The sequence below is a fragment of the Pituophis catenifer genome, unplaced genomic scaffold (genome assembly GCF_029215685.1).
Source record: "Pituophis catenifer annectens isolate HBS135680 unplaced genomic scaffold, rPitCat1.0.hap2 SCAF_1, whole genome shotgun sequence".
NCBI classification, from domain to species: domain Eukaryota; kingdom Metazoa; phylum Chordata; class Lepidosauria; order Squamata; family Colubridae; genus Pituophis; species Pituophis catenifer.
Window position 1 is genome coordinate 175,491,811 of NW_027256881.1, and position 288,358 is coordinate 175,780,168.

General features: G+C 38.4%; 2 protein-coding genes across 4 annotated transcripts in view; one reads left to right on the forward strand and one right to left on the reverse strand.

Annotated features, from left to right (window-relative positions):
- Nucleotides 1-28,292: 28,292 nt before the first annotated feature.
- CPS1 (carbamoyl-phosphate synthase 1) lies at nt 28,293-205,627 on the reverse strand. Its single transcript, XM_070956779.1, has 37 exons — nt 205,524-205,627; nt 192,185-192,329; nt 191,531-191,620; nt 190,659-190,715; nt 189,374-189,466; nt 180,185-180,274; nt 179,003-179,131; nt 174,506-174,612; nt 172,337-172,478; nt 171,394-171,471; nt 156,036-156,134; nt 154,863-154,958; nt 153,161-153,350; nt 151,691-151,848; nt 149,737-149,865; nt 147,331-147,475; nt 146,246-146,456; nt 144,349-144,547; nt 135,100-135,276; nt 132,477-132,595; nt 104,190-104,331; nt 90,304-90,369; nt 87,840-87,903; nt 86,707-86,888; nt 85,383-85,577; nt 84,931-84,998; nt 79,667-79,742; nt 67,652-67,729; nt 65,923-66,030; nt 64,104-64,193; nt 62,311-62,481; nt 59,845-59,919; nt 50,186-50,284; nt 36,041-36,100; nt 32,919-33,031; nt 32,111-32,240; nt 28,293-28,391 (listed from the first exon to the last, which is right to left on the reverse strand). Exons 1-37 carry the CDS (start codon nt 205,592-205,594, stop codon nt 28,293-28,295), a joined length of 4,341 nt encoding a protein of 1,446 aa, XP_070812880.1. The 5' UTR covers nt 205,595-205,627.
- A 61,026-nt stretch (nt 205,628-266,653) lies between these two features.
- Nucleotides 266,654-288,358, forward strand: part of LANCL1 (LanC like glutathione S-transferase 1) — a 28,618-nt gene continuing 6,913 nt past the window's right edge. For 2 of the 3 annotated variants that reach the window (XR_011599784.1, XR_011599785.1), the window contains exons 1-9: nt 266,832-267,000; nt 270,869-270,986; nt 278,916-279,123; nt 281,248-281,383; nt 282,660-282,806; nt 283,472-283,654; nt 285,274-285,450; nt 286,587-286,659; nt 287,604-287,746. Coding sequence is in view for 1 of the 3 variants with exons in the window: in XM_070933200.1 (XP_070789301.1) it covers nt 266,920-267,000; nt 270,869-270,986; nt 278,916-279,123; nt 281,248-281,383; nt 282,660-282,806; nt 283,472-283,654; nt 285,274-285,450; nt 286,587-286,659; nt 287,604-287,680 (1,200 nt within the window). In the remaining 2 variants the exon portion in view is untranslated. Of the gene's footprint in view, nt 266,722-266,831; nt 267,001-270,868; nt 270,987-278,915; nt 279,124-281,247; nt 281,384-282,659; nt 282,807-283,471; nt 283,655-285,273; nt 285,451-286,586; nt 286,660-287,603 lie in introns of those variants that run through there. The other variant, XM_070933200.1, reaches the window with a different exon arrangement.

A 288,358-nucleotide genomic window follows, 5' to 3' on the forward strand; every position in this document is an offset into this window, starting at 1 on the left:
CTATCCAATAAAATGCAGTTTGGTAGTGAGAAATGTAGGATTTTCCTTTAGGCAAAAAAACCCAAAATGCATAATCCTACATTTCTCACTACCAAATTGCATTTTATTGGATAGGATCCAGGATTTAAGTATGTCAAGATCTTTTTGTATTTTGAGCCTATCTGCTGAAGTGTTGGCTATTGTACCTAGCTTGGTGTCATCTACAAATTTGATGAGTTCCCTTTCTATATTTTATATTCTTCATTTGTTCTTACTTTTAAGCCAGTTTGGTATGTCCAGTACTCATTAAACCATCATGATATACTAGCTTCAATGTATCTTTTTCATTGTCCTTCAGATATTCTTCCAATGCCTTTTCTTCTTCTTCAATTGTCTGGTATACTTGTAACATTCCATGCTGATCTTGGTAAGTAGAGTCTGTCAATATCACTGTCTGGTTGAAGGGCATGATTAATTATTGTTTTTCTGGTCTTCCTACCCAGGACTTTTAGTTCTATTTGAGGCTAGTCCACTATTCCAGCTGTGTATCCAATGACTGGAACTGTTCAGGTATTAATTGCCTTGATAGTACTTCCTCCAGTGAGTTTGGACTTTAAATTTTTCTTCATTTTCTCATGATGTATTCACTTCTAACTTTCTTGACTTCAATGTACTTGATATTGTCAGCTTGTAGAATGTACAGTCAGGTCCAGAAATATTGGGACATCGACACAATTCTAACATCTTTGGCTCTATACACCACCACAATGGAGTTGGAATGAAACAAACACAATGTGCGTTAACTGCAGACTGTCAGCTTTAATTTGAGGGTATGTACATCCAACTCAGGTGAACGGTGTAGGACTTACAGCAGTTTGTATATGTGCCTCCCACTTGTTAAGGGACCAAAAGTAATGGGACAATTGGCTTCTCAACTGTTTTATGGCCTGGTGTGTGATATTCCCTCATTACCCCAATTACAATGTGCAGATAAAAGGCCCAGAGTTCATTTCAAGTGTGCTATTTGCATTTGGAATCTTGCTGTCAACTCTCAAGATGAGATCCAAAGAGCTATCACTATCAGTGAAGCAAGCCATCATTAGGCTGAAGAAACAAAACAAACCCATCAGAGAGATAGCAAGAACATTAGGCATGGCCAAAACAACTGTTTGAAACATTCTCAAAAAGAAGGAATGCACTGGTGAGCTCAGCAACACCAAAAGACCTGGGAGACCATGGAAAACAAGTGTGGTGCATGACCGAAGAATTCTTTCCCTGGTGAAGAAAACACCCTTCACAACAGTTGGCCAGATCAAGAACACTCTCCAGGAGGTAGGTGTATGTGTGTCAAAGTCAACAATCAAGAGAAGATTTCACCAGAGTGAATAGAGAGGGTTCACCACAAGATGTAAACCATTGGTGAGCTTCAAAAACAGGAAGACCAGATTAGAGTTTGCCAAACAACATCTAACAAAGCCTTCACAGTTCTGGAACAAGATCCTATGGACAGATGAGACCAAGATCAACTTGTACCAGAGTGATGGGAAGAGAAGAGTATGGAGAAGGAAAGGAATTGCTCATCATCCTAAGCATACCACCTCATCAGTGAAGCATGGTGGTGGTAGTATCATGGCGTTGGCATGTATGGCTGCCAATGGAACTGGTTCTCTTGTATTTATTGATGATGTGACTGCTGACAAAAGCAGCAGGATGAATTCTGAAGTGTTTTGGGCAATATTATCTGCTCACATTCAGCCAAATGCTGCAGAACTCATTGGACGGAACTTCACAGTGCAGATGGACAATGACCCAAAGCATACTGCAAAAGCAACCAGAGTTTTTGAAGGGACAGAAGTGGAATGTTATGCAATGGCCAAGTCAATCACCTGACCTGAATCCCATTGAGCATGCATTTCACTTGCTGAAGACAAAACTGAAGGGAAAATGCCCCAAGAACAAGCAGGAACTGAAGACAGTTGCAGTAGAGGCCTGGCAAAGCATCACCAGGGATGAAACCCAGCGTCTGGTGATGTCTATGCATTCCAGACTTCAGGCTGTGATTTACTGCAAAGGATTTGCAACCAAGTATTAAGAAGGGAAAGTTTGATTTATGATTATTATTCTGTCCCATTACTTTTGGTCCCTTAACAAGTGGGAGGCACAAATGCAAACTGCTGTATGTCCTACACCGTTCACCTGAGTTGGATGTACATACCCTCAAATTAAAGCTGACAGTCTGCAGTTAACGCACATTGTGTTTGTTTCATTCCAACTCCATTGTGGTGGTGTATAGAGCCAACGATGTTAGAATTGTGTTGATGTCCCAATATTTCTGGACCTGACTGTAGTTGTAGTTATGATCTTCATCAAGGCTCTTGATATTAAGATATCTTGATACCTCATTTTTCACTATTTTCCTCTATTGATGGTAAGAGTGGCACATTTGTCAAGTCCAAACTTCCTTGTAATATCTTGATTGTATGTTCAGACAGTGTTGAGCTGGGATTCTATTTGAAATGTGGGTTTTGTATACAGCTTCAGATCATTCATGTAAAGGAGGTGGGATAGCCTGGCAGATGCTTCTGGTGTTTGGCTTGACTTGTTCTGTCTTGTTGACAGAGGAATCAGTGCAATAACAAATGGCATTGGTGATAATGAGTCTCTTTAAGAAATCTGTAATCTGTAAGCTTCCAGGGAGAAATATGAGTCACAAATGAAAGGGCTGACGATGTTGATAGTGAAGACCTGGCTTGGAGGTTTAGGGCTATCTTCCATTCCAGGACTTGAATGGACTCTAAACATTTTTCTTTCTTTCTTTCTTTCTTTCTTTCTTTCTTTCTTTCTTTCTTTCTTTCTTTCTTTCTTTCTTTCTTTCTTTCTTTCTTCCTTCCTTCCTTCCTTCCTTCCTTCCTTTCTCTTTCTTTCTTTCTTTCTTTAAAAAAAATTGATCAAATCAAAAAAATTTGATCCAAATTCAATTATTTCAACATCTATAATGATTAATATGATCTAGTACAGTTTTACTGTTTTTATGTTTTCATTCAATTATTTGTATGTCAGGAAGAGTTATTGCAGTAATTGGAAGGCAAGCATATGGTTGAAATCAATATTAGAACTGCTTTCACTTTAAGAGTTTTTAAGAACCATACAATAATTATTCCATATCAGTTATAATAATGTATATACAATAGTATAGAGTAAAATAATTGTATAGAGTATAGAGTAAAATGATTGCCTCCAGGAAAAAGCCAGAATCTCAAGCTAGGAAGAAAGCACCAGAAATATTGTGAAACAATAAATATCTGATATTTAAGGTTGTGAAACCTTAAATATCTGAGGGAAGATTGCATTCCAGATTCTGAAAATGAAAGATCTAACTATTAATTTCATAGGCCTCACTTGTTTTCCCTCCCTTTTGGTTGATTCCTTTACCAGTAGGCAGAGAAATGATTATTTACTTGGCATGAATGCATTTTAGGATTTCCTGCCTGAGCAGCGGCTTCGACTAGAAGACCTCCAAGACCTTTCCAACTCTGTTATTCTGTATACTTCAGAACAAGGCATCAGAAGGTGTTACATGGAACAGATGGCTCATATCCACTAAGATTGCATTTGCTATCATTTAATATTGATTTCTTGAGCAAATACATGAGTTTAATTGCTGTCTTTCATTTTTCAGTGCTCAGACTTCTCTTTTTATTACCTCTCAACTGAAGGGTCCTCTTCTTCCTCTCCCTCTAGGCATTTCTGGCTATATTTATTGTTCACCTATGTTGTAGACAAAAAAGAAAAAGAACTTCAAAACCCATATTTTCTGCATGAAGGTTTCTCTGGGTGGAGCCCTGAAAACTGAACTTTTTGAAACTTCATGGCAGGGAGAGGACACCTTTTAATCTGGGCAAAAGGTTAGAAAAAGCATCTCCACTGAACTTTATTTCTGCTACCCAAATGGAAAGAACATTTGTCAGAAAAGAAATGAGCATCCCAAGGGCCGCAGAAAACTGCAACTTTTTTTCAGGCCAGGCCAACTTGAGCAGAAGCAATTGCAAGGAACTTGTTTCCCAGTCACCTAGCCTTATGGAAGAAAACAAAATCCATTTTGCTTTAACTTAGGTAGTTTTGTAAACTAAGAGATTCAACCTAGAAATAAGGAGAAATTTCCTGACAGTGAGAACAATCAACCAATGGAACAGCTTGGCTTCCAGAGTTGTGGGAGCTTCATCACGGAGGCTTTCAAGAAGAGATTGGCCTGCCATTTGTCAGAAATAGGGTAGGGTCTCTTGCTTGGGGTGGGGGCGTTGTACTAGATGATCTACAAGGTCCCTTCCAACTCCGTTAATCTAATCTATGTTATGTATTAAAGATATAAAGAAAGAACAGAAAGCAGAAATGCAACTGATTTTAAATTATTAGCACAGACTGGTGCATTTAGGCACTTGAAAGATTCTCTTAATTGTTTGCTCAGAAAAGGTAATAGCAAGATTACTAAGAGTGTGATTTAACACTGAAAAATGCTTTAGATGTTTCCCAAGCAGAAAAATAGCAATGTGTAAATTGAAAGGTTTAGGATTGCACAAAGCAACTGGACATTTATAAATGTTAAAAGTTATCCAGATAAACTGTGAATTAAACAACCTCAAAAATGCCATATTCAAGAACAGAAGCTATGAAACCTTGTAGTATTTACCAAGTATTCAAACCTGTTCAGCATATTGAAAACGCTGTAGAAAATGTGGCAGACTTAATTTTGTAAAGTTAGGACAAAAGGTACAGAGTTGCAAATTAAAAACATCTGCACTAATGAAGGAAGTGATAGAAAAAGAACCTAAGGAAAAAAATTAAAAAGACATTTATCAGGGCTTTAATTGCAAATGATAAGAAAGAAGATTTGGATGCTGATTTAAAAATGCAACACGCTTTAAAGTAGATGTAGACAACATGAATGTATTGTCTACAAATATTCATAAGATATTATATGTTAAAACTTGGGAAAGGAAGGCAAATGCCAGTTTGGTTATTTACTCTATGGAAAAACAACAACAAAAAGAAGTATTAAGGAAATGTGACGCAGGGTGGGGGCTTTGTGTGTTAATATAGAGAACAGTGTTTCTGGAATTTCAAATTGTGGTTTTTGAAGCAAAAATGGAATATAAGGATAGTAGCTGAAATGAATCTGCTGCCAAATTTAAATTTGCTAGAAGAGAACGATAATAGTTCTGACAGTTTAAAATGTTATTTTAAGGAATGTTTATTATTCTATTAAATCCACATATTCATCCTATGATTTGAATTCCTACAAAGATTGGGTGTGATTTAGTTGCAGACAGTAATGAATCCAGAATGGATTAATCCTATATACGGTAATAGTGAAGAAAGTAAGAAGAGTCCATATTTCAATATGTTTATCTACAAGAAATGTGAACAAAGCTATTTTGGGATAACATTTTAAGTTACCTAATGGAGATGAAATTATTGCAATAATTATAGGTGCAAACTATTTACAGTTTAGATGCTAGCAATGGATTTTGTTAACTACAACTAGAACTAGAACTAATTCAAAATTATGTACAGCGAATATACCTTTTGGTGTTTCCAAACCAAAACAAAGTTTTAGTCTAGCAAAGTTTTTGAGAGCGATATTGATGATATAAAAATAAACAGAATTAATCAAGAGAATAGTAGAAAAGTGAAACATATGCTGCGTGGATACAGGAAAAAAAATTGAAATTACATACAGAAAAACACAATTGAGAGAAATAAAATGACATTGAAATGTAAACTATTGATGGAAATGCTTAATCCACAAAACAAAATTACAAAGACTTTTACGGAAATTTTGCCTCAATCCCCACATCTATGTGACAACTGTTACAAAATATTGAACTTCAGTATTGAGGTATTTGCAGTGTTTACCCATTTAACCAACATAGTGGCTCTGAAATGATACTAGGTTTACAAAATGGTTTCTGTCTCTGTAGAGTGCTGTAGATTTGGGAGCAGAAAAGTATGCTATTTAAATAAATAAAAGGAAGCATAGTGATATGGTTATGTGAAATGTGCACATTCTTGAAATGTATTACTATCTTCGCTTGACTATAGATGAATAACTGGAGATAATTGCATTACATTTTTCTATTTGTCAAAGAATGATGTTGGCTTTTTTAAATGTTTGTCTAAAAAACAAGTAGAGCAGAGTGTGGGTACCACTTATTCACAGCTAACCTTTAATGTGATTCATGTTTTAAGAGTGCAATTGTAATCACAGTCTGATGCTCTACAAGAGGACAATGCAACCAGCTGAATTGCTGAGCAAACTACCTATTCAGTATGACAGGCAATCTGGACAAATATGGTAGGCAGAGTTTTCTCTTGACATAGATGTTGAGAGAGTTACTGTAATTTGGCTTAGTTGTTAGGATGGAGTCAGATGGTTCTTCTGTTCTTAATTTACAGAACCCCCCCCCAAAAAACATGATTAAATTCCTGGCTGTATGTTTTTAAAGCTTTCTACAAGAACATTTTCATGCCTCTTATTAGGAACTAGCAGAACTAGAAAAAGGAATATTTGGAGCATTGCAGGTTTCTGTGATACAGGAGTTTGAGTCCTCATAGAAATTTAGAATGACATGCTGTTTTCTTATTCAGCAGAACAATCATTTGCTGTATGGATGAACTTTCAACAGTTGGAGAAAACCTTACAGAGAATTCTCAAATGATAACTTGTTTAGCATTCATTCAAAGTTACAACAGCTCTGAATCAAAGGACTTTATTTTATTTTATTTTATCTATTTTTATTATTCATATTTCTATGCCGCCCACTCTCTGAGGACTCTGGGCAGCTTACACCAAAGACAGTATACTAAATAGCATATTGCCCCCAACAATCTGGGTCCTCATTTTACCCACCTCGGAAGGATGGAAGGCTGAATCAACCTTGAGCCGGTGAGATTTGATCCACTGATCTGCTGAACTAGCAGTCAGCTGAAGTAGCTGCAGTACTGCACCCTAACCACTGCGGCACCTCTGCTCTTTTAATAATATATTTCTCAACTATGAGAAATGACTTATATCATTTCTCATAGTTGGAGTTGTAGCATCTCTGCAGTCATGTGATTGTGATCTGGGCATTTGGAAACAGGCTCACAATTATAGCATCAGGTAGTCATATGATCACCATTTGCAACATTTACTGCTGGTGTCCAAGAAGCAAAGTCAATGGGAAACTAGCAGGAAGCTGCAAATGGCAATCATGTGACAGGTGAAGGGTGTAACCTTGCCACCTAACTATGGCAACTGGGACTGCCACAACTGCTGTTGCAAATATTACAGAGTCAGGTAATATCATGCTTTACAGCTGCATTGCTTAGTTGATAGAATTGTTGGCCCCAATTACCATCTTCTTTTAAATAATAATTTTATTAAGCATTATAATTGAAAAGATTAAAACTAAATACCAATTAAAAAATGTAAGGGGTCAGGGGTAGCAAACTCAAGGCCCGCAGGCCAGATCTGGCGCATGGGGTGTTTAGGGCTGGCCCACAGGACCACTCTGGAAACAGCAAAGGACTGACCTACAGTGCCTCTGCCAGCAAAAATGGAGCTGTGTGCAGCCCTCCCAAGCTCTGTTTTTGCTGGCAGAGGACTGCAGGAGGCTGTCCCAGCAGAAAATGGAGCTCAGGAGCCTGTTTTCACTGGCAGAGCGCTTGGGCCAGCACAGGAGCCCCTGACACAAGTGATGTCAAGCTTGGCAATGCCCATCCTGGCCACGCCCCCCCCATCCCCGAGATCAAACAAAACCCTGATGTGGCCCTCAACCAAGTTTGACACCCCTATCCTAGGTTTTTGTCTTAGCTAATCTTGTCTTGCCTAATTGTTTATCTGGAGTTTCTGTTTGACCCAGTCTTTCCAAATGGATTACCAAATCTGCATTTCTAAAAGCTGGCCTCCTCAGTTTTTGCTTGGGGGAGGGAGACAGGTCTGATTTCTACCTCCCTTAAGATTTTCCCCATTTCTCCTTTAGGGGAAATATTCTATCCTGCCTTTTTAATATTCCCCAAAATATTTCATTCTCTGGGGTGAGTGCTGACTTTCTACAAAATCCTCTTTCACATAAATTTCAATGTTGATGAATAGAGTGTTGCGTAATTTTAAGGATTAGACTCAATAAATGATTTAAGTATAAAGCATTCAAACATAACACTGTTTATTTACAGTAGGCATTCTATATTCACTGAGTAATCGCAGATAGAAGCAAGGAGGAGGTGCATACAGCTCCTTTTATATTCACAAGGCGGAGTAAAGGATGGGAGTGGTTACATATGAATATATTAAGAGAGGAAAAATAAATTAACCCCTAATACCCCGAGTATATACAGTTCCTCTATTGGAGAATAAGGCATTTACTTGTGACAAATCCCACTCTAAATGCCGATTCGATATACAACAATGATTACATTCAGATTCAGAACAATACAAAACTTGCAGTTTGGAAGTTAAATATTTGTGTTGTTTAGATGGCAAAGGCTTAGTCAATATGTCAGCTATTTGTTCTGATGTTTCGCAGTGAACTGCTTTAATAAATCCATCTTGAGATAATTGTCTCACGTGCTTGAATTTTATATCTATATGTCTGGATCTTTGACCAATAGCATCAGATCTAGATATCTCAATAGCAGCTTTGTTATCTTCGTGTATGACAAATGGTAATGAAGGTTTCTTCCAAGTATTTGACAATAAATCATTAAACCATACAAGATTGTTGGAGGCTTTAGACAAACAAACATATTCTGCCTCAGTTGTTGATGTGGCTACTAAATCCTGTTTTCCAGTATACCAGTAAACTGGACAATCGTTAAGAAAAAATATATAACCAGATGTGCTTTTTCTACATATGGTATCACCTGCCCAATCCGCATCAGCGTAACAGGTGAGGATGGGCTCTTTGACATTATTAGGTTCCAGTAATAAACAGAAGTCTAAGCTGTGTTTTAAGTACCTTAATATTCTTTTAACGGCTTCCCAATGATACATTAAGGGTTTGCTAACGTACCTGGATAACAAATTGAGAGGCAAAGCAATATCAGGTCTAGTCCAATTAGAAATATATAAAAGGGAACCAATAACTGATCTGTAGAGTGTATTATCCTTAAATTCAGGGGATGATTCATCTATGTTCCTTAAGAAGTCAGTTTGCATAGGTGTCACAAGGCTTAGCATCATTTAAATTGCACTTGTTTAGGAGTTCTATAATCTTATCTTTCTGAGAAAGTTTGAATCCTTTTTTGGTTTTACTGATTTGAACTCCAAGATATTTATTTACCTTCCCTAATGATTTTAAAGAAAAATGTTCATTTAGTTTTGTTACAAATGTATCTCTTTTTTCTTTATGTTTTCCTATATACAAAATATCATCCACATAAATTAACACAAATTCTAAGGAGTCACCCTCTTTTTTGACAAAGAAACAGTTGTCAGCAGTAGTGGCATTGAAATTCATAGTTTTGAGTACTTTGACTAAACATTCATACCAGCGTTTGCCAGATTGTTTTAATCCGTACAAACTTTTATTTAATAACCACGTTTCATTTTTGTTTGTGTATTGACTATGAGGTGCTCTTACATATATCTCTTTATCAAGTTTTGCGTGTAGATACGCGGTCTGTATGTCATATTGGAATACATCAAGGTTAAGTGCAGATGCTATAACTAAAGCTGTTTTGACACTCTCAGTTCTTACTGTGGGAGAGTATGTGTCTGTGTAATCCTCAGGATATTTTTGAGCATAACCTTGTGCAACTAATCTAGCTTTGTATAATGTGTTGCCTTCTTCCAGATTTTTAATTTTGTATATCCACCTGGTGCCTATAATAGTTTTATCCTTAGGTGCAGGTGTAGGTGTGAATACATTTAATTCTCGTAAACTGTCCATCTCCTTGGTCATGGCTAATTCCCATTTTCTTCTTTCTTCAGTGGGAAGCTTTAATACTTCCTCGTATGTGTTTGGTGTTGATGTTTCACTATCCATGTACATTACGTAATCTTTGTATTTGCTTGGCACTTGATTTCTGTTACATCTGATTGTTTTTTCTGGTTTACTATCGTTATCATGTAAGTATCTTGCCTCCTTTTTTGTTAATGAATCTGTCTTTATTCTGTGTTGACTGTTTGTCCATGTTTTATTTTTGTTTCTATGTGTGTTGTGATTGCATTCTTCTCTATCTATTTTATCTTGATGCTCAGTGTCTGAATTTGTGATTGGGAATATTTCATTAAGATGTATTTTAGACCAATTGGCCTGTTCATGAAATACAGCTGTTCTAGAAATTATAAATTTGTTATTATTATCAATAAATCTGTACCCTTTTGTGCCTGTTTCGTATCCCATGAATCTAAGTCTTCTGGACACGTTCTCTCCTTTACGCCTCAATTGTTTTGGTATGTGTACATCCGCTGTGACTCCAAATATGTGCATGTGTGCTATTTTGGGTTTTCTACTGTACATTAATTCATATGGTGTCTTGTTTATAATGCTGGACCAAGTTCTATTTTGTGTATAATTGGAATATTGTAATGCTTCTGACCAGAATTGTTTTCCTAAGCCAGCATCTTCTAATGTGCATCTAATCATGGTTTGCAATGTCGAGTTCTTTCTCTCTGCTACTCCATTTTGAAATGCAGAGAAAGGGCTAGACGTGAAATGTAGCATCCCTTTGTTTTTTAGCCATTGGGAGAATTCTTTTGACATGAATTCAGATCCCCTATCTGTCATGATTTGTTTTATCTTAATATTATGTTGTGTTTCTACACGTTTGTAAAACTCTTTAAATTTCTGAAAGGTTTCATCTTTGTGTTTTAAAGTGTAGACAAATCCATAACGACTATAGTCATCTACAATAGTCAGAAAGTATCGTTTTCTATATGTGATTGATGGTGTTAATGGACCAACCAAATCCATATGTACCAAATCAAAAATTTGATTAGTTGATCTTGTTGCCTTTCTTGGTTTGGGGCTAGTTCTAAGTTTTGTGGACTTACATACTGAGCATTCCAAATAGTTTTTACAATTTTTTATTTTAACACCTTCAGCATGTTCAATCATCTTTTGTACTACAGGAAAACTAGCATGCCCTAATTTCCTATGTAAAATATGCGCACATTCATCGTGGATTGGTTTTCCAATTGTAGGTTTTTTGTTATTGGATGTGTCATTAATAGATGTGTCTTTGTGGCTATGAATTGTTTCATGTTCCTCATTATCACTATTGCTATTGTCTCCATTATCTATGTTATTGTTATCATCCATGTTGGAATCAATGTTGTGTAACCATCTTTCTTTTATGATTAAATATGGTAGACCTCCTTTGATGATCACACTACCTAAACTTGTTTTGTTTTTCTCTAGTGTTGCTTTTCCTTTTGAGAATACTATATTTATGTCAGAATCTCTACTTAGTTTTATTGCACTAAGTATGTTATGAGGTATTTCTGGTATTAGTAATACCCCCTCTATTTTTCCTAGACCGGGTAACATTTCCTCTACCAATAACTTGGACTTTTTCTTGATTAACTACTTTGATTACAAATTTATCTTCTATAAATGAAGATAATATACTTTTGTTATGTGTTGTGTGATTAGTTGCCCCAGAATCAATGAGCCAATCATTGTCCCCTGACTGTTGTATGTTAGTTGTATTATGTTTGTTTAATCCATTTAGTGAACCAGATCTTCTATCTCTTGAATTATCCCTGCCCCCTCTATGTTCTCTATAGTTGGGTGAGCTTCTATATCTATGTCTATCAATGGATGATTGTCTGTTATGGTATCTACCTCTATAGTCAGGTTTTTGCCTTTCTCTAAGGAATTTAGGACAATCTCTTCTACAATGTTCTTTAGATCCACAGTTGTGACATTCAATTGATTCACGATATTTTTCTTGGAATGCTACTCTCTTATGTTGTCTATGTTCTATGTGGTTATTACAGCGACTCCTTCTTGAATTATCTTCAGCTATTAGCTTATTTGATAAATTCTCTATGGACAAGTATCCTAAATTAATTGTGTCTAAATGTGATATATAGTTATCCCATGATGGGTCTAATGAATTAATGATAACACTCTTCATTGTTTGATCTGAAATTATCTCTCCCCTTAAATGCAGCTCTGCTCTGATTTTGTTTAAAGATATTAAATATTCACTTATGGTAACCCCTGGCTTTATCCTAGCTGAGAAGAAATCTTTAGACATTCTTGTAGTAGTCGCTACACTTTCACTATGAAACAATTTAAACATGCATTGAATAATTTCTGAGACAGTCAAATTATGCTTAATACTATGGTACATAGCAGGAGATATACTGGATATTAATAAGTAAAATGCTCTGTGGTGTAGGCAGTCCAATTTTAGAGTCCAAGGTCTTTTGGGGGGGTTAGTAATAAAGAATAATAAGTTTTCTTTTAGAAAAACAACCTGAAGTTGTTGACACCATTCCTGCAAATTAATACCATCTATTCTCAGTTTTGGGAAATCATTGGGCAAATTCCCAATACAGTTAGATCCATTACTTACAACTGGAGGTAGTCCGTGATCTTGCAAGTGTTGATAGTTGCAGAATGGTGTGGGTATGCTTGCAACGAGTCTGAATGGCTCTCTCTGTTCATTATGTCCTCCGTAGTTGTCTGCGTAGGTTTGCACATGTGCGTTACTCATTTCGCTTCTGGAGCTGTCGGGAGAGGTTCTCGCTGCTGCAGCTCCCTCGTAGCGTTCTTCTTCCGACGAATCGGTCTCCGGTTCGATCTTGGGTGTCCAGGTGACAGCAGGCGCTCGTTTCTTTTCGTTGAGATGATTCTTGTTGAGATCGCTGGTTCCTGGGATCGTCTGTGGCGTGGGGTAGAATTTGCAGGGCTCTCTGGGTTCAGGCGTCGGTGCTCTCGTCGTTTGGATAGAAGCGGGTAGATTCTGAGATGTTTGCTTGCTTGCTTGTCTTTTCTTTATTTCTCGATTGCTAGCTTTTGTTGATTCTTTTGTAATTCTTAATTTTGGACCGAATGTTGCAAAAAGCGTTTTCATTGCTGATTCTATTTGCATTTCGATTGAAGTTTCTTCAATGTCTGTGTCTGATTCTTCTGAAGGGTAATTTTTTTCTTTTTTGCTTTTTGCATCATGTAAGGCTTTTCGCGCCAGATATTTTGAATTTTGTTTTCTGATTGGCTCTGCTTCGCTCATCTTGGTGGTCTGTTGGAACCAAGATGGCTGCCATTCAAAATTTTGTGTGGGACCGTTAGTCTTCTTTTTTGCTATATTCTTATCTACAGGCAATTTGCTCACCATTTTTGATTCTTTAGATTCATCTGTTGTGATGTGTTTTTCTCTCGCTGCTCCATTGTTTTTTATTATGTCTTGGAGGTTCGCGATGAGATTTTCGTCATCCTTTTGACTTTTCAAAAGTCTCAGTATCTCTGACCTGAGTTCGTTGTTTTCTATCTCGTTCTCTTCTTGGTCATCAGTTTCATCCATTATCTCCTCGTTGTCTGTAGTGCAGTCTTCAGATTCTCTTGATATTACAGTTGTGGATTCATCGATCATTTCTTGATCCGCTTCCATTTCTTTACTGTGTGCCCTGGTGTTGGGTCTTTCTCTTTTGTTTCTGGAGTTTTCTCTCTTAGGCATATCTAAAGTTTTATTGAGTCAATTCAACCATCCTCTGCTACCAGATTGTTGCGTAATTTTAAGGATCAGACTCAATAAATGATTTAAGTATAAAGTATTCAAACATAACACTGTTTATTTACAGTAGGCATTCTATATTCACTGAGTAATCGCAGATAGAAGCAAGGAGGAGGTGCATACAGCTCCTTTTATATTCACAAGGCGGAGTAAAGGATGGGAGTGGTTACATATGAATATATTAAGAGAGGAAAAATAAATTAACCCCTAATACCCCGAGTATATACAGTTCCTCTATTGGAGAATAAGGCATTTACTTGTGACATAGAGCTTGTTCCTCCTCTGTAACATTATTTACACACCATCTATGATGACAAACATTCCCAAAATTGACGAGTCCATTGTTCACAAATATCCTTCAAAATATCAATTGTTAAAAGTGCAATATTTTACTCCATTGTGCCCAACCTTCAAAGTCTTATCCTATCATGTTTTTTTTCCTTAAGGAATCTAAATAACAGCAATATGCCATTGGAAGGATTCCTATATTTAATTTCAAATCTTATTTCAAATCCATCTGATCTCTTAGTCTTTCCAAAATTAACACTCTAAACACACTTTTTCTGTTTATTGTAAAAGTAAATGTTTTCTAGGTCTTTAAACTTGTATTAAAACTTTTGTTAAAATGAAGACTAACCAAGTGAGTATTATTAGAAAAGTATTTCCAAAATGATTAAGAAATGAGATTCAATTGAGCTTTATATTCATATAGCCTACATTGCAACTGTGAGCTTAGATGGAATCCCTAAACGCTCAGTGCCTCGGCTCACAAGTCAACTGCAAAAATCTCGATTCCTGAAGTCTATTTATTAGGAATAACTATCCAGATTACATGTGAGCAATCTCATGATTTGTTCTTTCTCCAGAGAGCTTTTGCTGGTCACAATCCAGCATTCAGCCACTGATTTCTGCCACAAACACCATCCTTGCTCCATCAGGGACCTTTAACTCATTATGTCCTCACCAGAAGTCAGATCTCAATCCTATTGTTAAGGGAAGACTAGCTGTATATAAAACAAGAACAGATCAATTCTGTTTCTTCTGACTCTACCCTATAAATGATATATCAATAGACATTAAAATATCTGCTTTATCATTAATTCCCATCCTCAGGAAGTGCATTGTTGTCTACCCTCTCTACAGTTGACCAAAATGGCCAAGTAATTTGCTTTCCTATGTTCATTCTAGTTGCATCAATTTTCCCATGTGGAATAAAAGCTATTTTTAAAAGCTCAGCTACCTTTATGAGAGAAAAGAGGGTACAATAAAGAGAACAGCTTGCCTTGCCTTTCCCTTCTCTCCTGTCTCCCCCCCCCTTTACTCCACGGTGTTACTTTCAACAGCTGCGAATACTTGAAGTTCTCAGAGTCCTTTTTCAGCCATGTTCCTGAAGGAGAAGATAGTGGAACACAGCTACAATTTTAGATCACTAGTAGAGTGGAAGATTTTAGAAAAATCTTCCCTTCCTTTGCATAAACAACATTGAGTACTGAGGAAAAGAACAATTTCTTTTTGTTCTTTTCCTCAGTACTCAATGTTGCTTATGCAAAGGAAGGGAAGATTTTTCTAAAACATACTGCTTCATTTGGCAAAAGAAAGGTAAATAACCCCTTTTCTGTGTGAATTAGAACAAAAAGTGAGATGGCCATAAAGAACCACAAGATTGTTGATGCCAGAGAGACTTTGGTGTAGTGTATAATTAAAGAGGTGATTACCTATGGATGGTATGCTGAGAGCACCTGTGCCTGCAGGAAGTTTGGCACTCACACAAAATGGCAATGCTGGTATGCAATTAACAAGCCATTAGTGAGCATTCAGCCCTCATCTGTTTTTCAGCTGATTTCCTCCTCCTTTGTATGAGAGACTATGGACACTGTAGAAACTGTTTCGAGTACTTTCAGCTGCGTAGGTAAAGGAAGATGAGGTGTAAGCAGGGTTTACAACTCCTTTCTTCCATTTTGCTTTCCTGGAAAATATTACCACAGACAATAAGCAAATCAAGAAAATGTCTCTGTATGTATGATTGATGGAAAAGTTATTTTGCAGTGCTTTGCACTTTGTATCATCCTTAAAGTACTCTAGAAATAAACTATGAAGTTCAGGTAAGCTTAAGGTGACCAGACGTCCCGCTTTTGGCGGGACAGTCCCGCTTTTGAGCAATTTGTCCCGCGTCCTGCGGCGTTTCAAAAAAGTCCCGATTTTTCTTGAGCCCCAGCTGATGGCTAGAAGAAAAAAAAACTGTTTAAACTCTTGCCCGGGGCTTCAAAGGGCCGCCCTACAGGCAATCAGTGTAAAGCAGTTTTTTTTTCCCCTAGCTAAGCTTCAGAAACGAAACCGAAACCAGGGTCTTTGGTGCAGCGTGACAAAATGAGGCAGAGAGAGATTTATTTTTATTTTTATTTTTCCTCCCCAAAAAAGGTAGGTGAAAAACTGCAAACAATGGGAAATTTAGGAGGAGAGTTCAAGATTTTAAAACACAAAGGAAAAAAAGCTGTATTTAACTAGAGAATTGTAATAATTGAGATACTATTAATTGTATATTGTGTTGAAAGCAGAAATGGTTAAGTTGTGGTTCGGAGGAATATATGGGAGAAATTATTTGGTTTATTATTATTGGTAAATATAATTAATTGATTTGTAAGAAATTGGATTGCATGGAAATAATTGGAATATTCATGTTCATATTGATTAATATACAAAAAAGATAGTTTTATAACTAATTGATTTATATTAAAATGTTGAATTTGTATTAAACAACTGTATTACATAATTACATAATTAAACAATGTGAGGATGGATATAAAAATAGATGACAATGGGAAGGGGTATAATATAGAATAGAAGGGAAAAATTGAATTTGATTAAGATTAGAGATGAGGATGAAGGGTAATATTGGTTTTTTTAAAAAATAGATGAGGAATAAATATGGCAAAAAGGAAATATAGAAATTGTAAATTTAATTGAAATGACTAAACACTGTTTAAATTTGTGAACCAGCCAAATATTCTGTTCAAAGAAAATACATTGTATGTTTGTATGTGTGTTTCTAATTATTGCTATTTATTCATATTTGTTCTCTTTTATTCTTTAAAGTTTAACAATTCATTCTTTATCTTAATATCTTTATATTTGCTTGGGGTTGGCTTTCTTCCCTTTCATCTTTTTTATTGTACAGCAATCTTTCTCCTCAAACCTACCACCTCTCTCTTTTCTTTCCTTCTTACTTTCTCTTCCCCCCACCCTCTTTTTCTCCTCCCTGCTTCCTCTTTCTTTCTCCTTCTCCTCCTCTCTTCCTCCCTCTCTTACCCTCACTCCTACTCTAATTTCCATTCCTTCATCCCTCTCTATTGCTGTAATCCTTTAATGCATATGGACTACTCAGAGGGCTGAAAAAGTTATTTTTGACTGGTCCTCACACTTTTGACCAGTCCTCGAACTTACGACTGTCCTCACATTTTACATTTTTGCCCTATCTTGTCACCATGTTGAAGAGAAGCAGTTGTGAAATGAGTAACATGGTTGTTAAGAATGCTGCACGGGCATAAATGTGAGGATGGTCATAAGTGTGAGGACCAGTCAAAAGTGCGAGGACCTGTCAGAAATGACTTTTTTCAGCCCTCTGGTTAGTCCTTTTGTGCATATGGACTACTCAGAGGGCTGAAAAAGTTATTTTTGACTGGTCCTCACACTTTTGACCAGTCCTCGAACTTACGACTGTCCTCACATTTTACATTTTTGCCCTATCTTGTCACCTTGTTGAAGAGAAGCAGTTGTGAAATGAGTGACATGGTTGTTAAGAATGCTGCACGGGCATAAATGTGAGGATGGTCATAAGTGTGAGGACCAGTCAAAAGTGTGAGGACCTGTCAGAAATGACTTTCCAGCCCTCTGAGTAGTCCCTATACACATAGCCATGGCCACCCGGTCACATGACCAGGTAGCCACGCCCACCCAGTCACATGGCCTCCAAGCCACGCCCACACAATAAGCCACGCCCACAATGGTGTCCTTCTTACCAATGTTAAAATCTGTTCACCTTACCCTATAGACATAGCCATGGCCACCCAGTCACATGACCAGCTAGCCACGCCCACGCAGTCACATGACCAGCTAGCCACGCCCACAAAATAAGCCACGCCCACAATGTCCCTCTTTACCAATGTTAAAATCTGGTCACCTTAGGTAAGCTATTTATTTCCTACTATCTGGAGATTTGAGTAAAATATTCAAGTTTGACAAGCATCATGCACTGACAAACCCAGGCAGTTCTACCCTGTATTAAAAGTTAAGGAATACTTTTTGATTCAGAGGGAAAGACTCCAGCACAGCTCTAAAATAGCTCCTGTATTTTTTTATAAAAGACTATGTGGCTTAGTAAAACAGCAGAAAAAGGAACAGATAGGGGTTCGTCTTCTGTAATAAAGAGGTACCTGACATAAAATTGTGATGGGATTCGCACACTATTACAAATGCCTCTTATTTAACACAAAAGAATGCAGACAAGTAACCTGGAATTGCAGAACTTGGGTCAGGCAAGGAAAAGCTCAGAAAAAGCTGAGGTCAGCAAAGAATGCTAAAAATAACAAATATGACTTAGACTGGAGGTTGAAATGTTCTCTATGTGTGGTCCCAAGAGCAGAAATCCAACCTGAACAATGATTAGTATATCAGGTTTTATAAAGGTTTTATAAAGATTTATTTTTAAGAAATACATTGCAGGCAATTCCTGTGTTAGGGAAGTCTGATTGAAGGACAGCCTTTAGATATGAACAGGTTGCCTATTACTAAAAATGGCAGACACAGCTATCCTTCCTGGAGTCAAGGAAGCACTGAAGCCACACAATGCTTTCGGAAACACTGAAGCCATGTGTTTTTAATGTACATTCTGTTTTTAGCATTTCCTGGAAGCATTGCAGTTCATTGGCTCAAGGAAGGACAACACCATCCACCATTTTTAGCAATTGGCAGTCTGTTTGTAAGTACAAGTTACAATTTAAATACAAATTCAAGGACAGAGTTAGGGAATGCTCATTCTTAACTTAGGGACTACCCTTACAAGGAAGCTTCTAGCTCCTAGCTAACTATTTCCTACTAGAAAGAGTTGCCACAGCAGTGGGAAGGGATTGCAATTGTACTCAGACAGAGAAAATCACAGCATGAAAGAACTGTTTTGTGAACCAGTTCAAATTCTTTATTCATAAAACTGCAAACTAGAAAACTGTCAACCTCTGACAGCTTTACATTTACAGCAAGAGATCTCTTTAAGTAGCATGCAGCTAAGGCAGTTAAGCCATGTAGATAGATTCCCTCCTCCATTCTGACTATATCAAAAGCAGTAAATTATTTTATATATCTAATTGCAATATTTAATGTCTGCATGCTCCAACCTCATGACCTGTCTGCTTTGGAGACTGACATTTTTTTAATTTCCTTCCACATGTGTGGGTTTTCCTCTTGGTGATGTAGGACAGACTTTGAAAATCCGTTTTTTGGACCTCTTGAAGCATCTGGACTACACTGCCTTTTTATTTAATTTTATTTATTAATCAAACTTACCATATTTTTTGGACTATAAGACGCACTTCCCCCCACCCCCAGAAAAAGTGGGTGGAAATGACTGTGCATCTTATACAGCAAATATTGCGGTGAACGAGCCACAGCAGCAGTGGCAAATGGGCTTGCAGTGGCAGCAGGGAACGGGCTATGGGGAATAGGTGGCAGCAGCAAACGGGCCATGGTGAACAGGCCATGGCAAACAGACTGCAGCAGCGGCAGCAAATGGGCCATGGTGAACAAGCCGCGGCAAATGAGCCACGACAAACAGGCTGCAGTGGCGGTGAATGGGCCGTGGCCAACAGGCCACGGCAAATGGGCCGTGGTGGCAAATGGGCGACATTGAATGGGCTGTGGCAAACAGGCTGCGGCGAACGGGCCAGATGGATGCTGGGAGGCAGAGGCAGATTTTTTTTTTCTTGTCTTCCTCCCCAAAAGCTAGGTGCGTCTTATAGTCTGGAGCGTCTTATAGTCTGAAAAATACGGTATATGGCTGCCTTTCTTGTTAAGATAGAAAAATGTGGAGTAGACAGCATCACCACCAGATGAATTTGTAATTGGCTGACCAGTTGCACTCAATGTGTAGTCCTCAGTGGAACTACATCTGTGTGAAGAGAAGCATGCAGTGGGGTACCTCACAGTGAGGTTCTGTCTTGAGTCCAGTATTCTTTAACATTTCCATAAACTCTTTAGATGAAGGGATAGAAAGAGAACTTATCAAATGTGCAGACAACACCAAGATGGGAGGAAGAGCCAACACACCAACACTTTAGAAAATAGACTCAAGATGCAGAAGGACTTTGACAGACATGAGCATTAAGCATCCAACAAAATGAATTTAAGTGATGAGAAAAGTAAGTCTTACACTTAGGCAAGAAAAACCAAATGGACAGGTATAGAATAGGTGGTACCTGGCTCAACAGCAGTAGCTGTGAGAGGGATCTAAGAGTCCTAGTGGACAACCACTTAAGTATTAGCCAGTAGTGTGCTGCAGCTGCCAAAAAAGCCAATGGAGTCCTAGACTACATCAGCAGAATGATTGTAATCAAGATCACATGAAATGTTAGTACCATTTTAGTAATGCACTGGTAAGACCACATTTGGAATACTGTGTTCAGTTCTGGTTGCCATGATACACAAAAAAAGATGTAAGATTCTAAAAAGAGTGCAGAGAAGAGCAACAAAGATGATTAGGGGACCGGAGGCTAAACCATACGATGAAGAGTTGCAGAAATTAGGTATGTCTAGTCTAACAAAGAGAAGGACTAGGGGTAACATGATAGCAGTTTTCCACTATTTGAGGGGCTGTCACAGAGACAAGGGGGTCAACCTATTCTCCAAATCACCTGAGGACAGGACAAGAAAAAGGAACGGGTGGAAGCTTAACAAAGAATTAAGCAAATACTTCTTTATACTAATTGCATCTGCAAATAATCGACTAGCGACCCTCTTTAAGGAGAGCCATCTCCTCCTGGGGAAGGAGGAGACAGGTCCACCTGAAGGAGAGCACTGAGGAATTTGAGGATTTTCTGGAAGACAAAATTGCTCCACTTCATTCCCAGTTAGATGCTGGCATGGTTGCTGGTCTGGTGGAAGCCCGAGGCAGGTTCTTGGCCTGTTATCTGGGAACAGTTTGACCCTGTTGTTCCTGAGGAAGTGGACAGTATCCTAGGGATTATGCATGCAAGCACCTGTGTTTTAGACCCATGTCCCTCCTGGCTTGTGAAAACTTCCTGGGAGGTGACAGATGGTGAACTCTGATGGTGATTAATGCTTCCCCACAGGAGGGGTCAGTGCCCCAACACTTTAAGGAGGCTGTGGTCCACCCTCTTCTCAAGAAGACATCACTGGATTCCACCCTGTTGGATAATATCCAACCTGTCTCCAACTGAGGAACACATAGTCAACAAAATATTGGAATGCGCAGAAATGTGTAGATTAACATATGTATTAAACGAGAAGGAGGATTCAGAGTTTTATACAGTATGGGATTTGTGGTATAGGTGGTTGGGAAATAAATGCAAAAGTTAACTACTAAGGGGGACAACGCTTAACTACTAACTTAACTTATGTATTATTATATTATAATTTATAATGTATTAATTTCATAAATATCCTATGTTTTAATTGTAAATTATCTATATAACCTATTAGCTACCACATTTATAAGCATATAGTATGACTACACGTTGCCAAACCGAAAAGGTTGAATTGTAATATATTTGTCTATTCAATAAAATTTATTAAAAAAAAAATATCCAACCTGTCTCCAATCTTCCTTTTTTGAGGAAGATTGTTGAGAAGGTGGCTGAGTGGCAGCTCCAGAAGTTTTTGGATGAAAAGGATTATCTAGACCCTTACTAATCAGGATTCAGGCCTGAATGTGGGACAGAAACAGCATTGGTCATGCTTTTTTATGATCTCTGGTGGGAGCAGGATGGGACTAGTGCATCCATCCTTACTCTACTTGACCTCTTGGCGGCTTTCTATACCATTGACCACGGTATCCTTCTGGAGTGGCTTGGGGGGTTGGGAATGGGGGGCTGTGTGCTATCCTGGTTCACTTCCTTCCTCTGTGGCCCCTCTCAGACAGTGTTGATAGGAAGAGAGAGATGCAGCCCTCGCCCACTGTTTTGCAGGTCTGCAAGGCACGGTACTCTCTCCACTCCTATTCAACATCTACATAAAGCAATTGGGTAAGATCATCTGTCACTATGGACTGAGATACCATCAATAATCTGATGATACTGGGGACTTCCGGTGGCTCCACGTTCCCCGATGGATGCTCCTTTAGGAGCTCCAGCCCCGCAATTCCGTTTGCCGCTAGAACAGCGAAAATCAGCTGTCTAGCGGCTCAAAGCTCTCCCCCAGAGAAAAAGGGGGAGAGAAGAGCAGAAGGGTCTGGGTAGAGCTCCCCTAGACCCCCAAGCTTTTTTTTAAGCCTGGGGTTTGCAGGGTGAGAGCTCCCTGAAAGCCCTTCAGTTGCTCCGGATCCGGGACGATTCTGCTCTATGCAGAACAAGGGGTCGCGACCACACCAGCAGTGCAATTTTAAGGACTATGTGAAAATTTGAACCTGGACACTGGCAGAGAAAAATCAGGAGAACAGAAAATGCAAGTATTAAACTTTAACTCCATTTAAAACAAAGAAAAAAGATGGTGCTTAAGGGTGTTAAAATGAAACTTACAAGTGAAAGTGATTGTTAAAGCTGCAACATTGTAAAAGCTACTGGATTACGTGGCAAGAAAAAGATTTAAAGCGCTAGTGAAATGAAAAAGACTATGGTATTGACCTTAACTACTTTATACTTCTAAATTGTGTGGAAAATTATTGGATTTATTGACCTGATAGCTGAATAAACTTAAAGTGGAAATTGAAATATGGCTGACATCAAGGATGGAGGATCATTACTATATGAGCCAGCAAATTCACAAGTTGTGACTGTAAAGGTTTTACAAGAACTTTTAAATTTCTATATTTCTGCTATACTTGAATCAATTGAAAGGACTATTCAAAATTATAATTTGGAGAACAACAATGATTTGCTGGCTGGAAAAGAGGAAGAAAATCAAACCAATTTGTCTTTGGAGCAGGGAAAAGAGGTTGTCAGGAACACGATGGAAATTAGCACACTGAAAACAGAGGTTTTGGCAGAGGCTTCTATGCAGTTAACTGAAAAGCAGCAAATAGACTCTTTCCTGCAGACTGATAAACTTTATCGTGACAATTATTGGTTTTATAGACAGAATCAATTTTTAAGGAAGGAAGTGACTGATTATATAAGCAGGAAGAGTCGAAATGGAGGTTTCAAAATGAAGGAGATAATTTTTAGAAGAGAGCGATTTTCAAAGATGCATCAGTCTCAAATCTACATTCAAAAATGTTCGAAAATAAAAGCAGGGGGAGGAGCAATGCTGAAGGAGAAAGTATTATTGAAGAAGAAGGATTGGAAAAAATATAGAAAGAAAAGAAGAATTGAAGATTAATTTCCTTTGGGGAGGATCTTAATAATAAATTTGAAAAGTCTATTGAAATTAGCATTTCTTTTTTAAGTTTAAGTAAAAATGTTTAACTAAAAATGGATAGCTTTTTAAAAAAATTACTGTGGTATTAAAATGGTTAACTTTAAAGTTAATGGATAGTTTTCTGAAAGTTTTGAAATTGATATTCTGAAGAATGAATTCAAGAGTTAGAAATAACTTAACTCAATGGATTAATAGTATCTTTAAGGTTATATTCTGAAGAATATTTTATTGAAGTATTTTTTTTAAAAAAAACTTATTGAAGTGGTTAATTTAAAATTGAATGGATGCAAAATAATATTTTCTTTTTTTTCTTAAAAAGATATGCTTTAAAGAAAGTTTTAAAATGTTTAAATTAGAATTTTAAAAGGGGAGGCTGATGAACAATTTTTAAAAGAGGAGTTAAAGAGGGCGAGGGAGTTTTGAATCTTGTAGTAAGTTAGTATATTTTAGCTTATGTTTAGTTTAATGGTATACCCTATTTTTGCTCTGAGGGGGTTGAAGGTTGTGTGGGGATAAAATGGTTGTCTAATTTTTAATATAATTAAAAGATAGATTAAGGTATTAATAGAGAAGTAAGAAAAATGGGGGAAATGTTATAATAAAGGAAATGACAATATTAAGATATGATAAATATTGGAGGAGCAAAAAGAAGACTTAAAAGATGTATTCACAAGTTATATTGAATGTTTGATTATGTATTGTTTGTTTGTTTATAAAATAAAAAACTTTTTGATGAAAAAAAATAATTTGATGATACTCAGCTCAATATCTCAGCCCAAGGTGAGTTAAGCGATGCCATGACCTCCCTCTCGCAGTGCCTGGAGGCTGTTAGGGGCTGCAACGGATTGAAACTGCACCCTGGCAAGACCTAGTGGCTCTGGGTTTGGGGTTCTTTGGCCCATGGAGAACTGCTACCTTTGGTCTTGGATGGGGTGCCCCAAACAGACCTTATGCATAAGATGGGCTCACGACTCCTGCTCAAAAAGAGATGGCAGTCATGGACAGGAGGGTCTTTGCACAACTGTGGGTTGTGCACCAGTTACGCCTTGACCAATAATCCCTACTCATGGTCACCCTCTAGTCACCCTGTCTTGACTATTGCAACATGCTCTACATCAGGCTGCCCCTGAAAAGAATCTGGAAGCATCTGGTTAAGTTGATGCAAAATGCAGTGGCCCATATGATTTTATGCAAACCTCAATGTGTACATATATCAGCTCTAATGAGGGAACTGCATTGGTTGCTGATTTGCTTCTGGATGCATTTCAAGGTGCTGGTTGCCACCTTTAAAGCCCTTCATGACTTGGGACCAGGTTATCTGAGGGACCATCTCTTGCTGGTCACATCTGCCCACCCCACTAGAGTGGGAAGGCAAGGATGTTGCAGGTCCTGTCCCCTAAGGAGCTACATCTGGCAGGACCCAGAAGGGCCTCCTCTGTGGTAGCTCCCTCTCGCTGGAATATCATCCGCCCAGGACATTAACACTCTTTTGGAAGGCCCTAAAGACGTGGTTCTGTTAGGGGGCTGGGGGAACCCAGAGCAGGATGGAGCCCATTAAATGGCTAGTATGAATGTGTGTTGTCACTCGGGTGGGGGGTTATTATTTTTCTTTTTATTTCTTTTATATACTGTTTTTATATCCTTGTAAGCTGCCTTGAGTTGCTATGTGCGAGTAGGCAGCAATATAAATTTTCTAAATAAATAGAGATCCAACCTAAAATTAAGGAAAAAAATTCCTGTCATTGAGAACAATTAAACAGTGGAACAACTTGCTTCCAGAAGTGGGTGCTTCATCACCAGATGTTTTTAAGAAAATATTGGATAGTTATACTATCCTTCTGCTTGAGCAGGGGTTGGACTACAAGACCTCCAAGGTCCTTTCCAATTCTGTTATCCTGTTTTCTGTATTAAGTGAGTCACTATGTGTTGTTCATGCAACTGTGTCTTGCAATTTTACTGCTAGCTTCTCCATTGACTCTGCTTGTTGGAAGCCATTTATGAAGCATTCATATGGTAATCACATGACTGTAACAACTGTAAATGCAAAGACTTGTCATAAAATTATTTTTTCAGCATTAGTGTAACTCCGAATGATCCTTAAACAAGGTCCATGTTAAGCAAGATCTACTTGTATTGTTCATCAGCTATAGCTATGAAGTAATCTTTAAGGGCAGCCCTATGTACAACCTGTCACACTCTTGTGAAATTTAATCCTCCTTTTTAATATGATTGTGTGTGTGTGTGTGTGTGTGTGTGTGTGTGTGTGTGTGTGATAGAAAAGAGATTGCACAAATGGAATTCTATTATTAATACATCATTATGAGGTTGAGGTATGGCATACAAAATAGAAATTAAGTCCTGAATAAATTGTTAGGCCTGAAAGTGTATTCACTAACCCTCCCTATACTTTAAAGAAGTCACTTGACCAGGGCAAACAAAATAGGGACATATAAGATCACTCATTGGTCTATTTAACTTGATATGGACTTTTAACTGGAATCTTTTCAATCTTACACACACACACACACACACACACACACACACACACACACACAAAATTTCTCCATCTTTACAAGGAATATGCATGTATGCTTACAAGGCCTCAGTGAAGCTGTTACTGGCAAGAAAATCCTAGTGAAAAAGTATTCACAGATACAAATAGCTGGAAAAGGCTAAATGACTGAACAGCAACAAGGATTCTGTTCTCCTTTGTTTTCTGAGGTTGGCATAGGTTCAAATCTTCTTACTTGAATTGCTTTTAATTACAAAAGAGACTTGTGGAGGAATTGCAATGCAACATAATGAGATAAATTGGGATCAGGCCTCAAATGTATAGAAGACAGTGAGCCAATTCAAGATGAAAAAAAAAGCTGTATTATCTGCCATCAGCTGTTACCTAAAAGCTGGAATTGTCATCGTTTTATTTGAAAGAGTTCCTGTCACATTCATCATATTCAGTAGCAAGTGATTGTGATATTGCTGAGGTAAATCAAGTGGTAGAAGGCTGATTACTGGCTGTAAAAGAGAGGGCAGGAAATTCTTCAGAATGAGCCATGGTGGTAAGAAAATAGATTAAGAGTACATGACACTCAAATGATGGCTCTGAACTATATCTTGTGAATTTTCTGAAAGTATCCCCGATTGCTGAAGGAATATACAAGGTGAATCTTCAAGAAAAGCAAAGGAATATTTTCAAATCAGCAGGAACAGTAACCTGTTCCTTCTTTGACCAAAGGAGTCCCAGCAAACAGTGACTGGGGGTGGGGGGGGGGAAGAGAAATGAATTTAGCTTATTTGTTAAAATTGGAATCTGTGGTAACTTATGCAATTTCACATTTTATGCCAAAAAGCCAATGCAGTCCTGGGCTGCATCAAGAGAGTGGCAGCATCTAAATCACAAGAAGTGATAATACCATTTTATATCATGAAATCACACTTGGACTATTGCATCCAGTTTTAGTCACCCTAATACAAAAAAAATTGCTGAGACTCTAGGAAATGTGCAGAGAAGAACAACAAAGGTGATAAATTGTCTGCAGACTAAATGGTATGATGAATAGTTGAGAGAGCTAAATATGTCTAGCTTACAAAGAGAAGGTTTGACCGACCGGGGGGGGGGAGGGACAGGACGGGATGGGGGGGACAGAGACACATGATAACTGTCTTCCAGTACTTGAGGGACTATAACAGAGAAGAGGAGACTGACTTACTCTCCAATGCACCAGAGGGCAGGATAAGAAGTAATGGGTGGAAGATCATCAAAGAGAGATCCAACCTAAAGCTAAGGATAAATTTCCTGAGAGTGAAAACAATCAATGGAATAACTTGCTTCCTGGAGTTGTGCGTGTTCCATCCCTAGAGGTTTTCAAGAATAGACTGGACAACCATTTGACTGGAATGGAATAAATTCTCTTGTCTTGAGCAGGGAGTAGGACTAGAATACTTCTGAGATCCCTTCCAGCCCTATATTCTGTGTTCTGTGCTTTATTTGTTTATTTATTTATTTTGTCGCATTTCTATGCCGCCTAACTCCCAAGGGACTCTGGGTAGCTTACAACAGAGAATAAAACAATGCAACAATATCCCATACAAAAGTTAAAAGAAGACATTAAAACATTAAAACGTTAAAACACATACACTCCAATTTGTGGCCGGGTCTCGTAAGATCACTATAACGAGCTTTACTCCAGAATTCTACCATCATAAACTTTTATTTTTAAAAAACCAAGTTACTGACTGTGGTATGACATGTGATAAGTCTATTATATGATATTTTGTCATACATGGTGAGGAAGCAAGTGTAGACTATTGGTTAACATATAGGATTGGGACCAGGGAGTCATAGAAGCTTTCTGAGTGTTTGGGACCTATCAAGCTCTTTCAACACAACTTACCTCAAAGGATTATTGCTCTGGACATAAAACTATGGGAAATCCCTCTGCAAGTTGTCTTGAATTCTTGAAGAATAGGCAAGATATAAATCTATTTAAATCCTCAAAACAGATCAGGCTGTTCTAGAATACTTAACAATTTAGAATATTAAAACTATTACAACAGCTACTGATTTTATTTTTTTCACATGCTTAACCAATCTTCAAGATACTCTGGAATTAAATCATACCATAGAAGAATAAAGGTCAAGAACAGAACCTTTTTATTTCTGAAATATGTTGGAGTAATCATGTTTTATTCTGAGTTGCCATAGCTAAGTTGCAAAATTCCAAATTACCCATACAGCAAAAATTAGAGGTTTTTGTAGTTCTTTGTTGTAAGGTAACAGTCATCTCAATTCTTATCACCTGGATGTGGCAACCTTAATCTACCGATGGCTAGAGGTGATGTTGATGGTTGCTATCATATTGGCAGTACAAATCCAGTTTGGGAAAACTGCTTGCATAAAGCTCCAAAGAAGATAAAATGTTGGATATTAATTGAAATTAGGATTTACAAAATAAAAAAAAAATCTCATTCAGGAATGGAATTTCTTCATTGCTGGGAGATGGTTTCTTCTATGCTGCAGTGCTGCTATTCAACCATCTATAGTGGAACAGGCTTTTACAGTCTAGTTTTCCGGAATAATGGAGAGCTTCAGTGAAGAGTTTTGCTACCTAAAACCATAAAATCCATGAGGAGTACAAATGTTTAACAAAACAAATTAATGAGAATTAAGCAAATTCCATCTAAGTGTCATTTATAAATTATTTTCAGCAGATTTTTCCATTAAAAGAATCTATTGTATGGCTGATGCAAAAGATAATTCTTTCCATGTTCAATTTATACAATAATTATGGCTGAGGACTGGGAGGGGAGAGGGATGTGAAAGGAGGAAGGACTGATTTGCTACATTTATTACAACTAACACATTTGAAAGGTTTAAATACAGTCTCCTTTGAGCTTAGCTGAATGCTTAGTGATTTCTATATACCATGTTTTCCCGAAAATAAGACCCTGTCTTATATTTTTTTGAACCCTGAAATAAGTGCTTGGCCTTATTGCCATGCGCTCAAAAGCCCGATTGGGCTTATTATCAGGGGATGTCTTATTTTGGGGGAAACAGGGTAGTTCTTCCTGGCACAGTATGAAAGTGATTTCCCATTACTGTTTTCTGAGATGGTTATGCTGCCCCATCTATTCCTTCTCTAGCCTGCTCTCCTGGTAGATTCTACTTAAGATTCTGCTTAAATTCTAAGCTCAGATCCAGTGAGCCAGAGATGCCACCTGCTAAGAACTGAGAGACTTAATTTGGGTTAAATCAAGCAAACAAAAGACCCAGTCTATCCCACCCCCCCGAAAGGTTCAAATTGAACACAAAATGGAAAACACATATATAATAAAAATAAAATATATAAGATAAAGCAATTATTGAGAATTTGCTATATACTGTATCAATTCTATCTTAATGTCAGCCTTGCTAGATAGTCTAGACATGAAACACAACCAGATGAACTAATTCTACCTTATTTTGAGGTTACATCAATAGAATCCTGAAAGTCTGAAAATATATTTCTCCCCCTGTTGCCTTTATAGCTCAAGAAACTAGGGAGGGTCCCTTCTGAGATGTTTCCCATGTCTGTATTCCTTTTGTGGGCTAATCTGTCTCTTATCCAACCATTGCCTTGGCTGTGGCTCTTTCCTTGTCTCATTCCCGCATACCATTGGCTGTGACTCCTTCTTTCCTAAGATCATTCCTGCATACCATTACATTAAACTATGGCTCACGCTTCTATATAGGTCAATAGTGTGTAACCTGAAATTCCAGAATCTAGCCTGTGATCAAAAGCAAAAAGGGGATAGTAATTCTGAAGAGTAATTATGTTTACTGTTATGCTGTAGTGATGGGCATAAAAATTTTTTTTCCTACTACATGATAAGAGGTGAGAGTCCATGTTCTGCAGTGGTTAAGATATTGGATTAGATCAAGGGAAATCCTGATCTAATTCTGCTTTCAACCATGAAAGCTCATTGGGACAGTCACTTTCTTTCTGACCTCACAGAATTTTTGTGGAGAAAAACTGAATGACATGGAACTATGTATACCTCCATGAAGTGCTGGAGAAAAGGGGCTATAAGTCTAAATAAATAAGTAAATATTTCAAAAGTCAATTAAAATCTTCTGTCCAAACTTGGTCCTTAAAAAAAGTATTCAAAGTTTGTCTGTGATTTAATTCATAAAGAAAAGTGTTCATAGTTGGTTGTTTTTCTTTCTCTTTCTCTTTTGTTACATTTCAAATAAACATATAAATTACATTTTTGTTTGTACACTTTGTTTTCTCTGGGTCAAGTTAAACTATGAGATGGATAAGAAACAAAATGTTTTTCAAGGAAAGAAGAGATATGGAAACATATAAGTGGTATTGTGAAAACTAGTTTGTTTTCTGTTTTCATTTTCTTATCACATACCCTTAATTTCTTCAGTTTCTTTTTACTAATTTTCCTTTTCTGAATTTTGCATGCTGTTGCTTACCCAGAAACGGTTTGGTGTAATAGGTATATGGGTATGTATGTATGTATGTATGTATGTATGCACGCATGCATGCATGTATGTAAGTTTTTGTGTGCGTGTGTGGAATTCCCAACCCCTTTGCCCCTTCCTTCCACAAAAAAGAAACACATTAGGTCTTTGCTACCTAAGGATTCTGTGCTAGTTCGAAGCATGTAAAGAGATCTTCAATATCAGCTGAGTTCAGCAGATGAGCATAAGATGAATTCAGCCAATGGGCTTAGTGGAACTCAAATAAACTTTTTTTTTTCCAATACAGATGAACTGAATAATTTCTTTTACCTATTTCTGTCCTTGAATAGCTTATTTCCCCATTGGAGAAATATTTATTCCTGCATTCTCCATGCCTATCATGTTAGTCACCAAAAGGACAAGTGACCACTAGATGGCAGTTCAACATTAGTTTTCTTTTATCTTTATGCTGCCATCTAGCAGTTTTTTAGATCTTTGCAGCTGGTATCAGAGTTATCTTTTCTGTCCACTCAACAAGTTTTCATAATTCTTGCAGGCCTCCTGGAGTAAAATTGAAGAGTTATATTTTCTCCTTCTTTTGGTCAAAAAACAAGGAGACATGTAAAATCAGGCCAGAAGGTTTGAGAAGGTTTGTATTATTCTAGCATACTGGTGTGGTTCTAGTTACTAGAGTCTAAAATGTGTACAATATTTTTTTTAACATATTGATCCATCTGCCATCATTGCAGCCTACAATCAAAATTGAAAGTACTGTACTGCATTAAGAGCCTGGTTGCAATACCAATGACACATCATGCTAACTTCCTAATTTTTAATAGAATCTATAATAGAATTATGGCTGAGTAATAAAACAGCTTCATCCCATCAAAACATTCAGGTTCATTTGCAAATAATGTGCACAGCTAGCAATTTACTTCATTTTTCTGTGGCGAGTGGAGGGCATTGTTTAATTGCTTTGTTTAAGCAAAACACCAATTGTGTTATAGTTTGGTTTGGTTTTTTTTGCATGTTCTTTTTGGTTAGCTGAAAAAGGCGCTCAAGCTGATAGGATTCAAGAAAAGGGAGGTGAAAAGGATTGGCAGCCCATTTCAAATTGCTTGGGGAGATTTGAGTGTGAAAAGTGTGGTATGTGGAAGTGCCCATGTTGTCCTTTCCTTTTCTAAGTAGTGATAGAGAAAGTGACACTGGCAGGATGCAGGGAGAGGAGAGGAAGGAATGTTCTTCTGTTTCTTTTTCTCTCTGAAATGCTGATGAGCTGTGCACTGCCTAGAGGACAAACACTGAAGAGATAGAGAGGTAAAGTGCTCTCACAGACAACAGGAACATAGGAATGAAGAAAGGGGAAGAGAGCAATGACTTTGCTTCCCTGCTGCTATTGTGTGCCTTCACATACATTCTCTTGTTCTAATTATATCAGCAATTCTATTAAATAGGCTGCTATCATTAGGTCTGTATTGCAGCTAAGGAATAAGGCTTGGGGAAGAGAAAATTTTGCCTAAGGCTATCCAGCAGAGACATGCAGCAGAAATCTCTGGATCAGATTTCAATCTCTATGCCATGTATTAGCTCTTATGGATATGAGTTTTCTGAAAATCAGCAGTCTGTTCTCTATTAAATAAAAATGGTTTTAAAACTAATGTGAAATACAATACAGAAGAAGAAAAGTAGAAGAGGAGGAGAAGGAAGAGGAAGAGGAGGAGGAGGAAGGAGGGGGGAAGGGGAACAACCCTATCCTAAATCAATGAGATTTGGCCACATTTAAAAATAATTTTCTGCCAGACATTGATTAAGGCTTTCAAGTTGGGGTTACTCAATAGGATGCAATAACTGATTCGATGGGACTATGAGAAATACCTGTAAATTAGTGAGGAGAGAGATTCCACCATCAACTGCTGCCCTACGGATTAGGTAATTATCCTGTACAAACTTGGTGTTGTTGTTGGGAAGGTTAATTACCAAGTCTATGCTCCCATCCTTTATGAGCCTGAAAGGAAGCATATATGAGATTAAGAGCTCAAATAAAGCTATCTCCAGTAAATCAAATGCATTTTTTAGAATTCCATCAATACAGGTCTTTGTATTCAGTTGGTAATTTTTTTCAACTCTAAAGCTAGACCCAAAGGCATTAAAGCACCTTGAAACTGACTGCTTACAGTCCAACTCAAGATGTTCTAATTTAAAAGCAAACAGTGTGAGACATAAGCACAGCAGTGGGTTAAAGTAGAGACGTGTCAAACTCATTAAGCCATATTCAGCTCCATAAGAATTGTGCCTTATCTGTAACCATTACAGGCACAACAGCAGCTTAATTTAAACTAATCTGGGATGATAGATCCATCAGAATGGCAGGGAAGGGAAAAAGTTGTGGCTTCTGCAGAGTTAACTGGATTCAGAGTTCCATGCTCTTAAGAGTCTGAAATCCACCTAAGTTTACTAAGGAAGATAATAATTGGTAATAATATTTCAGAATGCTCAATAGTTACTATTTAATACTAAGCAGGTGTAGACAGCTCAGATAATACAAACCAAGTTATATTGACCCCATTTCTCTGATGAAGAGTTCTAAAAAAAGTCAAAAGTTTACAAGTCATTTTCTCTCACTGCTGGTTCTAATGAAAGTTTTGCCCAACTGTGAATATTACCAGTTTGTTGGATCTCTTACTGTCTGACTGGAGGAAGTGTGGATTCCGAGTTCTCCTTCGAAGGCCAGGCAACTGGAGAAGCAGGTATGTCATTACTATTGAGCCATGCTGAAGTTGCTGGTGTAGCATAAAGCTGCAGAAAGAGATTTATGTGCATACATGCATGAGTGTGTATATGCTGTGTAATGATAAAAAAAAAGGTTTCATTTAACAATCAGTGGTAGTGTAGGAGATTGAGCAACTGAAAATCAATGACAAGCTTCCTGTTGAGTTTTAATGACAACAGTCTGAGTAGGTATGAATCAGTTGCTGCCTTTTTAAAAAGAGACATTGTAATATGGTTTGGGATGTCATAGACCACACCCATTTAACATAATTTATCTTTCCTCCAGTTAGAAACTGGATGACAAGGTAAGAGAATAATAATAAACCAGAAAAAATCCATAGTACTAAGGTTCAGCAATGATTAAGAATTCCTTTTTTACTGATTTAGTAACAAAGTATTGTTTTATTACTTCTACTATTGGAAGTCTGACATTTGGATATTATAAAAGGATGCCATCATTGAATTAGTATCTTTTAGAACAGCAGCCCCCAACCTTTTGGGCACCAGGGACTAGTTCTGAGAAGAGAGGTTTTTCTGCGGACCAGAGAAGGCGTGTGCTGCCTGCATCCTGCAGATGGGTATTTGCTTGTTTGCATGGCCCAGTTTCTGGCATGCTGTGGACCGGTGCCAGTCCATGGACTGGGGGTTGGGGACCCCTGTTTTAGAAGATTGCTGTTCTCCTACTTGGAAATGTTTATACAGAAAGATGAATCTTCTCCTATCCAAAGGTCCCGAAACTTTTAAAACTGCCTATTGATTCCTTGCTACATATGAAATAGACAGTTCTACATATTACGTGTGTTTTGGCTATTCATATGGTTTGGTGCTAAAACAATATGAAAAGTCAGCTATCCCCTAAAAGGTTCAGCTACAAGTTTAACAGGTACACACTAGCAGAATAGTAGAAATGTATAAGCAGAAAGCCTTTCATGCTGTTGGGCAGAGCTCACTGGAAGACTTCATGAATAGTTTTTGTTCCAGGATCTGGCAGGATGCCAAGTGATAAAAGCTATCTGTATCCATGCTGTATCTTCTCTAACAGGACCATCCAATAAGAGAGAAAGAATCTGGGTACCTACAGCTGTTGTCAAGAAGTTTTAAATCCCATAGACTCTTCAGGTGAGAGAGTAAAGTAAGGAACAAACTGATGGGTCTGCCATTTGCCACATTCCTCCTTGTACCAAGGGTGACATGGATGGACATTTTCCACTCAGAAAGCTGCTGTCTACAAAAAGAGGGTGATGAAGTGGGGAATGACTACTGTATTTGTCCCCACTTCTCATCTGTGCTGCTTACATGTTTAAGCTGTGCAGCTTAAATGCCAAAAAAATATTTGTGGACCTTTTCTCACATGTCTCTGGCAACATCTGGCAACTCTGGCACCACCTTAGCTGTGATGGTGCTATTCTCTTAAGAGGATAACAGTGGCACTTTAATGGCATGGCCAAGTTGAAGCACTTCATTCACTGTCCATGCTATTGACAGCCAGTCTGGTGATCCCTTGAGAGGTGGGTCAGCCTCAGTTTATTGGCCACTTCAGGATAGTGCATCATTTATTTTTTACTGCCACCTAAGAGAGTGAGTTTGAAAAAAGCAGCAAAAAAAAAAAATCTATTCTATTCTCCCCAAGCAGGAGATTGATTTTTTAAAGATCTAAACCTCCAGAAATCCATGAACAGGCTTGCAGGGATTCAGTGGAGATCCCTGGTTTGGAAAGAGCCACTTGTCAAAACTTGCCATCCTCCCAGCCTGTATTCTTGCATCACTGTTATGATTGTTGGATGGATTCCCACCAGCAGTTGACTTTCTGAAAGAGGTGGATTGGAAAGCTGATCACTTTGCTTAACAGGATGGGAAACAAAACACAACCAACTTGTGAGCTGAAACAGGCAACAGATTCAGGTGAAGGATTGACAGTGGGCTGAGAAACTTTTATACTATTATATAATTTTTATTCCTAGGTGGATATCAGTTTAACTCAGAGGTGATCAGAAAGCTCATGTTATTCCATTTATAGGGTAAAAAAAATATAATCTAAAGATGAGGAATAGATAGTGTATTGTCCCTTATGCCTGTGGAACCAAGATCTATATGTCAGCACTGAACAAGTGGACTTTGAAGAGCCAAATCAGGATTTTGTGTTTTACAAAACAGCTTGGAAGTAACTTTGTCACATGTCGTTTCAGCCTTTGCAGCTGGCAGTATAATAGCTGATACAACAGACTCTTATTTAAAGGTGAAAAGGAAGTATTGATTGGTGTCAGAAAAAGACTTAGCCACTGGGTACTTCAATGTTCACAGCGCTCTATTATTGCTTACAAAAATAAATGGCAGAAGGGCTAATTTTTCAGTCTAGTCAATATAGTTTTTCTTGCTCTTAATAATAATGAAATCATGATATGTACAGATAATAAGACCTGAAGTTCCAGAAAATTGATAATATTTCCTATGCTTTCCCACACAGAACAGCTTTTCCTTTCTCTAGTTACAGTTTGCATGTTTCTAAACACATGTGGAACATCTGCTGTAGAAGAAACATGTTTAGCCCATGTGATATGTGCTCTGAGTGGGGAGATTTGGATATCACCAAATTCAGGAAAGACTAATTAAACCAGAAGCAGTGGTGAAATCCAAATTTTTTTACTACTGGTTCTGTGGGCGTGGCTTGGTGGGTGTGGCAGGGGAAGGATACTGCAAAATGTCCATTCCCATCCCACTCAGGGGCCAGCCAGTGGTGGTATTTGTCAGTTCTCCGAACTACTCAAAATTTCTGCTACCAGTTCTCCAGAACCTGTTGGAACCTGCTGGATTTCACCCCTGGTTTGAAGCTGTTCACAGAATAACCCCAAAATTTGTTCATTCTCACTTGCCCGTGTACTTTACTGTTACCCAAAGTTTCCAAATTCTACTGTGTATTTCACCTATACTCATTGAGTTTTACATGCAGAGATGAGGGAGCAAAGCAAAATCATTTTGGATGAGCCCTTAGCTAAGAAGTATAGCCTTTCCTGAGTTCTCATACAACAAATAACCTACCTTAAAACCTTGACTATGCAGCTGCTCTGCTTCATAAAGAAATTTTGGACGGAAGGAATGCTGAAAGAAAAACAAGAATCAGCTAAGCAGAACATTTTTTTCCACAATGTTTGCAGTGAGGATCATTCACAATATACAGGAAATCTCTGCTTTTACCACAGGGTACATAGTGAAGCTCTGTGTTAAGTCTTTGACATCTGCCTTTTCTTAAAAGTGAATGTCATAGAAAGATATACAATGCATGAGCTTTGCTCTAGTGGAAAGTTATTTTAGATTAATAAGGTACAAAAGTATTGTCTGCAATTGAAGTCCATATCTCACCAATAACACTATGCCTTTCAGAGCCTTATAACTAAGGAGTATGGATTATTAGACAACAGAACATTGCTTGGTCACTTGTTCAGGAAAGTTCATAATTCTTTATTTGGTCCAGCACCAATTGACCCGTGGAACTTGAGGAAAGGAAGAAGAGGAGAGAAAAAAGGGGCAGAAGGGCAAGAATAGAGACTATATCATGTGAAAGCTCAAATTTAATTTGAAACAGTTAGTAGAAACTGACAAAAGTATAGGTCTCTCTCCTTTATAGTAACGTCTAGAAACTTACTTTTTTAAAAGTTAGAGTGTAAAGTGGCTTATTCTATTCTATTCTATTCTATTCTATTCTATTCTATTCTATTCTATTCTATTCTATTCTATTCTATTCTATTCTATTCTATTCTATTCATGGAAGGTCTATTTAAAGAAGCAATGATAAGTCAGTTATTAAAACATACCATCTGATTGAAAAGAGTTAAAAAATCATCAGCTGACTTCAGATGGACCATTTATAACCAAAGTGATAGGGGAGGTTATGGCCTTTAAGACACATTATGCAAGGCATTTTTTGATTATCTATACCTACTGGTTCCAGATTGGCTTTTAGCCAGATTGAGGGACTAAGATTGTGTTGATCAACTTGGTGGACAGCAGACACTGCTGATGGGGTGTGCTGCACTGCTAGTTTTCTTGGTCTTCTTGGGAGCTGTTGATATCTATTACAAGTTGTAAGTCATTGACTTACAACTACAATTGAGCCCTAAATTTATGTTGCTAAGTGAGACATTTGTTAAGTGAGTTTTGCCCCATTTTACAACCTTTCTTGCCATAGTTGTTAAGTGAATCACTACAGTTCTTAAGTTAGTAACATTGTTGTTAATTGAATCTGGCTTCCCCATTGACTTTCCTTGTCAGAAGGTCACAAAAGGTGATCATATGATCCCCGGACACTGCAACTATCATAAATATGAGTCAGTTGCCAAGTGTCTGGATTTGATAATGTGATTATGGGCATGGTGCCACCATCGTAAGTGTCAAAAACAATTATAAGTCACTTTTTTTGAGTGCAGTTGTAACTTTGAATGGTCACTAAATGAACTGTTGTAAGTTGAGGACTACCTGTATAGTATCCATCTGCACCACTAGGGAAATGGGGTTTGGAGAGCACTGTTATGTCACAATTCCTTCTATTAGAGTATGGACAGAAAGTGCTGAGAAATGTCTATTATTTGACGCTTATCCCATGAGTCTGTCTTTCCACCAAGATCTCATCTTGTACTTGTTCTGTTTAATAATTATATAAAACCACTGGAAAGAGTAATTCAAGGCTTTGGAGTTAAATGCACCAGTAAACCAATGACTTCCTATTTTACAGCTCCTTGTCATATACTGTATGTAGCTCCAGGGAAACTAGCTTGGTGGGCTTGATAAAAGTGAAAAAATTATACCCAGACAGACAAGCAAGTTTCAGATGTAAAATTCAGCCTATGTTAATCAGGATTGTATTCTCTTTATAGGAGCAAGTCCACAGTTCCATAGAGATTCTTCACTCCTATTATTTCTAGATCTTCAGTGGCAAGGAGAATATTTGTCCATCTGCAGTATGGCAGTTATGTGAATTTCTGAGCTGACGGAGCCTAAAATAATAAATCATTCTCTATATATTAGACTGCTGCAATGTGCCCTACATCAGACTACCTTAAAAGAATGTTCTGAAATTTTGGCTGATGCAAAGTTAGCATTAGGCTGCTAACTAGTGCATGATACTAGGGTTACATGAATCATAGAATCATAGGGTTGGAAGGGACCTTGGAGGTCTTCTAGTCCAACTCCTTATAGACAGGAATCCTTATAAAATCTCAGACAAATAAATGTCCAATCTTTTCTTGAAAACCTTGTGTGATGAAGTACTCCCGACTCTGGGATGCAAGCCATTCCATTGACTAATTGTTCTGTCAGGAAATTTCTCCTTAATTCTAGGATGTATTTCCCTTGTTGAGCTCCCACCCATTGCTCCTTGTCCTGCCGTCAGGTGCTATGGAGAATAAATCCATCCCTTCTTCCCTGTGACAGCCCTTTAAGTATTGGAAGACAGCTATCATGACATCCCTAAACCTTCTCTTTGTTAGATTAAACAAATCTAGTTCCCTTAGCCATTCATTGTACAGCTTAGCTTCCATACTACTTATCATCTTTGTAGCTCTTCTCTGCCTTCTTTTTAGGAACTCAGCATCTTTTTTCGACACAGTATTCCAAATGTGGCCTCACTAGCATAGTATTAAGTAATACTCTCAATTCTCACAATCTTTTTTTGGCAATTGCAGAACGCTGCTGTCTCATTCTTAACTGGTGGTCACCAGGATCAACACTCAAAACCGTAGAAATGGTGGTAGATTTTAGGAGAAACCCTCCTATACTACCACCTCTTACAATACTAGACGTTATAGTATCAACAGTAGAGATCTTCAAGTTTCTAGGTTCCATCATATCTCAACTTAAAATGGACAGCTAACATCAAAAATGTCATCAAAAAGCACAACAAAGAATGATCTTTCTGCGCCAACTCAGAAAACTCAAACTGCCCAAGGAGCTGCTGATTCAGTTCTACAGAGGAATTATTGAGTCTGTCATCTGCACCTCTGTAACTGTCTGGTTTGGCTCTGCAACCAAACAAGACAGACACAGACTTCTATTCCTGTTCCTGTTCCTGTTCCTGTTCCTGTTCCTGTTCCTGTTCCTGTTCCTGTTCCTGTTCCTGTTCCTATTCTATTCTATTCTATTCTATTCTATTCTATTCTATTCTATTCTATTCTATTCTATTCTATTCTACTCTACTCTACTCTACTCTACTCTACTCTACTCTACTCTACTCTACTCTACTCTACTCTACTCTATTCTATTCTATTCTATTCTATTCTATTCTATTCTATTCTATTCTGGAAATACCAAATGAAGCAAGCTGTATAATAGGAATATGCAGGTTAGTAACAAAAAATTACTGTTTATGCTAGGAGGACAGCCTATACAGCCTCTTTTTAGCATAGAAATGTTCATAACCATGTACCGTTCTGATGTCTCTGTACATCCTGCCCTACTTTATGTACCTATTAGCTCCAATTTTCCCAAGAGGCCACTTCTGTTAACTGTTCTTATTTGCACTGTCTGGTGAAGGGAACAGAAGTAAACTGGTGTGGAAAATGGCTGGTGAAAAAATGAGAATGCAGTGGTGCAAACAGAAAGGGTTAGAGCTAGAAGGCACCTAGGATCTCCTCTGTAATAATGATGGCTGTCAGTTTAAGTAGAAATACAAAGTTGTCATTTATTATTATTATTATTGTTGTCATCCTCATCATCCAGATTATTTTTTATTGTGAATTAATTATGTTGTTTAGCAAGACCTTTCTACTATGGTTCAGATCTTCATTCAGATCAAAGGCAGCAGATGCTGACTTTCAAATTAAAAGCATTTCACTGCTGCCTGAGTTTTATCAAAGAGTGAGGGTATCTGATTTTGCTTTTCTTGGTACAGGTTTACACTGAGAAACCTAACAAATATAGCAAGGAATTTGTAAAGGAAAATGAGCCAATTGTAGTTTCAAGGGTCATTTCTTGAGAAGACATTTCTGCTCTCTAAATTAAGTGGAAAATATAAATATCTAACTTGACAGAGTTGGCAGCTTCTCAACTTTGGAATCGCTCTGCCTTCTGGTCTGGACTTTCATAATAGAATGATAATGTTAGCCTCCGCTTTCACTGCTTCAGCTGCCATAAGAAACGGAGGGGGGGAACTAGCCAGGGGGGCGAGGGGAGGGAAGAGCGCAGGAGGTGTCTTTCCAAGAAACGAAACTTATTCTCCAAAGGAGGCGTTAGACCAACCGTCACAAATTCCTGATGGATGACGTTGGCAGAAGAGATTCCACCTGACCTTTGGATTGGATGATGGATGATGAACACAGGGGGGGGATGCTATCTAGATGCTATTTCGCGCGTTTTGCTCACTTCCAGCTTTACCTGGGTTGCGATCATTTCATATTCAGTAAAAGTACTAATCTCTATAAAATATGGAGTTTGGGTCTTTCTTTCCTGGATTTTGAAGGAAGCATACCTGACATTAAGCTGGAAGTCACTCCAGTTATCCGGGGAAAAAAAAAAAAAAACCCTGAGAGACTGGAATTATGTCAGACCGAGGCAGTGACGAAGACCAGATGGGAGCAGCGAGTTCCGCGGCTGCTACCCTCCAAGCGAAGAGAGAAAGTGCAGAATGGTTGGAAAAACTCCGATTAGAGCCGGAGGAAGCCAGATGGTCGAAAGGAGTTGGGAGATTGCCAGACTGGGGGGAGACCCCCCCAGGGAGTGACCAGCTCCAGACCCCGTAAGAAAGAGGCAGTATGGATGCAGGAACAGAAGGAACGCCTCATGATGGAACAAGCCTTGCAGCTTATTCGTGATGTGGAAGAGAGCAGGAAAAGCCGGGAGAGCCGTGAGTCTTTTGGGTTTCCTGAGGAGAAGGGAGGAGAAGACCCCAGGGGGGAGCCAGAAGAAATAGCCTGTGGGGGAGAGGAAGAAGCTGAGGAAAGAACATCCCAGGCTTCTGCTGCTCAAGGGAGGGATGCAGCCGGCCAGGGACCCCCAGCCTTGCAGCCCCCCCCAGCAGACGCAAAAAGCCAAAAATTCCCCCCCTACCTGGGAAATATGATGGGAATCCAAAAACCTTGGGGTTTTTCCTGACCCAAGTGTGGAACCACATGCAGGACTGGGGGGAAGACTACGTATCAGATGCCGCCCGAGTGAGATGTGTCACAAACTCCCTAGAGGGATTAGCAGCTGAATGGATGATGGTCCTCCACAATAACAACTCCCCCTTATTGACAAATTACAACCAGTTCATGTGGGCCCTTAGAAGGCGGTTTGAAGACCACTTAGCTGAACGCAAGGCGAGACTCAGGATGAAGGGAATCCAGCAGGGCCGGAGACCTGTGGCAGAGTATATCCAAGAGTTTCACGAGCTGGCACCCTATATGACAGGATAGTCAGAGATGGCTCTATTGGAGAGTTTTAAAGATGGGCTGAATGAAGAGATATATCGAGACTGCAGAAGTATGGGGGTCCCCGAAGACTTGCAGAGATGGTACAAAGTAGCTGAGGACATGGAGATCGAGTTGACCTGAAGCCAACTCCGAGGAGGGCGTACGGGGGATCAGTCATCATCCTTCCACTGTAAGGGAGCACCCAAGATGATGGGGGGAGAGCAGAATTCAAACCCAAATCAAAGCCCTTCACCTGCTTCAAATGTGGGAAGGAGGGACACCGAGCTGCCGAATGCTTCTCCAAACCAGTGCCAAAAGTTGCCGGCCCCGGCCCCAAGAAAGGCGACAAAATACCCGCCAAGACCTGCGGCACTGCCCTGAAAGGAGAAGTCGTTGAGTTCGCTCCCCGAAACCAGGGTGAGTTGAGAACTCTGACCAACGATGATGACAGCGAGACGGACTCCAACTCCGACACCGACGATCGGGTGAGTCATACGGAAGAACCCCTACTAATCCCCGTAGAAGTAAGGGTTCCATCTACAGGAACCCATGCCAAAATGTTAGCTTTGTTGGACTCGGGGTGCACCAGATGCATAATTAGCCCCCAAGTGGTGGAGGAAATGGGACTAAGACTAAAAACGCTAAAAAGACCCATTGCGTTCTGTCAGTTAGACGGATCGATTGCAGGAGGGGCCCAGCTAGTTTTATGACCGAACCCCTGGAATTGCAGTTGGGAGACCATGTAGAGAATCTCAGATTTATTGTGGGATGGAAAGACCCCTTATACTTGGACTGCCCTGGCTTAGAAAATGGAACCCACGGGTAAATTGGAAGACCGGGGTCTTGCGCATCCGCACGGCAAAACCGATCCCAGAGAAGGAAAATTTACCCGTGAAGGATGAGATACAACCAGAAAGGGTGGAAGTAGCATTAGACTATATTGAGGGGCAGGAGAAAATTCCAAAAGAGTATTGAGACCTCAGGGAAGTTTTTAGCAAAAGGGCCTCAGACACGCTGCCTCCCCACCGGACTACCGACTGCACTATTGAAATACTCCCCGGGGTGAAGCTTCCCAAACCAAAAATCTACCCCATGACCCCTCAAGAATTAGGGGAATTGCGAAGCTTTATTGATAAGAATCTAGAACGGGGATTCATCGAACGAGCCAAACCCGAGGTGGCGGCGCCAGTGATGTTCCACGAAAAGAAAGATGGCTCCTTTCGTTTGGTGGTCGACTATAGAAACATAAACGCTATTTGCGTGGAAAATGTTTACCCCCTCCCACTCATGAAGGACATGTTAGCCCATTTAGGGAAGGGAAAGATATTCACCAAACTTGATTTAAGAGAAGCGTACTACCGAGTGAGAATTAAAGAGGGGGATGAATGGAAAACAGCATTTAATTGCCCACTGGGATGTTTCCAGTTCAGAGTACTCCCTTTTGGGTTACAGGGAGCTCCTGCTGTATTCATGCAATTGATCAACAAAGTATTGCATGAGCAACTGTATAAGGGGGTGCTAGTCTACTTATCTACTCTGAGAACATGGCCAACCATGTCAAATTGGTGCGAACTGTCCTGAAAAAACTCAGGGCTGCGGAACTATATGCCAAACTTTCTAAATGTGAATTCCACCAAGACAAGATCGACTATCTTGGATATTGCATATTGCATGATGGAATAGAAATGGACCCTGAGAAGGTTCGTGCAGTATTGGAATGGGCCGCACCACGCACTCGCAAACAGTTACAGAGTTTTCTGGGGTTTGCCAATTTTTATAGACAATTTATCCCCTCGTTTGCAAAAATTGCACTGCCAATTACTGACCTTCTAAAAACAAAAGGTGAAGTAAAGCCCAGACCCACGAAACCACTGGAATGGACTATGGACTGTCAAGCCGCTTTCGAAAAATTGAAACGGCTGCTTGCGGCTGAACCAGTACTCAAACACCCAGACATGGAACAGCCTTTTGTAGTACAAGCTGACGCCAGCGACGTAGCTGTGGGAGCAATACTCTTGCAAAAGAATGAAAAGGGGGAACTACAACCTTGCGCCTACACGTCCCGGAAACTCTCAGAAACGGAAAGGAGATGGGCCATATGGGACAAGGAAGCTTTTGCAGTGAGATGGGCCCTGTTAACCTGGAGACAATTTCTAGAAGGAGCGAAACACCCTTTTGAAGTTTGGACTGATCACAAAAATTTAGAGGCATTAAAGACACCATGTAAATTGTCCCCAAAGCAAGCTCGTTGGGCCCAACATTTCAATCATTTCAATTTCACTCTACGTTACCTTCCTGGTGGAAAGAACTTCATGGCAGACGCACTTTCCAGACTGCCTCAGTACAACAGCATCAAAAAGGAGGTGGTTCAGCCTATTATCCCCTCAACTCAATTGGCAGTACCAGTAACTACCAGAGCACAGGCAAAAGTCGAACCAGAACTCACAGGAGACCTACTTAAAAAATTGCGAGAAGCTCTGGAAACTGATGAGTGGTTTAAAAACCACTCAAATGAATGTACACTCCATGACGGACTAGCTTGGATTGGGGCGAAATTGTATGTTCTGGCCAAGTTAAGAGAAACAGTATTGCAATATGCCCATGATTCCAAGGCAGCGGGACACTTTGCATTTGTCAAAATGCTACATTTGGTTAAGAGACAATTTTGGTGGCCTGCACTCAAGAAGGATATACAGGCATATGTCGCTAGTTGTCCAGTGTGCGCCTCGGCTAAAAGACCTCCAGGGAAGCCACCTGGATTACTTCAAAGTGTGGCTAGACCGAATGCCCCGTGGAAGGAAATATCTATGGATTTTATTGTAGACCTGCCAGAGAGTGAAGGGTGTACTGTCATTTGGGTGGTGACGGATTTGTTTTCCAAACAAGTACATTTCATCCCTTGCTCAAAGATCCCTTCAGCAAAAACCCTTGCAAAACTGTTTATTCGTCAGATTTACCGACTACATGGAGCTCCAAAAAGAATAATCTCGGACAGAGGTGTACAGTTTACTTCCAACTTCTGGAAGGAGTTTGAAATTGATAGGCTCCGCCCAAGGGCTAAGTTCCAGTCACCACCCCCAAACAAATGGGGCTTGTGAAAGAACCAATGGGGTTTTAGAACAATACCTAAGATGTTACGTAAACTACCAACAAGACAATTGGGTAGACTTATTACCATTTGCAGAAGTGGCATATAATAATTCCATACACAGTAGTACCGGTTTCACTCCATTTAAGGTTGCATCGGGTCAAGATTTCGTACCAATCCCCGAACTACTGCAAGATGATCCCCAAAACCCTTCTTTGATGGACTGGATTGAACAATTAAAGAGCACTTGGGCAGTAACTCGAAAAGCGTTAGATGAGGCACACCGAGCCCATAAGGCACAAGCTGATAAAAAAAGGTCCCCAACACATGTCTATAAAGTGGGTGATAAAGTCTTCCTCTCTACTAAGTACTTACAAACTACCCAAAAATCGAAAAAGCTTGGTCCCAAGTATGTGGGTCCATTTCGTGTAATCAGATTGATTAATCCAGTAACAGTGGAATTAGAGTTGCCAAAAACGCTGAGACATATACACCCTGTATTCCATGTTAGCTTGCTAAAACCTGAACACTCATCTCCGCTAAGAGCTAACCAAAGCTCCCCTCCAGTTCCCATATTCATAGAGGGGGAGCAACATTTTGAAGTTAAAGAAATCTTAGACTCTAGGAAACACTATGGTAAAGTGCAATATCTGGTGGCCTGGAAACATTTTCCTTTGTCTCAAGCTGAATGGGTAAATAAACGGGATGTCCGGGCGCCAAAGAAAGTACAACAATTCTATACAAAATATCCAGATAAACCTTAATTCTTGTACATATTTTGTTTCCTCTTTCTCTTTTTTCCTTCTATCTAGGACTAACGTCCCTTCTGCAGAGGGGCCGAATGTCAGCCTCAGCTTTCACTGCTTCAGCTGCCATAAGAAACGGAGGGGGGGAACTAGTCAGGAGGGCGAGGGGAGGGAAGAGCACAAGAGGTGTCTTTCCAAGAAACGAAACTTATTCTCCAAAGGAGGCGTTAGACCAACCGTCACAAATTCCTGATGGATGACGTTGGCAGAGGAGATTCCACCTGACCTTTGGGAGACCTTTGGATTGGATGATGGATGATAAACACAGGGAGGGGGGATGCTATCTAGATGCTATTTCGCGCGTTTTGCTCACTTCCAGCTTTACCTGGGTTGCGATCATTTCATATTTAGTAAAAGTACTAATCTCTATAAAATATGGAGTTTGGGTCTTTCTTTCCTGGATTTTGAAGGAAGCATACCTGACAGATAAACTTTTACCAAACATTATTGAATGCTTATAAAAGAGATTCTGAGAGAGAGAGAGAGAGAGAGAGAGAGAGAGAGAGAGAGAGAGAGAGAGAGAGAGAGAGAGAGATTGAGATTACAGCAGTCGTCAAAGCTGTCCTAGATGTCAAGACTGATTGACAGTATCTGAAGTAGAAATCATTCACTGCTAAAAAGTGAGTTGTAACTTGGCTTAGAACTGCAAACTACTGGGATTCTATTTTAAAATGAACATTCTCATTTCCTTCAACTTCCTTTTCATACACAGTATAATTATCCTATGAATAGAGGCTCCTCAGCTGATTCTGGTTTTTATGGAACTATGCCAGTTCAGTTAGTACTAAAAGCAGTATAAGCTTTTCTTACTGCACTTATTAAGACTTTAGCTGTAAATTGAATATGAAATCAAGCAAATTTATATATATATCAAATATCTGTGCAGATTAATCAACAAACTTATCTTTGTGCACTTCCAATTATATTTTGTCCTGAAATCATTTAGATTTTTTTCTCAAGGATTGAAGAGTCTAGTTAATGGAGTGATTCATGGCTGCATTTTCTTCAGCCTCATATTTCTTTTTTTAAAACCAGCTGCAAAGGCTGCAGCTTGTAGTAGAGGCCAGCTCATTGATGGGAAGGTGGCCTAACCTAACCCCTTCATCCTGCACCACAAATTCAGTCTCTTTACAAGTTAGAGATGTCTTTTTAAAATAACTTATTTGGAACCTCATCCCTATGCCTCTTCTCAATATGCCTAAGACTTTAGTGTTTTTTAAAAAATTCTGATGCATGCATTATAAAATCTGTTCAGAGCATATCCCCATGTACTATGCCCAGAAGAAGCAAGCTCATATTTAGTTCCTGCAGCAATATATCATACCTAGTTTGCCTAACAAAGAATATAACTGGCAACAACCATCCAGACATTCAACCATATACTGTCCAGCATTGGGCAGAAGATTTTACTAGATAATCTTAAAAGTCTCTTCCAGTATTTACATTCTATATGTGTCAAGTGATTCAGGAACAGACCCTAGTTAGTCAAGGTTTAAAGATAAGGCATTTCCTGTATGTTGTTAACATGTAACATTTTACCACAGGGATACTACTGCTGCATGTCTTCAATAAACCTTACTAAATATTCTATTTAAGAAAGACAATAAAACAACTAGTCAACTAGTATGTTTTTCTTAAATGTCAGGTTTTCCTCACCTTCCTTTATCTAAACCAGGGTTCTCCAAAGTAGTCAATATGGACCCCCAAGGATCAATGGGATTATCCAAGGATTGTTATCATTGTTATTTGTAGTACTGTTAGTTAAAATAACATTAACAATAAAATTTAAATATTACATTATTTTCATATAATAAAAGTTTGGAGGGTCAATGAACAATCTGAAACTTCATAAAGGAGTTGATGAGCTGAAAAGTTTGGGGATCCCTGATCTAAACTCAAGGACATAAAGGTGGCATAATGGTTAGAATGGAGAATTGCATGCAAACTTTGCCCACAGCCTGAAGTTTGATCCTGATGGGACTCAAGGTTACTTAACCTTCCATCCTTCCAAGGTCAATAAAATGTGGGCCCAGATTGTTGGGGGCAATATGCTGACATTATAAATTGCCCAGAGAATGCTGTAAAGCACTATGGAGCAGTATATACTGTAGGTCTAAGTGCTATTGCTATTGGAACCTGAATGGGAATATCTTCCCATTCTTCAATTAAATTGAGTCAAATTGCTTGCCCTTTTGGCTAAATACTTACAGCAAATTAGGGCAGAGCATTAATGTATATTTGTTGTAAATATGAACTTCAGAACACATACTTTAATATACTCTCTTCTCTCCCATGTACTATTATGTCACTTCATATTTGATGCAATAAAGCAAAACTTGTCTCCATTTCTGCTCCCGGCAAATCTTGGGCTCACCTTGCTTTTGTGTAAAGTATAAAAGGGGACCTCCAAGACCTGGCCTATATTCCTAATTATTGTGCTTTTAGATATATTCAAAAATATTTGAAGGAAAACCAAATATTCCTCACCATAAGAGAGTCAAGTGGAAAGGATATTCCATTGTCCACTATAATGAAAGTAATCACAGTAATGGCTAATGGTATTGCAAAACCAACTTACCCAACCTGCATCTATCATTCCTGCTTCAGTCATTCCCATTTGTTACTTGTCATCCATAAAAGTCATTATTATTATTATTATTATTATTATTATTATTATTATTATTATTATTATTCCTATTTATTTATTAAAATTTACTAACTGCCTAATTCTAATGGATTCTGTTCAGTCTATTTGCGGATATTAAACTTAAGCAATCCGAATTCTTTGGTTCATTTTATATTCATTATTAGCAGAATTCTATCTGACAAGTTATATCATCTACCATTAGTTTTACTGATCTATCCATTTTTATTCTAAAATATGCTTGAGCGTCTGCTTTTTTAAGAAAAATCAAATTTCATCTGCTTTAAAATTAGATTCACTTTTATTTTCCTGAGGCATCCTGAGCACAAGCAGTTAAATGAAGAAAAACTAAAAAAGCAAGTTAATAATATAGTTGATTTCACATCCTGACACTTATTTCTACTTCCCATGACCTTAGGACATTTCTAGACAGACCTATAGTTTCATCATGCAGAGTAGATGCAATGCTCATTAATCATCACTAGGGGATTAGCCAAAAGGGCAAGCAATTTGACTGGGCATCCTCTATCAACAGGTCAAGCATAGCACCTTCATAATGACTGATAGACCACTATTATTTGGGCAGTAGCATCTGCTCTGTGGAGCATACTGGAATAGGTGGCAGAACTCAACAGCTGGAGCAACAGAGCTTATAGTGATAAGAATTGCTTCTAGCCCATTTGTAAAATATTGAATGACCCCAAAGTGAACAGCAGGGACTAACATAATGAACTATTTTGCTTGAGAGAAATATCCGATCGTATCAAGGTTGGGTGACAATATAATTCATTTAAAGGATGAATTAATTGCCAAGCAAACTTCCTGAGCTTATTCTCTCAGGGGTGGGAATGACTTTTAAACCTGTTTAAAGTTATAAGGTAGCATGCACAGGCATTTTTATTAAAGATTGGCTAGTTGAACCCAGTTTTTTAGGCCTTCAGTCACCTGTTTCTGGGAGAAGTAAATAAATGGAAAGGATTTACTTATTGTACTAGAACTGTTACCTTATAGACATACTTGAGAAGGTATTTGACCCTTTTGTTTGCTTGTTTTCGCTCTTCTCTCAGGTCAGTTTCCTGTTGCTAAAAGTTGGGGGCCTAATTCTCATATCCTTTCTTGCTGTCTACAATAATCATTCAAGATTGGGAAGTCAGTATTATTTTTAATTATTTTCTTATTGACTTTATGCGGGGTATAAGCTTATTACGAGCACAGCAGGAGGATTGTAAAAGGCCATCAATTGTTTTTATGAGACCCCTAGCATTTTCCAATCTCAGATCCAGTGACTGATCATTTGGAAAACAGACACAGAGGCCTTGAGGAGATTTATTAATGCATCACCCTTCTTCTGTATCTTCTGCAGCTTGTAATTACCCTGAGGCAGTGAAGAAGCATTGCAGGAAGAGAGGAGTGGGCAGACTTGTAAGGTGGGGGGGGGAGGGAGATTGAGGATTACTTTTATTTTGCAAAATGGGTATTCTCAGGTTTCATTCAAGTATCTGGCTATGTCAAAATAGTCTCAGATAAGATGACATGATCTGTGGGAATATTCAGGACAGCTATTGCTCTTAATAACACAAATTGTTGGCATCCGCAGACTATTTAGTATGCTAAAACAAATAGGATTTGGATTTGTCTGGACAGAAAAGACTTCCATTTGAATGAACAATTACAGCTACACAATGTAGGAGGAAACCTATTAACTCTTATTGTATGAAATAATTGAAATACTAGTTAATAAGTCTAATACATCTTCCCTTTGCTGGAGCAAATACAGGATTTTTCACAGAGATTAAGGTCCCCCCCTTTTCCACTCTAAGTTAACAAGGATATTATAAGCATACAGTATACTCTATTCTCTGAACTGTGGGCCCTTAGAACATTCTAAGGGCCAACTCTGAACTGTGGGCCTTCTGAACCTAAGCACTTAGAACATTCAAGGAAGTTCTTCTAAATGTTCCATATTTTAAGAAGTTTGCCGAAATCCGTTCCTGCACCATCCATAGATTGGTACGTAGCATTTGAATTGTATACTTCTCAGAATTTGATGAAAATAGTTCTTTGCTCAAAAACGTTACACAGTAAATATAAAAATGACAGTCAGGAATATTTCATGGCAAAGCATATTTTAAAAATTGTTTTTGCATCAATTAAAAATTTTGATGATGCAACAGGACACAGAAACAACAAGTATCAGAAATAGATTGACCTCTCTCTTTTACAATGACATGTCTTTGCTCTACACTCAAAGCTGCAGCAGCTCACCTGGACGCCAAGAAGAATTCCCTTCCGTGGCAACTTAAATCCTGCAGAGAGCATTGCTTTCAGGAAGGCTGAGTGAACATTTTCTCCAAAGCCAGCCACCTGGGCATTGGGGAAAAAAACAGAAAAAGATGGACAAAAGAGATAAAGAAGAAAGTTTGATCAAGGACATTGAAACAATAACATTTTTAAAGGGGTCATTTTTTCTCTTTTCTCCTATTTGTAGCTCTTGAACCAGCCAGGAAATGGCAGATCAACAGAGATGAATGTTATATTTTAATTAAGCATTAATGAAGGAATAAGGAATATGTTACTTTGAAACAGCACACCATGGAGCAACTTAAATGGATCCATCTATGAATGATGTAGTTGCCAAGCACAGCTTCTGGTTCATAAGCATGAATACATTCCACAGAACATTGATACTACTTAATGCTTAAATAACAGTGAGAGTTATAAATGCTTCTCTGGACCCATAAATGAATAATATTGCCTGCCATAAGAATGCAGAATTGCTTAGGGAATATAGACATTTCTTGATTATTTGAGAAGCTGTTTCAGCTCAACACAACACACAAAAAGTATAGGTAGGAAGCAAAGGAATGAGATGCATTTTGCATATAGCTTAGTAAATTGTTAAGTCCAACCAATGATATTTAAGTTCCTTTCCAAGTTATATAGTCTATGTGATATGTTAGGTTATCCTTCAATTTCTTTGTTATTATTTGATAGAATTTGAATTTTACTGCAGGTATTGTTTTGCAATCAACTGATGAAAAGAGAATAACAAATCAATTGCACAGTGATGAAACCAGCAGTAGCACCTGCTAGTGTATCTTTTTATGAAGGAGTGATTAGAGGCATCATTCACTGTTGAATGCCAAGCATTAATGCTTTAGAGTACATTATATTGTAAAAATATGCAAACATTTCACAAATCATGGCCATGTCTTCAATTTAGGTAGTCTATCAAGAATATTTCATAGATTTTCTTTCCAAAATAGTGAGATATCCTGCACTATCTTCATAGTTTCAGTGCCTTAGGAAGAGAAAGAAGTAGGCATGTAGGTTTCCTTTGTAATAAGACATTGTTAAAGCAGTGGAATGGAGCTAGACAAACAAAAGAAGTACCAAGCTCTTGATAATATTCTAAATGGAACAAAACAAAAGCTTTACTAATGGAACTGTTTTGGCTTGCAAAATTTTACATCAAATTGCCCGTCTACTTCTCCCTTGAATATATCAGGTTCATGTATTACACTAATCTATAAACCACACTTTATAAATCATGATAGTTAAGGAGATATAATATGCTAAATCAAACCCAGAAATCATAATCTTGAATATAATGGGCCCCAATAATTTTTATGCAACTTTCAAAATAGAAATGATCAAGCTTGTATATTAAATATTGAGAAGGGGAAAGGAAACATTATCTCAAAAGTTTAAGCTACTGCTATTGACACTTATAAGTGGTTGGAACTTCCTATTTAAATCAAAGCTCATTCTGTTTCTATAGCTATTCATTTAAAATGCATTTGTAGAATAAAATGACTGTTTTACCAGTGGAGAGTTTATTACTTTCTATTCACTGGCAAGAAAGACCTTCACAATTTTCCTATTTTATGGCAATTGTGAATATGGATCTTTCTAACTCATAAAAGTTAATAATCTCTCCTTTATGACTAAAATATTCTTTCTCACTATCTAACACTTAGAAAAATAATCTTCGTCCCCCGGCTAAAATATTATTCCTTTTTTCTTTTGTTTCTGATGAAATCGAGCCCCTTCAAAAAGTTAGAAAGACAATCAGCTTTTCTCTCTCCATTAACTAGCCTCAAAGCAAAATTTGCTGCAGTTGTGACTCTTGAGTTCAATTTCAGCAGCAGAGTGATAATGATAATAAAATTCTTGAAAGATATAGGACATGTTCTAGTATTAGCTATACAATATTATAATTTCATGTGGCCTTTATATGTGAAAAATGGACATTGTAATTCAATCAAGTTCACTATAATTATATTGCAATTCTATAATACACTTTTGGAACTAATCTATTATTGAATAGAACTGTGTTTATCATGTATTTGAAGCACTTGGGCGTAAATGTGTTTAGAATCATAAAGGTCAATATAATGATCCCTTCATTTCAATTTACAGTATACTCTAATTTATTTATAACATTTCATCAGTCCTTATTGACTTTAAAACTAATTCCCTTATAAATTTAATCACCATATTCACTCAAGCCAAAACTAATCATAGCTACGTTGCAAGTATAGAAAATTCCTGAGGAGGAAATATAAACTGTGCCCATTTCTGAGACCATACACATAATACAGACACATAGGTGTATGTCAATATTTATTTATTTTTATTTATTTATTGTTAAATTTGTATACCGCCCTTCTCCCTGAGGACTCAGGGCGGTGAACAGTGGTAAAAGTTAGCAAACCCCAGGAAGCTCTGTAACTGTTTACGTGTGCGTGGAGGGTCCCAATCAAGTACAGCCTGCACTTTTAGAGGATCCATCTCAACCCCCTGGTGTGAAATGCGGTATCCCAAATAGTCAATTTTCTCTTGATGGAATTCACATTTGGAAAGTTTGGCATAAAGTTTGGCAGCACGGAGTTTCTTTAAAACTGCCCTGACTAGTTTTACATGTTCTGCTTTGGTCTCGGTATAGATTAAAATGTCGTCCAAATAGACCAGAACCCCTTATATAAATGCTGATGCAGCACTTCATTTATTAACTGCATAAACACTGCAGGGGCTCCTTGTAACCCAAAGGGGAGCACCTTGAATTGGTAGCAGCCGAGGGGGGTGTTAAATGCCGTTTTCCACTCATCCCCTTCCTTAATTCTGACACGGTAGTAAGCCTCCCTTAAGTCCAGCTTTGAAAAAATTTTCCCTTTAGCGAGGTGTGCTAACATATCTTTCATAAGGGGGAGAGGATACACGTTCTGCACACTGATAGTATTAATGTTCCGGTAGTCAACGCATAAGCGTTTTGAACCATCTTTTTTCTCTCTAAACAACACTGGGGCTGCAATTTTTGGTCGGGCTGGTTCGATGAAACCCCTTGCTAGGTTTTTCTCAATGAATGTTCTCAGCTCTTCCAACTCCCTCGGTGACATGCTGTACATCTTGGGTTTAGGGAGTTTCGCGCCGGGTAAGATTTCTATTGCACAGTCAGTGGCACGGTGGGGGGGAGCTCATCTGAGGCTTTTTCGCTAAAAACCTCAGCTAAATCCTTGTATTCTATGGGTATGCCCTCAGTTGGTGTGGCATGACCAGGCATGGCTGTTTCTCGATTCTCTGCCCCCTCAAGTCCTTTATGTGGATACTCAGCAAAAGTCACCTTCCTCTGAAATTTTATGATGCCTTGTTTCCAATTGATTTGTGGGTTCCATCTTTTTAGCCACGCAAGGCCCAGAACCAATGGCCATTCCATGCCAGGTGCCACTATAAAGGTAAGCCTTTCCTTGTGGCTTCCAATGCCTATATGTAGAGGCACGGTGGCCAGAGAAGCTGTCTCCCCTCCTGCTATTGACCCATCTAGTTGGCAGAAAGCAATGGGGGTTTTCAGCTTTCTTACGTTAATCCCTAACTTCCCTACTAAGGTTGGGCTGATCAAACAACGGGTGCACCCCGAATCCACTAGGGTGGGGATACTTATCTCCCTGTCCTGGTTTGGGATAAATAGTCTTAAGGGGAGGGTAAGCGGTTTAATTGGTTTGCTTACCAGTGGCTCATCATCTGGATCGCTTCCGAACGAGTGTGATTCCTCCTGTTCAGATGCCAGGGTTTCTTCCCCAAAGAGGGGAGAGGATGGGACTTCTATGGTCTCCTTGCTCCTCAGGGCAGTCTCCTTCCCACGCCGACCCAGTTTTCCAGGACCCTCCCCCGGTGGGTGGTTCCGGGCGGGTGTTTGTGAACGACACTCTGCAGCTCGGTGCCCTTCTTTTCCACACTTGAAACAGGCTGAAGATCTCGGGGAGAATGCGGTTTGTGAGGCTCTTGCTTCCATTGGAGTGAGGATTTCTTCCATGCTCGCCCCGCTCGATACTGGTTTCTGGCCATATCGATCTCAGCTTCTTCGGCGGTGACATACCATTCATGTAGGTCATTCGGTGCCCCTCGGGCCACGCAGGCATTGTATAGATCATCACTCAGTCCATCCTTGAAACAGCTCACCAAAATATCTTCCGGCCAGTGAACACGACACGCGAGGTCCCGGAATTCTTCAGTATACTCTGCTACTGGCCGTCGCCCCTGCCTCACCACCTTAATGCGGTCACGTGCTTTGCGATCTGCCAGTGGGTCCTCGAACTGACGTCGCAGGGCCATCATGAAATGGTCGAAATTCCGCAGTTCTGGTGCGTTGGCATTATGTAGGGTCACCATCCATCTGGCTGCGGCACCCTCTAGGGCTAGGGTCACAACTCGCACTCGGGAGCCTTGGGTTTGGAAATCACGCCCATACTCTTGCATGTAGGTGAGCACATGTGCCACAAAGAATCCTAATTGTTGCGGATTCCCATCAAACTTCACCCCAAGAGGGGGAGTTTCTCTTTCCAGCTGAGGAGCCCGGGGTTGGTTGGGAATGGGCGCCCGTGTGCGTGCTGCCTGGGGGGGAGGGTTTGCTGGGTCTTCTCCCGTAGCTGCTGCACCATCTGCTCGATAGGCGGCCTCCAGGAGGGGGGTGCCTCCCCTGGCATCATCCATGACTGCTGCCCTTTCAGTGCTCTTTGGTTGTTGTCCTGGCTCCCTTCGGATGTTAAGATTTTCCAAAGTCTCCATCACCAATTGGGTTATATGCCTCTTCAGATAGTCCTCCCTCAGGGGTGCTTCGGTCAGCCCCCCCTGGTCAGTAAGGGCTTCTAGTTCCAGTTTCCACCCCGGTTTTCGGTTGCCACGGTTGAGGGTGACTCCTCTGGTTCTCTCATCCCAGCCATCTTTCTTCCCAATGCCAATTGACCAGCGGGGCTTTTCAGGATTCTCCAGGGTTACCTCATCCTCTCCGATGGGTCGCACGAGGCAGGCATCCGACTGGGTGGCGGTTGCTGTCTCTCCCCAGCAATCGGTTTCTCCCAGCTCTCTGCTTTGTTCAGACATGGTTTGCAAGGTCCCCTCAGTAGAGCAAAGATTGCTTCTCTGGGTTGACCGTTTTGCAGATTGTGCTTTCTGTAAGGATCGCCTCTCCTTCCAACTTAAGAAAGTACGAACTCTTGAAACGTAGTTGTTCAAAAGGATTCTTTTATTAAGCAGAAGTGAAAACCATCCAGTTAAAGCACAATCTGAATGCCCTTAGGCAAAGCAGTAGGATTAAAGTGGTAGAGACCCCTCCCTTTAGGTCAGAATGCGGATTTCAGCCAATACACAAGTGTGAAGATGTTTTCTTTACTATTTCCTTTGAGAACCCGAACAAACATGCATTCCCACCACTTCCCTTTAAAGTGAGACAACCCACATGGCTATCATATAAATTCCTGCAGGTAAAGGGAATCTCAGGCTTCCTTGGCGCCAGGATATAGGTTGTAAAATATCTGATGTCACAGGCCATCCAAGTCCCCCCTTCCTTCACTTGAATGGCAGTATCACTTTTAGGGATCTGACAGTAAAAACATAAACTACAAACATTAAAATACAATTAAAATATATATATAAATTTGGCCCCATGATTAAAAACAATAACAAACAATTAAAAACATTTTTAAAAGTGTTAGGCCAGCCCAGCTTGCTGGAAAAAGAAGGTTTTAAGGGCATGGCGGAAGGCACCGAGGTCTTGGATTCTCCTTATCTCTGGGGGCAGCTGATTCCAGAGGGTAGGTGCCCCCACAGAGAAGGCCCTCCCCCTGGGGGCCACCAGCCTACATTGTTTGGCTGATGGCACCCCGAGGAGGCCCTCTCTGTGGGAGCGCACAGGTCGATGGGAGGCCGTCGGTAGCAGCAGGTGGTCTCGAAGATAACTAGGTCCTATGCCATGGAGCGCTTTAAAGGTGATAACCAACACCTTGAAGCGCACCCGGAAGACCACTGGGAGCCAGTGCAGCTCACACAGGAGAGGTGTTGTATGGGAGCGCCATGCGGCTCCCGTGACTACCCGCACAGCCGCATTCTGGACCAGTTGGAGCCTCCGGGTGCTCTTCAAGGGGAGCCCCATGTAGAGAGTGTTGCAGTAGTCCAGGCGAGAGGTGACGAGGGCATAAGTGACTGGGCACAGGGAATCCCGATCAAGAAAGGGCCGCAACTGGCGAATCAGGCGAACCTGACAGAAGGTCCCCCTGGCTACAGCCGTCAGATGTTCCTCCAAGGACAGCTGCGTATCCAGGAGGACTCCCAGATTGCGCGCCCTCTCCGCGGGGGCCAAAGACTCACCCCCGATAGTCAGTGATGGAGTCAACTGACTATATCGGGATGCCGGGAACCACAGCCACTCAGTCTTGGAAGGGTTGAGCCTGAGCCTGTTCCTCCCCATCCAGATCCGCACAGCCTCCAGGCACTGGGACATCACTTCAAGGGCATCGTTGGGGTGGCCTGGGGTGGAGATGTACAGCTGGGTGTCATCAGCGTACTGATGGTACTTCACCCCAAAGCCACGGATGATCTCGCCCAGCGGCTTCACATAAATGTTGAACAAAAGGGGCGAGAGGACCGACCCCTGAAGCACTCCACAAATGAGAGGCCTCGAGGTCGACCTCTGCCCTCCTGCCAACACGAACTGCGACCGGTCTGAGAGAAAGGAGGAGAACCACCGTAACACGGTGCCCCCCATCCCCAACTCTTCCAACCGGTGCAGCATGATACCATGGTCGATGGTATCAAAAGCCGCTGAGAGGTCTAACAGGGCCAGAACAGAGGAGCAACCCCTGTCCGAGCCCTCCAGAGATCATCTACCAACACGACCAATGCCGTTTCCGTGCTGTGCCCGGGCCTGAAACCCGACTGGAACGGATCTAGATAAGACGTTTCCTCCAGGTACTGAGGAAACTGTCGTGTGACCACACTCTCGACAACCTTCGCCACAAAGCGAAGGTTGGAGACAGGATGATAGTTGGCTAATACTGCCGGGTCCAGGGAAGGCTTCTTGAGGGGAGGCCTCACTATCGCCTCTTTCAAGGCTGTGGGGAAGTAACCCTCACTCAACGAAGCGTTAATAATTCCCTGGAGCCAGCCTCGTGTAACCTCCCGGGAAGCCAGTACTAACCAGGAGGGACACGGATCCAGTAAACATGTGGCCGCACTAAGTCTCCCCAAAATCCTGTCCACGTCATCAGGGGTCACAGTGTCAAACTCTTCCCAGATAACGTTCTCAAGACTATTCCTCGCCACCCTGCCCGAATCTACCCAGTCAGAGTCCAAATCCCCCCGGATCTGAGTGATGAGGTTTGCTCAGATGAGGTTCAGGTAATTTTTTTCTTTGAAGAATGTTTACTAAAATGATAAGGGTAGAATTATGCAAAGTCTTCCTTCTGATTCTTGCATATCAGTCAGATGCACCACTTTATATTGATGCTGTGTAGCTCAATCGTAATAGAGCTGGAAGGAACCTTGGAGGTCTATTGGCATTGTTTTCAATGGTATCCCTATTTGAATACTTGTAAACACTCAAATCCCAAAACACAGACTATTATCGTGCTTAATCACCATTATCAAGTTAATATGCACATTGTGCATATGCAGTAACGTTCATTTCCCTCTATCCTCCCTCCTCTCTCCCTCCAATTTGGCATACCTTTCACAAGAACCTAAATATTCAGTCCCTGAATTGGAAAGACTTAAAAGAATGGAAAATTTGGAACAGCTGGTAAAAAAAAGTTTAATAAAAATATTCAGCTGTTAAACTTGTTTATCATATTCCTAGACAGTTGAAATCAATCATCCACCATTGGGTAGCATGCAGTGGTGGGTTTCACTTACCTTTGCTACCAGTTCACTCGCGCGCCACTTCTGTGGCAGATCATTTTTGATGACATCCAGATGGGTGGGCGGAGCCTCCTGCCCAAACTGAGGTGAACTAGTAGCAACCCACCACTGGTAGCATGATGAAATATCTACTTTGGGTGATTTTACATCATTTGCAGTCCTAGACTATAGAGAAGTACTGGTATTGCGCTAAGAATAGACTGCTCCTGGATCAAGCATATTTGGGGCTATATATTTGGCTGAAACCAAATAAAATCTGGAATCCTGTTGAAGTTATACATCTTGGATTCTAACAATAGAAAAAATATACATCCATGTAGAATACATGAAGGGGTTTTTTTTTCACATTCTATATTATGCATCATGATTTAACAAATCATAAATATATCTCCCAGATTTTGTTACCCTGATGTTACTTTCACATTCAAGTTCCTCCACAACAACCCTGAGAGGTGAGGTGGGCTGAGAGAAAGTCGCTGGCCTTGGTCATCCAGCTGGCTTTCATTGTGTTCTGACCTAGGGTTCCTTAAAAAGTAAACAGCACAAACTTAGTCCCGGCAAACCTCTTTAATTCAGACGGCTGTGAATTATTGTCATTCCCAGTCCGATAAGCCAGTCCGAAAGGCTTATCAAACAGTCTTGCAGGGGAGTGTTTACAAACACTCACCTTATCTCCCTTGGAATGCTGCCAGAGAACTAATTGCCACATGCAGGGCAAGGCCAAACTTAGCACAGAGTCAAACAGAACTTTTCCATAGCTTTTACCAACCAGATAAACTAATTGCTTTCTGCAAAAGCTCACGTCCTGTTCGCTTCTCTTTTATGTCTTATGGGAGGGTCCAATCATCTCCAAGCCTTACTCCCAAGTTGACCCTTTTTTCTTAATTGTTCCTGTCTCCTGGCAGCTCTGCGCATGTGCACACTGGGAACAGGCTCACGCTGTTGTTCTGCCTCACTGATGTCAGACTCCAGAGACTCCAGAGCCAGCAAAGAACTACCAGGTGGCCTTGGCCCCCTCTCTGCCTCTGACGTAGAGCCATCATCCGAGCCTTCCCCAGACTCCAAGACTGGCCCAACCTCCTCACTGTCTGAATCTGCTGCCAGCTCTGCTGGCCACTGGTGGGCCACAACAATGGCTAATGCAGAATTTAACTCATGGGCTCTTGCTTTCTAGCCTGGTGCCTTAACCACTAAGCCAAACTGACTAAAACCAATTTGTTTGTTGTTAGAACAAAAATGTTCTAAAGCCTCTGGAACCTGATGTAGACTTTACATCATTGAGGCTATATATTCTATGATATCAAGAAATATTTCATAAAATATTATGTCTGTTATTCTAAAATATTTATTGAAACCTGATACTCTTCTGTGTGCTGGGAGTGGAGGGAGGAGAAGAGAGAAACAAGGTTTTTGGAAGAACTACTGTAAAGAGATAGGACTCAAACACTAATGAAGGGGGACATCCAGTGGTCAAACAAGTTACATTCTATCAGATAAGTTTGATATTTTTTATGTGAAAGGCTGTTTTCAGATAATAAAAAAAAAAGTTTTAAATTGGTTTTTTTTCACTTCAAAGATTCACTACAAAAACAAAGCAACTTAATAATAAAAATATTACTAATGTAGTGTCATGTAAAGGTGGACTGTTCTCCAAGAATCATTTTCTGGTTATTCTGATCCAAGGTCAATAGAAATGATTGATCTTTGTGAGAAAACATCATAAAAGTTGATACCTCCCCAGTGGATGCCATTTCACATCGTAAAATAGGGTCAACATCTCTCAAACGGGGCCAGGAGAACATTGGAGCCTAGAAAATGAGAAAGACATGTGAATTCATTTGCAACATTAATTCTCCAAATACAGTAAACTCTAGCTGCAAGATATAAGTGGGCAACATTTTGGTAACCAGAACGTGATTTGACATTTTGGTAGAATAGGAAAGATATTAACAGGCAGGATATTAGTGGAAGATGAAGCTGTATCACATAGCCAAAATGTTATATTTCCTCAAGATCACAAGAAGTGATAGTACCACTCTATACTGCACTAATGATGCCACACTTGGAATACTGCATTGCTACTATACAAAAGAGTGCAGAGAAGAGCAACAAAGATGATAAGGGGTCTGAAGGCTAAACCATATGATAAACATCTAAGGTACAGTATGACTAGATTAACAAAGAGAAGGATTAGGGGTGACATGACAGCTGCCTTCCATTTGAGGGGAAGCCACAAAGATGGAGGTTGACTTATTTTCCAAAGCATCTGAAGGCAGGGCAAGAAGCAATGGGTGGAAGCTGGTTAAAGAGAGATCCCACCTGGAACTAAGGAGAAATTTCCTGATAGAATAATTAATCAATAGAAGAGCTCCCCTCCTGGAATTGTGGGTGCTCCATTGCTGGAAGTTTTCAAGAAAAGATTGGACATCTATTTGTTTAGGATGGTATAAGATCTCCTGCCTTGGGCAGAGGTTGGGCGGGAGGATCTCTGTGTTTTGTGCATTCTAGTACAATTTAGAATTTGTATTATTTAAAGTTTTGGGTTTTTTTAACCCAGAGAGTGGACAGAATGTGCTGGACAAATCCAATTGTGCCTCAAATTGTGCCTCAAAATTGGACTTATTCTCAAAGAGAATCAGAAATTAGGAACGGGATAGCAGGTGATGCCACTACCAGCAAATGCTAGAAAAAAAGGGATAGAAGGGAAATGGTCCTGACATTAAATCCTGACACTGTACCATTATATTTCCTTAAGTACACCACCAAATGGACAACACCAACTATCCATCCCTATGTGTATGTGTGTGAGTGATACATACATTACATACAGTAAATACATATAGTGTATATATTAAGCCCAGAACTGTCTCACAGATGCATAACAGGTACTAGCATCATTCCATGGTGGATAATTAAAGAAATGAGGCAGCAATAGGACTGTGACTATAGCATTCAGAATATTGGTACGGAGTTAACCACATATTTTACCCAAGACTTGACTCTATTGTCCACTGAGACTTTTATCACCTATATCAATTTCTGAAGGTTTTCTTGCAGGCCCTTTCCCACCATTTGCTTTGAATGACACAATTAAGGAGGACGGAAAGAGGAGATGTAGCTGCCAAGCTAATCCATCCCAGAAAAGCATTATGACTGGTCTCCCATTTTGTGGCCATGAAAAAAGATGGAAGGAAATAATGGACTTTTCCATTTTTGATAAGTCTGCCTTCTGGCAAGATGTTCTGGGGGAAGATTCTTCCCTCTGATGGAAAAGCAACTCCAAACTGGAAAGAAAATATGATTGGGGTGCTCATCAAAGCATTGCAGGAGAAGATAAAATTAATTCATAATAATGTATGATTCAAAAACTTTTCCCCTAGGATCTCTTCAGAACTTTTTAATTATTTCTGGCATTTTAATAATAATAATTGCTGTAGGCATTTACAAGCATTTTTGATGCCTAAAAAAGATTTTGCTTAGAACAGAAGGATTTCCATGCAAATCACTGTGATATTACAATACCTATTTTACAATGGGGAGCAATCAGGGATAAATTTACCCTTTTCTGGAGGTTGGCATTCAGTTTGAAAAAACTAAGGGTAGTAATTTACTGAAAAGGGCCCATCAACTATTATTAAAAACTTCCAACCCTCCATGAAAACACTAAACAAGAGACCAACTTGAACAGTTTGTGAGTTCCAAAATAAATCCCTATTTTGATCCACAAAGAAAACTATATACAGTAACCTACCAAATATTTCATGACATTGTGTTTTCAGTCATTAGCTCTCAGCTAAAATGCAAAGTGCCTTGAACACATGGTGTATTATACAGAGGGACATTGATTATACACACCTGCTTCATTTAGATAGAAGCAATTTTACTAAGAAGAGTGAAGGCTAACCTATTTACAAGGACACTGAGTTATCCATCTTCCAAATGTAATATACTATTCATTAAACTTACCCTTTGTTTCAATGTACAGACTTTGTTAATATGCATTTTATTTGGATGTCTGATTGTGGTTTTTAATGTGGTACTTTAATACTCAGCACAATGTATATCGATGGGGAGGACTATTTTACCTATTTCTTCTCCCCAATTAAATGAATGGATAAAAAGAATGTAACCTTATGAAGTTACATTTATAAGCCACATAAGTGTAATTACCTAATTATTCTACATCACTCCACACATACCTTAATGCCCACATAATTTGATGGAATCATAGGATTTGTCAGTGCAGGAAGGGAGGATTCATGGATCTGTTCCCCAGTCATCACTTTAGTGGCCACATCAATGAAATCCAGGCCAAGGGACTTGGATATAAATGGAATAGATCGTGATGCTCGCAAGTTACACTCTATTACCTACGAGAGAGATTGGAAAAATCTTTTAATGATTGCCTATATATTGATTGTGAAAAAAGATAAATACCACATTTATACCGATAACTATTTATAACCTTACAAATTCTGGACATTATTAGAATATTTATCATATCTTTCTCTATCCTCCTGGCTACAAACATAATGAAAAGACATAATTTACCTACATCCGCAATGGATACATACAATAAGATGGACAAAAGTGTTTTAAATTCCCAGCATTTTCTGAGATTACATTCATTCAAGACAGTCACTAATAGTCTCCAAATTGTTAATCAATACTGAAAAACATTTCCAGCATGGTTTTTATTATTTTCCCAAATCTATACAAATTACATCTTCCAACAAACATAGCAAGTTTAGAAGATAAATACTGTAGATGAAGTATATAACAATATAGATACAAAAGGGTGACACAGGGATTATCAAAGGACAGGAATAGAATTGAATCAAAAGCTTTGGCTTCATCATGAGCACTCTGAAGTTTCTGTTTGCCATATTCGAGCAAGATCACATGTTTGTAAAAGCAGCTCATTGTATATGATGAAGGTATTGTACAAGCTTACCAATAATACATGCAACAGCATACATTCATTTTTGTTTTGTTTTTCCAACTGATGCCATGAACTTATTGTAGGGGGGCTGTGAAATGGGACTGCTTACTGAAGCAGGCCTTCAGCATATCCATAGTGAGAAAGGGTGTGACAGTGGCTAAATTGCTTTCCTGGGTTTTAGGGGAAGATATCGTGGCTGAGGGTAGTGGAACAAACCCAATGCAATTTTAACAGCTGACTTCAACCAACAAGCATATTTGTTAAAAAGTATATACACTAGCTATAGTCTGGAGAAAAGCTAAGAAGTGTTATAGTAAGGAATAGACAGCTGTAATATGTCTCTACTGATGCCTATGATAAGTGGAGTATGTGTAGGTTTCATGAAAATCACAGAGAAATTGAAGTATTAAATAACCCCTCTCCAGCTCTTTGCAGTCCTGACATTCTTCCTTTTCCCATTCCTACAGTTAATATTGTATCTAACATAGTAGTAGGTGAACAATCCCGTAAGCAAGAATACCTGGAAGACAAATGTCTTCTTTGCATTTTCTTCTATCCTATTTGTTTTTGAGTTATACATAATAACCCAAGATTGCAAAATAGCAAGCTCTGTATATCGCAGAGTCAAACTTCTGCCACACCAATAAGATGAGTCGCTTATAATATTCTTACAAATCTTGTTTAGTACTGATCTGATTTAAAGCAAGTGCTGAGCTAACATGCTTGCTGACAGACAGCATTTCTACAGAGCTTGCTTTCCCCTCAAATTACTGTATTATCTGGACAAACGGAGCCATTCTTTCAAAATTGTACCACAAAATGCCTTATACAGCAGTGAATGACAGAATATCAATGGCACATACTGTACACCCATGAGGCATCAAACAAGCCAGGAATTATATGATTTCCTCTAGCCTGTGCTGTACAGCAAACAGCAGCAACAGCCTTGACCGATTTTTGGCGGGTGTGCATGAAGAAACAGAGGGCTTTTTAGAAAATGTGCTATTTATTATTATGATCTACTATTTTCTACATTCAAAAAGGCCTCACCAACACATCATTTCCCCTGATGAGAAACTGGATATTGAATGGTCCAGAGATAGCAAAGGCATCAGCAATCTTTCTGGTTGCAATTTTCACCTATAAGAGTACATAAAAACACCTCATTATTAATTCAGCCAAATAATAAAAGTCCATTAAAGGTAAAATAAATAGAAACAAAAGAAAAAAAACTGTTTAATTTTACCCAAGTAGCCTGAGAAATGTGAGTGTAAATCTTATTACACTTATTCTAATTATAAATATTTAATATTGATCTGATTTGATTTCATATTTATCTACATCATACCTTACTTCATAATATCTGATTTCAAAATTTGAAATCAACAAAAAGAAAACAGAAATCATTAAAAAACTTAGTTCAGTTATATTAATTTCATTCAACTATGTTTATCTAAGGCCTAAATGATGAGCAAGCAAAATAATGAGAACTAACAGGAGGATGCAGGGGAAGGGGCAAGGATGGTAGACGAGTCCTTAGCAGAATTTCTTTCTAAATCAAGAAGTTGTATTAATACTTGCCTGAGAAGAATTAAAAGTTGCACTGTATTTCAAGAATTAAAGTGCAGATAAACTGTCAGAAGACTACAATTATGATATGCAGTGCTTATGCCATGTTCATCTTTCTGCCTGGCAACCACCAGGCATATTTTTGCAGCAAGTGCAAGCTTGTAGCAACCCTTGATGAAAATTAAATTACTGTAGTAGCAAAGGACAAGGATTTATCAGTTCAAAGAAAAGAGGCAAGGGCAGTGACTCTTGATAAGGAGGACAGTCAAACAGATGAGCAAGCCCCTCTGAATGAGGATGAAAATGAAAAGCAAAAGTACAGCATATTCTGCACTGCTTAAAACTCAGAAACAGTTTTAAACTGTTGCAAATGAAGCAGGCTCTGAGAGGGAAAGGAAAAAAAAACTCACTGCCAGGCTTTTAAGATTAATGTCAGCCCTTCAATGTAAACCAGGTCAAGAAATGGACTTCACAAGAAATACTGGAACTCTACTTTATTGAGAGAGGCTACAGAAGAGAATCTTGAAAATCTGACAATATTTTCCTTTTCCTCCCTCTTATACCAAAGAAAATGAAGGTGGGGTCACTTTAAGTTTCTTTCCAATGCCATTTGCCTTCTCTGGCTTAATTCATGGCCTCCGCAAGGTTATCTCTGTAGTTTTCTGATCTTCTTGATGCAGAAGAGAGTTATGGGACCAAGGAATGAGAGCTCTCAAGTTCACTTACTATAAGACTGTTCTACTGCTACACTAGATATTTCACTGTATGCTTTGTTGCTACAACTTTAGATAAAATCAGGGAGGCAACATGATATGCAAGACTAAGTCTATGAATTGATGTATATTATGGAGTGATGAAATACAAATAATATTGCTTTATCCAATCTAGTGCCCAGATATATTGGAGTTCAGCTTCCATCATTTCTCAATTTTTACCACACTGAACTGTGCTTACAGAAATTAAAGTCCAGTATTCTTGGAAGATACCAGGCCGATGAAGGAGGTTCTGAGATAATATGCTTGCTCTAAATTAGAATATATTCTAGCAATTTCAAAAAAAAAAAAGAAAGAAAGAAAAAAAAACTGAGAGAGATACTGGATGCTACTGGATGCCATAAGTAATCCTACAGTATCAGCTGTACTGACCATCAGAAAAGTGTGCAACTACTTTATTCAACATTCAGCTGGCTTAAAATTCTGATAAATACTGTAGTTGAATAGTTTTCAGATGAATTTTTAGGATATCATGCATTTTAGCCCCATGATACCCCTCTGTCTTGTATAGTTAACCAAATATTGACCTTCTCTAAGGCTCCTTGGCTAATTGTTTGTGCAGGAAACATCAAAGTAGCATCTCCAGAATGAACTCCTGCATCTTCCACATGTTCAGAGATGGCATGGCAGATAACCTGTTCCAAAGAGCCAAGAAAATACAATCATTTTATATGGGTTTAGTCAGATCTAAACATGCAACTTATAATAGGTGAAGTTACTATGAAGCCAAAATATGCATGCATTATATGACTATATCTGGCTAACTGGATTATTTTTCTAAATGTTTCCTAGCTTCAGAAAAGTAATTTAGCACAAGGGTTAAGAAACTGAGCAATTGATGAAGGAATTTGTATTTCACACATCTCAGGAACTTAGAAAAGTGATTTTGACTCACTCCCTTCTCCTATGATGATACTGACATTTTTACAAAGTCATCGTGGACAGAGAATGTATGCAGGCTATTTCAAAAACCAATAATGGTTTATTAGCATTAGTAATATTTATTATTATTACTACCAAATATATCTATTAAGTCCCTGGTATATGAATAATGTCAGAACAGCATAAGAGGACTTTGCAGTTTCTAAGCATAATTAATCTACATTGGTGGACTTATAAAATCCTGCTAAAAATACCTCTCCATAAGCATAAATTTTGCTTTATTCAGTAGTAGGGATTAATAGGAGACCTAGAGGGCTCATTCAGCCTCTTTCATTTATTTGTCTCTGCTTCATTTTTCCTGACTGGAAAAAGAATTTCCTCCTTTCTTCTCTTTTGATTCACCATCAGACAAAAAGCTCAGAGGTACATTTTTTGTCATAGTGTGTCACTGCCTTAATAGACCTGACATGATGCTCAATGGGCTTGGTTCTATGTACTTCACATGTATGGTCTGCTAAATATGATTCAGTGACTTAGCTAGAGGATTTCAAGCAGGACTCTTTTTTATGCAGAAGAGAGTTATGGGACCAAGGAATGAGAGAACTGCCAAATTAACTGTGAGAAAAAGAAGAATATTCAACATGATAATCAGACAACTGAAAAATGGCTAGGTTGTGAATTTGAGCTGTAGTCCTTCAAGGTGCAATTTTTCTGGCAAATGAAGTTTGCAATGTTTTGTAAAGTCTGTGATCAGCAGAAGCAGGAAAAATGCTGAATGTCAGTGCTGGAGGGTTAAACCAGGATTATGTTTTGGGGTTTTTTTTCTGTACACACAATTCAGGGAATTCTATCAAATTGCTATGGTCAGTTGCAATGATAAATATCTTGGACTGTGTGAGTTATCAGACTAATCTGGTATAGCACTTCTATACATTATGACATGGAAAGATGCCCAGTATCTAATGGCCCTTGTGAGGGTTTACGAGAAAGGTTATTGGCACTGAACACTACACCCAGCAGTTTACTGTGGGAAGATGAAAGGCAAATAAGCAAAGGTGACAGCTTTTCGATGCATTACAAACAATGTTAAGTAAATGCAATGTTCCCTGCTGAAACTGAAAACAATAAAAGTAATTCCAACAAGCAAGAGCAAGCAATATGATCTTTAAAGAAGCTCATACTGAAAAAAAAAACAGATTACTGACGAAACATTTCTCAAGGCTAGGTGGTTGTATAAAATCTTTGTTCAGTCTACCTTTGTTTAGCTCAGCTGTAAAGAACTTCTATCTAGAGTTGAAATGGAACATTTGTCAAGTCTCTTCATGATTGTTTTATAAATCCTGGGAAGAAAAAGCAAAGCAGAAAAGTGTCTACCTTTCCATTCTTTGCAACTGCATCCATTTCCACCTCTCTAGCTCCTTCAATGAATTTTGTTAGGACAACAGGGTGTTCCTGTTATAAAGAGAGAATATGTTCAGTATTCAAGTTAGTAACTACTTTTAGAAATATTTAATTGAACTGGAGAAGTAAAGTTAAAAGAAAAAAGTGTAAGAAAATTGCTCTCACAAAGCTTTTATGGCTCTAGAGAGTTTAAAATGGAAATAAAAATACTGTAACAAAACTGAAATCAATTACACACATCTCACTAATTCTAAAGGAATGCAGACCTTAGTGTACATTTGGCTGTCAAAGTCTACATTAAATTTCTTCCTGTGTGGAAAGTCAATCACTCCCTATCCTTATCCTGCCACCATGAGTGCAATTGGTAATTGTAGCCTTCAATTTTATATTCCTGCAGAGATTTGTTTTCCCACCATCACTGTTCTTGATCCATGAAACATTGGGAAGAAGGAAGAAAAACAGATAAATTCAAGCCTGCCTCCCATAATTCCTATATACAATCTGCTGTTGAGTTGGTAGGAAATGATATAGTCATTTTTACAGAATCTTCCAGGTGCCCCAGAAATGTTAAATTTTTAAATAAGAATGTAAGTAAACAGTCCTTTCTGCAGAATATAATTTGCAGAGAAAAATGATATTTCAGCAGTTGGTGTTCCACAAATACACAGTCTTTCTTCAGATGGAACTCCATGAAACCTCCCCTATTTTACCATAGAGTCTAGTAGTTGTTGGAAACAAGCTCTAGAAAAAGCTATTCTAAGATGTTGAGGCATATTGGTTGTTAAACTCTTCCCTAACTAGGAGGCTGATTTGTGTTGAGCCAGCCACTTCAAGGACCTAACATGTTTAAGCAATGCAAAATCATCTTGGGCAGCCACATCAATGGCACTTTGTTTAAAAGATTTCCTGGCCTTCAGATCTGATTGGGAATTGGATAGAGAATCTGCACTGTGAGGTGGCATTTGAAAGTAGATTGGCTCAACTGATCAATCAGCAACTGACTGATCTTTGAAGCAGAGTGTGGGTGTCTATCTAAGTCAATAGATAAGATCTTCAGCTATTAGTTGAAAACTTTAATTATTAGATGGCTTTGTATAGGGAGTGTACCCAGCTCTGTTCTTACTGCTGGAGTTGGGGTAGATTTATCCACCCCAAGAATCATTTTTAAATGTACAGTATCTATTCCAGTAGGGAATGACATTGACAGTGAGTGGCATATAAATTTAATAAATAAATAAAATTGTTGCTGTTATATATACACACACACGAAAACTTAAGAAGACAGATAGATAGATAGATATATGTCTTTGGTTATTCGGGTTTTCTTCTGCGTAAAATTGGAAGTGTCTTGGCGACGTTTTGACAAAGTCTCATTCGTCATCTTCAGGCTGGTGTTTTTGGCTTCATGCTTCTAGGAGCAATGTGTGATCGCATCTGTTTCTTCCTTTTAACTGCTAGTGGGGGTGTGAACTGATTGGGTGGGAGCTTGGCTGTGTTCTGATTGGATGGAGGTGTGTTCTGATTGGTTGGGGGCTTGGCTGTGCTCTGATTGGATGGAGGGTTGGCTGTGCTCTGATTGGATGGGAGTGTGTTCTGTTTGGGTGGGGGCTTGGTTGTGCTCGGGTTAGTCTGAGTTGCAGGGGGATTTGAGCTGGTGAGCTGCGTTGCTGTTGTTTGGCTTCGCGTTCGTGATCGTGCCACATCTTCATAGTGGGTATCAGTCTGCTTCATGTATGGATTGGAGGGGTTTAAAGTGGCTAATGATGCAGCTGCAGTCTGGCTTCTGGTCTGTGGTTGTGCCTCATCATCGGTGTGGGTTTGAGTCTGCTTTCCGCGTGGATGTGTGGTGGTGACATCCTGTGTGGCCCTCATGAGTGTGGGTCTGGTGTCATTCCTCGTGTTAGGGACTCGTTTGTCAATAAGGGCAGGTTTCCAAATACAGTATAACTCCCCCAAGCACATCCTAGATCTGACCAACCACTGCCTATCCAACGCATACTTCATCTATAATGGACAAAAATGCAAACAAATAGAAGGAGCACCCATGGGATCACCCCTCTCACCTGTCATTGCAAACCTCTACATGGAACACTTTGAAACCCAAGCTCTAGAAAAATCTGATCACAAACCCAAACTCTGGCTCAGATATGTAGACGACACCTTCATAATCTGGCCACACGGGAAAGAAAAACTGGACAACTTCCTCACACACCTCAACAATCTACACCCCAAAATACAGTTCACTATGGAAACAGAAGCTAACAACCAACTTCCCTTCCTGGATGTCTTAGTCTACAGGAAATCCAATGGCTCCCTAGGACACACCATCTACCAGAAGAAAACACACACAAACCACTATCTGCATGCACTTGCACACCACCCAGCACAGATCAACTCCGTAGCCAAGATACTCGTCTCCAGAACAAAATGCTTAGCTGACGAACAACACCTAAAAACCGAACTACACACTCTCACTAACGTACTAACATCCAATGGATTCCAAAGAAATAAGATTACCAACCTAATCCAAAAAGAAACCCCCACTAAAATCCAAGACAGAGAACAAGAAAACGGCAAAGCCCTCCTCCCATACATAAAAGGCACCACAGACAGAATCAGCAAGATCCTCCACAAACACAACATCAAGACAGCATTCTGCACAAACCGAAAAATATCCACCATCCTAAGAAACCCCAAAGACAAAATTGAGTTAGAAAATCAAGGAGTATATGAAATCCCATGCACCGCCTGCCCACCACATACATCGGACAAACCAACAGAAGAATAAGTGCATGCATTGAAGAACACAAGAACTCAGTCAGAAAAGAGGAACCAACTTCTTCCCTGTCCAACACCTTAAAGCCACAGGACATGAAATTGACTTTAAAAAGACCAGAACTATTGCCAAAACTGAACACTAACAACAGAATAATCAGAGAAGCCATCGAGATAGAAAAACGCCCACACAGCATGAATAAACGAGATGATACTTCCCTCCTACCAGCCATTTGGAAACCCGCCCTTTTTGACAAACGAGTCCCTAACACGAGGAATGACATCAGACCCACACTCACGAGGGCCACACAGGATGTCACCACCACACATCCACGCAAAAAGCAGACTCAAACCCACATCGATGATGAGGCACGACCACGGACCAGAAGCCAGACTGCAGCTGCATCATTAGCCACTTTAAACCCCTCCAATCCATACATGAAGCAGACTGACACCCACCATGAAGAAGTGGCACGATCACGAACGCGAAGCCAAACAACAGCAACGCAGCTCACCAGCTCAAATCCCCCTGCAACTCAGACTAACCCGAGCTTCTGCACATTCTAGCACCTTTTTTATGATCATCATATTTGATGGAGCAAATCTGTGTTTCCAATTTTGTGCAAATGAAATTCTGGTGGCTATGATTATGTGAAGTATGAGGTAATAAATTTCTTTCCTAATCTTCTCTTTTATAATTCCCAATAAAAATAATTCGGGTTTCATAGGAATTTTTTCTCCTGTCATTTCCTCTAACCATTTTTGGATTTTTAACCAATATACCTTTGCTTTGGGGCATGTCCACCACATGTGGAAATATGTCCCATGTTGATGATTGCATTTCCAGCAATTTGGTGTATTTTTTTGGGATATCTTGGCCAATCTTGCCGGGGGTAAATGCCATCTATAAAACATTTTGTAAATATTTTCTTTATAGGCGGCCGACAACGTCATCTTATAATTTGTTCCCCATAATTTTTCCCAATACTCTAATTCAATATTATACCCAAAATTTTTCGTCCAAATTATCATCGTTTCCTTTATCATTTCCTCCTCCATTTTGAATTGAACGAGGCATTTATATATTTTGGTAATTATTTTTTCATCGGTCTCAGTATTTTGTCCGTTTCTTGTTGGTCAGTTTGAAATCCATATACTTCTAAATCTTTTTAATATTTTGTTTGTATTTGTAAATAGGGCCACCAATCAATTTTAATTCCTTCATCCAATAATTTTTATCTAGATTTCAAATTCCTTAATCCATCTAACAATTCCTTATATGTTACTATTTTGTTAAAATCAATTAAATTAGGGTAGACCAAGGCTTCCATTGTCGACATCCATCTTGGGATTTTTAGATAAAAGTTCCTTTTAATTTTCATCCAAGTTTCCAATAGTACTTCCCTCACTTGATGCCTCTGGAAATACTTGTGGGCTTTGTCTTATCCATCCCAAATAAAGGCATGCCAACCTTTCTGCAAGTCATGGCCCTCAATTGTTAAAATTCTTCCATTCTTTAGATTTATCCATTCCCTGAGCCATGACATTACTGCTGCCTGATGGTACAATTCCCAGTCTGGAAGGCTGTTATATATTTTTATGATTGGAATTAGATAGACTGGGTAGCTGTGGTTAGTGAACTGCCTTAATGGTGTTGGTATAAGGTATAGCCCTTAAAGAGTCCTTTTTGTGGAAGGTAAAAATTTGTTTCTACAAAACTAAACCTAAGTATTGATAGGACTTAACCTAAACTATGTGTTCACTATGCAGGCTCTACTTATTCCTAGTCCACCTCTTCGAGGAAAAAAACAACTACCTTGGTCCTAGATGTATTGATATTCAAGTAGTTGAATGCACAGTATGAACTAAACCTGTGCAACAGTCTTCTCATCCCTACCAGGTTATATGACATAAATACCATGTCATCAGTATAAAGCAGAATATTTGCATGTTTATTTTTAACTTTAGGCATATGCATATCAGTTAAATGAAGGGATTTTGGGACATGGTTAATATACAGGTTAAATAAAATGAAGCCAATATACATTCTTGTCTGAACCCTTTAACGCTACTAATTTTCTCTGTTAGGGAACAATGTGATCCTCTGCATGCCCTTATGCATGAGTTTAGTTCCTTGATTAAAGAGAGGAGTTTGGGATCCATGCTCAGATCTGTAAGTTTCTTTGAAAGAAACTTTCACTGCTCACTGAATCAAATGTTGCAATGAGGCAGGGGTGAAATCCACTTACCTTCGCTACCAGTTTGGGAACGGGAGCACGCGGGAGTGCGTGCATGCTTCTTCTGCGCATGTGCAGAGGGTAAAAAACTGGGATGTAATGACAGCTGCCAGTGCTACCAGTTCAGCGAGCTGGATAGAAGCAGGCAGATTTCACCGCTGCAATGAGGTCTATGAAAGCTGTGAACAGTTGGCTCCCTTTAGCTGTGTATTTTTCTCTTAGATGGCATAAAATAAAACAGTTATCAATAGTGGAGCTCCCAGACCTAAATCCAGTTTGCTCTTCAGCCTTTTTCAGTTTCCCAGGTTTTTTGTGTCTTTTGTACAAAATTGTGTCTTTTATACAAAAGATAATTGACATACAATTTTGTTATGATGTCAATTAGACTAATCAGTTTATAATTTGAGGGATTACCCTTATCACCCTTTTGGTCAATGGGGACCATGATAGAGAGCTCCCAACCAGTTGGAATTTGGTGGTAATTATTTATGAGTAAATAAACCTGCAAGTAAGGGAGCCCACCAGTTAATGTGACATTTGAATAATTCAGGGTATAGATATTCCCCTGGAGCCTGAATCTTGAAAGAGGCGGTTGTGAAGCCCCTCCTCAAGAAGCCTTCCCTGGACCCGGCTATATTATCAAATTATCGTCCAGTCTCCAATCTTTGCTTTGTTGCGAAGGTTGTTGAGAGTGTGGTGGCGCGACAACTACCCCGATACCTGGATGAAGTTGTCTATCTGGATCCGTTCCAGTCGGGCTTCAGGTCACGATACAGCACGGAAACGGCATTGGTCGCATTGGTGGATGATCTCTGGAGGGCTCGGGACAGAGGTTGCTCCTCTATCCTGGTCCTATTAGATCTCTCAGCGGCTTTTGATACCATCGACCATGGTATCTTACTGCACCGGTTGGAGGGGTTAGGAATAGGGGGCACCGTGCTTCGGTGGTTCTCCTCCTTCCTCTCTGACCGTTCGCAGTTTGTGTTGGCAGGGGGGCAGAGGTCGACCTCGAGGCACCTTATTTGTGGGGTGCCGCAAGGGTCAGTCCTCTCACCCCTTCTGTTCAACATTTATGTAAAACCGCTAGGCGAGATCATCCGTGGTTTTGGGGTGAGTGTTCATCAGTATGCTGATGACACACAGCTATACATCTCCACCCCAGACCACCCCAATGATGCCCTTGCTGTGATGTCCCGTTGCCTGGAGGCCGTGCGGATCTGGATGGGGAGAAACAAGCTCAGACTCAATCCCTCCAAGACCGAGTGGCTGTGGCTTCCGGCATCCCGGTATAGTCAGCTAGTACCATCACTGACAATAGGGGATGAGATCTTGCTCTCCACAGAGAGGGCCCGCAACTTGGGTGTCCTCCTGGATTCACGGTTATCTTTAGAAGATCATTTGACGACCGTGGCCAGGGGTGCCTTTTATCAGGTTCGCCTGATCTGCCAGTTGCGTCCCTTTCTGGATCGGGACGCCTTGCGCACGGTCACTCATGCCCTAGTTACCTCCCGTATGGACTACTGTAATGCTCTCTACATGGGGCTCCCCTTGAAAAGCACCCGGAGGCTCCAACTGGTCCAGAACGTAGCCGCGCGGGTGATTATGGGCGCAGTTTGTTACGCCCATGTAACACCTCTCCTACGCGAGCTGCACTGGCTCCCGGTGGTCTTCCAGGTGCGATTCAAGGTGTTAGTTATCACCTTTAAAGCGCTCCATGGCTTAGGACCTGGGTACCTACGAGACCGTCTTTTGCCACCAATAGCCTCCCACCAACCAGTTCGTTCTCACAGGGAGGGACTACTCAGGGTACCGTCAGTCAAATTATGTCGACTGGCAACTCCCAGGGGGAGGGCCTTCTCTGTGGGGGCTCCAACCCTTTGGAATGAACTGCCCCCGGAGATACGGAATATCCCTGATCTCCGTGCTTTCCGCCGTGCCCTCAAGACCCTGATGTTCCAACAGGCAGGGCTAAACATACGAACATGTGAATGATTTTTTAAATGTTATCTAATTCTGGGTTTTATTTAATTGATCAAACTAAGTCATAATTTTAATTAGCAATTTTATGATGTTTGTGTGTCTATATTTTTCTTGACTGTACACCGCCTTGAGTCCTACGGGAGAAAGGCGGTATAGAAATATAATAAATAAATAAATAAATAAATAAATAAATAAATAAATAAATAAATAAATAAATAAATAAATAAATAAATAAATCTGAATGAGTCCTCTAGTCTCCTGTTCAATCACCAGAGATCAGAGTGGGGTGAAACCACAAGCCTCTTATAGATCATTTTGTGGCTCCTCTAATCCATTACAATTTGGGACAGTAAATAATTGGCTATAATATTCCTCCCACATGGAGCCAGGTATTGGGATATCCAAGAAAAACCTTGCTTGCAAGATTCTTTCCACTTGCTGGACTGGGAATTAACAGGTCTTATTTAAAGAGTGTAAACTGATGTGTTAACAATTTGCACTTTTCTAGACTTCCTATTTCCTACTATAGAAGCAAAACCATTGTAAAATCTACTGAATTCTGGAATTTATTTTTGGAAACTGTCCTTCAAAATCAAAAAGAATATACAGAAGAACATGAGGTAGAATGCAAATAAATTTGGGGCAGTAAATTTTTGGCAGAATGCAAATAAATTTTGGATTGGGCAGTAAAGTCATATTTTTAATATTTCTCTTGATATGAAAAAAATGTTTAGTATAGATAGAGATTTTAACAGACCACAAAAAATGTTGATGTGTGTGTAAATTACATGTTTTAATAAAGTTCAGCCCACTTCACAAGTATTGTAGACCATTCCGGCTTTAATTGCTCCTTCTTCTTATGTATGTTTTCTCTTTTCTTCTCTCTCTCTACCCCCCCTCCCTCCCATTACAGTTCAAGACCAGTGCAAAAATAAGTTACAACAATGTTATATTTCTGTTAGCATCAAGTAGGAGGATATCCTCTGACTGTGCTTTCATCATGTCTTCCCTGGGTTTCTGCATTTTCCCCCCTTCCTGTCATTATTATTATTATTATTATTATTATTATTATTATTATTATTATTATTATTATTATTATTTATTGGTTAATCTTTAGTGAGATTCACAGCCTTTGAGGCTGGTTAATAGCTCAACAGCTCGAGTCCTAACCAAGGACCTAGGAACTGTTAAGGTATCGTCGGAGGATGTAAGCTGTTCCGAGTAAGGTGGTTTTTTGTTTTTGTGTTTTTTTGGTTTATTATTATTATTATTATTATTATTATTATTATTATTATTATTATTATTATTATTATTTGTCATATCATCATCATTTGATAATCTTCCTTAAACTTTTATATCCCCTTTTTTATTTGCCAATGCCTTGATAATCTTGATTCTTTTTAACTGTACATCTTTATCCATTCTCCTTGTTCAAGTTTCATCACTTTCTCACTTCTAAAGGAGTCTGGATATTTTTCCCCGTTGACCGACATGCTTAGAACTTATTAAGAGTGCAACATTGTTCCTTAGAATCCAGTTCCTGAACAGACCTTGGCACCATTTTTCAGCTTTCCTAGCTTTTCTATAACTTGGCCTCTCAATAAATGTATTATAAGCATCCACATTTGATATCCTGGACAACATTAGCCAAAGGTTGCAAGAAGTAAGACTTCTTGCAGTCTCTCCTCCCCTTCTGGTTCTTTCCTCTTTGTGAAAATTTAAATTGCAAACAGCTCAGGAAAGGGATTTATTATTGTTTTAGTACATGGTGTTGGTGTTCTATGGGAATTATAATGCACAATGAACTTGTCTTCAACAAGCAGGATAAGAAATCAGAGCAACAGAAAAATTAACTCTCTGAACTGGCTGGAAAGAAATCTGGGTGGAAAAGCTGAAGAAATAAAAGGTATACCATGCCAAGCTACCAGGACCCTGGGTATAACTCTTTCCCCACCTCTGTTTAGCAGAATTGAGAATAAGTAAGATGCTGATGAGATGTGACAAGGCAAGGACAAAGGAGAGATGAAAGAATAAATGAGAAATGGATGAGAAAAATAGCATAGGAAATAATGAGGGAAATACAGAAAAACGGTGTTTTAAATCTCTCTTCCCAGCAGCACAGTGGTAGGGAGATTCTGGACTTTAGCAGTTAAACTTAAGTCTTCTTTTAGTTCCTGGTGAATGTATGGACATGTCCACTGGAGTATAGTATTTACCACTAATTTGCCATTGCCTTTACTCATTTTTTCAAAATTTCTTAGGCTAGTCTACATCCCTGGGATTTCCTGGTGGTCTCCTGTTCAAGTGATAACCCTATTTAGCCTTTAGAAAACAGTTGAAATTGGCTAGATGCTGCCACCTGCTTTGACTCAATTGAGTTGGAGATGAGAAGTTTATATTTAAATTACTGACTTCAAAATATAGTAAGCTGAGTCTGCAATATCTGGCATTTTTACTACTCATTCTGCTGTATAAGAACCTGATATTCTGCCCAAATCTGGTCCTGCCCAAATCTTATTCCAATATTTCTCCCCATTATGGAGAAATAGCCCTGCCATGGCTATACATTTTCATGGCCTATCATTCAAAACTGTATAATGTCTAGTCAAATAGTTTTTCAGAATTACCTGCTAACAGCTTTTACTTGGAATAATGCCAAAATTTTCTTGTTTGCCACTTTTCTTTGTATCTGAAATCTTGGCAGCATCAGTTAAGAGACTGTGATGGTGAGAAAGCACTGATGGCAATCTCATGGTCCAGGAAGCCAGGCAGGCACAGAAGGAGCTCTCAATAAATCTTAACTGTATTTCTAATTCTCAACACACATTCAGTGTGTGACACTAAGCCAATCACACAGAGCACCACATTTTCTAAAAAGGAGAGTGCTCCCAGCTGGAACCAGATGTCCAAAAGTGATTGGTATGTTGGATGTTAAGCTCTTGAAAATCCAGTCTAAGTGTCTTGATAGAAGCTGCTGGCTGGCTCATTTTTGAAAGCTGAAGTCCTGACAAAAGGTCAGTCTTGGAAAGAATGTGCTGCCTATATTTTAATCTGATCCTTACCTTCTGTACTGTCAAGAGAAAATAAAGTCCAAATATGTCCCTGATGAGGGGAATTTTTATCTTCTGCCCAGTAGTGGCCCTAAGGACATAACCTTATCATCTGCCTATGTATGTATGTATGTATGTAATGTATGTATGTATGTATGTATGTATGTATGTATGTATGTATGTAAACAATTTATTTGGTCATATATTCCATTAAGATTATTCTGGACAATGTACAAATTAAAAACCAAAAAAATCAATAACATAGTTCATAAAACCAGCATTCCAAAACCATGCTCTAAAGTAGTTTTTCTTAAACATTTACTCTCAGGACACCTTTCCACTTTAAAAATTTTTGGAGGACCCCAAAAAAGCTTTTGTTTGTTTGGGTTGTATTTATCAATATTTACCACATAAAAATTAAATTGATGTATTCGCTTCTCATGACGATTTGATTGGATTTTAATATTGTATTATTTTTCAAAGAAGGCTGGCAAATAATTTTGATTGTTGATGAAAGAATCTCTGGGAATCCCCAGGGGTCCTAGGACCACACTTTAGGAAAGAGGATCCCTCTAAAAGATCCCTAGGGTCAAAAAACCATTCATCTTCCAATTACTAAGACAATACAATCAGATAAGGAGGGGTGCTTAACCTCCCCCCAGATGCTCCCCAAATATGGGAACATCTGGATCTTTAACACCATGCAAAAGACCCACAGGAACTGGTCCATGCAAAGGTGCTCCACAAGATAGGCGCAGTAACACAGAAGTGGTTTATTTTAAAATGTAACAGTCATCTACTTAAAGATATATTTAAAATAGGGCTAAACATTCCTCAGTGTCAGGGTTGAAAGACAGATTTTGTTTATTTGCTTGTTTACTACCCCTGAAGTGAATGTTTCCAACTCTATGGAGCCTCTGCTGTCCACTGATGGCTTTGCCAAATCTGATAGAAAAGGGGCTCCGTTCTTCCCTGGTGCCTACTGACAAGAAGTATCAAGTTATCTAATCATGTCTAGCCTTCAGCAAGCTTCTCCCCAGTTCTTTCCCTAAAGAGATTTAAAACAGTCATAACTTTCCAAACTAGCACCAACCTATAAAGTCGACTGCCTGGATGAACATAGGTTGGTCTGTTCAGTTGAATTAGAACTTTCTGCCAACCCTGAAGCAAAATACCTTTGTACTGCAGTTCTCTTCTTTTTTTAAATGAAAACATTGCCTCCCTGTCCTACAGCTGGGTGCCATTGTGTAAAGGATTAGCTGTACATCCTGAACAGGATGGAGGGGAGTGAGAGATGATGTTTACATTTCACAATTCTTTCCAGTTATTCCTCACAACAGAATTTCCCAAAGGGTGTAGTATACACTGTTATATAATCCAGCTTGATTTGGCTTTCTCTACTCAGATCAAAAGCAGTATGTCCAGGTAATTAGAGATTGGTTACGCTGGTAAGCATCCTTAGACATCTTAATCATGTTAAGGGATTACCTACTGATTCTACAGCTTTATCATATATAAAACATCAATGTCAGTGACAATTACAGAAGCAACTCAGCAGAAACACTGCATTGTTGAATGCTGTATAAAAGAAATAGAAGCTAAGTTATTGCTGAATTTCTAAAGTCTTCTCTGAGGCACAGATATGGAACAGGAATATGACTCTGGACTGAGATATGATGATCCCTCCAGAATTTACCACCAAAGTGCTAGTAAGAATATTTTTAAAAATTTAGAAATCAGATGTGTTTCCTGTGAGTTAGCTAGATATAAGGGCAGTATAATACTCTTTATAAATATAAATAGGAGAGAACAATATGGATCAATTAGAAATGGATTATTACGTTAATTGTGTTAAAATTACCTCACATCCTGAAACAATCAGTATTCAAATGTACAAAAAATGAGGATAGTTTAATTGAAAAGATAAGAAAAACTTGGTCTAATACCTGTGAAACTCTGGTTGCCTCTGCCAAGAACCTCTTCATTTCTTTCTCTGTATGTACTACATTCATTGCTGAACCACTAATAAGAAAGATAAAAGAAAACAGTTTTAGATTCAAAAACTTCTTGTATCTAATGATCTGAAAAGCTGAAAGAACTGTTCTCCCCCAAAAAAAAGCAGTACTGTTCCTTACTTATCACTAAGATAAAAATGGGCATAAGATACTCCAAAGGAATAATTTTTTAAAAAGGTGTGTGTGTGTCTGGATTAATAACCAGGAGCTGGTAATCATTCTGCCACATAGGAGATATTCTAGAACAAGGTTTCTCAGCCTTGCTGGGAAATTCTGGGAGTTGAAATCCACATATCCCAAAGTTGCCAAATTTGAGAAACACTTTCCTAGCAAAACTTGCTTGTTCAGACATTTCAAACACAACTTGATGTTTCAATTCCAGTTAAAATTTAGTTTAAAGGTATATGTCAAATGAGAGCCATTTGTAGTGGTATAGTGGTTAAGGCATCGAGCTAGAAACCAGGAGACAGCGTATTCTAGTCTCGTCTTAAGCACAAAGCCTCCTTGAGCCAATCACTTTCTTTCAGCTTTAGGAAGTAGACAATGGCAAGCCACTTCTGAAAAACCTTGCTAAGAAAACTGCAAGGAGTTTTCCAGGTAGTTTCCGAGAACTAAACACAATTGAACAGGAGGGAAAAAAAGGTTTTAAAAATCTTTGAGAATTTCTTTTCAAAACAATTTTAAATAATCCGTAGATTAATATTTTCCATTTTAGGGATATTTGGACTACTTTAAAAATCCAGTTTAAAAATGAATATGATTAAATTATTTAAAGTTAATTCATAATTAATTGAATGATGAAGGCCTTATGTACATATCCTTGTATGTACATAATATGTATTATGTACATATAGTGTAGCCTAGCTACACTATAGCAGAACTGCCTTTAGGGTTGCCAGGTCTGCTTCCAAAAAATAGCGGACAAGCGGAGGGGGGGGGGTTTAAGTAGTAAAAAAAAAAATTACAATTAAATTATATATTTTCTTACAAACATTTTAACACGCCATTTTAGGTCAGTCGACACAAGCTACAATACATTTTAAAAATGTGAACTGTACATAATTTTATAATATATTTTTATTTTAATCTCATCATTAATTTTTTCGGAGAATTGAGTTCAATGGATATTCGATCTTTGTCTCATTCTAACATGAAAAAAAAAACACAAAACGCGATTCTCCTATCCTTATTCTCTTAGACTGTACAGCTTTATATTACGTACCATTTCATCATAAAGCTTTTGAATAAAAAAAATGTCCACTATTTTGTTGAAAAAAAATAGTGAACATAATGTGAAAAAAGCGGACTGTCCGCTCAAATAGCGGACACCTGGCAACCCTAACTGCCTTTTCTTGCTTAAATATTCTTTCTGCTTCATTCAGTGTCCGGGTTGCCTCCTTCAGACTGATAGTTCACTTTTTTTTTCTTATTGGAAAACTTCAACTCAGTATCCATTAGCACTTGCAAACTGTGCTCAACAAACTCTATTTCTCTTCCAATCCTCTCATCTATGAATAAGCTCTTCGCTGCATTAAGCTTTGGAGAGGGATATTTAGAATATTCCTGCACATTAATCCAATTCATTGCCACTGCCTCTCTTTGTTTTTGTCAACTATGTCTTGGAAGAAAAGCAGTTGCCACAGCATGTATTGGACAGAAAATAGTAATGGGGGTGGGGGAAGCATTTTCACATAGCCAAACTCAAAATATTGTCAGCAGGATGTAGATATACCTGTTTCTAAGAGGTAGCAAGAAATGAAACTGGAAAGAGAAGGTTGAGAATATGAACATTCTTAGGGCTGTTTCAAAGACACCATCATTCACAGGGGTTTTTCCTCCCATCCTCACTTTTTATGAGTTAATAGCATGCTATGATAAATTACCAGAATGCTGAAGGCTGCTGACATTTAGAGGTAATTCTTCAGGATTCAGGTTCTTTCAAGTGTCAGGAAGTCTGTTTCTGACATTTATCTGCCTAATTTTGAACGTGGCTAATCACTCAACAGTCTTTTGTGGTCCTATCCATGCATATTCACTGTCAGATGGGAAGTAGGAAGAGCAAGGACAATCAAATTGGTGAGTCATACTAGGGACAAACATTCAGAATATATTCTTCAGATTTTGAACTTTGAAAGAGTTCCTTTCTACTATTCTTTAGAGTAGCTTCCATTTTAGGGTTCTGTGAGATTTTAAAAAAAGAGATGCTACAGCATGAAGAACTCCATTAAGATTGGTTAGATCAGGGGTGTCAAACTCACAGCCCGCAGGCCAGATGCGTTACACAGTGTCCACACTCACCTCCATTTTAGCAAAGGGGGAAAAAGTTGCAATATGTCACGTGGTAACAACGTGATGATGCAAGTTTGATACCCTTGGGTTAGATTATTCCTTATTGCAGCAGCATCCTTTTTTTAAGGCTTACATTTTTATTTGGGAAACATCCTAGACTAGAAAATTATCAGAATGATATTATAGATTACCTAAAAGCATATTAATCAGAATATGTCAGACCACTGTAATATATTTCTCTGATTTATTTAGAATTTTAAACGTTATGGAGGATTATCAGTTCCATTAATTTTTTTTTTTTTTTAATCCTTATTGCAGGTTCTGTTTGGGGCATCTGAAAATGGGAACTTCATCTCGGAGGTAATCTCTAAAGCTTGTCCACATGAAGTTGGGGCCTAATACAAAATGTGATTTGAGTCTTCTGTGGAGTAGCATGGAAAAAACACAAACTGCTATGTTTTTTTGTAAGAACAAAATGAGATGAAATGTACAGAAAGCACAGCAAGTGTCCACAAAGAGCAGTAAAAAAGTCACAATGATGGCCATAACAATATGATCAAAGCCCCATCCCTTACATCTCTTGCAATGCACATGAAGAATGGCAAGTGCTGATCACATAGTTGTGGCTGCCTTCTTGAATTTTTTGACCCCCTACCTTCCCCTCCACCCCAACCTTCTGAGAAGATAAAGACCACCCAGTTTCAGAAAAACAGGTACAGAAGTTTTGTAATTTTGTTTAAATTCTGGTTTCTCCATGTTAAATATTGTCCATAAATGTGTTGCTTTTAAAGCTACACAACATCTGCCTCTCCTCTGGAAATAATCCTGTCAATTTCAGACCACAAGGGTGCCCTTATGCAAAAAAAAAAAAAAAAGTCTTACCAATTGGTAGACAAAGAGGATTGGTTAGACAACAATGTCAGTGAAATCTGCAATTTTCATTACACCCTTTGTCTTTGTCTTTTGTTTTCACAACATACAAAAAAGATGTATTATTCTAAGACATCTGTCATTTTTGCTTTGGGTATAGTTCCTAAAATATAGCATCACAGATGATCCCTTGCAGGAAATAGCTTGATTTGGAAATCATACATAAACTTCTACTAGTGATTTCCATGGCTTTACAAACGGCATTGCAATTGCCATCTAGTGTGTTTCTTTATATCATATTACTATAGGCAAATGTTGACTGTAAAACAGTAATTGGGAAGCCCTTGAAGAATCATTCTATACAATTAGAAAGTAGATTTGTTAGTAATTTGAATCCACTTTTTTTAATTACCCTCCATATCCTGCTTTTTGGGAAAACATGGAAGAACTGTTGCAATTTTTTCAAAGTCTGTCTTCTGCATTTCTACAGCCATTCAAAGTGCCCCAATCTGAATTGCTTTATAGAAGTTCTGGTTTGGAAAAATTACAAACTTGGTTCAAAGCAGGCCACTTGAACTTGATCTAGGGTCCAGCTGCCTTATATCAAACAGGATAATATATTGTAAATAAATCCCTGCTTTTTTTGGGGGGGGGAATAATATGTAGAACCTCCGTATATGCAACTTAATTAACATTTATTACCGTACTTAAATGTGCTGCTTTTCCAGATATTAGTGGCTAGAGCTAATGTTTATATGAGTCAGGAAAGGATAGATATTGTCCCAATATGTCCTTATTATGCAATAGACATAGTCATGGATATTTGAGAGATCAAAGAAGCTGCTGATCAGACAAACAAAATAAGCCCATCGGGTAGGAGCATTAGCTACAGAGAATGATCATTTTATTGCCAGTACCTTCCAGGGCCTTGAAGCTACAAAACTCAATTTTCCAGTTAAGAAATCATCCTTTCCTGGCATTGGAAAGAGAGATTTTGTGGACTATTTATAGGAACCAATTTGACGCTGTTGTTTTTCAGCTTGAGTTTCAAGCTATAAAAGGCCTCAGAATTTCTCAATATAAGCTCTTAAGGCCTGGTCAGTCATGCCATCAGGTACACCACAGTGTTAGTAGCAATCATGAAAGGCCTTGTAGACTGATTTGCTCAGAGAGATGTGAAGAAAGTGAGCAGAGAGCAAGAAAGTGAATGGCTCTGAATAAGTTCAAGGCAAATGGGACTAAAAAATGAAGTAAAGATGGTAGAAGGAAGTAAAAAAGTAGAAATAAATAACATTCGTGCAGATGTTTATTATATCATATGTACATGAATTTGTCCAATCTCTCTCCTATGTATATACAAACATACACATAGACAAGTTTATGGATAATTTTTTTTAATACCTATGGTAGCTATATGGAAAGCCCATATTTGGAGTAAATGTCCTTTAGCATGCCAGATATGTCTGGGGTCAAAGAGTATAAGAGCATGATTGCCTTTATGTGCTGCACATTGGATTTTTAGAAGCATCTAGGTAGCTACCACCGGAAATGGAACTAGAAACATTATTTGATCCTCCTAAAACATCTATTGTGTTTTTGTGAGTATATGTCTGAATATTTTAAATTAAAGATAAGAGGAAAATGAGGACACAAAAGAGAAGAACAGTTTCAGGGACAAGTAGACTCTAGACTAGAGTTAGCTGGATATAATGAGGATACCAGGAAGTAGATGATCCAAAACTACATTGGTAAAGCTGGCAAAAAAATAAGCACAGTTCACTATTTGTGTTTGAAGAGTATACTTTATCTAATATACCTTGAGGTTTTCATTACAATGTTAAATCTAAAAGGCATATTTCCAGTTTACTAAGCAAGCAGCCAACAAGACAAATATGCCAGTCTCTACATTAATTAGATGTCCAGCTGCTGAATGGTGAAACTGTTAAGTTTCTAAGTATGACACTCTTAGTATCACAATCTATTCAGTAATCAATCAATGCAGGAATTTCAGCTTGTGCTAATAGAACATGCTTTACCTCAAAACATAAGAAGGTCTCAACAAGCAAGGGTAGCCCACTGAGTTTGCAAATTCCGCAGCATCTTCCTAAAGAATAGGAAAATATACTTTATTTATAAAATTGGTAACATTAAACTCAACCTTCCCCATCCTGAAGATTTTCATATCACTGCATTTGGATATATCTGCAGAAAACTTGAGTCCTTCAACATTTTCTATTTCAATAAGGCTCAAACTCATTACTTGCATTTCTGTTAATTGTTCTGTCTTTCTACCTTTTTAAGTTAAACCCTCTGGCAGTTGGAGGTTGCTGAACCTTCTTCCTATGCAAAAGGAGGCTTTTTGTTATTTCTTTATACTACAGTATTGCCAAAGATAAATGCAGCCTTCCAATTAAGCAGATAAAAAAATAGGTCATGGATGTTGGCTTCAACTAGTGACTAAACCCAGCTTCCAAATAGATCTACCTACCAAGGAACTGACTGCTTTCCAGGGTGCCTGGGCCACCTGCAACTCATCAAGAACAGCTGAGAATACAGATCTGTCTTCTGCACGATCAATCTGCAATGGATTGGTACCCATAATTTTAACTCCATTTCTGTAAAGTGGCACAGCTAGGTTATTTGGGATCTGCCCTCCTACAGAGATGATGCAGCCATCACATGCCTAGGAGCAATCCAAAGAATACAAAATGTTACATACATTTGCTAACAATTACAACATTTCATTTCTCCAACTGCCGGTCTCTTGAAATGTTTGGAAGCAAGGGAAGAAACTCTTCCTGCTTCTGGCAGAATCCTTCACCTCCCTCCACCAAAATCTATCCAAAAGGATTGGGTATTCATTGCAGCTCCATATTTGGTTTATCTAAGCAGTGCAGCCAAATGCATAGCGGTAAGACAATATGATGAAATCTTATTTCACTTTTGAACAGATCCCATTAATAATAGTATCGATAGCTGAGTTTTTTTAAGTGCATCCATTCTCATAGCCCCTTAACCCTAGAAGCATCTCTTAATGAAACTAAGATTCATGAGTCTCTAGTACATGATCCATCTCTATCTTTTTGGAAAAGCAGCTGATCTTATTTGCAAATGGCCTCTCTTACATAGTTAAGCTGAGAACTCTTCCACTGGTTTCCCTGAAAACACAGAGAAAGCTGAGCAGCTATTATGAACTGCATTGTAACCTTTTAGGATCAACCAGGTAAGAAACAAGTATAGAGAAATGTTCAGAAACATGGCAATGTTTGTTTGTTTCTGCCAATTTGTATTAAAAAAATACAATAATCTTAAGGAGCCCTAAGACTATCACAAAAAATCAACACTTCTCATGAAGTTATTATAATGCCACATATACATACATGTATGATGTCCTTAAGTTTATATTTCACAGTTAAAAAAATACATCCATATCAACACTATTGTCCTCCAACATAAAATTAAGCATGTGTGTAATTGCTTTCACTGTCACAGGTTGAAATTAAGCTCAGCAAGGGCAGGACAATTCATTCCATAAATAACTGTGAAATAATTAAATTAGCTTATAAATATTGTGCAATATGTCATCTTTGAAACACAGTTATATATTTATTTGGCATTCATTACTGAACTAGGTTACTAGGATTAACTATGTGTTGTAAAATATGAGGTCAGTATCTAAAACTAGTAACTTTAAGAAATGCCCTGATAAAAGGGGAAATAAAGCTTTGATTTCACAAATGATTTAGCTTATTTTATGAGGTCTTGAGCTTCCTTACGTTGAAAATATTTGGACCATTTTAAAAATGAATTACCTCCTGTTGGTAGATATCTAAGATCCTCTCAAGTGATAATTCCTCAAAGTAAAGCCTGTCACATTCATCAAAATCGGTGCTCACTGTCTCTGGGTTGCAGTTTACCACAACTGTCTTCTTGGAGAGCTGACGCAAGGTACGGATGCAAGAAACAGCACACCAGTCAAACTCCACACTACTTCCTGCCAAAAATAGAGTTGGAGTTTTTAACAAACAACATTAGCCTGGAGGTTTAAAAAGCAACTGCTATGTCAAGGTCAGAGGAAGGAAGTTTGCAGCTATAACATCATGTCTGTATCCACTGACAATATGTATTACCTTGATAAAAGAAGTGCCTTTGTGAATTTCTGGGTAGTTAATAAATCCACTGAATAGCAGCTTCTTAAAATTAATTTAACATTTGATGGGTCAGGCTGTAAGCTATTTATATGTCTTAATAGAGAATGTTTATCTAAAACCATAGCTAAAACATAATGAATAAATATATTTTCTCCCCAGGTATTCACCATGCTTATGGAAAATATTTATAGGTTCTGGCCTTACATTTGATCTCCACATTTTTGGTGGAATTTCCAAGTGGGTTTAATATATAGATATATGTACTGTGCACTCAGTTCAGGAAATCAGATATAGATTTAGCAGAAGCTGTCCTTCAAAATATGTGGTAAACATATCAATGAAATATGAAAGTAGTTTTAGTCATTTCAAATCCCAACTAAATGGTAATGCTAGTTAACACTATTTGAAATAAATGTTAATGCCATACATATAAGTATCAAGTCTGTTGAAGTATAAAGACAGATAAATCAAAAAGGGTGAGTATTGCTATGAAAAAGTGAAGAGGTAGAGAAGATCCCCTGGCCATTTACTATCATCACACCTTCATGATCCTTAAGATGTATTTCTATACAAGCTTTTTCTGGATTTCTAAATTACATTATTAGAAGTTTTCCATCTGGAAAACAGTTCTTTCATACTAAACCTACAAAACGAAATGCTTGAGAACACTGAAATAGCAATTATTTGGCATATAGAATTCAAGTACTACAAGAAAAGATATTACACAAGAGAGTACCAACTAAAGAAGCTTCTCAGTTGGAAAAATATGGAGAAGCTATAGAAGCAAGATTTACCTATATGATATGGTCCACAGCCCAGCACCATCATTCCATGGTCATCAAATTTTACATCATGTTCCTAAAATAGAACACAATAAAAGAAGTCACCAGAAATTATTTTCAGCAGTATCCTCTGGGCTCATGGGAATAAAACATTTCTGGCTCACAGTTCTTCATCTAAAAATAAAACAGTAAGGGATTAATTTGGTCTTATTTGCTTTACTTTATTAATTTTTTTAATATAGGGTCCTTTTAAAGAAGTTGGAATAGTAATGTAAGACACAGTATAGGGCTTGCTGAAAGATAATAGCATGAATAAATGACCTTGTAAAAGGAGCGTTATCGTCTTGCAGTATATATTTAGTATTAGTATTGTCTTGTGGAATGTTGGAATCATAAGGAATGCTTATAGAGGGCATAGCCCAAGATGAAGTAGAACCATGGGGTTATGATACAGTTAACCACTTTGTTGCCGAAATTAGGATTATAAAAGAGGACCATACCTAAAAAAATTCATGGGTGGGAGATACTAAAATTGGGCTTGTTTCTTGGAGTAGCTGATTTAATTATGGTATTCATATGACACCCATGATTCAGTTCAATGTCTGTAGTGTGAACAGCATACAGTATATGACTGCTTCTAAGTTAGTACCATAGTAGTAGGCTATTCTGATCAGATAATATTATTTTTTTATCCCAAATTTCCTGTCAGAAGTAATAGTCTCCACATATTCATTGAAGATAAAAATGAGCCAGGAGCAGCTCCTTATTATAGCTCTTTGCCTGAATGCCAGAAATGGGAGTTAAACAATGTCTAACCTCAGGCATTGTTTGTGCGATAACCAGAGCCTAAAAGTAAATAGCCTAAAAGAAGCCATAGTCTGTTACTATGGACTTCACTATGACACAGTAATGGTCACACATTAAGTCCAACCATAGCCACTGAGGCAACCAAACTTACATGTAGATAAAGAGCATATAGAATTGCAGGCTAAATAATTGGTCTGTTACTGTCATTGCCTGCTGTTTTCTTTCTGACCTCCACTGCCACAGACTTATGGGACAACCCATGCTAACTGATTTCCATTTCATCTGGTCTTGACTAAGGCTAGACTAATTACTGTTCCGCCTACAAGAATATTGCATAAAAATTAATTGTCTCTGCCATGCTTGGCTGAAAATTTATCACGATTCATTCTGCTAACTTTGATGGTAGGTAATTCATTCTCCAGTACTTTATGCTCATCCTTCTCAGCTTCTTTAGCTAAGATTGGCCTCCATTCTTCCTTTTGCTTTTACTGTTCAGTTGCCTTTCCCTCAAATAATTAATTACTGGTCTGCAACTCTTTCAAACATAAATCCCAGATTGAGTTGGCATTACGGTTCTCTAGTATTTTTGTGGGTGCCTAATGGCTTGGTGGCATGCTAGCAGAAAGGTAATACTGGGAAATAATACTTCCCACAGAATCTTTATTAAGGAAGGTTTTTTTTTTTTTTAATTTGATTTATATGCCGCCCTTCTCCGGGGACTCAGGGAGGCTTACAATGCGTTAAGCAATAGCCTTCATTCTTTTGTATATTTTATACAAAGTCAGCTTATTGCCCCCACAACTGGATCCTCAATTTACCTACCTTAGAAAGGATGGAAGGCTGAGTCAACCTTGAGCCTTGGCGAGATTCAAACCTGCAGTAATTGCAGGCAGCTGGTCTTAATAACAGGGTGCTTTAGACCACTGTACTACCAAGTTAGTTTATCTCTTCAGCCAAACTCTGTCATTCACGCGATAACCATTCTGCTGCATTCCTCCAATGCTACCAAATTCTTGAAGTAATCATCCTTATCAAAGCCATTTGTACAAAGATCAAGGGAATTAGCTTTTTTCATTATACAATTCATTGTCAATAATCAGCATGGAATGAGATGGGACAGTACCACCCATTGCACTTGCAACGTATTGGACTTCACAAATTTATTTGATAATAAGAGATTAAATTTCCCAAAGAAAAGAATCTTCCACAGTGCAAACTAGCAAGTAATACTTATATCGCTAAGATATTTTGTTGTAACCTGCCCCAAGTCACTTTGAAATGAGATGGGTGGCAAATAAATTTAATAAATAATAACTAAAATCATTATCATCCTCTTTGGCCATCTACAGCAAAGAGAAATAATGTATATTATTATAGTCGTTCATAGAAGACAAAACTATGGTGCTATGGATAAATTCTCATTCCTTATCTGTCTACTCTTCTTGTTCAACAGGACTTTAATGCCCCCAGCTATATTTTTACTTGCTCAATAAAAATAACAGAAAAACATTTCCACCTGTACTCCAATGGGATTATGCTTCTGCCAACTGCTGTAAACTATAACTGCCTACAGAGTGAGTGAATTTGAGTTGCAAGGTCAGTAGATACTAATGGGAGAAAATACATCATAATACACAATAGCTGTAACCTAATAAATGACAGTACTTACCTGGCCATTGTAAGTGACATAGAGGTAATTAGTTACAGCAGGGTATTCTCCTGCCAGCGTATCAATCTGCAAAAGGGGAGAATTGTCAGTATGAAAACAACAACTATTTGTCAGGTTCGTGCAGTACCATTCCTTGGTTGTCCTGTTTCCCTCCAGGGTGTCTGTGTGTGTGTGCGTGTGTGTGTTATTCTCTCTGTTCAGATATTTACTGACACAACACAAGTAATCATCAGCCAAATATTATTTTAACTGAATAATTTCGATTTAAGCATTAACTGAAATTCATTGCCTCCTTGTTGATGCCTATATGCAATAATATGTATGCATAAGAGGCTCTGGAGACCACCAAGGTTTGCCCAAGAACAAAGAGTCTTCAAAGAATAAAACAAGAGGAGTCAAAGTTACTGTCTAATGTGGATGAAGAGTCAACCATAAGCCTGGAATGTGGTTGGCTGACCCTCCTCCACATAGCAATATTGGTCTCATTTTAAATCAAAACTAAAAGGAAACCTAGTTTTTTTTTTTCTGCAGAAAAAAGCTGTAAATTTAACCATTCATCATCCTTCTGTTTTATTTAATACACTTCAGGCAATAGAATCCCACCCCCACCACAGTGCACACAGATATATTTCATTTTGCAGGATTAGGAGTTCTTCTGCTTCTCAAATGGTAATGTCATGCTTAATAATTATGGAGGAAACTTTCAAATGCTTTTCTTGATATCTGGATTAGAAGTTTCAAAAGTCTACATGGTTAAACTGTGGACAGACGTACCCTAATAAGCTACCATTTTGCCAGATGTAGATAAATAGATTCCTAATTTCTCAAAACGGAGTCCCACTTTATTCAATGGGGTTTGCTCTCAGGTAAGATGAGCAAAGCTAATGCTCAGCAGTAAAGGTGGTTTTAATATTAAACTTATGCCATGATCAGCTGCAGCTACAGCTTGTTATTCAGGTGTCCATATCACTTCTGTAACTTTTGACTCTTTATATACATCTTTATGTACATTGAGAGCATATGCACCAAGACAAATTCCTTGTGTGTCCAATCACACTTGGCCAATAAAAAAATCTATTCTATTCTATTCTATTCTATTCTATTCTATTCTATTCTATTCTATTCTATTCTATTCTACATCTTTCTTCTTAGAGCGTAGAATGCGGTCTGACTCTGTAAGAGACAATATTTTGTTCTGACTCTATAAATATCTTTCCTTTTTAAATATCTTTTGCTTCTTCTTTCTCTCCCCCTCCCTCCCCTCCCCCTCCCCCTCCCCACACACATACACACACATTGAGACAGAGAGACAGACAGACAGAAAAACAGAGAGAGACTTGGGAAAGGATAAATTGATGCTTGTCATTCAAGGAACACTGCACAGTTACCAATGCTGCAGAGCCAGAGCACCACAAAAATTTTCATGCTTGCTTTAATGAGACCAGAATGTACTGGAAGTGAAGCAAGAAAGAGGACAGTATTTGGACAACAAGCTTTTAGATATACATGGATCCTCTAATAACTTCAAAAAAAGTCAATAATCTCTAAAAGAAGGAGAAAAGAAGCACATAGAACATTCATTTCAGTATCCCTTAACTGAACAGCAACATGAACACCTTTGAAAGCGACTGTGAGACTGTCACAAATAGCTGAGGAACATATTACACAACTATAATAAATACCGAATGAACCTGCAGTGATGGAACACTTACAATACTACCCTACAAAATGATAGGCAAAAGGAGTTACACATATTGTGGTCACAAAGAAAAATGGATCATCTTTTTTACTTCACTGCTTAAAACCAAAGCAGCTCAGTTCAAAGTGAGATGGAGAACCAGATTTTCCTTTCATTAAGTGAAATTTATTTAATGTTAATTGTTATTTTGACAAAGAATATGCATGATTGAATGTGAAACAATCTCATGCTGAAGTAGACTGGTGCTCAGGTATTAAACAATGTAGAGAGACAGCTGACTATCTTGGAAAAAATCCTTTGGTGACAAGTCACAGGAGACAAATCCTATAGGCTAACAACAGCAATGTTCAAAATATTGAATTATATTGATTTTATTGTATAGCAGTCCAGATGACTATTTATGGCTACGTACTGCTAGGTGTGTCCAAGACTGAAGGCTGATTTAAAAATTTTTTTAGATCAGTTGCTAAATCACAGAACGACTACTTGGGATGCTTCAGCTATTTCCAGTCATGCATTCTTTCACCCATTTCCAGTTTGAATCAGGGAAGTCATTATCTAGGAGACACGTCTGTTGCTGAAAATAAAGGCTAGACCTGCTGGGTAAATATAAAGGCTCCCTCAAGCACATTGAACAGATGTGCTTATACAGTTTTCTTGGCAGCAGTATGGAAGTTGTTTGCCATTGCCTCCTTCCCAGGGTGTTTTTGTAACTTCCCAGAATAGCCAACAGCCCTTAATTGTCTCATACCCACTAGAAAACAGGCCAGACCCCGCTTGGCTTGTAGCATTGGACAAAGTCAGCCAGGAAGCTGGTTTTCAGGATAGATGTGAAACATTTTGACCTTGAAAAGGACTCATTCAGAACTCAAAACAGACGCTTCCATGTATACCAAAAGTGGTCCAACCTCTTGGTGTTTCAGCAATGGTAGATTTTTTACCAGAACTTTCACAATAGGTCTTTCAAAGTTCAGAAGTGAAGTCAGACTACTGCTAGAACATTTGAATATCGTATATCAAAGTCAGGACATTCCATGACAAAATGCTTCTATTAACTGAGGTTTGGGGTCTTACCTTTTGTAGGATATAGACCTACCACTATATCTCTGCCTATAAGACTGTTGTTTTTCTCTTTCAGCCTAAATGTTTCTAGACAAACTGATTTAATGAAATCACAAGTTAGCATGTCAATGGACCACTTTAGTACTAAAGAAAACTGTTTATGAAAACAGGGACTGGATTTGACTAATCAGGAAATGATGAAATGGAACCGTTGCTTGTAGTAGAAGTAGCTTGAAAAAATTATAGGTAAGTGTTCACATGGCCAATGATGAAATGGTAACTAGTTAACACTATGCAATGAAGAATTTCAATTTGGTTTACAAAAAACAAATATCTGCAACTGAACTGATCTGTTCTTCAGTTTCATTAACCATAGACAGTAGGGTACAGAGATAGAGAAGTTTAAATCCTATTTAAGTCTGTGGGATTCCTGGATGGTCTCAAGTAAATAACAGAATAAAAGAGAATAACAGAGTTGGAAAGGATATTGAAGGTCTTCTAGTTCAGCCTCCTGCTCAAACAGGGGACCTTATACCATCTGGACAAATGGCTATCTGTTATGTCTAGCAGGGTTTAGTTATAGTTGTAGTGTTGTTATTGGATGAAACCAATGACGTCATGCGCACGGGAGATTCTTTTGTTAGCCATTGGCTGGAGCAGTTGAGCTGTTCATATATAAGAGCTGTCAACTGCCATTTCTAGCTGAGCCGTTACAGTTACAGTTACATGGTGAAGCAATAAAGAGTTACAGTTACAATCGTGAGTTGCCTCAGTATATATTGCAACAATTTAACACTGGCAACGAGGATGGGATATTCCTGAGGCGAATTGAGAGCAGAATCAACATTCAGAGAGTGTGAGTCACCCAATACACAAACCACCGATCCACGAAATGGCTCCTCCAACTTTCGCCCCATACAATGCTGCCGCTGAGACGTGGGATGCGTACGAAGAGCGGTTTGAATGTTTTTTAGAAGCCAACGATTTTACTCTCAGGCAGAAAGAAAAGGGCTCATTTTTTAAATGCTTGTGGCCCTGAAGTATTTGCTACTGCCCGAGCGTTACTCGCTCCCCAGCCTGTGCATACTACTTCCTGGGAAGTTTTGAGGCAGAAATTGAGGGCTCAGTGCGCTCCAACTCCGTCTCATATAGCCCGTAGGTTTAATTTAAAGCAAATACTGCAAGAGGAAGGGGAGCCTGTCAACCGTTATGTCACCCGTCTGCATACAGCCGCCCTCAACTGCGAGTTCCGGGATTTAGATGACGCTTTGGTCAAACAGTTGGTTTGTGGGGTATGCGACATAAACTTACAGAGGCCTTTGTTAGCGAAAAAAACCCTAGATCTTCAAATGGCCATGGAAGAGGCCCAGGCGGCAGAGATGTCAGATAAATCCGCCGCGGACATCCGTAAGTGCCATTCCTCTGCTAATCAAGCCACAGCTGTCCATAGTGAGGAGGTTGTTTCCGAAGACGATGAAGAAGAGCCGGAGGTCAGTCGTATTAAGACGTTTACTGAAAAAGGTGGGCGGCCAACCGGAAAAAAACCTCCTCCATCCTCCTGCCTCAGCTGCGGTGATCAGCACCCCTGAGCAACTTGCCGGTTCCGTTCAGTGACATGTCGACGTTGCAGCAAACTTGGCCACCTCGCACGTGTCTGCCGCTCGGGTCGCCAGAGGCAATCTACGTTTCGACCAAAAGGTGCTGCAGTCAACAGTGAAGACTGTTTTGCGATATTCCGCGGCCGGCGGGTCACTGAAATAACGACCCACCGTGACTCCACTACACGTTCAAACAAGCTTTTCCTGACTGTGAAGATCGAAGGTGTTCCTTGCAGGATGGAAGTCGACACCGGCTCATCTAAATCCATTGTCTCCTGGACTACCATCAAAGAAATGATGCCTAGCCTGCAGAAAAATCAGCTTCACCCCAGCCCTGTTAAGCTTAGAGATTATCAGGGAAACCGGATTCTAATTATTGGGCACGGTTGTTTCCTAGTTGAATATGATAGTTTCACTGGCCGCCTCCTCTTAATCATGGTGGATGGCTCCCTTCCCAGTCTGTTAGGCTTAGATTGGTTTGGATCCCTTGGCCTTGCCATCATAGGCATCCACTCAACAACCTCAGAGAGTGATTTCGATATGTTGGCTAGCGAATTCAAAGATGTGTTCAACGATGCTCTGGGTAAATATGTGGGTTCCCCAATTTCACTGAACTTAGACCCGAACGTTGCCCCTATTAGGCTCAAACCCCGGAGAGTACCTTTGGCCCTCCATCCAAAAGTAGAAGCCGAGTTAGATAAGTTGATTGCCCAGGGAGTTTTAGAACCCACTGACCATTCCCGGTGGGAGACCCCAATAGTCATTCCTATCAAGCCGGACGGGTCGGTCCACATCTGCGCGGATTTTAAAAGTACGTTGAACCGGGCATTACAAGCCAACCCCTATCCTGTTCCAGTAGTCCAACACTTGCTCCACTCCCTGGGTTCAGGCTCCATTTTTGCTAAGCTTGATCTAGTTCAAGTGTATCAGCAGCTTCCGGTGGCTGAGGCCTCAGCTGAGGCCCAAACGATTGTAACCCACCGGGGAGCTTTTAAGTGCAAACGGCTTCAATTCGGTATTAGCATAGTCCCGGGGTTATTTCAAAATTTAATGGAGCGCCTCCTACAAGGACTTCCCGGGGTAGTCCCATATTTTGATGACGTGCTCATCTCCACGTCTTCGTGGGATGAGCTCGTTGGCCATGTTAGGGCCATCCTTCTACGCTTCAGGAAGGCCGGCCTAAAATTGAAGAAATCTAAATGTTTTATTGGTGTGCCACAGGTTGAATTTTTGGGGTATTTAATTGATGCCACAGGTATCCACCCTACTCCCTCAAAGGTGGCAGCTATAAAAAAACGCTGCCGTTCCAACGTGCAACACTGACCTGCAAGCATTTCTGGGGCTCCTCAATTTTTATAGCGTATTTTTACCCCATAAAGCCACCTTGGCGGAGCCTCTTCACCGTTTATTGGACAAAAATACGCCATGGTCCTGGGGCGAGGCTGAAAACCGTTCTTTCCGGGCTGTCCAAGACCTACTAACATCCTCTGCTGTCCTGGTACAATATAGTTCTCACCTTCCTCTGGTAATAACAGCGGATGCATCCCCTTTTGGCATCGGTGCCGTCCTTAGCCATAGGTTTCCAAATGGAATAGAGGCACCTATTGCCTATTATTCCCATACTCTTTCCTCCACGGAACGCAAGTATAGTCAATTAGACAGGGAGGCCCTAGCCGCAGTGGCTTCTGTAAAGAAGTTCCACGATTATATTTATGGCCGCCATTTTGATTTGGTCACTGACCATAAGCCTCTTCTGGGGCTCTTAGCTGGGGACCGTCAGACTCCTTTGATACTTTCCCCCAGGATGTCCCATTGGACTGAGTTTTTAGCGGCTTATAATTACACCTTAAGATACCGCCCGGGTAAGGAGATCGCGCATGCTGATGTGTTGAGCCGCTGTCCGTTGCTCTTGCCCATGGAGGACCCTGCACCGACCTCTTCTGTCCTCCTTGTAGAGGAGCTGCCCATTCCCTTATCTGTAACCGACGTTGCCGCCCACTCTGCACTTGACTCTTTGTTAGTGCAGGTGCTCGACTGGGTGGCAAGGGGGTGGCCATTGGGACAAGTGGCCAAGCAGTTCAAGCCGTTCCGGCTCAGGCAACATGAACTTTCTGTCCTCCGGGGTTGCCTTTTGTGGAGTCATTGGGTCATTATTCCCCCAAAATTGCGTAACTCTATTTTGGAGTGTTTGCACGAAGCCCACCCTGGTATCATCAGGATGAAGGGGCTTAGCCGAAGTTATGTGTGGTGGCCAGGGATCGACCAGGATATAACAGATTGGGTAGCAAAATGCCAAACTTGTCAGCTGTCGAGGCCAGCAGCACCATCTGTTCCTCTCAGGGAGTGGGAATTCCCAAGGACTCCATGGTCACGGGTCCATCTGGATTTTGCTGGCCCCTTTATGGGCCGCCAGTTCCTTATTGTGTTGGACGCGTATTCAAGGTGGGTCGAGGTGGAAATAATGCCATCCATCACATCAGAGGCCGTCATACGTGTTTTAAATAAATTATTTGCTACACATGGCCTTCCGGATGTTCTGGTGTCCGATAATGGCCCACAACTGATATCTGCCCCATTTCAAATGTTCCTGGCCAGTTTAGGAATCTGCCATGCCCGGATTGCCCCTTATTGTCCCTCCAGTAATGGTTTGGCAGAAAGGGCTGTGAAGTCAACTAAAGAAGCGCTGGCAAGACTAGGACCACGGGGGTGGCAAGAAAGGGTTTCCACATATTTGCTTTCTCAGCACACAACACCTTGTTCAAGCACTAATCGAAGTCCTGCTGAGATGCTGATGGGCCGCCGATTACGAACAACACTTGACCATCTGCATCCTTTATACAACTCAGACCGGCCTACAACAGGCTATTTGCCACCTAGGGTGTTTAAAGAGGGGGACCAGGTTTTTGCACGAAACTATGGGGGCGACCCCCGTTGGTTGCCGGGACAGATTATACAAGTAACGGGTCCCTGTTCTTACAGGGTCCTGCTCGTTGATGGCAGAACCTGGCGGAGACACGTGGACCAGTTACGGAAACGTGTGTTAGAAAAAAACCCGGCAGAGGTCGTGAGTCCGTCACCTACAACACCGCTAAGTTCCATGCCAGGTCCAACGCTAAGTTCACAAGTGAATGAAAACTTAACGCGGGGCGCCGCAAGGAGCCAGCAGTGGCTCAACTTACCTGAGGTCAAGTCCGAGGCTGGGAAGTCTGTTCCAGGGAACACTCCGTCAATTGTACAGTTCTCTTCTCTATCCATGCCGGAATCAGCTGCACCTGTTATCGAACCTGAACTACGACGGTCTGGACGAACACGCAGGTGCCCAGCGTACCTTAATGATTACACTTGCATGATCCAGGAGGGGAGGAGTGTTATGTCTAGCAGGGTTTAGTTATAGTTGTAGTGTTGTTATTGGATGAAACCGATGACATCATGCGCACAGGAGATTCTTTTGTTAGCCATTGGCTGGAGCGGTTGAGCTGTTCATATATAAGAGCTGTCAACTGCCATTTCTAGCTGAGCCGTTACAGTTACAGTTACATGGTGAAGCAATAAAGAGTTACAGTTACAATCGTGAGTTGCCTCAGTATATATTGCAACAATTTAACACTATCCAATCTCTTCTTAAAAACCGCTAGTGATGGAGCACCAACAACGTCTGAAGGCAACCAGTTCCACTAGCTAATTGTTCTCATTGTCAGAAAATTTCTCTTTAGTTCTTGGTTGCTTCTCTCCTTGATTAGTTTCCATCCATTGCTTCTTGTCCTGCCCTCAGGTGCTTTGGAAAATAACCTTTTCCAAAGGTTCTTTTTTGTGGCAGCCTCCAAATATTGGACCAGTGCTATCATTGCACCCCTAGTCCAGAGGTGGGATTCACTTGCCTTCCCTACCGGTTCACAAATGTGAGCACGCATGCGCATTTGCTGGCTTTGCTCGCACATGCTTCCTCTGTGCATCTGCATGGCTTTCTGTGCATGCTCATTGCTTGCGCATTACATCTGGGCAGGTGGGCGGAGCCTCCCGCAGTTGCCACTACCGGTTCGCACGAACTGGACAGAACAGGCTGAATCCCATCTCTGCCCTAGTCCTTCTTTTTACTAAACTAGTAAACCCGTTTCCTGCAACCGTTCCTCATATGTTTTAGCCCCCAATCCCCTGATCATCTTTGTTACTCTGCACACTTTCTAGAGTCTTAGCATTTTTTTATATTGTGGCGACCAAAACTGGATGCAATATTCCAAGTGTAGTCTTACCAAGGCATTATAACATGGCATTAAAACTTCATATGATCTTCATTCTATCCCTCTATTAATACAGCCTTGGATTGCATTGGCTTTTTTGATAGCTGCCAACACACTACTGGCTCATATTAAAGTCATTGTCCATTAGGACTCCAAGATCCCTCTTGCAGTTACTATGAAATTAGGTGAAAATAAAAATGTGCAAAGGCTATTAGCAGATCCATTACTTTAGACCTGAGAGTTATTAAAGAAAAAAGGCATTTGAAACTTGGCAAGTCAGATCACGCCATGACTGGCCTGATAAGAAACAAGATTGGAGACAGATTAGTAACTCAGATCTTTTCTTTTACCTGATAGAAAAAGAGTAAAAGTGAGAAGCATTTATTTTCTTTTAAAAAGATAATTATAGATTTTGGTATCTTCTTTCTTTCTGCTACAAAAATGTCCCATGTGCTCCCAAATGGAAGACTGAATATTATTTACACTATTATCTGAAACAACCAAGAAGCAATACAAAAGACAATCAGCCTCTGAGGACATAAGAAATTAGTTCAATTTTCATTTCTAAAGAATGAACACAAGCTATACTTGTCTTGTTAGAGATCTACTCCCAAGATCAGTGGCAGAATCCTTGTTTATTCATAAGGCTCAAAGACAGCCTGTGACTAAGAACATTTCTACACTTCACCTTTAAGTTGTCATGGCAGCTGAACTTTAAGCCACCTTAAAACTTCTTTTTGCAAATGTTTAAAAAGTATTCAACTGAAGACTTCTATTGAACAAGTCCCCTTCTGCTCTCCCATCTTTTCATACAAGAAAACCACTGTCAATCACTGTTGCTTCTGTAAGATCCATCCATCCATCCATCCATCCATCCATCCATCCATCAATCCATCCATCTATTAAATGTATGTGTTATCTATCAAGTGACTCTGGGTGGCTTACAACATGATAAAAGCAACAATAGAAAACCTTAAAGCATTAAAAATTAAAATGTAAAAATGCCAGTAGTGATTATAGTGATTATAATATTGGCCTGTCAAGAGGAAGACCACTGGTTTGGAATCCAGCACAAATATTATTCTATTTTATTTTTATAATTTCCCTGTCTTTTTTAAACAAATTCATCAGTGTTCTATTTCATCATTTTTTTTATTACATTTGACAACTGCTTGGTTTTTAACTAAAATCAATTACAACCTAAATGAAAAAGTACTGTATTTCTCACACTATAAGACGCACTCCCCCCACTCCCCAAAAGTGGGTGGAAATGTCTGTGCGTCTTATAGAGTGAATGTTGCCAAAGCCCTGCCCACCCACCGGCCCCCACCCTTCGGCCATTTTCAGCCTCCACGTGCTCCATTTTTGGCCTCCACACACCGGCGGTAATCGGCAGCACCTGCAACCCCAACCGCCTGGAACGGGCCAAAAACGGGATGCATGAGGGCTGAAAACGGGGCATGTAGAGGCCGAAAATGGGCCTCCACACGCCCATTTTAAAAGAGCCCATTTTAAAAGGGGCGCAATGGCTAAGACCCTGAGCTTGTCGATCGAAAGATCGGCAGTTCAGCAGTTCGAATCCCTAGTGCTGCGTAATGGGGTGAGCTCCCGTTACTTGTCCCAGCTTCTGCCAACCTAGCAGTTCGAAAGCACATAAAAAATGGAAGTAGAAAAATAGGGACCATCTTTAGTGGGAAGGTAACAGCGTTCCATGTGCCTTTGGCGTTTAGTCATAACAGTCACATGATCACGAAGATGTCGTCAGACAGCGCTGGTTCTTCGGCTTTGAAAAAGAGATGAGTACCGCCCCCTAGACTCAGAAATGACTAGCACATATGTGCAAGGGGAACCTTTACCTTTATCTTTATTGTTGCTTTTATCATGTTGTAAGCCACCCAGAGTCACTTGATGGGTAACATATAAATTTAAGATAGATAGATAGATAGATAGATAGATAGATAGATAGATAGATAGATAGATAGATCTTACAGAAGCAAAAGTGATTGACAGTGGTTTTCTTGTATGGAAAGATGGGAGAGCAGAATGGAAGGCGACTTGTTCAATAGAAGTCTTCAGGCTGAATACTTTGTAAACATTTGCAAAAAAACACACGGAGGCTGAAAATGGGAAGTTCGGAGGTGGCGATAGGCAGAGGTGGCAATGGCGGCGATGATCCCCGCAGCCTGGAACAGCTGATTAGCGGTATTCCAGGAGGCCAATCCAACCACCAATCAGCTGCTGGTGCTAAATCAGGCTGCGATAATGTGCTGAAGCTGACCAGGCTGTTTGCTATCTGCTGCAAAAAATAGTACAAAAAATACCCTCCTACAAGAACTGATCACTACATTTTTCTGGGACATTTTAAAAAAACTAGTATTTTAAGTAGTAATTTATTTTTTAAAATATCCAGTAAATAGTTTATATTTAATATTTAAATAACAAGACCTGGCAATGACTTGGGAACTTGAAGAAAGCAGGAAACTTGAAGAAAGAGACAGAGGTGTAAATTCTGGCTACACAGGATCAAGGCTTAAGAACAAATGCATATAAAGCCAGAATTGGGAAGACAGCAACAGACAGCAAATGCCAGTTCTGCAAAAAATGCTGAAGAAAAGTGGACCACCTTGTTAGCTGCTATAAAACTACAAATAATGGTATAACACAGTAGCAACAATGGTGCATTGGGAATATCTTCAAGAAATACAGTTTGCCTCCTAGCAAGAATTGGTAGGACCACAAAGTAGACCACAACAGGAAATGAAATCATTAAAGAGCTCTGGGATTTTAGAATTCAAACAGGTAAATTCTGCCACACAACATCCTGTCATAAGTTCAGAACTGGGTTGTAAGTAGCTTTTGGGGAATCCATTGTAATTTTGTACGGTCACTAAGCGATCGGTCATAAGTTGAGGACTACCTGCAACAGAAAATGAAGAAGCTAAAGTGCTCTGGGATTTTCGAATTCAAACAGACAAGCATTTGCCATATAACACCCCAGACTTAATAAACGTCAATAAGAAAGAACAAAGTCTGCCTAGTGGATGTGGCAGTACCTGGAGACAGCAGAATAGAACACAAGAAACTGAAGAAAATATAAAGACCCACAAGTAGAAGTAGAATGAGTGTGGCAAAAGAAAGCAAAGGTAGCACCAATAGTAAAAGGCTGCCTTGGTTGTAATTTCAAAACATTTGAAGCACCATTGGCATGGACAAAATCAGTCAATTGCAAAAGGTAGCCTTATCTGGAACAGCTTACATTCTATGAGAATACTTTTAATATTATTAAATAGCAACATCTGCCTATTGCAGGTCCTTGGGAAGGACCAACTGGCAAACAGAGTCTAAATACCAGGCAACCGAACACAGTATTATTTCTGGCAAATTTCAAACTACTGATTCTTGATTGTCAAGCAAATATTCTAACCATTCTGCTACAGAACACTACTCTTGTGGACCCCATTAGTCAAGGAATTTTGGCTGGTGAGCAGGGGTGAAATGCTCCCGGTTCGGACTGGATCGCCCAATCCAGTAGCGATGATGGGTGGTGGTTCGGAGAACCGGTAGCAAAAATCCCTGACACACCACCCCCCATGCCCAGCTGAGCCACGCAATCATCAAAGGCTTTTAAAATTATTTTTAAAAGCATTTTTTCTACAACCTCTTCGGCCAAAAAAATGCTTTTAAAAGTAAAAAAAAAAGCCTCTGACGATCAGGCAACTCAGTTGGGATCATCAGAGGCTTTTAAAAGCATTTTTTTAATGCTTTTAAAATGCTTTTAAAATGCTTTTAATGCTCGGCCGAAGAGGTTGTAGAAAAAATGGTTTTAAACGTAAAAAAAAAAAGTTGGCCATGCCCACCCAGTCACATTACTCCTCACCAAGCCACGCCCACAGAACCGGTAGTAACAAATTTTACATTTTACCACTGCTGGTGAGGTCCAGAAAAAGAGACTTTTTCTGCTGTGGCTCCTGACCTCTGGAACAATGTGCTTCCCAAGGTAAAATAGGCACCCACTCTTTTGACCTTCCAAAAGGACTTGAAGTAATGGATCTGCCAACTAGCCTGGGCTCCAAATGAAGGTGTGGAGATTGTTAATATTTTAGATATGACTCACCTCGCTGTGCTCACTTGCTCCCTTCCTCTTCATCATGGTCTGAATGTTAAATATATGGCCTCTATTTTATTGTTTTAATGTTTTATATGCTATTTTTATTAAATGTTTGCATGCTGTCTAGAGTTGCCTAAGTTTAATAAATAAATAAATTGGTAATAGTAACTTCAGTAAAGATTAGAGAACTGCAAAGTTGGCCATCACTGAGAGGGTCTTTCTGCTGCAGTGTCCACTAGACTATCAATGCAGATGCATTGAAGAGGATAAACTGAACAGAAGCATTTGAGCTGCCAGAAGCCAGAAAACATCCTGTTAAATGCAAAGCAGGAGAACAACTGCTAGAGCAGCAGTCCCCAACCTTTGCGGTTTGGTGCCCTGGCTGGGGGGGGGGGGGCGGGGAGAGAGGAACCGAGCTGCATGAGTGTCTGCCCGGCACACGTGTGCAGCTTGACTCACGTGAGGGTGGCCCAGCACACACATGTGCATACAGCTTGACTTGCACAAGTTGAGCTGCACATGCATGCTGGCCTGCCACTCATATGAGTTGAGCTACGCGCATGTGCACTGGCCCACCACTCACATGCCCCAGTTGCAAATAGGCCATGGCCCAGTAGTGAGAAGTTGGGGACTCCTGTGCTAGAAGTTGCATTCAATATGCTAGAGATGAGTAGAGGATGTCATCTTCCATTTCTGCTCCCCAGCAATGTTTGATGGCCTATTTTTTTTTTTAATTTGATTTATATGCCGCCCTTCTCCGGAGACTCAGGGCGGCTTACAATATGCTAAACAATAGCCTTCATCCTTTTGTATATGTATACAAAGTCAGCTTATTGCCCTCACAACTGGGTCCTCAATTTACCTACCTTACAAAGGATGGAAGACTGAGTCAACCTTGAGCCTGGCGAGATTCGAACCTGCAGTAATTGCAGGCAGCTGGTCTTAATAACAGGGTGCTTTAGACCACTGTACTACCAAGGCTCTTCTCATAACAGGGCAATTTGGCAGTATGGGTATAGCCTATGCAACCAGGTTCTTGTAAATAGCAACACTGTTCTTGAGAGATGAAAAGTTAACAATGTCAATGTTTATCAAATGTACGTATTTCCACTTTGTGTTATATCTTCAGTGTTTACAGAAAATAGCAATAACAACAGCAGCTAATGTGTATGTATTTATACCTGTTTCACCCAAGGTATTATGTTCTTCTTAATTCTCAGTTCCCTGCTCTGAGCTTCACTCAGTCCTAGACATTTCCCAATCTGCTTATCTGAGAAGCCAATCTGCTTCGCTCTCCTCAGGCTTTCTTCTGGAACAGAGTCACTGTAATCAACATAAAAAAGAATGCATAATGGATACAGGTTTCATGTTCTGCTCGTATATTTTTCAGCCTCAAGGGAGGATGAAATGTACATTGAATAAAGTAAAAGGCAGAAAAAATGGTGGAGAGCGGGAGCCAAACTCAAATCTTTTCTTATCAATAAATCCCACCCATTCTCTTAAGCTGCTGAGTGCTTAAAATATTGCTGTTTACTTGGAGAAAGTATGTGATCCAGAACAATAATTGGCTGCTAACCCAATTATCTGGGATACAAACAGTTTTCTCTGAGGTCAAGTCTGACCCGTAGCTTGCCAAGAGAGTCAAAACTATTTCTTTGGGTATCTCTCACAAGTAAGCAATTCTGGAAGGAATTATTCCACTGTTATATTATACTCTTCAATTCCAAAAATGTGGAGATTATATTTACTATCCGTTTTAATTATTTATTAATCAAGAGAAAGCTTTAAAAGGCATCATAAAACATTATACACTACAAAATTCAGTTTGTATTATTAAAATAAAAGCAGAAATGGTAGTTATACCCAATAGTTACCTCATACCTAATATCTTTTAAATATTCCTAATTCATTTATTCCATATGAGTTGATTAAATCTGTTGCAGTATTAAAATACTTTATATTTTTTTACCTAATCCAAAACAATATGTAAAGGTTTTCCCTAAAATATCATTATCTGTGTCCAGTTTTATATAACCCACCCTCACTCTCATGTCCTAGTTGCTAAAATCCTGTTCTTTTCTCATAAATTCCATTTCCACCAGCAACTTTTACCTGCAATATAAGAACAATTTGTGCATTCACCAACATATTAATATTGTATACTAATTACATCAGTTTATTATGAAATAGGACCATGAAAACTTCTGAAATGGTGCTTGGTTTCTTTAATAATTAGAATAGAATAGAATAGAATAGAATAGAATAGAATAGAATAGAATAGAATAGAATAGAATAGAATAGAATAGAATTCTTTATTGGCCAAGTGTGATTGGACACACAAGGAATTTGTCTTGGTGCATATGCTCTCAGTGTACATAAAAGAAGAGATACATTCATCAAGAATCATAAGGTACATAAGATACAACACTTAATGATAGTCATAGGGTACAAATAAGCAATCAAAACATATTAGGAAACAGTCAATATAAATCGTAAGGATACCAGCAACAAGGTTAAACTCATACAGTCATAAGTGGGAGAAGATGGGTGATAGGAACGATGAGAAGATTAATAGTAGTGCACCAATAGTACACCAATCAAGGTTTCCACCTTCTCATACCTTCTGCCTGAAATAATTGCTAGATTTAAATTGTCATTTTAAGTTACCAACTTCAAGTATGCACAGCTGTTCCATTATGAAACAACTGTAAAAGTAAAATAGCAATTTCAGGGTGATGAAAGAGCTGGCAGGTGTGTTTTTAAAGACACTATCTATAATTTTTAAGAAATCCTGTAGAACAGGTAAGGTGTAAGAATAACAGTGGAGACAGATACTTTCTGTTTCTATCCTCAAAAAAAAGAGAGAGGAACTATAAACAAGGCATTATTTTAGAACTTATTATTTAGCAGTATCTCTGCAATTGTCTAGGAAACAATTCATTGATTACTGGAAACCAGATAAATGTATTAGGAATAAATCATGCCAAATGACATGTGTATATAAATCAATTTAGATTTACTAATATAGTAAATCATGGGCATGAGTTCATGATTTACTATAAAGTTTTTCATGATATCCTTATAGACAAGACTGTAAAATACAAATTTAAAAAATAAATCCTGGATCAAGAACTGGTTAAGTAAGTGTTCTCAGTGAGTTCTCATTAATGGCTCTATGTTAACATAAAATAAAATCTTCAGTAGAATATGATAGCATTTTGTTCTGAAGCCTGTGTTATTCAGTATTTTATAAATGTTCTTAGCAGGTAAAGCAGATAATATAGCTCTGGCCTCTTTTTATCTGGGATCAGAAGCTAAGTAGAGTCAGCCAGTTTAGGACTTCAGCCAAGAAATGCCAGGGCTCCGGCTAGACAGGAAAGTTTAGTGGGGGAGTCATAGGGCACAAGAAATCATAACCATGAGAGAATTTCTTTGGCAGCACTACCTGTGATCTGATCCAAGTAATGGAAGATAATCTGAAATTGAGCAAATAGTGAGACAAAGCTGCTAAAAAAGATCATGTCGTCTTGGTTTTGTAAGGAAATAGATATACTGAAATACTAGAATTAGTAGAAACTTGTTATTTGTTTCCTGCAACATATATATGTATGATATATGATGTCTTTGTATACCTGCATACTGTAAATATTTGTTTCCTGGAACATATACATATATTATGCCTTTGATGTTGTAACACAAATATCCACATTGACTAACTTCCTGGAACAAACATATACTGTTATTTTAAACAGATTAAGGAATAGGAGAAATAAAACTCCTCTGCCTTCAATTTTCCTAACCAACGTACGTTAACTTGCTAATAAAATGGATGAAATACTCCTTTTAAACAGATTCAATTCTGATTTTTACAATTCAGCAGCCCTATGCTTCTCTGAAACTTGATTAAATGAATCAATTGAAGTTAGCAGCCTGCATATCCCAGGATTTCAGATTCAACGATCAGACAGAATTGCAGAAACACCTGGTAAAAAGAAGGGAGGAGGATTATGCTTATATATCAACAACAGCTGGTCTCAGGATATAACTATAATATATAAATTCTGTGACGAAAACCTAGAGGCATTATCAACTGCAAACCATACTATTCGCCTCGTGAATTTTTCTCATTTTTTCTAATTGCTGTTTATGTCCCACCACAAGCCTCTGTAAACAAGGCATTACGAACTCTAGCTGACCAAATTATGGAGGCTGAAGCCAAATACTCTGATTCACTGGCCATTATTTTGGGAGATCTAAACAAGGCAAACTTAAAGAAAGAGCTACCAAAATACTTTCAGCATGTCAACTGTCCCACTAGAGGCACGAATACTTTAGACCATAGCTACACAACACTAAAAGATGCTTATCGGTCTTTACCATGAACAGCTGTAGGACACTGTGATTATTGCATGATTCACCTTGTACCTGCTTACAGGCAAAGACTTAAAACCACAAAACCAACAATTAAATCAGTGAAGACTTGGATTGAGGAGGCAAAATTAAAGCTACAGGCTTGTTTTGACTGCAGTGATTGGAATATTTTTGAAGATACCTCTGCAGACCTGGATGAACTCACAGATACTGTAATCATATGTCAGCTTCTGTGAAGACCTATGTGTACCGACCAGGAACTTGCGAATATACAATAACAACAAACCTTGGTTCACAGCTAAACTTAAGCAGCTACGTCGTTCCAAAGAGGAAGCCTACAGAAAAGGTGATAAAATGCTGTACAATCAGGCCAGAAATGTATTAACAAGGGAGATCAGAGCAGCAAAAAGAAGCTACTCTGAAAAGCTAAAGTTCTCAACAAATGAACCAGCAAACATGTGGAAAACTATTAAAAATATCACCGGCTACAGCAAACCTCCTTCCCAGGCTGAAGGAAATGAGCAACTGGCAGATGACCTGAACATGTTTTACTGCAGGTTTGAAAGGAAACTACAGCCACCTATCTCTACAACCCTCATCTCAGACACACCAGCAACAGCCAAACCTCCTACAACTGACCCCATCCTATTGGGTTCATGACCCCTAGTGATCACAGAAAAGGAAGTGCAAGACCTATTTCACAAACAAAAGCCAGGAAAAGCTCCAGGCCCAGAGAAGATAACTCCTTCTTGCTTAAAAGTCTGTGCTGACTAATTGGCCCCCATCTTCACCCGTATCTTCAATAAATCACTAGAGATGTGCCATTTCCTTCTTGCTTCAAATTTATTTATTTATTTATTTATTTATTTATTTATTTATTTATTTATTTATTTATTTTTCAATTTATTTTTCAATTTATATACCGCCCTTCTCCCTGAGGACTCAGGGCGGTGCACAGCCAGAATTAAAAACATGAAATACAAATATTAAAAACAATTAAAATCTATATAAATTTGGCCCAAAATTTAAAAAACCACAAACCAATTAAACATTTAAAAATTTTAAAAAATTTCTTCCTAAGCCAGCCCGGCTTGCTGGAAAAAGTGGGTTTTAAGGGCACGGCGGAAGGCACTGAGGTCTTGGATTCTCCTTATCTCTGGGGGCAGCTGATTCCAGAGGGTAGGTGCCCCCACAGAGAAGGCTCTCCCCCTGGGGGTCACCAGCCTACATTGTTTGGCTGATGGCACCCTGAGGAGGCCCTCTCTGTGGGAGCGCACGGGTTGCTGGGAGGTCGTCGGTAGCAGCAGGCGGTCTCGAAGATAGCTAGGCCCTATGCCATGGAGCACTTTAAAGGTGATAACCAACACCTTGAAGCGCACCCGGAAGACCACTGGGAGCCAGTGCAGCTCGCGCAGGAACGGTGTTACATGGGAGCGCCATGCTGCTCCCATCACTACCCGCGCTGCTGCGTTCTGGACCAGCTGGAACCTCCGGGTGCCCCTCAAGGGGAGCCCCATGTAGAGAGCATTGCAGTAGTCAAGGCGAGAGGTGACGAGGGCGTGAGTGACTGTGCACAGGGAATCCCGATCAAGAAAGGGCTGCAACTGGTGAATCAGGCGAACCTGATAAAAGGTCCCCCTGGTTACAGCCGTCAGATGTTCCTCCAAGGACAGCTGCATATCCAGGAGGACTCCCAGATTGCGAGCCCTTTCTGTGGGGGCCAAGGACTCGCCCCCAATAGTCAGTGATGGAGTCAACTGACTATATCGGGATGCCGGGAGCCACAGCCACTCAGTCTTGGAAGGGTTGAGCTTGAGCCTGTTCCTCCCCATCCAGATCCGCACAGCCTCCAGGCACTGAGACATCACTTCAAGGGCATCGTTGGGGTGGCCTGGGGTGGAGATGTACAGCTGGGTGTCATCAGCGTACTGATGGTATCTCACTCCGAAGCCACGGATGATCTCGCCCAGTGGCTTCACATAAATGTTGAACAGAAGGGGCGAGAGGACCGATCCCTGCGGCACTCCACAGACGAGAGGCCTCGAGGTCGACCTCTGCCCCCCTGCCAACACAAACTGCGACCGGTCGGAGAGAAAGGAGGAGAACCACTGCAATACGGTGCCTCCCACCCCCAACTCTTCCAGCCGGTGCAGCATGATACCATGGTCGATGGTATCAAAAGCCGCTGAGAGGTCTAACAGGACCAGAACAGAGGAGCAACCCCTGTCCCGAGCCCTCCAGAGATCATCAACCAAGGCGACCAATGCCGTTTCCGTGCTGTGCCCAGACCTGAAACCCGACTGGAACGGATCTAGATAAGATGTTTCCTCCAGGAATTGTGGAAACTGTCGCGCGACCACACTCTCAACAACCTTCGCCATGAAGCGAAGGTTGGAGACAGGACGATAGTTGGCCAATATTGCCGGATCCAGGGACGGCTTCTTGAGGAGAGGCCTCACCACCGCCTCTTTCAAGGCAGCGGGGAAGTAACCCTCACTCAACGAAGCGTTGATAACACCCTGGAGCCAGCCTCGTGTAACCTCCCAGGAAGCCAGTACCAACCAGGAGGGACACGGGTCCAGTAAACATGTGGCCGTACTAAGTCTCCCCAAAATCCTGTCCACATCATCAGGAGTCACAGCATCAAACTCCTCCCAGATAACATTCTCAAGACTATTCCTCGTCACCCTGCCCTGATCTACCCAGTCAGAGCCCAAATCCCCCCGGATCTGAGCGATTTTGTCATACAGGTATTGTCCGAAATCCTCCGCCCTGCCTTCCAGGGGATCCTCCCGCACTCCTGGATGGAGCAGGGAGTGGGTCACCCTAAACAGGGCGGCCGGATGATTCATATGCATATGCACCAAGACAAATTCCTTGTGTGTCCAATCACACTTGGCCAATAAAAAAATCTATTCTATTCTATTCTATTCTATTCTATTCTATTCTATTCTATTCTATTCTATTCTATTCTATTCTATTCTATTCTAGCTCTTGCCTGCATGTATCTTGTATGTGTTTGGAACAGCTAACCATTTAAGCTTGATCAAGATTAAATGCTATGTTATTCAAGCCTCTGTTTATGTTTCTTGTTTGGCATTTATGAGCTTAAACATATTATTATTGGACCTTACAGTTTCATTCACTATAGCATCATTTCCCAAACCAGAGGAAATGATTCTCCTGCTCTTTTTTATTAGACAAGCTACTCTGAAATTCTTCTAAGTTCCACATCTTAAGAAAAATATTAACCACAGAAGCACATCCAGGGTACAGCAAGCAGGATGGGGAGGGAGTTGAGATGGGCTGCAAACAATGGTTACATGAAATATTAAAACTGAATTTGTTTGGCCTGAAAGATATCAAAGAAAACTGGACAAGAGTCTTCAAATATCAGAAATTGAGAATTGTTTTCTGTTTATCTTGTGTTTTGCTTTGCTTTGCTTTGCTTTGTTTTGTTTTGGAGCTACATTTTAACAAAAAAAAAAGAGAGTGAAAAGCTCGCATAGATTTTGAGCTCTTTTGCTACTTGTACTTCTTGTTAAGAAGGTCTTTGCTGAGAAATTTAACTTTCAAGTATATAGGCTTCACCACTTACATTTTCTTTCTCCTTTATATCTATGGTAAGGAGCTTGAAAAACTTGTGAAAGCCTATGGTAAGATATTCCTACACATACAATAAAGAAAAATGACTTCCTTTATAAAATTGTAGATGTTTAGTAACATGTAAAATGATTTGTAAGTTGCATAAGCAGGAGTAGAAGCATGAAAATAAAATCATGCAGGCATTGTAAGATGACCCTGGAGGAAAAGGAGAGCGATAACAGAAACCAGCCTACTCTCTTTTCTTTGGTGTGAAGGAAGTGGTATAGGACAAATCAACTTTTGCACTAATAAAAGTAGTAGTAGTAGTAAAGTTGGAAGATGTGCAATCTCACCTTTACTTCTAAGAAAGTATCACTTAATTCAGATAAAGAAAATGCAGAGTAACATGCTTAGAATTATCTCCCCTCTCTGTTACTTTCTGTATTTTAATAAGAATGTGCCTCAATGAAAACAATTGATACATATACTGATTGGAACTTAGTTCCAAATCTGTTTGAAGTTCAGTTCTCCAAATATTGATCATTAAAGTATAATTTAGAAACTTACATCATCATCATTAGTAGTAGTAGTATTTATTATATTTTTATGCCTTCCATCTCTGCTACAAGACGACTCTGGATGGCTTTATATTATATGTAAGATAGAATGACAATTTGCAAATGAATTTTTTAAAAAAATCAACCCAATGTATCAATTGGTCACTAGCTGTTAAGGGAAGTTCAAAGTTCATTATGATGCATCGCTTAACTTTGGTATAAGTATGGTCTCAGGACACTTGGGCTTGTGCTCCTGTCTTTTTGCTGACTCAAATAGATTCTCAAGAATAAAGCACTCTCAATGCAAGAGAATTTTCATTCACTATACACTACCTGTATATACTACTTGTAATGAATGGCCCAAAGCTGCTTGTGTTTTCAAAAGGCAACTGGACTTTGTTTTCCTTGGGTGTTTTGCTTCTCAATCAAGAAGCTTCTTCAGTTCTGACTTGGATGAGAAGCAAAACATCTTCAAGGAAAAGCAAAGTCCAGCTGCCTTTTGAAGGGAAAAAAAAAAGCACCTTTGGGACAACCATGACCTGGATGACTGAGAATCTCCATAGACATATACCTGTAATGGAATGCATATTGTGATAGCCCAACACTAATCACATCTTCCTTACTTGTGTCCATTATTACAACCCAAATACAGGTAATCCTCTACTTACAACCATACATTTAGTGACTGTTTGAAGTTACAACGGCACTGAAAAAAGTGATGCATGACCATTTTTCACATTTACAACTGTGGCAGCCTCCATGTGGTCGTGTGATTAAAATTCAGATGCTTGGCAACTGATTCATATTTATGACAGTTCTAGTGTCCCAGGGTCATGTGATTATCTTTTGCAACCATCTGACAAGTAAAGTCAATGGGGAAGCTAGATTCACTTACCAATCATGTTGCTAATTTAACAACTGTGGTAAGAAAGATTGCATGTGCAGTGCGTGCCAAAAGCACACTGAGCACACATGTGCAGTACACACCAAACGCACACTGTGTACATGCATGCATAGTGTGGGCCAAATGCACACTTTGCACAGAAAAAGGAGGCTTAACAAGGTAAGTAGAACAGCAAGGGGGGGAACAGTTGTGCCATGTGATTTAGATTCGCTAGAAAGCAGGATTTCCGGTTCACTCGAACAGGTGCGAACCGGTAGCATTTCACCACTGACTATGGTGTGATACAATCACATAAAGATCAGAAATTAACATTTTAAACACAAATAATTTTGGTGCTTCATTGTTTAATAGTAGGAGCAACAAAGTTATAACCCCACTGCTCCCAATTATTTTGAAAGTTTGCTTACTGGGGATTATAACTTCTACTTAGTTCTGATACACAAAGCAAATCCATGACCTCAAAAGTCTAACTGTAGTTTTAAGTATATATCCCTTTTGCACCAGATTTCAGTTGGTGAATCCCTTAATTTTAATTAAAAAGTAGATCTCACAAGCCTTAGTTTACATTATTTACCACCAGATCTGATACCGTATGAACCCTGATTATCCTGAGAAGTGCCAAAGAATGGAAAAAAGTGTGTGAAAAGCTCATTGCTGCAGTTGATACCTTTTAAATGTATTTCTTTTGTTTTAATGCAATGCCAGAGTCCAAATTAGAGTGAAACAGACATTTAAGAAGCAGCCGAAATGCTCTCGAAAGTCTCAGGCAGAGGGTTTTCTGATCACATGACCTTTTTCATTGTTGAAGATACCACAGACTTAACTGGAAATTAATTGCTTGGAAAAGGTAAGCATTTCCCAAGTTGATACAGACAGATCAACTTAACCAAAACTGGAATTCTATTGGCATAACATGAGCATGCACACTTTACATGGCATATGCTCACTACATCTTTATAAACATGCAGGTATATTCACCCTGTCACTGTCTTAATAAGGCTAAATTCACTTTTTCCACCTTGTAACTGAATTAACCCTTTATCATGCTAAGAGGCAGTGATCAATATGTTTGGCACCATTTTGTTTTCTATATTTGCTTACCTAAAGGGCGATTTGAACTTTAGGGCTAAAAACAGGTGTCCTTAAGTGAGACAATCAAGTATTTTACCCACTGCAATAATCGTTTAGTGGTTAGATGCTGCTGCTTGGTCTCTAACAAAAAGAAGCCTCCTATGTTTTCCTCTTTATAAACAATGCAGACTATTCCCTTTACACTCACAGCCCCCTTCTCTTTTCATCTTTGAGGACAGGTCTTTATTGCTGCAAGGCGTTGTTTTGTTTTGTTTAAAATTCTACCCTATCATCTCTGAAACTCCATCCACTCACATTTCGTCTTCAATAATAAATGATAAACGGAAATGGAATAAATTCTCCTTAATGAGGAAATTTTCACCTAGCACAGAGGAACTGAGGAAATCTATTAACTGACTCAAGGAATGCTTGCTGCATTGCAATTACTGAAGGGAGCCAGAACTCTGCAGTACACTCTTCTCTTCCGCTTGACTGATTTTCATCTGATCCACTGGTGCCTGCGTAATACCAAACCATGCTGTAATATGCAACTGAGCACCCCACACTGAAGGGCTTCACAAAGTTATTATTAATAAGGGAGGAGGATGAGGCGCTGCAGAAAACAGACCAATGGTCAAACTCGGAACATATGACCCAGGTGTATAACCAAGTGCTTAGTATAACCATACTTAAAAAAGCCTTTGTTTTTTTAAAAAAATTTTTTTTTTAAAAAAAAAGTTGCGTCCTGCAAGGAAACTACAAACTAGAATTCTGCAGGGAAAATGGTCACTAATTAAGTAACTAATTAATGGTCCTAATGTCCTTTTTTATTCGTATCCATTTCATGTATCCATTTCATGTGTTATTTTATATATGCTTGACAAATAAAATAAATAAATAAATTTTATCAAGCAGGCTTTCTCAGGAAGATGGCAGACTAAAGATGGTTCCACAAAGAGTGGAGCTGATGATTGTGGCTAAGAAGAAGAAGCTGATCAACAAGTAAGATTGCCCACATTGTGTTGCATACAGCTGCTCCAAAGCAGTGTTCACTAGAGGGTGGGGGAACGGGGAGATGAGAGAATTTGCCATTCTGATCTAGCTGCAGTAAAATATTTAAAGGACATTAAGTTTGCATTTCCTTTACTAACCATTGTTGCAAATTGCATATTAATTACTTTAAAGAAGTTTGACACCTTCAAAATGACAAGACTGGAAATGCATTCAATCCTTAATATAAGAAAATTAAGATGTATATTTATAAGATTTTCTGAAGGCTTGCCTTCCTACTCCATCACAGAGGATTTTAAGAAAAGATTGGGCAGCCATTTGTTGGACATGGTTAGGGTCTCTTGCTTGAGCAGGGGGTTGGACTAGAAAACCTCCAAGGTCTGGAGCTCACAGTGTTGTGTTTTCTAAACTGGTGCCATAATCACTAGACCAAACTGGCTGCTGTTATGTTGAGTGGTTCTTTTTGAACTTGCAAAAGATGGATTGCAAAAGATGTTGCATATTGTCTATGGAGATTCTCAATCTCCAGGTCATGGTTGTCCCAAAGACACTTCTCAAAAGGCAATTGGGATTTCCTAGTTTTTTCTTGAAAACATTTCTTCAGAATTGAAGAAGTTTCTTGGATGAGAAGCAAAACATTTTCAATGAAAATACTAAAAAAGTTGCCTTTTGAGAAGCACTTTTAGGATATGTTGTGTATTGGATTTGCTTACAGTTAAGAATTGAGATATGGAATGATGAGTTTTATATTTGTTAACTAATGTCATTATTTTAGGTCCCTGCTTGGACTTTTTGCTGACACTTGCATTGGAAAAGATGTTGCTTATTAGACTCACCTATAGTTGAGAATTAAGTTATGGGATGAAGAGCTTTATACCAATTAATTAACAGGAGGTAAATAGATTGTGAGGTTGTTTATATTTGTTGGATATAGGAGTGGGAATTGTTTAGATTTTCAATTCTCTTTCTAAACTTACTTTTCCTTGCTTTTTTCATCTTTTATACTTCCTACTTTTTTTTTCACTTGCATTATCTTTTACTACTGTACTTAAAACTTTTAATTAAAAAAATCTTACAGAGAGGAAACACCACCAGATAAACATTCAGGGAAGAAATTCTACCTTGATCAAGAAACAATTAAGGAGGAAGCCACAGACACACAGACACACACCCAACAAGACTGAAAGAGTAAGCTACTATATAGGAATAACCAACAAATTCCATTCTCCCTGGGATGTAATGTCTAAACTCTAAAGAAAAGCAATCGCACTCAGATAACACCAAAAATTCAACAGTTCAATCTTGAGCTAGATATGTTTAAAGTCTAACGTAGCTAATATGTAGCTCAACCTTGAGCTACATATTATTCAACTCTAATGTAATCAGACCCAGGAATTTACTAAGAGGTAATTTACTAGGATGGGCAGCTGCAGCAGTGATTGGTCCCTTCCTCTGTATCTTGAACAATGATAGATAAAACAGGCAAAATACTTGGAATGACAAGAACACGAAAGGTTTCCACACCCAGGTATGACCTTGGAAGTCAGTGAAGTAATCTATTCTTGTATATCTCAGTATTTCAGAAATGGAACTTTTCTCCTTCCTTTGACTGCAAAAGCATGGGAGAGCAGAAAAGAAAAAACCAGCCAATGTGGAATTATTTGCAGAAAATGTAACCTCTGCATATACATGTCCATCCATCCATCCATCCATCCATCCATCCATCCATCCATCCATCCAAAGCCCCCAAATTCTGGGATAGGCATGCTCATTTTATGTATATTTTGACTGATATGTAATGCAATCCCATTTTTTAAAGTTTATTTTGTTAGATATTATACTGGTTTTAATTATACATCATCCAGAGTCAATTTGAACGGGGGTAATATTATACCTTGAAATTATAAACAAATATAAATAAATATACTAGGAACTGAATTTATATTCCTGGAAACATGACTCCACAAATAATATTTCCTTTCTGTTGCTTTCTCTGCGCATCTCCTTATGCACCTATCTCCAAGTCAGAGAGAGAAAGAGAAATTATAATATCACAGCAGCTGATCTGCGATTCTCAGTGTTTTCTTTCAAGTTTCAATTTTTTTAACTTGAATAACTGTTAGACAAAAGTAAAAAAGGCATTCTCTTGCCTTTCTTCTTCCTGCCAAATTTGCTCCTCAGAGGTTCATGTGGATTTACTCAATCAGTTCTGATGTTTCACACACTTTAGAATAAGCAATTACAATAATGAAATTGGGGCAAAGATTGTTTGTCTCCTTGTGTCAAGGAGACAAGGTATAACTACTTTCCTCAAGAGGAATCTTATTTAAAAGACAGCTTGTCAGGTTATGTCAGGGCCCATTACAGTAATGGAAGGTGTAAAATAACAACAATCCTCACTTTGTCTTTTCAGCATTGATCACTGTAATTGGGTAGATTTGGGTCATAAAAATATTCATTTGTATTTTTAACACTTTTTAAAAATATATATTGTTATTAATTTTTAAACATGTGGAAATCCTTAATATATATCACTTATCAATCAAATGTCAAACAGATTTCTAAACCTAAGGGGGGGAAAGTAATGATTATCAAATGTTACAAAATATCACTTAATCTATGCCACAGAAAAATATACTGCTCTTTCATTCATTCAGATCTTGGATGTCTTCTGCTTGTGTTCCCTTTATTTTTTTGAGCAGTGTATATTAAGTGATTTATTGACAAGTAGATAAAATTGGCTTTTCAAAAATGAATAAGTTGTATATCCCTTGAATACAATATTTAATATTAAAAATATTATTATTTTCCCCATTTTTCAGAATTATTATTTTACCAACAATCCAAATCTTATACAGCCATGACTCCTCAAAAAATAGTAAGATTCCAAAGTTTTGGGACATAATTTAACATAGTACTGATATTTACCAAAAGATACTTATTTTTTAAAAAAAACAAACTTGAAATCATTAGCTAACACCACATATCAGATGGGATCAAAAATTAGAAAAAAGTACCTAGAATCCTTATGAGTCCAAGGTTAACTCAGCCTTCCATCCTTCCAAGGTTAATAAAATAAGAGCCTTGATAGTACAGTGGTCTACGCACCCTGTTATTAACACAGCTGCCTGCAATTTACTGCTGATTCGAATCTCTCCAAGGCTCAAGGTTGACTCAGCCTTCCATCCTTTCTAAGGTAGGTGAAATGAGGACCCAGTTTGTGGGGGCAATAAGCTGACTTCGTATAAATATACAAAAGTATGAAGGCTATTACTTAATGCATTGTAAGCCGCCCTGAGTCTCCGGAGAAGGGCGGCATATAAATCAAAAAAATAAAATAAAAAATGAGGACTCAGATTGTTGGGGGCAATATGCTGACATTGTAAACCACTCAGAGACTGCTGTAATGCTATCATTTCAAAACAGAAGTAGTTTCTCACTTTTTTCCATAGTGAATGGGTATTGGCCCAATCCTCCCCTTCCCCCCTTGAATGCACAGAATAGACTTTGTTGGCAAGTAATCTGTACATTTATCTGTACAATATGTGTACGTGGAAGGACAAAAGAAGACACAAGGCTGCTTTTCACCTGTAACTGTAGAAATAGTTCTTTCATATAACATGCTAAACTTCTGCAACTAACTCCTATTGCAAAGATTTCAGTGGTTATTAAAATGCAAATCTGGTTATCCCAAGGCTATCCTTTATTATCCTGAAAGCTTTGTATTTCTCAACTCTGTGGAAAAATGGACATGTTTTCATAGGTAGTTAAGGATGAATAGGAATCATAGCATGTCTCAAATATTTATCAAGAAGGGGAGCAAACACCATTCTTAGGATCACACATCTTAATCAGATATGATTGAATCAGTATCTATATTCTTAACTTGCGTACATTGTAATATAACTCTTGTACAATATTTAAATTTTAGATTGCAGCTCATGACTGAATAATTTGGAACCAATTTTAGCTCATAGAATAGACCAGTGATGGCAAACCTTTTAGACACCGAGTGCCCAAACTGCACATGCGCGCATGCCCAAACTGAAAGGTGTGTGCGAGAGAGCAAATGTGCACATGCATGGACATGCATGCACACATGCGCAGCAGAGACCCAAAGACCAGCTGGCCGACCGGAGGTGGGGCATCACCTGGCAGCGCAGCAAGATCTTTTTCTTTCATGAGCTTCTGTTTCGTCATTTGCAGGGAAACATAAGCTCATGAAAGAAACATCAAGGAGATCTGACCTGGGGCAACGGTGCATGTGCCAGCAGAGAGGGCTCTCCGTGCCACCTCTGGTACACATGCATAGGTTCACAATCATGGGAATAGACACTGGATTAGCATCCCCTATTGAAAATAAATTATCTCAATTATCATTAACATTATCCAATTTCAGCTAGCAAATAATCTCAGTAATGAATAAAAGCATGGGTTTATTTTTCTTTGTTCCTTTTTTAAGGTTCAGATTTAAAAGAAAGTGCCTAGATGTTCAGGAATAGCTCAGCAAATAAAGCTCCAGATGGCAATATGATTGAAGACTATATTCTTATTGGCAAACATGGAAAACCTTTTGTTAATGTATTTCTGACAGTTGTGTGCATGAGCCTAGGACTTTTACAAGATTGAGATATCATCCCCAAATAATTATATTATCATATCATTTGGATATAATTGAATCATTTGACCTGATTTCTCCCGTTTGATGTTGTAAATGAGAAAAATGAAGTGACAAATATACATCAATTGATTCTATGTCATCAAGTTATCATTGACAAAACAAGTAGATTTTCTCCTTAAGATAAATAAACATGCTCCTACCTTTACTTAGACCCTGTTATTTTCCAAATATGTAAAACTGCAGAAGCACACTCATAGCAATCATAGCAGCTATTTTTTCTCTGAAACTAAAACTAAAGTTATTTCCATCGGATGGGACTCCTTTATACAGAGGCAAGAATATCAGCAAGGACCTTCTGATGAATCATACGTTATTCTCTTATTTGCAGATATAGAATTGATTTTTTTTCAAAGCAGTGTGACACCCAATTGGAAAAGCAATTATTTATTGATGATCCTTTGATCTTCCTTTCATTCTACTGTTTTCATCTTGCAAAGTCTGAATCTGGGGTTTTCATTCCAATTTTTGTACCTTTGCAAACTTCATACTGAAGGGTTTTTTCAATATGTGGAGTTGTACATAGAAATAAAGGTTTCATTTTAAAAATCCTTCTATTTCCCAAAGTAGTCCTATAGTCTCTTGAACCAGAATTGCTTGGTTCTGTTTGGCTCCCATGATTGAAAACATTGGAGTTTGGGAGAAAAGTGTTAAATTGAACCCTCAACATGATTCAATGGAAAGCTCATCTTGGTAGGTACCATTGCTGAATCCTTAAATATATTTATGTAATCAGAATATTAAAGTTAATTAATAAGTTAATAAAAATTCCCAAAGGTATCCCTTCCTTTTAATTAGAGCCGTGGTGGCACAGTGGTTAGAGTGCAGTATTGCAGGCTAACTCACTGCTCACTGCCAGGAGTTCAATCCTCACCAGGCTCAAGGTTGACACAGCCTTCCATCCTTCCAAGGTAAGTAAAATGAGGACCCAGATTGTTGAATATGATGATTCTGTAAACTACTTTGAAAGTGCTGTAAAGCACTATGAAGCAGTATATAAGTCTGAGTGCTATTGCTAGTTCTATTAGTTATTTCATAAAGTGACAAAAACATACGAAAGTGTTCTTGGACTGCTATAGATCTCTCTCTCTCTCTCTCTCTCTCTCTCTCTCCCTCCCTCCCTCCCTCCCTCTCAAATGTAGAGTTATAGCTTACATTGCACCAAAAATATAAAAGAGAATATATCACCATAGTAAGAGGCAATGCATTTATACATGATAATTTATCCTAGATATACTCATTTGGGAATAATTTCTATATTCTATAATTTTATAGAATTTCTTCCTTTTATATATGCATGTATTGTTACATATGAATGTGTAAATGGTGTGTTGCATTTTACATTTTGTGATTTGATCGTGGACTGTAAATAAATAATTTAAAAAGACATGTTCTCAAGTCCATTCTTTGAGGGGACAGGCCCAGCTGAACCCACCAGCATCCTGTCCTCTGTAAAAGCATTCTGTCTTCAATGGACATTCAGAGATGTTTCCCAGCACCTCTTTTACAGACATTTTAAACATAAAGCATACAGGGAAAAAGATACTACATTCTTTTTAAAATTGTCCTTTCATACATCAGTATACAGGTCTCACAAAAATGTCTAGTAAAATTCCATTTAGAAAGAAAAAAATCTGGGATAGTAATCATTCCATATACTTTATATCACCACTTTTATACCTACTCATGTTTTATCTGCCTGCCTGCCGCCTGCCTATCGATCGACCAACCGACCGATCGACCAACCGACCGACCGACCGACCTACTGACCTACCTATTTTAATAAGTCTGGGAATACTATCTTAATAAATATAGTTGTCACAAAAGCTGGAACCTAACTAATGCAAGATAATAGGAATTATAGATGTGCTTTAGCAAAGATAATCTACTAATGCAAATATTAATTTCAGAAACTTCAAACAGAAGAGTTTAAACGCTCCAAGTCTGACTTTCTATTAGATAGATGATAGATAGATAGATGATAGATAGATAGATAGATAGATAATTATATAAACATACCCCCACACAAAATTAAATTTAAAATAATATAATAATGAGAGCAAGCAAAGAGCCTTGGTAGTACAGTGGTCTAAAGCACCCTGTTATTAAGACCAGCTGCCTGCAATTACTGCAGGTTCGAATCTCACCAGGCTCAAGGTTGACTCAGCCTTCCATCCTTTCTAAGGTAGGTAAAATGAGGATCCAGTTTGTGGGGGCAATAAGCTGACTTTGTATAAATATACAAAAGAATGAAGGCTATTGCTTAGCGCATTGTAAGCCGCCCTGAGTCTCCGGAGAAGACTCAATAAATCAATTTTTTTTTAAAAGAAGTCTCTATTCTATATCTTTTTTAGATCTGAAATATTAATCTTATTAATCTAAACATAATTAAATTACTTTTCAGTGATATTAAAGTAAGGAAGAACTTTTCACTCTGTATTTGTACAGCAATACGTATACAAAATCGCTCTGAAAAGTGGTATTTTAAAAGGCTGGTCACACTTGTTTACCTGCAGATAGATTTTATGCCAGCTCAACCATCTCCCTGGACACAGAGTAAACATAGATCTAAAATGCATTTGCCAGATCAGCTATTTTTGCAGTTTTGAAACCAAGGCCCCTTTCTCAGCAGAAGGGAAGTCCACCAGAAAACAACTCCTTTACAGGTTTGTTTGAAGTAACCAGAAGATAGGAAATAGAAAGGATTTTAATCTATTGATTAAATCACTGACTTAAGTTTGGCCTTAAACTGTTATTAATGGAATATTCAAAAATATTTTGGATTATATTCTCATCCTTAGCAGTGAATTTCTATCCATTGGTAACTTTCTTTCTGCCTCTCTAGCTACTTCAAAGGAACTTGAAAATATAATGTTTTATAGTGATCTTCCTTCTTCTGACAGACTATAGTTTCAGAAGTGGAAAACAGATATTAGTTCTCAATTTTTCTAACTGTGTTTGCATTTTCCCATTTCTTGGGGTGGGGGAGAATCAGCTTCTGCTTTATAATATTCTTGTTCTATACTTCATTTAAAATTACAATATACATAAAAACAAAACACTTGAAGTCCTTCTCTTTTTTGTTATCTCTATAACAGAATAACAGAGTTGGAAGGGACATTGGAGGTCTTCTAGTCCAACCCCTTATTCAAGCAGGAGACCTTATACCATTTCAGACAAAAAAAACTCTCCAATTTCTTCTCCTTCTTCTTTTTTTTTTAATTTGATTTATATGCCGCCCTTCTCCAGAGACTCAGGGTGGCTTACAAAGTGCTCAGCAATAGCCTTCATCCTTTTGTATATTTATACAAAGTTAGCTTCTTGCCCCCACAAACTGGGTCCTCATTTTACCTACCTTAGAAAGGATGGAAGGCTGAGTCAACCTTGAGCCTGGCGAGATTCGAACCTGCAGTAATTGCAGGCAGCTGGTCTTAATAACAGGGTGCTTTAGACCACTGTACTACCAAGGCTCTTAAAAACCTGATGGAGCACCCACAGTGATGGAGCACCCACAACCCACAAGATAATCCTCCAATTGTTGCAATTTATTTATAGCAGGAGACATGGGCATTATTTCCATAGTTGTGAGAAATTTCAATTGTTCTGAGCTGAAAAAAGAGCAAAATAGCTCTCTTTTTAAATCTTTTCTAGCTTTTTAAAAAATATCTTGTAGCTATAGAATCATAGAATGACAGAGTTGGAAGGGACCTTGAAGATCTTCTAGTCCAACCCCCCTGTTCGAGCAAGAGACCCTATAGCACTCTGAACAAATGGCTGTCCAATTTCTTCTTTAAAACCTCTGGTGATGGAGCACCCACAAGTTCTGGAAGCAGGCTCTTCCACTGATTAATTGTTCTCACTGACAGGAAAATTCTCCTTAGTTCTAGGTTGGATCTATCTTTCTAAAGCTTCCATCTGTTATTTCTTGTCCTGCCCTCAGGTGTTTTGGAGAATAGGTCAACCCCCTCTTCTCTGTGACAGCCTTCAAGGACTGGAAGACTGCTATCATGTGCTGTCTATTCTTTCATTACTTCTAATCACTGAAAGGATTGCACAGTTTATTCAAAAATAAAAAAAACCAAAGGGACATCTTTGGCATGACCTCATGGAAAGAACAAGTTCCTTTCTTCTAAAGTGAGAGAATATAAGGGCCTAAGAGTTCAGATTTACAAACAACTATGGAACTTATATAGTACTACAAAATATTTTAATAAGTGTCAGATATTGCCTGCATATGATGCGCCAGAGACTAGAAGGGGTTAAGTCTTTACAGACATCACATGCGATGTATCATCACATCACATCACATGTATCACATGTATCAGCCAATGAACTTTCTTATTGGACTCCTACCTAGAAACCACTTGGACATCTTCCCCTGTTTTTCCTCTCTCTCTCATCTATCTCTCAGCGAGACAACACGTGAACTTCTCTCTCCTCTCAACATCTGAGTCATACAGTTAGGGTAAAAATGTAACAGGACACCCTGTTCATTATCGTATGCATGTATGTATTTGTAAATAATAAAAACAACCTTTTGAACCTGAAGCTGTATTGACCAAATAACTTCCTCATAGAACCAAATGAGCACGACCATCAATATATATCTGATAATAAGAATTACAATAGTTCAAAGCTTCCCTCCTTTAAACCTGTGAGAACAGCTAAATCCTGGCTACCCGATCATCCATCTGATTTACAGGACAATTTAAGAGAAGCCGAAGAAGAGATGAATTAATTGCCCAGTCTCTACTAGTTATAAATAAAACAAGAACATCCTTTCCCCTTTTGCTATTGTTTTTTTAAATCTGAATTAAGTAAATTAGGATGCTCTAATTGACAGGTTCTGTGTAAAATCTGTTCTTTTGTTGATAAAGGAAGAATAATGCTATTTCATCCAAAGATAAACCCAGCCATAAAAGACAAATTAGTAGTGGGGCAATTATTGAAGCCCTGAAACCCTGTAAAACTATTTGTTCAGCAGAAACATATTATTATGGTTGGTCATAAAGTCAGCCAAATGTTTAGACAGGATTTGGCATTTTTATCCACCCATCGAATCCTTCACAAGGACCTGGGATAGGCAGATGCTCCTAGCAAAGCTGCCTTTTGCAATTAACTCATGATGACTGTCAATGCCAAAGGTATTCAACTGGTGCTCTAATTGTTTTGGAATTATTATTCAGAATCAGCTGGAGGATTTCTCCCGTACCATTGCCATGATTGCTTGCTTTTGAGTCAGCCAAGTATACGTTCTAAATGCCCCATGCAAAAGTTAGTTTATAAATGAGAAAATAAGGAAAAACAAGAAAATTGCATTATTAATCCTCCAGAAATATAAAATTGGCCAAGCCATTGTGACTTCTTTTTCTCTGATAATCTTTTGCACACAGGCATCAACTTCTCTGTCTAGCTACCATAGTACCTCTTTCTCATTGAGCAATTTTCCTAGCACACACACACACACACACACACACACACAATTGTTTCCTCTCCTCACATAACAAGATATAGAATAGAGTTGGGCAAACCTTTGAAAAAGCAATCCCACGCTGAAGTCAATTTGGGAATAGAAACAGAAATCCACTTTAATGCAGTGAATCAATCAGAATTCTGCAAACTGCTTTATTAAAATCCTGCATGACTGGAACCAGTTCAATCTCCGTAAAGAGAGAGAGGGAAACAAAGCTGCTAATGCCACTTTCTTTGTGCCAGTCTCCCTCCCTGTTGCTTGACCATTGCTCTGTGTATCTCACTGCACTTCTCTGCCTCTGATGCCTCTGCTAACTGAATCACTACTAGAAATAACCCTAGCAGCATAACTATGGTACAAAGAAGAAGTGCCCAGGAAAAGCTTCAGTGACCTGATCTTCTCTACCCAGCCTGAACCCAATGAAGCCAAAAATGAGAGGTCTTTCCCAGGAGAAGTAAGCTTGGCAATTAGCTCTATCAACCTATCTGGCATCCCACAACAATCAAAGCAACAAAGCTAGACCATTCCATAAGGGAAAGTTAGAGGTCATTCTGTAGGAATATGCTACACCTGGCACAAAACCTCAATATTTGGACATTTTGAACTTATCAGACCGAAACACGCTGACATTGCAAAACAACAACAACAACAACACCCTGCGAGGAACTGCCTATATTCTCAGACACTACCTTAAAAACTCTTAGGTCCTTGGTTAGGACTTGATTTATTAGGCTTCCACCACTCTTTGACTGTGATAAAATAGTACCAATAGTAATAGGTGCACTGAGTGCAATTTCGAAACAACTTGAACATTGATCAGCATTGACAAAATCACTATCAGTCAATTGCAAAAGGCAATGTTACTTGAAAGAGTTTACATCTTGTGATGATATCTTTAACACCATCAAACAATGACATTTGCCTATCTCAGGTCCACTCAAGAAGTAGATAAAATGCCAAATCCAATCTAAACAACTGGCTGACTGTGCAACCAATTATAATAGTTCTTATCAGTGAGAGAGGAAAAACATAGTCAAATATTTTTGAAAGCCAATCAGAAACTCTTAAAACCAGCTTTACAAGGAAGAATTTTCAGAAATCATGTCTGTAAAGGAGGTCTAAGGAGCAGAGACAATAGGCAGCATCTATCCCTAGCTATGCTGGTAGCGTTAGGAAAGAAGAATTTAGACTTTCCCAACACTGGAAAACTCTTTAGAATATGGAAAGTGTGTCAAATACAGACTTTGAGTGAAATATGAAATATGATTTTGGAGGAGATTCAGGCAGAATATTGGAGGGATTTCTTCATGTAAGGGTTGATTAAGCAGAGAAATTGTCTCCCAATTACAGTCATGGACTCCCACCTCACTGGTGATTTTCAAACAGGAGCTGGATGAAAAATTCTAGAGATGATTTAAACTGATATTTCTTCTTTAAACAATATTTTTTAAGCTGCAAAAAGAGGGGGTCAAATTATTCTCCAAAGCATCGGAGGGCAGGACAACAAACAATGGTTGGAAACTAATCAAAGAGAGAAGCAACCTGGAATTAAGGAGAAACTTCCTAACAGTGAGGACAATTAACCAGTGGAACAGCTTTCCTTCAGAAGTTGTGGATGCTTCATAACTGGAGGTTTTTAAGAAGAACCTCCTGTAACCTTTTTAAGAAGGTTTTTAGTCACTTATCTGAAATAGTATAGAGTCTCCTGCTTGAGCAGGGAGCTGGACTAGAAGACCTCCAAGGTCCCTTCCAGCTTATTCATTCTGTTCTATTCAATTCTTCTGTCTTGATTCTATGTCCAGAATGACTTAAATACACATTAGTCCCAAATACGTTTCAGTTGAGTTCAGGTGGAATCCATCATCTCCCAGGAAAAGCCATTTAAGAGAGAGAATAGAACTTTTGTTCTCTTTCTTTGCTTCTTCCAAATTATTTCACATATTTACTCTTTTTATACTATAATCTCAGAGAGGAAACATTATCAACTATTGTAAACATATATTTCTCCTTTTCCTAAATGCATACATATACACACACACACTCAGGAGGAAGAAAAACCACTTACTCTATGCGTTACCTCTTTGCTTTCTTCTGACTGTATAGTCGTAATACCAAACTTATATTTCCAAGATAGAAATTCACAATGTGTCATAATTGCTCTATCTCTCCAATAGTTGCGTGAAATACAAAGGACAATTTTGTTCCACAATATGGACAGGGAGTAGTAAAGTTTTCTTCTTAGTGGGACACATGTATGGAGTCATAGAATGAAATGTATATTTGCATGGCAAACAAGTGAGCCACACAAAATCAATAACTTTGTGTATTTTGGGGAGCCTCCAGAGTATAATTGCCTTAGAAAATAAAATAAGCAGATAACGGTAGATTTGGTCCAGGAGATACAGATTACAAACTGACCATCTGAGATTAGCCAATTTTCTGTGAACTATAAACCCATAACTGAACAAGCATCTATAGCACAGGCCAATCATGCATAATATGTGTAATATTCATTTTCTTACTATAGTTATTTCATTATATTTAATCTCTTCTTTATCTTTATCTGCCTAACAAATCAAGTTGCCAAATTTTTTTTAAAAAAGTTATATGCTCCAAGTTTCTAGACATTTCTATAATGCAAACATAAATAATGGTAACAGAAAGAATGTTGCAGATAACAGAGATGCAGATCAAGCAGTAAGGAAGTTGCCATTGTGTCTCTAGTCTAGTATTTCAACATTACAAAAATATCTAAAAGAAAGTTTATCTTACAATAAGTTATTTTTATGTTGAAAACAGTTCTCCAGGGAATATAGTACAAAATGAATTTGGGAAGGTGAGGTTGGAATGGTGAATGAAATCAGCAGGACACCAGGGTAGCACAAAAATGCCATAACCAATTCATTAATTTCATTAATTTTCTTTGGCAATAATTTAAATGTAAAAGTGCTATCCAAGGTGCTATCTCTCCTAAATTGAAATCGTATTTACTTTACATTTCAGTACATGCTCTAATGCAAAGACCTTATTAATATATTTCTCTCTTCACACTATTATCTCCACAGAAACCATGGTGGATGGTGGATGGTGGATGGTGAGTGTATGTCTCTAAGGAACACTATGGCTTAAAACCAAATAAATGGGTCGTTGTCAGATTCTCATCCAAACTTTTTGCAAAGCAGCAACAGAAGGAAGGACAGGAATTAATCCTGAATGCAATCTAAGATGGTCTGCCAAACTATAGTTAAAAGAAGAATATCTGTATACTGCCCTCTTACTTTTCTTTTCCTTCCTTCCTTCCTTCCTTCCTTCCTTCCTTCCTTCCTTCCTCCCTCCCTCCCTCCCCCCCCTCCCTCCCTCCCTCCTTCCCTTCCTTTCCTCTAGTCTGTGATCACTATAAACCCTATTAATTTCAGTCATCAGTGCTGCTTTTTATTCTCTTGCCTCTTCTCTCTTCTATTATACTTTCTGATATGAAGGAGATTACAAAGAGGCACATGTTAAAATACACACCTTCCAGAATTTTGCAATATAATTTGCAGCCAACAATATGGATAAAATATTCTAGGAAAATGACCAGATATAGAAAAAATGCATTCAAAATTAGCATACAGAAGTATTTCTGAATATTTATGTGGGCTTTTGCTGCTAGCACCAATAAAGGACATGTGAGTAACAAAATGAGAATTTTTTTCAAAAATGTGAAAGCAATTGAACATTTTATAGACGCATTAATGTCTAATAAAATTGTGCTATAGAATTTAAGCAGCAGCAACTGAGAAGAGGGTCAAAAGGGCTGACCAAAATCATCAAGCTGGCTGTCCACTCCTAGATTTCTCCTTCCTAGATTGATGCATACACTTGTACTTCATTCATTGTTCATTCATTTTCTTACATCTGGTGCCAGTGTAGAAAATAGCATTAATATTATTTCTCCTTAAAATATATCTTATAGACACTAGCACAATGGAAAAGGCATTAATAAAAACAGCTCAAATTGGTTTTGATTCATTTATGGGTGCAAGTTTGTACAAAAGGCTAACTATAATCAATCACTGTGTCCAACAAAAGAAATGGAACTTAACAAAAATATGGGTAATTGAGTGCATTTGGCTATTTCCGAAAGACAGTGTAACAAAACATGGAAGTTAAAGGGGAAATTACCTGAGATATATGTGCATGGTAAATTATCTATCTAACTATTCTTCCATAGTTGCTTAAGCTTAGCTAAAGCTCCAGCTGACTTTCTGATGAAAACTACTCAATTAAAAATTTACAGATTGTCAAAGGAGCAGAACAAAGATTAGATGAAAAGCTTTTTTCATAACAGTAATTCAAACCTTCTGCGAAGTTCCTTCCTGACAGTGGAATGTATTTATTTAATTATTTGATAGAATGTGAGTTTCTGGTGCCCTCATGTGGTTGCCAAAATTTATTGGCATCTCTAGGTTAAGAAAAATGCCCTAAATATGCAGGCAATAATTCAATAAAAACCCTTTGTAGACCTCATAAAATACAAGAAAGGAAAAGGGAAGGGAAAATGGACCACAATAGCAGAGCAGAATACTGACTGACAGTCTTAATCTTTGGTTTGGCACTTTCTATTCTATTGTATTTTGTGCATTCATGCTCCACAGTGTATTTGAATACTGTTGTATTCATGATACAACAGTGATTGCTCTCATTTGAGACAACAAATCTGCATACAGACGGGAGGTTGAACAACTAGCCTTGTGGTGCAATTGGAACAATCTTGAACTAAACAATCTTGAACTAAACTCAAAACTGTAGAAATGGTGGTAGATTTTAGGAGAAAACCTCCTATACTACCACCTCTTACAATATAGACAACACAGTAACAACAGTATCTATCAAATCTCAAGATTTAAAATGGACAGCTAACATGAAAAACGTCATCAAAAAAGCACAACAAAGAATGTTTTTCTGTGCCAACTCAGAAAGCTCAAACTGCCCAAGGAGCTGCTGATACAGTTATACAGAGGAATTATTGAGTCTGTCATCTGCACCTCTATAACTGTCTGGTTTGGTTCTGCAACCCAACAAGACAGACACAGACTTCAGAGGATAGTTAGAACTGCAGAAAAAACAATTGCTACCAACCTGCCTTCCATTGAGGACCTGTATACTCCACGAGTCAAAAAGAGAGCTGAGAAAATATCTACAGACCCCTCACATCGTGGACATAAATTGTTTCAACTTCTACCCTCAAAACGACACTATAGAGCACTGCACACCAGAACTAGACACAAGGACAGTTTTTTCCCAAATGCCATCACTCTGCTAAACAAATAATTCCCACAACACTGTCAAATTATTACTAAGTTTGGATTACTATTATTCTTCTCATCCTTTCTATTACCTATCTCCCCCCACTTATGACTATAACCATGTTGTTTGTATTTTTATGATTTATATTGTTCTGTTTGTTTCCTATTATGATTCGATTGCTTGTTAGTAACCTATGGCTATCACTAAGTGTTGTATTTTATGACTCTTGATGAATGTATTTTTTTTCCTTTTATGTACACTGAGAGCATATGCACCGAAGACAAATTCCTTGTGTGTCTAATCACACTTGGCCAATAAAGAATTGAGTTCTATTCTATTCTATTCTATTCTATTCTATTCTATTCTATTCTATTCTATTCTATTCTATTCTATACTATACTATACTATACTATACTATACTATACTATACTATACTATACTATACTATACTATACTATTCTATTCGAAAAATACTATTTTCTATCTAAATATATTTTCAATTTTAGCTGTCCCAAAAGAGAAGGTTTGGCAAGATGATTAAGATATCAGACAAGGGGCTCATCTAGACACCTTTTCTGGCCTAGATTAGAGTGGTCATTTACTTGCGTACATCCACAGGATGGGCAGGATGATAAAAACATGTCATATGATGGGGAAAGATGGATGCCATGATCTTGCTTTCATGATTTTGATAAAAACCACAAGTTCCTGCAGAACCATGTCCATGACAGAAACTCTATCAATATAGTGATGTTTTCCATCACAAAGAGGAGAGACTTTTCCATATCACATGGAGAAGGAACTTGAAGGTTGTCAGTTATCTGCAGGCCCACTGTAGGATTACTTCCTCCTATATGACTCCTATTTCTATGGCTATGTCTACTCTGGCTGCTAGAAAGATCAGAACTCCCCTGCAACCATAGATGTTTTCCTGGGCTCAGAGGAATATCAAACTCATGAAATGCTTTCTACAAACCTGCTACTCCTACTAGTCACCTCCGCAAAGCTTTATTTCTTGGTCCCCTGGGCAAAACTGCATTTGCTGTCAGCATAGCAAGGAGCAGAGAAAGGGGAAGTTATTTTTTTGCCTTCGCTAACACTTGCCTTTCCTCCCTGCTCCCTACCCTCTGTCCCGGCCACAAGAGATCCTTTACATTCCCTGCTCCTGTCTCATTTGCTTCTCTCTGCTCTCCAATGGCTCATGAACCAACATTTACTAGGCTAATCAAATTTTCTGGATTTCCATACTACACTGAATCATTAAATAACATTATGGTCTGGGTTTGTCAACACAGTAAACTAAAATGCAAATGACTAGTTGAATGTTATGTGAAGTCAATTTATGCAATCAGTTTACCAGCCTTCATCAAGTGTTTCATCTTACATCTTTAGCACATCTGGTTTTGAGATATGATTCAAAATTAGGACCTTAATGATTGAGAATGAAGGTACATGAAAGAGATCACATATTCTTACCTCAATTTTCAATCTTTTCAATCCAGACTCAAGTGAGGTAAGGAGTGACTAGAATTTTCATACTGATAGTGGACTAGAACATGGATCCAGCACTTTTACCACTGTGCTATATATCAATGGGTGGATATTATATTTTGGAAAAGTATTCATTTGTTTCTTTAAATCAATTTTTGGTGTGACTTAATAGTCTTATATAACATACTGTATAGTAAATAAATAAATAGGAGAGCCTGTTTGGTATAGTGGTCAAAGGCAAAAGGCTAGGAACAGCTGGGTGTTCCTACAAAGCTGGATCTTAGTCCTACAAAGGCAACAATGGCAAGCCACTTCTGAAAATGCTGCCAAGAAAACTGCATGGATTTGTCTAAGCAGTCAACAGGAATAAAGGCGGACTTGAAGGCACCACATAAAATAAATGATAGATTGAACTATAACTATAACTAAAACTTGAAATTCTGGAGACCACAAATACCATATACTTCATGAATCTCTTTCAATTAATGAATTTATCTTTCTTGGCAGTGCCAAAGCTGCCCTCTCACTTATCCTGCCCTTTTGGATTCAGTCTGACACAACATCTAAAGGAGGAGTCAAGGGAAGTGAAGGACAGGAACTATGGGTCAATTGTGGACCCTAACTGGAGTATACACCTTGATAAATGCCTGACCATACTAACATCCATTCATACTCATTTTAAAGAAGATAAAGATATTTATGTTTCCATTACTGGATGGAGACTAAATCAAGAGTGAAATCTAAATCCTCAATAGAGTGTAGAGAAGGCAGTGGAGTAATAAAAATAGGATGATTAGTATAAGAGTAGAGAGGGGAGCAGCAATTCAAGCAGCCCACTCAGCAATAGCCATGTGTTTATGGTTGCATTCCCATGACCACCCTTAGTACACCAGTTAACCATGTAAAAAAAAGTGGGGGGGGGGGAGAATATGCAGACATTTTTGCTGACCAGCACTTTCATAGAAGCAATTATCTGACATTAGAATAATACAATATAACATACTCGGCTGTCTTTAAAAGAAAGTTTAATAGACTTACCAATCAAGAGCTTTTAAGTTCTTCTCCGTGTTCACGATATTACGCATTTTTAAGATGAACCATTTATCAATATCTGTAAGTCTATGGATATCATCTACAGGGAAGTTTTCATTCAAGGCCTACCAGAAAGGGATGTTGATTAGTCATGGTTTCATGAATTAACTGACTTATTCCAGAACACTGCATTGAATAAAAATATTTAGCAGTTATTTCTATCTCAAATCTATTCTGAAATTTAGCTCTTTCTAAATCTAACTTTCAGCAATAGTTTATAAATATTGACTGCTTTTTAACTGTAGTCCATATCATCTGTTAATTTAACTAGTTTAATTCTGACTTTATTTCACTTTTTCTATTTAAAAAACCCTTCATACTTAATATTCCCTCCAGTTTCCTTTAAAATTGCATACTCTTTATCTTAATTCCAGATGTTATAAATTGTGTTCAAAAGTTTCATTTGTGTTCAAAAATTCATTTCAAAATGTTCAGTCTATACGAACTGGCCTATATACTGTAATTGCAGCCCAGCATAGCTTTCACCTAATAATATTGTATTATTATTATTAAGCTTTAGCTGGAATTATGTAAGGAGATTAGTTAAATAGGTTCAAAGACTTCATATTCCTTTTGAAACAAAATGTTGAATTGTTTTCCTGTGCTTTAATTTGAAGATTTGCAGGTTCCGTGAAGCCTTAAGAATGAGCTTCATAAAAACCAATCCAACCTATGATTATTGTCATGGATCTGGCTAAAAAGTAGAGAAACACTGTTAACTTTCAGCAATTTGCTTACATGATCAATTGAAAGTTCCCCATCTCAATTGAATGGGCATGAAAATTCAGTTTAAACCAGTTTAAATCTCATTAGAATTAGATTTCTTCCACAAAACTGATTTTCAAATACACATTGTCTATAGCTTTCAAACTAAGTTCTAGGGAGTCCAGTGGCTCCTTATAAAAAGATAAATTGCAAAAGACCAACTTTGTTGGACAGCTTGTTCACTATTTCAAGAATCCTATGCACTTCTGGAGACTAAAAGAAGCAACACTGAGGGCCAACAGATCTGATTATGGCCCAGGTGCACTCATATGGCATGATTCTGTGATGATGATTCAAAAAGTTGGCGAATTTGTCAAGGAAGGAAATATTCCTTGAGAGAAACAAATGTGACAATCTTGATATAATATTTTCAAGGAGACCCTACTGAAATATTACTATCTGATAGGCACTACAGCAACAGCATTCTTTTCAATCAGTCAAGTATGTAAACAACCTATTGATATCAATCTCTTCTTTCTCATGAAATCTTGTATGACCAATGAAGCAATTGGTTCCTTTCAACTGAGAAAATACATGCATCCATACAAAACATCTTTTGGCCAAATTAATGAAGGAATCAAGATAAAAGAATATTAGCAACTACTTAAATTATACAAAGTTCCTTACTTATAAGTTTTTGAATTAGATTTTAAGATACCAACAAATATGTAAACAATATTTTCCAGGAAAAAAGGACCTTGGATCATCTGAGGCACAAAAAGATAGTCGCCTATTAAAACCTATACAGAAATATGACTTAATTATTCGGACTATGCCCACTAAGGAATAAGTATTACGATAGCTAATTTTCTTCATAGCAAACTAGTTTTCTTTGTCAGGGATTTGCACATCCATTCATATAAATCTCTACATCAAGCTTGATATACCCCAGAAGTATAATTAACATCTAAGTCCTGCAGCATTAGTGTTGGCAGTTTAGGAAACAATCAGCAGCATCAAATACATAGCGTGTAGTAATGAATCATGTAATTTGAATGTGACTCTGCAATTGTTTGGTCCTATCTCTATCTTACCTCTTTTTAAAAATAGGAAAGTAACATCATGGTACAAAGATTGTAACTACATTTTTTCAAAGGACAGTGTCAAGACTCCTCCATCTCCAAATGTTGGATTTTGAGAAAAGTGAGAGTTAAAGGATTTTTGACAAGCTTAGCAAACAGACTTAATGTGGCATTGCACCAACAGGAATAAATAATTCATTCTTTAAGTGTCATAACAATTGTTAAAGATTTCTGACCAGCAAGTTCCAGACGTCTAGATGAATTTTAACAAGTAAAGAAAGCTGAAATGTCAAAACAGAAAAGAATATAATACATATTTGAATAATTCCACATTCTGGAAGAATCAGTGTCTATTCTTCTTAGGTTGATGCTATAAACAGACTGTATAATGGCCTAGGGGAATCGGAAAAGTAGTCTATTTCAGAGAAAGAAAATTAACAACAAGTTTGTTCTTCCTGCTTCTTAATTATTAAGGATTTAATGGAAAGACTGCCACCCAGACTACCTATATTCTTGATCATCACAAAAAATACTTGAGAATGCTGGAGATTTTGATACCATGAGATAATTTTAACAAAGGTCTTGTTTGGCATGAATAGTTTGCTCTTTTAAAACAAGTATTCTGCCACATTGAAAATGTTGTAACTGAATATTACATTACCTTTGTTTAAGAAAAAAACATGGAAGGTGCTGATCTTTATCTTGCTGCTATCTATCAGTTAAAACAATGCTTCATCTTTTAGCTAGTGACAAGATGAAAATTCAATTGCTTCTCACAGTACCTTGGCCACTGCATACATTCGTGTACTGGAGGCTTCAGATAGTTCGCTTCTGAGATCCACCTCACCAGGCCAGTCTTTATTCATTGGCAAGCATGATGTGAAGCCATCAATGGATGGGTGGCACATTCTTAAAGCCTTCTGGAAGCTCTCTTCAAAGGTCCGTCCAATAGCCATAACCTGGAATAAAGAAAGTATTAACACGGTCATGCATAGATTCTGTTTCAGATTTCTCAAGAAAAAAAATTCAAGTTGCCACCTTAAAAATAAATTAAGTCGGTGGGACTTCCGGTGGCACCGCAGGCGCCAAAGACGCTCCTTTTGCAAACGCCAGCCCTGTGATCTCGTAAAGCCACTAGAACAGCGCAAATCAGCTGTCTAGCGGCTTGAAAACTTTCTCCCCGGGAAAAGGGGAGGAAGAGAGCAGACGGGCATAGGTAGAGCTCCCCAAGGAGCCCCAGGAACAATTCTGGGGCTCGAAGGGTGAGAGCTCCCTGGAAGCCTGACAGAGCTCCGGATCTGGGACGTTTCTGCTTCAAGCAGAAGAAGACGCCGCGACCACCCCTGCAAACAACGCTTGGAATAAACATCATTCGGAAGCAGGCTGAGCAAACTCAGGAGAGATCAGATTTGCAAGTACTGAACTTTAACTCCAAATGTGTATTACTTCCTTTGGATTCATTAAGGGGAGAAAGTGAAACCAAGATGGCGACTGAGCTTTAATGGGGTGTGAAAGCGAAAGTTAAAAAGGAAAGTTTCATTTAGTGCTGGTAGCCCCTGTTCAAAATTAGAGATTTTTGCTTTAAGAAAAAAAAAAGAAGATTAAAGGCTAAAAAAACTACAGCAGTGATTTTTTTAAAAAAAGGATTGATATTATTTAAAGACTGGGAATTTTTGGATTTGGTGGATTTGTTGTTCTGGCTGCTGAATAAATTCAAATTGGAAACCAAAAATGGCCTCAAAACAAATAAAGACTATTGTCCCCAAAAGTGCTGGGAGCTCGCCAGCTCAAACGTCTAAATTGCAATCTCTCTCTGTTCCAACGGAACCACCAATATTAACACTTGAAATGTTGCAGGAAGCCCTTAAAATACAAGCCTCTGTTACAGGAAAAAAAATTACTGCGGTGTTTGAGGAGAAAATTCGAGATGTTGCTGAGGAGATAGTTCAAATTAAAGAGATTATTCAAAAACGAAATCAAGAAATTAGAGAAGATATTATTATGGCAGTTCAAGGTCTGGCAGGCCATATTGAAGCAATAGATGAAAAAGTGGAAGAAATTAAGCAGTCTAATGAGAACTTGGAAAATAAAATGGGAGAGGTCCAGAATAAGATGGAAAGAGCTGAGGCCGATGTGATAATGATACAATATATAGATATGGAATTTTCTTTGAGAATAAGAGGCCTCAAAGAAAATAAGCAAGAGAATTTGAGAGACATCTTTTCAGAAGCATTGGGAGATCAAAAAGCAAATCTTGAATGGCAAATTGACAAAATTGAACGTGTCAATTCATGGTTGCCAGGCAGAAACAACTACCAAGAGACATTGTAGTCTATTTTACAACAAGGAGAATACGCAATGAAATCTTACAAGTCACCTTTAAAAACAAACTTCAAGTGCAGGGGCAGGAGGTTTTAATACTGAAAGAAATCCCCCCCAAAATGTTGAGAGCCAGAAGGGATTATGCCTTTCTGGTGGAAGAACTGAGAAGCCGTCAGATACAGTACAGATGGGAGGTTCCAGCTGGACTAGTGGTGAACTATTCAGGAGAAAGATATTGTCTTAACTCAGTGTGGAAGGCAAGAGATTTTGTACTAAAGGCTGGATGCCCACAGCCCCCAGAAGCTAGAAGGAAGACGGAAGCAGAGGGGGCAAGAAAGGGGGAGAAGGAAGAATCGCTGGCACAGGCCCAAAGGGGAGCTTTGATTACTCAAGAAGATTTAATACAACTTTCAACTACTGCTCAAGCTTTGGAAGTGTTCGACAAAATAGAAGAACCTAAGGATCAAAGACAGACCCGAGCGGCAGCCAAGCATCAAGAAGAATTAAGACTGCAGCAACTACAGATGATTCAAGAAACTACAAAAACAGAAGCAGTGGGAGGAGCAAGACCAAAAAGTAAAATGCATGGAGATTTCCAGCAGATGCTCCAAAAGCTTCAGGCGGCCAAGAATGGCAACTAGATTTCTGACTTGGAATGTTAAATTCACCACAAAAGAGGAGAAAAATATTTCATTATTTGAAAAATAAATTAACTAGATTTCTGACTTGGAATGCTTAAATTCACCACAAAAGAGGAGAAAAATATTTCATTATTTGAAAAATAAATTAAGAGAAGCAGCATAAGGCAGAGTGACTTCTTGGCAAAAACACATGTGCTGAAGAAAGAAGAGTACAAAATTTTGGAGATAGAGTTTAACAGCTTTGAGCTACACCTAAAATTTGATTGACCAACTAGGATATTAGGAATAAAAATGGCCTACAAAACTCTGCTTTCCTTCTCCTAAGGGGAAGACTTTCAGGCAGGGGTGAAATGTAAAATTTGTTACTACCGGTTCTGTGGGCATGGTTTGGTGGTGGTGGTGGTGGTGGGGTAATGTGACTGGGTGGGCATGGCCAACTTTTTTTTTTTAACTTTTAAAAGCATTTTTTTCTACAACCTCTTTGGCCAAAGAGGTTATAGAAAAAAATGCTTTTAAAAGCCTCTGACGATCCCAGCTGAGCCGCACAATCATCAGAAAGTTTTTTTTTTTACTTTTAAAAGCATTTTTTTTGGCCGAAGAGGATGTAGAAAAAATGCTTTTAAAAGTAAAAAAACATCCTCTGATGATCGCGCGGCTCAGCTGGGCGGGGGGGCCCCAGAGATTTTTGCTACCGGTTCTCCGAACCACCCCTGCCATCGCTACCAGATTGGGTGATCCGGTCCGAACTGGGAGCATTTCACCCCTGCTTTCAAGCTTTTTCTCCTACAAGAACAGAGTTTCATATTTCCTTTTCTCTGGAAGCATGTAAAGTTTATTCTTAATAAACTTTGCTTATCTTTTTGGACCTGAAGACTTAACCTCTATTTTCTGTTTGTAGGCTTGGTTGTATTCATTCAGACATGCTCTGCTACCCACCCACAACCACAATTAATTAATTGGAGAATTCAAACCAACGTTCAAATATTTCACTAATGTACACAGTTTCCCTCCGAAGAACAGGGGAGCAAAAGCCAACTCATGTAGGGCTTTTGAATGCTTTCATTCTGAAACAAATACAGTTTTGCTCTCTCCTCTATCCCTCTTCATTCTTGGCTGATTTCAAGATCCAAATCATCATCATCATATTAATACCAACTCTGCAACAATAAAAATATACCTTTTAATATTGAAATAAATCAATCTGTCATAAAAGCTAATGAGGATCCTATGGTGAAAATTATAGAAAGCCTATGGTGAAATTATCCTTTTTTCAAATCCTATGGTGAAACTATAGAAAGCCTGACAGAGCAAACTAAGTTCAGTTCCTTATTGAAATATTGACACTGTTAATATTTTTTCCTCAGTTTTTCTGATAAAATTCAGCCCTATTTTTTAAAACATGGGTGGGAACATTGCGCTCCAAATGCAGTTCACGCATGCTTAGTTAATCCAGGATGACTGACACAGTTAAGCACAAATCGTTTTTACATCCTCTAAGATGCAAAGAAGGCTTACTTTTTTATTTTAAAAAAATGAAACCAAAATTAATATAATAAAATAAAACACTGCAGTGGCATAATTAGGGTTGGCACCATGGCAGATCAATCTCACCCTTTTCTGTTTTGCTTTGTGCTTTTATTAATTTCCCCAGGTACTGCACAAGGCAAATATTAGAAGGAAGTGGAGGTGGATATACTGTTTCTCTTAGGTCTTTGGTTCTCCGCTTGATTAGAACAAGGAAGGGACTTTTAACCCTTCAGTAAATACTGTGCACAACACAATGAATTGGAGAGAGTTAACCAAAACCTGACAGCTTTTTCTGGTGTTTATAGCACTTGCACAAGTTAAATTCCTGGATTAGGGTCTTCATAAAACTCAAAATTCCCCTATCCTGGTAAATGAGTCATGCAAATAGGGCAATTGATATATACTTAAATCCAGTGGTGAAATCCATTTTTTTTTTTACTATCGGTTCTGTGGGCGTGGCTTGGTCAGTGTGGTGTGGCTTGGTGGGTGTGGCTTGGTGGGCATGGCAGGGGAAGGATACTGCAAAAACTTCATTCCCACCCCGCTCCAGGGGAAGGATACTGCAAAATTTCCATTCCCTTCCCACTCCATGGTGAAGGATATTGCAAAATCTCCATTCCCACCCCACTCTGGGGCCAGCCAGAGGTGGTATTTGCCGGTTCTCCAAACTACTCAAAATTTCTGCTACCAGTTCTCCAAACTACTCAAAATTTCTCCTACCAGTTCTCCAGAACCTGTCAGAACCTGCTGGATTTCACCCCTGCTTTAATCCCTGCACTGTGCTCAACAGCCTGGCTAAATTCAAAAGTTAACAGCAACCCCCTTCTCCACACACAATAGCCACATTAATAATATACAGTAACTCAGTTCCCCACACAGCCATGTCACATAGCAGCTGACTTCACATAGTAGCTGGGTTCATACATTACATGATAATTTTTAAGCAAATTTTATTGAATAAGCCATGGATTCATGAATAGAACTAGCTAAAATCAATGTGTGAATTATGTCAGAATGTACTGCCACCAACATTATCACTCCAAGTGGAAGCAATACTAGGGTCATTGAAAATTAAATATATTGTCCTCTGTTCTTGTCTCCCATCTAGTCACAAGAAAAGTCAAAGACACACAATGCTGGAAGAAAGCAATTACACTACACATTTTTCAATGGCAATATTTCATGAATAGACTGGGTTTTACTTAATATAGCATAGAACTGAATGACAACATTTCAAAGTCTGAAAATGTTTTAGTTCTGAAATCTGCAAAAGAAAATTGCATCAGTTTTTCAGAGTCAGGAAAAGATAGGAAAATATGCTTAATTATGTAGCTAATACCCCACTAGTTATAAATGTGAAATTAATCCACAATGGAACTTCAATTATTGCTTCTGCCTTCACCCTTTTCCAAAGAAGAATGTGCATATGACCCATATTAGAAGAAATGTGAACTATAGATACAACAAAATATCACAGATATGGAAGCAAAACTGCAATCATATTTCCATATACTGTAATGGAATTTGATAATACAATAAGAAAAAAACAATCTCCAGCTCTGAAACCAGGAGAGTGAAACTTCCTAGATATATCCATTTTAGCAAAAATTGCTTTCTATGAGGGTTTATTTAAAATGCTGCCAAAGGGGGAAAAACATATTTGGAAATAAATGTTTCTCCCAGGTTCTGCACCTGATATAAACAGGTGTCAGAATTTTGTCCTCCAGAATTGGCAACCTGACTATGAAGCAAGCTTGATGAATCCAATGGACACTGTTTTTACACTTTTGCTTGAAATAATATTTGATACACTGCTAACTGATTTGAACTCAAAGTAAAACAAAGATAGAATACAACTGGACCTGTGCTGACTAGTGAAGATCCACCTCAATTAGTCATCTTGGCTCCTGCAAGCAATTGGTTCTGCCTCAGCGCAGCAATGTCTAGAGATGAGATCTATCTGCCTGAATCACCTGCTTCAGTTTGGTAATATGGACTGTATTCAGGGTCACAGTAGCCCCTATTACAGATCAAAGCAACCCAGTTGTGCTCTGACAATTGGAAACATAACATTGTTTCATTTTATATCAAAGAGCTGTTTCAATGAGGCAAAGTACCCTGTCAAGATTGAAAAACGCTTAAGCTTCCTGTGATTATTATTGCTTTTCAACTTGCCAACAAACTGGGGGAAGGGAAGGAAATGAATGTGGAGGCTACAATCTTCAACCATGAGAGCCAAGGACACTTTTGCGGGTGTCGGCCAAGACGTCGACTGTTATCAAAACAACTGGCTAATTCTTAATTGGACAGTGTGACCCACTCCATGGGAGTAGGGGATGAAACTCATTTTTAACTATGCAGGATTGCGCGGGGAAATGTAGAATTGGTTTTGCTTTCTTCTGTGCCGGAATGATGTACTCAATAAATACTTTTGGGATTTTAAAGTTCCTGAAGATGCCTGCTTTTATTGGATCTATTAATCGGATGGTTGACACACCCATTTATACATCATAAACAAGTTTTGCATACCCTTTTTTATAAAACAAATAAATATAAAACAAATAAGCTCAATAAAGCCTTCTATAATGGAGTTGTGTAGCTTTCTTTTTTCTACGAAGGTAGAAGGGAAAGAAGATTTTTTTAAAAAACCCTAAAGCTCTAAAGAAAGCCTTGAATGTCAAAATAGTATAGCCAAAGAATATGTTTTAAAACCATTAAGAAAAAAGTCTGACAACAAGCAAATATGTTATTAATTAGTATATTTTGCAAAACTGTTGGATAATTAGTTAATTAACTGCATGATTTACCCATTATGTCACATTCCATTCTTCTTAAAACCTACAGATGAATGTGTCAATATTACTCTAGAGAGTCCTAAATTAAAATTTTAAATGCCATGCTCTTTCTACTATGTTTAATATAATGTTTTATTAGAAGAAAAAAGAGAAGTGGAAGTTTAAAAATGTTGACAATATTGAATTCAGTTTAGTCTTTAATATTCAAAGTATTCCTCTGCAAAGGTCTTAAGAATCCAGAATAACAAGAGTTGGAAGGGACACTGAAGGTCCTCTAATCCAACCCACTGCTCAAGAAGGAGACCCTGTACCATTCGAGATGTGGCAACTATATAAAAAGAGGAAATATTAAGCAAATGCCATACCACACATGGGTTTACTAAAATCATCGTACCTTGCCAACAAATAGAAAGTTGTCCTCTCAAATACTTCCTAATATCGAAGGAAATTAACTAAAGATTTCTGTGATTATCATAACTTGGGAAACAATAACCAAGCTACAACTCCAATAGTATGATAAGGTCTGATCCAAGTTTTTTGTTTGTACAAATTAATAATTGTAAAATAGATACATCAATGTCTATGGAGGCAGGGAGCAAGGGATGAAACATGTGTCATAATGTTGCATTGTGCTGTGATCTTTTCATCATTTTGATGTCATCGTGGTTAGGAATAGATGCCTATGGATGGATGTTTAAGTAGAAGGAATAGCAGAGGCAGTAAAGAACCTTACTTGGCTTGTTAAGAGAAAAGATGTTCAGAATAAACACTTGGTCTTTGGCTGAAAATGGGAAAAATCTAATCCTAAACAAATGTTCGTGACAATCTAAACACACAGAGTACTGTTATTTCATTTTTTCAAAATTATCCTTCCCATTTTTGACTTGTAAAATTCAGAAAAGAGATTCACTGAATATTCTCTGTAAGGATGGTATACTTCCCCAACAGTTTTTGGAAGTCTGAAAAAATAAAATGTATTTCTCTTGTCATAATTTTGGGCTATAGAAATATAGACTGAATGTTAATGTTCTCATTGAAAAATAAAGGCAATAACAGGCAATTTTTAAAAAAACACAGAAAAGACCATTGCTTGCTTCAAGAATGAAGCATGAGTGCGATGTGCAGTTACACTTTTATTAAAAAGTACAGAAACTGAGAGGCATTTCTAAGGAAGGCTGAAATTCCCAGCAGTTTGGAAATGGTTGAAATAAAACAAAATTCAAACATTTATCGAAAGATCAATCCTATTCTAAGTTATTTCATGAACCTATTCACTCATCTATGGAAGCAACAAGCAACTCCATTGTTCTCATTGTTAAATATTCATGTATTTGATGGACTGTTATTAAATAAAAATTACCATATGCATGAGCCCCTATTTATCTTTATACTTTCATGTCACCTTTCTTATCTCAAAATGATTCAGCACATTAATTTGTCATAAAATGAATTAATAGTCAAACATAACATTCATAGTAAGAACTATTTAAAAGAATTCATTCCAAAATTAACAGAAAAATAACTGCAAAAGTAGATAGTGTCATTCTAGCTGTTATAAGCAAATAGATAACCTATGACAACTAGTCAGCAAAGGCACCCACTCCGGGAGGAAGAAAAAGCCAATGGATGTATATACAAGGAAGGACCATGCTCTGCATCATGTATGCAACAGTCAGTGATAATTTTGTTCTCAGACTTCAGTAAACAAATAGGCTTGAACTGCTCCATTTTACCAGTTAATATGAGAACCTGGAATTTTAGAGATATTTGCACAAAGAATGATAAAATTCTTCCACCGTTTCTGGCACAACTAATAAGAGTATTTCTTTCATACACAAAGCTTAAGTCAACTTTCCTCAAGTTGTCCTTGAGAGCACTATAAAATTATAATGGGTGGCATTCTACTATTTTTCTTTTCTACTTTTTACATCATACTCTTTGACTTTAAAATTAATTCTCTATTCCTAGGAAGCCTGGTAATTTTGTGAGAGAAATCAAGTAAGAAGAATCCTTGTTATCTCACAAACTTTGATGTAGAAGATTCTGGAAAAAGAAAGCTATCATTATTTAAAGCATAGGTATATCACATAGATTATCTTCACATAGAGGATCTTCAGAGATTTCAGATTATAACTCTTATAAATCCCAGACAGATGACTAACGGTTCCCACCAATTGGACTGATGGTAATTGTAGTCTAAAACATATATGAGGGTGGTATTCCCTCATACAGCTTCCAATTCCCTAGCTATGAATTTAGAATACCTCCAAAAAGGTTACCAAATGGTAATCTAGATAAAGGTGAAATAATTCAATATGTGGACAGTCATACAATTATATTTAAATACGTTTTTGTTTTTATTTTGGCCTCACCTACTTGGTCTCACCCACACACATGTACACACACATGCAAACACAATTTCTAAGCTTGGAGCTAAGAGCAATCCTGAGCCTGAAATAAGTTATTCATTGCTGGTAGAGGGTGTTTATTGTGGTTATGAATGTAAAATGCAATGGTTAATGGGTAGAACTACAACTCAAAGAAGAGTTCTAATTCATCTTACTTCTGCCATGAGTTATACAGCTAGTAATCTTAGAGTACGGGTGTGTCTGAGAAACATTCTGAACTACTGCATCTTCTTCCCCCTCCTCATTTTCAACATTATCCTCAACATTGCCAAATGATCTCAATAACATTTTGAGAGGAATATTATTTCTTCAGAAAATGAGGAAAGCAGTGGACTCACCTCACCCACACTCTTCATTGAGCTCCCGATCTTGTTGGATGCACCTGGAAAACGATCAAGATCCCAGCGTGGTATCTTGGTTACTATGTAATCTAAGCTTGGTTCAAAACAGGCAGTGGTGTTTCCAGATACTACATTCTCAATTTCTGGTAGTGGGATCCCAAGAGCTATTTTGGCAGCTATAAATGCCAAAGGATACCTGGCATTAAGAACAAAAAGAAATATTTTCATAGGTAATCAGAATCATAGGTTGGAAAGTACTCAGGTAATCCTCAATTTAGGACCATAATTGAGCCCAATATTTCTGTAGATAAGTGAGACAGTTGTTAAGTGAGTTTAGCTCCATTTTATGACCTTTATTGCCACAGTTGTTAAGTGAAATACTGCAGTTGTAGTATGATTGTAAAATGAAACTGGCTTCCCCATTGACTTTGCTGGAACACTGCAACTGTCATAAATATGACTCAATTGCCAAGCATCTGAATTTTGATCACATGACCATGGGAATGCTGTAATGATTGTAAGTGTAAAAAACGGTCATAAGTCACTTTTCTCAATGCCGTTGTAACATTGAATGGTTATTAAGTGAATGGTATTGGAGATCTTCTAGACCAACCCTCTGCCCAAATCAGGAATCTTCAGACCATCCAAACATTAGTAGAAAACTTCCAGTGATATAACACTTAAAGAATTGTTTATTTAAGTGACATTATATTTCAGTTTATTGTTCACTGCTTGGAAATGCAGTTCATTTAATAAATATTAAACATTGGGCCCAGCTCATAACAAATTAGTGGTGTAGCTTCTTTTGCCCATATTTCTTCAGTATGTTTGAAGGACAGAAACATTGTATAATGTATATTTCTTACAGTTATTGTCTAGACTACTGAAAATGTAGAATGCTGTAGTAGACAGTATTCATTTGATCTTGAGTACAGCAAATAAAACCAAGTATGGTTGGTTAATGCTTGGAAAACCATATACATTGTAAAATTATTCTATGTGCATTTACACATGAAATAATGAATCAAAACAAAAGAGGCTATTGGAGGAAAAGCACAGAGAATCAAAAGCTTTTGCATATCACAGAATTGTAGAGAAAAGATCACAAAGATCATCTAATTCAGTATTTCTCAGCCTCAGTTACTTTGTAAGATATGTGAACTTCAACTCCCAGAATTCCCCAGCTAACATTCCCCAACCAGCTGGAATTCTGGGAACTGGAATACACACATCTTACAAAGTTGCTGAGGTTAAGAAACACTGATACAGTTCAACCCTACAGCAGCTGCACAAACCCCTTAGGTTCGGTCCAATAAGCACATAGAGACCAGACAACTTATTTTTCTTCAAGACAGACAGAACTTTATTTTGCTCAATATTTTTCTTCAAGGCTTCAGAATCTTTTTAGCTTCCTCATGATTTCTGGAAGACTCGGGGAATATCTAGTAAGGTCTGCTTGAGCTGTGTTCAGCATTTCCATTCCCGAGGAAAAGAAGAAGAAGAAAAAAAACCCCTAAGGTTACAGCATACTTTGTACACCTACAGAATTTAATTTTTCACTCCAGGCATGAAAGGAATCCTTGAAGAAAAGACATCAAAGTTGACATGCATGACATACAGTACTGATAATCAAGCAACTCTAGAAAGAGTGTCCAGCCTGAGGGTGAAGGCTGCATGCAGCCCTGGGAAGTCTCTTCATACACTTAATTATTAATTTTAACACAACAGAATTAGAAATGTATTAAATATATGAAGAAGGCATTCATGAATTTAACTGAAATTGACGTATGTTTGGCTACGTACTTAAATATTTCCAAAGGCTTTTTTTTAAAAAAAAAAAAATTCCAAATGCTTCCTTTACATACTGTCCACCCATTACTGTTTCCAGACTTACCCTGTGGCCTTCGATGCCAAGGCAGAGCTTCTAGAAAGTCGAGCATTAACTTCAATGATGCAGTACTCCAGAGAGGTGGGATTTAAGGCATATTGGATATTACACTCCCCCACAATGTTCAAGTGGCGGACAACGTTGATGGTTGATTTCCGTAGCATCTGTAATTCTTCATTTGAAAGGGTCTGGCTGGGAGCCACCACAACAGAATCTCCTAATTGAAGAAGAAAAAGAATTGGATAGCAGTGATCATGATTTAGTCTAACCGTGCAATGTTTGATCTGTATTAATGCTAGAGACATATTTTAAACCAACAAATAGATTATCAATAAGCATGCACAGAACTAAAATGCAAGGGAATAAATGTACTTAGTACTGTAAGCAAATTTATTTATTTGATACAATTTAAAATAAAATTTAAATTGAGCCTTTGGAAGTAGACAATGTACAAAAAATATACATACATGCATGTGTACACACATGCATTATAAGACACATTAAGTAGAAAGATTCTAACATGCTGACCAACTTTTAACAATCTTTTGTTCCGTGTATCTTGAATTCCACATAATTTTGATGAAACTGAATCTGTAATAAAATAACTGCATTCTACTGTATATATGTACCTACCTGCTGCAATAATGCTCCAGATGAATGAGTTATTCCTTACAATTTCAAATCTTTTCAAGGTTCCTTGAAGCTATTAATACATATTAGTTTTGTGCCAAATATTTGAAAGAAGTGATTCATGAAATTCGGGAGTGCATTAAAAAGACTTTTTTGTAATAATTAAAGCAGCTTTTTCATTTATATACCTCAAGCAAAACAAAGCTCAAGCTTGCAAACAACATGGCTGTTTTAATGATTCTAACCAACTAACCAATCCTCTCATATCCCTATCTGGCAATCTCTGAGGTCAAAATGTCCAAACCTTGGACAGAGATGGAGGTTAAAGGGGGCATTTGGTGTTAAGACTGGATTTGGGACATTGGATCAATACTATAGTCCCACAGATGTCAGAATTAAGCCTTGGGACTCCAATGACAAAGTTTTAAATAACAATATGACAATGAGCTAAGCAAACATACCTGTATGAACTCCCATTGCATCAACATTTTCCATATTGCAGACAGTGATACAATTGTCAGCTGCATCTCTCACAACTTCATATTCAATTTCCTTCCATCCTACCACTGATTTCTCCACAAGAATTTGATTGGTCATTGCAAATGCCTTGATGATTATAGAGAAGAGAAAGTCATAAAGTTTTATAGTTCTGCTAAAAAAATTAACATTTCCTAGTGCTCTTGAAACAGTTGTGTCAAAGGGCTATTTCTATGAATAAAAACAGACTTGCAAGAGCAGCTGGACTACATAAAGAAATGCACAATACTTTCAGTGAAATTTTCCAAAAATCTGTTTATCATCATGAAGCATAGATGGGTGCATGCTGCAGGATGGCAAGAATATCACAAACAAGACTCTGGAGTGTGGGTGGCTACTGCAGGGAGCATGGGGGTCGTGTGGATAGGTCTCTGAAGTACAGATGGATGTCCTTTTTCAGCACCATTGTAACTTTGAATGATTGCTGAATGAGTGGGCATGAAGCAAGAAATATCTATAAAGCTAATGAACACACTAAGTTTTCTTAGTCAAAATACATTCCAAATCTAGAGTTTCATGATACTGTATCAGTCACTATTTAGATGGCTTTTAGATGAACAAAAACAAAGGGAACAGGTCTGTCAATAGAGACCAGCCTTGAAGCTTAAATTGATATTTTATATTCAATAGTATATTTTATATTTAAAAATATGCAAGAAATAAACCTCAGGAAAATAACATTTTCTCCCCAGTTAATCACATATATTTGGCTTGCTTGTTGTATTCAAATCTAACTTTACCATCTGGCAGAATGAGGTGGTCACCATAGATGGCAGAGAGCCAAAGCCTTAACATCATAATCTGGCCAGAAGCCTATGGTGAAAGCATTAATCTTTTGCCAGCATTGAAAAAAAATTCCACTGTCAGCTATTTGCATATTGAACTAGAATAAGATGCCTAATAATCTACTTTGGGATGATTTCTGTTTATCTAGTTACAAAAATGGTAAATATGCTTTACTTTATTTTCTGACTCTAAATTTCCAGAGGCTACAATTTAATAGTATTATTTTGTATATAATGTAAGTGGGCATTATAGTATTCTGCTTCCTTTCAATAATTCTCATAGTATGGTTCAATTAATCATGAGTACACAACAGTGTTCCCATACATCATCTAAGTAAAGATGTCTCTCTTCCTTTGCAAGCAGGCTATGATCCTAACATCTTTCAGTGACAGAGGCCCTCCCTATGGCTAAATTTTTTGTTATTAAGGCAAAGATTTCCAAAGGTGAAAAGCTCATCCATTCCAAAGGATGAGAACTTCAAAGAATGAAAGTGTTTCCATTTCCATAATCTATTGAGGTTGTCCCCTTGTTCATATTTTCAGATACCAATGACATCCCCCACATAACCCATCAGTTCTGAGGATCCATCCATCACTTTTCAGAGTTAGCAAGTTTTATAAACTCCCTAGGCAGAAAAAAATGCTTTATTCTACAGAAGATTATCCATCAACACAAATATAATAAAAATATTAATATTTTAAATATTATTGGATACTGATTGTTTCATTATCCATTATCATAAAATATATCAATATGAAAAGGTGAAATTGGATAAATGGATAAATGAATTTTCAGGCTGAATTTGCTAGTTGCTTAGAAAATACATGGACTAGGGTAAAAGGAAATGGAATGCTAGTTTCCTTTGTAAATTAATTTATTTTTAAAAAAATAATTTGTGAACATTCTGTTCAAACCTTTGTTATTACTTTGGAGTGATGATTTTTAAAAAAACTTCCAATTTTACATGTTTTTCTTGTTATTGTGTGTTATTATAAAAACTTATGGCAGTTTTTATATCTATTTTATAGAATAATTATTTATTTGTTATAAATTACAGTTATTTATTTTTTGATTAATTACAATTATAAGGGTATAGTTATATATACAGATGTTATACTTATATGTTCTTATTTAACATAAAATAGCTGTAACAATGAGGTAATGTCTAATGTACAAACCTATTTTTTCAGTATCTGATGGATTCAAATCAATGTTAAAGTGCTAATTATTATATTATTTATATATTTGTATAATTATTATATAATATTGAGTATTTACACTAATAGTCAGATGGAAGTACTGCTGGTGTTTGATGTTCCCATCGTATACTAACAAAGATGCTGAAACTGAATTTTCAGGGTACACACTGTCCAACCTATGGCTTATGACTCTGCCTGCTGTGCCCCGATTTCCACCTTGGATTTATGTATTTCATTTATTAAATGTTATGCTGCCCATCTCCCCTGCAAGGTGACTCTGGGCAGATGATCCCTGAGTTTCAGGTGTGATACCAAAATACTACCAAAGAACAACCAGAACAATACCTTGGTAGTAAGATCCAGGAGACTTTCCTTGTCAATGCATAAACCTGATCCTAGTCCTCCCAAGGCATAAGCTGAGCGGATCATAACAGGATAGCCAATTTTTTCTGCTGCTTCCAAAGCATCTTCTATCTGCCACAATACAAAAATGAACAGAAAATAAGATAACAGTAGATAACATATTCCTGTGTACACACTTCATGGGAATAGATAAGATTCTCTCAGGATATTCAATAACATTGACTTTTCCTCACCTTATGACTAACTGACCACAATGGGTAATGGTAGGTAGAGATTTAAGGATTTACTCTCTGCTCTCTCTTTCTCTATCATTCTCCCCTATTTTTATCTAAGAAATTGCTAACTTCTACTCCCTTGCCTTTGCCTTTCTTCTCATGCATCCATACATAAAGCATGGACTCTCATTCATCTCCTGGTAGGATATCATTAGCTAACTGCTAGACTTTGTTTATTTTTCCTTAAATAAATCTTTTTTCTGTTATAATTGTGAAACCTGCTTCACTAATCATTGCTCAAGATCTGCTCTCAGGAATTCTTAAGTGCACACATAGAACAGTTCTACCTGTAATAGTATTATTAACCCAGACTAAAATGAGTCTGCAAAAGGATTCCATAAAAGAGAGAGAAAGGGTAACTCTCTTTAGCAGTTAAAAAAAAAGGGATTAGAAAATAAAAGTCATGACAAAATTAGAATGATTTATCTGGGGGTGAACAAATTCATTGTCCTAACCCCAGTAGTGGGATTCAGCCAGTTCACACCACTTCAGGAGAACCCGTTGTTAACTTTCTGAGCAATTAGGCAAACTTTTTTTTTTTTTAATTTGATTTATATGCCGCCCTTCTCCGAAGACTCAGGGCAGCTTACAATGTGCTCAGCAATAGCCTTCATCCTTTTGTATATTTATACAAAGTCAGCTTATTGCCCCCACAACTGGGTCCTCAATTTACCTACCTTAGAAAGGATGGAAGGCTGAGTCAACCTTGAGCCTTGGAGAGATTCGAACCCTGCAGTAATTGCAGGCAGCTGGTCTAAATAACCAGCTTAATAACAGGGTGCCTTAAACCCCTGTACTACCAAGGCTCTTTTTCCAACTTGGTTGTTGGAAAAAATCATTAGGGCAGAGAACCAGTTGTTAAATTACTTGAATCCCACCACTGCCTAAACCTAACCCTATCAATAGAGTTGTTCATTACTTTATAATCAATGGACTTTAATAGGACAAAAACCATTTTGAGTTAACTGTTAAATCATGTTAGCATTTAAATAATATTAAAAATTGAAGTTATTTGCTCAAAAACAATTACCCCCCCCCCCCAGTAAAATATCAGAATGGTATTTTCCTCTGTATTCTGTATTAAAGTTCCTCTGTATTTAATGTACTGCAAATGCTCAATCAAGTTATCTGACTTTTCCATTAACAGAACTAAGTTGGGGTCATGAAGAAGAGAAGTGGGTAGGCTCTGTAGTGCTTCTTCTCTGCTTGTCCTACCCCTGGCCAGAACTGGATAGATCTGCCTGTGATGAAGAACTGTGAAGAAATGGCACCTTCTCTAGCTGGAGGCAGAGACTAGGGTGTATGGCATGGTGATACCTTTACCTTTCAACTTGTAAGGTCTTTGGAGAGACAAAGTTTGCTGCAGCAGCACCACTATTCATACAAAGACAGTGGGACAAATGATAGACTGAAAGGGAAAACTTTCAAAATATACTCTAGACCTGCCTGCAAATGGGATGCCATATATTCCCTTCACTAGAATTATGCTTTATTCCTGCCTTCTTCATATATATTTGTGAGTTAAAATATATTCAGAGCAATGATAAATGGAGAATTATATCCTGTCCCCAGTTAGGATGACATGGCCTCCACACTTAGACACATCACCAGTTCAGCCATTATAAACTATCACCAGATTTATTATTTGAAATTTGATTTACCGATTCCACAGCATAGCTGGGAGCAATCTTCTCATTAATTTCATTCAGTTTGTCTGAAAACATCTGTCTGTCCTCAGTAGCCATGATAGATTCAACTGATGTTCCAAGGACCTTCACTCCATATTCCTGCAAAATGCCACGTTTAAACAGCTCCACTCCTGTACACAGAATGAATTGGATCAATTAGCATTCACAAATGTTCAGAAATCTTTTCTCCTTAGCAACTGATTCCTTAGCTATGATGGGGAAGTGAAGGCAGGCCATCGTGTTACATATAGGATCATATAGGGCCAGCTAGCATGAATGTGCATCAATTCAGTTCTGGTGTAAGAAAAGTGGGAGTTAGTTATTTCTACAATTTATGTGCCATTCCATTTCCAGAGACTCTGAGGAAAATATAATATTGTTTGAAAATTAAAAACAAATATTGGTTAATGAAACGATAACTAATGCACCTTTCCAGTTACCATGATCTTACTCATCCCCAAATGCCTTTCTGAATAAGCACATTTTTAAATCACTCTAAAAATGTAGCGGGGGAGGGGGGTAATCAAGATATCTGAGAGTAAGCAGAATTGGAAGGGAGAGACCCTGAGAAGGCTCAAGCCCGGAGTCCCTGAAGGAGGAATTCCTTTAATGATGGAACCTGTCAAGCCCACACAATTGACAAACCAAAGAAACAGAACCACATGGATTCCAGAAAAAGTTGAATTCCCAGCCACTGAATTAAGACACAGACTCTTTGAAATGCTTCCTTTCCTGTATTTTACATTTGGTCTGTGTTACCTTTTCTCACAGATACAGGAAGTCCTCATCTTATGATCATAACCAAAATTTGTATTGTTAATGGTTGTTAAGCAAATTACTGTATCCCTTAAGTGAATCTGGCTCCCCCACCCTGCATTGACTTTGCTTATCGGAAACTGGCTGGGAAGGTTGCAAATGGTGATCACATGACCCTGGTGATCTCTTGAGGCCTGAGCCTTCTCAGGGACTCTCCCTCCCAATTTTGCTTATTCTCAGATTTCCTGACTACCCCTTCCTTGCTACATTTTTGGAATGATGTAAAAATGTGGTTGTTCAGAAAGGCATTTGGGGATGAGTAAGATCATGTTATCATATTTGTTTTTTATTTTCAAACAATATTATATGTTCCTCAGAGTCTCTGGAAATGGAATGGCACATAAATTGTAGAAATAACTAACTCCCACTTTTCTTACACCAGAATAGAACTGATGCACATTCATGCCAGCTGGCCCTATATGACCCTATACATAACAATTCTGCAAAAATTGTAAATACATGTCAATTCCCAAGCACCCAAATTTTGATCACTGTTTCACTTGTAATGATCTTAGGGCAAGGGCTAGTCGTAAGTCAGTTTTTGACTTTTACCAAGTCAAGGGTTGTAAATCAAGGATTACCTTCATAGGATTTTCTCTGATGCATTAGAGAAATCCTATAACTTACCACAGTTCAGAGCCGTTTGTCCACCCATGCCAAGAATTAATCCATCTGGTCGTTCTGTTTTGATGACTTCTGTAACAAAATGTGGGGTGATTGGAAGGAAATAAACAGTGTCAGCCTGCTTTAAGCCAACTTCATTTGTCTGAACTGATGCAATGTTGGGGTTCATCAGAACAGTTTTCACATTTTCTTCCTGGAAAAACAAAACAAAATGAATTTACATAAGTAAATCTAAAGTTATAAAGTAAGTTTAAATAATAAGCCAGTCAACACTTTTATTTATTTTTTTTAAAGATAAAAGTGGCTTTTTGAGTACTTGGGAGTGCTCAACTAGCAGCTGGCTGCATTTCCTTAAAGGAGCCGCATCATTTCATAAGTTTGTGTAGCTGCCTTATTAAACATTTAAAATAATTCAGAGGAAGGTCTGCAATGGCAATTGTACTTAGGCATACTTATCATTGCTCTATTATGCATCACTTTAATCAGACATTGAAACTTTAGCCTAGAGAATTCAGGGCTTCCCAGCCTTCATAATTATGAACATGTTTTCCTGAAATCAGGAAAAAATGTACCCCATGCAGACTATTAGTAGAAAGGATTTTTTGTGACTGAAATATTATAATCCAAGTTCCCTTGTCACACATGACATAAAAAACACCTTTAACTCACTTGTTACATCACAAAAGGTAACAGAAAAATATCTAGACAATGTTAAGCTTCTTTAAATGGCATTGGATTCAATAGATTAAACACCCCAAAAGTCTTTAGCTTTCATATTAAAATCACTAGAAATGAAAAATATTTCACTTGGGTGCATCATGCACATTTTCTCAGAAGGGAGAATTGCTCTTAGCAACCAGAAATCCGATGGGCACTCTCTTTCACTCTCACTCTCTCTCTCAAAAACATAAAAATAAAAAATGAAATCACATTTTGTAATCCATACCTCATACTGTGCTATTATAATTTTAATCTCTTTATTAGAAAGATATTATGTAAAAATCCAAACATGAAGACTGGTAAAAGATTCCTTTATCCCTAACTGCATGTACAGTGAGAAACCCAATTATTATCCCATTTATAAAGCTATTTCCTGTAAGATATCATATTTCATAAATAATTCAAGGATTTCAAAGTCTGTTACTTGCTTCTGCAAATATGGGTCTAATGCAAAGTTGCAGATAGTACTTGTAATGCAGCAAAAATACTTTATTTTTACTGCATTACCAAAATTACTGGAAGTTTATTTTACAGTAATAGCATACATAAACCCTGAACATCTCAGTAAATTTAGCCTACATGGTGATTTGTGCTCTGGTTAATCCAGAGATCTGTTACCTGTCCGTTGCCACATCATTTAAAATATTATTTGCACTTCCATCCTCAGAACAGAGTAACAGATACGAAGCTGACGTAGAAAATAATAAAATGCATTTATTCACAATCAAACACTCTTTTTACCATTTATAGTAAATCACCTTAAATCATTTATGTGAATTATTTCATTGCATGCTTATTAATAATGGAATCCACTTAGAAGTTCAGGGGAGGTACAGAGTTCATTCTCAATGAATAATAGAGGCAGTTAGTATGTCATGTTTCTATATTGTGTCAAAGATTTTATAAAAGCAGAACAAAATCTTCTTGTCTGAAAGAGCAGGAATGGCTATGGCACATGCCAGCATTTCAATGTCCTTGTTCTTACCTTCATGGCTTTCACAGCCTGGGAGCCAGAATAATCAAATTCTCCTGCTTGACCAATAGACAAACCACCAGATCCTAGGATGAGGACTTTGGAAACCTTAAAATAATCAGAAAAGTCCGTTTTTCATTCATTCATTCAATCAATCAATCAATCAATTTCTATGGCAGTCCATCTCAGTCAACAATTTGGGGTTATATTAGCACATACATTCTCAGCCTTTTTAAATCAAGGAAGCTATGCCCTAACTTCTTTTTTTCTAACAGGAATAATTGATGCTTCCCCTTTCACTCTGTTCCTGTTGATTATATAATTGCAATGAGAAGGACATTAATTTTCAAGCATTTCAAATACTAGTAACCATTATGGGTAGCTAGACAGCTGGAAATTCTTGAAGCTCTAATCTCAAGTGATCTAGAAAAGCTACACAGTCTACCTTTTGGATGGAAAGCACCAAGGACTTCACAGTTCAACCCTAAGCTACAACAATACTGATGGACGCCAATCATGAATTTGAGCTTTGTTCAAAGGAACACATTCTGTGATAAGGGGCTGGAAAGTTAGACTTTATGATTCTCATGTCAGATTGCTAGGTTGCAGCATGACTAAGTCTGTGGTACAAATGGTTTAGGATTGGGGGGGTGGGGGGATAAAATGCAGTAACAAATATAATTTGTTAAATCAGAATGTCTCCACAATGGTAGAAATGAAATGTTTAGTCAGGAAACTCTTCTTACATGAGCCCAGGTAAGAAGAGGCTGATTGCTGCATTCTGGAATATAAGCAAAAACCTTTCTTGTGACTAGTAGACGATTCTTGCCATTCAAAGCAAGTTCTAAAACAGAACCATGATGAACAGTGGCTCAGATTACACCTCAAGGAGACATGTCCTAAGTCATGAAGATCTAATAGATTATAACTCTAAATAAACCAGTAAAAAATTATCCTTTATATACTAAAAGGATGCATTCCAACCTTCATCATATTAATAATCATTTGTAGCAAAACTAGTGTTAATGTAAATTTCATGTGTAACAAAATCAAGACAATTTTAGCAAGGAATTTTGGTTATGCAGATTTCTAGTAATGTTTCTATCCAGTTCATATAATAACAGCAATAATCAATATGGCTAATATTTCAGATAAAGATAAAATAAAGCACAGTAATATACAGACCTCAACTCTTGAAGTTGCAGCTGTGATTTTGGGCAGCACTGAAGGAATGCTTGTATCTTTTCCCTTCTTGATGAGCGAGATAAATGAATCAAATATGAACTAGAAAAATAAACAATAAAGTATAAGTAAAGGTAAAGGTTCCCCTTGCACATATGTGCTAGTCATTCCCGACTTTAGGGGGCAGTGCTCATCTCCATTTCAAAGCCAAAGAGCCAGCACTGTCCGAAGACGTCTCCATGGTCATGTGACCGGCATGACTAAACGCCGAAGGTGCACGGAACGCTATTACCTTCCCACCAAAGGTGGTCCCTATTTTTCTACTTGCATTTTTTGCGTGCTTTCGAAGTGCTAGGTTGGCAGAAGCTGGGACAAGTAACGGGAGCCCGTTACACGGCACTAGGGAATCGAACTGCTGAACTGCCGACCTTTCGATCGACAAGTTCAGCGTCTTAGCCACTGAGCCACCCCATCCCTTATGTATAAAGTATAGCAGTCTCAAAAAAGACTATATTCATTATTCATCCCATTTGAATAGAATTCTAGAATTATAATTGGCACAATAGTTAATTCAAACTAGTGTGTATTTGTCATGTTTCATAAAGTGTGACCCTGTACACAAGGAGAAAAAGAACAATTCAAATTGTGTGGTAAAGGAGGACAAATTATTATTGGCTATACTGTGGAGCCACTGATCTAAAACAGTCCTAAACATAATCTCCTTTAAGAGTATTTCTGATTTTGTGATCAAACATGCTTAAATTATGCAAGTCTCCTAAGTCTTATGAGTTTTTTCTTCACCCATTTCAATTTTTCTTCTCTCATTTCATTCTGTTCTTGAGAGATGATCTAGGTCCAGGGCTCATTTAAATTCCCGAAAAGAATTAAAAAGCAAAAAACAAAAACATACCCACACAAGTCATTCAGGAGGCACAATTTCAGTCTATTACATTTAACCTCTATTATTTGTCAATCATCTTCTTCCACATACACAACCTTACTTCAGATTACTTATCCTAACCATTTTTTCCCCAAGTATTTTAACATAAAAGCAAGCAAATGTCTAGGGAGATTCTCAATCATCCAGGATTGCCCCAAAGTTGCTTTTTCAAAAGGCAACTGGACTTTCTTTGTTTTTCCTTGAAGACGTTTCGCTTCTCATCCAAGAAGCTTCCTGAGTCCCGAGTCAGTTTGGAACCAGTTTGGGACATCAAAGCAAGCAGTTAGAAAAAGTTAGATGCTGTATTTTTTTTCCTCAAATGAATATACATAAAGAAGCGCTTCACATAAATTCTGTTATTACTATCATAAGCAAAGGATTTGAATGTTTTTATTACAATAACTTAACAAGCCAACAAAATTATCCCTCCAGAATTTGCTATTTAGTTTCATTAGCATTCTCTTGATAATTAGGTTATGAACTTAATTACTTTAATTAATAATTAACTTAATTAATAAATAAATTCTTTGCATTATATCCCAAGCAAACTAAACAACCAAGGGCCTGAGAAATTTAATGCACACTTCTCATACAATCTGCATGAAAATCTAAATGACAACTAGGAGCTTCGGCTGTTGATTTACAACAGAGTCTCATATAAATGTGGATTTCTATTGTGTGGGTTTTTATTGGCCAATAACTTTGGCTTGCTCATATCATGGACCAAATCTACCCATCTTTAATTTCTTGTTTATTACAAAGATATAATAACAATCTGCCTCAGAAATTTAAACTGAATAATGTGGTTGTCCATTACGAATCTTGTGAAATTTTCCCTAGCTGTATTTCCCAGGCTTGAATTTACTGCATTATTTATTCACTTCATTCTTGCAGGTTAAAGTCCTCTGTGTAGTGAATTTCTTGAGGATGAAAATAGTATCTCACCAAGAATTAGTAAAGCATGTTTTATGATAGAAATAGTGTTAATTTTAAAAGAGACATATTACAGGGATAAATAAAGTCTGGAATCTAGCTACCGATGTCCTGCCTGTGGCCAGTAGATCATAAGGTGCACTGAAAATTTGGTATCCCTGGATTTGGGCCTCTAATATCCCTTCTCACTGACTCATACACCAATCACAATTCTCATAATTTATTGAGGGATGTCATACCAATCTTGGAGTAAAGGCTTAATGAATTCATCTGCCAGAATCTCATTTAGTGAACAGAATTTTAGTTCACTGAGTTCCTTTTCTTGAGCATCTTGCACAAAGTGGTGATTGGGTCTATATATTTTGTTTTGAAGGTAGGTTTTCTTCATTTGGGAGAATTGAATATATCCTGTATTTGTCATTCCTCCGTTTCCATTCCTTTTTGTTTTAGGAAGTAATCTCCCATAGGTCTTCTGAGGCAGATAGCTTTAGTTAGTCTTAAGAATTCAAGATCTTTTATCTTCTGTGTTTGTTTCAGGAGATAACTTTCTCACTTCTTTTCTTCTATCTAGCTGTCAAGGTAGTCAGAGAAGCTTCCCAAATTTTCCAGGTCTGCTTCCTTGTTAGGTTCTCACTCTCTTGCCTGTTCCTCTTAGCTTGGCAACAATCACATAGATAAGAAAGTATGGCTAATTCTCATTTCTAAATCTGGAGGAAACAGTTGAGTTTGAGGGTTGCAGAGAAGAGTGGTGGATGAAGGGAAATATTACTTATATCTTAAACTCATTGCTCCTCCTGTGTAAGTTGGACATCTGCATCTACCTGCCCTCCTCACATATAAAGTTTCAGTCTTACAGAGATTCCCAAATTCAGACTGGAGGATTAGCTCAACATTTATAAAGGGTTTTTTTCTGTTCCATTGAGCGCATTTATTACTTGTCTTTGATAAATTTCAATCTTTTTTCAGTAAAGTAAGAAAGTCAGTAAGCAATTAAAATGCATTTTTTTCTAAAATGTCTTTTGAATACAATAACTCCAATGAATACTATTAGGTCCCTTTTTTACCTTTCTTGTACATTCTGAAGCTGTTTTCTTATTACACTCACCAAATTACTCAACATATTGCTCATGGGATTACCAAGACAAATCACAGGCGGGGGCTTAAGCTTCATTTTCAAATATGAGAACAAGAAAATGTGCATGTGAATTCATTTACATAATTCTACAACTTCAATAAGGAAAAGGTATTCAAAATGCATTTGAAAAGTAATAGGTCTTTTCAAGGGGAAAGAAATATAGTAAGAAATATACTGTGTTTCTTTCACAAAGATCAGTAATTGGGACCCCATTCTACCTAAATTGAACTGTAAAGTTTAATATAAAGTATTACATAGAACTAAAAACTTAGCAACAACTAAGCCTAAATTGGCATTTCCCATCTTAAGTCTCCCAAGTGATGTTTGACTACAACTCCTATAATCACATCAGCCTCATCAATGTTCAGAATTGGTAATAACTGGAGCCCAACATCTGGAAGTCAAGACCAAAAAAAACTGCCCTAAGTAATTAGACAAATCAAATACTTATGCCTGCCTGCCTGCCTGCCTGCCTGCCTGCCTGCCTGCCTTCCTGCCTGGCTTCCTGCCAGGCTTCCTTCCTTCCTTCCTTCCTTCCTTCCTTCCTTCCTTCCTTCCTTCCTTCCTTCCTTCCAATCATTGATTTTACTTTTGTAAATTGTAGGGTTGTGCACAATGGCAAATTGCACCTCTTTGCAAAGCTGTCTTGAGTCCAATTGCTGAAGTGACCTACTTTGAGGCAGGGCCTTTGTTGAGCCGTCTATCTGCTGCTGCTAACGGAACTCGACAATGACTGCTGAAAGCGGCGTGTGTGTGTGTGATCGGGAGGGCGTGGTCGCGCGTCACGGGTGTTGGTGATGGGTTTTGGGGTGTGGATAGGGCTCTGCTTGCACGGTGATGGGCGAAGCGGGATCGCGTGGGGCGATGGGTGTGGGACTGATAGGGTTAACAGATCCGGGCTGACGTCAGCACGGGACACCCCTAGAAGCCGGAAAGGTGGAAACGGATGCCGGCTTCTCAGTGCGCTATTTAAATAGCGCTAAACGCCAATGCAGGAACTCTGACTTGATTGCTGTTAGCATATCGGTAGCAAGCTATTGCTGTTAGCTGCAAATAAACCATCCTCGAACCACCACCCAAGCGTGTTTCTTTGTGAAATTGCTCTGGCAGCCAGCGTTGCCGAGAGGAAGTCAGAGTTTCCCCCCCCCCCCGCACTCCTTCTTGCCTTCTTGCCTTCGAGGCGCCGGGATGGCCGAGGGAACAAGCCCAGGAAAGGAGGCGGCAAACCAGCAGGCTGTGGAGGAGGAGGAGGACGTGCCGACATCAGCACCGGTAGCGGAGGCTGAGCTGGTGGTATGACTGAAGCAAAAAGAGGCGCAGCTGGAGGCAGCGACAGATGGACACAGCACCCAAGGGGTAGCCGATAGTTCGCTTGGCCATTGGTGGAAAAGCCCCGTATTAAGGGACACTGGAGGTAGTAGAAGCCAATCCTCAGCGCCCGCCGGACTCCAGTTCCAGGGGTGGAGAGAGCGACGATGGGCGGAGGATGAAGACAGTGACTGGAGCTACTCCACAGGGCTGGGTGCATCGACGTTGGATATCTTGAGAGACCGCTTCGGAGAGGCAAGCTTCCATGATGCCCCATCCTGGCAGCCCTGGGCACCCAGGGAGGAGCGACCCGATGGGTGGCAGGGCGCCAGCAGTTTGGGGTCAGGGCCAGGAAGTAGAGTCCGTTTGGCCAGTCCTAAGTTCAAACCCAAGCTGGCTGCTGTAAGGAGTGAGGCGAGAGCAGGGCCATGGACTCCCAAAGGTTTTCCATCAGCAGTGGGAGACATCGACCGTGGGCAAGACCAGGCCCCTGCCCGACAGCAAACGGAGAGAGAAAGAGGCATGGGGTGGCCACCGGGGCAACAGAGTGGGCCATGGGACGGGGAAGCAACGAGGCAGATGGTAGACCCCTTTCCCATGTGGGCACCCGGGATGTGGGCTCCACAAGGCCAATGGGGCCTTCCTCCTATACAGGCGACCTTTTACGGGGCACCTGGAAAAGTGGCTCTGTTCTTAAGTCAAATCATTAGCCACATGGACCTTTACGGTCACGTATATCCATCCCAATGGTCCATGGTAGTCGCTGTCACTGGGGTGCTAACAGCCGAGGCAGCGGATTGGGTGGCCGACCTGCATCGAGACCATGCCCAAGAACTGACAGACCTGGGTTTGTTTCTAGAAGCCTTACGAACGCGGTTTGAGGACGACACCCAAATCCAGATAACAGAGGGGGAGTTAGTGGCCCTAAGACAAAGAGGCCGGCCTGCCAAGGAATACGTAAAGGAGTTCCATGCGTTAGCTGGAAAACTCCGGACATGGCCGGAACAGCTCCTTGTTCATCAATTCCATATGGGGCTTGACAGGGAGATCAGACAGGCCTGCGTCTACCGCGGGTTGCCACCCCGCCTCAACGAGTGGTATAAGGCTGCTGTAGAACTAGACATTGGGTTACGTGAATTCAGAGCGCAGCCCGTCAGCCTAGAGCAAAGCCGACGGGGTGGCCTGGAGACTGGGAGAGAGGGGAGGTGTCAGGCCCTTCGCAACCCCGGGGGGGGAGTTCCACCACCCTCCAAAGCAGTAGGCCTTTCCGCTGTTACCGGTGTAACCAAGAGGGGCATAGAGCAGCGGAGTGTCCGCTGCCACCGCCACGGATGTCCACCCCTCGAATGCCTGTTCCTGGTAGTGCAGCCAAGCCCACGTCTCCTGGAGTGTCCGAGAGGTCTTGTGCTGCAACATCGCAGATGGATACACCACGGTCGGCAATTGGACTCACCCCTAATGTGGCTCGCATGCCGGATCCCAACGAAACGAGCGGGGACGAGGACCTGCATGATCAAATGGTAAGCGGTCCGATACACCCGTTCCTCATTCCGGTGATACTGGGTCACCCGGGGTCGGGGAGGGAGAGTGAACAAAAAGCATTAGTAGACACTGGGTGCACTCGTTGTCTTATCCATCTTTCCGTTGTACAAGCCCTGGGAGTACAAATGGTACCTTTACGCAGGCCTATTACATTCGAACAAATGGACGGATCAATCCTAGGCGGAAAACCAGCCACCCACATGACAGAACCTCTTTGGTTAACAATGGGAGAACATCGAGAACGCATCCGGTTTATAGTAGCAGCTCATATGGTTGAATCTCTCATCCTGGGCTTGGCATGGCTAGATAGGTGGGAACCAACAAATGTGTGGAAGGATGATTTCCGAAAACTCCGTATTCCTATGCGGGGAATACCCAGGAATCAATCTGTGGGGTCAGCGCCGAAGGAAGCAACCTTGCGAGCTCCGGTTAGTGCATACCCTTCTGAATACCGGGATTTAGAGTTAGTGTTCAATGAACAGGAGTGTGATGTGTTACCACCCCATAGAGACACCGACTGCACCATCAAATTAATTCCAGGCGCGCATCTACCCAAATCACGTATGTACGCAATGTCCCCAAAAGAACTAGACGAATTACGGCAGTACATAGATAAAAATCTAGCCAGGGGTTTCATAAGCCCAAGCCGTTCCCACATGGCAGCTCCCGTTCTCTTCAGGGAGAAAAAAGATGGTGGCCTCCGCCATTGTGTTGATTACAGGGGATTGAATGCCGTTTGTAAGGAGCCATTGTACCCTCTCCCGTTAATGACCGACCTGTTAACCACCCTAGCGACTGGTACTTACTTCACGAAGCTTGACCATCATGAAGCTTACCATTGTGTACGCATACATCCCGGAGATGAATGGAAAACAACGTTTAATTGTTCTCTGGGTAGTTATCAATACCAGGTGATCCCTTTCAGTCTACAAGGCGCTCCGGCAGTTTTTATGCAACTTATTAACACCGTGTTGCATGAATTTTTATACCGCGGAGTTTTAGTATATCTGGACGACATACTGATCTACACCCGAACATTAGAGGAACATATTCCTTTAGTTAGACGAGTGCTGTCTAAGTTGCTGGAGTCGCAGCTATACGTGAAACTGTTGAAATGCGAGTTCCACCGGACAGAAATTGATTATCTAGGATTTCACATCAACGGTGAAGGAATCAGTATGGACCCCAAAAAGGTAGAAGCTGTGATAGAATGGCAGGCCCCCAAAACCAGGAAACAACTACAAAGTTTTTTAGGATTCGCCAATTTCTATCGGCAATTTATCCCTTCTTTTGCTCGGGTGGCGTTGCCATTAACTGATCTATTGCGGACCAAGACATGCCAACCCAGAAAAGCTAAATCAGGCCAACCGCTTGATTGGACGTCAGCCTGCCAAAAAGCCTTTGAACAGCTCAAACAGCTGTTTGCTCAAGAGCCCATATTGAAACATCCTGACACCACAAAACCATTTATTATCCAAGCTGACGCTAGCGATGTGGCAATCGGAGCCATCCTGCTCCAACGGAACAAACAACATGCTCTACAACCATGTGCTTACACGTCCCAAAAGTTTACGTCCACTGAAAGGAACTGGGCAATATGGGAGAAGGAGGCGTTTGAGGTGAAGTGGGCGCTGCACACATGGAGACATCTGCCAGAGGGGAGTGAGCACTCCTTTGAGGTCTGGACAGACCATAAAAAACTGGAGGCCCTCCAAACGCCCCGGAAGTTATCCCCGAAACAGGTACGATGGGCCCAGTATTTTCGTAGGTTCCGATTTACTCTCAAGTATGTGCCTGCAGGTCGGAACTTCCTAGCCGATGCCCTCTCCCGTTTGCCTCAATATAAGAGTAAACGGGTTGATGTGATGCAAGCCCTCATACCGTCTTCACAACTAGGGTCCCGAGCTATTGACCAAAACAATAGCCCATGGCAACGCGAATTAAAAAAGGAATTAGAATCGGATGCTTGGTTAAAGACCAACCGGGCGGAGGTTACCCAATGGAACAGCCTCGTCTGGTGAGGTGACCGTTTGTATGTCCCCACTGTAATGCGGGATAAGGTCCTAAAAAAATGCCATGACGTGAAAACGGCGGGTCACTTCAGTTTCCTGAAAACATTACATTTAGCCCGCCGGCAGTTCTGATGGCCAAAAATGCGCACGGACATCGAAGCATATGTGAAAGGATGTCCTATCTGTGTCATGGCAAAACCAAAACCAGGTAAACCTACAGTCTGTAGCCAACCCCAGTACCACTTGGGATGAAATAGCTATGGACTTTATTGTAGACCTACCCTCAAGCCGAGAACACACAGTGATCTGGACGGTTATAGACCTGTTCTCAAAGCAGGCGCATTTCATTCCTTGTAAAGGGCTACCATCAGCTTGCCAGTTGGCACGTATGTTTGTGCACCATATATATCATTTGCATGGAGTGCCTAAGCGGATTATCTCCGACTGGGGCGTCCAATTCACCGCAAGGTTTTGGCAGACATTTCTACATTATATTGGTTCTTCACAAGGCCTCAGTTCAGCCTATCATCCCAGTACAAACGGAGCTGCAGAATGAGCAAATGCGATGGTAGAGCGATATTTGAGAACCTATGTGGCTTATCAACAAGACAATTGGTGTGAGCTCATTCCATTCACAGAGACAGCATATAACAACTCGGTACAGGGTTTACTTCAAGATAGTTACCGGAAAGGAGTTCCCTGCTATACCTGACTTGGACATGTCACGAACAGATAAAACTGTACCATCTGAGTGGCTGGAAAGAATTCCAAAAGTATGGCCACAGGTGAAAAAAGCTCTGGAACTAGCTGCAAAGGAATACCAGATCCAAGCGAATAAATGAAGAGACCAAGGCCCACCGTTAAAAGTGGGTGATAAAGTGTACTTGTCAACGAAATACCTGAAACTCCGATCACCAAGTAAAAAACTAGGTCCCAAGTATATAGGCCCATTTCCTATCCAAAAGATAATAAATCTTGTCACCGTAAAATTGTCCCTACCTCCTCGTCTCGGGAAAATACATCCCGTCTTTCATATAAGCCTATTAAGATCAGCAACAGGTATTAGGGACCATAGCACACGGCCCGGTCCCATCACTGGGGAACAATATGAAGTTAGAGACATAATCGATTCCCGTCACCATAGGCGGCTACTCGAATACCTCATACGGTGGAAGGGGTATCCAGATTCCGAGGCATCATGGGTTCGAAAAGAGGATATTAACGCTCCCAGATCATTATGAAAGTATCATAGAACGTACCCTCAGAAGCCTGGGCCCTAATGTGATACCTACTAATTTGTCGTTTCTTTTCCCATAGGCTGACGCCTGGTGAGGGGGGGCCGCCTGTCGAGCCATCAATCTGCTGCTGCTAACAGAACTCGACAATGACTGCTGAAAGCGGCGTGTGTGTGTGTGTGATCAGGAGGGGGTGGTTGCACGTCACGGGTGTTGGTGATGGGTTTTGGGGCGTGGATAGGGCTCTGCTTGCACGTGATGGGCGGAGCGGGATTACGTGGGGCGATGGGTGTGGGACTGATAGAGTTAACAGATCCGGGCTGACGTCAGCACAGGACGCCCCTGGAAGCCGGAAAGGTGGAAACGGATGCCAGCTTCTCAGCACGCTATTTAAACAGCGCTAAACGCCGATGCCGGAACTTTGACTTGATTGCTGTTAGCATATCGGTAGCAAGCTGTTGCTGTTAGCTGCAAATAAACCATCCTCGAACCACCACCCAAGCGTGTTTCTTTGTGGAATTGCTCTGGCAGCCAGCATTGCCGAGAGCCTTGATGTAGAAAAGAGAATTGTCCCATCTCCAATCAGAAGAACAGAAGCAGGCCACACATTTCACCCAATTCTTTGTTTTCTATCCAAGAGACTAGGAATGGTCAGAGAAGTGGTTAATATGATGCAATGTGATGGGTCCACTATAGCACTTTGAAATAGAGTTAATTCATGGAACCACACCACACACAAAAAGAACTTTGATCAAACCAAAGCATCATTTCTTGGCATACTGAGTGTGACTAAATTATTGGCATTCCAAGTCTAGGGATGCCAACTCATCACCATATCATGACTACCTGCCCACAATATGCAGACAGATGGGAAAAGTATAAATAGAGAGTTAAAGATTTACTCTGTGTCTCTTTTTTCATTATGCTTGCTCTTTCTTTTATGAGATAACTACCATTTGCTTTCTCCCCAGATGGACAGAGTGCATGCCTCTTCACTTTTTTTTTTAATTTGATTTATATGCCACCCTTCTCCGGAGACTCAGGGCGGCTTACAATGCGTTAAGCAATAGCCTTCATACTTTTGTATATTTATACAAAGTCAGCTTATTGCCCCCACAAACTGGGTCCTCAATTTACCTACCTTAGAAAGGATGGAAGGCTGAGTCAACCTTGAGCCCGGTGAGATTCGAACTTACAGTAATTGCAGACAGCTGGTGTTAATCACAATGCTATCAGTCTGCTGAGCCACCAGGCCCCTTTTCTAGAACAATGTAGCCAGCTAAGTGCCAGGCTTTGCCTATCCCTATAAAATACTTTTTGTAAGTCTCCATTCTGCTCTGGTTATAAAATCTGCATCACTAATCGTTGCTCAGGTCAGATTCTTGCTCTTGGGATTGTTTAGATGCACACACAGAATGCTTAAACCACCAACAGGGTTGTGCTCCAAAAACTTAATTACGCAAAGTTCTATAAAGAAAAATAAGGATTGAAATAAGAGAAGATTGGAAAATAAAGCTAATGACTTTGAAAAATGGGAATCAGTAAAGTTTCCACTTGCGTCTTGTCCCTGGTTTAAGATACTTCTTTAGATATAGCTGGATATGAGGAGAAGGCAGGTTCCTTAGGAGGTATGAGCTCTAGTAGCCCTGACGCTGTGAAACCAATTCCTGCCTTGCCAGGTCAAGTGACCAGACTCTGATCTGGATCCAAACCTTGGGAGAAATGTAGAATCAGATATGAAATCAGAAGACTGCACTCAACAGAAAGATCAGGTTCTGGGAGAAGAACATATGAGCTATTGCTCATATCAGGATTGATGGTTCTCCATTGTGTGCTGGGAACAGGCTCAATATGGAATATTTACACCCTGTCTTACAGCTGCTGGTTGCTGTTAATAATTTTTCTGGTCCAGCTATTGGTTGCTTCACAGTTGTTGCCATGTTCCTATTGGTCCCTTGGCCTGTCATTTGATCAAACCTTTGAAATTCCTCTCCATTTTGGCATTTGTGCTATGTTTTTGAAATTCTCTTCTCTTGCTGCTGTGTATGTTTGCCTGAGGCAGTAAAAACAAACCTAATTCTTTCCATTCTTGCTGATGCTGGTTTTCCTCCAATGTCTACTGCTCTGCTTCCTGTTATAGGCCTGTTTTAGCTGATCATTTACAATCATGTAATTAGCTTGTTAACAACCAAACTACTGCATTGGATAGTTGGGAAAGTTAAGGTCAGAATTCTCCTTCTATGTCTTGGATTGAATCTCTTGGAGCTTGGAGATCTTCAAGCCCAACCCCCTGCTCAAGCAGGAGATCCTATATAATTTGAGACAAGTGGCTGCCAGTCTCTTCTTAAAAATCTCCAGTGATGAAGGCAAGCTATTCCACTAGTTAATTGTCCTCACTGTTAGGAAGTTTCTCCTTAATTCCAGGTTGCTTCTCTCCTTGATTAGTTTCCATCCATGGTTTTTGGTCCTGCCCTCTGGTGCTTTGAAAAACAAATTGAATTCCCCTCCTCTTTGTGGCAACCTTTCAAATACTGGAATACTACTATAATGTCCCCCTTAGTCCTTCTTTTCTCTAGACTAGCCAAACCCAGTTCCTGCAACTGTTCTTCATATGTGTTGTTCTCCAAGTCTTTAATAATCCTAGTTGCTGAGGACTTCCGGGTTGGCTCCGCAGCGCCATTGACGGTCTTTTAGACCGCCGCCCCCGTGATTCCGTTGAGCCGTTCTGACAGCGTTAATCAGCTGTCAAACGGCTTGAAAATCTCCCCTTCGGGAAAAGAAGGGGAGGAGAGCAGGTGGGTGAGGGTAGAGCTCCCCGAAAACCCCTGGATTAATTCCAGGGGTTAGGAGGGCGAGAGCTCCCCGTTCAGCCCACTGAAGCTCCGGATCCGGGGGGACTCTGTTTTTTTTACAGAGCTAGGCATTGCGTCCAATTTCTGCTGTCAAACAGAAGATCAAATGATTTCAAAAAAGCAGGCGGAACAGAAGCAGGAGGACAAGCTTTTTGCAAGTATAATACTTAACTCCGGGGATACAATGTTTCTAATTGGATTTTCTGAGCTGGAAGTTAAGATGGCGTTTCTTTGTTGCGATTTTAAAACTGAAAGTTAGAAAGGAAAGTCTTCGCTAATAGACTCGTGCTCAGAGACTGGTTTTAAGTTGCTGGAATAGATTTTGAAGAGCTGTTTGGGAAAAGATTATTTCGTTTGGTGATTTATAAAGAAATTGCTGAAAGCTGCTCAAAAGGATGGCTCTGACTTTATGATTTTATGGTTGTGGGAAGAAAGAAAATCTTTTTAAAATAAAATGGCTTCTAAGAAAGGAGATCTTGAAAGTGCTGGAAGCTATTGGAGGTGTCAGAAACGAAACAGTTGTTTGATTTACAGAGTTATAAGGATTTTGATGCAGAATTTACAGAATTTATAAAAGAAGCCATGAATAATCATACTGCAGCTATAAGTAATCAAATAGCAATTCTTAAAGGGATAACAACAGAAATGACTGAGGAGACTAAAACAAGTACGGAGCATGATGACAATTCAGGAGATATTCTGATTGCAGCAGAGAGGGTGGAAGAATCTTCTCAAGAATTTTCGAGCTTATTCTCTGCTCTTTTCGGAAAAATTGATAGAATCTTTCAAAATTATGACTTGGTTTGGAAAAAAGTAGTAAATGACCAGACTTTCGAAGTTTCAGAAGATGAAGGAGATTTGCCAGTGGCATTTATACATTTAATAGAAAAGAAACAACTGAACTTTTTTTCACAAACTCTTGGCAAACTTTGGTTTTACAGACGAAGGAATGAACTGATTTATATAAGCATGAAGAGGCGATTTGGGGGCTCTAAATCAGAGGAAATTTTCTCAAAAAGGGGACAATCTTTGCAGTTACATCAACCTCAAATTAAAATGAAAAACCTCCTCAAAATAGAAGTAGGAGGGATGCAGAAAGACTGGAAAAAATATAAAAAGAAAGCAAGAATGGAAGATTAACCTTTTCTTTTGGCTTTGCAGTTGTTCTACTTATGGTTAAAAATGATTATGTTTTAGGTGTTATAACTACTGAGGGGGGAAAAAGTATAAAGTTAAATATTGATTTTTAAATATGATGCATTAATGGTTGATTAATCCTTTTTGGTTTTCTAGTTTATGTACTAATGGTTAATTATGTTGATGATTATCTTTTAAAAATTTTAAAAGTTGGAGGGAGGAATAATGAAGGGGGGAAATTTAGAAATTTAAAAAATGTAGAAATTTAATTAGTGAATATCTAAGGTTTATTTTTTGTTATGAGATTTCAAAATATCTGAACTTTGAGAAAAGTAGGAGGGGGAAAAATGTTTTTAGGTTTGAATGTTTAATATTTGTTAATGGTTTTAAAACTCTTAGAGTTATTGGATTACATGCTATTTTGAGTCTATAAAAAGGGAGGTTGATGAAATTGTAAAAGGGGAGTTAAGGGGTCTTGGGAGTTATTAAATCTTGCAGTTAGCTAGTTTATTTTAGCGAATGTTTGGTGAAATCTATGCCCTGTTTTTGTTCTGGGAAGTCGGGGGTGTGGGGTGGTGAGGAGGGGTTGAAGATTGAGTTTACCAAGGATTGATTTTTTTTTCTCTTTTTCTTGATGATAGTTTGAATGATTGTTTATATTGTATACTTGTTTGATCAGAAAATAAAAACTTTTTATTAAAAAAAAAATAATCCTAGTTGCTCTTCTCTGCACTTTTTCCAAAGTCTCAACATCTTTTTGGTAATGTGATGACCAAAACTTGATGTAGTATTCCAGATGTGGTCTTACTAAGGTTTTATAGAGCAGTACTAATACTTCACAGTCATCCTTCTTGTCATCCAAGTAAAAAAAATATCCTGAAGTCTCAAGAAATTGCCTTAGACCCCCCCCCCAAAAAAAAAAAAGAGAGAGACATTCTGTGTCAAATTACATGTAGCTGGCAAGTCTAATGAAGCAAGGATGACCAGATTTCAGGACAATATCTTTACTGGGATGAATACAGAAACCTGGGGGGAAAATGTCAGAGTACATTTCCAGTATTAGTTAAAGTGAGTTAATTAAGATGGAGACCTTTTGGAACACTTTTTCTCCACATTTCTTACATCTGGACTTAGTTGCCTCTTCTAAGATAAACTTTCAAATGCCTCATTCCTCATTTTGTCATAATCTATCACACAAAGAGACAGAACAAGAACAAAGAGCTTGGAACTGGGGGGAGGGAAAGAAGTGAGGATGATCTACCAGGCAGTGAGTAACTCCCATTTTTGTGAATTGAAGGCATTTAGATAAAGTCAATGGAATTTGGAAAAGCCACTCAGATTATATAAACAAGATTGCTAGTCTTAAAATTCTCTGATTTCAGAAAAGTATGTCTCAAGTATCTGGAAGAATATAAATCTGCATACACTTTTTAAAGATGACCATGGTCATGTGACTGGTAATGAAGAATTGCCTATGAAATACATGCTCCAGGAAAAATGGAATCTTTTAATTAGACTGCGCATATGATAAACCAACAACAGCAAAATATTGCAACCATAAAATTGATTGAATGTGTGGCACAGAAAAACGGGACATAGAGATCCGGATGCTATTATTAATTGGACAGACAAGGCATGATTCCGGGGCCCTGAGAAATGACATTGTTTAATCGAAGGAACCCATAGTGTGCCAACCCTGCCAGATCAATTCAACCAGGCAAGTACTATAGGAGACAGATGGTTCCTTAAGCAACCAAACCATATGCCATGTAGAGTTTCATAGGTAATAGCCAGCAGCCTGAATCACACCAAGAAACAAAATAGCAACCTGTGTAATTCACAAAATATCAAGATATGCCCATCACTGCTTACACTGCTGTACTTTGGAAAAGTTGGATTGTCAAGTGGTCTTCAAGGGCAGCCCCAAGCAGAGCACATTGCAGTAGTACATGCAGCAGAAATGCTTCCATGCCAGTATTCTGAAGTAATAGAATGGTGCTACCTGATTTTTTAATATGCATAGATCTACATCCTGATGTTAGAGAAGGATGTTATGTAAAATGTTTTGAACCAGCTTTGTTCAGGCAGCAAGCATGACCTTGCCCTCCACACTGCTGCAGCACTGGGCTCAGCAGTCTAAATTCTGAACAAAGCTGAATGCGTACAATATGCAACATCTGGTTTCAGTTGGGAGGCATTGTTGTGGAATAAGGTTCTGATGTTTGACCATTTTATTAATATTTTCTCCTAATCACCCCATCAAATACCTCAGTGTCAGTTGGCCCTGGATTGCCTTCTGGATAGAACTGCACTGTGAAAATTGGCTTGTTTTCATGCATAATTCCCTGCAGGATTAAAAATAAGTAATAATGTTAGTCTTCTTCCTGACAACAAAAATAATTTTAAAATGCTCTTCTTAGCAAACCCCACATACAGTCAAGGCTAAGTGTTTGATACAATTTAGATGGAGAATTGAAATTTATTACATCTTCAAACTGGTCCAGGAAACAGATGAGCAACTCTAGTGAACATTTACAGTAGATTCATCCCTGAAATGAACATCACAGCATCTGTAAGATTTATTGAGTTTTGCATAAGTTCTGAATCTGTCATTCATACAATCCTAACAGAAATATTACCCAATCCTATTTCTATTATAGGAAAATCACCTATGTATATTGAGTCCAGAATCTAAAAATAAACCCTGGTTTACTAAGAGAAATACTACCAGTTGTTTTTCAGAAAAGGCCTCTGAGCTCCATTTATTGCAGGTTGCACTTCTGAATAACTTTCAAAGAAACAAAAATAACTTCATCCTTCTTTTCCCATGCCTTGCCGCAACTTCAGTTTCCATCAAGAATGTTCTATAAAATGCCGCTATTTCAACTGAAGGGTTTTACTAACTACAGAGGGATTGCCACCTTGCCCAGAAGCATTTCTCCTCTCTCCCTTTCCAACTTACATGCAGATGAATAGGAAATCATATGGCTAGATACCATTTTAGATTTTTAACTGGTCCCTATAAACTATTGCCTTGTATTCTGTATATAATTCCAGTATAATTGTCCAGTAATTCACCAAAGATAAATATTTCAGTGAGAAGTGGGCAAAGTATCTCTAAGAATTCATGGGATTGATAATCCAAGCAATACTGATGCCAGCCTGTTCTTTGATGAGCAGACATCAGATACCCAGAGAAAGAAATCTTACCTCGTTGGTTTGATCATTTGCATTCACAAACAGAGGCTTCCAGCCTGAAGGGAGAGAGTTGCCATCAATTGCATATCCATGATTCTGAGCAGTAATGAAAGCTTGTCCATTTAACAGATTCACAACTGGCTGATTCTGTCCTCTGAAGAATCAAGGAGAGAAGGAATGGTTTGTTAAGGAAATCACGTGTGTGGAGTGAAAGGCAAGGGAAGATTACCATAGTTAATTGATATTCTGCCAAACTTTGCTTTGCAATTTCCCTTTGTGAAAGGGCCTGTTTTATTACTTTATTCTCAGATTGCTTGAGAATTTCTTTCAAATTTCTTTTGAGTGCTGTTTTTGAGATTATTTCATTGGAGGAAGTGAAGGAAAATGAGATTACATAAATCACACTACTTACCATTATTTTGAAGCATTCCTGTTTCTCACACTTTTTTGGGGGGGGGGGGCGGAGGTTCGGGCAGGAATCATTGTTGACTCCTGGTGACTGCCAACTACCTGGATAGCCCCTGAAGTTTTCTTGGTGAGATTTTCAAAAGTGGATTGCCTTTGCCTACTTCCTAGGGCTGAGAGAGAGTGACTGGCCCAAAGTCGCCCCCTGACTTTGGGCCTAACGTGAGTAGAACTAACAACTGCCTAACCTCTAACTTGATGCCTTAACCACTAGGCCAAACTGGCTCTCCTATTCAGCAGCCTATTAAAAAGCTCCTTGGTGACATTTTTCCTTCCAAGAATGGGAAGCCAGGAAAGTTGCATAACTCTACAGAAATGGCTGCTCACTGAGAAACAGGAGAGCACATGATTCTTGTGGTGACTTTGCTATCCAAAGGGCAAGAACACCACACTTCATATCTGAGAACTTTTCCGTGTTTTCTTTTGAAATAGATTGTTGAAAGGAATTTTTATTTCAATAAATTGAATGAGAAATAGTACTGTAGAATAAATATGTGAGAACATTTTTCTGCAGCAGAGCACTATATTTAATCATATTTAAAGGCCAGAAATTCTACTGTTTGCTACTGCTTCTGATCTGCAGGAAAAATGTCAAACCTAAACTAAAATTATTTCTCCAAATTATACTCTGGTCATTCAGTATCTTTGTAATCTTTGATACTTTTTTCCCCCAAGGCCAACACAATTAACCATGATAACTTTCAAATAACCCAGATTTCAGTGATACAACAGAAGGAAACTACACAAAATCCATGAAATGAGCTTCTGAAATCATAGCAACTTTTTCACTAGATGTCTATTACTTGATTATTTGCTTTTTGGCAGTGAAGGGGCCAATTGTTGCTATGGCTACTGCACTAATGGAAAAGGTAACTGCAAATGCTACAGGGTAGAAGTTACTGACTAAAATGAGTGGAGAGTTTTGGCAAATGGGACTTGTCACTAAGTAAAACCTATATTATAAAAGAAAAAGTGTTGTTCAAATTCTGCATTTTTAAGTGCTCTAGGAACCCTTGTTCTGCCTCTGTAGAGCTATCATATGCTACTAGTTCTGTTCCTCCAGCAGGTCTGTCCACTCTACTCTTACTACAGGGGGAGAGTTTTGACAGAGAGTTTCAGGAGTTTCTGTCTGGCCAGTAACAGATTGTCCTTATTTAACAATCTCTTGCTCAGCAACTATCCAAAGTTACAATGGTGTTGAATGAGGAGGCTTAGGCTGCAGTCATTGCATGATTGCAATTCAGGCACTTGGCAACCGGCTCGCAATTATGATAGTTACAACATTCCACAATCCAATGATCAATGTTTATAACTTTCCGCAGGATCCCCACAAGTCAATGGAGAAGTCACAAAAGGCAACTTTACTTAACAACCACCTGGGTTTCACCTAACAATTGCAACTGAAACACAATCATGTGACATCAAGCCTTACAACTGCCTCACTTAGTGATGGAATTCACATTCCCAATTACAATTGTTAATTGAGGACTACCTGTAACATAAAAGAATAGCAAGTGTAGACCAGACACCAACTTTGGAGGAAATGGAATGTACAGTAAGTAGCAGAAAACATGATTCTCATAAGGTGCATAAATTGCTTTTTAGTAAATATGGAATACTTTGGCTGAGTTTCTCTTGAAAAGATTGGTGCTGGATGATCATTAAAAACATTCCTGCCTCTTGGTTCCTGAACCTGTGCACATATATGTCTCATACCTGTTTGCCATGGTCATTTTGTAGGATATTGCCCCAGCTGCCAATCCAGTAATGAGATTCCCCATACTGGTTCCAAGCAAAGGTTCCTGGCGATCATTTTTAAGAACCTAGACAGGAAAGACTGCTATCAAAAATGACTAAAAATGAGCTTTTACCTGCAGAGATAACAAAAAAAAAAATACTCTTTCTGGTTATAGACAGTATTTTAAATTGATTTCTAAACAACCTCCTTTTTAAAATGATATTGCCAGCTTCTTATCTGACAGTAATTTGCACATATTTAATAACTATGGAAAGAGAAATTGCATCGGCACCTTTTTTTAGTTCAAAGAGATGCAGAAAATCTGCCTTTAAAAAGGCTACTGTTTCATGCATTTTCATGCAGAGGTCTGTAGAAGCAGCAGAGCAAGCAATCCTAATTTGAAGTGGGCTAGTTCTTATGCTCCCCATCACTATTGAAGTAGGATGTGAGAACTTGACATTTTTAAAAATGCATATATTGTTAGATTATAAGCAATTGCAGTGCAGTATCAATTAATATGCTATTTAGCAACCATTCAAATTAGAGCTTGTATTGTTTTGTCATATTAGTGCTACATATTTCAATCATCCTGCTTTTGTGTACATTTCAATTGTTTAGAATTTTATTTCCTGATTTGGTCTGTTGAAAACAATTCCAGGAAAATACATTTTTGAAGAGGATCATTTGCTGTTCATTTGGTTCCAACTTTTTATGATCCCGTGGACATCAGTTTACCAGAACCAGAATCAGTTTATCTGTCAGTACAGTAACTGCTGTTTGGTTTTTTCCTGTGCTCCTGTTTATGTTATCTGTAATAGTATTAGCAAACCTGACTTCTCTTAACCTCTTTTCATCTTATTTTTCAGCCTCTTTTTCCATTGTTTTTTTTTTTCAAATATTTCCCAAAATACTCAAGATTAGCTCAATTATTAGTGCTTTCAATTAATTGTTCTTCTTGTGATACAAGACTTTTGCAGCAATTTTCTCCAGCATCACAAGGCATTCTTCCTTGATCACCTTTTCTGATGATCTGGTTTTCATAATCATATGTTAAAATCATAGCCTTGGCAATACAATTTTTGTTATTGTGGTATCTGTGCACTTGAGTATTCTGACTATTTATCCTAGTAATAGAAGTTCATTTTTTTTCTTGTATATATTTCTATTGTTCAGAATGCTATTTGCTAATTTAAAATTCCCTATGAATTTAGGAAGATAAAGTCTATTATTCCTCCACCTTCTTCTCTGTCAACTTCTACTGGGTTGGCATTGCTTATTGACATACTGTAATCTTACAGATTGTTACAGATATGTTTAGCAGCAATCTAGCTTCTGTATTGTATTCTTTGCCCTTCAACAAAAAATTCCTTATCTTCCTCACAACCAGCCACTGAAGTGTATCACCAGCATATGTGAGCTCAGTAATATTTTTTCCAGTAACATTAACTGCACTTTCCATTTCTTCTCATCTTATACTTCTTATGATATATTCTGCATATAAGTTAAACATGCTGACAGCATGCAACGTTTAATACTCCTTTCAATATTTTGAGCCATTTGCTCCATTCTAATTGTTGCTTCCTAATCATACAAATTCTTCAGTTAGCAAAAGAAATAGTTTGCAAGCTCATGTTTTGAAGAGTTACTCCCAATTTGTTGTGGTCTATACCACAGGAGTCAAACTCGATTGCGTCACGTGACGTATCATGATGTATCGTGATATTTTTTGACTTTGCAAAGCTGAGGTGGGCGTAGCCTGCATGTGACGCATCTGGTCCGCAGTTGCCAGTTTGACACCCCTAGTCTATATAGTCAAAAATAATCAGTAAAACAAAAACAGGTATTTAGGTTTTTTAATATACTTTGTCTTTTGTATTACCTTGGATATTACCAATGTAGCCTTAGATGTTCTCAGATTCCTCTTCTGAATCCAGGTTGCACTTCTGGCAGTTATTGTTAAAATCTGGATTGCATGATCTTAAGCAGTACCTTACTAATGTGTGGATTAAATGCAACTGTTCAATCTTCAAGCACTCTTTAATAGTGGCCTTTTAAATATAAATTTAGAATATAAATTGATATTTTCCACTTTCTTGGCCACCATTGGGTTTTCCATACTTGTTTTTTACAAATCTTGAGTAACTACAAAATGTTACATAGTTTTAAACAGTTTGGCAATGCGAAATATTATTAACAATATTTCTAGCATCATTTGATGTCATTTTCCAGAATGTGTGATTCTAACCTTAGTAGCTATCAGCAATTTGGGGATCATTTTGGACACTACTGCCACCATTTGTGCCAAATCTTCTTTGTAAACTATATCTTTGCCTTTAACTGTGTTCATCTTTGCATAAATACTTTCCCTATTTTTTTAAAAAAAAATCTTAAATATCTCTTTTCTTTTCCTTCATTTGTTACCCTCAGTTTATTTAGTTATAAGTCATGTCTATTTTTGTTCTTCTCTAGAATTTAATTGGGCAAATCTGTCTCTATTTGCAATCTGTTTTCTATCTTCATATTTTTTCTTTTCTTATATTTTTTATTAAAGTCTTATGATAAAAAAGCTAACACAAACTAACAAAAATATAAAAAAAGAAAAAATGTAGAGAGAAAAAGGGGAAAGAAAAAGTATTAAAAAAAATAAACATCAAGAAAGAACTTCCCTTGATCAAGACAATTACAAAGAATTTTAATGAATTATTGCCTTCTCTAACTTTTTAATCAAACATCTCTTCATCCCATATCATCTTTTATCCCTTAAAAAATAATAAAGTCCTTTTTTTAAAATAAAACCTTTTGATAAGAAATTAATTTAATTAGCGAACATCCATTTATACACACACACGTTTGTTTGTGTGTGTGTATATAGCATATACATATATGTATATATACACCTTAAACAATAAGTTATTTTCATGTTCCTTTCCTTTTTTTAACACAATAACATTTTTTCTCTAAAAATAAAACAAAAAATATCTTCTTCCTTTATCTCATCTCATATATATAAACAATTTTTAAGCCTCATTATTCAAACTTAATCAAGAAAAATTCCATTAAGACGTACTAGAAACAACATATTGAAAATCTTGATCTTTAATCCCTTTAAATACTGTCCACAAGTTAATTTCTTATCATTTTTTTTCCATCTCTTTTCAGTAACTCCTTCACAAGTTTAACAGCTCCGGTTCGGCGAATCAGTAGTGATAAAAACTACCAGTTTGGGCGAACCGGTAATAAAAAAAGCTACCGGTTCCTCCGAACCAGTATTTCCGACGATCAGCTCTGCCGTGCGATTTAGCTTCACTAGAAAGCAGGAAAGCTAAATCGCACAGCACAGCTGATCCCCCCCTCACTGTTCTACTTACCTGCCCAAGTGTCCTTTTGGCACATACTGTGCATGTGTGTACGCGGGACACATTTGGTGCGCACTGCACAGGCGCACACATGCAGTGCGCATTTGGTGTGCACTGTGCAGGCATGCGCACGCAGCACGTGTTTGGTGTGCACTGTGCAGGCATGTGCATGCAGCGCACGTTTGGCAGACACTGAGCAGGCGTGTGCAGAGTGCGCGCTTGGTGCACAGCGCGCATGCCCAGCCAGCCAACCAGTAGCAAATTGGTTCAGATTTCCCCACTAAGGAAAGGGCATACTACTTTCTCTAAGAAACAAAAAATATCTTTTTTTATATCTTATCTATAACCAAATCTTTAAATCCTATATCCCAGTCAAGAAAAACTCATTTAACACTGCTAGAGAAAACATATATTTTAACCTATTAAGCCAATTTTATACTCCTTATTTCTGCTTTAAAAATCATTTTAAAATGTTTATTCCTTTTAAGTAGTGTCTCAAAAGCTGATTTCTTTTCATTTTCTTTTGATCTTTTCTCAGGAATTCTTTCATTACACATCTCCTTTGTAAATCCAAGATAAGTTGTCCAAGTCATTCTTCTGAGTTTAACTCTACATGCATCCAAGTCACTTGTAATTTATTTGTGTGTCCCTTTTAGCTATTAAAACATCAGCTGGTTTCATTCGTAAATCCTGTGTAACATCTTTGTCCATATCATTACTGTAGGCTGCCGTTTTTAAATCATATCCAAAACAGGCTGATTCTCAGTTGTATTCTCTTCTATCTCCTTTTTAAAACCCTTTTTTATAGTAGCACACAATCTTGAGAGAAGTTTTGAGTATATTATTGTCAGATATTCTTGAATTCTTTCAGAGTTAAATTATTCTCCATTTTGTATAAGTGGATTTCTTCTCCTTTAATTGAAATCTTTATTTTTTCTGGGTGCCTCTAATGACTTGCCTTCATGTCTCCTTTTATAGTGTTTTGCTGTAATCTATCACTTTCTTCATCTTTATTTCAAGGGTAGTATTTTAATGAAATGCAAATAAAAAAACAAACCATGGGTAATGTAAGTCAACAGCATCCTAACAAAAACATTTATTCCAATATATACACTTTACCTTCCTGACATTTTCAATTAATTCTGGTGCTCGGGTTGGATCACCAGGGCCTCCAGAAATGAAAAGTCCATCATAGTCCATTGAGGTAAAATCATGATTCCAAGGCACTAAATGAACTTCAGCACCTCTCTGACAACAAAAGAGGATGGACAGCATCAAAGGTTGTTAGGCAATTAACTAGGTTATATGCAATGCAGCTAATAGAATACATTCTTAAGTCTGAATATGAGGAAAAAACCATTCCAATATAGCCAACTTAGATTTGATTGGTTGCAAGCAAATGGAAAAAGGAGAGTTTTCTCTAGTCTTAATCACTATGGTTGTCTCTGAAAATGAAGTATAAATAATTGAATGTAATATTCACTTTTAGAGATAGCCACAGTATTAAATAGTATCCCACTTCTAGAGCATTTCTCAATAAATAATTCTTGATCAATTGTATAGTAGTGGTAGAGGTTACAATAATGATATACAAAGAGGTAGTTCTTGCTTAACATGGGTTTAATATATATTTAATTATTCTCAAATAAAGGTAGTTCTCATTTAGTGACCACAATTGGGACTGGCAATTCAGTCATTAGGCAAAGCAGTAGCTAAGTGAAACTGCAACTGTGCTCATGATTTTACTCCAGCTTTCCTTTGCTTTGCAGGCCTGCAAAGATCATCAATAAGAGGATTGGTATCAAAGTTGGTTTTGAAACCAAAGATTGGTTTCATCACCATTGCAACTGCAAACAGTCACTGCCTAAGGCAGTCACTGAACAAGGTCTATCCATAATGTATTTAAAATGAAGTCTTTAAAATAGATTAATCTTGCAAGGTTGTTTTCAGGATAAAATAAAGTGAAAACACATTGTATATAAGTATGAGCCCCTCAGAAAAGTGGATCACATCTCTGGAGTGGTCAAAGATGTTGGCTTTCTCAATATGGTAGTCCATCATGAGAAGAAGCCTTCCCCTCCCCATTATGTATGTGCATATCCACATACAAATACACACACATTCAAACAACTCCAATAAGAATTTAATGTGTCAATGTCAGTATTTCAGATTGCTGCAACATCAATAAAATGCTGTTTGAGAAATTAGCAAGACAGGCTTTCCAGTTAGTCCTGAACAAACTAATAAACCACAGATACATAAAAAAGGAGTCAATATTTTTTAAGAAACATGTTGATTTACCTTTACTAGCAAACGAACAGTATTGTGCTTCAATCCACAATCCACAGCTACAATTTTGATTGGATTTCCTTTGCCATATATTCTGACCTCCTTCACATATGTTAGGAAAAAGAAAAACATTATTGGATGCTTATTTGTTAACTAGAGATTTGCATCAGGTGAAGATATCTCACACCAAATCAAACTCTTTTTTAATTGTTGTTTAATTGATTAGACTGGTTGTTTATGCAACTCAGAGTCACACCTGTGAGATGGGTAGCTATATAAATCAGATGAACAAATAAACAGGTTAGGACAGAGTCAACATTAATTCAAAGCATTTGGTGAATTTTGCTTTATCGGAATTACTCCTGAATTTATCTGGTTTTTTAAAAAAATTGAGAATCAGTTCTCCCTGAAAATCATCACCTTCTGCAATGTAATGTATATTCTGGTCCTCTTCTATTAAGAAGCTTACAGCATCGGGACTTCCGGTTTGTTGCTTGTCGCTGCCAGATGTTCCTTTGGGATCGTCAGCTTCCATCGCCTGTCAGAGCCGCCTTCACAACGGAATGGCAGCTCAAAAAAACTCTGTTTCCATGAGGAAATGGAGATAAAGCCGGCAGGGGTGGGTAGAACTCTCTGCGGAGTCCCAAAAGTTTTTCCTTTACTTTTGGGACGGAGCGGATGAGATGCCCCGTATCCCCAGCCGCTGCTCCGGGCTTTGGGAGACCTCTGCTGATGCAGAGCCAGGCGTCAAAAGCAAGCCTGCAAATTTAACAGACTACTCAAAGAAAATGTGAGCTGGACCTGTAATACTGAACCGCAAGTATTTTACTGATTTTTTAAAAGAAATTACTTAAGAGAGGAGAGGAAAAGAAAGAGGAAAAAAAGCCTTTTAAAATGGCGTCGGCTGGAGGAGAGGCTGAAAGGGAAAGTCCTTCCGTTTTTTATTACTACAATGTAGCGGAATAAATACCACTGGCTACATTTGTAGACAAAACTTCGCTCCTGTGTCTTTTTTTCTTCTTCTCTCCCTTGGAGACCTGATATTGTTGTTGATTGGAAAGAAGTCTTTCTTGCTTTTTTTTAACAAAGCCTGCCTGGGCGGAAACATGGCACTGAGACTCATAAAGTCAGATAAACAAGAAGGGGGGGGATTCCCCCACCAACAACTTAAAGGAACAAGTCTTAACTCTTCAGTCTGAGAAACCTGATTTTAATATAATAGAATTTTTTATAGAAGAGATTGAAAGAAGGGAGGAGATTGTGAATCAGCAATTTGAAAAATTTAAGCAGGAAATTAAAGAATTGGTGAAATCTAAGTTTGATTTTTTGGAGAAAAAACTCTCAAAAATGGCTAATGGTTTTACAGAATTTATGATACAGTTGGACACAAATACTAATGTACTAGAGTCTAAAATGGAAGAAATTCAAGATAAATTGGACAATAGAATTCAAAAAATTGAAAATGACTTGATAAACATTCAGGATAATAGCTTAGAAGAAAAACCTAAAATGGATGCTGATCAAAAGTATGGTAATGCAGAAAATCTGCAACAGAAGATTGAAAAAGAGATTTTAATGGTACAATATAATTTCACAGAATATGCGATAAGATTAAGAGGTTTGCAGGAAAATAATAGAGATGATTTAAGGAAAATATCTTCTGAATTTCTAGCTGGGATTCTAAAGGTTCAACCTGACGAAGTGTTTTGTAGGATTGACAGAGTTTATCGAATCAACTCTTGGATTGCCAAGCAAAGGCAATTGCCTAGAGATGTGGTGATTTATTTTACAGATAAAGAAATTAGGAATAATATCGTGCAAAATTCCTTCAATTCTAATTTGCAACTGCATGGAAGAAAGATTTGGATTTACAAGGAACTCCCACCTAAGATATTGATGGAAAGGAAGAAATTTGGTTTTCTGGTGAATGAGTTAAAAAAGAGAAATATCTCATTCAGGTGGGACGCCCCAGTTGGTATTATATTTAGATATCAAGGAGAAAGATACCAGCTAAATACTGTTGAAAGAGCGGAAGAATTTTATCAAAATAGGTTGAAAATGAACTTAACATCTTCAGGTATAATACAGGATAAGCAGAAGGAGCCGGAAATAAAGGTAAAATATCGAAATATAGAGACTGTACCAGATGAATTGCCTTTGGATTCATTGGATACCCCAGCTGGACTATCTACAAATCTGAGAGAAGTGGCATCTAACCTTAATGTGATGACTTATCAAGGCAAGGATAAGCATGGAAACCAATTAGGGGAAATACAAGGGATAAAAAAGAAATATGAGATACAAAAACAAAACCAACAAGACCAATCTACAAAGCAGAACAAAATCCAACCAGATGATACACAATTTGTAGAAAAGAAACCAGGATGGAAACCAAACCCACAAAAAGAAAAGAAAAAAAGAAATAGGTGGCATAAAAATAGAAATTTCTAAATCAGGCAACAGTGAAGCCAGTGACTTTAAAATATGAATGATTATGTGTAAACACAAAAGAGGCGACGTATTGGTTAATATCATCCTGAAGATTGTGGCAGATCTCTGCATGGCCGTAATTTGGGGACGTGAAATGAGCCTTAAACTGATGGATTTGAATTATCCATTTTGGAATTTTTTTTTTTGTGTTGATAAATATATTATATTATCTTGAATTACAAGGCAAGAGAATTATGCTGGGGCATGCAGAAGATCGGGTTGTTACCCACTACGATGATGGGAATTAATAATCCTGATGAAACCCACAATTATTACTATATGGAATATAATTATAATGTCACTCGGGTGGTTGTTTTTACTTTTATACATATAAGAAGATATTTACTACTGATGGGGGCAGATATGATTGAAGATTCTGAATAAACTGTTGCACCAGCAAGCTATGTTACCCGATTATGGATGTTGGTTCTACCAATCTAGTGGAAAGACCTTAAAGAAGATACTATATGGATTATAAATTTAAAGTCATTGTCTTTTCTTTTTTTTTATTTAGATATAATGGAAAATATAGACATATATTTTTAAGTAGTGTGGGCAGTGAATCAAAGATATTAAGAAATGTTGTGTATGGTAATTTTGCATGATAGTGGGTGAATAAGCTAGTTAGTAGACTGATTAGTCTAAGAAAAGGGATTTTTAAGTGATATATTTAGGGGAGTGGAGGAAATGGATAGAGTGGAATAAATGTTAAACTAGATTTTATGGGGAAGGCTGCTTTGAAATGTTATAGTAATATACATAGAAGATTAAATGTTAAAGTAGGACTTATTGTATAGTTTTAAAGTGGAGAAGTTATTTTATAATGTCATAGTATAATGTCTTTTTTTTTTCCTTTTTTTTCCTTTCTTTTCTCTTTTCTGAAATGTATGGATAAAGGGGGATGTTATAATATTAATAATATTTTTAGTAAGTAAAGGTCAATATCTAGAGGAGGGAGTAAGTAATCTGTTATGAATTAGGGTTTTTTTGTGTGTTATGAAGAAGTCACAGGGGGGATGGGTGGGGTGGGGAGGGGGGGTTAGGGAGGGGGAGGGGGAGGGGGGGAAAAAAGGGGGAAAAATTTGTATTTGAAAACTTTTTCAATAAAAAAAAAAGAAGCTTACAGCATCCCACAGAGAATCCACAGCAATGAAGCCTTAATCCAAATACTGGAAGAATGTAGGCTTCCTCAGCCTGAGGAAAGGTGCCCCGTTGTATACCTTGGGATGTACCTCATGCTACAAACATATTGAGAGGTCCTTTATACAGACAGGTATAAATAGAGGTATAAATTAATCTCTTCATTTAGTTGAATCTGACTCTCAGAAACAACACTATAATGACTTGCTATTCTCTTCTTCTAGGGTTCACATGAATATGGTTCCAATTAATATCATCCCTGTAGTCTGTTTGGCATAAAAGGGAAGAGGATATGGAGGAGGAGAACCAGTAATAGTATTAGTTGTAGCAGAAGCTACTGTGAGAAGCAGAAGTGATTTTCCCAGCAACTTCTTCAATCTTTTTTTCATTTCATTATCTACTGACTCAGTTTGTGAAATGCCCATAAGATCTATGTAATTATGGAGGAAGGTAGTACTGAAAATGTCGAATTTTAATATTTTAAGCTGCTATCTTCTTTTTTTAGCATGAATAATGAAAATAGAGTCCTATTGGTTGAGAATGAGGAGCCATCTACACCAGATTTGTCTTCACTGGAATGGCTATGCAGATCCACTTCATGAGTAGGACATGGAAGCGCCCTCTATCAACTCCTCTAAACCCTTTCCAAATAGTCAAACATACAATTTTTAAATTTAATTTTATTTATGTGAGTTACCACTTCCTCTTTCCAGAGCAGGTTAAGAGAATAAAATGCATAGTACATACAGTATTTAGCCTTAACTAAAATGCTGTGTATTCCTCCTTTACACTTTTTTCCTTAGCAACAACCCATCCACTTTATGCTCAGTTAGAACTTTTCTTGGCTCCAACCAAAGTAGGTGTCTTTGCTACAGATAACAGGGTATGTAATTCAAGATATCTAGTGGGCACCAGGCTACAGAAGAGCCATCAACTATCTTTTACACATCTATGGCCATCATTTCATTACATCTTATATAGGAGACCTTCGTGGAAATTATGTAATGTGCAAAAAACATACACACACACACACACACACACACACACACACACACACAAAATCTCTTTGAAAATATTTTCTGAATCTACTGCCCAATGTTAATTTCACTGAGTGGCTGTCTTCTAGTATTAGGAGAAAAGTAAAAAGGAATTCATTCTGTCCTATTCTATGTTTTCATTCATGTTTTAATAATCTTCTAATATGATCAATGTGGTTATACATAAATTCTGCTCTTTTGGGAACTTTGTGCAAAATTATCATCATATGCTCAGTGTTCATCCTTACTGCCCCCACATTGATATAGATCAATTGACAAGTTATTGGTAGTTCTTAAGGCTGCCTATATTTTGTTTCTGTTCCAGCAATAAGCAAGTCAGCATTCCTCCTCCTCATCAAATCCATTGGACCTAAGATAACTATGATTTTAAATGCACGTTTTCCCAAAGTCCATGTCTGATCTACTGCTGAGCAAACTATTTTTATCTGTTTAATAACCCCCTTTTAATCAGGCTCTTTTGCCACACCAATATTTCACAGCTGGAAGGCTTCATGAAAAGATGATAATCTCTTAAGGAAAGGGAATCATTTCACAGGTGGATTACCACTATTCTGGAGGAAAATAGAAGCTTCTCAGAGGAAAAGAAAGAAGCAGACCTAAAGAGAACATGTGAACTACTAAAGCAGAAGTTCTCTCTGCAATTTAAATTTTTGGCCTCATCCAGAAATTTATTGCACCATACAATACAGAGCTTCTCAGTCCCTTCAATCTCCAACATATCTGGAATGCCAAGGGCTACATGTCAGAGGAGGTCTCAATGATTCCAAGACAACAACTACAGACCCATATCTTTATAGTTCCTATTATGAAGAAAGAAGAGATGTCTTACTGTGACAGTTCTTACATAATTTACATTTACATCTTTGGCTGACATCTCTAGTTCCTTGATAAGCAGGAAATGACACAAATGGACTTTAACCAGTAATATCATGAACTTCCAAGAGATGCCTTTAATATAAGTTCAAGAAGATACCACACAACATTCCTTTTTTCAAATGTTACTTAGTAAGGGACAACTACCACCTAATATAAAAGAACAGAACACTAAGATTTATTACTCCTGATCTGTTCACACTGTTTGACGTAAAACTTTCAAACTTCATATATGGGTAACCAGATTAAAAGGAAAAAAAGACACAAGCAAGCCTCTATCACATCTAACCTGACCTTCATTCATACTCTGTGGAAATAACCTCAGCCCTTTGAAATGTCAAGGAAATTATTAAATTTACTCTAGTCCCCAGACTCTGAAAATGCAGAAAAAGAAATAAGGAAAATTAAATAATTTGTTGCAGTTTCAATATATTCTGACAAGAGCTGCCTATTGCCTCTTTAAAAATATTATCAGATTCTTCTAACCTATTTTTGCTAATAAAAATTCTTAAATGTTATCATAAATTGATTTATATGAAAACCATTTCTTGATAGAAGTGCTGGGCTGGGCAGCCTTATAATTATAAATATACACAAAAAAATAAAGATCATTGTGTGCTATAATTGAATAGCTTGGTTAATTGTCAGCTTTATTTGTGATGCTACTTTATAACTCTATAAAATAAAGTTGTAAAGATAATGGGATCACAGGAGTTCTGTTCATCTCGCATCTACACCTGCTAGTTTCAGTGTCTTTTTGGCACTCACTCTTTGTACTAGCACAGATTATCAACAGCATCCACTTCTGGTGATAATTAATTCTGTGAAATAGTTAAAACTGGAACATATTTTTAGATCTCAAAGAATCTTCTTTTCATTTTATACTCTTTAAGTATTTTTAAAAGATACCAAATAGAATACTCATTTACCTGATAAAAGAAATCAGTTCTACATACAATTGTGAAAATAATCCAGCCAGCTATTTGGGAAAACATTAAATTCATTCCCTCAGATGTATATCCTACAGGGTGAACTGAGCCTCTTTTCTGTCCAATATTTTTAGAACTTCAATCATTCCAACATGCTCCTTTCTGGGTGCAATAGCCTTAAGGTTAAAAACCAATATGAGGAGATGTCAAGTTATTCAGGAGAAAAAGATTTAGCTTTAAAAATTATATGAACTGGCACATTTCAGGTTCAATATAAATCTATAACTGAAGACTCAGGTTGAATGTTCTTGAATGGATTTTTTATCAATACCCTGTTTCCCCCAAAAATAAGCCCTCCCTGAAAATAAGCCCTCCCCAAAAATATTTAAACGCATGTGCAGCCGGTCCCCGCCATTTCCTCTGGTTAGGGTTAGGAAAACAGAGCTGGAAATCAGGTAAGATGGCAAGAAGAGCCCCATCTTGTTCCTTGCGCCCCAAAATAATAAGACCTCCCCAAAAATAAGACCAAGTGTTTATTTCGGGGTTCAAAAAAATATAAGACAGGGTCTTATTTTCGGGGAAACACCAAAGTCAAGCTTCTTGAAGATGATGGGAATTAAACCATGTGGCCTCACAAATGGCATATATGCAGCTGTAAATGTCAAAGAAACCAGCTTGTTATCCCAGCTTGTTTGGAAAATATATAATTGATATTATACTTCTGTTTCATACAGCTGTATTTGCTTCACTTTGAAAAAATAGAATTCTATGTCACAAACATTTACCCTTAACTGTATAGTGCATTTTTTTTTTTCAGGATAGTTGAGGGCTACTTTAATTTCTGTCATGATAATTTAAAATGTATCACACAGTTACAGCTTACTGTTCACTTATATGAAGGATTTTGCTGCATGGAGCATAATGAGTTGAAAGGGAAATTAATGGGAACAGGATTTGTTCTAATTCAGGAAAATTGAAAAATTACCAATTCAAAATCGGTGCTCTAATTAATTTAAGCTAATTTCATTGGGAAATTAATAAACTTGTATTCTGGAAAAAAATAAGCAATTATGTCAGATTTTGGATCTATACCTATAAATTTGTATTGTGCCATTCTTTACCTTCTGTAAAATGTTTATCTCATTATGCTTGGCAGGACAGACCTTGGCAATAAGCCTCCCTTTTGCCATGTTGTCTTTTTCTAACCTAACATAATGGGGAATAGTTCACACAAAATTGCAATTAGTAGTAGCAGTCTAGGACAAGGCAAACCTGTATATAAATTATTGCAATAAATAAACAAACAAAATTGTGTTGGTTTTTCTACTGATTTTTGAAGGTTTTATTAAGTCCACATTTTTATGCAAACATAATTAATAAATGTAGTTCCAAAACTAATATAACAACATTATCTTTCAGTTTTTGACATGTTTCATTACTCCAAAATCCACACAAGATTGTTTATTTACTAAATATTTCAGCATGTATAAGTTCCTTTCCCATGCTAGATCAGTCTTCTAAGCAGATGCATGAATAGATATAACTAAATCATATCCTCCCTAAATTCATGCATAAGGCTGATTTTCCTGAGGAGCTAGCTAGCTTGCTTGCCGATTTGTTTGTTTGTTTGTTTGTTTGTTTGTTTGTTTCTGATTATATGGCAGCCCACTCAAAACCATGATTCTGGGTGACTAATAACAATTAAAAATTCCATAAACAATAACTTGACAATAAACACATAATTGGCAGCTGAGATAAAAAAAGTAAAATCATCAGATCAGCATCAACATAACTATTTCATAACCATAAACTATTTAGCTTATGTTAAACAGCTACTATAGAAACATCTGGAAGACCCTTATAAGGGTAACAAAGATGTTGATTGATCCATTTGAATTTCCTTTTGCCCTATAAATTCTCCCATTTAATTAGTCTTGCATTGTCTTCAATGGTTGCACAATTCAACGTAGTCTAGATAATGGTTTTCAGAAGTGAAGGTTTTAGTAAAGTTTCATTTTATTTTTAAAAACAACAGACTAGTTTTGAAAGTAAGATTTGGCTCTTTTCACTGTAACAAATGTAACCAAATGGAAATTGGGGTTGATTTAATCTTTCTCTCTAACTTGGAAGTAATATTATACATGTGATTGTTTGCATGATTGTCAAGTACATTTTGTAGAGGCTTGGGGAAATAAGCCATTCTGGGTTTGTAGTATACAAAAACATGGGTATGGCATTCAGTAAGACATCCAATTTGATGCAGGACATGAATAAAAACTATCATATTTCTTTTCAAATAAAACAGTGAATAAATAAAATAGAGAATGGTCCATCATAATAAAGACAAACCTTCTGATTCAATAGGTTTACACCCACACCCACAACAGTTTTATAATTGTGTAGTAACAGCAGAAAAAATTCCCTGTGACATCTTCCCTTCATAGCCAAGTTATCAAGAAACTTGAAGAAATTCTCTCCCACTTCCAGGATGAAGATAATTCATTTCAGAGGAAACAAAGATCACAAACTGTTGATGAGAACCTATGGCCTGGCCTTCTTTCCAAATTAAACTTGTTCTAATCACATAATCATGAGGCCCCATGATGGTACTTGGCTCATCCCAAACAATATACACAGCTTTCAAAATTCTCATCATCATGATAATCTTAGACAACAGAAGGAAATGTCTTGACTGAGAATGGAATCTTTACCTTTGTTGATACTTCAGCAATTAAGTTTTTTTTGTTTGGATCCAAAAATTCCACAGGCTGACCCTCAAATTCGATCTTCCCAAGAATAGTTCCCTGTTCAATTAAAAAAAAAATTGTTATCAGATATATAAGGACAAAGGACATTTTCATACTGCTATCTTTCTATTTCCCAAACTTCCAAAGCAATTTTGTGATGACTCTGCATTGCAAAGAAAACATCACCTTTGTCCCAGCCTCATATAAATCACAGCAAAGCAAGAAAAAAATTCTCAGAATCATTCAACATAAAGTAATTGCAATAGTCCAAAGCTGGTTCCAAGTCAGCACTAAGTGCTTATGTGGAGCACCCAAAATCTATTACAAGTCAAAATAGTTGCCTTACTTAATCTTTCTATATATAAGTTAAAGACAACTGAAATAAGAAGCAGAAATAATCTGTCACAGATTTAACACCATTCTTATTGAATTATCTCAAAATCCCCAATTCTTCAGATTTTTTGGGAAAAGGTTGGGGGAGAAACCTATGAGGCTTACTGACTAGGTGGCTCAGTGGCTAAGACAATGAGCTTGTCGATCAGAAAGGTCAGCAGTTCAGCGGTTCGAATCCCTAGTACAAGTCTCCTGCATGAGCAGGGGGTTGGACTAGATGACCTCCAAGGTCCCTTCCAACTGTGTTACTGTTACTGCTTAATGCCACCATTATCTGATTTGATATAATTCACATGGGCCACCCTTTAAAGAGAAGAAAAAATATATTTGCCTTGAATTCTGTCCAAAAGCCCATTTGTTTCTAATTTTAAAAAAACCTGAAAAGTATCAAGAAACAAAAAAAAATATTCTGTTTTACAAGGTATAACGGATGTAGGTGAAAGAGTTCAATTCAGCTTAAACCAAGCAAGAACCATTTTGAAATTTAATATTAAAAGTCCTGGGTATGGTTTACTTCATATTTGAATGAAGTTTATGATTGTTATTTTCATGTGCTAAATTATTTCAGTTTGATCTTTTGAAGCATTTTTTTTTAATCTGGGGATTTAATGTTTTCAATTTTCAAGGAAAAAGCAACTTTACAATTTAAATTCAGGAAAAGTGTCAATAGAAAGGAAAATATTTTCTCGTCAACCTTATTATTTTGTTTTTTACTTTAATATCCACTTAGAGAAGATTATGATTAAGTCAAAGGTTTGGGAACTGTTTTGTAGTTTTCACTTATCCAAAAATAATTTGGAAAATTTTGTTATAACAGCCATCTACAGGGACTTTTCAATAACTTGGTTTTGTCTACCTTGTCTCGAATTATTTTAGAAAGCATCCTGGTGTCAATCCCATAAAGAGCTGGTATCTGGAAAAAAAAACAAATGCTAGCATACTAAAAATTAAAAATAGAAACTTCTGGTAATTCCATCTGGTTGTGGAAGTTAATTTATTAATTATAAATATAACACAAATATAATTTCTATACATCATACTAAAATACCCAATCTGTGCTATATGTTGAATATTTTTAATATTCAGTGAAAGCTGCTATCAAAGATGGACTTTAGCAAAGAAACAACCCATCAACTTAGAAATATTTAGGATATGAACCCATATGATGACTAATAAATCAACAATGTCATAAAAACTAAGCTTGAAACTGGCACAGATTTACCTCAATCCTTTCATCTACAAACCAATCAAACCAGTCAAAATAACATAACATCAACATGATCATCATAACATAAGAGAAGGCATGTAGGTTTTTGTCTTGCCAATATTTCTGTTAAAAGAATCCTGGGAAATGCATTTCTTAGGGAAGATAGGATTTAAAGGGAAGTGTACTTTATAAAGTTAATTTGAACTGATAACACATAATTTCCATAATTTCTCTCAAAGATTCTGGACTCTGTACAGAACGAGGAAAGAAGTTGTAATATCAAGCTATGTTCTTCCCCCACTGGTGTAAAGAGAAAGAGAAGGATAAAAACTCTTGATTTTTTTTGTTTTAAAAAAACCTTGCAAAAAGTCTACTGAAGTGAACAGTTTCCAGGTTGTTTTTGTAATCTAGTAAATAAGAATAGAAAAGAGACGTCTTCTATGATTTCTACAATACAGTAAAACACAAATCACTATTAAGATTATAAAAATATTTTCCGTAGGAAATATATTCTGCCTCACCTTTTCTTCTTTCAGCCATTCAGCCAGAGTCTTGACTGCCTGCCAGTGACTATATTCATTGCTGTAGTCCAGCACCAGCAGGCCTGAAACCTATGAAGAAAATGTGACTCTAAAACTATTTTAAAAGTGTTTTAAAATAATGCTTAGCAGTAAAGGATTAATTCCGAGTCTGTTTTACTAAGGGCATGTTCTAGAGCAGGGGTCCCCAACCCCCAGTACTGAGCCATGGCCTGTTGGGACCCAGACAACACAAACAGCGGGCAAGCATATGCTCACACAAAGCTGCATTTGCACAAGCAATGTTAAATTAGTAACATGGTTGTTAAGTGAATCTGGCATCTCTGTTGATTTTGCTTATCAGAAGGTTGCAAAAGTTGATCAAATGATCCAAGATACGGCAACTATTATAAACATATTCCAGTTGCCAAGTGTCAGAATTTTGACCATGTGACCATGGGGAAGCTGCAATGGTCATAAGTGTGAAAAACAGTTGTAAGTCATTTTTTAAATGCTGTTGTAATTTTGAACAGTCACTAAATGAATGATTGCAAGTCAAAGACTATTTGTAATGCAATCACTATTAACACCATCAGGAATTTTTGTTTAAATAAAACAAGGAGGTTTTGAATGAGGTGTTAGGGGTTTTTTGCTTACCTTGATGCCATCAGACTCCAAATATCTCCTGAGGCCAATTTCATCTGAAGCAGCTGTGTCAGGGACACCACCATTTCCTATGATGGGATTGACCAGTGTGAGGATCTGCCCATGGTAGCTGGGGTCAGTCAGACTTTCAGTGTATCTGGATTTAGCACAACAGGAAATTATTTTTCTAGATTAAAATCGACACAAAATTAATATTCCCTGCCAGATCAGCAGGCTGGAAGACAGAATATAAAAAACTGGATTAACTGTTTTGTTGAACTGTTTATTTGGCTGGGAATATTAGCACTTTCTAATTGGAGAGAGGAAGTTAAATAATGCCATTTTTGCTATTATGACAAATTGACTGATGAAAGAAATTGTAGTCAATTAATTGTCTGTAAACAATATGTACCTAAAGATTTGAAGGGGAAAATTCCCATTCAGTCTGATACAACATTTTGTGCAAGTGATAGCTACTAAGAAATGTACCCTTCCAACTCATGAACTTCATTTTTATATGGATATATATTACAGTACTCAAAAATGAAGTATTCTTGGTGTCTTTGTAAAGGCACCAGCATTCTTCAGGATGATTTACATAGGCTAAATAGAATTTATTTCATTGTTATTTAAATTATATATAATTGAAGTGCCATATTATTTCTCAAATATCAGCAAATTGCAAGAGGCATTTTTATGGAATGTAGACTTCCCTGTGAAAAGATGGATTGTTGCACACAGGAAAACACTTTAACTAATCCAGAGTGGTAGTGGGCTGATATCAACAATTAAATGTATTAATCAATTGAGAGAAATTATGTGTCAGATTAAACAATTGGTATGAAATATGTCAGACTATGATTTTGTAATTTTTGATATGCAGATTTTGCCAATGACTAAAACTAATTAGGTCCTTAGTTTTAATGAATGATTTTTGTAACCCTGGAGGCTTATAATAAAGTAATACTGTTGAAGTTAGTTGGGCAGTTTTGAAGTACATAAATTATTACTGCAGACCTAGTCTCCTATTAAGTGTGAATGCTTTTTTATTCATTATAGTCACTGGGCCAAGAGTTATTGTAATAAAGGTATGGATACACAATTTCATTCCTACTTTCAGTCTCCTTGCTATATTTCAGAAAAGTATTTCAGTAAAGCAAAAATCATTACAAAATATAATATACCTATCAATGCTTTTTTGTATCTCCCTGCATTGATATGCTATGAAATCCAGAATAAAAAAAGACAGTAGATTTCTATAAATGCAGGGAAGATCAGCCTTTTTACTAGTGCTGGCCAAAAAAAATGGTTAAATATTTTCTGAATATTGATGATCTGAAGAGAGCAGGAAAACAAAGTGCCTTAAAGTATCACAACTTGTTCCTAAGCTTGTGGCTTGTAAACATATTGGCAAAATACTAGTGGGTGGATTATCAAGCACAATTTACATATTCCTTAATGACTGCAGCCAGTTCTGTAGTTATTTAGAGTTATTTGAAATATATTGGTTTTGGCTCATATCCAACAAGGAAATCTCACAAGGAGTCTCTCTGATCAGGCATATCTATTTGAATAAATGTGGTTTTATAATTTGTAGCTGGACCACATACCTCTCTATACTCCGGTTTCTATGTTCTTCCTAATGGGGATTGCTCTAGCCTTGGTATTAATACCCTGTCATGTTCAGCCACATTACATTTATCCTAAGTGACCTCAATACAGGTAATCCTCAATTTATAATCACAAACGGCCTCAGGATCCTGCAACCATCATAAATACAGCCCAGTTGTCAGGAACCCAAATTTTGATCATATGACTGTGAGATGCGGCAAAGGACATAAGTGCTAAGACTGGTTGTAAGTACATTTTTCCAATGCTGTTGTAACTTTGAATGGTTATGAATGGTTGTAAATTGAGGACTACCTGTAGCACAGATTTATATTGTGCCAAAGATGCTTTTCAACAGCTCATGCAAGCTCTGCTGGCCATTCTCCAAATTGGCAGGGTGTACTTTCTCACAATCTCTGGAGCTCTGATATTGATTCCTATGAGAAGTATTTTGAATACAGTGAGTTGTTCATGAGAAGCTGTGTGAAACTGAGATCCATTTTGGGAAGCAGATGAGCAAATGCATTTGAAAACAAGCTCATGCATAGTTTGCAAACAACATTTCTGCCAATAAACCATCATCTTGAAGGGAAATTAATCCTTCTGGTGCAACTTGGCAGTGGTGATGCAGCAAAATATATTACCCAACATCTATCACAGTAGAAAAATTAGTAGTGCTCTCCATCATTCTGATCTATATGAAGCAGTTGTGAGCTGGCAGGTATATTAAAAGAACTAGTATTTAGCATGTCAAAGAAGCACAAATAATTATTTTGAGATGCAAAACCTTGCAACCAAATTTATGTACTTTAATGTAACTGCTACTAATCCCAGTGAGCGTACTGTAGGCTCTTTCTATGGTGTGATGATTTCACAGAAAAGAAAGCAGTTTGTACAGAATGTGGCAGTAATGCTTTCATTATCTTCCCACTGTACTACCAAGAGCCTTGGTAGTACAGTGGTCTAAACTGCACCCTGTTATTAAGACCAGCTGCCTGTAATTACTGCAGTTTCGAATCTCGCCAAGGCTCAAGGTTGACTCAGCCTTCCATCCTTTCTAATTGAGGACCCAGTTGTGGGGGCAATAAGCTGACTTTGTATAAATATACAAAAGAATGAAGGCTATTGCTCAGCGCATTGTAAGCCGCCCTGAGTCTCCGGAGAAGGGCGGCATATAAATCAAATTTAAAAAAAAAAAAAACAACTGATCAAATGGTCTGGGTTCCCTTAAGTTGCAGTATTTCAAAAGATAGAAGAACTTATCCATCATGTTAAATATTTCTAAAGCATAGAATAGGTAGAGATAGAAAAATAGAAAAGTTGGCCAGAATTGAACATACATCATTTAAAGGTGAAAGAAACCCTAAATATGTTTTGAATATTTTATTTTATTTATTTTTATTTATTTATTTGTAGCCCACCTTTATTTTTACAACTATCTCAAGTTGGCAAACCTAACCAATACTTCTTCCTCCTATTTTTCCCACAACACCCCTGCGAGGTGGTTTGGGCAAAGAGACAGTGACTGACCTAAGTTTACCCAACAGGTTTTCCTGGCTAAGACAGAACTCATAGTCTCTTGGTTTCTAACCTGGAGCCTTAAATACAAACTGGCTCTCAATTAATAAGCATCTCTCCTTGATTAATAAGCACGATTAATGAATATGATGATAGATTGACTTAAAGTCATTATAAGATATCATTTTAAACCAATTTTTCATATATTTTGGTTGAATTAACAGGGTGATAGATAAAAGAATAAGATATGTTAAAGGCCAAATTACATGTAACTGGAAAAACAAGTAGCAGAACCTTGCACTGAAGCCGATGAAAGGGGAAAAAGTAGTATATGTAGATGTACTAATATCTATATATTAGTAGTATATAGAGAAAGAGACAGCATTCCATGAGAAATGGTCAACAGCACATGAGCTGACAACTGGAAATTATTTTCCAACCATAACAAGAAAACACATTTGAAAGTTAAATTTCAAAGCACATGGAAGTGAGTCAAGGCTGACACTGTCACTTCTGCACTCCAAAGATAGTTGGGGTCTCGTTCTGATGATATGGCAACTAGGCAGTGCAGGTAAATTCTAAGTAGATTTCCCCAATCTCAATCCTGTCTGGAAGAGTAGCTACATTTTGCATTGTTTGCTCCCTTGCAAATAATATACTGTAAAAGTATTCAATTTTTTAAAATGCTTCATTTAACTAAATCAGTTTCTGTTATAAATTTCTTTTTAGAGTCAACTAAGAATGAATAAAACAAGGTTACACTAAATAGACCAAAGATACAACTGGCAGAGATCTGAAAAAAATAGAATGCACAGACAATAGTTCTATATTATTAGATAAAAAAAGGGCAAGGGAAGGCAGGCAAAAGTGAACAGCCAAAGACATGATAAATCAAGATCAAAACAATTCATTAGGAATCCAGATGAAAAGCAATTAAATGGGCTAACCCAAATAACAGCATAGAAGTCTGGTGAAGAACAGCAGGGGAGAGAATGTTTTTGAGCAATGTGCTGAGGGAAGGAAGTTGCTTCACAGCAGCTAAATTAGGCAATCAGATAAACCTGGATGAAGTGTGGTAAGGGGGGAAGCTGCTAAATGCTATGAAAAACATATTCCTTCCCCTTTTCTCCTTTTTTTTGGGGGGGGGGGAAAGGATTGTTGAGCTGAAAAAGGGCTTGGCAGCAACATTTTCAGCCAACATTTCCCCCATAGTCAATGTAGAAGGACAGCTAGCTTGATCTGTGGTAGGAAATAATCGGAAAGAATCTGGGTAGCATTTTTTCTCACTAAAAATTTTATTAAAAGGCATACACTTTACTTTCACTTCACAAATACTTTTTCTTTGGACTTTCCATTATTCAGCTTAAAAATGTATTTTCAACTCTTTCGGTTAGTAAGACTCTTCTAAACCATTTCAACTGCAGATGGTTTTTCATTTTGTTTTTAAAAATAACAGTAAGCTTTGTTTTTAAATAGGTTCATTGGCTGGATGGAAGAAGAGAGGAGATTATTCCAATTTTCTCTTTTATCTCTACCTTTACAGCTTTTATCCATTCCCAACCAGGGGTGGGTTCTAATTTTTTTTACTACCGGTTCTGTGGGTGTGGCTTATTTTGTGGGTGTGGCTTGGAGGTCATGTGACTAGGTGGGCGTGACTAGCTGGTCAGAGTTATTTCTGGAAGGTCCTCGCACTTATGACCAATCCTCGCACTTACGACCCGACTCATTTGTTTGCTTTTAACACTGATCAGCTGTAGGACAGCCCTTTGAAGCCCCGCGGCAAGAGTTTAAACAGTTTTTTTCCCTCTAGTCATCAGCTGGGACTCAGGAGGCAGCAATAGATTGGGAGTGGGACCAAATAAAAGGTAAGAATAACGTGGGTGGGTGGGGGAGTGGGAGGGCGGGGGGCAAAACTGGTTTGGTGACGTCATATCGTCACCGCTACCGGCTCTGCCGGACCAAACCGGGAAGAGCCCACCACTGTTCCCAACCCTTTTCTCACACACAGGTACATATTACATATATGTATGTATAATTATTTCCCCTTGTTTATAAAGAAGAAAGGGAAAATGAAAAATTTCAATATTAGTTTTAAGTTGTGAAGAGTTGTTGTAGCAGACAATTTTTAAAAAACTGGAGTGGGCTCCTTCTGGAAGATGTGGAAATACTGTCCTGGTTCAAGCTTAAATCATGATGTGATTTTTGTATTTGAATAATTTAACTGTACAACCATGTTTTTAAAATCTACTGTAACATTACATGTGAAGATTATTATTATATTTTTGAGCCTTGAATGCTGATTTTTAAAGCACATTTATCTATAGGACAACTTGTTAATTTTCATTATGACACTGGGTTCAAGTGACACTGAATCACAAAGTTGTCAACAACATATGTGAAGTACTTCTCTATAGTTAGTTACAATTCACAGTGTCAGAACACAGAACATAGAATAGCAGGGTCAGAAGGGACCTTGAAGGTCTAGTCCAACCCTATGCCATTTCACAAAAATGGTTATCTAATCTCTTCTTGAAAAACTCCACTGATGGAGCACCCACAATTTTTGGAGGCAAGCCATTCCACTGACTGTTCTCAATGTCAAGAAATTTCTCCTTAATTCTAGATTAATGAACTTCCACCCATTGCTTCTTGTGCTACCCTCAAGAGCTTTGGAGAAAAGTGTTAGATCAGGCGCAGGAAATGAAGACGTGACCAGCTCGATACATTAAGTAACTTTATTAGTTACAAGTAACAAACAAGACAAGACTGAAACCGCGCTGCGGGAGCTCTCCTTATATTCGCTCCGGCAGTCGCACCGCCCCTGACAGGGATTCAAACTTTCCCGCCCGGTGGCTGGCGGCCAATCCGGGTGGATGTCCTTATAAGGACATAACACTCCTCCCCCCTTAGTCCGGGAACTGTCAATCTTCATCAATAAACGTCACGTAATCAAGCAGGTACGTAGGACGCCTCGGCACCCTAGTTGACCTGCGCGGTCTCACTTCTTCCTCGTCCCCGACCTGGACGGACGGGGCTTCTGTCTCCTGGTTCCCTCCCGGGAACCGGGTTCGGTTCGGCTGGCGAGTGTGCGGGGTCACCCTCAGCGCCTCCGGCCGGGCTGCAGACCTTGGATGGCTGGTTCTGATGGTCTTCCTCCTGGCCTGTGGATCTGTCGTCTCATCGCGGCTGCTCGGTTCCGACCCGGGAAGAGCGTCTGAGTCTCGGTAAGTCCCAGGCTGTCACTTGCTCCTCCCCGGTCTCCCGGGTACCGTGGTTCGGCTGCGGTTCGGCTGGGTGTTGTCTGGTGGGTGGCCCGGATCGGTGCCCTCGGGTCTGGTCTGCCAGCTGTGGGTGGTGTTGTCTCGTGTCGCGTTGTCCGACCTTGCAGGGGTGGCGCAGGTCCCCTTGGTTGGGCTGGCGTTGGCCTACCCCGTCGGGTCGGCGGCGGTCGACCTGGCCGGGCTGTTGTTGAGCGGCTACCTCTGCGGGTCGGCGGAGGTCTCCCCTGCTGGGGTGGTGCAGGTCTCCCTGGCCAGGTTGTTGTTGGCTTCCCCTTCGCCCTAGTCCCTGGTCTACCGCCGGTTGGTGACTGGGGTCGTCTGGGTCGGGTTGTTGTTGCCGGGCTGTCTTCTGTGGTGGGTGGGGGTCCCCCTCGCCGGGGAGTCGTATGCCACCCTCACCCATGGGTAGTGGGGTGCCCGTCTTGGCTAGGTTCCGGTCTACTCGCCTGGAACGGAGGTCTCCCTGGCCGGGCTGGCGTTGGCTGCCTTCACTGGTGAGGTGCGAGGCTTCCCCTCTGGGCAGGTCCCGGTCTACTCGGGGGCTGGGTTGGTAGTCCCTTGCCCTGTCGTGCCGGGTGCCCACCTCGCTGGGTTGGTGTTGCCATCCCCCATGCGGCTGGCCCCGGTCTACCTCGCTGGACTGTCGACGTGACAGTGCCTGGTAGTGTGCTTGGCCGGCCTTGCTGGGATGGCGGTGGTCTGCCTCGTCAGGGTGTTGTAGGCCTACCTCGTCGGGGTGTTGTAGGCCTACCTCGTCGGGGTGTTGTAGGCCTACCTCGTCGGGGTGTTGTAGGCCTACCTCGTCAGGCTGGTTTTCGTGCGCTCCCCCCCACCTTTTCCGGAGCTGGTCGATGTGACGTCTACAGACCTGTCCATCTTCCAACTTCACGGTGTAGGACTTTGGGCCGGTTGTGCTGTCTATCTTCCCCTTCAGCCACTTAGGAGAGCCATTGAAATTCAGCGCGAAAACCAAATCTCCCTTGCTGAAGGCGCGAAGCGGGCGGCTGGCGGTTGCGGTCACTTCTGGGCTGTATTGGGGGTGCAGCCGGTCCAAGGGTGACCTCAACCTTCTGCCCATTAGCAGTTCGGCTGGGCTCTTGTGGGTGGTGGCATGCGGCGTGATGTGCTGGGTGAGGAGGAAGTTGTCTATCCATTCCTGCCAGTCTCCCGGGCCCATCTTGGTGAGTGCCTCCTTGGTGAGCCTCACCATGCGTTCCGCTTGTCCGTTTCCGGCCGGCCTGTACAGGGCGGACAGGGCATGGCGGATGCCCAGTCCTGCCAGGAATGATTCCATGGCCAGGGATGTGAGTTGGGGGCCGTTGTCAGAGACCAGCACGTCCGGTAGTCCATGTGTGGCGAAAAGGTGGCGCAGGGCCCGGATCGTCGCTTCTGTTGTGGTAGATGCCATGGGTACCACCTCGAGCCACTTGGAGAAGGCATCTACCACGATGAGGAGGTGTCGCCCTTGCATCGGACCCGCGAAGTCGATGTGTATCCTCGACCAGGGGTTGCTGGGGGTCTCCCACTTCGCTGCTTCGGCTTGTGGCGGCGCTGGGCGAACTTCTTGGCACGGGTCACATCTGGAGACCCATTGTTCAATGTCTCTGTCCAGGGAGGGCCATCAGACGTAACTCCGTGCCAGGGCCTTCATGTGGACGATGCCCGGATGCCCTTTGTGCAAGGTCTCTAGCGTCCGCCGTTGCAGAGTGCTTGGAATCAGCACCCTGTCTCCCCATAGCAAACAGCCCTTTATGGTGGACAGCTCCTTCTGCTTCCTGGCGAACGGGCTGAACCTCTCCTCCGTCTTCTCCGATGGCCACCCCCTGAGGATCCAGGACTTCACTTGACGGAGTGTGGGATCCTTTTGGGTGTGGACGGCCACATCTGCGGATGAGACTGGACAGCTGGCGTCGTCATCTATGTGGAATAGGTGGAGCGTGGGGGCTGGGTCTTCAACCGGATCCTTCAATGGGCATCTGCTGAGTGCGTCGGCGTTTCCTATGGCTGTGCCTGGCTGGTGCACGAGCCTATAGGAGTAGCCAGCTAGGAAGATGGCCCATCTCATCATCCGCGGGGACATGAAGGTCGGGGTGGGTTGGTCGCCTGCGAGGAGCCCCAGGAGTGGCTTGTGGTCGGTGACTATGGTGAAGCGTCTTCCGTAGAGGTATTCATGGAAACACTTCACTCCTGCCACGATGGCCAGGGCTTCTTTGTCCAGCTGGCTGTAATTTCGTTCTGCGCCGGACATGGTTTTTGAAAAGTATGCGATCGGGACTTCTGTGCCGTTGGGCAGTTCGTGGCTGAGAATTGCCCCCACCCCGTAAGGCGACGCATCACAAGTCAGCTTGATGGGGAGCGTCTCGCTGTACTGGATGAGGACGCTTTTGGACGTCAATAGTCCTTTTATGGCCCGGAATGCCACTTCCTCTTCCTGGCCCCACTTCCAGGAAGCCGATTTCCCCAGCAGGCGGTGGAGTGGCTCAGCAACGGTGGCTTTCTGTTTGAGAAAGATGGCATAGAAGTTGAGCAACCCAAGGAATGCCTGAAGCTCCGTTTTGTTTTTTGGGCTTGGAGCTTCATGGATTGCTTTCACTTTTGATTTGGTGGGGTGGATGCCAGTGCTATCTATGAGATAGCCCAGGAACTCGACTTCCTGTACTCCTATAATGCACTTATCACGCCTGACCCTCAAGCCCTTAGCCTTGAATCGCTGCAGGACAAGCCTGAGCCTTTCAAGGAGTTGTGCTTGTGAGTCTCCGGAGATAAGCACATCGTCAAAGTAAGGCACCACCCCTGGAACGCCTTGGAGAAGGCGTTCCATCATGGATTGGAAAATGCCAGGGGCAGCGCTGACTCCAAATTGGAGGCGGTTACATTTGAATGCCCCCCTGTGCGTGACAATTGTTTGTGCCTCCGCCGTTTTTTCGTCCACTGACAGTTGCTGGTAAGCCTGGGCCAGGTCCAGTTTCGCAAAAATTGAGCCAGATCCCAGGGAATGCAGCAGATGTTGCACTACTGGGACTGGGTATGCGCTCTGTGCCAACGCCTTGTTGATGGTGCAACGGTAGTCGGCGCAGATGCGCACAGACCCATCATGCTTCAGTGGGGTCACAATGGGGATCTCCCATGAGGCATGATCGATCGGTTCCAGGACGCCCTGGGCGATCAGCTTATCCAGCTGTTCATCTACTTTTGGCCGCAGGGCAAACGGAACTCGGCGGGGCTTAAGCCTAATTGGGGTGATTCCCTTGTCCATATTAAAGGAGATTGGCCTTCCCACAAATTTCCCCAGCTTACCATCGAAGACTTCTTTGAACTCTTTGATGAGGTTGTCGAGTTCATCCCTGTGAATTTGGTGGATGCCTTCGATGGAAAGCCCCAGCGGCTTAAACCACTCCACTCCTAACAGGTTCGGTCGGCTGTTCTCCACGATTGTGATGGGCAGCTCTCCTTTGAAGTCCTTGTATTGGATGCGGATGGTGGTTCTGCCCAGGACTCCGATGGGGTTTCCGTTGAAGTCCACCAGCCTCGACTTCGGGGTTTTCAGCTGGGTCTTCTTACAGGATGGCTTCAGCTGCTGCAGATGTTGCCAGTCCATGATGGAGTAGGCGGACCCGGAGTCTACTTCCATCTTGCACGGTGACCCCTCTGCCAGCAGCGTCACGTGGAACTTGGTGGTCCCCTCGTCACTCATGTGGGCGATGGTGGTCTGGTGTACTGCTTTGCTGTGGGAATATTCCTCCTCTCTGCGCCGGGGCTGGTTCGAGGACCGTTTGGATGTCCTCTGGGTTTCTCTGCGATTCTCGCGGAATCTTGGCCTGGGTGGTTCTGGGGCTGGATCTGCTGCTCTGCAGGCCTCGGCGATGTGTCCCCTCTTCAGACATCGGCGGCAGGTCGCGTCCCTCCATCTGCAGGTTGCTCTGGGGTGGTCGCCTTTGCAGCTGCCGCATCGTTCTCCCCGGTCGCCATGCTGCGGGTTTTCCCGCCTGGGGGGGCGGGAAACCTTGTGGACGGCCATTTCCTCATCAGACTCTGATGGTGTGGTTGAGTCATCTGATGAGTTCAGGCCCGACTTGTGGATCTTGTGGATCCCTCTTGCCTTTACCATCGCGGCGGCTGCTTTCTCGGATGTTTCGGCCGCTGTTGCCTCGTCGAGGACTTCCTTGAGTGGGATCCTCTTTCAGCTCAGGAATTTCTTCTGCAGGCCCACATCTCGCATTCCAAAAACAACGCGGTCTCGGATGGCGTTGTCCACGTTGTCGAACTCACAGTTGGCAGCGATTTGGCGGAGCGCTGCCACAAATTCTTTAATGGATTCACCTTCCCGTTGGTTTCTCTGCTGGAAGGTGAACCTGTTGGCGATTGGGGTGCCTGTGGGTGCGTAGTGCTCCTGTAGGACTTCCTGCAGGTCATTCCAGGACATCTCCTCGATGTCCCTGGGTGCCACGAGGTCAATTGCCATCTCCAGGACATCCGATCCGCAGTGAGCCAGGAAGAGGGCTCTTTTCCGCTCATCGTCGAGGTTCTGGTAGCCATTCCCTCGCAGAAATTGCCGGAATCGGACCATGTACGACCTCCACTTCTCTCGGGACGGGTCGAATGGGTTCAGCGAGGCAATCGGGGCTTGCGGGGTTGCCATTCTGAAGGTCGCTGTAGTTTAGTGACTTCAGCTCGGTGGGCGATCGTGCCACGAGTCTTGCTCAGGTTCTCTTCTCTAGTCCTTCGTCGCCAGTGTTAGATCAGGCGCAGGAAATGAAGACGTGACCAGCTCGATACATTAAGTAACTTTATTAGTTACAAGTAACAAACAAGACAAGACTGAAACCGCGCTGCCGGAGCTCTCCTTATATTCGCTCCGGCAGTCGCACCGCCCCTGACAGGGATTCAAACTTTCCCGCCCGGTGGCTGGCGGCCAATCCGGGCGGATGTCCTTATAAGGACATAACAAAAAGACCTCTGTCATAGCCCCTCAATTATAAGACAGCTATCATATCACCCTTTAATCCTCCTCTTAATCAGACTAGACATTCCTAGTTCCCTTATATATTTGTTGTACAGTTTAGTCTTTAAAAAACCTCTAATCATCTTTGAGCTCTTCTCAGCGTTTATTTTGTATTGTAGTGACCAGAACTGGATGCAGTACTCCAAGTGTGGTCTTACCAATGAGGTATAAAGTGGTACTATTACTTCACATGATTTTGATATTATCCTTCTGTTGATGTAGCCTAGAACTGCATTGGCTTTTTTTAGCAGCTGCAGCACATTGCTGGTTCATATTGAAATGGTGGCCCACTGGTATGCCTAGATTCCGCTCATAGTCACTGCTGTTGAGCCAGGTACCATCTATTTTGTACCTTTGCATTTGTTTTTTCTTGCCTAAGTGTAAGACCATACATTTCCCACCACTTAATTGCATTTTGTTGGATAGGGCCCAGTGTTCAAGTTTGTCAAGATACTTCTGTACTTTGAGTCTATCTTCTAAAGTGTTGGCTATTTCCTCCAACTTGGTATGGTCTGCACATTTGTTGACTTCCTCTTCTATCCACTCATCTAAATCATTTATGAAGATGTTGAAGAATAATTGGACCTGAAGACAGAGACTTGAGGTACTGTGATGACTCCCCTGGATGCTTCCCCAGATAGCTCTCTAGAGGTCAGCTCAAGGGAGGATGAACCAGTTCCTGGCACGTTATGAGCAGAGTTAATTGATGGCTCCGAGCAGCCATCAGTGAGGGATTTGGCTGAGGCTCCAGGTGGAAAAAGCATGCAGCTGTAGTCAGTCAGCAAGGAGGAGAAGGAACTGCCTTCTGCGCCTGATCCAAGAACACATAGGGCAAGAAAAGGCAGGAGCAGAGAAGATGAACCAGACTATTTGTGAGGAGAAAGCCTCACCCTTCTTGATGGACTGCACTAGAAGCTGGCTATTTAGCACAGCAGACAGATGTACTGTACACAATGCTGGGAACAACATGTTGTACACCAACTCTTATTATATATATATTATTTACACAGCAAGGAAGGTTGTTCTCTAAGTTTGTTGAAGTCAGGTCTCATAAGCCTAAAATACTGATTTGACTTTGTTTGATTATTTGTACCTGGAATGTTGAATTCCAGTATGATATGGTTATTCCCCCCCAAAGTTTCTGCAACTTCAACCCCTTCTAAAATTGTATGCCTGTTGATAGGAATTAAGTTCAGTATAGTTGATTCTGGTTTTTTCACAACAAAAAAAACTGAATAAACTTTGGTTAAATTAATAACAAATAAACATGTTGCAGAGAAATAGTCTTTGTAGATGACTAGAAAGTAAAATGTTATGGTGCTCTGTTCCTCTAGCTCTCATTAGGAAATTGGAAAGAAAGTCAACCCATTGGTGAGTCATTACTTGATAGTGTTGTAGCAATTTGAGCAGGCAACTCTCCAAACTTCTCATATAGAAAAGATGAAAGAAAAGTGAAGAAATCACCAGAAGTTTCTGCTATAAGCTTAATGGGATGTTTTACCCCTCCTTGGAGAAAATGTAGAGAGAAAATCAATGTTCCCAGCACCACTGCTCCTTCCTGCCACAACTTCTCCTAGCAAACATAATTTTGTAGATGAGGCTTAATCAAACATGACTATGGAAAGTTAATCATAAGTATTTCTAGAGGAGAAAGCAACATCAGGCTGGTTTAAACTCCCACCTCTGTTTATGGAAGCCATCTGCATTATCTTTTTTTTTCTGGCTAAAAGGAATAATATTTAAGTCCAGATGTAGTTTGTGGTTCATAGAGAAATTTAGAGAGCAGGGAGACAGATTTACAGAACTGAACTAGGGATAATTGAGATCATATAGAATTCCACAGTAAAAAAAAGAATTGTCCAAACTTTTGGGTCGGAAGCATTCTAATGTGGATACCATTTTATTATCCTGGTAGTATGACAAACAGATTATGTGCTCTTACCCAGCAAGACCAGTATTGAATACAACTTCTCCAGCTGTAGAGGATGGATGCCCAAAAGAGTAGCCGCTCATCCTAGTACCATCTTCCAGCACCAAACTGGCAGTCTGTGCCTAGAGGAAATAGTCCATGATAATCAGCATTTCTTTATTCACATATGTATAGTTACTTCTAAGTAATACCATTCTACTTTTTATACAGTAATTGTGTCTTCTGTAAGTGAGATGAAAATGGAAGACTTTTTGTTGCTGTGTTATATTTTACAGTTAGGTGAGGAAAAAAATCATATTTTAACAATAGCATATACTAGTAAAATTCAATATAGCACATAAAATTAGTTAAGTATACCTTAACAGAATTCAGTTTGGACTCCATATTTTCAGCTTTAAAACAAAACAAAAAAATCTTCCTCAGGTGAAATGGAAGATTTGGTCAAATAAACAAAAGAAATGCAGTACAATACAGGCAACACTAAAAACAATAAAGCCTAAACAATATAACAAATGCTGCAAGGTTGTTTGTAATAGAATAATAAATATTGTCCCAAAGGACAATATTTAGGTGGTAATTGGACTTTCTTGTTTTTTCTCTGAAGATGTTTCACTTCTCATCCAAGAAGCTTCTTCAGCTCTGACAAGATAGTGGGGAATGGAAGGATTTGTATTTCTTGCAGACAGCTGGTCATTTAGAGGGTCATTGAAGCACTTGGATGTTTATCTGTCCTCAGGGTCACCTGTGTAGTGCTCCTGGTTCCTATAGTCTGCAGGAGGGTTTTTGATCTGGAAATCCATTTCTACCCCCACCCCATTCAAAGGGTGTTCATCCCGAATTGTGTAGCTAAATATGCAAAGATTCTCAGTCATCTAGGTCATGGTTGTCCCAAAGGTGCTTTTTCCTAGATGACTGAGGATCTATACAGACTTTCAGCTATACAATTTGGGATGAACACCTTTTGAATGGTCAGAGAGTAGTAATGGGTTTCCAGAGAAAAAAGAAGAAAAAAACCTTGCAGACTACAGGAACCAGGAGCACTATTCAAGTGACCCTGATCCTGTCAGAGCTGAAGAAGCTTCTTGGATGAGAAGTAAAACGTCTTCAAAAAAAAAAACCAAGAAAGTCCAGTTGCCTCCTGAAAAAGTACCTTTGGGACAACCATGACCTGGATGACTGAGAATCTCTACAGACTTTTAATAATAAATATTGTTGCTAAAAATACAGGCCGTATTGATACTTTGCAGAAAGACAATGGCTGGTGCAGGAAAGAATTGTGGGACATTTCTTGAGCCTCATCCTGGCCAATGTATATGATGCTTAATCTGAAAATTAAAAATGTATGTTGCAAATGTAAGATTACTGACATAGGGATCCTGTCTAACCTGGGGATAGGATGATAGATATAACCACAAGAGAACCAGGAAACCAAACAGGCCTATCAAATGATGAACAGAAACGAGACACAGCAAGACAAAGTATTGCATGCCAGTACATAAAAAAACAAACAAACTAGCAGGCAAAGAAATAACAAGACCTGGCAATGGTTAAGAATGGGAAAGTTGAAGTAAGAGACAGAAGGGCTAATTCCAGCTGCACAAGACCAAGCCTTAAGAACAAATGCATACATAGCCAGATTTGAGTCTTAAGATAGCAAATGTCATCTCTGTAAAGAAGTTAAAGAAAAAGTGTACCACATAATTAGCTGCTTCAAGAAGATTGTATATATTGTTTGTTGGGAGTGGTATCTTGGGAGTGGTACCTTGCTTGGACATACATATATGAGAGCCAGTATGGTGTAGATGAGGGGTGTCAAACTCACAGTCCGTATCATGATTTTTTTCCCCTTCACTAAAATGGGGGAGGGCATGGCCAGCACGTGACACATCCGGCCCGCGGGCTGCGAGTTTGACACCCCTGGTGTAGAGGTTGAAGTGCTGGACTAGGAGTGGAAAGGCCGAGGTTTCAGTCCTCCTTTAGGCACAGAAGCCAGACGTTTGCTTTGGGCCAATGACATTTACCAAGCCACATTGGACCAGTATGGCAGATTATGGTAGATAAATTACAATAAAGAGGCTGCATCATATAGTGAATTCATTTGGGCTGTATATGCTTTTTTGGTTCATTATAGCAATAGAATAAAACATGTCCACAGCTTCTTTCCTTCATATGGCCTCATATTTGTACTCATGAATCATATTCTTATTTATCAATCACATGAGGTTTTTTTAATGTGATTTGGAAAGATATAATTCAAAATCTCCAGCCGGCCAAAGATGAGACTGCCACATATTTACAACAAATCCTTCAGGTGTTTACAGTGCGTAATTTTTGTTGAAATGTTTCATTATGCATATATGACGTATATGTCAGCTTCTAGAGAAGCTTATGTTCCCACTTCATTCCTTGGCTTGACTTCATTTAATCTGTCCAAAAGCCAGGCAGGGAGATATATTTCACAGGGAAGAATGGCTGTAGGTTAGAAATCAAGAAACTGTGAGTTCTAGTTCCACTTTAGGCAGCTGGGTGACCTTGAGGCAGTCACTTTCTCTCATCCCAACTCACCTCATGTGGTGATTGTTGTAGGGAAAATAGGAGGAAGGAGGAGTATTATTATGTTTATTGCCTTGAGTTGTCTATAAAAATAAAGGGGAATTAAAACATTAATGAAAAAGTAATAAATTCTCCATTTGCATGTTCTTAATCAAGGATCTGGTGAATGTGTTGCCTTCTTTCTCCTTAAGTAATTAAAACATGAAACATCTATAAGCAAAGTTTGCATTACTACCTAGCGCATTCCTGCATTTTTCTAACACAAAGAACCACACATTTTCTTGCTCTATGTGCTCTAAGGTAAAGTGCAAAATTCTGGCCAAGAGTTGCAAAGATCCTTTGAGAAGCAGGCCAGGAACTACATTGCAAAAATAGATAGAATCAAGGCCAAAAAAAAATTAATCACATGATTTTGCATTACATTTATATTTAATTAAGCATTAAAATACAGTTAATTCAATCTCTCTCCAGTTATATATTTAATGATTTTCCCTGTCTGTCACATTCAATACTGCGATCAAGTAGCAAAGTTTGGAATTTTCCAGGTTCTGTAGCCATCATTTTCACCAGTTAAATGCAGCCTCAGATTATCCATCTTTGATCTAGTGGATCAGAAATTGGCCTTTCATGTTGAAAGCTTCCATTTCAATCCACTCACTTTCATCAACAGTGACCTTCACATGACCAGAGTCTCCCTCTTATACTCTCCTTTACCTACATATGAAAATTACATCGGTTTAATTTCTAAATCTTTCTTCTGAGTTAGCAGCACTATTCTCTGGAGAAAATCCCTTTGAAATCAATAGTAGTTATTTTGAATAACTACAATCTAGACATATAAGTGTATTATAAAATTCTGATTGGTGTCAACAAGCAAAAGGTTGCATTATTTGATCCTATTATTACATTGCCCAAAGGGCCTTGCACAGCATCTTAGCATATTTCTAGACAAGCAAATGCTTTCATGTTTCTGATTTAGCACCATCATTATTTAAGAACAGACTTGATTATGCAGCATTGCTGAAGCAATTATTTTTCCTTAACATACAAGACCTTATGAGTCCCTCAGTTGATATGCTGCTGTTTTTTTTAATGCATTTGGTCTTAATTTACAAATTACAGTAGAACCTCTGGTCACGAATGCTTCTGACCATGACCAAATCGGGTTCTGACCAAAAAATTCACATTTTTTTTTCACAGCTGTTTTCCCCTTCCACACCATTTTTTTTTGTAAGCGCCAAATTTCCAAAATTAGGTTTGGGTCAGGACCAAATTGGGTTGTGACCAAAGTTATGGAACTAATTATGGTCATGACCAGAGGTTTTACTGTATTAAAAACAAATTATACTGGCTAACCAGTTTCCTAAGGAAAAGAGATGGTGGTTTCTACATGGCTAAAATGTCTCCTGCAGAATCATGTTTGCTGAACTAAGCTGCTCTTCCTTGCATATGAAATTGGCATGTGCACTAATCTTTATACTGTAGTATGGACTAAGAAAAGAGTACTCTTATTACTGTTATACAATTCTACCATTTTTTTAAAAATTTATACTTTAAAATTAAGGTGACCAGATTTTAACATTGGTAAAGAGGGACATTGTGGGCGTGGCTTATTTTGTGGGTGTGGCTAGCCGGTCATGTGACTGGGTGGGCGTGGCTAGCTGGTCACGTGACTAGGTGGGCGTGGCTAGCTGGTCATGTGACCGGGTGGTCATGGCTATGTGTATAGGGTAAGGTGAACAGATTTTAACATTGGTAAGAAGGACACCATTGTGGGCGTGACTTATTGTGTGGGCGTGGCTTGGAGGCCATGTGACTGGGTGGGCATGGCTAGCTGGTCATGTGACCGGGTGACCATGGCTATGTGTATAGGGACTACTCAGAGGGCTGAAAAGTCATTTCTGACAGGTCCTCACACTTTTGATTGGTCCTCACACTTATGACCATCCTCACATTTATGCCCGTGCAGTATTCTTAACAACCATGTCACTCATTTCACAACTGCTTCTCTTCACCATGATGACAAGATAGGGCAAAAATGTAAAATGTGAAGACAGTCGTAAGTTCGAGGACTGGTCAAAAGTGTGAGGACCAGTCAAAAATAACTTTTTCAGCCCTCTGAGTAGTCCATATGCACAAAAGGACTAACCAGAGGGCTGAAAAAAGTCATTTCTGACAGGTCCTCGCACTTTTGACTGGTCCTCACACTTATGACCATCCTCACATTTATGCCCATGCAGCATTCTTAACAACCATGTCACTCATTTCACAACTGCTTCTCTTCACCATGATGACAAGATAGGGCAAAAATGTGAGGACAGTCGTAAGTTCGAGGACTGGTCAAAAGTGCGAGGACCAGTCAAAAATAACTTTTTCAGCCCTCTGAGTAGTCCATATGCATAAAAGGATACAGCAATAGAGAGGGATGAAGGAAGGGAAGGGAAATTAGAGTAGGAGTGAAGGTAAGAGGGGGAGGAAGAGAGGAGGAGAAGGAGAAAGGAAGAGGAAGTAGGGAGGAGAAGAAGAGGGGGGGAAGAGAAAGTAAGAAGGAAAGAAAAGAGAGAGGTGGTAGGTTTGAGGAGAAAGATTGCTGTACAATAAAAAAGATGAAAGGGAAGAAAGCCAACCCCAAACAAATATAAAGATATTAAGATAAAGAATGAATTGTTAAACTTTAAAGAATAAGAGAGAACAAATATGAATAAATAGCAATAATTAGAAACACACATACAAACATACAATTTATTTTCTTTGAACAGAGTATTTGGCCGGTTCACAAATTTAAACAGTGTTTAGTCACTTCAATTAAATTTACAATTTCTATATTTCCTTTTTGCCATATTTATTCCTCATCTATTTTTTTAAAAAAACCAATATTACCCTTCATCCTCATCTCTAATCTTAATCAAATTCAATTTTTCCCTTCTATTCTATATTATACCCCTTCCCATTGTCATCTATTTTTATATCCATCCTCACATTGGTTAATTATGTAATTATGTAATACAGTTGTTTAATACAAATTCAACATTTTAATATAAATCAATTAGTTATAAAACTATCTTTTTTGTATATTAATCAATATGAACATGAATATTCCTATTATTTCCATGCAATCCAATTTCTTACAAATCAATTAATTATATTTACCAATAATAATAAACCAAATAATTTCCCCCATATATTCCTCTGAACCACAACTTAACCATTTCTGCTTTCAACACAATATACAATTAATAGTATCTCAATTATTACAATTCCCTAATTAAATACAGCTTTTTTTTCTTTTGTGTTTTAAAATCTTGAACTCTCCTCCTAAATTTCCCATTGTTTGCAGTTTTTCACCTACCTTTTTTGGGGAGGAAAAATAAAAATAAAAATAAATCTCTCTCTGCCTCATTTTGTCACGTTGCACCAAAGATCCTGGTTTCGGTTTCGTTTCTACAGCTTAGCTAGGGGGAAAAAAAACTGCTTCAGGAACTCTTCACACTGATTGCCTGTAGGGCGGCCCTTTGAAGCCCCGGGCAAGAGTTTAAACAGTTTTTTTTTCTTCTAGCCATCAGCTGGGGCTCAAGAGGCAGAATGAAAAATCGGGACTTTTTTGAAACGCCGCGGGACGCAGGACAAATTGCTAAAAATCGGGACTGTCCCGCCAAAAGCGGGACGTCTGGTCACCTTATTTAAAATTAATGTCAGTAATATGAATACAACACAGTGCATAGGAATATGGCTGCCCATCTACAGTGGGGTTTTTTTTCCTCTTGCCAACTGGAAAGAACCTATGGCTATATTTAGTTTTTAGACAATAGGTTTCTCATGCTTGACTTTAAAAAATGTAGTCTAAAACCAAGGAAATCTTAAATTAATACTCTTCTGGGGCAATGCTTTCAATCTCTCGTAGACTATGAGTGGAAGTCAAAATAACAACATCAGGATAATTTTTTCTACACTTTACAAACCTTAAAAACAAATATACTAGGAGCACATATAATAACACATCTTTTTACATGAAAATGCAAATGAGACTTTCCCTCTTGAATCTTTTGAGTCTCTTCTTCTTGTTAATAACAATTGACTTTCTACTGTCTAATTGGAATAGAAGAACAATACCAGACCATTATTGATTAATTAAGGTTCCTTTAATGAGGAAACAAAGAGGAAGTATCAGAACAAATAAAACCACTCCCTATGTTTTAACAATGAGTTCCGAAGCCCTACAAATCAAGAACAATACAAATTGGCTTGTCTAAAGAAAAGTGTACCAATGACCAATGAGAATGTACTTCTTGAAGTACTGAGTAAAGTATACATTTATTGGAGCTGTTAGTAGAGATTAGGATGCTTCTTCCTGTCTGGCTGTATAATAATTTTTTCAAGAAAAGCATCTTAATTCTACAAGTCCCCACTAACAGTTTTCAAGTAGGCAGTGGTTTATCTCTCCTCTCCAGTTGTTTCCTTCCATTGAGATGGACACACTTAAATTTTCTGATCTCTATTGACTACAGCAACTGCCATTTCATCTCACCCTCCCATTAGTAATCGAGACCTGGCACTGCTACCTATTTTTCCCTCACTGATTAACATTTGACAAGTGGTTGACATATGGGAAGGAGATCTTTTCCAATGGGCCCTCTTTTCAATATGGACTCTTTTCTCCCTCCCCCTTTCCTTTCCTTAAAATCTCTACTGTCCTTTTCAGATCCCTTGAGTAGGAAAAGCAAGATTAGCGCGAAAGTGCCCATTGACTGACCTCTTTACCTCTTTCATCTCTATTCAGTACCTTCTTTCCTGTTCCTGCCCTCATCCTTTCCTTATTTCATTCATTTCAAACATAAAGGTTAACTTTAAAAGACAGCTTGTTTTACTCTCTTTGGATGTTATTAAAATATTTGATAGAACAACTTTCTAAAATGTTTGTATCTGGAAATTGTATGTAGACATAATACTTCTGCTTGGCTATAGGAGTAATATTAATTGACAAAAAAGGGAGTTAAAACAAGCATGCCTATTTTCTTATTTCAGACTCATCATAAAATTATCAAGGAATATTAAAATATATATTCAAGTTCTTAAATGAAAGAATATAATGCAATAAATGTAGTTTTGGTTTTGCTTCAAATCCTAGAGATTTACTCAATTACAATTCAGATTGAATATATTTTATACTGCAGTGGGATCAGAAGTCAATTTTATTAAATCATTTGGTATTATTCAACTTATAAAGAAATGTAAAAATGACTTCACAAAACTACTGAACATATCTCAGATGGATTTAGATGCTTAAGAGCAATTATTACCAATAATGGTACTAATCAAGATCATATAATTATGACCCTCTCTTGTGAAAGATAAAGGAGAATTTATGTAATGGCACTTTTTTATCATTGCTCCTTAGAATACTAGTAATTAAAATTACTAAATTCCTGTTTCAAACACTTCCAGTTCCGTTAGTCTATTTCTTACATGATTTCAAAACTATCTTAAAAGTTTTAAAAGTAGATGTGAAGAAGACTTGGGAACTGAATTTGATGGTTCAACTTGTTAACTTTATATTGTTTTTAGCCCTATTTCAACAAATCATCAAAAAAATCAACAAAAATATGTCATGCATGGCAATAGATCCCTTAGAATCTAGGCTTTCTGGATTCATTGGAGAGTGTGTAATAAAATTGGTACATATTACCATCTCTAATGGCAATGAATATTTAGTCTTTCTCTTTGGCTGAAAGTTTGTAAGGAAATCAGAAAGATTATATAACAGTGTTGAATAATTAATGACAGTTAAGTTTTGTTGTCAGTTTCGTAGGATATATAAAATAATCCAATACCAGGATTAAACATTGTAAAAATTATTAAAATGGATTCTAAAGATTAAAATACATACTGTAGTTTATAAAAGACTAGAAAATATCATTGGCTGTAAAATGAACCCAAGGGCAAAGAGTTTTGAAGAATTTTTAATCTATAATTAAATAACAACACTCAAAGGGCAGACTCAATGAACCATGAGGTCTTTTTCTGCCATCTATGTTTCTCTGATTACTGTATTTGGCTCACTTTTGATCTTAATTTTTTAGGTATTCAAAAAAGTAATTACAATTAAGTTTTTTTTGTTTTTCTGTTTTTATTTTAATATTTTGTTAATTAACTTGCTTTATTAAGTCCTGAGCAATATTTGATTTTTTTTAATACACATGTGCTAATAATCAGATCCTGCTGGGTAATTGTTGAAGGGGCAATAACACTGACTAGTGAAATATTATGATAGATAAAAGACAGACTAACTTTTGTAAACCATTTGTCTCAACAAATTCATTATCCCATTGCAATGTTTAGCACTCCTAATTTTGGTAAAGAAATCATAGTTCAGCTTGAACAATCGCTTTAATGCTTTCCCCATGCAACACTGAGCCCACATCTTTTGCTGTCAACTTCCATCCTCTGTCTCTAGAAATTTGCAGAAGGTAGAAGCAGAGAAGTCTAAATAATGCAGTAGATCACTGTGGCTGAGGAAGTGGTTAGGAGGAATAATTTACAGTGTGCAGTATTAAAAGTCTCTTAAAGAAATTTCACATCTGATGAAGAAATATGCTAATCCTAGTATTAAGGCTATGCAAAAATATGACAACAATGTTTATTGAATAAACTCCTGGATTGCCAAGCAAAGGCAATTGCCTAGAGATGTGGTGATTTATTTTACAAAGAAAGAAATTAGGAATAATATCGTGCAAAATTCCTTCAATTCTAATTTGCAATTGTATGGAAGAAAGATTTGGATTTACAAGGAACTCCCACCTAAGATATTGATGGAAAGGAAGAAATTTGGTTTTCTGGTGAATGAGTTAAAAAAGAGAAATATCCCATTTAGGTGGGACGCCCCAGTTGGTATTATATTCAGATATCAAGGAGAAAGATATCAGCTAAATACTGTTGAAAGAGCGGAAGAATTTTATCAAAATAGGTTGAAAATGAACTTAACATCTTCAGGTATAATACAGGATAAGCAGAAGGAGCTGGAAATAAAGGTAAAATATCGAATTACAGAGACTGTACCAGATGAATTGCCTTTGGATTTATTGGATACCCCAGCTGGACTATCTACAAATTTGAGAGAAGTGGCATCTAACCTTAATGTGATGACTTATCAAGGCAAGGATAAGCATGGAAACCAACTAGGGGATATACAAGGGATAAAAAAGAAACATGAGATACAAAAACAAAACCAACAAGACCAATCTACAAAGCAGAATGAAAACCGACCAGATGATACACAATTTGTAGAAAGGAAACCAGGATGGAAACCAAACCCACAAAAAGAAAAGAAAAAAAGAAAAAGGTTGCATAAAAATAGAAATTTCTAAATCAAGCAACAGTGAAGCCAGTGACTTTAAAATATGAATGATTATGTGTAAACATAGAAGAGGCGATGTATTGGTTAATATCATCCTGAGGATTGTGGCAGATCTCTGCATGGCCGTAATCTGGGGATGTGAAAAGAGCCTTAAACGGATGGATTTGAATTATCCACTTTGGAATTTCTTTTTGTGTTGATAAACATATTATAATTATCTTGAATCACAAGGCAAGAGAATTATGCTGGGGCATGCAGAAGATCGGGTTGTTACCCACTACGATGATGGGAATTAATAATCCTGATGAAACCCACAATTATTACTATATGGAATATAATTATAATGTCACTCGGGTGGTTGTTTTTACCTTTATACATATAAGAAGATATTTACTACTGATGGGGGCAGATATGATTGAAGATCCTGAATAAACTGTTGCACCAGCAAGCTATGTTACCCGATTATGGATGTTGGTTCTACCAATCCAGTGGAAAGACCTCAAAGAAGATATTATATGGATTATAAATTTAAAGTCATTGTCTTTTCTTTTTTTTTATTTAGATATAATGGAAAATATAGACATATATTTTTAAGTAGTGTGGGCAGTGAATCAAAGATATTAAGAAATGTTGTGTATGGTAATTTTGCATGATAGTGGGTGAATAAGCTAGTTAGTAGATTGATTAGTCTAAGAAAAGGGATTTTTAAGTGATATATTTAGGGGAGTGGAGGAAATGGATAGAGTGGAATAAATGTTAAACTAGATTTTATGGGGAAGGCCGCTTTGAAATGTTATAGTAATATATATAGAAGATTAAATGTTAAAGTAGGACTTATCGTATAGTTTTAAAGTGGAGAAGTTATTCTATAATGTTATAGTATAATGTCTTTTTTTTCTTTCTTTTCTCTTTTCTGAAATGTATGGATAAAGGGGGATGTTATAATATTAATAATATTTTTAGTAAGTAAAGGTCAATATTTAGAGGAGGGAGTAAGTAATCTGTTATGAATTAGGTTTTTTTTTGTGTGTTATGAAGAAGTCACAGGGGGGATGGGTGGGGTGGGGAGGGGGGGTTAGGGAGGGGGAGGGAGAGGGAAAAAAAGGGGGAAAAATTTGTATTTGAAAACTTTTTCAATAAAAAAAAAAGAAATATGCTAATCCTAATATTAAGGCTATGCAAAAATATGACAACAATGTAGCTAAAACATAAACTGCAGATAAAAATACTTTTCTTTTCTGAGTTGAAAAAAATCATTTACAATTTGACCTTCAAAAATGTAAGGACATGATTCTATATCTGCTGAATTGTACTGATCATACCAATAAAATAATAATATAATTGAAGTAGTTTGTTACATGTATTTGAGCACAAACAAAGTTAGTCTATATTTTAGGTGGTTTAAGATATAGCAACTGAAAGATTTGGGTAAGTATAAACCAGTGATGGAATTCAATTTTTTTTACTACCGGTTCTGTGGGCGTGGCTTGGTTGGCGTGGTGTGGCTTGGTGGGTGTGGCTTGGTGGGTGTGGAAGGGGAAGGATACTGCAAAATCTCCATTCCCACCCTACTCCAAGGGAAGGATATTGCAAAATCCCCATTCCCTTTCCACTTCTAGGGGAAGGATATTGCAAATTCTCCATTCCCGCCACACTCTGGGGCCAGCCAGAGGTAGATTTGCTGGTTCTCTGAACTACTCAAAATTTCCGCTACCAGTTCTCCAGAACATGTCAGAACCTGCTGAATTTTACCCCTGGTATAAACTGATATTACAATGAATTGGTGGTCTGTGCCCAAAAAAATGAAGCCAGAAGTAGTCCTGGAAAATACAGCTAGGGAAATTGTCCCTTGCATTCCACAGTTAGATGTTGCTGAACATTTGAGAGTTATTAGAAAATATATGAATTTTTTCCATATGGTTTTTCCGTTGCTGTCTTTCTAAGGATGTGCAATCTAGATCTGTGAAAAGAAATAAGGAAGCAAACTAAAAGAAGAAACAGGAATAAAATAAACTTTAGAAACACTAGGGAGCCTGGCTGTGTCTCTGAAAACCTGATAGGGAATTGTCAATTTAACTTACAACATTAACATTGGTTGACACCTTATATGTTTGTAAATAAAGTCAAATATTTAAAAACACCACAAGCTTCTAGTGCTTTCTTTTCAAAGGGAAGCAGATAAGCATTGTGCCCATATATCTTTTCACTAGTCAAAGAAATGGGGGAATATATTCATTTCCTTAAAAAGAAATAAAGTGGTTCGCAAACAACAACACCAAGTATTATGGCTTTTAAACTGTTTTCTGACCATGTGTAGGAAGAAAGATAGAAGTTAGCCCTGAGACAGGTAATCCATCTGAGAAGGACAATTTAGAAAATCAATAGTGGGATTACACAAGCATTTTGCCTCAGGGCCCCAGTTAGTGCTGGCTACAAGGATGAAGATGATAAAGAAGAGAGTGAGGAGGACTAGGGAGGCTTCAATCTTGGACTAAATTTCTCAGCAAGGGTGAGATAATAGAAAAAATAGGTATGCTTATGATTATTAACCAATTTGAGAAAGACTTTTATCACATGGAAGTGAAATAACCCAAAGCAGAAACAAGTTTGATATCAGTAAGAAGCACAAATCCAATTACTTTCATGATTTCAGATTGGCCATATTATCTCATAAATACTCATATTATATAAATGCTTATATGTGAGGTCATATATGTACCCAAGGACAATGGTTTGCAATTGTCTCAATATACTTTTAATCACCAAACTCTCTGTGCTGTCCATAGAACATTCTCATAGTGTTATCCTGAATTGAACATCCAGATTCTATCAGAAAAAAATGAAAACTCTACAATCATGTATTAGTATTAGATAGTGTAGGAGTATATAAAAACTTCATAAATGTAATCTTTGATGTCTAATAATTCCACATTAACTTTAAACCTATTGTTAAGAACAGTTATCTCAACATCAGTATGCCCAGATTACATAGTTCAATACATTTAAACAGGATCTCAGAACCTTCACCTTTCAAAATAATTTAACCTATCATTTAAAACTCAGTGTACACACTAGTATTTGTTAAGTCAATACATCTGCAGTCAACAGTCTCTAATAAATCAGAACTTGAAAACCTAGTTTTGCTCAATAATTTTCTTATACTTGCTTTAAGAAAAATTATCTGCAGACAAGAATTTTTCAGCACATAACACTCTGCACTGAGAGAAAGAATTGGTCAAATGTTTAATGAAAAATTGCAATTACCTTCATAGAGAGTGATCGGATACCAATTCTTGAAACGTACTGATTATGTTGAATGGTTCCATGGACAACACCAAATCGTCCTTCCAAAGTTTTCACAATTTTGTAGGTTCTCAGCATTCTTGTCATCTTGAGGAAAGTGATTATTTTTTTCCAGGATGGATTGTATACAAGCGTGCACAGAAACAATGCTAAAAACTCAACTGTGCTACTTTTGCTTTGTGTTTTTACTCAATCTTCCATTAAAAAACTTTAGCTTGACTCCTCCTTCCTTGCTCCTCCTTAAAGGAGGGTCCAGTACAATACTTACAGAAATATAAGCATAGATAGGGAAAATGTGAATCCTAGAACAAGTATGAAACAAGGTCCAACTGCTGGAAACAGAGGTAGAGATGCAGAGATGTGTTGTATCAGCTTTCTTCTGGTACAATTTATTAAGATGTAAAAATCACATAATTCTTGCTGAGTTCTATTGATACGTCAATTTTGTAAATTTGGGGAATATCTGGTCTAAGAATCTTGATGGTTTAACTAAAAGTTATTTTATTCAGTATTTTACAAGTATTCAAGCTTTTAACCCAGTATCCACTTTCTATTTACATTTAGTTCCTGACTTAATTCAAGACTTATTCAGGATCTTAATTCTAATTATGTTTAGAAAAACAGATAACACATTATGGCACAGGTTCCAAGTTACCAATAAAAAGACATGCACTGTCCTTATTTTTCACCTTAAGAAATTATGGGGTGTTTGAGTAGGAGAAAAGAGATTTTTCAAAATGGAAGCAGCAATGTGAAAATATGGGAAGTTACAAATAGTCTGAATACAATTTGTAACTGCATGATATAAACCTGAGCTGCACCAATGAGAGGAATGACAAAACTTGCTTTTCATCAGCTTAACTCCCCATATCAAACATTTCCCTGAGGGTATAATTTTGCATTCCTACATAAGTACAGCAATTGTGTTTTATTGGCCAAAGGGAATGATAAATAAAGCTGTTGTATAGTTTCTTATTATAACCTCATAACAATACAAAACTCAATACTCTTCAGTAATAATGTAATAACTGAGGCATATTTAGTTTGTGCTTAATTGGACAAATTCTTCAAACACTTTAGTAACTTTTGCTTACAACTAAATACAGAGCTAACCATTTACCTGATAGCATCCAACAAGAAAAACTGTATAGTTAATTTCTAATTCAAGAAGAAAGGTATATTGAGCTTTCCTGAAAACTGAGCATTTCAATATATTTTTCCATAACATATTCAACACTGGTCCATAGTATGATCTGCATTTAAACATTAAATAGAGAAAATTGCTGTATCATTTTCATGCTTTGTAACTCATATCTGTTCACATGTGAAAGTTGATAGATTTCTTCTGGGGCGTGGGGGGTGGGAACAAAGCAAATAACTGTCCTGTTTCATGCATGAAAAATACTAGCAAACAGCATGAGAGGGTCAGAGTGTTAAGCAGTGGTGAAATCCAATTTTTTTTTACTATCGGTTCTGTGGGCGTGGCTTGGTAGGCATGGCAGGGGAAGGATACTGCAAAATCTCCATTCCCACCCCACTCCAGGGGAAGAATAGTGCAAAATCCTCATTCCCTCCCCACTCCTGGGAAAAGAATATTGCAAAATCTCCATTCTCACCCCACTCTGGGGCCAGCAAGAGGTAGTATTTACCAGTTCTCCGAACTGCTCAAAATTTCCGCTACTGTTCTCCAGAACCTGTCAGAACCTCCTGTATTTCACCCCTGGTGTTGAGGTCTTACCGGTATAACATGTAATCAATAGGACATAAAAGAAGTATTGAGAGTAGGTGTATGATCATTACCAGAAAAGACTCCTAACTGGAAGAGACAATTTACAGAGTCTAGAACAAGGGTGACAAACTGGTGGCACAAGGGCCAGACACATCACACTCAGGCCACTCCTACCCCAGCTCCACGAAGGGGAAAAACATAGCAAAACATCATATGGACACTGGTAAGATCTCATATTAAGAATTACCTAGTGGCGATAAGAGTAGAGAAGAGTAACTACTTTTCTGCTCTTATTGCGTCATCAGATAATCGCCCAGCCACCCTGTTTAGGGTGACCCACTCCCTGCTCCACCAAGGGGCGCGGGAAGACCCCTTGGAGGGTAGAGCTGAGGATTTTGTACAATATCTGTATGACAAAATCGCTCAGATTCGGGAACAGCTGGACTTTGACTGGGTAGATCCAGGGGAGATGACAAGGGCAGGTCCTGAGAATATTATTTGGGAAGAGTTTGATCCTGTGACTCCCGAAAGCGTGGACAGGATACTGAACAGACTGAATGCGACCACATGTTTATTGGACCCGTGTCCCTCCTGGTTGGTACTGGCCTCCCGGGAGGTGACGTGAGGCTGGCTCCAGGAGATTATAAATGCTTCTTTGAGTGAGGATGTCTTTCCCGCCGCCTTGAAAGAGGAGGTGGTGAGGCCCCTCCTCAAGAAGCCCTCCCTGGACTGTGTTAGCAAATTATCGTCCTGTCTCCAACCTCCGCTTTGTTGCGAAGGTTGTTGACAGTGTGGTTGCATGACAACTGCCTCAGTACCTGGATGAATCAAATTATCTAGATCCGTTCCAGTCGGGCTTCAGGCCCGGGTACAGCACAGAGACGGCATTGGTCGCATTGGTTTAATTTAATTTAATTTAATTTAATTTAATTTAATTTAATTTAATTTAATTTAATTTAATTTAATTTAATTTAATTTAATTTAATTTAATTTAATTTAATTTAATTTAATTTAATTTAATTTAATTTAATTTAATTTAATTTAATTTAATTTAATTTAATTTAATTTTTTAATTTAATTTAATTTAATTTAATTTAATTTAATTTAATTTAATTTAATTTAATTTAATTTCCAATTTATATACCGCCCTTCTCCCTGAGGACTCAGGGCGGTGTACAGCCAAGATAAAAAACATAGAATACAAATATTAAAACATTTAAAAATATATATAAATTTTGGCCCGAAAGTTAAGAATCACAAACTAATTAAAAGAATTTAAAAATTTCTTCTAAGCCAACCCGGCTTGCTGAAAAAGATAGGTTTTCAGGGAACGACGGAAGGCATTGAGGTCATGGATTCTTCTTATCTCCGGGGGCAACTGATTCCAGAGGGTGGGAGCCCCCACAGAGAAGGCCCTCCCCCTGGGGGCCACCAGCCTACATTGTTTGGCTGATGGCACCCTGAGGAGGCCCTCTCTGTGGGAGCGCACGGGTCGATGGGAGGTCATCGGTAGCAGCAGGCAGTCTCGGAGATACCGTTGATGATCTCTGGAGGGCTCGGGACAGGGGTTGCTCCTCTGTCCTGGTCCTATTAGACCTCTCAGCGGCTTTTGATACCATCGACCATGATATCATGCTGCACCGGTTGGAAGGGTTGGGGGTGGGGGGCACTGTTTTACAGTGGTTCTCCTCCTTTCTCTCTGACCGGTCGCAGTCTGTGTTGACAGGGGGGCAGAGGTCGACCCTGAGGCCCCTTATATGTGGGGTGCCGCAAGGATCGGTCCTCTCGCCCCTTCTGTTCAACATTTATGTGAAGCCGCTGGGTGAGATCATCCATGGTTTTGGGGTGAAGTACCATCAGTACGCTGATGACACCCAGCTGTACATCTCCACCCCAGACCACCCCAATGATGCCCTCGAGGTGATGTCCCGGTGCCTGGAGGCCGTATGGATCTGGATGGGGAGGAACAGACTCAGGCTCAACCCATCCAAGACCGAGTGGCTGTGGTTTCCGTCGTCCCGATATAGTCAGTTGGCGCCATCTCTGACTATTGGGGGCGAGTCGTTGGCCCCCACAGATGGGGTTCGCAACTTGGGCATCCTCCTGGACTCGTGGCTGTCTTTAGAAGAGCATATGACGGCCGTGGCCAGGAGGACGTTTTATCAGGTTCGCCTGATTCGCCAGTTGCGTCCCTTTCTGGATCGGGACTCGTTACGCACGGTCACTCACACCCTTGTCACCTCACGCCTGGATTATTGTAATGCTCTCTACATGGGGCTCCCCTTGAGGAGCACCCGGAGGCTCCAACTGGTCCAGAATGCAGCCGCACGGGTGGTGACGGGAGCGATGTGGCGCTTTCATGTGACCCCCCTCCTGCGCGAGCTACACTGGCTCCCGGTGGTCTTCCGGGTGCGCTTCAAGGTTTTGGTTACTACCTTTAGAGCGCTCCATGGCTCAGGACCAGGGTACTTACGAGACCGCCTCCTGCCACCAGTAGCCTCTCACCGACCAGTTCGCTCCCATAGAGAGGGGCTCCTCGAGGTGCCGTCGGCCAAACAATGTCGACTGGCGGCCCCCAGGGGGAGAGCCTTCTCTGTGGGGGCACCTGCCATCTGGAACGAGCTCTCCCCGGAGATACGGAGGATCCAAGACTTACGCATCTTCCGCCGCACCCTAAAAACGTTTTTATTCCAACAGGCTCGTCTGGCCTAACTCTCCCTTTTAAATTGGCTTTTAAATTGGCTTTTAAATTGGGTTTTAAATCTCTTTTAGATAAATTTGGATGTTTTAATCTTTGAGCCTAAATTATTTAATCTGTTTTTTAATAGTTTTTAACTTTTGTATGTCTTTGTATTTTATTTATGGCTGTTCACCGCCCTGAGTCCTTCGGGAGTAGGGCGGTATACAAATATGAAAAATAAATAAATAAATAAATAAATAAATAAATAAATAAATAAATAAATAAATAATAAATAAATAAATAAATAAATAAATAAATAAATAAATAAATAAATATGATGGCAGCGTGATGTCGCGAGTTTGACATCCATGGTCTAGAAGATGACCCAAGAAGAGACTACTAAGTCAACTGGCTAATGTAGATACTCTTTCAGCATGAGACTTCTTTCAAATAAAAAATGCTTCCACAGAGTCTCAGCTGTGGCTCCTTACAGCTGCTTAAAGCACAGAACTATTCAGCAGGAAGGACCAACTTTTAAATAGACATATAATTTAGCCCTTCTTCATCATTTGCCTTTAGCTCATAATTCTGAGCTGCTTACTGTATATTCAGGAGAGTTTGGCAGATGGGTGTTCTCTGTGTAGGATCAATTTGGCTATCAGAATTCTCACAAATTAAAAAAAAGGGGTCCAATGATAGCTTAGCAACTAAATGCTTGGTCTTATAGTCTTATAAGTTCTTATAGTGGTCTTAAGGAACACATGAACACAGCTAGGTTTTTCCCACTGAAATGGAATTTATCTCCTTGCAATCTTGCATGCTTTCGAACTACTGGGTAGGCAGGAGCTAGGAATCAAATGGTGGGAGCTCACTCTATCTCCTGGAGCTGGGCTTGAACTGCTGAAATGCAGATAATTTCTGGCTGGCAGTTCCAGCATCATTAAGCTGCTGCACCGCCATGTCAGCCAAGTCAGAGTGAGTGCTGCACTTCAAAAATATGTTTTGCAAGTTAGGGAGGTCATTAGAAACAAATTATAAATAATGTTTACCATGTCATTTTTATAGTGTTAAATTATATAATTATTTTTATTTTTTAAAAAAGTTTTTAGTGTTTTGTTTGTAGTATATTTTTTGAATTGTAAGTAGCCTATAGCCATTGACTTTCTTATTTCATCAAGCTGGCCTGACCTAAGTCTTTCCCCTTTTTAAATGGAAATTTTAAATTTGGTTTTAAATTATTGGGGTTTTAAATTTGTTCAGCCAAATTATTTAATTCGTTTTATTTTATTTTAAATTTTGTATTTATATGTTTTATTCTATGGCTGTTCATTGCCCTGAGTCCTTCGGGAGTAGGGCGGTATACAAATTCAATAAAATAAAAATAAATAAATAAAATAAATTGACTGAGATGAATGGCTATAGGGAAGGAGGGAGGGAGGGAGGGAGGGAGGGAGGGAGAGAAGGAAGGAAGGAAGGAAGGAAGGAAGGAAGGAAGGAAGGAAGGAAGGAAGGAAGGAAGGAAGGAAGGAAGGAAGGAAGGATCCTAAAGAAATTGAACTAAAGCAGACCCATCTCTAAAGAGTGCTTTTAAAAAATTTCCAAATACATTTGGCTTTCCACATTGTATGTACTACTACTAAGGAAATGGCTTAAAATTAGTCTTTTAAGGGATATCATCTGTTTTCATTATCAAAGAACAAATGTACAAAACTTCATTTTTATAGTTCTGTTTTGAATCACTATCAGTGGTTTTGTGTAATATCTATAATCTGATTGATATCATTATCTTTAGGAAGTCACATGACCCACGGCAAATAAATTAGGCAAGACTTGGTCATGATGGTGTATCATGAGGTTAAATTATCTGCATATATCAAGAGGTCAGTTTCCAGAAAAATAAAAATTATCACTGTCCTAAAACAAACATACATAGCTTAAGAAATACTCCATAGGCATAATCAATTAAATTCTCCCAGTGTGAATTCTGTTTTTTTTTCCCAGGTAGCATCTGGGTCATCTTTACACAACCTCATATTGGTAACATTATTTTCTTAACATTACTGGGTCTTCTTTTTCTTCTAAGAAAGAGTTGCAAAGCTAGTTCTAGCCAGTCCAGGATACTGAGCTTAATAAATGATTGTCCATATGCAACGTAATTTGAGACTGGGTACTCCATCAGTTAGGATCAGTATTGACCCCAAAGGTTAATGGATCTATCCATGGAGTCAATTGTGTTATTATTTATAGTACTACTAGTTAAAGTACTATTTATTAAATTATTGTCATATAATAAATGTTTGGGGATTGATGAACAATCTTAAATTTCACGAAGGAGATCCATGAACTAAAGAATTTGTGAAGTCCTGGATTATACAAAGACATTGCTCAAGACAAAGTCTTGAGTCTTTTCAGAGAGAAAGAGAGCAATTCTAGTTGGATTGATTGACTAGCTGAGCTCTTTCACAACAATTGGGTGAAAAAAACTTCACAAAAAGCACTCCCATTATAGGTCATTTATATGCTATAAGCCATTGTTAATAAAACACAGTGATTGAAATAGCACACTATGCTAATCTAAAATCAAACAAAGCACATTATGGTTTAGCTTTTGATTAGCTTGTCTATGCTATAGTTGAAATCCAGAGCAAGGCTTATCTTAGTTTTTAGGAATTCATTCTTCTATTCAATGTTCAAGCTATAGAGCATTTCTACCCACTTCTATCATATCACTTCCTGATTCACAGTTTTATGGGAGATCCAAACATTGTCATTTTCCACTTGGCACCATCCCATATTTTCCAAACCATTTATTTCATCTTTTTACCTCAGAGAACACCATTTAAAAGGGAAAAACAGAAGATGTCTGCAACAATATTGTTAGGAACACCCTGGAAACATCCATAGTTCATCAGGAGGGTGGATGTGCAACATAAACTTTTCTTCCTCAACCAGAGGTCAATATCTGCATGCAAAATAATTTTACTACTAATAATTTCTAATTCTTTAATAATTTCTCCATTTAAAAATATCTGATGACAGTGACAGTTCACTTGAGCAGCCTTTTAATAAGCTATTTGTATGAAGTCCATAGGATTTTTGTGATGAAGTGAAAGATTTTCTTTTTAGCCCCACAATTTCATTACATGGGTGACCTTTGAGATTAGAATAGAAATAACAACAACACTGGTGTATCTACTGATAGCATGATGGATAGTTTGCAGTAGTTCCACAAGGGTCTCTGGATCTCAGGTGTTTTACACAACAATCTACACTTGCTGTGCCAATGTAGATGGTCCCAACCCTTGATCCACTGATTTATATTTGGGCCCAAGATTAGTAGACCTTCTAAATTGAGTTAAAACATTTAAAAGAAACACTTCGGATAGACAACTCCTTTGTCCATGAATTAAAGTGTTTTCTTGCTCTGGATGACATTGCACTAATGGATGAAGCAACCTGGATTATGTGGTTGCTTCATCTGCCCACATAAACAGATGAAGCAACTACGTAATCCAGGATAATCCTAGACCATTTATTCATGGGGGTTCAAATAACTCCCACATCTAGGAGGGTTTTTACCAGCTTTGGCTATTTTGTCAGTGTGATTTGTTCTTTCACAGAAATTTATTTATTTATTTATTTATTTATTTTATTTTATTATATTTCTATACTGCCCTTCTCCTGCAGGACTCAGGGCGGTGCACAGCCGAGATAAAACATAACATATAAAATTTAAAAAACAGGTTAAAAACAATTAAATAATTTCGGCCCAATAATTAAAATAACCCAATTAAAACGAAATTCAATTAAAACTGAGAGGATGGGATCAAGCCAGCCCAGCTAGATGGAACAAGTGTGTCTTCAGGGCCCGACGAAAAGTCCGGAGGTCTGATATCGTGCGTATCTCAGGAGGCAGGTCATTCCAGAGAGCAGGCGCTGCCACAGAGAAGGCTCTCCCCCTGGGGGTCACCAGCCGGCACTGCCTGGCCGACGGCACCCTGAGGAGGCCCTCTCTGTGTGAGCGAACTGGTCGGTGGGAGGCTATCGGCGGCAGAAGGCAGTCTCGCAAATACTCCGGCCCTAAGCCATGGAGCGCTTTAAAGGTGGTCACCAACACCTTGAAGCACACCCGGAAGACCACAGGAAGCCAGTGCAGCTCGCGCAGGAGAGGTGTTATATGTGAGCGCCCCGTTGCTCCCATAATCCCCCGCACGGCCGCGTTCTGGACCAACTGCAGCCTCCGGGTGCACCCCAAGGGGAGCCCCATATAGAGAGCATTGCAGTAGTCCAGGTGGGAAGTGACGAGTGCTTGAGTGACCGTGCGTAGGGAGTCCTGATCCAGAAAGGGATGCAACTGGCGTATCAGGCGAACCTGATAAAATGCCCCCCTGGCCACGGCCCTCATATGCTCTTCTAAAGACAGCCATGCGTCCAGGAGGACGCCTATGTTGCGAGCCCTCTCCGTGGGGGCCAGTGATTCGCCCCCAATAGCCAGCGATGGCACCAGCTGGCTATATCGGGACGCCAGAAGCCACAGCCACTCGGTCTTGGAAGGGTTGAGTCAGAGCCTGTTTCTCCCCATCCAGGCCCGCACGGCCTCCAGGCACTGGGACATCACTTCAAGGGCATCATTGAGGTGGCCTGGGGTGGAGATGTACAGCTGAGTGTCATCAGCATACTGATGGAACTCCACCCCAAAGCCACGGATGATCTCACCCAGCGGCTTTACATAAATGTTGAACAGAAGGGGCGAGAGGACCGACCCTTGTGGCACCCCACAAACAAGGCGCCTCGGGGTCGACTGCTGCCCCCCTGTCAACACAGATTGTGACCGGTCCAAGAGATAGGAGGAGAACCACCGCAGAACGGTGCCCCCCACCCCCAGCCCCTTCAAGCGGTGCAACATGATACCATGGTCGATGGTATCAAAAGCCACTGAGAGGTCTAACAGGACCAGGATAGAGGAACAACCCCTATCCTGAGCCCTCCAGAGATCATCCACCAACGCGACCAATGCCGTTTCCATGCTGTGCCCAGGCCGGAAACTGGACTGGAGCGGGTCCAGATAGACAGCTTCATCCAGGTACCGGGGAAGCTGCCGCGCTACCACACTCTCAACAACCTTCGCAACGAAGCGAAGGTTGGAGACTGGACGATAGTTAGCCAAAATAGGCGGATCCAGGGAGGGCTTCTTGAGGAGGGGCCTCACCACCGCTTCTTTCAAAGCGGTCGGCAGGACCCCCTCACTCAGAGAAGCGTTAACAATCCCCTGGAGCCAGCCTCATGTAACCTCCTGGGAAGCCAGTACCAACCAGGAGGGACACGGGTCCAATAAACATGTGGTCGCGTTCAGCCGTCCCAGGATCCTGTCCACGTCCTCGGGAGCAACAGGATCAAACTCCTCCCAGATAACACTCTCAAGACCTGCCTCAGTCATCCCGTCCGGACTTACCCAGTCAGAGGCCAGGCCTTCCTGAATCTGAGCGATCTTGTCATACAGATACTGCACAAAGTCCTCAGCTCGACCCTGCAAGGGATCATCCCGCGCTTCCAGATGGAGGAGGGAGCGGGTCACCCTAAACAGGGTGGCTGGGCGATTATCTGATGATGCGATAAGAGCGGCAAAATAGCTAGATTTCGCTGCTTTTATCGCCACTAGGTAGGTCTTAATATGAGACCTCACCAGTGTTCGGTCGGATTCGGAGCGGCTGGTCCTCCAACTACTCTCTAGGTGTCTTTTCCGGCACTTCATCTCCCTCAGCTCCTCAGAGAACCAAGGAGCTAGGTGAGTTCAGTGCCGGGTCAGAGGCCGCAAAGGCACGACACGGTCCAAAGCCCAAAGTCCAAATAACTTTGCCACAGTGATTTATGCAGTGTTTGCCTCAAGGCTGGTTTACTGAAAGGAGTTCTACATAGAACTGCCTTTGAAATTGATCTGTAAACTGAAGCTTTTGTAAAATGCCACAGTTTTATTGCTGGAATGGGAAACATCCATGGAGATTAAGGCTGTTTCTGAAAGCACTGCACAACTGCCTCCCCCCCCCCCCAGTGGTGGGTTTCAAAAATTTTTACTACTGGTTCTGTGGGCGTGGCTTAGTGAGTGTGGCAGGGGAAGGATACTGTAAAATCTCCATTCCCTCCCCACTCCAGGTGAAGGTTACTGCAAAATCCCCATTTCCTCACGATCAGCTGGGACTCGGGAGGCAGAGAATAGATGGGGGTGGGGCCAGTCAGAGGTGGTATTTACCGGTTCTCCGAACTACTCAAAATTTCCGCTACCAGTTCTCCAGAACTGGTCAGAACCTGCTGAAACCCACCCCTGCCCCCCCACAACCACTCTTTTGGTAGGCCAGACCATGAAATCAATTCCATAGGATGTCTAAAACTAATTCTATTGAAATTGGCTGTAATAATGAACAATAATGAAATAAAGGGTCTGACAATCAGAAAAGAGATATATAAGACACAGGCATTTGCAGATGATGTGGTATTAATCATGGAAGAACCATTAGAATCAGGCACTAAAATTCTGGAAGAATTGGGCAATTACGGGGAGGTAGCAGGCCTTAAATTAAATAAATCCAAAACTAAATTATTAACAAAAAATATGACGGAGGCAAGGAAAAAAGTACTGGAAGAATCAATGGAGATCCAAATCGCCAAGAAGGTAAAATACCTGGGGGTCTGGATTTCATCAAGGTGCTCGGCCCTCAGAGAGGATAATTATTTACCATTGATTAGAAATATTAAACAGGATCTGGAAAAGTGGGGAAGACTACAGATATCATTATTAGGCAGAATCGCGGCAATAAAAATGAGCATATTACCCAAGTTATTGTATCTATTCCGAACGGTCCCTGTTAAATTAGATAAAAAATTCTTTCTGGAGCTCAATAGCATCATCAGGAAATTTATTTGGGAGGGAAAGAAACCAAGGATAGCAATTAGGAATTTACAGGACAAGAAGGAAAGAGGGGGTTTCGGATTACCTAAATGGGAGTTATATCAAAAAGCTGCAAACCTAGTATGGCTGAAAGAATGGGCAACCCTAAGAAATAAAAGACTGTTAACTCTAGAAGGGTATGATCTCCAGAAGGGTTGGCATGCATATCTCTGGGATACTGGGAAGAAGATAAAAACTTACTTCCATAGACATAAAATAAGGGAGATCTTGATACAAATATGGGGAGAGATGAGACAGAAGCACTATAGGAAAATTCCGAGATGGCTTTCCACCATGGAGGCTATAATATATCCAAATGTATTAGAAATGGGTAAAACGTTCAGATACAATGAATTATTAGATGGGGGAGGGAACCTTAAAACAAGGGAAGAATTGATGGAACAAGGTATTTCTATAGACTGGTGGCCATATAACCAAATTAAATCCAGATATAAAAAAGATAAGGAGGAATTTGGCATTGAAATGAGCATAAATGGATTTGATAAGATATGGATGGGTACGGACGACAAAATTTTAGCTAAATTATATAATTACTTATTGGAGTACGATATGGCAGAGGAAGTAGTTAAAGAACCGATGTTAGCATGGGCCAAAAATATAGGACAGAATATAAATTTGAACGAATGGGATTCAATATGGAATAATAACCTTAAAATGACAAAGGCGACGGCTTATAAGGAAAACCAATACAAGCTGTTTTATAGATGGCATATGGCCCCAGCCAGGATAGCGAAGATCTACCCCAATTCGAGCCCTAAATGTTGGAAATGTGACCATCAGCAGGGTACTTTTTATCATTGCTGGTGGACATGTAATCAGGCACAAAAATTCTGGAGGATGATATGGGTGTGGATTAGAGAAATAATAAAAGAAAATTTTGATTTTGACCCAAAAGCTTTTCTCCTGGGAATTTTGAAAACTGAATATGCAAAAAAGAAAAAGTATTTAATTATACATATTCTGACAGCCGCTAGAATTTCCTTTGCCCAGTATTGGAAAGAAAAACAAATACCACCTCAAGAACATGTTATTGGAAAAATATTGGAGTGCGCCGAAATGAACAAATTGACTTCAGAAATTAATGACAGAGAAGATTCAGAATTTTATAGCATGTGGGACATGTGGTACGAATGGATGGGGGAAAGAAATAAAGAAGGTAATAGAGATTAAATTTTAACTAATTAACAAAATCTATATGAATAGTATTAGATTTAGTCTTAGGGAGTTGAGCACTATTATTTTTAAGTGTTTGAAATTAAATCTAGCTTCAAGAAACAATATCAACAAAAGACAAGCAATAATGTATGTAGATGTATATATGTATATAACTGCACCAATGAACCGAAAATGTACCGATTGTATCACTATATGTTATAATAAAATCAAATTTAAAAAAAAAAAAATGAAATTGGCTGTAATAGTAGAATCTTGCCTGTATGATTGTGCTATACCTCCAACTACTACTTAAAGTTTAGTGACTTACAGGGGTGTTACTACTTTTAAGCATTATCTGGAATTACGGACATTATGGACTTTAAAATTATTTTGGGGTCTTTTGCTTAGAGAATAATAGCTGTATCTGTCAAAAGCACTTTTCTACTCCTTCCATATAAGCTATATGTTGTCAAACAGCTAAATACTGTGGAACAGTTTACCCACAGTGAATACTGATCATCAGCTCTTTGGCAAGTTTTCACAAGCTATGAAAACATGGCTCCTTGATAGAACATTTGGAGGCCATTGAATTTAGGCTTGCCTGTAGTTGATGGCACCCCCACCATTGTGATGCTATGGTTTGACTTCACTATTTTTAATTCTCTGTCCTCTGGAACTAGTTGGAATGGCATACAAACCATAGTAAATAGTACTAAGTAAATAATCACTATGCTTAAACTAACATACAAAGCCCTGTGTGTTTGACACCTGAATATTCAGTATCTTCTTAGCAGCTATGATCAAATATTCTTGCAAATCACTTGCAAATATATGTTGTGATATAATCCTCAGAAGTTTGTTCTTACAACATATTTCTAAATTGTAGGATTTAACTGGCTTTCAGCTAAACTAAAGACCTGCCTGTTTTCCTGGCTTTGGTTTGATCACATGCTCTTTGCAATTAATGTAATTTTGTTACTGGTGTCATTATGGCCCTTCTATTTAGTTTTAATTGTTGTGATCATACTTATGTGGTTTCATTGCACGCTGTTGTGGATAATGGTTTTTCATGAAACAGCAGTTAAAGTCTCCAAGTCTCAAAAGGCTATATTTATACCCACAGTATTAGAGACTCCTAGTCCCTTCCCTTAAACGTAGCCATTTTATGGGATCTAAGGATCTAAAGAGTGTACTTTTTCTGTGACAGCCCCCGACCTCTGGATCACCCTTCCTCTTGATGTTTGGCAGGCCACTATCCTCCTAGCCTTCAATAAAGCAGTGAAGACCTGGCTTTTCCCACAAGCACTGAGAACCCTAGGGGGAGGTGGATGAGAAGTTTTAATGTTAGAAGTTTAACTTCAGTGCCAAGTTTTCAATATTTATGGTTTTAATAGATTCGTGTTATATCATTTTTAATGATGTTGTTTTAATTGTTGATTGAGAGCTGCCCAGAGTTCAACTTTGTAAAAGTTGGGAAGCTTTGTAAAAGTTTTAAATAAATACTGAGTGGGGTGTAGCAGAGTTAAATCCTAGACCCTTTACCTTTCAATATTTTTACTGATGTCTTGAGTATGGATGGCAATGCTTATAAAATTTGCAAATAACTCAAAATTACATGATATAGCTAATACCATACAAAACTGAAATAAAATTCAAAATGACTTTGACAAGTTACAGAATTGGGTTGAAAATAATAGAATGAATTTTAACAGAGACAAAGTTCTCCCAGTTTGGGCATAGTTCTCTTGAAAAGTATCTTGGAACAGTATTGATTACAAAATGCATGAGTCAGTAATATGATGTGTCTACCAAAGAAAGAAAGAAAAAAATAAAAAATGCAATTTTATATTAAAATACATCAAATCACAGAAAGTAATAGTTTCATTTTGCTCTGCATTGATCACTTCTCAAATTTATGCACAGTTCTGAACACCCCATTCAGACGAACTTCAGAGCACATTTAGAGAAAGGCAGCAAAAAATGACTAGAGAACTAACTGCCTTGTGAAGAGAGATTGAAGGTGCTGGGAGAAGAGAAAACCAAGAGTGGTAATGATAATACCTTTAGAAAGGATGCCACAGTGGATTGAATGTCAGAAAAGGCATAACTGAATATTAGGCAAATAATGTTCTTCCTAGCCAAAAGAGAGCAAGTTAAGTAGAGGAACTAATTGCATAGGGAAAAGTGGTACACTCATCTTCGCTGAATGTGTTCAGGTGGAAGCCAGATAACCATCTCTTAGAGAACATTTAATTTGGATTCCTGCACTAGTTAGTAAATGGGAAACTATCTGGAAATTCTAGAGTTGTTGGCAGGACTAGGAAGTCAAAAAGCCAAAAAACAAAGGAAGGTAATGAAAAACCCTTCTGTAATGATGCCAAGAAAACTCTATAGACATAATAATTAGAAAATAATAAGTGTTTTCTATACACACAAACACATATGCATATGTATTCACACACCCACACAAACCTATCTCAGCAACAAGTTGAATTCAGTGGCCTAAATAGCCTTTTCCAAATGGATTGATTATGTGCTATCAAGTTGGTGTTGACTCTTAGAAACCACATACATAGATTTCATCCATGATGATGTCTCTCTAAAACAGTCCTTCAGGTCTTCTTGCACCTATCGACACTGGAACGTTTCTGCTGGTTGCCCTCTCCTCCTCCTTTCCACCTTTCCCAGCATTGGAGCTTGCTCCAGAAAACTAGGTCTTTTCACATTAAGTGTCCAAAGTAGGATAATTTTCCAATTTTATACTTTTAGTGAAAAGCATACTAAAATATTCTTATTTTTAATCCACATACACTATAGTGTGCACTGGCCAGTTGAGAATAATTTCCATGAACTTGGAATTAAAGACATTTGCCTTCAGGCCAGATAGCAAATTTTTCATATTTGCTAGCTTTACTTAGAAAAGAATCATTCTTTTCAAGCAAAACAGCAATAACCCATGCTTTCCTGGTTTTATATTCTTAATACATGCATAATTCACTTATATAACCAAATGTTACTACTTCTAAAGGATTATACATAACTCAGGTAAGATATGTCAACTGCCATAATCATAATAACAATTCAAAACATGTGTTCAAACATTAAAAATCTGTAAAAAGTGAGGTACTCCTGTATTATCATCCCAAATCTTATAATATATTTTCCTTACTCATCTCCAACTCTCCAATGTTAAAGCAGGGTCGCCTACACAGATATAAAAACTCATATACGTTTCCAGTATGTCTTAAAATATTCTTATACAAATTATAATTAGTGGGATGTCCTCACTATTTCACACAAATAATTGGTTTGTACATGAACATATCATTGAAACATTTTTGAAAACATCAGCCAGTTGTAGTGTACGTACACAGAGAATCACCTTCCTTTACCAAGTGGAATTACCCACTCACCTCCAGAACAACTGAACATATTCCTATTTGCATACACAGAACAAAAGGCAAAAACTGTTTTCGTAATCATGAAACAGATAATCATTTAATAGGTAACTTGACATAATCAACCACTTCCTTGGAAATGTCCTAGCTATGTTCATTATGTGTTGTTTCCTTCTCAGGTTAGTAAAATAAAATCCATGTTCAAATATTTTTTTTGGTCACCAGAAGCTGATTGTTCTTCCCTGGACATGAGAGCAATATTCCTTCCAGGCATAAGAAAGATAAGACCCTTCTGTTATCTTCAGCAGAAGAAAATGAACCAACGTATTGGTCAAACTCCATTGCCAATAGGATTAGTGGAATCAGATGACACAGGAAATAAGCACTTTAACACCCAAAGCACTCTTGCATGGGTTGATTTAGAAGGGGTTAAGAGGACCACAATTAGACATTCTTATTTAAGAACAGTCTTTATTACTTAAATTTTTTCCATTCAGTGTGACCAGATTAGCATGTATTTCTGTTGCAGCTCCTGCCCTGTAGAACACCATGCCCCTCCCTGAAGTTAGATTGGCCCTGACTATGTTGACCTTCTAAAAAGGTTGAATGCTTGGAGTTGGGAGCAGGGCTGGGAGTTGGGAGGTTAGTTGGCCAACGGTATATTGTGCCTTTTGAGTATTTATTGAGTTTGATCCCAGCAACCATTATAGGTTTTATTGTTTTTGTCATTGTTCTTGCTTGTTGTTGTTGTTGTTGTTGTTGTTAGACATCCAGAGTTAAATTTGCAAGATGGGCAGCGATATTTGTTGATTTAATTAATGAATTAATACTTAATATATAAAGTAGGAGAGGGAAATATTGTAATATTGAATGAAAAGTAAGCAATTATTTCCCCACATGTCCACATTTCTTATGTCTGGCCTTGTTCTGTCCATGCTATTTTCATGGTAAATGATATAGTTGGACATGAGTAAAGCCAATCTTATATGCCCTTTCAAAGCATTCACCCTTTGGCCATTGGGGGAATAACATATAAAGATTCCCCAAAATTTTGTACCCAGCTTTGTTGACCAAGATTCCGTCTAGTCTGTAGATAAAATTAAAACATCTGCAAAGATATTTTGTTATCTACATTGCCACATATTAAAAGGATGATGGGATCATAGACTTGGAATTTACCTTTGAGGTCACCTAGTCTAAGATGTTCCGCAGCTAAGGGAGCATTTATGACACAGAACTCTAAAGACTCAGTTTGAAAACTTCCAGCAAAGGAGAGCTCCTTTTTATATATCTGATCCACACACAGTGCTTACTGCAACATAAAGATGCCTCACTCATCATTTACCAAAGACATGTCCACATAATCGAGCCTCTGCCTGGCTGACAGTTTAAAGCTCTTTAAGGATATTCTGCCATGAAAGTAGTATTTTCCCTGGGAAAGTTCTCCCATCCAAGCAATCTGTGGTTTAAGGAGGAGGAAGACACTTGAGAGGAAGTGCTCAGGGGCAGGGATCTCCTCCCCTACAATAAGGGGAGTTAGGAGGTTAGACAGCCTGTAGCATGTTGTCAGGTTGCTGTGGAACTTCCCTTCCATCCATTCTCTAGTGTGCTGTCCTGCTCGCTCTCTCTCTCTCTCTCTCTCTCTCTCTCTCTCTCTCTCTCTCTCTCTCTCTCTCTCTCTCTCTCTCTCTCTCTCTCTCTCACACACACACACACACACACACAACTGTGGTTTAGTGAATTTATTAATATGACCTCGAAACTCCCTTCACCAAAACCCCAGAACTGTCCCAATTAAGTCCAGCCAGAAACAGACCTATGCTAGTTCACAGAGCAATGGCCAATGAGTCCACAAGGCATCTGAAAGTTTCCCAATCAAAATAAACCAATCAAAACTTGGCAAAATTAAATCCACAATACAAGAGGGCTTACAAGGGGGGAAAAAGTCCAGGGTTCACAAGGCATGGTGTGAATCCAAAGCAAAGCAAGAATCAAAACAACCAGCAAACACATAGCTAGGAAATAAACATGTTGTTTCCAGCATCACTTCCATCTGTCTGCTGGTGCAGCCCATCAAAGATGAAGCCTTTTCCTCATAAGTAATCTAGCTGATCTTCTCTGCTCCTGCCTTTTCTCTGCCCTATGTGTTCTTAGATCAGGTGAAGGCAGTTCCTCTTCCTCATCACTGACTTGCTCCAGCTGCATGTTTTCTCCACCCGTCTCTGGGCTGCCCTGCTGCAGCTGTGTTTTAGCCAAACCAAGATGGCTGCTTGGACCCATTAGATTTTAGATTTAGATTTTATTACACTTCTATACCATCCTTCTCCCAAAGGACTCAGGGCGGTGTACAGCCATCTTAAAACACATATACACTTACAAAATTTAAAAACAATTTAAAAAACAAATATATAAATTTAGCCCACAAAATTAAAAGCTAACAGACACCCAATTTAAAATCCTATTAGGCCAGCCCGGCTTGTTGGAATAAAAGAGCCTTCAGGGCGCGGCGAAAGGTACGCAGGTCAGGGATCATGCTCTAGGGGCAGCTCATTCCAGAGGGCTGGTGTCCCCACAGAGAAGGCTCTCCCCCTGGGTGTCGCCAGTTGACATTGTTTGGCTGACAGCACCCTGAGGAGCCCCTCTCTGTGGGAGCGTATTGGCCGGTGGGAAGCTATCGGTGGCAGAAGGTGATCTCGTATATACCCCGGTCCTAAGCCATGGAGCGCTTTAAAGGTGATAACCAACACCTTGAATCGCACCCTGAAGACCACTGGGAGCCAGTGCAGCTCGCGCAGAAGAGGTGTTACATGAGTGCGCCGTGTCGCCCCCATAATCACCTGCGCGGCCGCATTCTGGACCAGCTGGAGCCTCCAAGTGCTCTTCAAGGGGAGCCCCATGTAGACAGCGTTACAGTAGTCCAGACAGGACGTGACGAGGGCATGAGTGACCGTGCACAGGGCATCCCGGTCCAGAAAGGGACACAACTGGCGTATCAGGCGAACCCGATAAAAAGCTCCCCTGGCCACAGCAGTCATATGATCTTCCAAAGACAGCTGTGCATCCAGGAGAACACCCAAGTTGTGAACCCTCTCTGAGGGGGCCAAGATCTCACCCCCAATAGTCAGCAATGGAACCAGCTGACTATACTGGGATGCCGGGAACCACAGCCACTCGGTCTTGGAAGGGTTGAGTCTGAGCTTGTTTCTCCCTATCCAGATCCGCACGGCCTCCAGGCACCGGGACATCACGTCAAGGGCATCATTAACCAACACCCCTCCAGACGTGCCTGGAATTGGTTTATCTTCTTCTGAGCTGACATCTGGAGAGATAACTGAGGACAAATCCAGGGGAATCATCACACTTGGCTGAGCAGTTCTGCAGTTCTGTTTTGGGCCTAAGGGAGACCAGAACTCTAGTTTTGATGTCCACTTCTTTTTTTGTTTTTTTCTTTAATGGGTTAGTCTGGCTCAACAGTGCGAGGTCTTGAACTGACTGACCCTTTCTTGGTTTAAGACCTGTAAGGACATATTTCTTATGATTCTATGGCATTCCCTTTGCCAGCAGTTATTGTTCCTGACAAACCCGTTTCCTCATTTCTTTTCCTCATATAATGCTCTTCTTAAACATGCATTCCATTGTAAAATATATCTTTCAACATAGAGTCCCCATCTTTTTTCTCTCCTACCCTTTTGAATTATCAGAACTATATATATTCTGTCATTTCACACAAGAATCTATAAAGTGTTTTTTCAATCTCCAGTCCTTCACCAACACTATCCAATGGCTACATCATGGTTGCACATATTCATGCAATCAACAGAAGGGAGCCAAGAAAGACAAAAATCAATCAAAATAGAGCTGGAAGGGACCTTGGAGGTCTTCTAGTCCAACCCACTGCTCAAACCTATACCATTCCAGACAAGTGGATGTCCAGTCTTTTCTTAAAATCTTCCATTGATGAAGCACCTGCAACTTCTGAAGACAAGCTGTTCCATTGGTTAATTGTTCTTACCAGGGGTGAAATGTAAAATTTGTTACTACTGGTTCTGGGCATGGCTTGAGGGGTAATGTGACTGGGTGGGCGTGGCCAACTTTTTTAAAAAAAAAAACTTTTCAAAGCATTTTTTCTGCAAATGCAAAAAAATGCTTTGAAAAGACCCTGCCGATCAGGCAACACAGCTGGGATCGTCAGAGCCTTTTCAAAGCATTTTTTAAACCACATCTTCCCCTGAAGAGGTTGCAGAAAAAAATGCTTTTAAAGTCTCTCTGATGATCCCAACTGAGTTGCCTGATCATCAGAGAGACTTATAAAGCATTTTTTTCTGCAATCTCTTCCGGGGAAGCTGTTTATTCCCTATTTTGTTCAGTTTGGGTATATGGGTTTTCTTCTTTATGTTCATATACGGGGTCATTTTTTAAGAAGCTGTTTGTTCCCTGTTGTGTTTTATTTTCGTGTAGTCTTCTTGTTTAAGTTGGGATTTCTCACTTTGTTCATTGAGTTTCAGAGTGGCTAGAGTTGCCACTAGATTTTTTTAATTTTTCTTCTAGTAATTCAAGTAGTTTACATTTGATACATACATAGTTTCAGTGGGGATAAGCTGAAACATATGGCACAGTTTGCAAGTCACTATAGTGTCAGTCTCTATTTTCGTGACTTTTTTGGTTAAAAAATTTCTAAAAATTAAGTATCTTCCCTGTTTTGAAGTGTCTGTCTCTTTTTCCGTGGTTTTTTTCTCTTAGATCATTAAAATTTTTATTAATTCTGGAGAATTAAAACAAGTAAACTGTTTTTAATTTTTTAATTGAAAAAAAGAAATTGGAAATTGAAAAATTTAAATTGAAAATTGAAAAAATTAAAAATTGAAAAAGAAATATAAAATTGAAAAAGATTTAAAAATTAAAAAAAGAATTGAACATTAAAAATGATATTTAAGAGTTGAAAAATTAAAATTTGAAAAAAAATTAAAAATTGAAAAAATATTTTTTTTAAAGAAAGGGATTCAGAAATTTTAAAAAATTAAGAATTTACAAAAGTTCTTGGCCCTTTATGAAGTAATATGCACTTCTTTTTGCACTCTAACACTGTCTAGTCAAAATGCTGAAATACAATAATCATTTTGGAAAAATTATATGGATCTTAGAGCCTCCCATTATCTCCATCTCATCGAAATCCCTTCAGGGCTGCAGAAATCTGTCAACTCTTTGCTGCCATCCACTGGTCATTAGGTTGATAGGTCAACAGTAAAAAAAAAAAATGGTACAAAAAATGATTGCCCAGCCCTGCACATGTTCTGACTACTACCCTGCACCCCTGGTGATTTATAACTGGTAACATTCAAATTTAAGCTTGGGAAAACTACCAATCACTGTCTTTCTAATGTCACACACGTAAACCATAGAGTCCTAGAAATAAGGAGAAATTTTCTGACAGAACAATCAACCAATGGAACAGCTTGCCTTCGGACATTGTAGGAGCTTCATCACTGGAGGCTTTCAAGAAGAGATTGGACTGCCATTTGTCAGAAATAGTGTAGGGTCTCCTGCTTGAGCATGGGGTTGGACTAGATGACTACCAGGTTCCTTTCAACTCTGTTAATCTAATCTAGGTGGGTCAGCAGCACATTAAGAATAGAGTCAGGATTATGTGATTAATGCCAATATTATCTTCTCCTAGCTTCAGGAAGGAAGGAAAGCATAGGATGATATGGGTGAGCTGCATGTGATGATATCGTATTTCCCTTAAGCTATCCCTTTTGTAGGCTAAACATAGTCAATTCCCTTCCTTAACAGTTCCCTGGTAGAACTTAGTTTCCAGACTCTTTACCTTCTTGGTAGGCCTCATTTGATTTGGTTCCAAATTATTCCTACATTTTTTTAATTGTGGTGCTCAGAACTGGTCATAATATTTCAAATGATGTCTGACTGGGACTGGGTAGAGCAGAAAAATTATGTCTCATGAACTGGTTTCTATGCTCCTATTAATACAAATAGCCCTCCATTTATGATCACAAAATGAACCCAAAATTTGTTAAGTGAGACATTTGTTAAGTGAGTTTTGCCCCATTTTACGATCTTTCTTGCGACAATTGTTTTTTTTTTTGAACCAATTTTTTTTATTGTTTTTAAAATTCAAACAAATCAAACAAATCACTTATCTAATTAAACATTTGTGCAACCCCCCCCTTCCCTCCCCCCTCCCCCGACTTCCCAGAAGAAAAACAGGGTATAGGTTTTACCAAACATATGCTAAAATATGCTAAATTAATGCAAGACATTAAAACTCCCTAGACCCCTTAACTCCTCTTCTACAGATTATTCATCAACCTCCCTTTAAACACAAAATAATATATAATCCTTTAGCCCTAAGAATTTTTTTTTTAAAAAAAAACCCAATAACAAACACTAGTGGATAATACATACTTAATCATTTGGCTATTCCTCCTGCTTTTGTTCTCAATATTCAAATATTTTTAACAATAACTAAACCTTAGTTAATCATTAATTGAACTCTCAATTCATTTAGTTAATCATTGTAGTTAATCATTAATACATCAATAATTAGACCAGAAAAAATTAATCTTCCCTTCTTCCTTTCTTTCTGTATTTTTTCCAATCTTTCTTCCTCCCTCCTTCTTTTATTTTGAGGAGGTTTTGAATTTTAACTGGGGGTTGATGTATCTTTAAGACTTGTCCCTTTCTCAAAACCATTTCCTCTGGTTTAGAGCCCCCATCTCGACTCTTCTTGCTTGTATAGACAGCCAGTTCATAGAACAAAGAATTAACTCAATCAGTTTGCAAAGAAAAATCCAGTTGCTGCATTTCAATTAATTGTGTGAAAGTCTCTGCCAAATCTTCCGAAACCTCGTAGAGCTGATCAGTTTCTTCTTCTTTCTGCTCCAAATTATATTTTTAAAAAGTTCTGTCAGTTAATTCCAAAAGGGCAGGAAGAAGGTTTGAAGATTCTTGAGGGTCAGCCAGTTCCAGCTTCTCTGTCTTGATCAAAATGTCTCCTGCATTGTCATTATGCTTTCCTTCAAAAACATCCTCAGTTGCTTTTTTATCCTCCACCAGTTCTGTAAATTTTTGTTCCATGATTGCTGTAAAGTTATTAATAATTTCAATTTCGTTATTCATGGCTTCCTTTATAAATTCTGCAAGGTCTCTAAAAAAAGCCTCCTGGCTCTGTGTTTCAGTTCTCTGTGTCATTTCTGATGCCATTAAAGAGCCTCCACTTTCAGAAACTCCTTCCTTGGAAGCCATATTATTTTAAAAGAATTTTTCTTTTCAGAGCCATAAAGTCTCTCAAACAGCTTTCTCAGATTCATTTGTAGTTTATCAAGCAAGATAGTGTTTTCTGGACCCAGCTCTCAAATCCAGCAGTTTAAATCCAGTCTCTGAGCACAAGTCTATTAACAAGCACTTTCATTTCCTACTTTCACTTTCACACCCACAACAAAGACGCCATTTCCAGCTCCAGCTCAGCAAAATCAAATAGAAACAATGTATACCAGGAGTTAAGCATATACTTGCAAAAGCTTGTTCTCCTGCTTCCGTTCTGTCTACTTTTTGAAATCAGTTGATCTTCTTCTTGGCAGCAGAGTCGGTCGCCGGCGTCTGGCTCCATTTAAACGGAGTCGCCATGGATCCGGAGCTTCAGTGGGCTGAACGGGAGCTCTCACCCTCCAAGCCCCTGGAATTGCTCCAGGGGCTCCCGGGGAGCTCTACCCTCACCCACCGGCTCTCCTCTCCTTCTTCTCCCGAAGGAGAGGTTTTTAAGCCGTCTGACAGCTGATTAGCGCTGTCAGAACGGCTCGAATGGAATCGCGGGGCTGGTGGCCCAAAAAGACCATCCGCGACGCCAGGCGGTGCCAACCGGAAGCCCTCTCTTGCGACAATTATTAAATGAATCATGAGGAGAAAATTATTCAAGTCTTTCCGGATATATCAAGAGAAGAAAGGGCGTGGAGATTTTTTTTGAAACCAATCACAAAGGTTCTGAGAGACAATGGAATTAAATATAACTGGAGACCGCCACAGCAACTAAAATTTTTTTATAAAGGAAGAATGCAAATAATTACTTTGGAAACAGATGCAGTGTTATACTTACATGAACTTGGATTGATTGTAAAGTATGAGGACGTAACAGAGATAAAAGATCAAATGCTCAAGATGGGTGGAACATATACAAAAACATCAACACCAGAAGAAAAAGGGGCTGCTGGAGGACAAGATCCTAAAGGACTAAAGCGGAAGGAAATCTCACCTGCGATGGTTGAACAAAAGAAAAGTCGTGATGATATAATGGGAGATGGAGCGGATAAGAAATTCAAGGATCTTGAAAAAGAATTGCAGGAAGCTGAGTGCAGGGAGAAGTTACCACCCTTTTCTCTGAGAGATGAATTTAAGTAGACTACCCGAAAGAAGTGACCTGACCATTGGCACGTCCCCTCTCCCCCACTCTCTTTATAGAGGCGGAAACCAATTGAGGATGTGGGGGACGAAGATTGTTTGTTATTCAATGTTTGATGTGTTTTTTGTCCTTTTTTGTTTTTTTTATTGTTTTTTTTCTTCTATGTTGAATGTTGTTTGGAATGTGGGAGATTGGTGTTGGGATCTGGGCACAGAAAGGAAGAGGAGGGGAAAGGATTAAAAAAGTTACAGTTTAAATGGGTTTAATAAAAATAATGACATGGAATGTGAAGGGTACAGGGAATCAGATCAAGAGAAGACGATTGGAACTTAAAATTAAAAGAGACCTACCAGATATATTATTTTTGCAAGAAACCCATCAGAAATCTGAAGACTCAAATAAAATGTATATAAAGGGTATGCAAATTTATGAAAAATCTTTTGGAACTTCAAAAGCTAGAGGAGTTGCTACATTGATATCAGATAGGGTATATTTTGAAAAAGAACAAGTAATTGTGGATGAAGAAGGAAGATATGTAATACTTGTGGGAAATATTAACGAGGAAAAAGTGACACTGGTTAATTTATATTTACCAAATGAGAAGCAAAAAGAATTTCTTGAAAAAATAACTAAAATTTTGGAAAGTGTAGGGAAAGTAATTGTGGCTGGGGATTTTAATTTAATTAGAGATAAAATAGATAGTACTAACCCCACTCGTTGTGGAGGAGCAAATAAAATGGGGACCTTAAATAAATGGATGTTTCGAAACGGCGTGGTGGATGCCTGGAGAGAAGTGAAAGGAACTGAAAGAGTGTACACTTTTTACTCTAAGATACATAATACATATTCAAGAATTGACTATATCTTAGTTTCTAAAGATTTGTTGAATAATGTGGATAAGATAGATGTGGGAATTTTTAAGGATTCTGATCATGCAGAAGTTACGATGGAAATAGATTTTAATTTTAAGAAAAAAGGAAGTTGTTGGAGATATGATGAAAAACTGTATAAAAATGAGGAGGATAAAAAATGGATTTTTAAAAAATGGGAAGAATGTTGGAGATTGAATGATAATGGAGAGGTTAAATTTGAAATTGTTTGGGATGCGATGAAAGCAGTGTTTAGAGGGGAAAGTATCAAGTTATCAAGCAGAAAATATAAAAATTATAAAAATAAAATTGAAAAAGATAAAAGCCAGATTAAGGAATTGGAGAATCAATTTTTGCTTACTAAAGAAAAAAAAATTGGAGAAACTAAATTTGCTAAAAAATAAATTGATAGAAGAAGATATAAAATTGGTAAAAAAGAATATGAGATATTTAAATAGGAATTTTTTTGAATTTAGCAACAAAAACTCTAAGTTATTGGCAAGGATGGCGAAAAATAAAAGAGAGAAGAGAGAAATTGGAGCCTTGATAGATGATAAGGGTATAAAATGCTATAAAAAATTAGAAAAATGCGAAGTGGTCAGGAACTTTTTTCAAAATTTATATTTGAAAAAATTAATTGATCGGGAAAAACTGAGAAGTTATTTAGAAAAACATGTTGTGAAAATTGACCAAACATATAAAGACTTGATGGAAGAAGATATAACACAAGACGAGATTAATGGAGTAATACAAAAAATAAAATTAGGGAAAGCTCCAGGTGAAGATGGATTACCTGCTGAGTTTTATAAAGAATTTAAGGAAATAATAATACCAAAATTACAAAAACTATTTAACGGAATTTTACATGGTGGAGAAGTTCCGTTGTCATGGAACAGAACGGTGATATCTATAATCCCTAAACCAGATAAAGACTTAGAAAGGATTGAGTCCTATCGGCCCATCTCTTTGATTAATCAAGATGCAAAGATATTTACTGCCATTATAAGTAATAGATTAAGTAGATTTATAGATAGATTATAGTTATAACCAAGTAGGTTTTGTGAAGGGTAGATACATGAGTGATATTGTCAGAAGAGTATTAAATATTATAGATGTTGCTGAATATAATGCTGATAAAATAGGTATAATATCATTAGATATTTTTAAAGCTTTTGACTCTGTACAATGGGAAACTATTAAAACAATTGTTGAGGTACTAGGTTTTGGTAATAAGTTTATACATGTTATTTCAAAACTGTATCAAAAAAGTAGTGCAAGAGTGAAGGTGAATGGAAGGCTGACAGAAGAGATAAGATTGGAAGCGGGTACAAGACAAGGATGTCCCCTGTCTCCAACATTATTTTTATTGGTTATGGAAATTTTGACTAAAATGATAGAAAAAGATGAAGAATTGGAAGGGTATAAGGGATATAAGATAAATCTGTATGCGGATGATACTTTGATTATTTTGAAAGATATAGAGAAAGATTTGAAAAAGATACATAAGCATTTGGAAGAATTTGAGGAAATGACAGGTTTGAAAATAAATTGGTCAAAATCTGAATTATTAATGAATAATAATGGTAAGGAGTGGGAGAATATGCAAGAACAATTTGGGATAAGGATTAAAAAACATTGAAATATTTGGGCATAACACTTTCACTCAAAGTTAAAGAAATGAAAAAATTAAATTATGATGTGGTGATGAATGAAATTGAGAAAAAGATAGATAAATATAAAATGATAAAGTTGTCTTGGTTTGGTAGAATTGCAATGTGTAAGATGATGTTGTTGCCAAAGTTTAATTTTTTATTTGAGATGTTACCGTTAAACTTGACAGAGAAAGATATTGAAGGATATCAGAAGAAATTGGACAAATTTTGCAATGGTGGGAAAAGACCTAGATTAGTGAAGAAAATGTGGTATCAAAATCAAAAGGAAGGTGGATTAGGAATCCCCAAACTACTCAATTATTATTGGGCTTATGCTATTCGGACTGTGGTAAAAATATTTAAAGGTGAAGATAGTCTTTGGAGAGATTTAGAATTAAAGGACATCAAGAGATTTGGCTCAACATGGTTTTTAGATAAAGCAAAATCAAAATGTGTAATTAATAGCTATTGGTTAAAGGGACTGAGTAAAATTTGGAACAAATTTGTTAAAATTTTAATTCCAGATATAATTTTCTTAGGGAAGACAATTGAAAATTGGCCGATTAAAACTAATATAAGTCGTGATAGGGTAATGGAAGATGAAAATATACAAACTATAATAGATTGGTTAAAAACTTCAGAAAATGAAAGGAGGAAAAAAGAAATCATTGAAAAATTGGGTTTAGGCTGGTTTGAAAAAATACAGATAGAAAAATGGACTAAGAAGGTAAGGGACAATTGTTCGATAAGTAGAAGTAAAACTGAATTTGAATATTTAGTATTCCAAATTATGAAAGATGAAATTGGGCTAAAGGGACTCGTTAGTAAGATATATAAGATTATAAATTTTGATGGAAAACCACAAAGGGTGATGAAGATGAATTGGGAAAAAGAACTTAATATTAAAATATCAGATTTAGATTGGAACGTGAATTGGAAGAGTAGAATTATGAAGACTTTATCTGTAAGAATTAAAGAGCATAATTATAAGGTTGTTTGGAAATGGTATTTGACTCCATTAAGATTGTCATTGATGGATAAAAAAATTAGTAAACAATGTTGGAGATGTGACATGGAATTAGGGACTTATGAACATATGTGGTACAAATGTGATAAAGTAAAAAAGTTTTGGCAACAATTGGAGGAAATGATATTTGAAATGATGGGGAAAGCAATAATATTGAGACCAGAAACTATATTACTGTTGATAATTAAGGAAATAGAACCAACAAAATATGAGAAAGAATTGATTAGAATTATGATTATAATGGGTAGAATTATAATAGCCAGATATTGGAAATTAGATGTGAATTTTAGAATAGAAGAATGGTATTGTGAAATGTGGAAATTAGCCTTAAATGATAAAATGACATGTGATATTAAAATTAGAAATGGTGACTATAAAGAAGATATTTTCTGGAAAATTTGGAAACCATTTGTGGACTATGCGCTGGGAAAATTGGATGCTTCAGTACCTGTACCCCGAGAACGTGGATTTTGGCGATCATGAGGATATATCCGAAGAACCAAATCTTCCTTTCTTATGTATAGCACAGGGTGAAATATTGTATATGTTGTTTGTAATGTTAGTAATTTAAAATATAAAATGAATAAAAAAATTAATAAAAAAAAATGAATCACTGCACTGGATAAATTAGTAATCCGGTTGTTAAGTGAATTTAGCTTCCCCCATTGACTTTGCTTATCAGGAGGTCACAAAAGGTGATCACATGACCTTGGAGCACTGCAATGGTCATAAATATGAACCATTTGCCAAGCATCTGAATTTTGATCACATGATCATAGAGATACTGCAAAGGTTATAACTGTGAAACGGGTCATAAGTCACATTTTAGTGCCGTTGTAACTTTGAATGGTCACTAAATGAATTATTGTAAGTCAAGGACTACCTGTACTTCCCACTGACCTTTTTAGTAGCTGTATCATACAGCTGGCGCATATTTAAATGTGTTTAACCAGGACACCCAGAGCCTTTTCGCCCTGCCACTGCCAAACTAGATCTCCCTCATTCTATATGTATGCCTTTCATATTCCTATCCAGAAGTCAGAATAGAACTGGAAGGGATGTTGAAGGTCTTCTAGTCCAACCTCCTCCTCAAGGAAGAGACCCCTATACCATTTCAGACAGGTGGCTGTCCGGTCTTTTATTAAAAACCTCAAATACAGACACACAGATACAGACCTGTATATTTCTGCCTATTTAATTCCATCCTATTCATTTTAGTCCTATGCTCCAACCTGTTTACATCTTTTAAAATCTGTTCTCTATTGCCCTTAAACTGTTAAAAATAGGAATCAAGTAATAATAACCAGAGAGCCAGTTTGGTACACTGGTGAAGGCATCAGATTAGCAACCCAGAGACTGTGAATTCTAGACCACCCTTAGACATGAAGCCAGCTGGTGACCTTGGGCCAGTCCCTCTCTCTTAACCCTAGGAAGCAGGCAATGACAAGCCTCTTCTGAAAATCCTTGCCAAGAAAACTGCAGGGGCTAGTCCAGATAGTTGCCTGAAAGACACGCACACAAAAACATTACAGTATTAAGCAAAATAAGATAAATTAAAATGCTTTTAAAATGAACAATAATATTTTCTGAAATCTAAGAAAACTTGTCAAATGCAATTAAGTCAAATGAATTTGTGTTGAAATGCACTCTGCTGCATGGAAACAAAAGCCGCTTGCTATGTCAGCTTCATAAATGGTGATAAGATTATGACTTTGCACCAACATTCTTACCTCTGAACCAGTGGAGTTTATAGGAGCTTATAATTATCTTCATTTCCCACCCACCCCCACTCTGTAATTTATTGAATAATTTTTTTTAGCTAGACAGGGTAGATTATAGAAAGAAGAATATTATGCTGTAATTTCAGAAAGAAAGGTTAAAATAAAAGGTTGGATCAGGGAGAGATTCAGCCTAGTAAGGAGTAATTTCCTAATAGAACAATAAACAATAGAGCAATAAGCCTTCAGAAGTTGTGAATGCTCCATCATGAGAGATTTTAAGAAGATATTGGACAGCAATTTGTCTGAAATGGTACAAGGTCTCATGCAGGAAGATGGACTAGAAGACCTCCAAGATCCCTTCCACTCTGTTATTCTGTTAAAATATAAGTGTGCATATAACTGCTGTAAAGAATATTGGAAGCTACATCTTTGTACAAGTAATCCTGTACAAAGACCTTGGGGATGCTGCAACAGCCATAAATGTGAAAAATGGTCATAAGTCATTTTTTTCAGTGCCGTTGTAACTTCGAATGGTCACTAAGCAAACTATTATAAATTGAGGACTACCTGTATCTTTCGTTTCTATTTTCCTTAAACTTGTTTGTTTTCTAGCACTTTTTGCTTTGTCTTTGATTTTTTTCCTTTTTTTCCCTCCCTTTATATGTGTTAAAATACAATTTCTTCAAGATAGACATCCTTTTATAAAGAAAGAGATGAACACAATAATCCCAATTACAGCTTGCAATACCAACTAATTTAAACAAAAATGTCTTTTGTTTTAATGACCCTCTCCTCCTGATACTGGCTTATCTTAGAAACAAGGACTTTGCTCACTAAGAAATCCAGAGGTTGGAAGCATTTTGTATGCAAAAGATCTTTTTTTTAGAAATATGCATTTCTAAAGCTATGCATTTCTTTTGACACTTGAAAAATAATATGTCCTTCCCACATCTTGCTCAAGGTTTGTACTATTCTCTTTCTTTTCTTAAACCAGGGTATTAAGCACTTAAAAGACTTCAGTGAAGAATTCCCTTCATTTGTTTGCTGTTCCATCTAGAAGCATTTACAATTTTCACCTTGACTACACCATAAATGCATGGGCATTGGTTGGCAATAGTTCAATCATGTCAGCCAACATGTCTACAAAGACATCTGATGAGGAAACATATTATGGAAAGTCACCAAGAATTTTCTTCCACTAGATTTCATTCTCTGGATAAGAGGTTCTCCAGAAAGAAAAGGCAAATAAAAAAGATAAATTATCTATCAAGACTGAACAAATCTTTTCAAGAATTATAGAGAGGGGAGGAGGGGAGTCAAGGGGTAAGACTTGATCATGTGGTTGTGGCCTTCATCTTGATTTTTTTTGTCCCCCTTGAACACCCAGAGAAGAGGCACAAGGTATTTTATACCATATGTTCTCAGAACTTTGTACACTTTAAAATAAATTAGTGTTTCAAAGTTGAACAAGCATAACATCTTTCTGTTAGTTTTCATGAACCATAATAAATGTCACTGTTATTCATTACAGTTAATGCAATGTTTGTGTATCATTAAATCTGCATGAATGAGTGCATGAAATCACCAGGGATGGAGTTTGACTTCACTTTGTTGAGACAATTAAAGAAAATGCCCATTTTCTCTGGTATATTCATCTATGTATATTGGAGTAGTAGCTAGCTTATGTTGGCATTTATAAGTCTAGGAACAAAGACAACATTGTCCCACATTACATCCACCCAGCCCATCAGGATGGGAAGGGTGGATGTAATGCATGCTATGGATCCCATTAAGGATGTACAACCAGTGGGATCACAAAAAAAGACCTTCTTGGTGGTGACCCCTTCCACATAGAACTTCATTCTCTCTGAGATGCAGTTGGCCCATCTTGTTGCTTTTCTAAAAGGCCCTGAAGATATGGTTTTGTCAGCATGCCTGGGGACCAGAAATGAAGATGGAGCTGATAAAGTGGTTGATCTGATTGTGTTGCTGCTGTCATAGGAGTAGGGGTGGGCTGGGATTTTTATATTTGTGGATTTTTAATGTTGTAAGTCATCTGGATTTACCTATGTGTGAGTTGAGAAACCATATAAATTTATTAAATAAATAAATAAACATTGATTTTTTTAAGCAAATGACTATAAAAGATAATAGTGTAAATTCATACTAAGGCCTGCCTTTTCTCCAGATGTTTTCTCAAATCATTCCTGGATCTTTTTTTCAAGGTAATAAACCTATGATAGTCTGCCACATGGCAGCCCAAAATCATCAAGTTCTAGCCTGAGAGTTGGCTGAACATCACCCTAATGTATCTAATCGTGCCTCCTGAGACAATTGTGCACTGTGAGAGATGGATGGCTGTGCAATAGCAGTTATTACATGATTTGTGCATGACACATCTCTATGGAGACCAGTGTTGTGGGGTGACAGTAGATTGAGAGTTGACTATTTCACCTCCATATTTAGAATAGCCTTCTGGACTCTGTGTAAACAAAATAATAGCTTGATAATCATTTTACACAGTACAGATAATCTGTAATTTACAACCATTTGTATAGTAACACTTATAAAGGCACTAAAAAAGTTACTTATGACTGTTTTTCACACTTACGACTGTTGTAGCATCCCCAAGGTCATGTGATCAAAATTTGGCTGCTTGGAAACTGGCATATATTTATGACAGTTACAGTCTCTTGGTTTCATGTGAACATCTTTTGCCACCTTCTAACAAGTGAAGTCAGTGGAGAAGCCAGATTCACTTTACAGCTATATTACTAACTTAACAACTGCAGTGATTCCCTTAACAACTGTGTCAAGAAAGGTCATAAAATAGGGCAAAACTCACTTAATAGCTTTCTTGCTTAGCAACAGAAAGTTTGGACTCAGTTGTTGTTGTAAATCGAGGGCTACCTATGTTTCCTTTCCCATGTTCTGATGAAGAAGAAGAAAAGGCAACATTTTGTTTTCTTTCTGTTCTTGCCCCAGATAAGCCTGAAAACAAGCTGCAGCTGTGGTTCACAATAAATATATCCATGCAGTCTGTTGGTTTAACTTATACATAAATACAGAGTAGGCAGAGATGTGCCTTAGGCAATAGACAACTGTTTAAATGGGACAACATATAATATGCTGTTTACTGGGAAGGGAGGCAAATTTTGATTGACTGGTAAAATGTTCTCTTGGGGGGAAATGTAACAAATCTACTAACTCAGCTGAAATGTTTGCTGCAATTTTTTAACAAATTTATCTGTGTCCTCCCACTAAGGAATTGTAACTTAGTAGATAAAACAACCTTGCATGTTAGGAAATTCATGTGACTCTCATTTGCTCTTTCCAAATACAGGGTTATTACTACCAGGACATTTCAGACATAGATCTACACTGCCCTCCACTGACAAAACTTCCAAGGGCTGCTTATAGGAAAGGAGCGAAATGGCTTCTGTGGAAAAAGAATGGAACTTATCAGTACATGACTCTGCTCACACAGCCCTGTAAGTCAAAACCAAGCTATAGCAAGCTCACCAGGCCAAGCTAAAACATATTTTACTCATAAAGCAAAAAGACACTTCCTAGTAAATCTTGGAAGAATTAAGATTATCTAAAAGGAATAGAGTAGGAATCCATTCAAAACCCTAGCTCTATGTTTTACATTATGCCTGTCCAACATGTGGCCATGAACAGCTAGTGATATGGCTCCACAAGATTATAAATTTTTAACATCATTATGTAATTTTTAGTTATTTTTATATACATTAACTATATTGCATATTGTATATGCAGTCCAAGACAATCCTTTTCACTCAGTGTGGCCCAGGAAAGCCAAAAGTTGGACACCCATGCTCTAGTCTACATGGTATCTCTCACTGCCAATTGTGAGTCCTCCAAATTAAATAAACATAAATAACATTTCATAAACATCTCAACTATCTTGAGAATATCAAATATTATGAGATGGTTGCTCTTATCACTGATTTTGAAAAGAGCCGAGGTGGCGCAGTGGTTAGAGTGCAGTACTGCAGGCTACTTCAGCTGACTGCTAGCTGAATCTCACCAGCTCAAGGTTGACTCAGCCTTCCATCCTTCCGAGGTGGGTAAAATGAGGACCCAGATTGTTGGGGGCAATATGCTGACACTGTAAAGCGCTTAGAGAGAGCTGTAAAAGCACTATGAAGTGGTATATAAATCTAAGTGCTATTGCTATTGCTATTTCAAGAAAGAATGAAAAAATCTTGCTGGATTTTCAGTCAGAATGCCAATGTCTTAAAGAGATTTGGCTATTTTACAAAATTCAGCCACTTCCATAAGCAGTGTTTTGGGACAGTATGAGCAGTAAAGTCATATGTTGGTATCTAGCACCTGAAAAAGATAACCCACCTCTGGATTAGTATATGTACAGAACTAAAGAATAAAAATGTACAGCAACTAGTAGCTTTAAAGCCCTATAAATCCCAGGCTAGTGGAACTGAGCTTTCCATGAAACCCAGCAGTATTGATTTATCACATTCTAGAAGAAATGTCTACAGAAATGGCCACCTGAACTGTAAAAGGTAGCTAGAGAACCAAGAGTGGAGAGATGGCAGCATTTTTTTTTTTTTACATTTAGTTATCCTTTTTGTCCTAACTTAAACTTTACAGAAATTCTTCCTTTTCTTTGTATGGGTGGGTTAGAATTGGCTGATGCACAGAACCTAAAGGGTTCATTATGCTTTTATATACATTGCATAGAGTTCTCATGCAGAATTCTCATCAATATTACAGAGTCAGCAGGTTAAGGGATAATCACAGATGATCACAGATGGTCCTCCGGGTGCGATTCAAGGTGTTGGTGACCACCTTTAGAGCGCTCCATGGCTTAGTACCTGGATACCTATGAGACAGCCTTCTGCCGAGATCCTCCCACCGGCCAGTACGCTCTCACAGAGAGGGGCTCCTCAGGATGCCGTCGGTCAAAAAATGTCGACCGGTGGCCCCCAGTGGGAGAGCTTTCTCTGTGGGAGCACCTGCCCTCTGGAACAAGCTCCCCCCGGAGATACGGAAGATCCCAGATTTACGTACTTTCCACCGGGCCCTCAAGACTTTTTTATTTCAACAAGCCGGGCTGGCCTAACTTCTCCAATTGCTTAATTTTAATTTTAATTTTAAAAGGGGTATTTTAATTGTTGGGCCAAAATTGTTTAATATGTTTTTAAACTGTTCTTAAATTTTTGTACTCTATGTGTTTATCTTTGGCTGTTCACCGCCCTGAGTCCTTCGGGAGAAGGACTGTATATAAATTTAAGTAAATAAATAAATAAATAATCAACAAATTGCCTTTGAATGCCTATGAGATGAAAGTCATGGTGGTGTAGAAATGTTGCTAATTTTCTGTTTTAAAATGTTAAAATTCTTCTGTGTTTTTTTCATTTTTTCTTACATTGTATGTATGTAGTTAAATTATAAAAATAAATAATAGCCAGTTTAAAACCAAATCAATCCTGGTTATCTTTATTTTGCATACTTATTTTATTTATTTATAAATCATATTTATATATCTGCCCATCTCACAATCAGGTGATTCTGTCTTGGTGGCATATTTTTTCTTACTAATTCAATAGGAATAAAACTCTGATATCTTTAGGGCTGATTTTATAGTGTTGCAGAAACTTATTAAGGCTAGATTCATACAGCAAGTTAAATCACACACAAATCAAATTGTCCAGTGTATAAATTTAGTCAACATAAATATTTTATATCAAAAACTTATAAGTGAGCATCGATACTATTTTGCAAACTCTGAATGGTTGAGAGAATTAGGGATTTTAATACTGTAATCAATTACCAAGAATTGCACTAAGCAAATGGGCATCATTCCTAGTAGCCAGTGTAAGGCACATATATTTTAGTACAAATTATCCAAGGAAAAACCTGGAGTTCACTGATATGGCCTTAGGAGATATAGATTTAGGAGTCAGAAAGCTTGTCACTCAAAGAAATAAGAAAAGGCAAAGTTATTAGAGTTTGCAGCAATCCAAACAGCACACATGTAAAGAATTCAACAGGATTCATGTATAAAAGAAACTTCTTTATATACAGTAATATAATCATGATGCATGTATACAATAGCCATGCAGTAGAAGCCAGAACCAGAACTCAGAATCCAGAAGTACAGAATCTATATAATACAGAGGCAATAATGCAAGGACAAACCAACTCTTTTATACATAACAGTTAAGCTAAGCCATGCCCAGGCTTCAAACTGTCTGAGTCACCAAAAAGTCCCCATTGGCTGATCTGTTGCCATGTCTATTCCACTTTATGAACTCTTATACACTGACAAAAGTATCCATATATTTTTCTTTTCCTGAAACTAATTTAAATGGGAGGGTACCAAAACATGGAATTCTTCCTATCATGACACCCAATGCAGCCTTCTCATTCTCAGTTTATTGAGAATTTTATTAATTTTTCAAGGTATGCTGGTAACAGTCCAAAAGAGAGACTGAGCTGAGTTGCCAACTGACAAAGATTGCATTTTTAAATAAGAAATTATGCATGCTGAAAGATGAGACATAGAGGCATAAGGTTCCATGTCAGTTGAGGCACTTTGGAGGGGATGCATTTCAAATGACACCTTAAGGAAGTTCATTTACTAATACCTCTGCTTCAAGAAACCAATAACTGGTAAAGTAACATGAAAGGAAATAAAAAAAGTAATATATTTTCAGTATTTTTATAATTCAGATTATAATATGTGTTTATCTACATCCAATGTCAACCCATGTAATTCAGACATAACTAATTGTTTTTTTCAAGTAGGCTAGACATTTAAGCTAAATAATGCTTCTAAACTGAGCTTCCAACAGCCGTTTTATAGGGGAAATTATGGGGGGTATTCTGTTCCTGCAATGAACATGTTTTTCCAAACTATTGCCCTTATTAAAAAAGTGATCAAGCACAATTAATAACCCCCCTCCAATCAAATATCCCAGCCAACCAGAACCTTTTATTTATAATCATTACTGTCTGATCAATGTTCAACATTATTTCTATGTATTTAGCTAAATTTTACTTCGTGTTTGTACCATCATATTTTGACCATTTTTGTTTTATAATTACATTTTATTATGAGGTTTACTCATTATATCAAAACCTTTTTTTCTTTGTTTTTGATCAATGATCATAATAAAATATTATTGCTGCTATAATTCAGATTAATTAGCCCTTAAATTAATTTTGTCCAGAATATCAGAATTCTTTGCTTTTGGTATCTTTTTGTATTTTATATTAGAACAATCTTTCTAATATACATTGTTCAATAAGACAAATCCACTAATGAAAATCAGGGAAAGAGAAAAAAAAAGAATAAAATAAGTTATGGTTTGTTTCAACTATCCTTTTTTTAGCAAACTTCAAACAAAGGTTCACAAACTACAGTAATTAGGTTCAGAAGCATATAGAACAAAAACCTAACAAATCATTTCATGACTTAATGTGACAATATAAAGCCAAACATCAAGGAGAGAACCATATCTGGGCTGCAATTGGACAACCAAAAGATAACAGTGAAGTTTTCGGAATCACTTTGCTGCCATCTAGGGGTTATATGATCTAGATGTCTGCAGTTCAGATCTGGTAGCTTTATTATATACATGTAGGTTTGTGAGAAGAAAGCTGCACACTTTGTAGAAATATCAAATCTGAGTTTATTTCTAACAGATTGAAACCTGTTAAAGACCCAGATTTCTAGACAGGATCACAGCTATTAACTTTCAGGTTAGATTGGCTGTGTTAAGGAAAGAGATTCCCAAGGAAGTTTTCATCTAGTTGACCAAATTGACTGCATCAAAACAAAACTATTAAGTATTAGAAATATCATATTTTTGAGGAATAGTTGGAAGTTATATATAAATATAGGATGAAGATAAATACCAAGAGGAGAACTGATGTCATTCTTTAACCTTTGTGTTGCTTACTTCAAGATTCAAGATTAGTTCTGATTTTTCATTGCAACTTTAGACTAGCCAATTAAAAGATACTGTCAAGTGTTGGCTGGTTATGATAGCGATTTGTTGGTCAAAAAGGCATTTATCTTTATTTGGAGTTTCCAAGCTTTGCAAACTGCAACAAAACAATTATGTTTTTAGTCAATGAGCTTGTGTTACAATAAAGATAGTTCCTTGAAGAATCCTCTTGCTCCTAATTGCCCCTCTCCATAGAACTGCAAAACAAAACACCAGTCACTCAAGAAATGCCAACAAAAATAAAGAAAATAAATTAGATGTGTATCGTAGCCACCATGGCTAAGCTTCTCAGTAATGTGAAATACTAGAGGAAATTAAAAAATGAGTAAATGTGACACAATGGATAAGAATAGTTGGAGCACAATATGCTTTTATATTAAGCATAACAAAAAAAGAACATTTGAAGAACTCTTGCTGGAATCTATGCATTCCCTCATACAAACAGATAAGTTAACTTGATGAGTTAGATAAGGAACTATTCTTTGACAGATGTCACTCCGTGCTCGAAAGGCCCTATCTCGAAATTTGATCCAAAGGGTCTGTCATCTGCCTAGATTATATGATGATGAACTGGATCATCTCCAAGAGACACATAAGCAATTACTTGTGCAAAAAAAAAAGCTACATCTACCTGCTTTCAGTTACCAGAAATAGTATAGTGCCTTCTCCAGCTATGGAAAATATGGAGTGCCTCTTGGAGCACTTCAACTGCTGCATATTTTCTCTAAGAACACAATGGCATTTGAGGAGCAGGCAGAAGTGAGGTAATTTCTCTTGAGACCCTGGGAATCAGCCTCATAATATGGAGCTTTTTTTTTAAAAAAAAAAAAAGCCCTCTTTTTATGACCATGTAATCCCTTAATTCAAGGTAGAGCTGGGGTGTCTGGATGGATCTGAGCATTTACTGGCCAGATGCCCTCCCTGACACCATGCAGAGTTCACAGAAATTTTTATCTTTGTGCCCTAGAAGAGAAACATCTATGTCTAGGATTGAGCTCTCAATCTTCCAAGTGGAAGGTGAGCGTCTTCACCAGTAGGCCACTACGCCATTCAAAATATGGATATTCCTATCCCTACATTACACATGAATGTAACATCAATTGAACCAAAGAGTGGACTCATTCCCAGAAATTTACATGCCCTCAGTCAGAAGCTGTTTCTACAAAGCAAATCTTTAAAGCTAAACCATGCATAATAATACAAATAAGCATTTTTTTTTAACTTAGTGCAGTTATCCTTTTTTTACCCAAACACAGTTAACTGAACTCTTACAGAACTTTTATGAGTGTGTGTGAGAGAAAACTGTGTAGGGAAGCTCAAAATCATTTTTGACCACAAACATATATAAACCTCAGGAAATAAATAAATACTCTATAAATAAGCATCCATAAGATAGCTGAGTTGGGAAGCAGCAGGCAAAAGATTATCAAAAAATGAACACCCTACCAGATTCCAGGTATTCATTTCATAGCAGATGTGTGATGTTCCAGCACAGAAATATGCAAAGTAACTTCCATCTTCTCTTCTTTGATACAAGCAACAAAGACACCCTTCCCAGTAGAGGGTTTCAGATATTCTAAGGCTGAAAATTGTCATTGTCCTCTGACTCATATGTCAGGAGATACTTTCCAAAAATTGCCATGCTTGATATCAGAATAAAATTTAATTTGAATCCAATTTAAATGGATCTTAATTATAGCTATTTTTAATATGAACACTTATTTCGTAGATTTAATTTGTAATCTCATGGGGCTACCTTTAAAGACCCCTCCGTAAGTGTAATTGGTCCAGAAAGCTGTGGCCTAGGTTCTGTACAGCACCTGGTATCAACAACATATCCCATTTGTTTGTCAGACCCTACACTGGTTCCTTATCAGTTTCTCGGTACAATTTTTCAGGGTGCTGGTTTTAACTTACGAAGAGCTTCATGCTTGGCATCTAGTTAGCTCAAGGATGAATTTGCCAACCAGAATTGTCCCAAACCATGAAGACATCTTGTGAATAACTGCTTCTGATGTCTCACTTCCCAAAAAGTTTCAGGGGCTGCTGCCAAAAGATGCTGCTTTGGAGGATTGTCTCTGAAACAGCCTCTCTGTTGACATCAGGCACACCCCATCCCTGACAACATTCAGGAAACCACTAAGGTGGAGCTTATCCATTAATGTATTTCCCTTCATTATAGATATAATCAGATTTTCTTAATGATTATTTCCAGGGGTGGGTTCTACTTACCTTTACTACTGGTTCGCAACGGGATCGTGCGCTCTTGCTTGCTTCGCTCACGTTTGTGCCTTGCTTCTGCCCATGTTGCGCAGATCGCCGATGATGACATCTGGGGTGGTGGGCAGGGCCTCCCACCGGTTTTACTACCGGTTCTTACGAACCGATCCGAACCGGGGGCAACCCACCACTGATTGTTTCACATATTAAAGTATTTTAAGTATTATATGCTATACTACTGCAGATAGCATAGCATTTAGACTTATATACTGCTTCGCAGTGCTTTACAGCCCTCTCTAAGCGGTTTACAGAGTCAGCATATTGCCCCCCACAATCTGGGTCCTCATTTTACCCACCTCAGAAGGATGGAAGGCTGAGTCAACCAAACTGCCAAATTGCAGGCAGTCAGCAGTCAGCAGAAGTAGCTTGCAGTACTACATTCTAACCACTGCAACACCACAGCAGTATACTGCAGATACTGTACTTTACTGGTGTCGTTGCTTGAGTCTTGTTATATTTTATGGTTCCATGCCATTGAGGTTTTCTTTAATTGTCCTGTAAATGTCAAAAGACAATTTGTTGATATCTACAGAATGCAAGTTTAACAAATAAATAGGCAGCTTGCTTCTCTACTGAACTTCTGTATTTAATGTGCAGCATTGTTAGCTACTGTTTTTTTATTTTAGATTTTAGAATCATCCTGTCTATCTTGTTTTTATGGATTTCTTTATTTTTCTTTGTAAGCTCTCAGAGCTGTTAAGGTAGTATTAGTTTATAGGTCTTTAAAATAAAACTAAACCAAACCAAACCAAACCATAACATGAAACATTTTTAAAAGGTTTCAGCCTTAAAGCCAGCTGGGTGACCTTGGATCAGTCACTCCCTCTCAGTTTAACCCACCTCACAGGACGGTTGTTATTGTGGGGAAATAGAAGTAGAAAGGAATACATTTGCTACCTTATTTATAAAAATAATAAAGCAGGATTAAAAAATAAATAAATAAAAATAAATACCCTGACTTGACAGATAAATCCTATCAAATAAGAGAAAATACACAAAGAATGTAAATTTAAAATATATATTTTTAAAGTTAATCTCACAAATTCCCCACTACTCCTACATTATATTTGCCCCCTTGAATATTTTGTTTAAAAATCCGTACCCAGACTTGCCTTATATACCCATAACAAGTTATGGGCATTAAGAGTAGTAAATACACCCACACTGCCAAAGCAGTGTGTTTATACAAGAAATCACATTTTACTATTTTAAGAATTAAAATATTTTATTTTAATTTAATTCTTAAATTAAGAATTATAGACTAATAACCTTGCTTAATGCCGATTACAAATTGTTTGCATCCATCCTAGCAAAAAGACTACAAGTTTTTTTAAATCAGTTCATACATAGAGACCAGAATGGTTTTTTACCACATAGATTGCTGAGAGATAACCTGAGAATAATATTAAATGCTCTTGAGTTTTATGAACATCACTCGGACAAACAGATGGCACTTCTCTTTTTAGATGCTTACAAAGCATTTGACAGCGTGAGTTGGGAATTTATGTTAACCCAGCTTCATAAGATGGAATTTGGCAAAAAAATTACACAGACGATACGAACAATTTATTCTTCCCAGGTGGCATGAGTTTTAGTTAATGGGGAAAAAACAAAGGAGGTTACAGTTAGTAGGGGAATGAGACAGGGTTGCCCGCTTTCCCCGCTTTTATTTATTTTGACTCTGGAGCCCCTTCTCAGGGAAATTAGGAATAACTCGGCAATTAAAGGACTTAAAGTACGAAGGCAGGAATTTAAAATACAGACATTCGCGGACGATCTCATCTTCATTCTAGAAGACCCTCAGGAGTCGGGCCCAGAGTTGATAGAGATGATAGAAGAATATGGTAGAGAGGCGGGATTAAAAATGAATAAGGACAAAACTAAGATATTGGTCAAAAATATTCCAAAGATGCAGAAGGACATATTAGAATCTAGATTGGATGTTCAAATTGTAAATAAAATTAAATATCTAGGAATTTGGCTAGCAGCCCGATGCTCTACACTTAAGGAAGACAAGTTTGTTAAATTATATGATCAGACTGTAAGAGACCTGGAGAAGTGGAAAAATTTACAGTTGTCTTTGATGGGACAGATAGCAGCAATTAAGAAACATGTTTTACCCAAATGGCTATTTTTATTTCAATCAGCTCCGGTGAGGCTAGATAAAAGGTTTTTTAAAGGTTTGGATCGAGTCGTGCTGAAATTTATCTGGCAGGGGAAGAAGCCTAGGGTGAAGCTCAAAATGTTACAAGAGCATAGAGGGGGTGGGGGCTTTGGTCTCCCCTGCTGGGAACTATACTACAGAGCTTCACTGCTAGCCTGAATGAAACAATGGGTGTTATTGAAGAGGAGATCTTTATTAGATTTAGAAGGACACGACCTACAACACGGTTGGCACGCACTGTTATGGAGAGAGAAAGCTCAACAGTATAAGTATTTTAAGAGGCATTATTTAAGGTGAATATTGCTGGAAACCTGGGGCATAATTAGAGGAAAATTTTATACCAAGATCCCAACCTGGTTCTCAGCAACAGAAGCGACGATATATCCAACAACTCTTAAACAGGATAATATTTATAGATATAAAGAGCTTGTGGATGCCCAAGGGATATTAAGATCTAGGAAAGATTTGGCTGATAAAGGAATTAGGCTAGATTGGTGGACCTATGCTACAGTTCAATCTCATTACAGGAAGGATAGAGATAATTACGGGATACATGTGATGGAACAGAGTTTTGATAAAATATTAATGGGAGAGGACCCTAAATACATAACCAAAACGTATGCACAATTGCTTGAGCGAATGATAGGAAAGGAGGTTGTAAAAGACACTATGATTGCCTGGGGGAGGAATTTTTGGTACTCAATTCCTTTAGAAAAATGGCAACAAATGTGGGGGAAAATATTAAAATGACTACGGCAACATCTTTCAAGGAAAATGCATATAAAATGTTGTATAGGTGGCACCTCCCACCAGCAAGAATTGCTAAAATGTTTCTGGGTGCATCAAAGTTATGTTGGAAATATGGGAAAACCAGAGGTACGTATTTCCATCAATGGTGGACTTGTATAATGGCAAAGAGATATTGGAGAAGGATTAGGAATTGGATTAAGGAAATTACTAATGTGGACCTCCAATGGAAACCTGAGATATATTTACTAGGTATTCGCCCAGAGGGGCTGAGTAAGAAAAAATGGTATCTCACTCTACATATTTTAGTTGCAGCTAGAATAGTGTTCGCCCAACAGTGGAAAGAAAAAGAGGTACCAGCTAGTGCCCAAATTATAAATAAAGTATTAGAGTGCGCTGAAGCGGACAGAATGACATATAGGTTGAAAGAAAAAGGATTCTGAATTTTTTCAAAGTTGGGACAGTTGGTATCGGTGGTTGAATAAAAGGATTGAGATGAAGTGAGGGCCTAAGTCAATATGAGGAGAGATACACTTATCTAGAATGAAAGATCATTGTATGAAAATCATATTTGGGGACTATTTACTTTATTCTGTGTTGTGGGCATAATTATTTATTAATGAGGGCAGGAATATTGCTGGTGGCTCAGCAGACTAAAAGCATTGTGATTAACACCAGCTGTCTGCAATTACTGTAAGTTCGAATCTCACCAGGCTCAAGGTTGACTCAGCCTTCCATCCTTTCTAAGGTAGGTAAATGAGGACCCAGTTTGTGGGGGCAATAAGCTGACTTTGTATAAATATACAAAAGTATGAAAGCTATTGCCGGAATAGACGTGTTTGTATGTTTAGTGTTATGAATGGGGGAGGGAGGGAGGGGAATGTATGGTTTTTGTTTTTATGTATAATCAATGTTTTTGTCTTATGTTGATTTTAACTTGGAAAACTTAATAAAATTTATTTAAAAAAAAAGAAATCACGTTTTACCTTCTCCTTTTGTTGCTAGCTAGCTACAAGGGAGGAAAAAAATGAGCTCTGGTTATTTTTAAAATACATTTTTAAATTATATTTTTCACTGATTTCACTGTACACTATCCATTAATCTTTGGAATGAGCTGCCACAGTGTGATAATAGCCAATGATATCAGAGAGCTAGGAAAAAAAATAACTTTTTGGTACTAGGGCTACTGAACCAGCCTTTTACTTATGATTTATTTGATAGATGATCAGAACAATAAAACAAAATTGTACAATAACATAACATAATAAAGTCATAGATTATAGCAACTCCTTTTTTATAGCAAACCCCTTAAATCTGTATACCCTTGCCAGGTGTCCACTATTTGAGCGGACAGTCCACTTTTTTCACATTATGTTCACTATTTTTTTTCACAAAATAGTGGACATTTTTTTATTCAAAAGCTTTATGATGAAATGGTACATAATCTAAAGCTGTACAGTCTAACAGAATAAGGATAGGAGAATCGTGTTTTGTCTTTTTTTTCATAAGTTAGAATGAGACAAAGATCAAATATCCATTGAACTCAATTCTCCGAAAAAATTAATGATGAGATTAAAATAAAAATATATTATAAAATTATGTACAGTTCACATTTTTAAAATGTATTGTAGCTTGTGTCGACTGACCTAAAATGGCGTTGAGTGATGAGAGTGACAGCGGCGAGATTTAGAATTCTTTAAAACGAAAGAGAGGAGTGTGCAAATACACCAAAGACTGGGAAGCTACTTTTGCATGGATTACCAACAACGAAACTGACAGAACAAATACGACGGCCTACTGTAAATTGTGTCAGAAATCGTTCACAATTGAATATAATGGTATAAAGGCTGTCAGACAGCATGCAAGCACAAAAAATCATTTAGATAAGGAGAAAATAGCTTCCAGCAACAAGCGAATCAATTCATTTTTCATTGTTAAAGACTCCTCTTTCAGTGAGAAAGTGACTGTAGCTGAAATGGCTGAAATTTACCATGGGATCAAACATCATATTTCTTTCCTGGCTCAAGATTGCAGTATTAAGTTAGTGAAGCAAATTTTTGATGATTCAGAAATTGTAAAAAAGATGTCTTGTGGAAGAACCAAATCATCAGCTATTGTCAATGAGGTTTTATATCCTTTTTCTATGGAGTTGGTTCTCAATGATCTTAAAACTGGAATTCCATTTTCTCTCTCCGCTGACGCATCAAACAAGGGAAATCGCAAAATGTATCCCGTTGTTGCACAATATTTTACTTGTGAAGAAGGACTGTGTGTGAAAATTTTAGACTTTTATGAGGATTCTTTCGAAGATTCTACATCAATAAAAAATCAGCTGTGTCGAATTCTTAGTGATAACGAATTGGAAATAAATAATGTTTCAGCTTACTCAGCAGATAATGCATCGGTCAATTATGGAGTGAACAAATCTGTTTACCAAAAATTATTGCTGGAAAATGACAATATTGTAGCTGCTCATTGCAATAATCACATTTTACACAACAGTGCAAAAAATGCATTTTAAAGCAGTTCTCTTTTGATATTGAAAATGTAGTGCTGAAGGTTTTTGCCGAATTTTCGAATTCTGCAAAGAAACGAGAAGAGTTGAAATCATTTTTTGAGTTTTGCGAGTCAGAATTCCATGAAGTTTTGCGCCATGTTCCAACACATTGGTTAAGTTTGTTTAAAGCGGTCGAAAGACTTCTTTTAAACTGGATACCTCTAAAATCGTATTTTATTTCTCTTGGATCTGATGAGTGCCATAAGGCTATCTGGAACCTTATTTCGGATCAGGAAAATGAACTCCTAAAGGACGATGAACCAACAATTTCAGAATTGTATTTATATTTCACGCACTTCTTCATGTCAATAATGCAAGACACCCTACAGAAACTGGAAAGCAAGAAAATTATTGCATGTGATCTTCACATTATCATGTGTAAGCTGCGTGATTCTTTGCAAAAAAAATACGATGAGCAGTTTTTTGGAATGAAAGTTTTATTTGCCTTACGTAAAAAACATTTGCCTGAGAATGCCGTGCAAAAGTTCAAGAAAGAAGCCATTGACGTGTATCAAAGAGCCATTGCGTACCTAGAAAAGTGGTATAATTTCACCGATTCAGTATATGAGATGCTAAATTGTTTCAATCTAATTGATCGCAATAATCCTCCAACTTTAGAAGAAATGACGAACATCGGTTATTATCATCATGGCGAGAAGAACTTCCACCCAACACTCTCTTCGATGAAATTTCTGCCTTAGAAGAAGTTTATGTTCATCTGCAGGGCGATTCATCCCTTGATAAGTGGACGTACTTTTTCAAGAAAGAGCCAGCTCCGAGTTTACTGAAACTGTTCCAGTATTGATGTATTGATGTTCCAGCATCAATTCCGGTATCAAATGCAAAAGTTGAACGAATTTTCAGCGTCATGGGAAATTTGTGGACTGACGAACGTAACCGACTGCTTGTACCATCAGTTCGAAGTGAACTTTGTATATTTTTTAATATTTCTCAACATTGTACTGAAATTAAAGAATTATTCCTTAAACACAAAGAATTGATCAAAGCTGCGCAGTCAAATAAAAAATACACACGACAGCAAAGTAAAATGTAATTTAATATTTTACATATTATTATATATTTGATGTTTTGAATTTTAAGTAAAGTTTTGAAGTGATTATTTTAATACGTGTTAAAATGTTTGTAAGAAAATATATAATTTAATTGTATTTTTTTTTATTTTTTTACTACTTAACCCCCCCCCCCGCTTGTCCGCTATTTTTTGGAAGCAGACCTGGCAACCCTAAATTATCTGTAGCTAAACTCATATTTGAGTCAGTCAAAAGTACTCCAACCTTGTAATGTGTTGCATTCCTCTTTGGATGAGCATATGAATCGACATGTGTACGTATTTAAACTATAGGCCAGAATGAGGATAGGGTTTTTTTCTGTAAAAATGTGGTATATGCACAGACTTCCGAAGTGATATTTTACTAATTTTGGGAAGACTTTTCTCATTTTCAATATGGGGAATGATATCTCAAAGGCTGACTTGAGTTTACACATGAAGGGAAACAAGATAAGGAAAAATGCCTCTCAAATTCAAATGTTGATAATATTTATCTAAGATAAGAATTTACCTTCAGTGTGATATATTTGTTTTACAGATTTAAACAAGAACCCAGTTTTTGGTTATTGCAGGATAAATTGTTACTTAACATATTTGCATTCTAACATAGGAATAGAATGCTGTTGATAATTTTAGGAGGAACAGGAGGAAGATGTTCAAGGCAGTTTACGGGGTGGGGGTGGGTGGGTGTTCTCCCCTTCCATTTTATTTCCATAACAATCAGTTCGTCTGAGACAGACTTGACTTGCTGTAACTCATACACTTAGTATTCATGGTTTTAGAGAAGGCATACACGTTTTTTTTTTCTTTTTATGACCCAGTTTAATCCCTTTATTCGGAGTGGAGTTGGGGGCAACTTAATGAAGTTGAGCGTTTACTGGAAGCTCCATTCAGTCGCTTCAACTCCACCCGGAATAAAGTGATTAAAAGCAGGGGTGAAATTCAGTAGGTTCTGACCGGTTCTGGAGGACTGATGGCGGAAATTTGAGTAGTTCAGAGAATCGGCAAATGCCACCTCTGGTTGGCTCCAAAGTGGAGCGGGGGAAACGGAGAATTTACAGTATCTTTCCCCAAGCCACGCCCACAGAACCTGTAGTAAAAAATGTGAATTTCACCACTGGATTAAAGGGTGATAAAAAGAAAAAAAAAGTTGCCCCCAAAATATGGAGCCAGCCACCTCAATAGACTCAGGAGAGGCCATGCCAGAACTAACCCAAAGCTCCTTAAGTGGGCAATGGCTGAGAGTCTAAGTCCCGTTAGGGAGACGCTCTTCCAAATACAGTAACGCGGGTAGAATCCGGAGGACAACCGTGGAAATCCGGTGGGGGCACTCCATTACGCGGAGGGGGGGGGGGCGCTGCCCAAATCGCTCAGCGAGGAGCAGCAGAAGGAGCCGTCACCCCATCAGCTCGCGAGGGCGCCAGACTGAAAGGGTGCCGGCCCCTTTAAGAAACCGACGGCGTGGAGTAGAGGCCCGAGGTGCCGATTGGGCGGCGTGGGCCGGAAGTCGAAGGAGGGCTGCCGTTTGGGTTTGGGCGCAGGGTCAGGATCACCCGCCGCCCCCTTTTCTTCTCCTGGCAGGTGGAGCAGCCGCCGCCGCTGCTGCTGTTCGGGGGTGGCCGGGCGGGCGGGGGCGGTATTTGCAAGGGGTGCAGCAGTGGGCGCTGCTCCTGCTCCGCAATGCCCGCGGCGGTTTGCGATTGAGGCAGGAGCAGTCTGGGTGGGTGGCGAGTGGGTGAGTTGCTCTTTTTCTTTTTCCCCGGCAGGCCTGGTGGCACCATGGCTGAGAGGGCTTTCCAGAATCCCTTTGCAGACTATGACAAATCCTTGGCCGCAGGATATTTTGATTCTTCAGGGAGGGTGAGTGCTTGGATTTTGGCTTCTTCTTGCTGCTCCTTTTAAGCGGTTCTTTCCCTGAAAGATAGGGTGTATTTTGGTAGCAGCCGCGAGGGAAGAAGGATGCATTAGGGCTTTTTTCTCTTAATAACGCCTGGCGGCTATAAGCTATATAATAAATGTAAATAAGCTGCCATTTTTATTGTTTCAGTCTTGCCTTCGTAAAGACCTTTTTAAACATCGTTTGCCAGAGTCTCTAGGTCGTTAATCTTACTTTGAACTCAAGGTCGGAGTTTGTCAAAAAGAAGCATTTAAAAATATTCCTAGTTGATTCTCATACAACTTCTAGTTAAAAATAGAAATCCATTATTTTTCTTTCCAAAATTATATGCATTATTCTACAGCATTGCTTGGTTTCTGCTTATGTAATGCCCATCCTTGTACAGAGTGTTTGGGGGGGGGGCGTACATGGCAGGTGGACATTCTCAGTGTTTTTAAGGAAAACTGTAAAGACATCCCCTCCCCCCTCAAAAAAAATCAGGTAATGTTGTGGGTTAAGTTTAAATATGTTTTCTATAAATGAAGATAAATCTTAGTGTCACCTACTGTAGTGCGGAAACACAGTTCCATAATATTCTTTAATGACTTGAGTGGTGATGGAAATTACGGAAAAACTTTTAAAAAGGGTGCTCATTGACTTAGCTACATTAATAGGTCATGCCATTTGTGAGGTAAAGACAGAATTACTTTAATTGTGTTAAATTGATTGAGAGCAGAATAGTGAAATTCTTTTTCTTAAGTGCATCTCCTATGACTATGAAGAAACGGAAGATTCACTCTCATACATTTGTACATGGAAAGCATAGATTCAGAACCATAGCATTTCTTTCAAATCCCAATTAAGGAAGCCTTCTAAATATTGAGATTGTCTTGATTATGAAACATGGATTAAAATATATTTTTGCGGCTGCTGCTCACTGAATGCAACTGACATCTTTAGAGAAGGGTGTGTCATGAGAATATCCCTAAGAAAGCCAGAAACTCTGAATTGTAATTACTCTGTCAGTACCCTTAGGCAGGATACTTGGCAACAGCTTTAGTTTTTCAAAAGATAATCTACATGCTCACAATAAGATTTTTGGCTAGAGTATAAAGTATTTAATATGCTGTGGAGAAATGTGTGCTGTGCTATCCACAAATAGTGTAAAAATCCAGGTGTGTTATAAACAGCATTGTGTTTATCATATCTCTGAAATCATAAAAATGTCAGGCAGAAGAGTGTTAAAGGAACCAGTAAATGCTGAGTGAAGCATCTAGCTATGAAGTTTATATAGCAGTACTGAAGAGACATCACTGACTGTGTCTTAGCTTTAAATCAAGATAAGGATCTTGTTATTGACGTATAAAGGCCTAACTAACTTGGGAGAAGACTTTGGTATCTCCCACTTACTTTCCAAAGAATCACAACATTCAAGAGAAGAATCCTTTTTTGTTGATGTTATTGTGTAGATTACCCTTTGGCAGTAACTGCTAGGACCTGTTTCAGATGCCTCCTAGAGATGAATCTTTACCCAAGTCTTCCTTGTATGAATATTGGCTATTATATATGGATGTGTATATTTACTGATTAAATGGTTCCACTTATTGTATTTTATAATGATTTTATATACCTAACACTTTATAAAAATGTATTCTTTTTCAGGATAAATAAACATCAGTTATAAGCACATGTATCAGTTGTGTTGCATTTGTTTTTAGCTGTGTATGGATGGCCTTCATTTAGCAACCACAGTTGGGGCTAGCAACAAAGCTAACTGATACAGCAACAGTGCTTATGATCTTAAGCCTTTCTGTGCTTTACAGACTGGTCTGAAGAAATTTCACCAGAACCTATTTATTTCCTACTGTCAACATCATTATGATGCTTGTGGATTTTCTGAAAAACAATTTAAATGTTTCTGTAGGGGAATTAACAAATGTTACGTTAGGATAACCAATTCTTGGAAGTTGACAAAATAAAACAGAAAAAAAAATCTTAATGCTTGTTTTAGTCAACTGGAATGTAAAGTGGCCTATCATATTTAGATATAATTGGACTTCTTTGCATAAGGCATAACTAGTGTTCTCCTTGTCACAGGGTAGCTATATTTATTTATATCCATGTAAATAATGAAAGGGATGTGGTTCAAGAGTTGGGGTGGAGAGTTTCAAGCATTTTTCATCCAGTATGGTTCCAGTAACAGAAATGAACATATAAATCAGATTGAAGAAGAAGTAATGCTTCAAGCAAAGCAGAGAAGGATTGACTCTCTGGTATGGTCTTTAGAATATTAAAAGTAATTCCTCCTCAACCTTTGTTAACAAGGCAAAATAAGCAGAGAAGAATAAATATGAATGCTCCTAACTAGCTAATGCAGGCTTGCTTAATCTATAAGGGCTTGTTTCAACATGAATTGTATTAGTGCAATTTATTATATACCAAAGCCCAAGCTCCCAAGATATTTTTGTGGTAAAGGCAGTGTGGACTGGATTATGTTATCTGTAAATGGAGACAGAGCAGCTTAAACAATGGCCCCCAATGAGTATGTAGTGATTTGGTGCCCAGCTGGAAATGTCAAGTGATGTACTGTAGGGTTCAGTTCTAGCCCCCAGCTAGTCAATATATTCATTATTTGGATGAGGGTTACAAAATATAATTAGCAAATATGCAGACAACATAGGGAGGTAGCAGATACCTTGGAGGACAGTCTCAGGGCTCAGAGGGATTTTGACAATATATAAAAACCACATGAATGAATTTCAGCAAGGATAAATGCAAAGTCCTATATTTGGTTATGGACTTTCAAATGGTGGGAGGAAAATGCTGGGTGGAAGTACAAACAAAAAAGTTCTGGCTGCTTTGATGATCACAAGCTCTATATGAACCAACAATGGGATGCAGCTATAAATAATTGCAGTCCTAGGCTGCATGAACATAAATAGAAATGATGGATGACAGAAGTCTTCAGAGTTGTACCAGAGTACAGGTCAAGAAATAATGGGTTTATAAGGAGGTGGAATTCGGTTCTATATGAGGTAAAATTTCTTGATAGTCATAGTTCAACAATGGAACAAACTACCTTGGGCTCTCTTTTGCTGAAGATCTTTAAACAGGATGGATCTCTATGTCATGGATCTCCTGTAGTAATGGACTCCTGCGTAATTTCCCCTTCCCTTTCAACCTTTACATTATGTATGTATTTCTATATAATGCCAGTGTTCATCACAAAGTTTCAAATCTGAAAGGGTTTTTAGGCTTAGTTTTTAGGCTAAAGCAGTCAAATATTTGACTGCTTTAAGAAATAGATATCTCCTTCAAGCTTTTTATGCTTACCACAGCAAATGTTAGTTAATCTATAGTGCCCTGTACAAAAGCTTCCATGCGGTAGAATTATGGTGAGTCAGCGCAGACTGTCAAGTAATATTGTACGATGCTATTTCTGTCCTATTTATCTAATGGCAATCATCTAGCAGAATCTACTCTTAAAAATTTGAGTAGCCTTCAAGGTCCCCTCAGGGGAAAGTACAGCACTGGCTATAACCTCAAGGTAATAGGCATGGATAGCCAATGTATCACCAGGGGAGAGAAATACAGTTTTAAATATTTAAGGTTAAATTCTTAATTAATAGTTACTTGGAAGAAGTATGGCTGAAGTAATAGGGTTTTCTATAAAAAATGAATTTGGATTCTAATTTCCCTTTTTGAATTACTCCTTCCAGTCTGGCAGCTGTTTATTTCCTTTATACTTTTAAAAAGGTGGTTCTCTTAAAAGTATAGAGCACTTCAAAGTACTTAGTTTGGCACATCTTGTCTGCTGAGATATAACCACTGTGTTTTTATTAACATCTACAGCTCACTCCTGAATTCAGTCAGCATGTGAATAATAAAATCAAGGAGCTTCTCCAACAGATGGAAAGAGGTCTGAAATCTGCTGACCCCAGGGACTGTACTTGTTATACTGGCTGGGCAGGTAGGATGGAAGAGCTGAAAAAATGTGAATGTTAAATAGTATGTTTTAAACTGGAATGGCTGGAGGACATACGGTCTTATACTGCTGGGATTGAATTTGTCTCGAAGAAGGAAACACTTGGGGAATCCTGCAAATATTATTTATCAAGGATTTGTAAGCTATCCGGGGTTTTTTTTCAGGGTGGATTATCTCCTGAATTTCCAAAGTATTCCTGAATGTGATAGTAATGTTTTGGACAGAAAAATAAAAAAGGGGGGGTGGGTCCACTGGTGGGTTGCCCCCGGTTTGGACCGGTTCACAAGAACCGGAAGTAAAACCAGCGGGAGGCTCCACCTACTGACCCAGACATCATCATAGGTGATAGCGATGCGTACCGGTAGTAAAGGTAAGTAGAACCCACCCCTGGGGGTTTCCTCTTTTTGTTGTTGTTGTTGCAGCCGATAGATAATGGTTGCCAACCTTTTTGCCTTATCAGAAATGTCTCTATGCTGTTATACTGGAATTCTAATCTAGTTTACTGTTACTTTGTTTTTTGATAAGCCAGTTTCACACTATTCTTTTGAAATATATTAGTGTGTTTGCACACATCACATTTAACCATGATTAATGAATAAACTATTGTGGGCTTGAGTTTTAGAAAAACGAAACCCTGTACTGTACAATCTTGTCACTTGATTCACGTAATAGCTATATGACCTGCAATGGTTCACAGTACGCTTCTGGATGCAATTCAAGATCACTTTAAAGCCCCACAGGCATGAGACCAAGGATTGCCTCTCTCCAGTGGTTTCTGCCTGCCCCACCAGATCTAGCAGTGTGTATGCTCCTGGTACCATCAATAAAATAATGCCATTTAGCAGGTCCCTGGAAATATGCCTTCATTGTCAGGGGGACAGCCTTGACTGTCCCCCTGACAGCCTCCCCCTGTAATAACAGTCCCTAGGCCTTTCACTAGACCATGAAGACCAGGCTGCTCCCTCACGCATTGGAAGCATTTCGGAGCTCCAGCATGGATGTATATATCTAATGGTTTGTGTTTTTATTGAGCCGTGAAGCTGTTTTAGTTGATTTTCATTTTAATGTATACCACTTTGTAATAATATTTGACTCAGATCAATACATTAAGTTCTTTCTCATTTAGGCTACTGTCCTTCTCTTTATGTCTTCTTCTCAGACAAAAACATTCTCAGTTCTCCTGTTCTGAGTTGGTGGCACAACTTTGGTTTCAATCTGTTGGTGGCATGGGCATTTCCTTAGACCAGCAGGCTAGCTGGGTAATTCTGTGAGTTGAAATCCACGTATCTTAAAAATTGCCAGGATTGAGAAGCACTGCCATAGACATTAAGGAACATAAAGGCTCAATAATTTTGCAATCTTTACTTTCTAGGATATTCTTTACTCAGTGAAACCTCCTTAGGCTTTTAAGCTGAGTGTTTAAAATAGCTTCAATGGTACATTTTTCCCTTAGGGCACACACTTCTTAAATGATTAATACTTCAATGAAACATTACATTTTAAGTATTAGCTTTGGCGAAGTCTTAAATAAATACTCAATTGTCAATTCTATTTTTTCCTTTTTTCTAAAGTACTTGATTAGAGGTAGGAACATTTTGTAAACCATGTGAGCAAGGAGTAATGTTTAAACTTCATTCACCCCTTTGCATAGTTTCAGTCATGATTGGTCCCACATTCTTACTAGCAGTACAGATTACTGTTGGGTAGTGGGGATATTCTGATTCTCACACTCATATGTGCCCATGCATAGTTCGTTTCAACAATATTTTGTACTCGTAGTGCTAATAAAATGTGAATTTTGATTATTGCTTGATTAAAGAGATCATAGACAATACCTCTAAATTTCCACTCTAAACAAGCCCATATAGAGAGGGTGGGAGGAAGCATTTGCAAGTACTTTTATTGAAAATCAAGTTTCTAAAAATGTCTGCTCAGATCATGAGTAGGGGGCGCATTCTCTTCTTAATCAGTCATACTTTTAATTAGTTTGTAAAGCTAATCAATAAATCATAATGTTTAATTTAAAATGAATTAGAGAAGTTTATGCAAATAACAATCTACATTTGTTGAGTAAGGGTTGAGTAAGGGAGCTTTTTTTAAAGCAGAATTTGAGTTTCTTGAATACAGCTGATGAAATGGAGGAATTTATTACAGTATTTGTTTTGACATACAAAATCTAGCATACACAACATGTCATATACACAATACATGTTTTGTCATATATGATATATGCCATAAACATGGCATACAAAATCTTATATGATTTGTGTTAAGGGTAGAATTGTCTCATAGAATAACAGGGTTGGAAGGGACCTTGGAGGTCCTGTAGTCCAACCACTTCTCAAGCAGGAAACCCTGTGTAATTCAGGAAAAATGGTTGCCCAATCTCTTGAAAACCTCCATTGATGGAGCCCCCACAACTTTTGGAGGCAAATTGTTCCACTGATTAAATGTTCTCACTTTAAGGAAATTTCTCTATATTTCTACGTTGGATCTCTCTTTAATCTTCCACCTATTGTTCCTTGTCCTGCCTTCAGGTGCTTTTGAGAATAGGTTGGCCCCCTCTTCTGTGACAGCCCCTCAAATATTGGAAGACCTATTCACACCTATTTTGACTTGTATTCCTATTGTGTCTCCCACAGTACTGCTTTTGATAGGTTGGATTATTTTTTCCTTTTGCATAAAGATAGATGGAAAGAATGAATTAAGCTGTTACATTTTTCCTGCCATCTATCACCTCCTTGCCGTCTTCTCCCATAAGTGGATCAATTGTTTACTTGACTTTTTTCTTGGTTTTTTTATATATTGAAAGAAATCTTTATTAAAACCAAAGGAACAAGTACAGATTAGGCAAAACCTGGCTCAAAATCAGTAACTGTGAGAGGGACTTTGGAGTCTTAGTGGACAGTCACTTAAACATGAGTCAGCAGTATGTTGCAGCAGCCAAAAAAACTAATACAATTCTTTGTTCTATAAACAGAGGCATAGAAGCAAAATCACATGAAATATTACTATTGCTTTATAAAGCCTTAATAAGACCACATCTATAATACTGCATCCAGTGTTGGTCACCACATTATAAAAAAGATGTTGAGACTTTGGAAAAAGTGCACAAAAAATCAACTAAGACGATTAAAGATATGGAGATTAAAATATATGCAGAACGGTTGCAGGATTTAGGTTTGACTAGTCTAGAGAAAAGAAGGACTAGATGAGACATGATAGCAGTATTCCAGTATTTGAGAGGCTGCCACAAAGAGGAGTTAAAGGGTTCTATGAAGCAACGCTGGTTTTGTCTATGGTCTCTTTTTTTATTCTTAATGGTATTGTAGTAGATGGGGCTTTTATAATCTAATTTTAGAATCTCAGTGCTTCTGTCTCATTTATTTATTTATATTTCATACATCTTAACCATCTATCTCTCTCAAAGAGGGTCTCAGGGCAGTATACAATTTAATCAATGAAATTAAACATTAGAATCAAAATAATGTGACCCCCCCCCCATGCAAGCAGGTTTTGACGCCTTTGTGGAAGGTCAAGAGATTGAGGGCTTTCCTCACCTCTAAGGGCAAGATGTTACACGATGCAGGGGAAGCAGCAAAAAAGGCCTTCTTCCTAGGTCCCACCAGTCAAATTTATTTTCTGCTTACAGATTTTTCTTTGCAAACTTGGCCATTTCCAATGAAGTGAAATGTGTTGTTACCATAAGATGTATTCTCCTTCACTTTTTTATACCCAATGCCTTCCAAGATTCTGGATTTACTAAGGTATTCAGTATGATTTCAGGTTACAAGAAATGAATTGGACCAAAATAAGTGTTCTCTCTTAATTGCCTCTGTAAGAAAGGCTTGTTGAGTATCTTTTCATGTAGTTAATTCTGTGGCAATCTGAAAACAATCAACATTTATACGCTAAGTTACTTTTCTAATAAATAATACTGAGAGAGACCATCCCCAATCCTTTCTGTCACAGTTCAACTGTTGTAGAGACTGATGCCATTTAGACATATGCTGGATCTGCGGTTAAACAGCAAATTTAACTCTACATTTCCTCCCATCTTATTGTTACCAAGCAGTAGGCATCTGTATTAAAAAGGTGCTCTTTCTTCCTCATCATAGGTTGGGTGGGCAACCTGCAGACTTTCATTTTGTAGCCCTTGGAATGTTCTCTGATTATGATTGCTGAAAATGACCAGTGTGTTTCCCTCCATTTTTGACATTGAGGACTGATGAAAACTGTAATGTATCAAACCATATCAATATAGATTTTTTTTAAGCAAGAAACTTCCCAAAGGTTTTCCCAAATCTTGGCCTGCCCAGAGGTGGTATGGCCTTACCTATTTTATAGCCCTCCTCTGTTGCCTTCCTTTCCCCTTAAAATCCTATCCCTGTCTTTTATCTTTGAAAGTTCTACCCCTATGCTAGAGGCCTAGCAGAGTTGCAATGTCAGCAGTATAGGGCTTTGTTTCCATCTGTTTAACTAACCAAGCAGGCAGCTTTGTTAAATGGGTAGTTCTGTAGAATCAACGAAAGCTTGAAGACATGTCATGCTAGAATTCTATAGAGAGAATTTTAAATGGATAGAACTCTCTGCCAACAGACAGAAAAGGCTGGAACATGATCTGTGCAGATCAGCCAGGTTTTACCTTGATACAGTAATAATATAGCCTCTTTGGTGTTAACTTCGCTTGTTCCCCCTGTCACTATGCCAGCAAGCATAGTTTTGTTAGTTCCAAAATTTTATAAAAAGGACTTCTAAAAAAATCAGATTTAAAAAAAAGTTATTCTTTTAGAAGCATATACTCCCTCTGCAAATTGTATCCCATTTTTTAAATTATAGTTTTTAAATTATTTCCTGTCAGGAAAACAGAACCAGAAACTTAAGTTCTGATTACAGTTTGGTTCCATTGCAGTTATCTGCCTTCTAAATTGAGCCATGAACAAAATTGTGATCAGTTTCTATCTCTACTTTTTATCTAAAAACCAATAAATTAAATGTATGCTTCGGGGTAGAAATTTAAATATCTACATATAAACTGGTTTCTTCTGTATTGCCAACTCCAAGAACTGTAGAAAGCAATTCCTATTTGTATGTTCAGTGGTTTTTAGTGGATATTTTTATTAGTTCCTCTTTTGGCAAAATATATACTGTAAATTTGTATATACCTTTGTGCTTTCTTCATTTGGTATAAGCTCTCTGTAAACAAATGCACAAGAAAGGGTTCTTTGGATCATTTGTTAACCAATTATGATGGGGGAGCAGTATAAACGGCTACATTGTACTGTACCAATTCAAGAGAAATTAGCTGCTCAAGAAAAAAAACAACTTTTTATAGATAAGATTGGGGGGACTATTAAAGAAATACATAGTGTCATACTAGTACCATTAGAGGCAGTTAAAATAATGAGAGTAAGATTTGATTGTAACCATAGTGGTTTAACTGTCATGAAACATTCAGTACCTTCTGCAGTATCATAAACATCTCAGCCTTTCTTTAAAAATTAAAAGATGTAAATTCTTACGATTCTGAAAGAAAAGGCAACAGTTTTTACTTTCAGATTCAGAAAAAGCAAAAATCTGGATACTGCTAGATTTTGAGTATCAGTTATTCTCACAGGCCTATATAATACATTTTTCTTACCTAGTTTTCTATTTCAGCCCATTTTTTATTTCATCTGCAAACTTCAACCAAAAGTGACATCTAACCCTAAAGTCTGCAAACTCCATATCATACAAATTGAAATGTGGAAATATGGCTTATTCCATGCTGCTGTTAAAATTTTGATACTGTGCTGTGACTTAATTAGCTCATAGAAATTTGGTGATATCCAGAATAAGACATTTTCTTCTTAAAAATAGTTTCAGGTAAATAGCATTGCAGATGAGACTTACAATAAAATACCTTTTCACGGTCTTCATTGATAGTACTAACACAGAAACTGCCTAGAGAGTGGGCAAGGTTATTAACTTCAGCAGAAAATGGAGATTTGTCCTTAATATTCATGCATAATTGAATTGGCTGTAGTATGACGCTTGGGAGATTACCTATGCAGAATGAGAAAATGATCTAAATTTAAAAATATCCGATGAGCAAGAAAAAGTAATTTTGCAAGTAGCTCTTCTTTCTCTTTATTTTTTATTTTTTTAATATAAGCTAAAATACAGAGGTCTGCATTCTCTTAGCAATGGTTAATGAGTTTGAAAGTACACTATAAATCAAAAAAATGAAAAATCTGGAACTACCGTGTGTCACTCTTTCCTACAGTGTTATTTCTGTCATACCTCTAGAATGCATACTGTATCCTTGAAGACTTCAGACCAACATTAATAATGTTTCCATTTGTACTTAATATTTTTACCAACTTCCCCTCTTTACTGGCAATAATCCCCATTTTCTAATGTCCTCTTTTCAGTAAATCACTGTCCTGTTTTTGATCTTGGCATTTTATGGCTTGCTAGGTTTATAATTCTTATTTCCTGCTGATCATTCTTGATTCTGTTACTGTTTTTTCCGATAAATGATTATCGTTGCATTTTGGCTACAGTGAAAGAAGGCCATTATTCCAAAGTCTCCAAGTCTTTGTCAGTATTTGGATATGAATCTAGATCTATTTTGGCCTCTAAAATTAGTTGACATAAGTAGATCATGATACTGGAAATGTAAGAATTATAAAACAAACTCATCACCTTTTGACATATCTTGTGTTACGCATCAAATATTCAAACTCTCACTGACACAAACTTAGAAATTCTGAATAATGATTTTTTGCTGCTGTTATTGTTAAACTGGAATATGGATTTATTTTTTTTAATAAAAAGAGGCACTTCCTTATTTCTGTGTGAAGTCCTTTAATTGATATTTCCCAAGTGGGGGCACAGGCACATTCCTCTTTTTTTTTTTTTCTTAGTCATACATAGTTTAGGGTTTGGTTGTTTTCTATTTTGTTTTGTTTTGTTTTTGCATTATACTACTTCTCATCGACTGTATTGATCTTATATATCCCTGGGTCCTTCTGCAGTTGATGAATGGATTTAGAAATGTGATGTGATCAAAGTTGTCTAGGGCATTAAAATTTTAGGTTTAAAAGTTATATCTATTAATGGCATCAGCATCTGAGATGAAAATGCATCAAGTATAAGTTCCTGTCATGACTGTCAGGAATACAGACTGTTTGTCCATTTCTAAGAGTATTAACCCAAAATTACTTAGAAATTATCTTTCAAATGTATGACAATGGATATTTATGGTTAGACTTCAGATAATACATTTAATATAACTTTAATGTATTTTCTTATTTTCAGAATGATTTTACGGTTTAGGATTATCATAAAAATACTAGTACTGTAATTATATGATTTTGTATTACTGTGCAATTAAAAAGGCTTTGTCTTAATAGACAATATAATTTTATAGATAGTCTTTGGCTTATGACCGCCGTTTAATTATTTTTCAGAGTTAACAGTGGCATTGGAAAAGGTGCTTTACGACCTGTAAATCGCTTCTAGCCGTCATAAATTTTACCATTCCCCTCCTGCAGAGTCACATGATTATATTTTGGGCACTTGACAACCAGTTCATGTATGACTGATTATAGCATCATAGTCACATGATTAGGTTGGCTGTTTTTTGTTGGGTTTTTTTGGTAAAAAGCCCCCATGAATTCAGGAGCATGGATTTAGATTTAAGACCATGTGATTTGCTTAACAGAAGGTTTGCTTAACGTTGTAAAAATGGTCATAATATCAGGTCTGACCTTGTGGGTACCTTGACATATGACCATCAAAACTTATGACCAAAATTCCAGTTCCAATTGCCATCGTAAGTCAAGGCAATTGTAATGAATGAAATGAAATTATTATTAGTTGTTAATGGTTAAATAATAATAATAGTGTAATTTGTAATTCCTTTTTCAGGCATTGCTTTGCTATATTTTCATCTACATGAGATATATGGAGACCCATCCTATCTTCAGATGGCTCAAGAATATATAAAGAAGAGTCTTAGTTGCTTGACAAAGCGATCAATCACTTTCTTATGTGGTGATGCTGGACCTTTGGCCGTGGCTGCAGTTGTATATCATAAACTACACAATGACAAGCAAGCAGAAGATTGTATTGCTCGGTAATGTCTCAAAATATTTGAGTAAATGCTCAGTGACACCTTAAACTCTCCATGATATATATTGCCTTACTTATGAGGAGGGAAAGCTGTTTCCAACAGAAGGTTGATCTTTGGAGTTCAACATCTATTATTTCAGACATAATAGGATGATGACTAAAGCTGTCACTCTTAACTAAATTGTAATATTTAGGAAGGGAAGTATATTCATTTATAGAATGATTAATTTTGACACCAGCTCTGATGTTTCTGAGATCTATTGGTGCCACTGTTCCAGCTTAGGAGTTACAGGCCTGAGTGTTTCCAGCCCTACTGGCCTTTACTTTCCACATACTCTCTAGTTTCTTCTTCAGGCCCTGTTATTTCTCCAGCTTCTCCTACTCCTTCCTGATGTTGCTGTCACTTGGAACTGCTACATCTAACATCACCACTGTCTTCTGGTCCTTGTCTAGAACCACAGTGTTGGTTTATTGGTTAGTACCTGCCAATCTGTCTGGATCAGTCCCACAGGACCTTAGTCCTCTTATTCTCCACCACTTTCTGTGGAATCTCCCATCTGGACTATGGAGGGTCTAAGTCTAGCCCATAGACTCTGCAAATGTTTATATGTAGTTATGCTCTTCAGTGTATGCTGTACCTGCCTGCACCTCATACCCTGTCACTTTGTGTTGGACTTCCTCTCCTCTCCTTCCCTCCCGTCCTCTCTTCAAAAGATAAGGATTCCAGGTTATCCCTCTTCTCTGTTGTCCCAAATTCTGGAAGTATATTTAGGCAGCTTGCGTAGTCTCATATGACTCTGGCTTATTATAAACAGAACTGGAGAAAGACACATATTCTCCATCAGAACAGTATTTATTTAAATGCAGTTATATTCTTTGTTTCATTTGGGAAATCTTTCTTTTGTTTCTTCCACACTTAACTTGTGTTCTCAGAATAAGAATTCAGTGTAATCACATAGTGCCCTCTAATGGTATTATTGGAATAAAGCATGAAATTGTAAAATAATTGTCCTTGAAGGCTGAGGAGCTCTAAATACCAAATATTAACCAAATATTTAATATTTGCTTAAAAACTGACTTTAAAAAAACTTAAATAACAATCTTGAGTTTGTTTGTATAGATACCATTCAAAGTATGCCTAATTCTCTATATTTTCCTTACATGTTGTGTTGTTATATTGAAAACTACTGAGAATTTATCCTGACCATAGAAACGTATAAATTCAAGCAGTCAGTGAATATGGGAATTATGAAAATGAATGCTTAATAAGTAAAAGAAGTTGCAGAATGTTGCAGAAAATAAGGTTGAAAAAGATATTAAATGTACTGTGAAGAAAAAATGTAATCAAGAAAAAATTAATAATAAAAAGTTCAAAATCACAGTGATTGTAACGTGAAACCCCCCCTCACCCCCGCCAGTGATTTTGATGGAAAATAGTGTGTGTGTGTGTGTGTGTGTGTGTGTGTGTGTGTGTGTTGTCTGTCTGTCTGACTGTCTGACTGTCTGACTGTCTGTCTGTCTGTCTATCTATCTATCTATCTATCTATCTATCTATCTATCTATCTATGAAGAGAGCTAAATAAGAATAATGTAATGTACAGGTAATTCTCGATTTACAACAGTTCATTTAGTGACCGTTTAAAGATACAACATCACTGAAAAAGGTGACATGATCATTTTTCACACTTACAATCATTAAGCATCCCCATGGCCATGTCATCAAAATTCAGTTGCTTGGTACCTGACTCACATTTATGACTGTCGCAGTGTCCTGGGGTCAGGTGATCACCCTTTGCAACCTTCTGACAAGCAGTCAATGGGGAATCCAGATTCACTTAACAACCATGTTACTAATTTAATAAGTGCAGCGATTCACTTACCAACTATGGCAAGAAAGGTTGTAAAATGGGGCAAAACTCTCTTAACAAATGTCTCAGCAATAGAAATTTTTGACTCAATTGTGGTCGTATGTCGAAGACTACATGTAATGCAATGTAATGTAACATCACAGTAAAATAAACTATAGCACAATTTAAACATGCTTAGAAAGCCTTCTCAAATTGGAGGTGGGGGGAACTTTCCTTGCCATTGAATTATAAAGTCTAATAGACCTTTTTTCCCCTCCAAGCTTATTGCATCTGCCCAAACCAGATCCACGAATCCCTGATGAAATGCTTTATGGACGTATGGGGTATTTATCCGCTCTGCTGTTTGTGAACAAACATTTTGGAGAGGAAAAGATCTCTCAAGATCACATCCAACAGGTATTCTATCCTTTTTTTTTTTTTTTTTTGGTATCCTGAGCTATTCAAATACAGGTAGTCCTTGACTTATGACCACAATGACCCCAAAACTTGCATTGCTGTGCGAGACAGTTGTTAAGTCAGTTTTGCCCCATTTTACAACCTTTCTTGCTTCAGTTGTTAAATAAATCAAAGCGGTTGCTAAGTTAGTAACATGGTTGTTAAGTGAATTTAAGAGCCTTGATAGTACAGGGGTTTAGTGCACCCTGTTATTAACACAGCTGCCTGCAATTTCTGCTGGTTCGAATCTCTCCAAGGCTCAAGGTTGACTCAGCCTTCCATCCTTTCTAAGGTAGGTGAAATGAGGACCCAGTTTGTGGGGGCAATAAGCTGACTTTGTATAAATATACAAAAGGATGAAGGCTATTGCTTAACGCATTGTAAGCTGCCCTGAGTCTCCGGAGAAGGGCGGCATATAAATCAAATTAAAAAAAAAAAAAAAAATTTGGCTTCCCCATTGACTTTGCTAGTCAGAAGTTGCAAAAAGTGATCACAGGACGCTGGGACACTGCAACCATCATAAATACATGCCAGTTGCCAAGCATCTGAATTTTGATCATGTGACCATGGAGATTCTGCAGCAGTCATAAGTGTGAAAAATGATCATAAGGCACTTTTTTCAATGCCATTGTAACTTTGAACAGTCACTAAACAAATGGTTTTAAGTAAAGAACTACCTGTATCTATAAACTCTTTCTATGGTTAATAATGCAGCCTTCTAATGTTTGCTAACCCTATTTAAAAAAAACAAATTGGCCAACATTTCCCAAATTGGCCAAGATCTCACATGTTTGGTAAATTCCTCAAGATTTGAAGAGTATAATTGTGAAATCTCATGAGATTTGGAAAGTCCCATTTTTTTTCTTTTCTTTTTTTTAAGGAGGGGGGGTGGAGTTTGCCTGGAAATATTGTTGTCCATATCTGTTCTCTCATTTATTAAAAAAATACAGCACTGTTCCTTATCAATTAGCATAATAATTGTAAATTAAGAAAAATATATATTCAAATCCCACTTGGCTGTGAACAGATTAGAGATGTAGATTATATAATCATTTTATCTGTGAGACTCCTGTGAGGCAGTTTCTTAGCAAACTTGATGGAGGAATACTGGAATATTTAAAAGTTCAAGTCCACCCTGCTACATAAAATACCTAAAATAGATTATTGTCATCCCCTTTTATTTATGCCAGCTATATATTTGAAGCACAGCCATTATTATTTCTGATTTTTCCTGTAGGTTTGTGAGGCAGTTATTGCATCTGGTGAGAATTTGGCACAGAAGCGGAACTTCACAGCTAAGAGCCCACTCATGTATGAGTGGTACCAGGAGTATTATGTAGGAGCAGCCCATGGTCTAGCAGGAATTTATTACTACCTGTTGCAGGTGAGAGGCACTCTGCAGTAAGAAAAAGGTCTGTTTAGAAGAGTACAGCCATTCATGTATGGCTTAGATATGGCCAGAGATTCCATTATCATTAATGTGGCACAAATTGTAAAATAAAACTCTGAGTTTCCAAATGGGGCAAATATTCTTTTTCCACAGACATTTATATCCTATGTACAAAATCGTTACAACCATAAGCTAAAACTATAGCTAGGTTATTTTAAAGTTTTAAATAGCAATACATGAAACATAAGACCAGTGTAATAAACTCAATAGTTTAATTGAAACCTTTTTAGGTTAAAATATGAGAAAATAAAAAAGCCATCATGGTCAGAGCACCTTGCTTTGATTCTCCTTCTGCTAGCTTCTTCAGATAATTAGTAAATTATAATATCTTTTTCTTCTGCTTTTAATAAGACTTGATAGTACTCTTTTGAATTATGATATTACTTTTTAATAAAATTGTCACTTTAATTTGTTATTAGGTATTGAGAACATGGGCATGCATATCTTATATTTAATGTTTGGAATATTTTATAGTCCCCTCCAGAGTCAGACAATTTAGGGGCAGTTGCATCTTTTATATTTTTAAAGCCATGCTTTAAAACCCAGATGAAGTAGCATCTTATGGCTGATTTAAGATCATGTGTATTTTCTTATTTCAGCCTGGTCTTGGTGTGAGTCAAGCAAAGTTGCATAACATGGTCAAGCCAAGTGTGGATTACATCTGCCAGTTAAAGTTTGTCTCTGGCAATTACCCCCCCTGCATCGGAGACAACAGAGATTTGTTGGTCCATTGGTGTCATGGTGCACCCGGTGTTATCTACATGCTCCTTCAGGCCTATAAGGTAGGTAGTAACAGTTAGACAACCAAACAAGATTTTATCCCTTCCTGTCCGATTGTTTAATATTTCTGTTCTAACTAAAATGGATATTATATGTCCCTGCCATACATTTTGGTGGTCTTACTGTTGTGTAATAGTGACAGCTGGTAGTGACATTGCTTCCATTTATTGCTCGAGATCTTTTCAAGGAAAATGACAAAGTCAGAAGAATCAGAATAGAGCAGAAAGGGACCTTGAAGGTCTTCTAGTACAGCCCCCTACTCAAGCAGGAGATCCTATACTATTTCAGACAAGTGGCTGTCCAGTCTCTTCTTAAAACCTCCAATGATGGCACCCACAACTTCTGAAGGCAAGTTGTTCCACTGGTTAATTGTCCTGACTGTTAGGAAGTTTCTCCTTAATTCCAGGTTACTTCTCTCCTTGATTAGTTTCCATCCATTGTTTCTTGCCCTGCCCTTTGGTGCTATAGAAAATAAATTGACCCCCTCCTTTTTGTAACAGCCTCTCAAATACAGAAATTCTGCTATCATGTTCCCCCTATCATTCTTTTCTCCAGACTAGCCAAACCCAAATCCTGCAACCATTCTTCTTATGTTTTAGTCTCCAGGCCTTTAATCACCTTGGTTGCTTTTTGCACATTTCCAAAGTCTCAACATCTTTTTTGTAATGTGTTGACCAAAACTGGATGCAGTATTCCAAGCGTGGTCTTACTAAGACTTTATAAAGCGGTATTAATACTTCACGTTTGGCATGATCTGTTTTTAACAAACCCGTCCTGGCTACTAGTTATAACTTTGTTTCCAAATGTTCACAGATCTGTTTTTTGATTATCCTTTCCATTATCTTCCCAGGTATTGACGTTAGACTGATTGGTCTCTAGTTTCCTGGATCTGGGTTTTTTTGTTTTTGTTTTTTTTGTGGTTTTCCTCTGGTAGTTCCCCGGTGCTCCAATATTTTTTTTAAAGATATTATACAATGGTTTTGAGATAACATCTGCCAGCTCCTTCAGAACTCTAGGATGTAATTCATCAGGTCCTGGTGATTTATATTCATCAAGGTCAGACGGGTGTTCTCTTACCATTTTATTGCTTATTTTAATTTTTATTTCTAGTCTGCCTTTTACAGTTATGATTTTGGTAGGTTGGCTATAGTTTCTTTTTGTGAGAAGGCTGATGCAAGAATGAATTAAGCAGCTCTGCTTTCTCTCTACTGCCAATTACTTCCTTGTCATCTTCTCTCTTTAATGGACCGACTGTTTCTTTGGCTTTTTTTTCTTGTTATTTACACTATATGTTGAAAGATTTTTGTTTTATTATCTTTGACTTTTTTGTAAGTCTTTGTTCATTCTGAGCCTTTGCTTTTCTGACTTCATCTTTGCCGATTCGGGCTATTTGTTGATATTCTGTCTTAGTTATGTGTCCCTCTTACCATTTTTTGTAATTATCCGTTTTATCTTTCAGTTTATGAGAGATCTTTGTGCAATCATACTGGTTTCTTCTTGGATTTCTTGTTTTTCTTTTTCAGTGTTTGACTGGGCTTTTATGATCATATTTTTCAGTGTTTCCCACGCTTTCTGTTCTTGTTCCAATAATAAGAGAACAAAATGCTGCTTGTTTTTTCAGATGTTTGGGGAACAGAAATATTTCAGTGATGCCTTGCAATGTGCTGATGTGATATGGCATTGGGGGTTGCTGAAGAAAGGATACGGACTGTGCCATGGTACCGCAGGCAACGCATATGCCTTCTTGGCACTGTACAACCTTACTCAAGACATGAAATATCTCTACAGAGCTTGCAAGGTGAGCACATGTTTATATGGGACAAGATGTCTAGCTTGGCCTGCAGACACAACTTCGATTATCTGCCTTGAAAGGCTGGAAAATGGACTGTCTTATTCTTATTTTTTCTGGATTTTTTTTTTTTAAAAAACCTCAAACTGTTGGGAAAAAAGGTAACAAATTGCTTGGGATTCAGATCTGCAGAACTTCTGAACTGCTGCCTTTTTTACTTTTTTTTTCTTTTGTAAATATTCAAAATACAGTTTACCATTGAAAGTTGTTGATATTGCAAATTTCCTACACAGAAGCCACTTTTGTCAATCTTATCATTTCCCTATTACTCACAGAACTTAAAGTGAGGTTACCTGTTTTTCTTTTCTTTTTCCTTATATAGTCACAGGCTTTGAATTTTGGTGGTGGTGGTGGTAATTGAAATTTATTGTCAATATTCCATGCCTTTGTAGGAGAAAGAGGTTACGTTTACCATTTGTCCTATTTTCTACAGCCCTTTCAATCTTAAATAAAAACCTGGTCTGGAGGATATGAGACCCTCTAGTACAGTGTTTCTCAATCTTAATAATTCTAGGTTAATTGAATTTAAATACCCAAATTCCCCAACCAAATTCTAAGGCTTGAAGTCCACCCATCTTAAAGCTCAAGAATGGTCAGGGTTAGGAGCCTGAATGTGAAAAATTCCCTCAGCCTTCTTGTTTAATCTGCCTATCCTAACCTTTCTTGCCCCATATGTGTGCTTCTATTCGGCTTTTGGCTCAGAAGGCTTGGATTTGCGCCAAAAAGTGGTTATTCTCTCCCAAGCCCAGCCTGAGTTTCTTTTACCAGTCATTTTTTGAGTTTTTTCAGCTAAACTGTGACTGTTAAAATGTTAGCAAAAGGAGCTTAGAAAATACTTACTGTACAAAACACCTGCAAATATATTGTTAGTAGCAGGTAAAGCTCTTAAAATATTCTCTATGTCCAGGATTGATTTTCAGTATTAGCATATCTTGAGACATATCTTGTGCATAAAATTAATGTAGACTGTAAGAAATTATTCCTACAAAAAATTACTTATACTAGATAACAGTGTATTATTATTATTATTATTATTATTATTATTATTATTATTATTATTATTATTATTATTATTATTATTATAGTTTGCAGAATGGTGTTTAAGTTACGGGCAACATGGATGTCGGACACCAGATACTCCTTTTTCCCTTTTTGAAGGTAATAGTCACTTTACTTTTCCTTTCTTCAAAATGTTTTTGACTGATCGATAGTAACAATTGGGATTGGATAACTGAAAAATGGTCTCATACACTCAAATTTCTGCATAAGCTAATAATGGCATTCATGTGGATCAAATCAAATTATTTGCAGCTGAAGGTTATATTTCTGTTTGTAGTTTCCTGCATCTGTTGCCCTCCAGATGTGTAGGGATTATTTATTAGTTGAGAATGCTGGTATAGTATTCCAACACAAATAAAAGTGCCCTTGGTTAAATGAGGCTTCTATTAGAGCAGACAAATGGTTGTCTCTGGGTGTTTTTTTTTTTTTTTTAGGGGGTGGGGATGTCTGCCTTACTAAAATGGCTTTTCCTTATCCATGACAAACTGAAACACAAAGACCTCAAAGTCAAACTGACAAAAAGAAAAATAATTAAAAATACAACATGGACTTCTCTGTCCCTCTTCTGTAACATATTGGAATTGATCATACTATATTATAATTAGCACCAACACTTATATAATACTGGAAATATTTTGTATATCCTAGTATTGCAGATACTGAGAGATAATTTTCCTCCATAAGGTTTTTGGCTAGTTAATGGCACATCTGAAATTAATTAATTAATTCAAAAACTGCCCTGTTTCACCCTTCCATCTAACAGCCACTATGCAGCACTTTCAGTTCATTCTTCACTCAGAAATTTTTATTATATCTAGAAGCTTGCTACGTATTTCACTATTACCATAAATAAATCATTGCAAAATACATGTTGTCTGCTCTTCTAAAGCAATCTTTTTCCATCCTAGATGCCCTAGGTATCTAAACTTAAGTTCCCAAATTTCTTTAGCTACTATGGATATTTGCTAATAGTTCTGAGACTTGAAGACCAGGCATCTGTTTAAGCATAATTATTGTTTGTCTGTTATTATTGTTTTTTACAGGAATGGCTGGAACAATATATTTTCTTGCTGATCTTCTGATACCGACCAAAGCCAGATTCCCAGCTTTTGAACTATAAATTCCTTCTCAGCCAATATTAAATACTGACAAGAAATTCTTCAGTTCTTTGGAAAAGGCAGATTAAGTAGGCTATTTTCTCATTTTTTGGCTAGAAAATTCAAACCGTAAGAGGAGTATTAATGTTTACATTCTCTTCTGTATCTGATCTACTTTTTAAAACTACTAGCCTTTTTTTTAAGCATTCTAGGTTCACATAATACTGTTTTGTCTGTTTTACTGAAGGGGCTGCAACTTGACTAATGCTTTTTGGAAGATAAAAAGCATAATATATTTGGCAGTCAATTATTTTGCCTTGCTTAGTAATTAAAGGACAGATCTTGTAATTATTATATGGCAAGAAATTCCTTGTGTTGGGACTCTCAAAACACAGCAAAGGCTATGGCTAACACAAGAATTTCTCAAAGCCATTTCTCAAACATATATCCTTCTGATTTCTATGCATGTTTGTTGTTAAAACAAATGCACTGCTGTCTTTATCAGAACTTGTCACCAAGTGTATAACTCTTGGATAAATATCCCTGTCTTCAATGAATGCTTTAAAGCTCTTTATAGCACACTTCCAACAGGAATTGAATGTGAATACGTGTGGATATATTTACCGTTGCATTATTCTTATCTGACAGATAGAACAATGTGGCTTATAGCATAGGACCTGTCTGAAATCTTTTTGTTAACC

What these genes read in the sequence shown, in the direction of transcription:
- CPS1 (XM_070956779.1), bottom strand. Translation starts at nt 205,594, where the DNA reads ATGAGCGGCTACTCTTTTGGGCATCCATCCTCTACAGCTGGAGAAGTT. An exon ending in CCAGCTATGCTGTGGAATCG is followed by an intron (nt 149,866 to 151,690) that starts GTAAATCAAATT and finishes GTATTGTGGCAG; the next exon opens with ATAGAAGATGCTTTGGAAGC. An exon ending in TAGATATCTACCAACAGGAG is followed by an intron (nt 85,578 to 86,706) that starts GTAATTCATTTT and finishes GATTGCTCCTAG; the next exon opens with GCATGTGATGGCTGCATCAT.